The 243,288-nt window shown below is 41.1% G+C and overlaps 20 protein-coding genes and 1 non-coding gene across 31 annotated transcripts; 10 read left to right on the top strand and 11 right to left on the bottom strand.

The window, feature by feature from the left end:
• Positions 1–1,940: 1,940 nt before the first annotated feature.
• On the top strand, positions 1,941–8,156 carry LOC135493259 (protein SDA1 homolog). The gene is made up of 16 exons (XM_064780402.1): positions 1,941–2,096; positions 2,690–2,893; positions 3,247–3,429; positions 3,625–3,690; positions 3,914–4,006; positions 4,214–4,288; positions 4,602–4,703; positions 4,931–5,162; positions 5,350–5,408; positions 5,676–5,752; positions 6,001–6,175; positions 6,346–6,475; positions 6,636–6,730; positions 6,985–7,178; positions 7,375–7,459; positions 7,791–8,156. Exons 1-16 carry the CDS (start codon positions 2,019–2,021, stop codon positions 7,998–8,000), a joined length of 2,058 nt encoding a protein of 685 aa, XP_064636472.1. The 5' UTR covers positions 1,941–2,018; the 3' UTR covers positions 8,001–8,156.
• A 428-nt stretch (positions 8,157–8,584) lies between these two features.
• Trnaq-cug (transfer RNA glutamine (anticodon CUG)) lies at positions 8,585–8,656 on the bottom strand. The gene has a single exon. It is a non-coding gene; the product is annotated as a tRNA-Gln (tRNA).
• A 976-nt stretch (positions 8,657–9,632) lies between these two features.
• LOC135493273 (ETS-related transcription factor Elf-4-like) lies at positions 9,633–52,480 on the top strand. 3 transcript variants are annotated; one of them, XM_064780427.1, is made up of 10 exons: positions 9,633–9,801; positions 17,842–17,932; positions 18,093–18,342; positions 36,055–36,201; positions 39,469–39,549; positions 44,083–44,190; positions 46,620–46,754; positions 48,293–48,355; positions 49,177–49,369; positions 49,672–52,480. In XM_064780427.1, the coding sequence occupies exons 2-10, from the start codon at positions 17,843–17,845 to the stop codon at positions 49,778–49,780; spliced, it is 1,176 nt and encodes a 391-aa protein (XP_064636497.1). In that variant the 5' UTR covers positions 9,633–9,801; position 17,842; the 3' UTR covers positions 49,781–52,480. The 3 variants fall into 3 exon arrangements, with proteins under 3 accessions (XP_064636497.1, XP_064636496.1, XP_064636498.1); XM_064780426.1 differs by lacking the exon at positions 9,633–9,801 and adding an exon at positions 15,801–16,431; XM_064780428.1 differs by lacking the exons at positions 9,633–9,801; positions 17,842–17,932; positions 18,093–18,342 and adding an exon at positions 29,270–29,955.
• A 4,800-nt stretch (positions 52,481–57,280) lies between these two features.
• On the bottom strand, positions 57,281–62,323 carry LOC135493732 (protein SGT1 homolog). 3 transcript variants are annotated; one of them, XM_064781268.1, is made up of 10 exons: positions 62,249–62,323; positions 61,765–61,861; positions 61,431–61,500; positions 61,048–61,172; positions 60,735–60,825; positions 60,063–60,159; positions 59,650–59,757; positions 59,196–59,298; positions 58,835–58,998; positions 57,281–57,826 (listed from the first exon to the last, which is right to left on the bottom strand). In XM_064781268.1, the coding sequence occupies exons 2-10, from the start codon at positions 61,829–61,831 to the stop codon at positions 57,719–57,721; spliced, it is 933 nt and encodes a 310-aa protein (XP_064637338.1). In that variant the 5' UTR covers positions 61,832–61,861; positions 62,249–62,323; the 3' UTR covers positions 57,281–57,718. The 3 variants fall into 3 exon arrangements, with proteins under 3 accessions (XP_064637338.1, XP_064637339.1, XP_064637340.1); XM_064781269.1 differs by having other exon boundaries at positions 62,207–62,321; XM_064781270.1 differs by having other exon boundaries at positions 62,257–62,317.
• A 101-nt stretch (positions 62,324–62,424) lies between these two features.
• LOC135493731 (nocturnin-like) lies at positions 62,425–64,514 on the top strand. The gene is made up of 3 exons (XM_064781267.1): positions 62,425–62,482; positions 62,727–62,913; positions 63,242–64,514. Exons 2-3 carry the CDS (start codon positions 62,736–62,738, stop codon positions 64,066–64,068), a joined length of 1,005 nt encoding a protein of 334 aa, XP_064637337.1. The 5' UTR covers positions 62,425–62,482; positions 62,727–62,735; the 3' UTR covers positions 64,069–64,514.
• A 1,126-nt stretch (positions 64,515–65,640) lies between these two features.
• LOC135493674 (D-ribitol-5-phosphate cytidylyltransferase-like) lies at positions 65,641–69,407 on the bottom strand. The gene is made up of 9 exons (XM_064781170.1): positions 69,226–69,407; positions 68,671–68,840; positions 68,209–68,309; positions 67,745–67,894; positions 67,473–67,577; positions 67,266–67,311; positions 67,068–67,156; positions 66,535–66,789; positions 65,641–66,246 (listed from the first exon to the last, which is right to left on the bottom strand). Exons 1-9 carry the CDS (start codon positions 69,357–69,359, stop codon positions 66,154–66,156), a joined length of 1,143 nt encoding a protein of 380 aa, XP_064637240.1. The 5' UTR covers positions 69,360–69,407; the 3' UTR covers positions 65,641–66,153.
• A 934-nt stretch (positions 69,408–70,341) lies between these two features.
• LOC135493944 (uncharacterized) lies at positions 70,342–73,045 on the bottom strand. The gene is made up of 3 exons (XM_064781628.1): positions 72,910–73,045; positions 71,523–71,785; positions 70,342–71,090 (listed from the first exon to the last, which is right to left on the bottom strand). The coding sequence occupies exons 1-3, from the start codon at positions 72,953–72,955 to the stop codon at positions 70,887–70,889; spliced, it is 513 nt and encodes a 170-aa protein (XP_064637698.1). The 5' UTR covers positions 72,956–73,045; the 3' UTR covers positions 70,342–70,886.
• Positions 73,046–75,489: 2,444 nt separating this feature from the next.
• LOC135494093 (lactosylceramide 1,3-N-acetyl-beta-D-glucosaminyltransferase-like) lies at positions 75,490–76,656 on the bottom strand. The gene has a single exon (XM_064781844.1). The coding sequence runs from the start codon at positions 76,654–76,656 to the stop codon at positions 75,490–75,492; it is 1,167 nt and encodes a 388-aa protein (XP_064637914.1).
• Positions 76,657–82,637: 5,981 nt separating this feature from the next.
• Positions 82,638–83,804, bottom strand: LOC135494092 (beta-1,3-galactosyltransferase brn-like). Its single transcript, XM_064781842.1, has one exon. The coding sequence runs from the start codon at positions 83,802–83,804 to the stop codon at positions 82,638–82,640; it is 1,167 nt and encodes a 388-aa protein (XP_064637912.1).
• Positions 83,805–85,577: 1,773 nt separating this feature from the next.
• LOC135493798 (cholecystokinin receptor type A-like) lies at positions 85,578–137,672 on the top strand. 2 transcript variants are annotated; one of them, XM_064781374.1, is made up of 6 exons: positions 85,578–86,003; positions 86,642–87,046; positions 130,845–131,213; positions 133,211–133,270; positions 134,648–135,139; positions 136,670–137,672. In XM_064781374.1, exons 2-6 carry the CDS (start codon positions 86,659–86,661, stop codon positions 136,726–136,728), a joined length of 1,368 nt encoding a protein of 455 aa, XP_064637444.1. In that variant the 5' UTR covers positions 85,578–86,003; positions 86,642–86,658; the 3' UTR covers positions 136,729–137,672. The 2 variants fall into 2 exon arrangements, with proteins under 2 accessions (XP_064637444.1, XP_064637445.1); XM_064781375.1 differs by lacking the exon at positions 133,211–133,270.
• Positions 101,505–107,125, bottom strand: LOC135493799 (zinc metalloproteinase nas-1-like). The gene is made up of 10 exons (XM_064781376.1): positions 107,014–107,125; positions 106,461–106,563; positions 105,944–106,055; positions 105,291–105,403; positions 104,930–105,047; positions 104,129–104,207; positions 103,751–103,948; positions 103,050–103,182; positions 102,238–102,306; positions 101,505–101,815 (listed from the first exon to the last, which is right to left on the bottom strand). The coding sequence occupies exons 1-10, from the start codon at positions 107,050–107,052 to the stop codon at positions 101,649–101,651; spliced, it is 1,131 nt and encodes a 376-aa protein (XP_064637446.1). The 5' UTR covers positions 107,053–107,125; the 3' UTR covers positions 101,505–101,648.
• Positions 137,673–138,044: 372 nt separating the features above from the next.
• On the top strand, positions 138,045–141,765 carry LOC135493843 (uncharacterized). Of its 2 annotated transcripts, none has more exons than XM_064781456.1 (2): positions 138,045–138,445; positions 140,562–141,765. In XM_064781456.1, exon 2 carries the CDS (start codon positions 140,768–140,770, stop codon positions 141,461–141,463), a length of 696 nt encoding a protein of 231 aa, XP_064637526.1. In that variant the 5' UTR covers positions 138,045–138,445; positions 140,562–140,767; the 3' UTR covers positions 141,464–141,765. The 2 variants fall into 2 exon arrangements, with proteins under 2 accessions (XP_064637526.1, XP_064637527.1); XM_064781457.1 differs by lacking the exon at positions 138,045–138,445 and adding an exon at positions 139,971–140,150.
• Positions 141,766–142,973: 1,208 nt separating this feature from the next.
• Positions 142,974–146,513, bottom strand: LOC135493561 (peptidyl-prolyl cis-trans isomerase D-like). Its single transcript, XM_064780969.1, has 9 exons — positions 146,447–146,513; positions 145,926–146,066; positions 145,638–145,744; positions 145,151–145,342; positions 144,834–144,962; positions 144,492–144,598; positions 144,197–144,289; positions 143,826–143,970; positions 142,974–143,615 (listed from the first exon to the last, which is right to left on the bottom strand). Exons 1-9 carry the CDS (start codon positions 146,505–146,507, stop codon positions 143,478–143,480), a joined length of 1,113 nt encoding a protein of 370 aa, XP_064637039.1. The 5' UTR covers positions 146,508–146,513; the 3' UTR covers positions 142,974–143,477.
• Positions 146,514–146,739: 226 nt separating this feature from the next.
• Positions 146,740–150,901, top strand: LOC135493461 (pleiotropic regulator 1-like). The gene is made up of 11 exons (XM_064780824.1): positions 146,740–146,913; positions 147,053–147,159; positions 147,472–147,605; positions 147,761–147,902; positions 148,065–148,344; positions 148,617–148,766; positions 148,924–149,118; positions 149,333–149,451; positions 149,713–149,852; positions 150,075–150,268; positions 150,466–150,901. The coding sequence occupies exons 1-11, from the start codon at positions 146,905–146,907 to the stop codon at positions 150,523–150,525; spliced, it is 1,530 nt and encodes a 509-aa protein (XP_064636894.1). The 5' UTR covers positions 146,740–146,904; the 3' UTR covers positions 150,526–150,901.
• Positions 150,902–151,419: 518 nt separating this feature from the next.
• On the bottom strand, positions 151,420–154,094 carry LOC135493462 (uncharacterized). Its single transcript, XM_064780825.1, has 5 exons — positions 153,971–154,094; positions 153,664–153,739; positions 153,360–153,550; positions 152,273–152,414; positions 151,420–151,955 (listed from the first exon to the last, which is right to left on the bottom strand). Exons 1-5 carry the CDS (start codon positions 154,004–154,006, stop codon positions 151,777–151,779), a joined length of 624 nt encoding a protein of 207 aa, XP_064636895.1. The 5' UTR covers positions 154,007–154,094; the 3' UTR covers positions 151,420–151,776.
• A 1,964-nt stretch (positions 154,095–156,058) lies between these two features.
• LOC135493383 (kelch-like protein 31) lies at positions 156,059–158,654 on the top strand. The gene is made up of 2 exons (XM_064780703.1): positions 156,059–156,146; positions 156,431–158,654. Exon 2 carries the CDS (start codon positions 156,473–156,475, stop codon positions 158,255–158,257), a length of 1,785 nt encoding a protein of 594 aa, XP_064636773.1. The 5' UTR covers positions 156,059–156,146; positions 156,431–156,472; the 3' UTR covers positions 158,258–158,654.
• A 678-nt stretch (positions 158,655–159,332) lies between these two features.
• Positions 159,333–172,056, top strand: LOC135493356 (protein WWC2-like). The gene is made up of 20 exons (XM_064780659.1): positions 159,333–159,517; positions 161,096–161,205; positions 161,525–161,619; positions 161,851–161,959; positions 162,145–162,304; positions 163,024–163,153; positions 163,388–163,516; positions 163,697–163,810; positions 164,046–164,245; positions 164,409–164,498; positions 164,755–165,678; positions 165,871–165,957; positions 166,200–166,392; positions 166,681–167,142; positions 167,276–167,494; positions 167,700–167,795; positions 167,973–168,150; positions 168,308–168,381; positions 168,550–168,683; positions 168,829–172,056. Exons 1-20 carry the CDS (start codon positions 159,390–159,392, stop codon positions 168,959–168,961), a joined length of 3,765 nt encoding a protein of 1,254 aa, XP_064636729.1. The 5' UTR covers positions 159,333–159,389; the 3' UTR covers positions 168,962–172,056.
• A 282-nt stretch (positions 172,057–172,338) lies between these two features.
• On the top strand, positions 172,339–176,936 carry LOC135493253 (phosphoglycerate kinase 1-like). Its single transcript, XM_064780391.1, has 10 exons — positions 172,339–172,491; positions 172,942–172,992; positions 173,208–173,360; positions 173,610–173,858; positions 174,127–174,246; positions 174,423–174,537; positions 174,721–174,900; positions 175,057–175,133; positions 175,340–175,440; positions 175,674–176,936. The coding sequence occupies exons 1-10, from the start codon at positions 172,427–172,429 to the stop codon at positions 175,814–175,816; spliced, it is 1,254 nt and encodes a 417-aa protein (XP_064636461.1). The 5' UTR covers positions 172,339–172,426; the 3' UTR covers positions 175,817–176,936.
• Positions 176,937–177,292: 356 nt separating this feature from the next.
• On the top strand, positions 177,293–180,679 carry LOC135493254 (N-acetylglucosamine-6-phosphate deacetylase-like). Of its 2 annotated transcripts, none has more exons than XM_064780393.1 (8): positions 177,293–177,395; positions 177,783–178,014; positions 178,210–178,404; positions 178,629–178,838; positions 179,010–179,098; positions 179,360–179,489; positions 179,690–179,866; positions 180,074–180,679. In XM_064780393.1, exons 2-8 carry the CDS (start codon positions 177,792–177,794, stop codon positions 180,286–180,288), a joined length of 1,239 nt encoding a protein of 412 aa, XP_064636463.1. In that variant the 5' UTR covers positions 177,293–177,395; positions 177,783–177,791; the 3' UTR covers positions 180,289–180,679. The 2 variants fall into 2 exon arrangements, with proteins under 2 accessions (XP_064636463.1, XP_064636462.1); XM_064780392.1 differs by having other exon boundaries at positions 177,296–177,469.
• A 3,025-nt stretch (positions 180,680–183,704) lies between these two features.
• Positions 183,705–198,398, bottom strand: LOC135493094 (ankyrin repeat domain-containing protein 50-like). 4 transcript variants are annotated; one of them, XM_064779978.1, is made up of 6 exons: positions 198,076–198,398; positions 197,681–197,901; positions 195,439–197,241; positions 192,390–194,896; positions 188,377–190,106; positions 183,705–188,143 (listed from the first exon to the last, which is right to left on the bottom strand). In XM_064779978.1, the coding sequence occupies exons 4-5, from the start codon at positions 194,853–194,855 to the stop codon at positions 188,382–188,384; spliced, it is 4,191 nt and encodes a 1,396-aa protein (XP_064636048.1). In that variant the 5' UTR covers positions 194,856–194,896; positions 195,439–197,241; positions 197,681–197,901; positions 198,076–198,398; the 3' UTR covers positions 183,705–188,143; positions 188,377–188,381. The 4 variants fall into 4 exon arrangements, with proteins under 4 accessions (XP_064636048.1, XP_064636049.1, XP_064636052.1 ...); XM_064779979.1 differs by having other exon boundaries at positions 197,742–197,901; XM_064779982.1 differs by having other exon boundaries at positions 198,286–198,398.
• A 323-nt stretch (positions 198,399–198,721) lies between these two features.
• Positions 198,722–213,609, bottom strand: LOC135493544 (uncharacterized). The gene is made up of 19 exons (XM_064780945.1): positions 208,926–213,609; positions 206,829–206,909; positions 206,377–206,550; positions 205,960–206,076; positions 205,740–205,832; positions 204,916–205,083; positions 204,679–204,729; positions 204,349–204,449; positions 203,906–203,994; positions 203,493–203,602; positions 203,236–203,345; positions 202,636–203,007; positions 202,157–202,402; positions 201,711–201,797; positions 201,486–201,553; positions 201,222–201,370; positions 200,887–201,061; positions 200,259–200,432; positions 198,722–199,907 (listed from the first exon to the last, which is right to left on the bottom strand). The coding sequence occupies exons 1-19, from the start codon at positions 213,498–213,500 to the stop codon at positions 199,657–199,659; spliced, it is 7,191 nt and encodes a 2,396-aa protein (XP_064637015.1). The 5' UTR covers positions 213,501–213,609; the 3' UTR covers positions 198,722–199,656.
• Between the last annotated feature and the right edge of the window lie 29,679 nt (positions 213,610–243,288).

The following is a 243,288-nucleotide window of genomic DNA, read 5'->3' as shown; positions in this document are numbered from 1 at the left end:
CTGGCCAACGGCAGGGGAGCCAGGAGCGGGCTCCGGACGCAATTAAATCAGCGATAGGGTCCGTGCACATTCTGTATACATACATTTTCGTGATTTAAAAAAAATCAATGCTGGGAGTTTCATCAAACTTTGCAGAAGTGTAGTACTATATCTTGTCAATGTCATAAGTGAATTTGAAAAAGTTCCAATGATTCTAAATTATCTTATTAGCGTTTTCATGAGACATGTCAGAATTTGACACACAGCGTCACACGGGGCCGTGTTTTTTACTGTTAATCCCATCTGCCATGTTTCAGGCCCTCTAAAACGCAAAACAGCCTGCAATGGCCCTCTGTCCTCTCGCAGGCATTACCCCCCCCCCCCCTCCACATACAAGTATAAACCCCGGGAGTACCCACGGACGTTGAGAAGGTTTATGCCTGTTTCGCCTATTCCTGTTTCGCCTACAAAATTCCTGTTTCGCCTATTTCCTGTTTCGCCTATTTCCTGTTTCGCCTATTCCTGTTTCGCCTACTTCCTGTTTCGCCTACTTTCCAGTACCCCTACAATAAATCGACTCTCCAAGGGGGAACCTTAGGGATGCATGTCCATTATATGGGAAAAATGTGAGGGGACAATTGGATGATGTTAACGATGTGATGACAATTTGACTAATGAAATGCCATCAACTTTGTTAACAAACCATGCCATGACCGTTTTGAAAGAGTCACCTTGAAAGCGGGGACAGTCCGGGACTTATTTGACCATATGACCATACTGACACACAGTAAAAACTAATAGATTAAGTAGAGTAAAACAGTCGCTTATTTTATAAAAACAGGAATTCATGACTTTTTGATAAAAATACATAATACTGTACATTCTCATAATTATTTGATCGAAATCAGCTGTAAAACCCATGTCATAGTAAAGAACAATGTAGCTATAGGTATTCTTTCTATTACGAAGCCAGTTACTGACTAAGACAAAAGAAAGAGAATCCACAATATAAAATGGAGGCCTAAGAAACCTTTCTCAAATTCAATGAAAGGGTAAAACTTTCTTACTATTTTATTTCTTGCCTTTTAAAATAAGCTAAAACATAAGCCGATGTCAGCTATGTATAATTTTCCAAAGTTATTCCGAATAATACTGAAATAATTGACATGTCGCTAAATCCATTATTTCAGACTTTATTCTTAATGATAGCCTTTAACACTATAGTAAGGGACGGTTCATATTCCTACGTCTGTGGGGAGGTTAGCAATACATTTGAATAGGCGAAACAGGAATTAGGCGAAACAGGAATAGGCGAAACAGGAATTAGGCGAAACAGGAAGTAGGCGAATCAGGAATAGTCGAATAAGGAATTAGGCGAAACAGAAATAGGCGGAACAGGAATAGGCGAAACAGGAATACACCAATTTAACATAATATAGACCTAGGCCTAATATCAAAAAGGTGAGAGCAATGATTTAAAAAACTTAGGTTGTTGAATGTTGCAGCTTCCAGATGGATGGCCTTCATTCTGTGATAAAAATATTTTCAACTGCAAGTGATTTTACTTTTGAAACTTGCAACGGATTCTGACGGATTTATAGTCCTGCGCCATACACGTGTCAGGACTTTAGTTTCATGGTTCCCGCAAGAGGAAAGAGAAGGTCACCTGACATATGGAATTCGTCAACGCATGCGCCATGAGCACTACCACTTTTACCACAGAATTGGGGGAACAATAATGATCAGCCAACAAGCGTGGGAGCCAGATAAATCCGCGAGAACATTGAGACGACAAAGTTGAATTATTTCTAAAATTATTGTGTACCCTTCCAGCTACTTAAGTGAAAAAAGACACTATTTTTATTAATAAACAAACTTATTAGTTGCATCACTTAATTTCGAATAATTTTATGGTGATGTCTAAATTGGCTTTCGTTAGATTTTACCTGTACAATTTTTACTTCCGGTTTTGATGCAACAACGTGTTTCTCCACAAAACACAAATTTAGCCCTAATTCAGTGATTTTAGGCATGTGATCATGACTAACAAATTACCTAGCAATCTACCGCAACTCCAAAATCTAATCAAACGTGATCCAAATTCATACAAAGATGAGGTAACTTAGCTATTTCTGGCTTCTTCTAGGCATGGTCTTGGCCTGGGCTGCAGTTCAGTTCACTGTTCATATGCAGCCTCTGGCAACCGGCACTAGCTGTAGCCTGTGGTGTAGGCTGGGCTCTTACTCTGAGTCGTGAGTGACCGGTGACGACAGACACAATCACAGTCCGACACACTGAGTCTGACTGACACAGGCCAGCCATTGGGGTAGGGCAGGGACACCGTTTGATAATCTGCCGTGCCTGGTACTGGTAGTGGTACGGGTAGGCTGGTCGGTAGCCTACGCGTTTTAGTCTGTCTGACTAGTAGTGACTGTAGTGTAAGGCCGGTTGCCTAAAGTTTTTTGTTCTAAAATCAATGACAATAACACAATAATGGCAATGCATTGAGTGTTGCTGTTCCAAATAAGTAAGGCCTCAAAAGTCAAAGACAAAAGAGGAGTCCAAAGGATTGCAACACTAGGCCCTTAGTGCTGCACTATTAATACTATTACTATGCTATCGGACATCCCAAGTAATGTAAATGTTTCACTAGTGGAGTTCGCACATGCCCACACACATGCTCTAATTCACTTCATTTTTTTTCTTTCAGTTCATGCAGCAATACAACCATTACCAGTCCAATTTACAAATCTTCTTACTGCGGCCGTCTCAGTACTCCAAGACCTTATCAGAACTAGTAATCTTCCTTAGTCAGGTTGCTCATTGTTATCACGAAGAACTTTCAGAGTATCCACAGGAACTAAGAGACTTGCTACACCAACATGCTACAGTTCTAGACAGTGACATGAGATCTGTAAGTTTTTATAAGGATTTGTCCTGAAGATCATTTTGACATTCTCTATAATGTACTTATTTCGTTACACCTTGAGCTCAGCAGAACAACCTGATTGTTACACCCATCATCTAATGATGCTTCAGTTTTTGATCTGGGGCAACTTTGATGAAACCGAATCAGGCCAGACATCTTTAAACTGAAGTTTGTTGTTGAGTTATGCTAATCTTTCTACACTTAAAAATTGTGAGAGTTACAAAATACAAACAGCTTTCAAGTCTTGAACATGAGGATTTGTTTTGTTAGTTCTATTGCTCAGGTCCTAAGTTCGCACCAATTATTGCCCGTCTAGTAGCTAGGTTATATATTTTCAGACTTTGTGTAAGGCTCTGATCTTACTGAGGAACAAAGGTCTGATACCTGCTGTCAGTGTTTTGGAGCTCTTCTTTGAACTCTTTAAATGCCAAGACAAACTGCTGAGGAAGACTCTTTACACCTATATAGTACAGGACATCAAGAATGTGAATGCCAAACATAAGAATGCAAAATTAAATACGGTAAGACACTTTGATATGACTTTTCATTCTCAGAGTCAGCTCACAGTGTTCTCCTGGTAATGGTTCCCCCTCTGACTTTTAAGATCTATTGAATTCAAAAGTCATCATTAGTCGAAATGTTCTCAACCTTTCATCCATTTTAACTAGATCCTCAACTGGGAACCCTCCTTTAAAAGCTGTTGCATTCTTTTTCAGACTCTTCAGAATTTCATGTACACCATGCTCAGAGATAGTAATGCTATAGCGGCTAAAATGTCTCTGGTAAGTATATGAATGTAGTAACAAATTTACCCTACTTGTTCCTGATCATCAGAAGGGGCCTTGGTCCAACGCTAACAGAAAAAGCGCAAACAATGCGACTATGTATCCTTGGTTAGTGTCATTATAAACCTACAACAGATCCAGATATTTGCATCTCATTTGATGCCACCCTTCTGACTTGGGTTCTTAAAACTGTGGTTATTTTGATTATTTTTCCCTGTAGGATGTAATGGTTGAACTGTACAGACGTAATGTGTGGAATGATTCCAAGACTGTGAATGTCATCACAACTGCTTGTTTCTCGAAGGTTACAAAGGTTTGTATCCATTGTTTAAATTGTATTCATTTTATTCATTGCATTGTTAAAGGAGGTGTTGATAGGAATGTAGAGAAACTAATACTGCAAAAAGGTTACTTCAGGAAGGACTATTTGTTGTCATCTAGTGACCTACATTTACTTCTTGACTTCATGACTTGTTGTTTAAGACTCAGACAAAAACACATTATTTTCTTTGTTTTTAAGATTTTGGTTGGAGCCCTTCAGTTTTTCCTCGGAAGAGATGAAGCTGATGAAGTATTGAGTGACAGTGAATCTGATGTAAGTGTGCAACAGGATGCCTTAACTCTCAATCCGGGAAACTGCCAAATTTTTACAAATCTTTTACTGATTATGAGTAACTTTCTATCAACAATGATGTGGATGTCAACTGGGGTTAACATTGCATAGTTTTCGAACTGACAGAAAGCAAAAAACCTCTTCAATGAGAACTCTACACAAAGTTAGTGGTTGACCCCTGCCTGGGGGAGGTAAAGGATTTCCATTTACCAGTGCATAATTACACATTGCATTGTAAGAAAGTAACTGCTTGATTCATATACCTATTATTCATTCCATGTATCCTATCTTTCAGTCGGAACAGAAGACAGAAAAAGAGCTTCTCCTTGGACACAGGGTTGGTAAGAAGTCGAAAAAACGACAGAAAAAGTTGGACAGGGCTTTGAAAGTATTGAAGGTAGGTTCTCTTTGTGGTTTTTCTCCACAACATCTATTTTCGGAGTACATACGGTGCCGGCTAGGCTTGCAAAGAGAAGGACAGGCTGATTTGACTTGTGGTGCTGTATGAAATCCACTGGATTTTTTATGCTGAAACTTTTCGTATTCAGGGATATAAATATTAATGATATAATTGAAAATTAGTCGAGCATTATCAAAACTACTGAAATGTTTCACTTCTTGCAGAAAAACAAGAAAAAGAAAAAAGTCCAGCCATTTAACTTCTCCGCCCTTCACCTGATTCATGACCCACAAGGCTTTGCTGAGAAATTATTTCGACAGTTGGAGAGCAGTAATGAGAGATTCGAAGTGAAAGTCATGATGATCAACTTGGTTTCACGACTAATTGGAATCCATCAACTCTTCTTGTTGAATTTTTATCCCTTCCTCCAGAGGTTCCTTCAGCCACATCAAAGAGGTAAGAAATCCCATTTCCAGTGAAAACGCGTGAAGACCACTTATCTAATGCTGAATTGCTGCTTCTTCTTTATCAAATGTCAGTGAATCTTATCTGTCACCATCTGTCAACAGTTTCGCACTGTTCTTGAGAATACAATATATTCACACCGAGTCCTGTATTTCCTTACCATTTTCTATTTCTACAGATGTGACAAAGTTACTTACCTACGCTGCTCAGTCATGTCATGAGTTGGTCCCTCCAGATGTAAGTACTCATAAACGTTTAAAAAGTAAAGTTTGGGTTGAAATTCTGACTGGAATAATGATAACAGTTATCATCCAATATCACACTTTAATCCCAAATATCTAATGATGATGATATCAACAACAAATAATCTTTATAGTACATTTCCAACAGGCCTCTATGGCACCAAACGAGAAGCTGTGATATGCACCATCACCTGAGAGTTCGCTCAGACAATTTGGCCTCCCTCTATTAGTTACAATCAGTTTAGATTGCTTTATTTTACAGGCTATGGAACCAGTGATGATGGCAGTCGCAAATAATTTTATCACAGAGAGAAATTCAGGAGAAGTCATGGCTGTGGGGTAAGGTTTCCTGTGACATTGAAATCACGCACTACAAAGTTCTCAAGAGGCTACATGAAAAAAATGCCTATAACTTTTGGTTACAATCTATCCCAGTAAGCAAGTCAGGAGGTTTGTTGCATTATCTCTGAAAAAGAGACCTTCGACAACAGACTAAGTTTAGGAGAAGGTATGATAGAGGAAGCTCCAGACTTGAGCTAAGCAAAAATTGGTTGTACATGTATATGGTTCACGTTTTCAAATTCCAGGTTAAATGCTGTGAGGGAAATCTGTGCCAGGTGTCCATTGGCCATGGATGAGGATTTACTGCGGGATCTTGTTCAGTATAAAAACCACAAAGACAAAAGCGTGATAATGGCTGCCAGGTCACTGATACAGTTGTTTAGGACGACCGGTTCACATTTATTGCATAAGAAGGACAGAGTAGGTCTGAAAATAAAATTGGTGCTTGATTAAATAGTAGTTGTTCTGTGTCGGTGTCACAGAGATTAACAGACCACATCTTGCTACAACATTTGACAACATCTTTGGTCTCGAAGCCATTTGATAATTTGAAAAAGTATGAAATCATGATGTTAATTACCAACTTTCAGGGCAGACCAACAGAAGCTGCAAAAGAAGCCTCATCATTAGTGTACGGGGACGTGGACAGGAAAGACTACATTCCTGGGGCTGAGGTGCTCAAGACTGTTGAGGAGATTGAAAAGGAAAAACAAGACCAAGGTGAGCAGGGGTGGAGATCATCTCCGTCACATTGGTTTTCATCATTGCGGGACTCCGTCACAGCCGCCAAATTCCTTTGTACATTTTCATGTTCTATCTTAGACATGCTGGATAAGTTGGATTAGTCTGCCAGTCTCGACCTTACTATCATGTTTTTCAGATGAATGGAGCTCAGACTCTGAGGAAGAAGAGGAGGCAGATGATGACAGTGATGGCTGGGTTGATGTGCATCATTCATCAGATGAGGAACCAGAGGTGAGGAATGACAACCTTTTTGCTGTTTTGAAGGTGGCAGTTATTGTCTACTGATGTAATGATTTAAACTTTACTAAATGCTGGAGGATGCTGTTTACTGTATGTTGACCCTTGTTGGAAAGCCCATGAAGTAAACGTTTGTTTGTTTATTGTCTCCTCTACTTAAACGGCCTTCTAGAGAAGACTTGAGACACTGTTTCATTTGTTCAATTACACCTATTAAAACGTTTTTTAAACTTCATGCCTTTCTTCAGGTGACAGAAGAAATGAACGCAATGGCCCCCGAAGACAAAGTAGCGAAAGCAAAGGATGTGACTCAATCTCGTATTTTGTCTCAAGATGAGTTCAAACAGATCAGAGTGAGGCAGATGGCGAAAGAAATGGACACAGATAAGAATCCATCTAATAAACGTAAACGGGAACCGTTAGATGTGGAGCAATTGGAAAGGTATTTATAAACAAGACCCCCTTTCCCCCCGTTACAGGCAGTGTTCATGTTGTTAATGTAATGCATTTAGAAATCTTGCATCAAATTGCAAAACACAGCGCATTGTAGAATGCTGAAGTAGAGCGAGCAAGTTGGCCATTATTAAAGTTTGGACTGATTTACTCTCTCTTAGTAACACAAATGCATTTTGTTTTAGGGGAGAGATAGTTAGATTAGACGACATTGAGCGTGTTCACAAGAAAAGAGCTCATGATTACAAGTCAAGACTTGCCACAGTCATGGTAGGTACAGTTGACTCCAGTTGTGAACAAAAACAATTCGGATTAAAAGCAGTGTCCTTACTCGAGAGGGTGTCCTCAAAAGGCACCACTGAATGGTGCTATGTCACTGGAGTATTGCATAGTTGTGTCAGAGACGATTTTATCTTGGTTTTGCCATCTTTTTAATGCATACCATAAAAGAACACCATGAAAAGAGATTCTGTGTTGTGGAAATCTGTTTAATGAATTCTTATTCCCATTTGTCCCAAATGGTCTTCTGAGGACAAAGTCACATCTTAGAATGCAGGGATAGTTAGGTTTACTTGAACACATTCTAATTCTTTGCCTGCAGGCTGGACGGGAAGGTCGTGAGAAGTTTGGTAAATGGAAGGACACGAAGATGAACCCGCATGCAAGTACGACGAATAAACAGAAGAAAAAGAATCAGAACTTTATGATGATCAAACACAAAGTGCAGAAAAAACAGAAAAGATCATTTAGAGACAAACAGCTGGCTCTGAAACATTCCCTGCTGAAGAAAATGAAGAATAAGATGCGATAGGGAAAGGAAGAGACTGAGTAACTGTTAACTGTAAACCCCTTTTTTTTAAACTTAATAGTTTGTGGTTGTGGCATCAGGCAGTACAATCTCAAAAATTCGGGTCTTCAACATGTTTAACGGTTTTGTCGTTAAAGTTAATAAAAAGTCGATTATTTAGAGCTGCCAGTTGGTTTTTCTTTCCAAAAGTTTCTGCCTTGAAAAATATCATGGAGATTTTCCGTTCGCTCGCCTCGGCAGTTTGCGAGTGCTAAGAGTATTAATAGTTGAGCCATGCAAAGGAAACTCATCCTGGATAATGTTACCACAAGAAAGTCCTCCATGGTCTAGTGTTGGCCAGGCAAAACGCGAGGGTCAAGATGTCTTATATTCCTGCCCCAACTAAGTACACCAGGAAATTAGTCTCATTGTTGGGACAAAGAAGTAACCCTTGGGGATTCTGGTCCCAGCCCCAAGAAAGTAGTGTATGGAATATCCAAAACCGAAAGAACGTTGTCTGGTAGTGGTTAGAAGGGTAATGGTTGATCATAAAAGATCATAAAAAGGGCACAAAAAATGTGAAGAAAAAAGCGCTCTTTCACAAAAGTAGGTCCCGCCGAGATTTGAACTCGGATCGCAGGATTCAGAGTCCTGAGTGCTAACCATTACACCACGGGACCTTGGCTGAAAATGGCGAGGCTTTTTTGATTATTAAATTCTAGTAAATATATTACACGCCAGAGTTGTGAGTATATTGATTCATTGCTGTTATTTTGGCTCATATCAACGTTAGAGAATCAAGGTACAATTACTGCAACCAAAAGAACATTCTGAGAATTACGTCCCCGAGTGGAAAAGATTGTATTGTAATTGGGCTATTTCATCAAGTGCTGCCCACCCGACGTATTTGCGGTCGATATTATATCCAATCCGCGTTAGCAGGTCATGTGATCTTTGAGAACTGGTTTCAACTTATGTTCAAACAAGATCTTTGTAAGTCTAATTTGATGGTGACCACCTACCGCAGCTCCTACCTATAGACCCCATTTAACACCTTCAGCGCCGAACCAGATAGATCTACGTGGCCCAAATCCGCCCTCCCCCTTTGAGCTGGTTATCGGAGTCTCATGGACTTCATTAAAGAACTACGCCATCGCCATCTTCAGGGCAAGGTAGGAACTGACTAGGCCAACCGGTCTTTTCAGTTCCTCCCGTGCCCTGAAGATGGCGTAGTTCAGAACTTTAAATGACTTCATGAAAGAACTACGCCATCGCCATCTTCAGGGCACGGGAGGAACTGACAAGGCCAACCGGTCTTTTCAGTTCTGACCTTGCCCTGAAGATGGCGATGGCGTAGTTCTTTAATGAAGTCCATGAGACTCCGATAACCAGATCAAAGGGGAGGGCGGATTTGGGCCACGTAGATCTATCTGGTTCGGCGCTGAAGGTGTTAAATGGAGTCTAGGTAGGAGCTGGTATAAGCTGCGGTAGTTGGTCACCATCAAATTAGACTTACAAATATCTTGTTTGAACATAAGTTGAAACCAGTTCTCAAAGATCACCTGCCAACGCGGATAGGGGGGGTGTAAACAAACAATTACAGAGCCAATATTGGTGGGAATTTCTTACTCTGACGTCATGTTCACATGATTTCGTGACTCACCCGTAAACAAAACTGGGAAATCCCTTTTTTATTTGCTTGTGTTTTGCTGAACAATTTGCTACTAATTCCGAGATTTTAGGGAGTTGCTTTGCACTGTCTGCACATTCCAGTTACTCGAAGACATCCAGTGCTTCATTCCCAAGAAAAAGGGAAGGATTTCAGGTTGGTATAATGGTGTTTTATTGCAAAATGAAAGGGTGTGCCCAAGTTTCTGTTGGCCTAGCCCTGGCGAACCTTGTCATGGTTGAGGTGATTTGGGCTTTGGAATAGAAAGTATAACTTTGACAGTACTCCATGTACTCAGCATAGCTTACACTATGATAGAAGTGCCCTGATCCCAGTGAAATTATTGGTATTGTCTGTCATGCCAAGTCTACATTATTTTGGGCAATAAAAAGTGGGATACGCCCCCCTTTTGTCAGTCCTGCCTTGACATTACAGACAGACACCGAGACAGTGCCAGGGTTGTCATCTCAATCATAGTTTACTTCGTGCCAGTCAGACTAGCGGAGGTTATTGTTGAGCACCATAATAAACCAGTGTTTGTCCATTGTGGTGAATAATTAGCATTAGCTTAGTTTTGGGTCTGTTAAGACTGATTCAAAGCCAGCTATCAAAACTGTAGTCTAGTGGCTGTGTCAGTTAATGTATGTCAGTTTTTAAGTCTCGAATCAGTAATTTAGTGCATTTTTCCCAATTCTTACTCTCAGGCTGCTTCAATTCTATGAACATAATTTTACTGTCTTCTCGAGTGTATTGATCAACCCAGATAGATCAGCTGACCTCATTTTATAGTGTCATATACAATACATGATTGTATATGCCTGCACAACTAGAATGATGACCTAATTTACAGATGTTTTGTCATGACCACATACCCAAGGTATGCGCAATGTTGTTCAATATCTTTATTTGTGTCTATGTATTGAGTGTTTAAAGTCATGGTCTGAGTATTGGGATTGGTGAAGACCAATATCAACTCCTTTTTGAATCTTGTAGAGGCACTAAAAAGACATCGAAGAATGAACATAGGCCTCATAACGATGTTTGCACTGCAAAGAATCTTATTGTAAAGGAGCTATTTTTTAGATCCCTGACAATGACCGATTGATTTGAAGGGTGATATCTAACTGGTTTACCATGATATAGTTATCCCGAATTGAACTTTCTTCAAACTTTGTCCGCCTTAAATGTTGTTATCATGAAGCAAAGTCAGGTTCAGGTCAGGGTATCTATATTTTATATGTTTTTAGGCTGCACTATCAAATTTAGAAACTTTGCCAACATGTTTTTTGCCAATTCAAATGAAGTTTAATTTTTTTTTCCTGTAAAGTGTAAACTAAAAGTAATAAACAATGCTAAGTATTTCATCGATACTTGATATTAACACTCGTACACGTCACAATGGCTGGGACTTTGCTTAGCATTAGTCCTTGACCCACCTCTGCCCTATTGCCAACATAATTCAATATATAAATGAGCCAGTTGTAACCCATTCAATGATCCATTTAATCCTGGCCAAATCCAATTGATTCTCCTCCGACTTACTCTAATCTTCTTTTGGAAATTAAATGCATGGTGACACTCTCAAGCCATGTTGCCAGTATTACATTGAACAGTGAAATAGTGATGTCCAACAATTGAAAATAACTGTGGAGAAGTGTTGTTGTGTCCAAAATGTCAAATTTAGATGCGTTGTGAATGAGTAGGATAGACCAAGGATAGTGTGTTCCAAGTCAGTTTTTATGAAATGGCAGGCGGCGTACGCAATTCTGGTTTGCGACATGTTCCGACTTGTTGACAGTAAAATCACTCTATAATAGGCCCTTATAATTGTTCTCTGGAAGTCGGACTATCATTATGCATATCCGCCTTGAATATCACTTTATCTGAACCTCATCAGATTGAAGGAAATTCCAGGAAATTCCACTAGAGATTCTCATTAATTAGCAATGCTGTGTCTGTTTGACCCTAATTGGTTAACATTGTTTTAAGGGTAGTTTCTCATCCGGGTTTCATAAATGTGACATCGTCATCGGCCTATAGGGGATTATAAAAATCCTTGCTGTGAAGTAAATAGCAGTATGGCCCAACACAATTTCCATGGCTTGAGTATTCAAAGCAACCATAATACAAGGCATTCTATCTCATTCTATTTCCAAGTAAATTATTCACATTTAAAAAATGCAGTCTTTAACCAGGAAGATTTGAGACAGATCTATGGCTGTAAAAGTCAGTTCATCTTTACACAGATCATGGAGAGATAATCAAAGGCACTTCATGGGTCTTCACCATTGCAAATGTCAAGTTCTATGATGGTACTAGTGAATTTAGCCTAGCTGTAATATATGACTTTTAAAAGAAGAATTTACAAAATCCTTTCATGCCATATCATGTTGTTGTTGCATGGTGTGATTGAGTCATTGACATTGCAGTTGACATGTTGCTCATAAACTCTCTCAACAATGGCTTCATATAAAGGGCTTTACAATCATTAGCTATCTTACTTATGGTCTGGCACAGTTTTCCTTCATGAAATACAAAGAATAGTCTGGTAATGTGATTACCATTGATGATAGTATTGAATGATAACAAATATAAATCAGGCATGATTGTTATTTTTTTGTGGGAAGTAGGACATCCCGGATTGATGCCTGATTAGTGGTTTTGTCAATATGATTTATCTACTCAAATCTCCTTAATCAAACTCGTCCTGCAGCTTCAGTACCCGAGTTGAACCTCCCAGAGTGAACACAGTCTCTGTTTAATAGCATGTCACCCTTCCTTTTGAGGAGAGCAATTGTCGGTCCCAAGGGTGTCTTAATACTCAGAGAGGTTCCACTGTATATATAACATAAGGTAAAAAATGTCCTTTGAATTATTTAGTCGAATATTTTAAAAATTTTACTGCGATTGCGGCCCCCTATCTGCTATCGCACAACATGTCGATAAGACCAAGACAGTCTGTTATTCTTTTGACCCTGACGTATGATTGATTGCCACTCTTTGGATAGCTTGTGCATTGCTCTACCACGATAAGCCTCTGATAACCTTAATTTAATGGGGTTTTGTACTTGTTGAACATTTTATGACATGATAGTTCAAGCCAGAGATAAATAAGCCTATTTTAGTTTTGTCAGTCCTGTTTTTGTCTGTGTCGGTGTACCTCCCTTTGAATTGAAAACCCGTCTGCTCTGAAGACTAAAAGAGTATTGTTGTTGCGATACTGGGAAAGGTCTGTACTGTACATTTCGTCAATTTCCTTTCTGTGCTGGGCTGTAGTCAAAACGGTATGCCTTTTTATAACGATTTTTATAGAATTTTTTAAAAGTGGTTTTCTGCCTCCCCAGAGAGCAGTTTCTGGGCGTTAGCAGTGTTGGTTGTGGAAAAAGTACTACCAGCGCCTTTGGCTGACATACATGTATATAGGCAAATGCAAAACTTTGCTGAATTTCATTGTTGTTATCTGGCATAGTCTGGCCAGGATGTGTGGAGGGTGGAGTAGCTTGATCACACTATACCACCCATCCATTAAGGATCATTGCCTCCTGCTGACCTTACCTCTGGGTCTGAGGACAGAACGAGAGATTCTACTGTGATTCCGATTCTACACCGATAACATGCGAGCATGCATTATGACTGACTATTGCCAATATTGGTATCACCTGGAGTATAGGGATTGGAAATAGATATAGTTTAGTGAACAGCATAAAAATGACCATGTATGTCATAGGAAATGCCAATACAAATACCAGTGTCAATAAAATTGAAAATCGGTGGAATCTTGTTGTCCTGAACCCTGGGTGACCCATATCACATTTTTATTACAAGTGCATAAAAACTTGCTTGAAGCTGTATCAAAGTGAAACTATATAATAATTGAATGTATTGCCATTGTCTGTGTTGGAAGTTTAATAACTGTGCCTGTGAAGTCAAACAGGAGCCGTTGGAAATTCGTTCTTGGAAATTCCTGTGCAAATGCGCCTAGGGCCAGGGGTGAATATAGGCTTAAATTGTCTGCACAAAATAAGTTAAGTTCTTTGGTTCACCACGTCTTGACAGGCTTCCTATTTAGGTGGTTTTTAAGTGCCTCATTACACCTATTTCAGTTAGGACACCACTTGGGGCAATCTTCTTCTACTAGGTGTTTTTGTGTATGCCCCTGTGTGTGTCATTGCCATCTGGCCCTTTTTCGTTGGTATTGCTGCTGTAGGGCTAGTATAAATGCAAGGAGGTAGGATTGCTTGTGGCGACTGTCTCTGAGTGTGGGGGTGACAGGGGCAATATCCATGCAGGATTTCGAGAAAGAGAGGTGCTTCCATAGGGGCACCTAGTTTTATATGTCGATTTCCCCAAATCTCGTGATCTTTTCAACAAATGTGACTAGTCACACCAAAACCAGGCGCATGTCGCACAGAAGATCAGCCTAAATGACACCAGAAGATAATGGAAGAAATTGATGTGCTCATATTTCACAAAAGGCAGACAATAGAGAAATGAACAAACAGTCCGTCTCAACCTGCCAAGCTCAGAGCGACATGCGCCTGGTTTTGCTGTGACGGATCACAAATTTACTTTACGGGGACATGAACAAGGGGAGAACAGGGTTTGCATTGACCGCTTGATAATATGTACATGAATTGTGGGCAGGAGAGTGTGCACTTTATGACATCAAAATTGAGTAATTGTGAAAAATTACTGGGCCTCGTTTGTATTAGTTCTGGAAATAGGCTCTGTTGGTCAAACAATGAAGGCCTAGATCCAATATGATAGTCCAATTACAACAATTTGTATTGAAATTATGCATCAGGCCAATAAAGTAGGAGTGATCTATGTTTCTGATCATCAGGGTACAGTTATCTCCATAAGTAACCTTGCACACTGTACACAACATCAACATGCTCAAGAAAGAGTTAGATCAGCTCCATGCTCACAGGTCCAAGGTTCCATCAGATGTGAAGTACTTCCCTTCTACACTTTAAAAGAAGATAGTTGTAACAGATCTTCTAGTACTGACCCATGTACTACTAGTATTTTCATATATCACAGGGTGTTGTTAGTAAATGGTCCCCGAGACATATGTCAGTCTGCTCCAATAATCAATATGTCAGTTTAATGGATAGATGATTGATTAAGGCACTGATGCATGATAGTATTAATTCAAATGGACATTTTTCAGTCAGTTTGCGACCCAGAAGAGTTCATTTTGTTGCAAATTTGTCCGTCTCTTCTCAATCCGAGTCATAGCGTGTTGAAAGCCGCAGGCGGTCCCCTCACCTTAGCCAAAATGTTACCCTCTCATTCTATAACTCAGACAACTTGTACCCGAAATCTTCTAATCAGTGAGTTGACCGCTTGGATTGCTTTGTGACAAGCAGCTGAGATTTGTTCAGGAATAATGTTATTCCACAATTGCCAATAACTCGGGAGGTTTTATGATAACCACCAGGCTTGTCGATGTGGTGAGTCAGATGATAAACCCACCTGACTGAGTAAAAATCTGGTTTCCCCATTTTCTAAAAATAGAATGCTTTCACTGTCACTGGCAACAGGTGGAAGTGTGCTGAAGTTACTTGTGACTTTAACAGTTGGGACCGGAATGAATTCTTTTTAAAATTAAAAATAAAACATCTTCCTTTTATCCCCAGCAAATGGTTAGCAGTTCACAGCAAACTTTCTCATTTCTGATAAAGGCAAGTGTTGCAAAAGTTGAAACACTCTTCTCATCTGAGCCCAGTGACAGTCTTTCTTTGGCACCGATATATTTTTAGTAGGCCCTGAATGTCAATAAACAAGTATCGCAACTACTGCTTTTGTTCATAAAGCAGTGCAGTTCTTTTCAATGGGATGTGCTCATTCCTCAATCAATGCTTCAATAATCCTCTTCAATAAATGCAATGACCTATTTATTTTCACATCACATGACATGTCAATTATATTAGGCCTTTAAGGAGCAAACGAGTGGCCATTTCCCTCGACCATATATGGGGTTGGAAATCCCAACCAAAACAGCATGTCACATAATTGGTCAGACCGTTTTTAATGCCAACAACATGAAAGCATGTCATTGAGTCATGTGCAGATAGACCAAGTCCACTAATGATGTCATGAACTGAATTTCGATGATAACAAGAACATGATTCAGTACGTCTGGTGATAGTCGGTGAATTCACCAACTATTTCTGGATTGGACTGCCGATCGAGTGCAATGAGAGGCATCTCAGGACTTCACTGACTTTGTTTCGCAGCGAACATTCTGAAGCTTGTGTTTGGTCATTGAAAGAATAACAAGCAGTTTTTTATCATTTTGGCAGGTCTTGTGAAATTAATTTGTAACTTTCAGATTTCTGGGGCTTTGGCCTTCTTGATAAGATTAGCCGAATGACTGGCATGGATTTCTGATGTTGGTGATATCACACTCCTTATTTCAAGAATGTGTTAAAAAGGGGATTACCATCAGCCAAGTATCCGATTCATGCGAGTTAAGGGATTTCCCATGCATTTTCAGTAGATTTGAGGATGTCCGACTGATGTCAGTGGATAAACTTATCACTTAGCTGTTATTCTTCTACTGATTTATTCAAACATTTTCTTGGATACATCAATAAAACAACTCTTCCTGTGTTGTGAACAGTACAAAAACTGTGCAGAATTTCCTTGCCTTTTTGGATAGACAGTTTCGTAAGGATCTTAGTGTGGGCCACCTCTTATGGTGCATACTATGGCTGCATCAGTCAAGTCAAGTTCTCTATCTGTAATGGGACAACCTTGGAATGCTTGGCTAGACAACAGGTAGTCTGCTCATTTTACATGGGTCTTTGGTTTTGCTTTTGCATGATGACATCCTAAACTCCCTATTTAGATCTTTATAAGATGCAAAAACCTAGATAATGAAGATGGATGGGCCTCCAGACTGAATCTGCCATGCCATCCTCTCAAAAGATGGGGCATGAGCCCTATCGAATCCACTGACCACTCCAAATTGGTCTTTTTGTATACAACTTGTCTTACATACATGTCTATGCGAATAATAAGAGCTACTGAGCAATAAGCTGTTAACCATGTCGGGCCATAGCTAGCATTTTAGTGTGGGGAGGGGGGGGGGAAATCATGTTCTAAGGCAATCGCCAGCATCTTGAAGTAGCTGAGAGATCGTGGTTCAAAATCTGACTGATGAGTACGGTACCACCCCTCAAGTCATGATCTTTTATTCTTCTTTTTAGTGCCAAGTCATGTCGAGTGATAACGATGATAATTATCATCATTATGAACACCAATGCATGACTTGAACTTCCTGAGACCAGGAAATCGTCCCCCCAGACACTTGACAGAACTGATTGTCATGATTGTGTAGGTCTTGTACTTCAGTTATGGGCTTGAGGGGATCCAAATTCTAAGGTGCATGTATCAAGGGGTCCTAAATCAAACATAGAATTCTTGGACATACATTTAACCAGAGGCTGAGTTAAAAGGACCAGAGGGGGCAGTGGTCTTTTTGGGGTTACTGAGTGGACCATAAAAAGGCCGACAACTTGGGAAATTACGCCCGCTTGACTATTGGTAGTGTTGATAGTAGGCAGTATGTTCCGTACCGGTAACTGTAGCTGTGCCGCTACTGCAGTACCACTATTGTTATTTACCCCAATTAGCGTGCAACTGGGTCATTAGGCGTGATGCAACTCATGGTGTAAGCCATATTTATCTGGCAGGATGCAGCAATATTACGCACTTGATTTGAAGAGTCAGTCCTAATCATTACTTCGAAAATCACCATTGTTTGATTTTGAGAATATATCAAAAAGTTTTATATGCATGGCCAATTAAGATTTTAATGAGACATTGAATCCTGTGGATGGGACAGGACGTATGATGATGGCACTAGTACTAATTCATGTGTCATCAAGAATTTAACGACTAGTCTTTATTCATTCTTGACATCATGCACACGCAAATAAAACTGCTGACATTTGCTCCCAGAAGCAGCTTCCATAAGGCAGTCATCCCCACTTACTCAGCAGATCCCAAGTTCTTGGTCGACCTCTGCACTAGACTTTTAATGTCAAAAGACTTATATGGTGGGACTTCTGCCTTTCTCGCTCACTTCTAGTTTGTGCTATTAACCCAATGAGCCAACTGTTGATAAATGATGACCCCCCTCACTCAAGATTTTGTCTCAAACCAATGTATCCATTGGTCTTTCAGTATGGAAGTGAGCTATGATCTCCCATTTGAAGATGTCCTTCTGCATCCTGGGGGTGAGGTAGAAATTCAGAGTGAAGAGGAAAGTATTGTGGTGAGTCCTTCTTCCATACTCTTGTAGATTAGTAATTGCACACCATTCAGTTCGCTGACCATTTCATTCAGGTTAAGTTTACTGTTAACCCAGGACATAAAGATCCTAGGACACACAGATCCCAGGACACATTGTATGTTCAATCACCTTATTTCTGCAGGAGGCTGGCCCCCCAGTAATAGTCCTACAGCAACCCGGTGAAGTTAACTCATTCACAAGTTTAAACGGCCTCGACTCCGACTATGGAGACGAAGAAAGTCTTTCAGGCAGCCCATCTAGTCATCAAAGTTTGCAAGAATACTACCGCAGCCTCCATCTTGAAGTGAACGAGCGTCTGTTGACGGATGAGGAGAGCGAGGAGGATGAGATGCCCATCAAGAGGAAGAAGAAGAAGAAGAGGAAGCTCATGTGTAAGTAATGCTGTAGTCTGAAAGAGTGGTCATGAAGTGGTTGCAAACACCAAACTTACAGCAACTTTTGTCACAGATGTGTTTTCCATGAACTCCAAACTGGACTGATATCAATGTTTGACAAGGTAAAGGTAGTTTCCCTTCCACTGGAACACCCCCACAGCGGAGGTCCTCTCAATTTCTTTAAAAGTGCAGCTTCTCTTACAAAGTTACCGGGACTCAAAGGAAATATGTGGCATGGTTTGCTATTAGCTTCAGAAGAGCCAGAGGGAATACTTTGGTGAAATTATTGAAGTTTCATTTGTGCACAATTTTGTTTCAGGGTGTCACGAAAGAGCTCTTACTTTTAGCTTTTACTGCTGCTTTTGTTTCCTGTTGCTTTTCTTTATGTTTTTATTTGAGGAATTTTATAACATGTGGATTTTCCCAAACAAAATTTAAAGTTGGGGTCTTAGACATATCAACTGCTGTAGAGGTTATCATCTGACTTTATACTTTAACCCTGGTCTGTCCTGAAAGCTAGAACTCAGATAAGCTGCTCAACCTGAGCATTTCTGACCAGTACTGACTTGGAAAGGCAAGTGGGACAAAGACCTGTCCAGGGTTGCACAGGGCCTCTTGACTGCTAGCTGAGAGTGAGAGTCCAAGCACTAAGTCCAAAGTGGCTCCCTGAAGCAGGTATTGTTCTTAAGCATAAAAGCGAGAGTCAAAGTTCTTTGTTTCTGTTGCTGTATTCTTTGCTTTTTGTGTTGCACCAATTTGCTCTAGGAGAAGATCAGAAGAGCGTGTCATCTACAGGGATATATATGGCCTGTTATAAAGGGGTTGTCCAGAAGTGATATCTAACAAGTTCATGTGATTGAAATTCCAGACATTTGCCCTCAGAGTATACATCAAACCTTGTACTATTTTCTCATAAAAACCATAATAGCATGCATGTGATCATGTTCATTAGGTTGTGTCATTGGAATTCTCACAGAACCAGCTTAAGGAGAATTATAAAAACTTTCTTGAACCTTTCTCAGGGTGAGGCATAAAACCTGTTGACTCTTCGTATTCAGTGATCGAAGACCAGGTCTTAGTGATCCAAGACGAACATTGACAGACTTGTATGGACTCTTCCTCCATGGTCAATTAAGCCTGATTTGCAAACCAGAAAGCTTAATTGGTGGCCAACTGTATTGGCAAGCAGCAGAACAATAAGAGAGTTAAGGCCTTTGCCATAAAAATATTGGAAAAGAAACCGCATCTTTCTTTCACTTTTCCTCTCATTATCTTCTTTCTTTCTTTACTTTAAAACAGCACAATAAATCTAAGTCGGTAAGACCAATTTCCTTTGGATGTTCTTAGAAGTTTTTTCTGTTTTTGATTTTTTTTCCTGAACTTTTCAAATTCCAATTTTGTCACCGAGTGTCTTTGTAATGTGTGAGTGTTATCGTAGATGATTTAACATTCCAGAGTTGGATGTAGTGTTTGAGCTTGATTATTGTTACGTCACATGTTGATGGTTGATTTCTCGTTATTGCATGCTTCTGTCAAAATGTCCTATGGTTTCTTTTCATTTGAGGCCATGCAGAACTAGGGGAAGTTTTAATTTTGATGGGAGTTTTTTTCTTGGTGCATCTTTTTGAGATGTCAAACATTACAGTACCGGAGAAAAACCTTTCAGAATGTGACCCTAGATTGGCCTGGAACAGATAACTCATTATCCAATTTGTTGGATCAATTAGCTGACATAATTGGCATTAATTGACAACAATTTAGACCTTGTGTGACCTTTGCATGGTCAGGCAAAGGTCTTTAAGATATCTGTTTAGCCGTCTTTCAGATTTAATTATTCCAGGCTCAGCTGGAATACCACTTTTCCACATTTTTCAATAGGAGTCCATTAAATTACTCTCCCCCAGCCGCAGTCATGAAGGACTTAATTAAGAATAAGGGCATCTACATGTACTTCATGTTAAAGGCCTCTTATGTCTTCACACTTTCTTGTATACTTTGTACAGTGCAGTTTTGTTGAATTATCACTTTCGACTAGATTTTGTTTTGAAAAATATGGACAATTATCCCATCTTGCACAGTATCATAATAAATGCATGTGTCTTTAATCTGCTATGGCATTGCCAATGTAAACAATATGCCACAGACCAACTTTGTAGCGCAACTGCCCCCTATAAAGAAAGTTTGGAACCAAGGTTCACAATCAGGTAAATGGGGGGGGGTAAATTGCAAAAAATAGTCGTTGTTATACTGCAGAGAAGACTGGGTTGGCAACTGCTGTTTGTGAACTGAAAAATGAAAAAAATGGCCACAAAGTCAACATTTTGAAATAGTCCCACATCATAAGGCAACCAGTCTCCAACTAAGCCGCAGTCACAGCTTTCTCAGTATTTGTTATCAGTAAATTGCCCCCAAAACCTCTCTGAATATACGGTATGCATGGGACATGCTGTGAAGTGGTTTGCCCAAGAACAAAGTTTAAAATTCGCGCCGCACTGTAGTCCCGGTAACCTAGTGACCTCAATTTGCATAATTTACCAAATCACGCAGAGAAGTGCTTGATAACATGCCGCGATAGGAATTTATGAGGATTTCGGTGGCCTAGTTAGAACCACTTATATTTCATTTCAACGTATAAATAAGTCAATATCTGAGCATATCAGCAGTTTAGTTCCGAAATAAACAATGAGAAATAGTAGAAATAGTAACCTTGTTTAGCGAGCTATATCAGTGACGTAATTTACTTCCGGCTTTTTCACCTGGCGCACTTATTTCACATTGAAAACCAGGTCTATCAAGATGGCCGCGTGTTCCGAAAATTCGAAGAGTCTTGATCTTTTACTTCTGGCTGGTAAAGTATATTCTACAAATTAAATCACGGTTCTGGTGGTGGTTCGCTCTTGTCCTTTATCTAAAGAACATTTCTAACACTAGTATGACATTTTCTGATGTTTTCAAACGTCACAATCGACGGGTAACTGTGGTCTCCGAACACGGAAGTGAACAACCACGTTGTTTTCGCTTTGCAAAACAATTGATCACTTCCTGTTTCAGTGTTTACACTCTTTGATCTCCGAATTTCGTCAACTTGTCGGCCTTAAAGACATGTTGCATCGTCCACCTTATGTCACAAATGTTCTATGAATGTATTCATGCTTCCAGCTACCTAATATGAGGAAGGCTCAGGCCTTGATAGGGAGCTCTTCGTTAATAGGGCTGGTGAGCGAGAAGACTCAGGGGGGGGGGTATATAGTTAGGATGATGCCATCATGACAGTTGACCGAAGAAGCAGTTGGCTAGCACACAATGTCAATGATTGATGGCGAGTAGTTGGTGGGTGGGAGAGGGGGGATATAGTTAGGATGATGCCATCATGGCAGTTGACCCAATAGACGCTGTCGCAGTATAGAAAATAAGTGGGGAGAATGTGGGAAACTAAACACAACAGGAGAAGGATAGGTATTTTTGCCCGGAGATAGGCATAATGATCCCAAGACCCAAGTGTAATTAAGATTTATATTCTAATTCAAAAACACCTTAGCCGACCCCCCCCCCCCGTCCTGAATAGTTTGAGGTCTCACTAGCCAGTGGTGATCAGGTGTTAATCTTGAAGTTATAAGGCATAGAGGTGAAATTTTTCAAATTTGCGTTATATATACAGGGTGTCTCATGCATTGTGCTACATCAGTCTATGCATGACTGTAAGTCTAGACGACGTTGAAACTTGGTCAGATGTATTCTTCAAGAGACAAGCTATTCAGAAATGTATAGGTTTGTGTGAGAGTAAGGTACTGTCAAGTCTACAGCCGCTGGAACAGGGGTATGCATGAAATGACGTCGCGTCATTTTTGGAGGCAAGTAGGCCTGGCCTCCGCACCGGCTAGTGAGACCTGAGGTCAGCGCGTGCGTTTGAGTTAGTGCGCATGCGCTTTCTGAAAATAGAAATGGCTTGTGTTGTGGACGAGTGGTTTCAGGTTTCAAGGTAGGATTTTGTCATGGAAACGGAGAAATAGACATTGAGACCAATGTACTTTCAAGATTATTGCATTATTAATGGAACCAGACCGTCGACATATTGTCACACCCCATGATATTGACGAAATCGTCGTCGAAACGGGCAGCCCCGGACCGATCATGTTGGTGCGCTTGAAACTACGGAAAAGTTAGCAGACGAATTTTGCCAGTTAAAAGCACGATTTCTTCGCGGAAAGAGAAAAATAATCTCTGGCAGCGATGCAGCTTGTTGTTTAATGCATTTCGATTCGCCCCAGGGTATCGTTACACTTTGATTCGGCCCTGTTTTGACGAAATCTTCAACCGAACAGCAACTTCTGTGCGTAAACATCGTAGCGTCCCGCTGAATTGTTTGGAAAAAGAAAATCTCTCCCCAGGTAAATTGCTGTGCATTAGCGTATACGATTCGCGTGCAAGAATGTCACCTGGGTGTGGAGGTTTTCTGGTTCCGGGTCAAGTTTTTTTCGTTGATGGTATACACACACTCTCTAACCATAAAGCTCGCTAGAGCTCCCTAATATTAATAAAATATTTATATTTGAGCATGGTTCTTTCATTCTGACTGAGATTGAGAAGGAGACTGAGTCAACTGGTCAACAATAGATCAGGAAAATGGTTGTCAAGGTATAGCCACTGAGAGTTATTGCCGGTGCAATCTTGTGATAATATATAGGCGACATCTTCACCAAAATCTTGTTGTTTTTGTGACGTCCACTCTTGACCTCTTCAGACTTCACTATCCGACCTGACACTGACGGCAATAATGATCTTCTGCGTGGTGCACCAGTACTCGTGCAGTGGTGTAGGCCTACTAAAGTGCATGAAGCATAGCATGGCATTAAATAACATCCTTAAAGATGCTGTAGAAAGCTGCAGTCCAGGCAACCAGAGAATGGCGAGGGATGGAAAGGCTTCTTTATTCTCAAGGAAGTTTTCCTTCTCAGAGGTGAGAGGAGCTGGTTGTTTTGACTCCCAGTCCCACTACAGTTGAGCTTATGGGCCCAGTGACTTGACTTTTTAAAACAAATCTAAGTTGCACTAAAAATATCTTCAGGAACTTTTGTCTCGATATCGCAACCGTTGATAGAGAACTTTTTGAGTAGACTCTATAAAGCTGTTAAAACTTAGAGGTAATAGTAATACTAGTGGAGAAAACAGCCGCTGAAGACATGCTGTCACCAATGCCATGGTTTGCTCAAAATCATTTTAATTAGATTTGAGAGAATGAAGAATGTGTTCTCAGTCATGTCAGTCAATATGAGGTTGTAGGTTTAGTGTTTCTTATTGTGGAGAGATGGCAGCACTGAACATTTTGTTCAGTTGCTGACGAGAGAGGTTTGTTGAAACAGTGTGACAATCAATGGTAGATGGCAGCACTTTTCAAAATGACAAATTTCTTTCCTTTTCCCCTTGATAGGGGGTAGTACTACATGGTCCAATCTCATCTTGATGGGATGACGCAAAAACCCTGGTGGTCAAGATGTATTTGGTGATGGATCCACAGCTTTACCAACCAACCTCTTAATCTTTTGGATATCTTTCGAAGCACATTCTGTTCCTATCATACTGCATCATTGCATGGATATTTGCTCCTTTTCTTTAACGGCAGCCACCTCTTGCAGATCAGATCAGGCGCAGTAATCATGCCTCATTTGTCTTCATCTCGTTCGCATGTGTCATGACTTGGATGTCAGGAGTGCAGCGCTGTCACGATTGCCGAGGAACTCGTGGAGAAAAATGACATGAAGTTTGTCATAGTTTCTGCGCACTTGAGACACAAGAGTAATAGTAGGATTAGATGCAGATTGGTTATCTCAAAAGAACTTGTGTTTTGGTCTGAAAAACTTTTCCCAGCTTTCTTTCCTTGCTTTTTATGCTAATGGCCTTACAAAACAACATTTGGTACAGCTGTTTCGAGATTGCTGGTGTGCCCTCCACAAAGTTACTCTTACCTGAAAGTGATGGCTTAGCCTTCTGACCAATCTAGATTATTTCCTTAAATACAAATTGCTTTGGTTTTATTTTACAATGTAGGCCTATGTCTGAGAAAACTACTTGAATTTACAGCTGGTGGATCCTGCCCTATGCGAAACAGTTTGAAGTTTGCTCCTCCTTCAGATTTTCTCTGCAGTGATCCTGCTTTGAATGAAAACTTTCTTAGCTGCATCATTTCTCTTTCCATGACTGAGCAGCATTTTATGCTGCAGTCTTATCATCTGACATTAATCTTCATCAAGATCTGCCAAGACTTGTGGTTGCATCATTGCAAAAGGTCCTCCGTTGGTAATCGTGTCATTGGTCATTTTTTGAATGGGATTAGTTCCAGTGGGATTTAGAGAGTGACCAAGATTGATGGGATTTTTAAGAAGATCTCAATCTGGTCAGCGGGTTGGTATCTGAGCTTGGGTAACTGAGATTGTAGCTGAGTTGGCAGTGCGATCATCATTTTCAGTGGACATTGGATGGGTCGAGGTTTTGGCCAAATTTCTGATCAGTTGTGAACTTTTTTCCAAAAATCATTCCTGCATGAAGCTTATTTTGATTTAACTGGAAGAGAAACCTCCCGACCTGATTGTCCTCTGACCCATACTCATTGAACTATACATGATCCAAAAGATTCTGACCCTACGGAAGAACTTTAGATTCTGTAATTTTACCGCTGACCACATCAGGGACCTGGGAGAGATATCTCCCTCGGGCGTGAAATTTTAGTGCTAGATTTTCCATCCCTGGAGATGATCCCTTATCTTTCTTTTCTTTGCTTCCGAATGAACTGTACATCCCCGGACCCCTGGTTTATGGGCAGACCACTTCAAGAAAGAATTATCTCTAAATTTGGTCGATGGATGCTGACCCGAACATACCCTTGCTGACCCCTTGGCTGTTCAGAAGCAGTAAGACAAAAAATATCCAGGGATGTGCAGGAGCGCTCAAATGGTAGCCCTTTTGTGTGTTTACTTCTTGTAATGCACCGCCTGTTGTATTTTTAGGTTGATCCTTTCCTCGGTGACCTAGCTGGCACGCTCAAATATAGACCCGCTGTTCCTCCTGATTCGACCCGCAGGTGTCCCTCTCGTCAATGTTAAGATCCTTTTCAACGATTGTTGTACCAACGCTGTTCTTTGAATCCAAAAGGTTCCTCATTCATAGGACCCTTTGAGTCTTGGAAAAAACCTCTCTAAATACTAACGCCATTGTTGGGGCTTTGTTGGTTGATGCATCTCATGATGTTCTCATGTTGGGATGATATTCATCGTCACAGTGAGGTGTATTCCTGATAATAGTATGGTCATAATGGACTATTCTTCGGTCTTGCCTTAGTGTGTAACAGGTTGTACGCTGAGGGTTTTGAAGTTGGATGAAAAGCAAAAGCAACAATGTCTAATCTTTTTTTGCCATGATGCTTGTCTGTATAAGTTCTTTGACTTGAGAAAGGAGTATGCATTTGTTTTGTTGTTGCTTTGTGGGTGCACAGACTGATGCTTGAGTACATGAACTCCGGGCTCTCTGTGTGGAAAGAAATATTATACCCTTGATTTGTTGTGTTTCATTGAGGTGGAAGTTGCTTTTGCCTGAGTTGCATTCTCAAATTGTAATTTTCAATAATTTTGAGGGACATTCTCTACTGTCATCAATGCAGAAAAGAAACTTAAAACCAAGAAAAGATATTCTGCAATGAATGTTTGCAACATTTGCAAATTTCTTAAAACATAAGTTCAATTCAGGTACAAGTAAACAAGCTTAGATAACAATCTTTCAACTATACTGTTTGCAATGATTACTTTTTTTCCTATTTCTCCTTTCGGTCTTTGTCGTTGGGCGAAAGATTTGGCGCAAGTTACCAACCTGTTCCGAGCAGGTTGGTGGTGACGCTATTGTCCGATTTGATAAAAGACCAAGGATTCATCTTGTGTTATCTGTGCCCTAGGGTGTAACCAAGCGTGTTCAAACTAGAACTGGAAGTGAGCCCATTGAATTGACCGATACTCTATTGAGGACACTCGTGTCATTTGCATAAAAGGAACTCAGCATATTTTTGGCTCGATACAACCCGTGGGTCAGTTGCCCAGAAAAAGACTGGTTTGGAGTTACCATGGTCATGGTTCACATCCGCCAATACGAACCAGTTCTGGTGTGTGACTTTCCGTGATAAATCGGTTGCTGTCTCTCTTGTGTTTTTGTTTGTCTGTTCCTATGCTGTTCAGTTCTTTTGTATCTGTTGGTTTCATGTACCTCTCATCCGTGAAATGCCAAATTTGAAGAAAAAATTGTGGTTTCATCACCAAGTAACTTGACAACAATGGATTTCATGGTCCAGCATTCTGGTACATAATTTGCTGAAAGTTGGGCGTATTTCATAATCTAAATCATAGAGCGTAATTTTCAAGTTGACTGAACAAGCCTGATGTACTGGTCATCTTCAGCCAATGGAATTGAACCCGTTAGAAAGTGGAACTGGACAGTATAATTATGAAGAGAGCAAGAGTTAATTCCCAGGTACCTGCAGTGTAACTGTAGCAGCTTGAAATATTCCAATGAGGAAGTCAGAAATTGCAAGAGAACATGTTGTTTGCATATTATTAGTTCAATTTCTTGGAAGTTTTCCTGTCCCGGAACTTCTGGAAGTGGAACACCGAATACAACCTGGTCCTAGGGCTTGCTCAGTACTTGAGTGCTCAAGTTGGTGATTACCTGAGCTTGAAACGCTTGCAGGTTGAACAAAGTTTGATCAGTATTTTTATTCCTGGATTAAAATTTCTTAAAAGCTTCATTCAGCCCTCACAAAGACCAAATCCAGTCTACTAGCTGTGCACACAATGTGCCTTTGGGGTTGTTTGGGCATATGCTCTGACCCTTGGTCGCTCAGTGTAGAAACACAGCTTGTAGAATGTCGGCAGACTTCATTAAAAAAAATGAGATGGGAGGTTGAACGACGCCATTGTTTCATCAGTCTGTTCCCAAATTCCTGAATTTTTTTTGCTCCAGGGTCCTCACCTAGACACTTAATTCTGCATGTAGATGTGTGCATCGCATCATCCGTCAATATTTTTCCATAACTTTACATGTACTGTACTGTTGTCTATAAACGGACAGAAAAGTACCCTAAACAACTAAAACAGCTGTACCCAACATACATGTGCAGTGCCATATTCATGATACCTTTGCCAATATCAAATGCATAATGATGGCACAGCCATTAGACAAATAACTAGGAATAAATAAAAAACACCAATTTGCAGAAATAATTGTGAAAATTTATTTGATAGTTGGTCCTGCAGCAAATTAACGCAAACCCGGAAATGTGAGGGAACTATTTAATGAGCTGGGACAATAGGAAAGATGGAATAGTGATGTGAAGTGAGTAATTGCTGACCTACATGTATATTGCCTATGAAGTTTGTCTATGTCTCTTGGCTCTCGATAGGTTTTCCTTTTGGGTTGACAGCTGACATGACACCAAAAAGATGCAAATAAAATGTTTGGTCATTCCCGGTGTTCTGGCCTGAACCGAGGGCTGGGAAAATTTGGTGCCTTGAAAAAAATGGCCAAGTTGACATTTGAGATTTTCTTCTGAACACATTGTTGAAATATTTCTTCATTGCTGTTCTAAATATGGTAATATTTGGGGCTCTGTTTAGGCCAACACTTAGAACATGTACAAGGCCTCTTCAGTTCACAGAACAGTCATTGCAGCCATACCCTGGATAATTTTGTGAAATGTCAAATACTTGTTGTGTAAGTTTATATTCTGATACATAAATATGCACCATTTGCGTTGACATTTACTCGAAGTGTCATCATCATAATGGACTTGACCCGGTTCATGGGAATGTGGATGTGGATGTGGGAGGGTATTTTTTCATTTTCCTGTTCTTGATCAGATTGCCTCAGCTCTTCATTTCTATATACTTGCCCTAAAAAAGAAGCAGACGTGGCCATTGTTTTGATAGCGGAGGCTGGTTGGGTCTTGCATACTTCTGTACTTCCAGTTAAAACAATAGGTCTGCTGCAGCATGTCAATTATGTGGGAAGCATCCGAAAAAATGTGGGCCATGTCTGTTCCAGGGTCAGGTCAGCATGTTTGATGAGATTTTTGGATGCAAGCAGCTTTGTTTTTGGATGCAAAATTGGGGTCATTGAGGTGAGGAAATTTGATGTTGGCCTCATTTATGGAATGTCACTTGTTCTTGATGATTACTTTGACCAATTAATCCCAAGCTTCAGGTCACATATAATTATCATGCGACCTGCAGGTTGCAAGGGTGCAATGCCCTGTATGGGCATATGTCTGTGTGACCTCTTTTGAAGATTCATATACGTTTACATTTTGGGATTGAGGGGGGGGGGGGGGCACAACATGAAGCTCTGTCCATTTTTGAAGCAGTTGCCAAAATATTTGATTTATAATACCCAGGTCAAGGCGAGACCACAGTCATGATAGTTATCTGGCTTTATAAAACGGCATTTGGCAATCGGCCAACACAGTAGTAACAGAAAATAGCCCCCCTGATAATACATGCATGGGCAAGGTCCATTGTTGGTCAGTCTAGACTGTGCTGATCTATACCTGGTCAAGCTGATATTTTCTGTTAGATGATCACGGAAATAGAAATTTCATGAAACCTTCAATCGAATATTTCTGTTGATTTATTCCATACTGAGTCACTGCGTTTCCACTCAATCATAAGGATTCCGACTAGATTGCTACATGAAACCATCCATTTGATTAAATGCAGTAATTATTGATGAATCCCACGTTTATTATCATACGCTGTGCCCCCTACGATTAAAAATGGTTGTGCCCATAGTAAACGCAGACAGACTTCAGGTCAATGTGTGAAACAGGATATGAGGATCCTGGAAGCAATATGGACGATTCCAATCAGACTTGTTGATGAATTCGCTGATCAAAACATCCAGCAGTGTCGTGGAGACTGCACTGTGAGGCTTCCTGGATCTGATGCAGTTTGTTGTATTTTGCTTGGCGACAGACATCGGTTGAATTCCTCATATCCTTTCTTCTGATTTGCTACCGGATAATCACCGGTGATTTACATCTCAATAACTGACCCAAATGTGTTTATCTTGGCTTTGTGCGAGGTCATGTGACTGGTATTCACGAGTAAGCTATTGAATGTGTGACTGTAGTGACATACTTCCTAGCAGAGGATTTTTTGATGTCATCAGTCAGATAGTGACTTCCCAATCAGAAGGTTGTCTGACAGCGACCAGTCACACGGTTTGATCTGTTGCGTTCATGGAGTATTCTTTCTTGGGATCGTCTCTCGATAATAACGTAATAGGACAGTAGGATTTTCATTCAAAAGCTGGTGTGTTTATACAAACCGACCGTGGATTATTCAAGAATTTTCCCATTTCTGGGAGGACCTAGGATGTACGGTATAATGGGGCCAGCTACGCCAATGGTCTTAGACTTAAGTTTACCAAAGCGGAGGATAAAATCTGAATCTGATGCAAATTTGCATAAAAGTGAACGAACAGGCAGGCATCTTTTGCCAAATCCTTCCACCCCTCCGCCATCGCCAAAGACGTATTCAACATTTAAAAAGAACATTTTAAGAAGATATCTATCCCAATGTGAGTATCTGCCCACCCCTGTCTCACTTGTTTAAGAACGTTTACTATTTTGTCGTAAAAGTTGGTGATGTGTTGTACTTGGTCAACTATTTTTCGATTTTAGTCAAATATTTTTCCCTACAGTTATAAAAAAAGTTCTTTTTATAAAAAGCCTTTTTTTCTTCAGAATTTTCACTCTTTGATTGAATTGAAATATTTAAGGTTCTGTTCATTTCTGCATACATTTGTTTGTGATACTCAGACGTTCAAATATTTTTCAATCAATATTTGTCGTGTTTTGTGGCACTTAAAAAGCATTTCCTCCTACATTGAATTTGCAGTTGTTTGCGATCGATTTTTTCAACACTTGAGCCGTTTAAAAGTTATTTATGTCATGAAGGCTAAACCCGGGAGGGAAAATGAAAAATAACCTGATCGAACCAAGCATTTTTGCGAAAATGCTTTGGATGAAATGTGTTCAGAATTGATTCCATTTGCATATCTTTCGAGGTTTCAGATTCTGTCCAATAACACTATTACAATTTTGTGGCCTGTTTGGTTCAATCCTGGGTTTAGATGACTTACTTGACTCTGGGGCATAGTAGGAATTAATTTTTGTCCACCAAAGCTTCCAGAATTGAAAAGTTTCATCTCGATGGATAGAGGATAGTAGATTACAGAAATCCTGGAAAAAAATTTGAAGTAAAATAATCGAGCTAACGTCGATTCTGGATGGCCTTGGTGACCTGAATTGGCAGGCAGTCCAAGCACTGCCGTAAAAGTTTACTTCCTGCTCTCTGGAAAATGTCAGTAATTTCCTGAGCGCATCCAGGGACCGAGTGGAATTGATACCTGGATCTCTGTACTACAGCATGTTCAGGAGACTGGAATGCACATTATTTTATGCTAGTCACATTTAACCCACTCATTTCCACTTGACCCGTCTCTGGGTAGCTTTTTAGGACATCATTAAGCTTTGCACAAAACTGGGGGCAGTTGGAGATCGTTAACAAATTCATGTATCTGGTAAGATTTTGCTTGGATAACTGCATACATGTAGGCCTATCAACAGATTGTTCAGCAAACAAGTAATAATATGAAGTTGAAATTGGTGTCCATATATACTGCCCACCAAGTCATTGCCCCAAAACAGGTCAGTTTTGGGTTCTTTTCGTTGTAAACGGAGTTCTCTTGTCATGTTTTGTAGGCCTTGTGAGGACGATCCATTCGGATTTCACAAATTGTCTGAAGCTGTGAACTGGTGCCTATCAATCAAAGATGAACACCACGCTCTATTTAGTTCCCGAATTTTATTTCAGGAAAGGGTCAAGTTCTGACAGGCACCAAATAGGAGATGTCCTCATGTGATACAAAATGTTTATAAATCTGAACATGTCCATTTGAAATCTTTTGCATTTATAATCAAATCTTGCAAATCATCGCAGATTGACTAAGACGCTAAGCGTCATTGCATAGTGTATGCCAAATGGGGCGTGAATGCATGAGAGATTGAAGAATTGAATCATTTCCTGAATTCAAAATATTTATGCTTCTGTTATTTTCACTCGAACGTATGCAAAGGACGTCATAAAAATTCCATATTTCCGTGTTTTGTTCAGAGGCCCCTCCCTCTTCGTTCAATATGGACTTCCTGTCGTGATTTTTTTGAATGAATAAAGACCTATAGTTACGCCACAACATGTTTACTCGCTTCTAAGTGCATGCTCTCTTCAGGCCTAGGTCAGTTCCTACCTGTTTTGTTTAGTGACTCATGCACTATGGGTGTATCACGCCAACATTATTTTGGGAGCGCTGTTCTAAAATTGATTGTAGTGACTTGAGTGTTGGGAAGGATTCCAAAAAACAACCGACTCAGTTGCCTAGTTATGGATATTATCAGCGGTCGTACACTCCTGATATTATCGATCACATTTTGACTTGAACAAATATTACACGTAAGGTTTAACTTTTGGATGACTTAAAATTATTTCTAGACATTGACTAATTTGGTCAGAGGTTGGAGTGGCAAATCAAACAGGATTCTTGGCTGAGGTTTTAAAATTTTTTCGAGATTTTGCCAACACCTTCCAGAAATGAGATTATGTTATTCATCAAACCGGCAGGTGTATCTTTTCAGTAACAGCAGTTTTAAAGTTTCAAAGCCCACAAGATCCTCCTAAGTAAATAAGGTATAGGGGTGGTTGTTCGTTAAGGATTTTAATTGATGAAAGTTGTTGAAGTAGGAAGGTCTGGTGCCACCAACAGTGTCAGAGTCATTGTAAATTATGTTATGCTGAACGTCTAAAAAAAGTTGGTCATGAGGTTAAAAGTTATTAAGAGTGATGCCTTTGCGAGCAAACTCTATGAATTCTATTCATCAAATCTGCTTGAGTGAAAATTTGAAATGAAGTTATGCAGTTGAAAAGTGCTTCACGTTACACATGTTACATGTTGCTGTTCCCACATAAGTCAAGTAGCTGGAAGTTTAAATCTGGCAGATTTTCAGATTCAAGAATTCTTTCATGAACTGAAGCTATCAATCCAAACAGTTTGAGCTACAATGACAGGATTTCCCTGAAACCTATTGTGCTAGCAATTCCATGCAGCAATGGGTATTGTTTCATAAAACCATAAACAAAAATGAGATGAGTTCATGTGACATATTCAATATGTCAATTTAAAGAAATGTTATTATTTACCCTTGGTATAATTTATCACCAAAAGTTATAACAGCATTGACCTGATTTGGTCACTCAGCTGCTTCATCAGCAAGGAGGCCTACTTCCTGACAAGTTCCTGTTTGTCTCTAGACACAGGAATTTGTCCTAGATGTGACAATAGGTCTGTCTTCATGTGACTGTTGGACGACTGGTCTGACATGTGTAGGTCTGCATTGTTTCTATAATTGTATCTTTGTCCCTGGATATATTGTATCTTACCCTGAAGACATTATTTCACAAGCCTAAAAAACATTGTTCCTTTTAGCAAACTTTTTCGAAGTTTGCTGTCCAAGTTGTTCTCACTTGATGTTTTCATTTGGTATCATATTTTCAATATGCTCTGCGGCTTACGAGGAAACTTAGATATAAAACCACTCTATGTTTCTTTTTTGTAATTAATCTGTTGTACATGTGGTAACTGGTGTTTGAATTGGGTGATCCGGTGTAGAGGTAACTTCAAATGTGTACACCTTTGTTTTCTTACTGTGGAATGAGCAGATTTTAAATCCGGCAATGATTTTTGGAATGGTTCGAAACTGCATCCTTCCATTACTTAAATTAATAAGTGTACTTTCACTACCACTGGTTGGTAACGATAAAGAGGAATGCAAACTTTAATTTTTAATTGATTGCCGACTAATGTTACTTACTTCTTCCTAGGCCTAACCTAGCACTTTCTGTTAGTTCCTGCACGATGTTTCCTGGTTCCTTATACCTGGCTTCATGTTTCATAAAAAACGCAGGTTTTAAGCATTGTTGAAGAAAGAATTGTTGTTATCTGCTTTGCTGTCTGCAATGTTACATCTTGGTATTCATTTTGACATCATGTGGGCTGGAAGTATATATAACTCTTCTGTAACCCTATATCTTCACTTCAATTTTGTTCTCAGGTGTTAATAACCGCCAAATAGGAATAGGAAACTTTATACTAGGCCTACTGGTAGAGCCGTGGGAGGAGAAAAGCGCTCGGTGTTCTGATTGGTGTTTCTTCATTACAGTATTCTTAGATTGTCTGTGCATTTATAAAAGGAACAGACTATAATATGTTCTCATCAAACTTGAGTTGAACACTGCTTTACTACACCTGGCCCAGCGCCAAGTTGTAGGTGAGTTAGCAGCATTTTTTTCGATGCACTTCAGGAATTATATCTGGGATCTTTGGATGGCGGTCTTAGTTATGTGCTCTGGAATAATTTGAGCCTTGTTTTCGTTTGTGCATCAGGAACCTTCTGTAATTACTCTGCAGTGTTGGATTTGCTGAATTAGTCATTTGACAGTTGTTGCATTGAGAAGAGGTTGCAGGCAATGTGAATTGATGCCAACTGTAAGAACTAACAGTGGATGCTAGCTGCATGTTGTCAGTTAAGAAAAAAAATAGCATGGACTCCCCATGAAATAAAGTTCTTTCTTGTTTCAGTGTCTGTCTGCCTTCAGACTGGCAGATGTCTTACAAAATGATGGTCAGCAGGGGCGGTATTGAGCTTTTTTATCTGGGGGAGGGGGCAGAACACTTTTTGTTCCATAAACATGTTTTTGGGTCATATGAAAAATTATGTAAAGTGCCTCAAACAACCTGGATGCCATTCAGGTTTGGTGAATTTTGCATTATTAGGATATCCTGCCCATTCAAGTCCACTTTCCTCATCCCTGCTGTATGGGAATGGGAAAGGAAGAACTTCAATTCATCAAGTCAGTCTTGAGAACCTCAGCTCAAGTCTCCCTGGAAACGCTACTTGTTCAGAGAAGATAAACATCCTGTCTTGTCTGGGTAACCTTGGATACACCCAAACTGTGCTCATTTCCAGCTTCCTTTCCCACAAGTCCATGCAGAGCCAGTTTCCTTGGTGATCGTTTACAAGTCCATGGCGACACCCAAACATTCCTTTAGAAATGGCTGAAGACAGTACATTTTTCTTCGAGACTGTCTGAAGAAAGGCATCCTCATTCCTGTTCAATGCTCTCTGCTACAGCATTATTGAAAAATTGGGCGCAATTCACCTGTTGCTGGCCCAAACCAGAAACGGTCATTTCCTACAAGTGCATGCGCCGTGAATGGTGACAATTGTCTCGCCTATTGTGCGCAGGTAGGCTCACCTGAATAGCTTTGGAAGCAGGTTCTTAATATCCTCTTTGCCTGGTGGTATTTGGCTTTTGGCAGTTGGTGCACAATACAACTGTCGGTTGTGTTGCTATCCCGTGGCCTAGATTTAATTCCTAGGAAATTTGAAAAGGAACCGGCTGGTTGCCACGAACATGTACCCGCACGTGGCTTTTCATAAGCAAATCTTCCTGAGCCATATCTTGGTGTTTTTGCCTTAGAGGAACTGATGAGATCCCAGCAGGAGGTTATTGTGTGCTCCATCTCGGCACAAGTGTAGCTTTCATTCTTTTATCCGCACGCTCTGTGTGGAATTTGAATAATTACGACCTTGTGCATGAGGGGTGATCAGTCGTGGCAGGTAGTGGCAGTTTCATTCGAATTCATCGGTGCAGCTTCATTTAAAATTCATCTTTGCTGAATGTTGGCTGGCCACTTCTTCATTCCAGTGTGGTTTGACGTCGACATTTAGTATGAATAAAGCTTGTGTCGTCAATAATGGGTCGGTGAAGTACAACTTTTGAGACCAAGACAATTCGAAGTCTGCTTCATGATGAGCCCCTTTCTTGTGTTTCTTTCTCTATCCAACCACATCGAATACTATCGACAGAAACCTCCCTTGCAAATTTCTTGAGCTTCTATGTTGAAGATGAAGGGAATTGTTGGAACGTACGTGTGACAGTCGTGTCTGTTATTGCGAATACAATGGGACCACGTGCTTTGGAGGGGGTTTAGAAACCGCTTCTTGTCTGCGCACAATAGGGAAGATTTGTCGGCACTGGGTACCCAGAGATGGGCGTCCTTGTCAGCATGGTAACAGGTGAATTTGAGAAACAGGTGTCACTGTCTCTTCACGCTTCGGTTGCAGTGAATTGTTTGGTTTTGAAAAAAGTCTGGTTTTTATGAAGCTGCTGGAACCAATGGGGCAGTTATTTCTGGATTCCAACAGATCTGTGGTGAAAGGAAGTTTATGATTATCACTCTGCCCTTGGTTACTATCACTCTTCCTTTCCTGGTGTTTGATTTTAATGTTGAATATAGAAATGAATAAGTGATCTCAATAAGTTATAAAATGAATCGGCATGTTCTTGTTTTCTGTTTCCAGAAGTCTTTTATCTAGAAAATCTGATTCCAATAATGCCTTAGTTTGAATTGAAGTTTTTAGAATTTATTACTGATAATTAGATTTCTTTAGCGTTTAAGTTTCAGTTTTATGATAGTTTAGTTTGTTATCAGTCAATTCTATATTGTGGTTTATTGTTCTTCAATGAATAACGTTTTTCCTCCCCTTTATCTTTCCAGTTGAAACATGTGAAAAACAGAACAAAAATGGCCGTCAAGTGGCAGCAGAAGCATTACTCAGTATGGAGTCGCCCAGCACAAGCAGCGAGTCAAAAACCTTTTTACAGGGTATTCTAGCTCAACATGGCCTGATCCAGCAACAACCAGGTGCGTGCCATCATAAGAATGTTTGACTTTGACCATGGCGGCTGACACGCTTTCTCAAAAACTAAGAATGTGAAGTAGAGTATTTGATGAAAATTCATTATATTGACCGCCGCCTCAAAAATAATGTGTCTTATTTGCAACATGACAGTTGATTTTGGTAAACTGGTTTTGAAAACAGTGTTCAGGTCAATTTTTGGCAGTCTACCATATCCAATTTGTACACATGCACCGACTCACCCTAACTAACATAATTTGGCAACAACTGATCAAACCTGTGATAATTTCATGAACGTACATGTCTTCCTGTTGTGATTTTGGACTGTTATTGTTTTCAAATCATACTTAAACTTTGACCAGTAAACTCTTACAGACTTTTGGAACTGGACTTGGACCCATGCAAGTCCTGTTGGCCTTTTCTCTGTGGGGTCAATGTACTTCCTGGTTTTCAGGTCAAATTTGGCAAATGATCCTGGTATAAAAGATCTCGAGAGACTTTGACAAGTTTAGAAAGAGGAGCTGAACGATATTCACAGGAAATGGGGTGATTCATCCTTCAGATGACATGTCGAAATTTCAGTGCCACAATATGAGTTTTTAATACTGGGTGCCCACTTCCCCTTTCTGCATGCTCTTGTCTTCTTCGACTTGTGACCAGACACTTATTGACATTGTCCTTTATCATTGTTTGAATTTCTTGACCCTGATAAAATCGTGATAATGTTTCAAATTTCTAATCATGTGTGTTTCACATGTCCAATTGTTAGATTTCCGCCTTACGATGAAAATATTTGCCCTCTCAAAAATTTCCAATTCTAGACCAGTTCCTGATTCAACTTGACTTCCACTTTGAAAGCGAGATATTACATTTATCTATGTAATTCAGTCTTAATCAATACTAAACAACCCAATGGATTAAACAGTATTTCCTTGTTACTAGGGGAAGGTTTTCCAAGTCTGGACAGTGTTGTCTAAGGTGCATTTCCTGGGCCACCAAAAATGCCCATTCCTGGAAATTTAAATTTGAATTGAAATCAAATAAATGAAGGGTAAAATTAGCTATTGTGTTTGAAAGAATGTACTTCACTCCCAGTGTAGTAAATAGAGTTGTGAAGAATTCCACCAAGGTTGTAGATTAGTAAACTCTGCATGCATCAACTTGTGCAATAGTTGTGTTGAACCATGCCCACAGGGAAGTTTTTTGATGAGTCATAAACCAGTGGTAAAAAGTTTTATAAAGAATGGTAGATCTGATCTTCACCAGGTTTCCTATATTTCAGATTAATTTTTTTAATGCGGAAAGCTGTTGTTGAAAAAAAACCGGGATCAAATGAGCTTAAATATTTTTGCTTGCTGGGCATTATCAGTATTGTTTTCATGCACATCTGTTTGAGAATGGAACTTGATTCTATATCGTGATTCATATGAGCACCGACAGGTTCTGTTATAGAACATTCATTTGTAAGGGCAAACCATTGGGCTGTTTCTCAGGTGAAATCTGATGAAAACAATTGGATTCTATTTGCTGAAATAATAAAATATCGGGCCATGAAAGTAAAGGGATAGTGGTAGGCCCAGTGTTATGTGGTCTTATAAATTACTGTGAATCACCATTCGAGAGAGTGTTAACCTAACCTACAACAGGCCTATTTCCGGACTGATATCCGATCATCTGACTGGCAGCTCCAAGTCCCAATAGGGACATCTATCACTTTTCAATGGCGTGTTCCTGATATCGAACCAAAGCTATTCAATTTGAAAGCATTTAATATAGTGTCATTGGCCTCTACATCCATCTACTTTTATCCTGGTCTTTGTCTCCAGTTATTATCCATGGGTTCAAATTCATATTTATGTTTAATACAATGTTATAACGACTCCGCCTTGCTGACATTTACAGATGAATGGGTAGGCCTACATGTAGGCCTTTATACCCGTACACCTACATATGAAACGATGTTGTTCTGTGAGAGATTTTACATTGATAGAAGCGTACTGTAGATAAAGTCCGAAGGCTGTATATGAATCTGCAATCATAAAACTTTTGGAACAAGTCTACAGTCGGTCTGAATATGCAGTGCTTTGCATGGCTCTGTGTCAGTGGTCTGTTCTGTATCAAAGTGTGTACTGATGATGTTGACCATAAATCTGAAATCCATATCCATTCGGGACATACAAAATGTCACAAGCTAATCTACAGTGTGCCGTGATGACAGTTATAGTATGACTGTGAAAATTTGAAACTGTTTACTTTATGTAGGACAAGAAAAATATTATTTGCTGATCTACTATCACTGCTTTGCCACCCTAGCCAATATATTCAATACTAGTTGTACTGTGTATCCGCAGACGAGGGATACTGTATTGGGCAATTGTCATTCACTTCCGTGTCTTGACATTTGTGAAGGAAGCTGGCCCTAGTAATTGGGTGGCTACAAGTGGATCTGCCTACGCACAGTAAAGGTCAAGGTGTCAACTAGACATGAGCACATATGTAAATATTAGGTAATATTGGGTGTAGAAATGCTGCATAGATTTGCTGCAAATTAGTAATAGAGATTGCCTTAGAACAGGGGACAGTTAACAAATTGGCCTCAGAATACTTTGGATAAACTGGTCTTTCTGGAAAATATTGTGCAGCAGTTCTCAAAGGAGTATCATCTAAATGTGATTGCAACAGGTTACATTTCTGCAAATTTACACCCGAATGTTTTCAGCAGTTCAAATCATACTATGCCTCGGTTTTTCACCCCAAAAGAATAGGCAAGCCTAAAATGACAAAAACCAGGGAATCTTGTCTCTAATTTGTGTAGACAGGGAGGTAGACAGATGTGAGCAGTTAATGTGGAGGTTGGAGAGCTGAATCAACCATGAGATATTGTCAGTCGTGTCAATTGGGTTCATGATGCTTTGAAGGATTTCTAGTATTGAAAATCTCCACTCAAAACCTCTCAGTCTGTCAGCTGTCAAAACAATCAATTGCTCAAGTCCGTGAAATTTGCACAATTGGCTCCACGTCGGCAGACTAGGGTCTCAAAATTTAAAATATACATGTTATTTTTTTAATTGTATGGTAATTTTAAAAGTGTTTTCCTACTTTGGAAATATTTCATCGAAGTCTGTTATTGTATTATACCCCCTTCTCCCTTCTTGTTCATTCTTCAATCTGATCAAGAGTTACTACCAGATGAAGCACCTAAAAACATCACTTTGAGCCTATGAATTGATATCCGTTTGCAGTGGTATATGATGTCTATTTTATCTTTGCAGCCTCCTTGCCTCCAAGTCCAGCTGACAGTGGTGTGTCAGACTTAGAAAGTAGCAGTGACGAGGCAAGAGTGCGTTTACAAGGTGAGTCCGCTCATGATTAATTGGCATCTTTGAATAGATCTCGCTTTGGAATGATAATTCAGAGGGGTTCCAGGAACTGCTCATATGCACAGCACATCACATGAGATGGGCCTGTGAAGGACAAAGAAGTGGCTGCATGGACTCTGCACCTTGGTTCAGGCCTTGGCCTCTCATCATCACACATGTCACTTATAGTATTGATCGGGGATGTTTGTCTTGAAATGATTTGGTTCAAACAAGTTTACAAGTGTCTTCCCAGCCCAGACAGTGACACCCCATATGTGGGCTTCCCATGTCAATCTTGGGAGAATAACCTGCTGCGGTCAACCAACACTTGAGGACAGTTGACATTGCTTTGAATATTCCGGTTATTCGGAGTAATTGTTTACTTTCAAATTTGTTGTGATATACCAGTTGTCGGTGGTCGTTAGATTTGAATTTAAGGCATTTTGAAAATTTGATTTGAATTCTGTTCAGAAATACGCCTTTAATAACTGTTGGCATCCCTCACCATGGTTTATCATTGATCGCACCTTGTACATATACTTGTACATGTCAGGTGCCATTTCCCCCCAAAATAAGTATCAGCAACGTTGACCTTTATCATGTGGGAATACTATCATGTATTGTTATGAATTGGCTCTATTCAACACCCCTATTTGTATAATGTAACTTGGCCAGTAGGTCTTGATGAGTAGGAAGCCTGCGTGGGCGGAAAGGGCAGGGTGCATGAGAACCACTGATTCAGAGAAATGTTTCCAATGTTATTCTGATACTTGTATGCATTCTTGTGTGCATACATTGCACAGGTGGCCTGTTGAGGACATGATGTGACCAGGGCGTCACCAGGAATTGATAAAGACCATTATCGCCAAGTTTCAGCAAAATCGTAAGGTCTAGATGATTTGTTCTTCTTTCATATAGAGCAGAACTTCTTTCTGAAGAACTGTCCTCTAAAGTGAGGTGTCCTGGTTAGAGAGGTCAAATTAAAATGGTAACAACCAATATAGGGATCAAACCAAATGTCCTTTATAAAGAAGGTGTTCTCATTAGAGAGGTGTCTGCTTAGGGATGTTCCACAGTATTTTCCAGGCAAAGCTGAACCACTAGAATTCCCAAGATGGCCGTGATGAAAAATAATGCAGTCTGATTGAACTGGCTTTACATTGTGTTATTTAAGTGTATTATGTGGATGTCCATACGTGGGTTGGTAATTGTCATGTCCATCAGCATGATCAGCTTTAAAACGCCTACATGTACTCGGAAGTTATTCTGTGTGCCATATCTGTTGAAACATCATTTGTAAAATTTGATTCTATTTATAAACCTAATGAGTGTTGGCAGCTACAACAGATTTTTCCATCTTGACTAATAAAATAAATGATTTCAAATAAATCTGTTTCATCTAGTTATCTAAAAATGCTGACTAATTCATGTGTTCAAACATCAGGAATCAGTCGGCGATGTGACAAAGTTCTCGACAATATAGGTCAGTCATCACAAAAACCACCTTGAATGTTTTGTTTAAATTGGAACAATGTTAGTTCCTGGTATGATAACTCGGTGATAGGGACACCCACTTCTTGTCTGTTAACTCCCGGATCTAACCTCACACATTGAACAATCGATTTCCACAACCGTACAAGACTACTACGGTATCGTGAAATGATAAAGAATGCACTGGATGGAAAATAATGTTCTCCTTCCTTGATTGGATTTCACTTGTCCTTAGCTGACATGAATTCGCATGAAGTGACTTGCAATTATGTCCAACATTTTCAAGTCGACCCCAACCCCACTCGTGGTTGGTGGGAAATATCATGGATTTGAAATGATTATTGGGCCCTTCCTGTGCTCTTTCGTAGCCTTGCCTTCCATCGACAGCAAGAAATAACCCAGCATTTCCCCAACACTGATGCTTGTGGTTACCATTGGAACGTTACAGCAGGAGTTGAACAAAGCAAAGGGCGTAAAGTGTTAATTGATTAATGAAGTAAAAGCGATCAGATTTTGATAGATAATTATGAGCTCATCATCGGCTGTTAGCGTGATTCATCCCGATGACTGAAAGCAGCTACTGATGATGTGAATTCATGTGCTACGTGTCAAGGTTTTGATTAAAATCGAAGTTTGAGATCAAAATCTTCGAGATACACTGCTGGTTTCTATTTGGCCAGAAATCAAACTGCGAGTGCCTTGTCCGAGGGTCGATCTTGCAGACAAATATAGCTACTCCCTTGGCTGGGGACAAAAAGAGTTTGTGTGACCCGCAAAAGGATCAAAATAAGGGTGCACTAATAATAGGCGGAGTCCCTGATACTTTACGTCATTTGCTTAGAAATGAAGTCTGTGTTCGAGACGGTGATGAGAGTTCAGACTCCGAGGTTGACTTTTTGTGAGAGTTGTCAAAACCTTTGACCAAAGTGGTTTGAACTCCTGATCACTTAGCCAATTTTAGTGCTATTGATGACTGTCAGTTTGAATATGGGAACATGACAAAAGGAGTGACATTTTTCACTTAACTTGACACAGATAGTATCTGTTCCAGCAATGAACTTTTTGGATAAATAGCTGAAGAAGATGCGCATTTCAAATGGGGTTATATACTTCTTGAAATAAATTAGGATTTTGTGTTGGTTTGAGTTCCTGCCTTTTGGACCAGTTCTTTCAAAAAGCAAACCCTCTATGGTTACACTTTCATCTGGTTGGCTGTTGGCTGTTATTGTCTGCATTTTCTGTTGCATTAACGGTGATGAATGCTTAGAAATAGCGGTAGCGACTCTGGTGACAGAAAAAAACGATACCTCAGAAGTGGCTTTGAATTTGACCCTTTGATATCTGATAACGATCGATTCTATCGCTGAATATTAACAAAACCTATTAATTAGTCACTGCAGCTCGTTGACGAAACTGTATAATGAGGGCACATGTGATGTGCAGTTCTGACACTCAGGCAGGTCTGATGACCAAATCACGATGTTGAACTTCTGTCGTTATTGTGGACGATTCGATGCAGCGATGTGATGGAAGTTTGGATGAGTATGAATCGCTCCCGCTCTGTTGATCGCGATGATCACGACTTATGACTCATTGCCCTGATGCATTAAAATATTGATGGGGTTAACACTTTGATTTCTGCGCCATTCGTCTCATGGCACATATAGGGTCGGTTGCCTTGTTCGAGTTCTCTAGTAAGAGAGGAAGACTGAGGTGCATGTTCATCGGATCCAGTATCATGACTGTGAAAGTCATATTTCTTCTTTGTAGTATGTATATGCACACTGGTCATTGACAGAAATTGAGCCTCTGTAGTGTAGTTTCAATGCCCTGACTTCTTTTGACATTGTTGAAACAGTTTTCAAAATACCCTTTCAGCATTTCAAAAGCCAACATGCATTTACAACTTGTTGGTAGCTAATGAGCTGATGAATAGTCTGAGCATCTCTGCACGTTCATGTTCAACAAACTCTTGTAGTCTGATTGACTGTTCACCTTCCTGGTTGACCCTTGCCCCTCACTGATCAATCGAGCAAAGATCAAATGAACCTATCTATAAATTCTATTTAACTCGAATTGATTTTGACGTAGAAGTGTGTCGATAAATACAAGATAATTTGAAAACTAAATGAAGAAACAAGCGCAAATTTCCACAAATTTGAAAAATATGCAAAAAACATGGTAATATTTACCTGGCGGTTGTGGATAAGTTTACTAGGACAGGCGAGTGATTCTTACAGGCGGTATTGACAGGAAAGTGTATGTTGATGGAAGGCGGCAGGTTTACCTTACAAAACTTATGTAGCAAATTGCAGAAAAAGTTTTCTCGTGTGAGGTTTTTTGATGATTTATATGGCTCTTTGTTTAGTGAACTCCACTTGTTTCGAGCATTTACTCCAGTATCCGATGTCTATTATAGTTTTTTCCCGACTGTTTCAGGAAAACCTGATCGCTTTGCTAGCCGTGTGAGGTGATCAATTTCCGTAAAACTTGGTATTCGATCACTGTTAACCTTCCTTGTTTCTTACGCTTACTCAGGTTGTTACACTTAGTTCCTTTGTTTTCGAGAAGAAAAAAAATCGGGTGGAAAATATGATTTGTAAAATGTCTTTTTACCTTTGTTAAAATGTTGAAGAAATTGATGATCCTGGTCTATTCTCTTAGTTTGTAATTGAGAAGTTGATGCAAAAAAATGTGTTTTTAAACAAGAAAAACTTGTACTGAGTGTTTCTAAAAATGGATTATGGTTGCAGGTATTTCTGGGTACTTTTCATTTGTCTGCCCATCTGTGTGGCTTTTTTGCAATGTTTTCCTCGGGAGGTAAACTTGGCAATATATATTTTACCCTTGTGCTTTTGAAATCTTACCAAAGTTTGAATTTTTTCCAGAGACAGACCCAGAAACCATCTTGACACCAGTACACATAGTTCATAACAATTTCAGTGAGAGCAAATTGGCTTGGTCGAATCTATGGCTGAGTTGATAAATTCAAGTATATGCAAATTGATTAATGTTTATTTTGGTTGTATTTTTCAGCCCTGGCTAATGGAGGTCTACCCTATTTAATTCCGTCTTACTGCCAACCCCTACCCCACCACTTATTCAAGCAGCTTCCTTCACCAACGCATATAGCGATGAGACCAGGTGAGTCAAGTTTGCAACTGCAGCAGTGCTCAACAGTTTTTTCACCTGAAAAAATACGATCTTGAAACATTCTGTCTGTCAGTGAAATTAATGACTTAAGTAGTGTAGCGTTTGAGCGTAATTTTTCATGTGCGGTGCAAATGGGAGAAAAAGAAGCTTGTCTATGGTCGCCCACAGCTGAAGAAACCAGAATCTACCTTAGAAAGGTGCATAATTTTACTTGAATGACAATTGAGTGTTTTTGAAGTTGAGGTATACCACAACAGGGTGGCCCTTGCGTTTAATGAGTTCGTTAGTTGGTGTTCATTAATTTTAATGGATCTTGGTTACATCGTGGCTCTGTTTAAGCCACGCTTGTCTAACAAGACAACATTTTTTAGGGTGGCAATCTCAGCAGGAAAAAACAGTTGCGCAGGATGCAAATTTTGTCGCACATAAAGCCTATCGCAGGCCCCCATGCTTTGCACACAATATGAAGAAATCGAATAAATATTGGATCAATAAAAAAAAGTTTCACAAACGTTTCATGTTCAGATGTGTATCGATCCATTGGTAGCAAAAGTTCATTGTTTTACATCAATATGAGTGTCTGCAACCCTTTGTGTCAAAATGGATTAAATTTGCTGGTTCATTTTCATTACCTGTACTACTGTAAGAAAATTACTTTTGTAATAAAATGGCAATGAATGCAGAATTGATTATCAGCTTGGTAGTACTAGTAACCAACCACAGAACCTTTCTCTTTTCATCTAAAGTTTTAAAAGTGTAACCATTTCCTGTGATGACTTGTTTGGAAACATTTTTTATCGAAAATGGAAAAGGCCTGGTTGCCAAACTGCAAGTCATCGCAACATGCTTTAGTTTCCTATTTGTACACATCGATCAAAAATATTTTTCACTTGAAATTTGATATTGTAGTTACACTGACACGCAGGCAGTTTTGGAATAAGTCGTGGAGAAACCTTCAATGATTATTTGTACTTTTATAGTCATATTTACTTTTGACTTCTTTATGGGTCACAAGACATCTGAGCTTCTCAAAATCGTGGAATAAACACATACAAATATTAAGATAATATACTTTCAATGAAAAACACTCATATTGAAATATGTTTAGTTCATCAAACTTGGCAATAATCAATGGCTTTCAAAAGAACCCAGGCAGAAACCTTAGTCCCCCTAGATACAAAATATTTAGTTTCATGTGAGCGATTGTATAAAGATCTCATGCTCTGGCCGCCTCAATATTTTCACTAAAAGCAAGTTAGGCAGGTAGGCCTATTGTCCGCTTCTGATATTCATTATTTCTGGGTAAGAAAAGTATTCAGTGGCATGCATTGTGAGATGATATAGCTCCCGTTAACAGAGGACAAAAAATCATGATATGGAGGTGAACAGGAACTGACAAGGAAGGATTTTTGAAAAGACACGTCTTTGAACATTCAGGAAACAGAAATTGGCAATTTGCCCAAAGAGCTTTGCGTGTCATATGCGATTATATATGTATACAAGTCTCAACCCATTGCTTACAATTTACAAACATAATGTAGGCCTATACGCTATTCATTGGAATCAGGTCACATTTAACAAGGTGTCTTCATGGTCTGATAGGGACAGGGTTTAGAAGAATTGGTGTTTGCGTCATTGGAACGAATCCGGCATGCCTATGCCGAGATTTTGAGAAAAAGCATGTTTTGTTCCGTGATCTTCAGTAAGTTTCCTCTGAATGCCGTGATCGAGCATTGTTTGGATTTCATACCAAATAAGTATTTTCCAGATCTCGTTTTCAAAATAATTTGTTGGTAAGAAATTGTTGATGTTTGTATATTTGCAACTAAGCGTGATGTCATTCATACAATTTAAGAAATATAAAATAAAGGTACAGGAAGTAACTTTATCTGTAAACCAGGGACATAGGTTTCCTGCTACATTTGTGTGCAACTACACATATAACATGAATATGAAGACCAGAAACTCCGATGTATAGCCTGAAGACCAATAATCTGAAACAACCATAAAACATCGGTACATCAACATCCAGATGATTGTGATCATTCAGCAAACTGTTTGTCTGATGACCAATGTCTTCACAGTTGGCATTTTCAAAACAGTCATTGACATATCAATCAAAAAAAGGTTATTATGTTAACAATGACCATTATCAACAATTAAAGAAGGTCAAGTTTTGCCGGATGTTGCGATAATGGAGGATGAATTGGCACTAATTGCTTCCTCTTCATTAATGTCATCGCACTTCCCTTAAGGTTACTAGGACATAGAGACATGGTGACTAGGAAATCATGTCACTTTATTTCCTATCACAAGTTGACTTGACCATCTGCTGCATTGCCTCTGTCATGTGGCAAAAGAACAGTTTCAGGTCCTGTACAAAGCATTACTTATGTTGTGCGCTATTTTGTGTGTTTCAGATCACTCACTCTACCAGAATCCTTACACGATACCTACGACTGTCAACCATCATTTAGAACCCCTAGAATATGAAAAATACGAAACAAGCCACCTGGCGTCGCCATCATCGCCAACCAGAAATAAATGTAAAAAAGGTAAGAATAAGATGAATCAATACTGAGATAACAAAATACACTTCTAGTAGTTCCTTTCTCTATGTGATTTTTCTTTCCCTATCCCTGAATATAGAAAAATATGGGATTAAAATGTGCCCCTGGGGAACTCCCATCCTGACTTTTTACCACCCTGCTGTACTTTGTTTTGGAGCGTACTGTGGGTGGTGTCTGAGTCTTGGGCCTCAAGATGGGAACTCCTTGAACATGTTTAAATGAGGGCCACATTATTTGCCCAGCTTTTTATGCCCATGACCCTTCTGTGTATCGAAGGGATATATAATTACACGTAGACACAGATATTTACTAACTGAGAACATCCTGCTTCCTCCATCTTCTAACCCATCTTCTTCTATTTCTTACAACAAAAATACCAGTCATTCTCTCCACACTGATTGACAGTTATCATGGTATTGTTTCCAACGTGAAACAAATGTTCATTATCTTCTTCCCAATGCTCGGTGTCCGATTGCAAAACTTGTCTTCTCAACTCACCGCTTCCCCGAGGATAAGTTTCTCAACCCAGCAGCATTGTTTTAACAAAAAGTATCGATACTCTGGACTTTGTTTGGTTTCATATGTGAAAAAATACGTGTTCGCCAGGGACAGGAAATGGTCTTTTTGCAAGTCTGAATACAGGAAGATATCAAAGCTGATGTTTATAACATCGCTGCCAGGTGTTTGAAGTATCATCCCTACATTGTCGCTATCTGAGAAACGCTGCCTTACGATTGTTTAAAACTTGCTTTAAAAAGTTTCACAACCTTCAGCCAATAGTAACATCTCCTTTTGAATTGCACTTCTTGAGTTGGATAATGATGTATCTGCAGGGATGATTGTCATTTTAAGGATCATATTCTGAGAACTTTTATAAAAAAACCGCGTAAAAAAAATGCCAGATGATTATGAACTGGCCACTTCAGTCTCTCATCCAAAAGTAATTTTTGAAAATATCTGGGGAACCCTTGCTCCTGACCTTTTAATCCTGGGTATTTTTTATCCCACTGGGGTGCTATCTCAACTTCCACACTTCAGAAAAATTCGCCAAAGGATTGGAACTCCCAGTAACTGGTACTTTATTAGTACAAAAGACAACCTTTAAGCATGAAGTGTCTTCAATAAGAACTTTATTCTAAACTACTGTTTTTTTTCCAAAAATTTAAAATTTAATTTCCTGGAGGTCTAAGGTTCTACATACTTGGCCTCCTCAAGTTTTAATGAGGATATCTAATCGTTTTGAAAACATCCATCTGCTCCTGGGGTCACTTACCTGCAACAATTAATATTTATAGATCTTTTGAGAAAAAAACTGGTGTCCTGTCATTGAGCTCTTGGATTAGAGGAGAATCCGTAAGGTAGTGAAATGATATGGAAATTACCAGTCGAATCAAGTTTTGTCATGTTCATTGTGTTCTCGACTTGTGGGTACTAACTGATGTTGCAGGAATATCTCATTGTATTTGTTCTGTCACACTCCAACTCACGCCTTACCTATATTCCTTATTCTTTTATCGTTTCAGCTCGCAAAATGAAACATTGTACAGAGGAGGTGTCGCCTATTCCGTCAAAGAGAAAGAGGGAAAGTAAGTATTGTGTTCTGGCTTATCTTATCATTCACCTGGGAAGTGGTTTTGGGATGAAAAGATACAAGTCGTACTTCCACCTATCAAATCCCCGTGTCTTTTGCGCTTACACCTATGAATTGCCGTGTCTAAATAGACCCGTGTGTCAAATCCCCGTGTCTATTACCCCATCGAGCTCGATGGGGCTAATCGGGGGCTAATTTAGACCCGTGTTCAACACGGGTTTTTTGATAGGTGGAATCTGAATAGCCCCGGCAATTGTAAGTTCCAAGACCCGGCGACAGATGGCGCGGTGTAGTTGCCTCGGTATTGCGCATGCGAAATTCCCCTCCAACGGGAAAGAAACACAGGAGATCTCCTCACCTACAGCGCACCTGTCGCCGAGGCTATTATCCATTATCTAACACCACTGATAGGTGTAAGTGCGCCCCGGGTTTTTTGACACACGGCGAAGACACAGGTCTTGAAAAAACATGGGGTTTTATGATAGGTGGAACTACGACTATAGAATTGAGGCATAATACACAGTGTACCAGCCATTGAGGCCATTTGATAGCAATGCAAGCAATGTCTTGGTATCTGCTGTGTTTTACCATTCCAACTGTTGCCCATCACCCATAGGGACATGGAGATGTGATAGGTGGAGGTTTCTTGTGTAGGGTCAGTTGTATCAAAAACACCAGTGGGTGTGGTGAAAATCAAACCCATGACATCCCAAGTGTGAGCCCGGCAAAATAACCATAAATCTACTTGTTGCCTTTATTCTGGAAAATGTATTATCAGAATTCCTCAATTTCATTCTTGTTCTTTTCACATTACAGGTAGCACCACCTATCTCTGGGAATTCCTTCTACAACTTCTCCAGAACAGAGACTACTGTCCGCGATTTATCAAATGGTTGAATCGGGAGCGTGGTGTGTTCAAATTAGTTGACTCAAAGGCGGTATCGCGACTCTGGGGTATCCACAAGAACAAACCAGAAATGAACTATGAGACCATGGGCAGGGCACTAAGGTACGTCAAAATGATAGTCTCATCAGGTGTAATCAAAGACGAACCATTGCACATTCTCAAGTGGTTGCAATATTACATCATCATTAACTTGCGTGAAAAGTGAAGTTTTGAGCATTCTCTTGGACATGCTAATGAAAGGAACATGTATAATGATGAAGGAAATATGTGGGTGTTTCTTGCAAGACATGTTAAAAGATTTGGCAATACAGTACATATTCATGTTTGATTAATATTACCACTATCATCATGCGTGTGTTGTGTCTGTGCGATACCAAATATAACATATTTCTTTATTTCTCTAGGTACTACTATGCACGCGGGATCCTCAACAAAGTTGACGGTCAGAGACTTGTATATCAGTTTGCTCAAGTACCAAAGAATATCGTGGAAATTGACTGCGGAACAAGCTAACCAGAAACTGACATATAATGTTGGTATAATCCGTGCCATATCTGGGAGGAGTGATGAGACGTTGTCGCCTTGGTTCAAGAGATGGTGTATATTAACACCTGCTCTGCGCCGTGTGAACTTCTGACTCTGTTTTGAGAGGGGTGATTGTGTGCTGAATTCGAGGCTCCAGAAAGGAGCATATGGACACAGTGATGACTTGGTTTGAAGCCAAAATTGATAGATTGAATGTATTGAATTCTGATAAATGCAAAGACGTGTGTGATTGACTTAATAGCAGGGAGATTGGGCATCCTTGGATGGCGTTTCTGGGATAGGACAATGAAAATTAGTTAGTGTGAGATCGCCGAAGACACAATGAGATACGTTTTGAAGGACATCTGTTTTACATAATGTATATTCCCAGGACATTAAAGGGTCTTGGCCAAGTACAGATCTTTTCTCTCAAGGCAGCAGTGCCAGCTGATATAAAGTCAGTTAAAAACTATTCACAGCTTTATTTTTGAACAATCGAACTTTCAATGGGCATATATAAGTGGATGGTGCTCGTGTTCAGTAAAAAATGTACACAAACATTCTACTAACTGTTAGTGTACACTTTTTGGCGTAATTAATACAACTCTTCTAAAATCTTCAGTAGGGCTGACTCGGCAAATTCTATGTTTGCTTTTATGCCTAATTTATCATGTTGAAAGTATGGCTTCCTAACCTTCAAAGCACCAGTATTGATAGACATAATTCACATGAACATATTTTGTAGTGCACAAAATCAAAATTGACTTCCTTGGTATAGTTTGAGACGATGGACTAGCCATGATGTAGAGCTGTAGATCACTTTCACTGTTTTTGTAGTGGGCAGCATTGAACTTCAGCTTTACAACTACAAATACTGTTGCAAAAGCTCAAACTAGCTTTATGACTTCGGATACTGTTGTGTACGTCAACCTAAAAAACACAGATCTCCAAGTACAGGAAAACCTGTGTTGAGTGCGAACAATTAAGTCGGTTTCAATTGGCTTTAAACTGGTAAAAATTGGGATTCGTGGAGTCTTTGGGGGATAGTCACGACTGCAGTTAAGAAATCAGGCGATTTCAAAGTTCGCCTTTCTGGCAACAGACTGCGTTGAAAACTTAAAAACACTCGCTGGGTGGACGTTCCTGATCTTGATTATTTGTGATGGTATTTAGTGTTTTTGTTCTTGTGAAGTACCATGTGGTCTTGTGGTCAGCTGTTCTGTTGTTTATATTCTAGATATTTGTAGAAGGGCAACGACAGAGGTATTCATTGACTTTTACCTTATGATTCTTGAATATTTTGAGTGTAAAAAATGGCGAAATTTGGGTTTAAATTGGAAGAAATAGCCAAGAATGACCAATCAGAACTTCAAAAAGACACACTGACCAACCTGAAATCGACATGGGTTACAGCGATGGGGGTGGTCGTGATAATTTGTCTTTAAAGGATTGCATCATTAAAAAATGCTTGGTCAACAAGCAGAATTTGGTCAATTCAGTTGATTCAGCCAATGGAATGAAAATGTCTTTTTTGCATTAGGTCAAAAGTGCAGTTGTATCCCTGTGCTATGGTTGTAGACTACTTATGATTTGTAAATTGTATATACGATATATTGGGCACTCTCTGAAAATTCTAAGATGGTGTTCTGTTATGATGTTATTTTATAGTTTACCGATGGCCAATGGGTGTTCAGGCTTTACCATTATTGTGCGGGGCCTTCAAACTGGATATGGCTATTCTGGTATTTTATAACTTTTGGCACATTTTAGTGTTATTTGAATGTACATTAAACAAAGTTACATTGCTAGATATTTTATTGGTATATTTGAGTTGCTGTGAAGAGGTGTCATGGTAGTCCTTGGACTGGGTAACATTTTGCCTTTTTGTTCTGGTGACCTTAGTTCTATTGCATGCATCTGACGGAAAAATTCTGTTATTCAAGAAACAAAATTTGTAAAAAGCTATTGGATCATTTACATTGTAAAACACTCTATTGGCTTTGATATAAAGCACATACCGGGTACCATACTGTATTTCCTATGCTACATTAGTATTTGATATACAAGTTTGAAAGCCTGTTCTACTCTTGCTGTAGCGCCTAGCTGGACATAGTAAGGTTCGGTGAATGATCTTGATGTTCTTTTGAAGAGGCTAGATCTGGCGTGTTCTGAGGATATGGGCCTGGCATAACTCGATGTACTTAGCGCTTTTTCTTCCTTTTCGAAAAGAAGTGTATGCACGTGTCTGTAGTCCATTAAACATAGTATTGGAAGATACTAGATTGTCCTTGTAATCCAAACCCCATACTGTGAACCAGGAAAGGCTTGCTTGCCTTTGGTGTGTTTTTGGCATGTACAGATAAAATGTATTGCTGTGAAAAAGAATATCGGATGGAAACTACTGTTTATACAGGGTTGTCAAAATGCTGAATTAAATCTCAAAGTATTTCCGGGTTAACACAGTGAATCTAGCCTCTACTTGTTGTCATCCTTATTGGAATTGTCAAATAGTTTATAAAGCAATAAATTCAGAACCAATGATGTATAAAGTGTACATAAGATTTTAGACAACTACCCAGACAACTGAGATCGGATCATATTTATTCTGTAAATATGAGTATGTTAGGATGATGGTCAAATGAACTACCAGAAGTTGTTAATAAATGACTAGTTTTGGAAATTTGAGTATTTATTCTTGCGATTCAGTGTCGTGTTGGAGTGCATTGTAAGGAAATGCAATGGCCAGGTTCATGGAAGACATGGCTTGGCTGGGATGACAGTGCACCGAATTGGGCCACGTCACGCAGTGGAAACACAAGCATCTGTCGATATCTTACTTCCACTTCCCCAAAACTATTAAACAACTCCCCCATTGGAAATCATTTTATGTCGGTTCCCAAACTTGGCTCTGCTCTTGACATGTAGTCCAGTGGCATGGAAGAGCTTTCTGTCTCCTTAGTCATGATCTTGCCCCAGGACTAAATCACTTTTCACACCTCGCTGGACATCAGTGGAATTGTCTGCAGTAATAGTCATTGGAAGAGGATCTTGTGAAAAGACTGCTGAACCCTAAATCAAGATTGTGCAAGAAGCATGTGGAACATTTAATTTGATGATGCTAGAATGTTACTTGGGGCACAAAATTTTGATTGAACAGCATTATGGAGCATTCTTCATTGTCTCTGGACAACTGGCACTTCAGCAGGGCCTGGGACTTCAAACACAGTTGGGTGTCTTCTTTGCTAATCCATAGTACCATGTTCCATTCTCTGTAACCTGGCCCCCAAGACAGATTATCAACATGACCACCTACTCAAACAGGAAAAAATAAACAAAAGCATAAAATGATTGGCACCAAAATCAATATCTACCCATCAAATTCACTTACCACTATATCTTCCCTTCCTGAATGATGTGATTGACGGATGATGATAAGCAAACAAAGTTTAGATCTTTCTCTCTCATACTACAAAGTCTCTATGTGGTCGATGAAAAACGTATCTCTTACAAATGCAAGGTCTAATTGGATGCATGCATCAAATATCAAAGCTGGTGTAGCAGTCTAAAATGTCCCCTCGGGAAAATGTGTTGATCCAATTTGATTCATGTACAAATGAGCAGTCTAAAATGTTCCCCCAGAAAAAGTGTCCATCCCAATTAAGGTAAGGTATATGCTTCTAAAGAGCTAGGACAACTCAAACTTTTGAAGCAGAACTGACTTAACTGATTAGGTTGAACTGGTGAGACAGGTCTACTCTGAGTTCAGCGCTGGCCTTACCACTGACTGTTCCAGAGCCCAGATCTATCTTCTCAGCATTAAACAAACACATCTCATTCATGTAATAGACTAGTTTTGCTGGACCAGACAACCAGCTCTTGTTTGTTTCCAATGTCACAACCAAGATGGACAAGCACAACATAGCTTGATTTCCTTGTTCTTTCACAACCTGAGATCAATGTCGCATCACTGGCACTCCATTTATGTCTTCCAAGCTGAATGTGTGAATACTGCCACTCTCCAAGGTTCCCCAAATGTCACAACATAATGGTGAGAACAATCCGTCAGGCATTTTTGCCCGAAGGTTTGTCGCAGCCAAGGAAGACAGGCACACTATACTTGTCCCAGTTGATAGTCCAGTTGATTGCGACAGTGCTCTGCCATGTTATAGTCTCTGCTTTTTAAGGTGGCGTTTTGTATATGTCTCTGTCAATATAGGATACTTCTCATTCCTACACTCTGAGCTATAGGCCTACCATCAGCACCGAGGAAAGATTATAAAGCTGATGTTGACCGCAAGTGGAATACCAGTATTATCTCATCCAGGAAGACAAGAGACCTGATTTACCTTGAGTGACGACAGAATTCAGAGTGCAATGCAGTAATTACCAGCTGGCTTCACTCGTCCTAGACACTGTCACAACCAAGCTGATGACAGTAGCTGTTACAATTCTGATTTTACACACGACCGCGCGGAATCCAGATCTTTTTTGTTAGGCCCTTGTGCTTGCGGTATAGAAGAGACCAAGTACGTTGTACCTGTCTTCACAAGCATGGTGTGGTGATAGCTCAGCCTAAGGCAGTAGGCCCCGGTGTGCATGTCATCTAGAGCACAGTGAGATGTTAGGTCAGTCTAAGACAGCAGGCCCAGATGACTGCTGTGGGAGAGACAAGGCTGTGAATGTCTTCAAGAAAATTGTGAGATGCAAGCTAAGACCAAGTCAGATTATAATGCATGTACTGGAATAAAGTCCAGCTTTTGCATGTCAGAGAAAAGTTAGCTCAATCCAAGGAAAAGGGTAAGGGCCTTTGGCAAAAGTCTTTTCTAAAGAACACACAGTCAGCCCTAGCAGATATACAACATAGGGCCACAGTACGTGAATCTGTAGGACATTTGACACCCCCTTCTTCTTTATCACAACCTATAACCCGGCTCTGACTAAACCAGCCGCCATCATCAAAGACAACAGGAACATTCCAGACAGACATAAAACTACTCTGCACCTGTATGAGACACCAATCATAAATGGCTTCAGAAGACCAAAAAATCTCAGAGACAATCTCGTCCGATCCAAGCTGGTCCAACCCAGAGCTTTAAACACCACCAGAGACCCTCAACCTCGGAGGAACTGTCTTTCCCCGAGAACATGCAGATACTGCCCTCGCTTAGACACGTCTGGTCAGATAATTATCCACACCACGGGCAAATCATATAACACAAAAACAGGAATTTGCTGTAAAAGCAACAACGTGATTTATTGCATCGAATGCCGTCAATGTCACATACAATACGTTGGCGAGACGAAACGGTCTTTATTAGAACGCTTCCAAGATCACTTCCAGAGTGTCACCAAAAACATTGCCACCGATGTCATAGGACATCACTTCAACCTCCCAGATCACCATGGCCTCCAGGACATTTCAATCCCTGTCTTAGAATTCATGCACATCGCTCCAGATGGCACAATCATCGTCTGCGCACAATGTCGCCGTTAGGACTCAACATCAAGGACAACAGGTCCTGGTAATCTCCCTCATACTCCTCTGGCGTTTCCATCATTTCATTTTCCGTATGAGCCCAGGTCACATCCACTCTCGCATCAACACACCACTTGATGTTGTCACTTTGAAGTACCGTTACTAATCTCACAGCAGGGGTATCTCACAGAACCCCAGTCCATAAAACCAGTTCTCCACGTCCATATATGCTGAAATAATTAGAAAACATTTTATTTCACATTGCTAAGCCAAACAGCTACAACCCCTCGCAATTCGTCCTCACAGACGCATCACAGCTCCCTCTCACCACAAAGAGGAAACTGGATTCACCCTCAAGTGAGTCTTCGAGGGCCTAGTAGGCACGCTGCCCTACTTCACTCAGTTTAAGTCATATAAGCATAACTGATGAGGTCACTACTACACCGAAACCGTTCCATTTGGCAGTCTAAAACCCTGCCAAATCATCTCCCGACTCTAAAATGACACCCAAAGGTCATTTTAGCGCCAAAACACCCTACTCCAACTCTCACTCATAGATCCTCTCACTTGACAACCAAACAATGTCAACAAAGGGGCCGTCACAACCACCATGGGTGACGACACAAGGGACATCGGATGTCTCTCCAACAAGGTTGAGACGTCAGGACGGTACTCCGCCCGATCTGACGCCCAGTCAGTCACAACGGTATTATCCATTGACGAAGAAGCACGCAAAACCCGTTTCAATTTCTGTAGGACATTTGAGTTTGGGAATGGTCCATGTATCAATATCATTTGTTTTTATAGGAACACATTTCTGTCCCAGCTATGTATGCCCCTCCTGAGTAGAATTTATGTATGTCCTCATGACACAACTAACAGAGATCAGAAGAAAAGTACTAATAGCACAAGGCTTCTTATCAGGAGGTTGTGATTCGATTTGGAAGGATCACCACTTTCTTGAGGAAGACATTGCCTGCCGTTCATATGAAATGTAAAGTCCAGGCTCCTTCTCTCATACCCTCGCAGGGCAAGAGTGACCCATCGCAATGGAAAGGAGCTTGGGATAGGCTTTGCTGTTTAGACAAAGGCAGAGTGCTGAATACGATTGATATCATATCATACCATATCTTACGTCTGAGAGAGATTGCTGAGAGAGGTTGCAGACACAGAAAGAGAGGCAGCCAACACCATCCTGACTCAACATGCTGTACACGATCACTCTATAACTGGATCCCAAACCTTGATATCACATGCAGGTTTTGCCATCACAACCTTTCTGTCTTCCAGCCATGTCCCAACCAAGACAGCCCAGAACTCAATGCCCCTTCCCGTTTTGTTCAAACAGTCCTACTCTACTCATCGGACAGATCATTGACAGAGAAGCCTAGGACTTAGACTATGATTGCACCATAAAATCTGTTGTCAGATCGGACTACTGGCACAAGGTCTTTGATCCTTGTCATGCTGAGCAGCAGAGCTTATCAGTCCCCCTTTGTCACAATCAGCATTGGACCAGCCGATGTCCTCTTGTCATTGTATTCATTCTGTCCAAGTACAACCATGTGATCACTGTGCAAGGAATGGTATTCTTCCCCATCCATAGTGATGGACATGCCATCAACAGGATTTGTTCGAAGACAGTTGCGATGTATACCGCCTTCAGGTTAAGAGACTTGAAAATGAAGACTGTAATGGGTATGACATGAAGCTCCAACATGGCAATATCAATCAGTCACATTAACTGGGACTTGTCTTCATTGGCAACATTCATAATCTCCGTCACATTCACAAAGACTTGTCTTGTAGGCTATATCGATTTTTTGTCACCTATTGATCAGGTTCGACGGAGACACAAAAAGATTCTGCATGAATAGTGTTGATGTACTGCCAAGGTGTAGAAAGAAGAAGGGGTAACTTTGCCGACACTCAGTCACAGACGGTTCCTGCTTATAGTCTCCCTTTAAAAAGACCTGTACCTTGATCCATATGAAAAGAATGTGACTTCATAATTATTGAATATACATTTATTTTTCATTGATAATTCATTGATAACTCATCATGAGACCAGAACATCGTACAAAATGTTGATACTCAAGTGATGCTATCTAGAGGATGGGAACAAAACTATAACTTGCAAACCATGATTGTCAAAACGGTGCAAGCACTCAGTAACCGATGCATTGCACAGAACATACATCCATAATCTATATAATGCATATTATGTCTTCATCCATGATGTTTTGACAGAGATATTCTAATTGAAAGTGAAAGCACTATTTCTGCTCTAAAGTTCATTACAAAGAGTAAGAGTTTGTGCATCCTGAATTCCTTATATCTTTCCATTTTTCATGCTTGTCTGTACAAGTAAAGTAGTGCCTTCCATGTAGTTGTCCAGGTTGAGCCTCTACAACTGTCATCACTAGTTTGTATCAAAAAGAGTCCATATGCTATCCATCCCACTTTTTGAACTCCATACCATCTGGTGGTTTGACTTCAACTTTTTCTTTGCCAATTTCGTTCCAGTTTGTGCTCAATACCGTACCTCCAGATTCAAACTGCAAGAAAATGATGCATGAACATGTGGAGTGATTGATACTTTACAAAGGGAACCTGATCTTAGGTGCCTTAGAGGCTGATAAACATTGACCATATTAGAGATATACATTGTACCAAGGCACCTTGCCATACAAGCACTTGAAAGTATGCACCAGGGCCTTGAATTGACTTCACTTCTCCACTACACCAGGACTGCTTCAACACAGGTGTGGTGTGTTCACTCTCGGGTGTGCGTTACAATGTGGAATGTGATGTTCTGAAACCACTCGAGCCTCTTAGTGAAAACTTTTGGCATTATGCGGAGAAGCAAATTCCAATAGTCCATTCTGGAAGTAACATAACCACTGGGGAAAGATGTTGCTGATGACAATTTAACTTACCGTATTTTGCTGCGTATAAGGCGCAGCTTTTTGACCCAAGAAAGCCCTAAAATCGGGGGGTGCGCGTTATACGAAGGTGCGTGTTATCTATGGCCTAGCCCTAGGAAGCCACCGAATGATCACAAGATTTTTTCCATCAACTCATTTCTTTTGACGGCTTTTTTGGCTCGCAACCAAGTCGGCGCATTTTGTATTTTTGCACGAAAGAAAAATCGGGAATATCGATGCACTTTGCATAGTTCACCGATGCTAACTCGCCTGTTCTGTATGCAATACATATTAGTATCCTCATTATCATTTCAGTTACTTCTATAAATGTTTTTGAGGGTCCTTAGCGGCAATATTCAGAGCGTAGATGCGAGATAAATCCAAATCGATAAATCAGCTGATCGTGTGCCGCCATGATTTAACATCAAAGCGAGGCTCAGTATACCCGGTACATTGTGTATACCTGTAGTATGTAAAATGTACTGCGTGTTATACGTAGGTGCGCCTTATGTCTGGATTTTGTCTACGGACTCAATGGGTGCGCTTTATACCCCGGTGCGTTTTATACGCAGCAAAATACGGTACTGCTTTTGACGTCATCAGAGCTACTTGCAAACAGGGATTACCTGCAATACTTACAAAAGATTTTTGCATTGCCTTTTTCACATCATCGCCCCCATCAGCATATATTTTTTGGAATAATTCGTTGAGTGCAGCATCTCCCTCTGGCTTGTCTTCCTCCACCTCCGCTGCTATCTTGTCCCAGTCTTTCTTGCTCGCTGATGGGTATTTGGTGGAACTGCCTAAAAAGAAAATCCTCAGCATAAAGGAATGTCTTGTTACCAGGGCACCATTTTACGAGCTATGCCTACTATAAAGCCAAATGAGAACTTTGTACTGAAAGGCAACATGTATTGGTATCCTATGTTACTGGTTCAATGGAACCTCACTTTAAGCGGGTCCACACCTCTGTAATCTCATTTGATTGAACGTTGTTTACCTGTTGTTGTTGTTGACCCTGGTGTGAACTGTTTGATGTTCTCGGGCTCTCCCTCTAAGGCAGTCCATCGGATACCATCCACTTTCTTCAACTTGACCTCAATCTGCAACAGTTCAAAAACAATTTTGATACTTGCGTTGATGAAATTATTGATCTTGGTACATTTTTACCCCACCGTAAATACATCAGAGAGCCTTATATTGTTGACACATACATGTACCAATGTTTAACCCAGGGGCTTGAATGGCCCCAATAGATTAGTATGGAGGTCTGTGGTCTGCAGATGCAACAACAGAGCAACGTTGCTAGTTACGTCTGATGGATTCCACCAATCCTCCTGTTGTCAAAGGTGCATCTGTTGTGTTTTCAGATGCCAGTCTGGCATTAGAAGACATCTAAGTTGGTAAATAATCATTTTAATGTTTAGACCCCAATTGGGTTTTTGCCTACTCACTTTTGGTTTTAAGATTTGAGTTGATGATTTCTCTGGATCGATAGCATGAGCCAGGTCTAACTCTAAGCTGTATTCACTTCCTGATGGCTGCTTCACAGTGGCACTGAACTGAAACAAACAAGTGAGAAGTAGTTAACATTCTCAAAGGCCTTGGTTACAGGATGTCAATGTTTATAATCAAAAATATGTTAATCCTTGTTTTGATTGCAGCAGTTCATGGATCGATGCATTGTCAATAGACTGCACAGAGGCAAGGAATAGCATCATGATGGCATTGAGTCATTCTCTCTTACCCAGATACAACAATTACATGTACACTAGCAATGATGTCTGCACCGAGCAATCGGTGTGACGTGAAGTCCCACCTCATATGCACTTGGGAGGCACAAAGATCTTAAGCTAACAAATCTTACTGTTCTGGTTTGAATATTGATGTTACAATCTTCCTGTTTCACATTTTTCAGCATGACGTTTACAATGACGTGTGTCTCTGTCTGGTACCAATCATATCTGAAAGAAGTCATAAAAAAGAAAATATTTATGAGTACTTGCATCGATTCAACATTTGAAAGTACATGACAGATTTTTCATTTCAATCTTCTGTGAGAATTCTGATTAGATTTTTCAAAAGTCTGATATTTTCTAAAGACTGATATTTTCATCATCATAGTCATCATCATCATCAATATCCATTTTGGATTTTGCAGAAATGCCATTCCTATTCTATATTTGAACTCTGACCATCTGATGTCAGCTGACAAAACAGCAGTAGACCACATTAGTAAACTGACAAAACAGCAGTAGATCACATTAGTAAACTGACAAAACAGCAGTAGACCACATTAGTAAACTGACAAAACAGCAGTAGACCACATTAGTAAACTGACAAAACAGCAGTAGATCACATTACGGTAGTAAACTGACAAAACAGCAGTAGATCACATTAGTAAACTGACAAAACAGCAGTTGATCACATTAGTAAACTGACAAAACAGCAGTAGATCACATTAGTAAACTGACAAAACAGCAGTAGATCACATTAGTAAACATTTGTATTATTCTTTAAAAATCACTTTCTTTCTTACCTTGTTTTTTGTCCTGATGGCATTGGCGGTGGTTTTGGTTTTTCATCACTTCCTGAGCTTGAACCAACACCTGAATTCTCTTTCTTCGCCACTGAGAAAAGAATTTCAAAAACAATTAACAATCTAGTGTACAATGTCGACATGTGAAAGATGAATGAGCAACGCCTGCACAAATTGCCTCGACTGTCCCAATTTGAAAACTTAACAAAAAACTGGCCTGAGGTTTTCTCGACTCCCTCAAAGTTCATTTGATATGATGTAAGAATTCTTGATATTGTTTTAAGGGGCGGGGATCCTATTCTAGGATACTCACAATCTAGCTCAGCGTCGCACTTCCTTAGCCACGTCTTGAAGGCAGCATTAGAATCATCCAGCTTCTGACCTTCAATAAATGCAGATTTTGCTTCTGGGAACTTGTCGAGATGAAAACATGCAGTTCTGATAAAAAAGGAAAAAATATGCATCATCAAATATAGAAGTGATACTGAAAAATGCCAACCTTTGAGGACTTACTGGAGTAGCAACGAATGGAATGAAATGGTTTGTCCCCTGGGTGAGAAAGGATCACTTTCCAATCTCTGTGTTAATATTGCATGACACACTCAGCTGAATCGGCTTCTCAGACCATATCAAGCTGAGCTAAAGACATAAGTTGCTGCAATTGCAGCGAAGCAGACCATTTAAAATTTATCTTACCCTTTTGCTAAATAAGCTCTGGCATCCTTTGGGCTTGATTCGACTGCTTTTTGTGCAAGCTCCAAAGCCTCTGAAATGTGGAAGACAGAAATACTCGGCACTCTGAATTGTTAACAGGTTTCCTGACTGAATACGTATCAAAATGTTGGCATTATCGCAGGGGAATGAAGACAGCTCCATCCCGACATCATTTCCATCACTCTCACTGACATTGTTGATATCAATTTCCCATTCTATATAATAGCTACTGGACACAGCCTTCTTTATCAAAGCATTGCTAAAACAATCTCAGTTTAATTCTTATATTTGTAATCGTCCTTTCTGCACTCCATACCTTGATATTTTCCTTCTTCTAATAGGATATTTGCAACAGCAGCGTCACTGTCATCAACTGTAGCCATCTTCACTCTCACCACATCATAGCATCAAACCTGAAAATGTAACATTAAGAGAAGATTAAGATGTAGGCCTATCGATATCATATCATTGGGTGCATGCAGTGCATTTTGATTTGCAGTGCTGGTGTGGGCCGACAGTGACAGTGACAATGTCATCTCAATGCATGGCAGAGTGCATATGACATAGTGACATGGCATGTCATGATTTATGTGCATGCATACATGCACTGCAGTGTATGTAGTTAGGCTATAATAATAGTGTAAAAAATGCACAGTCAAGTCATGTCTGTTCCTCCTCGATCTCAATGATCATCTTGGTAATGAAAATGAAACCACAACAAAAAATTTAAAGCTTTTTTGTTAAATATTTCGGCAGGCCTTTCTGATGATTCCTGAACATTCCACAACAACACTTCTTACGGCCACACATTTTATGATCGATGATGCCAAAGAATGCGTTCTGATCTAGGGAATCATTTTGACCGACCTTGACCTACATATTTCCATGCTCCACACTCGACCTTATGTCTCTGCCACAGTTGGGTCGCCGTCATACTTTCAACAATGTGAGAATTTCAGCGGGTGTATGTAAAATTCGACAGACGGACCGAAGACTGGGAGATTGACCGACCAAGCATTTCAAACATAAACAAGGTCATGACATAAAATGCCCATTTAGTGTTCTTTCAGAGCTTGTAAATGAACATAAGCTTCCTTAGGATTGGTAAAAGGCTGTACCTTCTTAGAACAAACATATCAGATCAGAGACTAGACAGAGCTCTAGCCCACCTGGTCGTGGTTTACACCAACAGGGCAAATAAATGGCAGCATCATATGAATGAATGAGATAATGCATGAATGATGGAAAGACACTTTTATTTTCCCTTTAAATTTCCAGAAAACAGATATGGAACCAAAATTTCAGAAGATTCAGTCCACCAAAGACCTACTTACGGATGTAAAAAATTGGCGCAAAGATGGACCCAAGTTAATTGAGAGAAAATGGAATGTTTTCAACAATAGTCCTGACATTGACAAAGGCTGCTGTAAAGTCAGAGTGATGCAGTGGAACATACTTGCTCAAGGTAAAATAGAATCACAGCTTTTATCCAAAACCTTATTAATCAATTAATCAATCATCTATGACTTGTTACCCCTGTTTGGGGTAAGGTTAAACTTTAACCCACTGGCACTGTGAGGGATATTTTGCTTGCCCTGCCAAACATGTATGTCGTGCAACACACATCATGCCTCCTTGTTTTTGGAATATTAGGATTTCAAACATTTTGGCACATAAAATTTATTAAAAAAGAAATTTATTTCAGATTTTCCATTTTTTTGGGCAGATCTAGATTGTGTGCAAGTTCCATGAATTTATGCCTGTAAAAATTAAGGAATTCTTTTTTATTTCAGCTCTCTGTAGTGCAGATGATAATTTCATCCGATGTGGACCGTCAACCTTGGAATGGGAAAAGAGGAAGTGGAAGATGTTAGAAGTCATGCTGGAACATGACCCTGACATTTTATGCCTGGAAGAAGTTGATCAATACAGCTTCTTTAACGCAGCGTTAGAATCAGTTGGCTACACAGGAATATTTACTCCTAAACCAGACTCACCTTGTCTGTATGTCAGGGGGAACAGCGGACCAGATGGATGTGCAGTATTCTATCGAAAAGACAAATATGTGTTAGAAAAGGCGAATTCATTTGTCATAGCTCCTGATCATCCAGTCACAAATCAGATTGCTGCTTATGCTGTACTTAGCGATAAAACAACAAGCGTGAAATTTTGCGTCCTGACAACTCATTTCAAGGCAAAACAAGGTTATGAAGAACTGAGGCAAAACCAAGCTGAACATTTGGTTAAATTTGTACAGGAGGATATGTCTCACATTCCAGTAGTCATCTGCGGTGATTTTAATGGTAATTACCAGGAGCCGTTGTACGGCGTTATGAAATCTAGTCCGGTAGCTTTGGAAAGTATCTATACGAGGCTGCAGAATGATCTAAGTGAACCAAAGTACACCTCTTGGAAAATACGTGGTAGTCACTCTGGTGGTGAGCGTGAATCGTGTAAGGGAATCGATTATATTTGGGTAACGCGGGTAAGCGTTGATGTAGCAGGATTGTTGTTACTGCCAACTGAGGAGCAGATTGGACCAGATCGTCTGCCATCGAGCAATTATCCATCTGATCACCTCCATTTGGTCGCCGATCTGTTTATTAAATGTGATGAGTGATGAAAGAAATCACCCATTAGATCAAGCTAAAGGAGGGCTATAGGCAGGAGCTAGGGGGTCAAATTGGTAATCTTTAGGTGACTAGTAATAGTATACACAGGGCTTAGGTTGTGTATGATTCAATTATAGTCATATATACTTGTAATGTAAATCTTTTAATCATCTGATCATGATAATGTGATATATTTCTTGGTTGCAAGGCAATGAATCATTACTTGACTATTATTAATAACAAAATACTCATGTACTTAAACTGTATGAACGCATTTAATCCGGTAGAGATGGGCATGTTACACTGAGGCCTTTTATAGGTAAAATAGGCCCCTTTGTACAGTTGCCTCTCAACCGGCTAAAAGCACCCACACAGTAGTTATTGTTGGGGGTATATTTGTACTATACCTTACCTCACTGTTATACTATTCCAATCCAGATCTGAAATTTAATCGTGAAATAAATAAATTTAATGAACTTTGTGTTATCTGTATGTCCTCATTGTGAGATATCAGGCCATTTCACTTAATACATGTACACACGGAGTCTGGATAAGGTTGGAGTCGTGTCGTTAGGCAAGAGGATGGTGTGTCCTGCCGCTGGAAAGACATGTACTGGCTTGATCAACTGGAATTGTAACAGAACAACTTGAATTGTGGCTCTTCATTACCAAGGGAGGTCTGGGTATATGCCTTGGCCTCATGTTCTGGGAAGACTGGATGTATTGTTTGTAACACTGGGTCACATGACATGGTTAAGTGTTCTGGAAAGACTGAATTTACTTCATTACCAAGGGAGGACTGGCTTTGACATTGCTTGATGTCCTCAGAAGACTGGATGTGACATTCCATATCAAAGTCAAAGAGGGTTTGGTGTGACATGGGACTAGTGTACTCGGAAGACTTTATGCAACACACCAATATATGTATCAAAGAAGGACAAGGCATGTCAGGTTTCAATGTCCCTCCAAAGATGCATTGTGACACTAGGCAAGAGAGGGTTGGATATGACATAGTTAAGTCTTCTGGGAAGGCTGGTTGTAACACTTCAATACATATCGGAGGAGTTCTGGGCATGTCTGGTTTCAGTGTCCCCCAAAGACACATCGTGACACTTGGCAAGGAAGGGCTGGGTGTGACATGATTAAGAGTTCTTGGAAGGCTGGTTTACACTTCAACATGAAGGGACAGCTGGGTATTAAAACCTTCAGAGGGGGGCTGGTTATGGCATATGGTGTCCTGGGGGAATGGTTTGGTGGAATGGTTGGTACCAAGGCTTGTGACACTCCTGAATCCCAAGGGGTTTGGTGTCTTGGTTGTAGACAGAGCCCAAACCTTTTGTAGGGGTATCATACAGTATCACAAAAGGGCTTGTCCAATATTCTTTGTTAACTGGTGGAGACATTCCTTGGATTCATCAAAGTTGCAGCGGTACATGTATATCCAATACCTGAGGTTGGGCATCCATAAAAGTGAAATGACTGAAGTATCTCTCAAGTTTTTTTTGGTGTACATCTTTAACGATTTAATAAGAATAAATACATCTACAAAATATTGAGTAGTACTTCAAATGGTGGATACAAAATGAGAAAAATGTTTAAAAAAGTTCATTTGTTCAACACGTGGCAGACAACAACAGTGTGCAGATTTACCATAATTGATAAAATGGAACAAGAGAGTCATTACACAGCCATTGATTTCCAGAGTCAGCACAATGGATAAGGAAACCACATCATTCAAATTGTCATGTGGAACCCTACCTTACCCTGTGGTGCAAGGCAGAGCTTGGCCTGACCCTGCTTTGGTTGTGCACTCGGTGTAATGTGTCATATCCAGTAAAAGATCCAAATGTACAATAAATTCCAAGGGCTACGATTTGACCTGTCTTCATACATTTGACCCGTCAGCTTTCTATCTAAGTAACAACATGCACCAGTTTATGATACCATGCCCAGGTTTTCAAGCAGCTAGCTGAACACACTGAAAATTCACGTCCTTGTAAATTGCACACCTCCCAAAAAAGGAATGCAATATATCATCACCGCTGCATATCAAATGCAGGAGGAGGAGCACCATAGCTGATCCATGATATCATTCAGCAGAAAAACACTTGTCCTGAGTATTCCACCCTATGATCAATGATAAGGCTCGAGAGAACTTTGGCGACATTCTGCAGACAACTTGACTTCTGAAAAGGAGAAAATCAGGGAATAAGAGATGGATTTGACAAAATTTAACATGTACCATGGAACAACTATGCTTGGCGCCAGCGGGTGTTCAATACTAGCTGATGATGTGTTGGTGGGAGGCCAAAGAATCATCACTAGATGCCAACTACCCCCAATAAACTACCAAATAACTGCTGGCTGTAGTGGATGGACATCATCTGGATGAAAATTTTATTCTATCTGGACAGAAATGATTTGATATCATTTTAGTTTGAACTCGGTAAAAGCATGTTTAGAATCAAAATTACCTTGCAGACAACAACATTCACAATAATGCATGGTTGATTCTCTCCTCTGAAAAGTTCCATCATCCGTAGTAGATCAACAGAATCATTTGAGTCAAGTTGATTGTTCAGAAAACATACATGCACCAAAATGGCACCAGGTCGAAGATATTTTCGACAGCGTTCTGTGACTGTAGGAATGTTTTTATAACTCGATAGAGCAATGATTGAATCCTGAAAGAGTTCTGGAATGGTGCTAAGTTCATTGAAGACTTCCACCTGAAAAAAATCGGAGAGATGTTGTTCTTTGAAGTTAAATTCAACATTTATGCCACACCATCATGGCCGAATGGTCCAGTAGTTCGAAGGTGTCGCAAACATAACACCGCTGGTTCAATATCCTTCACCGCCATGATGCTTGTGACCATGGGTATGTCACTTCCGTATGAATGTGTCAACCTTCGATTGAGACGAAAGCCAAGATTTTCTTGAAGCCTGGTGCCTAAACCAGGATGAGCAAAAGGAGAATAGTCTGGTTTAATTTGAGTTCAATTTACCTGACTAAGATCCAATTTTAAAAGGCTCGTTAGCTCTGAGAGAACGTCTGTGTCTTCAGTTGATATTATGGCAGTGCTTTTCATCCTACCTGTAACAGACGAACCAAATGATGAAGGCAATGGAACGACAGTTGCCTTTATTAATAAACCTTATACATGTATTCATCAGACTAGGAATGATCTAAGCTCTTCACTTACTTTTAATTATTCCTTCTGCAGCATAAAGGTCTTTAGGATATGTGACCTAGAAATAAGAAAAGGTTGATAATGGTAGCGGGAATAGATAGCATGGTCATAAGCATCTAATGTGACAAGACCACTGAAGTAGGCCACAATGAAATTGATGTCATTTTATCTTGCAACCCAGGTAATGTATAATCCATGGCTTGCTGACAAGCATCTCACCTTCCACAGATCATATGAGGTTTCCACCAATATTGGAGTGACCCCGGAGTATTTTTGGGCAAGATGAAGGCACTCGGTACCATATTCCATATCATGGTCATTGCACTGAAAAGGAGAGTAACAAAGTGTCAAAAGAAACTAAAAAGATAGGAAACAATTATAATTTCTAGGTGCATTTCTATGTGCAATAATGTACAAAATTCTGAGATATAATCTTAGTTTACTGGCTTCGTTTTGCTCGACAATAAGTTTTTGTTCTTGGGGTTCAGTACCTTTTTATAAGCTGTGTGTATTACATCAAAGCGAAACCCCTGTGGCATCTCGCTTGCTCGATATTTTGACCGATCCAGAGAGCATTCCAGAAATCCATCTGCATCCCTGGCAACAACAGTTGATACCAAAGGTTTGATTGCTCCAGCTGCCTGAAACGACAAATGTAGTACATTTATTTATATTTCAAAGTAAGCAGGAAAGTAAGAATAGGCTTCTCCAGGTATTACTATCAGCTTCGGCTCTCTGAAGTGAACTGTTGTACCTTCGGCCTCCATGACAATGACATACCATCCCTTCGGGGGACTATTGGCAGGAACTAGGGGATCAAATTGCTGAGTGAAAAAATCGTGACCACCGGAATGAGTTTGTGGACCAGAATACCAGTCCACAGAGTCCATACAAAATACAGGGGTTTATCACATCCAAAAGTTCCCGCTAAAGGAATTACATGAGCAGAGCTTACCCCATGGTCTCTAGCAGCCACAGCCACCTCCCTGAGAATCTCCTCCTGCAGAAATGGCCTCACCACATCATGGATGAGCACGACATCAGGAGTCTGTTGTCCTGGATTAAGTAGAAAACATATATTGCTTGAGATCAGTCATACATCAGTGTACATTGAATCTCGGCAAGTAAACTGTTTTAAGAAAGAATTTATTGGATGAAAAATAACATAACCCATGCCTCACAAACGACTCTGTAATCAGGATACCTGTCTAAAGGACAACATTGATCAGTCAAAAGAGTGTCCCAATTCTGGCAAAATTAATTCAACAATGCTCCATTACCAGGGGCACTGTTCAGGAAAGAGGTGAATAGTGTGCTACAAGTCTTACTGCTAGTGGTGATTCCACTGCAATAGCTCAGGTATCAACTCAACGCCAACGCAGCAGGCCTACCTCAGCTCAAAAAAACATATACCTACCATTTAGTTTGGAAGCAAGTGCATTTACTCCTTTCCTGATAGAGTGATGTCTAGATGAACCACCTTCCACAACAACCGTCCTCTTATGTCCATTCTCCTCCAGTAATGTTTTGACAAAGTCTATTCGGTCTTGACTGACCACGAGCACAACTTTCTCTATCCAGGAGGCACTAGTGTAATGGAAGACATGTATAAGTAAGAGCCACATCGCTCGTGGTGTCTGGGGAAGGTATAGCCCACTGACAATTCTATGTCGCCAGTGATGTTTTTTTGTAACGATATCAGGACTGTAGACAGACGTCATGCAACAAGTCGTCTATAGGAATGACACTTGTATTGTAAGCCAGAGAATACATGCCCTCATATCAGTCATAATGCTATGCATTCATGTATTCGAGGAACATAAATGATGTTTGTTACTGACGTGACGTTATTATTAATCACTAATTAGCCACAGCTTACTTTTTGCGGAATTACAGTTTGCAAAAGTGCAAGTACCAGTGGCGTGGGAGTGTAGGCCAGGCTGGCCCTAGGCCTATGTATTTATACACCAACCTTTCAAATGCATCCACTGTGTATAGGAAAAGTTCCCTTCCTTGGACACTGCAGTATTGTTTTGGAGTTGGCATGGCCATCCTCTGACCCGACCCACCAGCGGGCAATACAGCACAAACACTAAAATCAACCATAACTTCATCAATCGTATGTGGAAAGTGACAAAAATAGGAGAAAATCAATACAAACTCACAACAACGTGTGCAAAATGTGCGAAGAAGTAAACCAGTGGCAATATTTTCCACATTTGCCGGGAATACGAATTATTCAGATTGTGAAGGCATTGACACAACCTACAAACTCTGAAACAACTATCCTCTGTCAGCTGGTTATCTGGTCAGGTTGGGAAGACCTTGACACCTTTGGAGACGACAGGACAGCCCGTGTAACAACCAACCTCTTCCAGCTGGTTATCTCGCCAGGTTGGGAAGACATTGACACAACCTTCAAATGGTCCTTCAGCTGTACAAGACAAAATTACACTTACAGCTTCGGGGTCCAGGCTGAAAGGGCAGTTGGGGTCAGGATATAATTCAAAAAAGGTTTAAATTTCCCATGGTTTACATTTTGGACATTTTGAAATATTCTTGTAATGATACCTCTTCTATGGTATGATATTTAGAAGTATATCAGAGAGGATGTCATAGTAGATATATCAAAGATATTTCTCATGAATCTAGATTTGAAAAGTTACATTGTCTTCACGAATTAAATGATTTTTTTGATGTGATATTCCTGATATTTGTGCTTTCAACAAACAGCAACAGATGGCAACAGGAGACATTGGAAGGGTCTAACATTATTTAGAATGAATATCAATTAAGTGCTTTGAAATATCAAAGCAAATACACAGCTGAGATGTATCATTTCTTCCAAGTTTGAAAAAATAACACCCAGCCTCACATATCAAAAGAGGTAGGCCTATAAAACTAAAATATATACATGATAAGTCCTTCGGAGACGCTTCAAAGGTCCACAATATACAATATTGGTTCTAGGTCTTCGATTTGCCGCTAGGGTTCCGTCGTTGGATGTCAGCTTATCGGCCGCGTCGTATCAACAACTTTCATAGTAATGAAAAACACACTGAGAATAACAGAAAAATTCGAAAACCAGTTAGCTCCCGAAGACATTTATTCAGCTAACAAGATTGACGTCAGTTTTCAGGGTTTTACAGGGTTTTGGAGTTTTATCTATGAGTATACGTCTAACCATGTCCCCTCTGCGGCGCTCTTTGATAACCAATAGGATCCACACTGCGGCATCGTATAGTTGGGGGCAGGATTCAGACTTGTTCATCAAATTATAATACTTATGCCCATCATAGGTAAAATTACGATGTAAAGATTGTGATTAGACGCAGTGATTAAAAGCCGCCTTCACAATACATGTACATGTCGAACTTCCCTTAGCGGACACCTCTCTATTGAGGACAACCTCTCTATTAAGGACACTAGTTTTGGTCTCAAATTGGTTCTTTCCATTCAATTTGACCTCTCTAATCAGGACACCTCTCTATTAAGGACAACACTTGTCAGTCCCGAGGGTGTCCTTAGTAGAGATAGTTCTACTGTATATGTATATTCAAAGAACTTTAGGCGGATCTGATAAAGCCAACATCCTTCTCTCCCTACGTATCACACTCGAAATAAGTAGCATGTTTAATTGAATATGAGTAAGAGTCCAGTCAGACCCGCAGCTAGAGCAAGTATCACATTAAATCCAACATGGCTGCCGGTGTTGCACTTGTCTCCTTGACACGTTCTGATACTAGCGAAAGACACTTCGTGTTCTTCGGTCACCTCTCCATCAGGTAAGCACATTCTAAAGATCGCCTCCTGCGTTCCAAGTCTCCAGACAGCTTTCTGTCAAAAGAAAGAAGACAAAATCAGAGAATCTGGGCTATGGCCGGCGCTCCGATTTGGTCAATTGCCCTATTTGAATTGAGCTCAGCTGATGTTTAAATTTCAAGTTCAGCTGAAGCTGAAAGTAAGGAAAGTTCGACTGAAGTTTAAATTTAGTGCGGTTAGTACTGTTAATTGCTAATGGGAAATCTACGGGCTGTGCACATGCTACTTGGTGATGTATTATGATGACGTCAGAGACGACTGGAAAACCACTGGAAAACGTGTTTTTCGGTCAGCGGATTCGGGGAATTATGACAATGGTGTCCCCGAACCATTTCGCCCCCCAAACAAACAACAAGGGGCTCTGAATGAAAGGTAAAGCTGTCAGCCTTTAATCAGTAAACTATTTTGATGGTTTAAAAACTCGTTGTTAGTAGAAACAACACTCACATAACACCAGCTTCTGGTACAGTAATCCAAACCACTATCGTCAACTGAAGGTGTCTTACAGTTGTTGGCGGCCTTTACTTCAGCAAAGCCACAATAGATGAGGTAACTCTTGGGGACTGGCTTCAATGCACAAATGGTGCTCAGTGGTGCAACGGTTCCTCGTGGTAGGATTTTCTTGACGAAGCCATCTAGCGTTTCGTTCTCTGGATGGCCTTCTGTATACGCACAACTGTAACAGTTGCTGGTATCTTCTGTTTGGCCCCCTACAAGGATTTAGAAAAATAAAACTTTGGTCAATAGCCCATTATACTGAACCTCCGTAGCCTCCGTCCATATTGACGCGCGTTGTCTGGAAGTTGAGAAAAGCCAATACACTGAGGGTCAAGATGATAGCCCATTGAACAGGTTACTATAGGAAACACTTTTTCCAACTTTAACACCAGCATTATAGATGTGATCCAATTCCGCAAATGCCCCCGCGCGCGAGGATCGTCGAATGTGGTCGGGTTTGTCAAAGTCTTGCGGCGATCAGAATCATGACTGCTTGCCACATATCATGCATGAAACTATGGGTGCGGTACCTTGTTAATCTCTTTATTTTGTGCGCAGACGATAGTGTGGCTTCTCCATTGGCTAGTAATCGGATTAGTGATGTTTCTCGGCAGGTCTTCGGTGGTCATTAAAATCATGAATAATAAAGGCCAAAGCAATGTGATGCAGCAGTGTTATACATACTTATGGTTGACTCAGTGGCCTTCGACCTTCCCATAATGATCTCCACTCCAATGCACAGAAGAAAAGGTCTCGATGAGATGAAATATTTCCCGAAATTGACGGAGGGAAATTCAAGATGGCTGCCATGGTGGCTAAATTGAATATCAGCCGCACATCGATTTTCGATTCGGACTTTTTCGGAAGGAATCTGCCCTGAAAGAAGTCCCCTATGACTTTCTGTTACTGAAATGACGTAGACAGCAACCTGGAGAACCGATGCCCATGCATGCCAACACTCAGGCCGGCATTTCAACTTACCTAGCGGGGCCCTGTTGTCCAAAGCAACATTTGTCACTAACGCTGGCGTTATGGCGTTAGGAGGAGATAACGCTAAATTAAGTTAAAGCCAACGTGAATGTCAACATTTGTTTTGAACAACCGGGTTCTGCATGGAACAACCGAGCCCTGCCACAGAAAGTCGGTCGCAACACATTAAAAAAATCATTCTTTTACTTACCGAGTCGCACGGAGAGAGATTCCATGTGGTGTTAGACTATAATTTCCATTCATACTAAAACTGGTCTTGTTAGGACAGATTCACAACAAGAAGGCCGGGAAAAGAATGCTTTAAACACTAACGCAATACTCGCTCATATATGCATTTTACTCTTACCTGCAATTACAGCAATAAAAACTAGCACCATCAATAGGTACCCCATGGTAAATCCAGTTTTTTATACTTTTATTTCTCAAAAAATATTCCCGCACGCTCGCTCTCGGAGATGTCCAAAAGAGTGAAATGTTGACAACGCCCAAATGTATCTGTGATTTCGCATCGCCCATTGTTTTAATAATCGATTATACTAACTTCTGATTGGCTAATGATAACTAAGTGATATTTCAAACGATCTTTGAACAATCAGCAGACAAGCGATTTTAATCGTGTTTGACATCAGCTGCGACTAAAATCGCAGTGCACTTAAAAGGGGGACTATAGGCAGGAGCAGAGGGGCTAATTTGACCATCTTCAGGTGACTAATATACAGAGTATAAGGGCCCTGGGTCATGTCAGATTCAGCACTACTATATTCCGCGTACAAGTGTGAATCATTCGACGTACTGTGAGATGTGAGAGACCCCTCCTGGCGACTTTGTGTAACTTTATCTTGCCTGCCTAGCTAATATATTGTCCCTTTAAAACGCAACCGGATTTTTGTGTGGTAAGCTTGCGATTGAGCCAAACTTGGCGGCGGTCAATTAATTCGGATAATTGCTCAGCAGACACAAATACCACGTTACACGTTTATTTTAATCTTTAAGATATCAACTCTGCGTTTTAAGAAATTTTGATGAGTAGACGTGTCCATAATAGACAAGAATGGACTGTATCTTTAAGGGAGCATGTATACTATCACTGTAGTCTTTACCGGTAATCTTGGAAAAGTATAGGCTAATAGAAATCCAACGGCAGGTTCAAAATTCTGAAAATTTTCAAAGTTAAAAAAACAAGTGAAAAAAATATTTGGATTTCGTTTTTTTCTGGACCACCCGATCTATAGTAGCAAGAATAAATGAATACAAGTCACTGTTAAGTTTCGATGCCCAAAAGATTCTGACACTATAGTAGGTACTTTAATTTGGCTAAAAGCCTGGATTTTAAACCCATCGATTACTACTGATGGCTATTTCCAATTACTTAACCGATAATGATTGATGAGGATCGATGTTATTATCACCAAGAGGTCACTAGAGTTGGCCAATGGGCACTTAAGTAATTTATTCACATGAACTGATTCCGTCTGGTGTACCAGCAATAATCAATAAACTGAAACCGGTGCTTTTTGTGAACGCCAAATGGGCAACGTGGTAAAAATGCCGGTAAACGTTCATCAGCTTTTCCGATTTTGAGCGCTTCCCCGCATTTTTTTGAGACAGATTGACACGTATTTCTCTGTGTCATGGTCATGATCCCCAGCTTTCTATTGTATGATACACTGAAATATTGGGAACAGCCAAAAACGTTACCGAATGCTGAATATAAGAATATAACGGAATGCTGAATATTTATGAGGCCGTGGGTTTTTACCCTCTTGACTTTAAAAATGTAAACAGTAGCCGCTCCTTGATATCACCGGAACACTCCCCGATGCCAAAGCGTCTAGACATGAACTCTTTGATGCGAACCACTATCTCGAATTTAAAAAAAAGACTAGCCGTTCGCAGAACTTTGTATTTCATGATAGATTCCCGTATAAAAAGCTTATTAAAAGCCACCTGTGGACCATAGCACTGCGCTCTGGTGTTACACCAATCCCTAGGAAGAACCGACGGATCTGTGAATCCGGAACCGTGATCCTCCAGGATATTAAAAGGCAAAAGACTAGATTACCCGAACTTTATTTTACCACCAAAGTGCAATAAGTCACCGTTTGAGTTTAATCAATTAATTTTTTTGGTTTGGTATAATCATCGTACAGAGGTTTACGATAATTTCATCGAATTCCGCTTTAAATAGCACGTAACAGGTGTCCGGGGGGATAAAAAATGTCATCGATCACGGTGAAGGAATGAAGAGGAAGATAAAACATTTGCCAAGTGCGCACAAAGTCGGTTTTATCGGATGACGATACCATCAAGCAATTACAGCGACGCTTCAAGCTATTAAGATGATCGCTTCATCCCAATGAAGGAAATCGTTTTTATTATCTGCATTTTTTAACGAATTTCATCAAACAATCTGAGTTCAACACAGTGAAGTGCCAAATCGTTGTTTTGAAGTCGCATGTTGCCAAGATGTTGATTTGCACCGAGAATATTCTGAATCTCACCAGGATTTCATGATCTCCATTCTCCTTTTCCTTCTAAATCTCTTAATCCTCCACTGAGTACATCCGATTTCTTCAGAGAATGCCAGGAGCGCCACTTAGTCCAAGCAATCTAAGAATTAGATCGACAAGCCCACCTCCACCAGAGGGATGTACAGCGGAACAGAGCCTATTTCAATGGGCTATCTTAGAATGTAAGGCCAACTGCGGCGGAAAAAGATCGTTGTATCATCAACATGATAAAACATGGTCGTATCGTAATCTCGCCAAGTTTCTCTGTCCACCTTTTCCCCCTTTATCAACAAATTTCTCATTCAATTTGACATCAGGACACATCAATCAAGGATTAGGATCAACGACAATTCTCTGTCAAGGACATTACTTGTCAGTCAAGAGGGTGTCCTTGATAGAGGGGTTCTACTGTATCTCTATATTTCGAGATCGTTTTTTAAGCTCATTGGAAGCACAAGTTTCTTCTTTTCACAAGCCTCTACCTCCGCGGCGGTCATATTCTCAAGTTGTTTCAAGTACTTGACTATTTTGCTGTATCCTCTAAACGCGCCATGGTTCCCATGTACACCTGCATGTGAAGCTATTAGCTTGACCAGGAAACATACATCCTTCTCCACCGCCCGTTCTACGTTGGCCCACGAGTAAATAACATAGGACGCCTTCGTCAATTTGATATCGTGGTATCGTGCAAGGACCCCAAAGTAAGCGTCATCTGTACGAAATGTCTGCCTTGCCACGCCGTAGACTCGTGGGACGTGGAAAGATGCATGGTACATTTTTCGAACAGCGTCTCCAGACAGCAGAACAAAGAACCCACTGGTGAAGGGTGGATAAGTTTCATTTTTAAAATCCTCATGAGAGATGTACCACGGACTTTTTTTTTTTCTGTTAGGGATAAGTTGATGGTGGGGTCTGCCTGCATATACCAAGGTGGCATTTTGTGCCTCTAAACCGATGGCGTAGTCGACAATGTGTTGATAGACCATGACCACATCGTCGTCCATTTTTACCATGAATTTCGCATGTGAACATTTCGTCACTGTCCATTTTAAGACTTCCAATGTCTTACGAGTCATATTGCGGTAGGCTTCCTTGTAATTTGCCTGGATGATGTCATTGTACTCCAAGCTTTCTTTTCGCAGTTTTCCGTCTGTACTCGTTTCGTACGCTCGCGCCGTCATAAAAGCTAACCGAACTTTCTTCCCCCGATGAGGCTCAATCTTGACGAATTGCCTTACCTCTGCTCGGCGCTGGAAATGTCCAACGTGACCCACTATCAAGATGAGAAGAAACGTATCCTCGTCGCACGAAGGAGGGGACAAAACCTGGTCGTGCTCTGAGAGTGAGGCTTGGTGTAACATATCGGCTGTCTTCTCATTAATAGTTTTCAAGTTCAGGGTGTCAAGCAAATCTGCAGCTTTTAATTGAGACGTTATCTTGTTTTGAACTGGTTCTGTTGTCGGACTCTCATGTTCAGGTTGTACTTCGTTTACCGTAGAACGAATCTTTGCCAACTTCTCTGTGATATCTCCCTCGAAAGCTCGTCCAGACTTTAATCCAACATTCGCTTCGTCCACGCACATTCGCCTGTGCTGACGAAACGAAACGAAATAAAGAAAAAATAAAACATTCAAAGTTACAATGGCTATCAATAAACGAAGGTAAAACGACCTCATCTTTATAGGCTGCTCCTTGTCGCCTTGCAGAGAAATTGAATTTAGTACTTAGCAATGTATTTCTGTAATTCCTTTGAATGTAATCAGTCAGAAACACTGTCTACTGTTGCAAAGCTTGGCTCATATAAAACAGGGACCGGTATCCTCAGTCCAGAATTCTTCCAGTTAAGTCCCAAATACTTCGCCACATTAATAAAATAGATGGAAGCAAGTCATGCATGTAGATGAGCTTATGCAATTGGTACGTTACATGTCTAGTACACCGCACACCACCTGCACAGATGTCCAAGCTTTCTTTGTCTCTTTCAGATAGAAATCCATCCTGTTCAATATTTTAGTAATTATTATATATCAGGATGAACAATATGAATTGTCTGTTGGCAGCATGAATTCCACAGCTGTGGTTCTCTTTGATCGATTGGTTGGCATCTGAACATTAACTTAATTTTGTTCATAAGTTCAAGTTGAATTTTTCGTGTTCTGTGGAAAAGGATAAAGTATAGGCTAATTCCCGGCAGAAAAATCTCCATTGTTCAATTAAATGTTGCAGGTGAATGCAAATTATTTCTTTGAATATATAATGAAGAGGCAGAACTGCAGAAGGTCCCCTCCCCATCGATCAAAGGATCGGTAAGTATTGTTTATGCTCCATATGTCAAAAAAATATTTTTAAAATATTTTCAACTGCTGGTTTTGTACCAGATTGCAAAGGTTTATGCGAACTATTTCCAAATGATATGCATTTTGCGAAGTGTCATACTGTAACCATCTCGCCTTTGCATCTCTTGCCGTATTTAGCAGTATTCTTAACACCTCTTCTTGACCAAAAAGGACGATTTCCAGTAAATGTGTTTTCAAAAGAAAATATATATTTCTGAATATTTGCTGTATGGAATGACTCAGCGAGTTTTTTGTGTATGAAAAGAGACAAAGGGAATTGATGTTCAAGTGTTAACTTTAACTCGGCGATAATTAACCGCACCCCCCCCCCCCCCCCCCGTATTGGCTGTAGATTTGGCCTATGTAGATTTCACTTTGGATATAACTTGTTCATTCTGCAGTTCACGCGTTAATTAAGGTGACTTTTATGTTAACCCGGCCTTATACTAATACATGCGTTCGTTCAATAAAGTCACGTTATCAAATGTGATTGGGGTTTTCGATATCGAGAATGCACAGATAATCAAATGGAATCCATTGACAATATTTTGCTACATAATCTCATCGCTTTTAGCGGTATTACAGCTAATCCTTATCCTGCTTAGACTTGTCATTGCGAATCGAGTCAGTCTTTGCTGAATTAGGAGACGCCACTGAGTCAGACGATGCAGTCGATGATTACTGGCAAACATGACGTCAAAAAACACCCTTCAGTGAGCAATTTTTTTGAGGTAACCGTATCATTGGTTGTACTTAAGAACTGCATCTTCCGACTCCCAACATCTCAACTTAACAACGTCATGTTCGTAGCTAGCGACAGGAGGAATGAATAACCAATACCGACAGTAAGGTATCAATTCCTTAAGGTAAGGTATCAAAACTAGCATCTCAAACTAACTGACGTCTTGCACTTTTGACTACTTCAAGATTTTGCGGTTATTTTACAAAAACAACTGCCACTAAAACGCGGCACCGTGCATTATATACTGTAAACAGTGCTACATTGTACGTTACCAAGGAGTTTTAGAATTTTTTTAGACACCAGTGTCTGTTCAGCTTTCTGTAACCAAACAGTCAGGAAACTCGAAGGAATCGCTGATAAATTATACAGCATATCAGCTATGACCATGGAAAATTTAAACCCGATCCCTAGAAATCCCTCTAAATCTCATCGCTGCCTTGGGAATGCTGTCTCTTTCCGATGTTCAGACGACAAAATATGAGAAAATTTTTCACTACCTTTTGAAATATTCTGTTAGAACATAAGAATGCTCGCTTGTTGTTGAAACTAACTGTGTTTAAAAGATGATATCCTTCCCGGCAGTTTTGTAATAACGCCTCTTATAACTTGTGAGAAGCGCGCCTAGCTTTGAACATGTGAAGACATGGATATCAGCAATTGAAAATTAAAGATGAAGGAAGTTGCGTTTTCAAAGCATTTGCCGCCAGTGTTTGCCTCTGTTTCTGATGTAGCCATCCTGATTTCGTTATTTTTACGGTAGAAAAATTTAATTTTGCCTGGCAGTGCCGTTTTATTTGAAAGCTAGTAAAATGTGGTGTGTTTTACAGACACTTTGCAATAGGGATTAAGAATTTATGTTATAAAATATCAAAAGCATTCTGAAAAACATGCACTCCTTTGTGGACTTTGAAATACCGCCACGATCGGCAGAAGTCGGAACCAACTTTTAATTTTTTTGGGATAGTAGACTCTACTGTATGCTCCTTGCTTGTGTGCAGTTATAACATGATATACATAGTGTAATAAGCATGGCCCTTTCACATTGTGTTCCTCTGCAGCAGAACGAAACGGAACAACCTTTGCGTATACTGAATCCCCACACTGGTAAATATCGCTTGGGTCCTCCTTCGAAACGTTACGTGTAAAGATATATATGAAGATACCTTTGTTAGATACTTCTTTTCGAAGCATTTCAAAGGCTGGGTTTTGCATTACTAAACGAGTGTATATCAAAGAGTGTTGGTATGAAATGAATTATTTTGAAGAGACGAGATGTTTTGTGTTTGTGACTCTCAATGGTATTCGGTCTCTTTCCAACAGGTCTTTGTGTAGTATTTGATTAACTTTTGAGTCAGAGAGGACAAAGTGCTTGGTACCAATTTAAATAGTATACTATAGGTACATCAGATTATACGTTAGTTTCGGTAAAGAGAAAGGGGACACCACCGGCCTACACCGGCCTGCACCGACCCGAGACCGGCGATCGGAACCCGCCTCGGACCAGGAGGGTTCAGGACGGTAGGTTCGCTTTTACACGAGGGAAAATAAACCGGCTGGTACCTGAACTAGTCTCGATCCGGCTTGAACCCGCACCGTGTAAAAACGCCTTTTGATACAAGCACCGCACCATGCAGGGAGATGCAGTTGCAGTTCAGTCGTCAGTATGTATATCGCAACCTCCTCTCTCTTGCCAATATACTACGCAGATTTGCTGTACAAAGGACTATGTAAAAGTGTTTCACCAACAACGATTTTGAAGATTTTCCCGACACTCTATCATTAAAGTAGATTGGCTTATATTAAAACCTTATTCACGAGTGTCAGCTTTTTCCAATAGACTCGCCTGATCAGCACCAACGGCCCGGGGCTAGTGACGCTAAACAATCGTGAGGTTCCTACATGGAACAGCGGATAAACTATGGCTTTCAATCCTTAAAATGGTTGGAATAAGTGGCATAACCGAACCAGATAACCACCGATCAGATTGCACCGATATTTATAATACTGCTCATATCAAAATGAGTCGATGACAAAATGTTCCTGCAGCTATGAAAATGACCCCATCTTTATTATCAGAAAGGAAGTACATGTATGTAGAAGATCAACCAAAGCTGTGTTGAGACTAGCTTTCGACAAATAGTCTCAACAAAACTATACAAAGAATGGTGTAGTTTATATATTCCTGTACATTCCCTCTGATATGATTCATCTTGATCAACACGGCAACTTCCCATTCTTCTGGGTTTATTGACCTGAAGCCAAATACTTCCTTTATCAAGCAGCACTGTCTTCGTAAAGTCACCTTCCAATTCAAGACTGAACCTCCACCAGGGAGGGATGTAGAGCGGAACGGAGCCTATTTCAATGGGCTGTCTTAGAATGTAAGGCCAATGACCTGCGGCGGAAAAAGATCGTTGTACCATCAACATGATAAAACATGTTCGTATTGTAATCTCGCCAAGTTTCTCTGTCCACCTTTTCCCCCTTTATCAACAAATTTCTCCTCAATGTCTTCAATACAATCCCAGAGTAAATCTATTAAACTTACTCCACCTGATTTCCATGATAAATGTTAATCGATAGGTAAACTGATTAAAGTTGGAATTCGCTACCCATTCTTCTGGGTTTATTGACCTGAAGCCAAATACTTCCTTTATCAAGCAGCACTGTCTTCGTAAAGTCACCTTCCAATTCAAGACTGAACCTCCACCAGGGAGGGATGTAGAGCGGAACGGAGCCTATTTCAATGGGCTGTCTCAGAATGTAAGGCCAATGACCTGCGGCGGAAAAAGATCGTTGTACCATCAACATGATAAAACATGTTCGTATCGTAATCTCGCCAAGTTTCTCTGTCCACCTTTTCCCCCTTTATCAACAAATTTCTCCTCAATGTCTTCAATACAATCCCAGAGTAAATCTATTAAACTTACTCCACCTGATTTCCATGATAAATGTTAATCGATAGGTAAACTGATTAAAGTTGGAATTCGCTACCCATTCTTCTGGGTTTATTGACCTGAAGCCAAATACTTCCTTTATCAAGCAGCACTGTCTTCGTAAAGTCACCTTCCAATTCAAGACTGAACCTCCACCAGGGAGGGATGTAGAGCGGAACGGAGCCTATTTCAATGGGCTGTCTTAGAATGTAAGGCCAATGACCTGCGGCGGAAAAAGATCGTTGTACCATCAACATGATAAAACATGTTCGTATCGTAATCTCGCCAAGTTTCTCTGTCCACCTTTTCCCCCTTTATCAACAAATTTCTCCTCAATGTCTTCAATACAATCCCAGAGTAAATCTATTAAACTTACTCCACCTGATTTCCATGATAAATGTTAATCGATAGGTAAACTGATTAAAGTTGGAATTCGCTAAGTGGGTCTAAACATCGATAGTTTCCGATCAACGCATCGTCGGTCATCGTTAATTTTCTTGGCTCAAATCAATTTGCAACTTTTCAATTTGTTAAACTTTAGCGCAGATACTAATTATTGGTTCTGCAGTGTCATTTGAAGGTAATGTGGAGAAGGTGCGAGCAATCCCCGCGTGGTTATCAAAAGTTCTGTAGGCTAACAGAAATCCAATGGCAGGTTCAAAAAGAAAGACCTATAAACAAACACGCTCTGCAGGTGAAGTTAAGTAGCTATTTCATATAAAACGCAATTTTTGCCATTTCTCGAAATTTGAGAACTAGTGTGAAAAACTAGCTCTGTACCGTAGCTATGGCCTATCATTAGCGAACTGATTCTTAAAAGATATAGAAGGACCAAAGAAAAGGGTTAAAACATTCTGCTGCTGTTCTTACTTTGAATTTTCTGATCGAAAACATTTTTGAGGAGCTTCTCGATGGAACTAACCATATTCCGGTAGCAGGTAGCTGATATCAAAGATTTCTGCCTCCAGGTTTTTTTATCCCATTTACCCCGTGGTACATTGTAATTGAAGTGTAAATGAAAAAGTATTTACACATGATCGGATGATTGAATAAACATGGTGTATTGATATGATTACGGTCAGGGCAATGATGTTGACATGCATGTATAATGAATTTAAGTCGACGGCGTTTTATATATCATTGATATTTTATTTTTACTGGTGGATGCTGTGTCAGAACCCAAACGTAGCCACTATGAATCACAAACGGCCAGATCCGTCGTTCGTAATGGTAAGCGGTTTCTAAAGGCAAACGCCTGAAGGATGGATAATACGCGCAACAACGGTAGATCAGCATGAGCGTACTGAATGTTATAAACCCCCTTTTAAACCCCTTACTACTGTGGAACCTCCCTAAGCGGACTCCTCTCTATTAAGGACAACCTCTCTATTAAGGACACTAGTTTTGGTACCAATTTGGTTGTTTCCATTCAATTTGACCTCTCTCATCAGGACACATCAATCAAGGATTAGGATCAAGGACATTTCTCTGTCAAGGACATTACTTGTCAGTCCAGAGGGTGTCCTTGATAGAGAGGTTCTACTGTATTTCTATATTTCGAGATCGTTTTTTAAGCTCATTGGAAGCACACATTTCTTCTTTTCACAAGCCTCTATCTCCGCGGCGGTCATATTCTCAAGTTGTTTCAAGTACTTGACTATTTTGCTGTATCCTCTAAACGCGCCATGGTTCCCATGTACACCTGCATGTGAAGCTATTAGCTTGACCAGGAAACATACATCCTTCTCCACCGCCCGTTTTACGTTGGCCCACGAGTAAATAACATAGGACGCCTTCGTCAATTTGATATCGTGGTATCGTGCAAGGACCCCAATGTAAGCGTCATCTGTACGAAATGTCTGCCTTGCCACGCCGTAGACTCGTGGGACGTGGAAAGATGCATGGTACATTTTTCGAACAGCGTCTCCAGACAGCAGAACAAAGAACCCACTGGTGAAGGGTGGATAAGTTTCATTTTTAAAATCCTCATGAGAGATGTACCACGGACTTTTTTTATTTCTGTTAGGGATAAGTTGATGGTGGGGTCTGCCTGCATATACCAAGGTGGCATTTTGTGCCTCTAAACCGATGGCGTAGTCGACAATGGGTTGATAGACCATGATCACATCGTCGTCCATTTTTACCATGAATTTCACATGTGAACATTTCGTCACTGTCCATTTTAAGACTTCCAATGTCTTACGAGTCATATTGCGGTAGGCTTCCTTGTAATTTGCCTGGATGATGTCATTGTACTCCAAGCTTTCTTTTCGCAGTTTTCCGTCTGTACTCGTTTCGTACGCTCGCGCCGTCATAAAAGCTAACCGAACTTTCTTCCCTCGATGAGGCTCGATCTTGACAAATTGCCTTACCTCTGCTCGGCGCTGGAAATGTCCAACGTGACCCACTATCAAGATGAGAAGAAACGTATCCTCGTCGCACGGAGGAGGGGACAAAACCTGGTCGTGCTCTGAGAGTGAGGCTTGGTGTAACATATCGGCTGTCTTCTCATTAATAGTTTTCAAGTTCAGGGTGTCAAGCAAATCTGCAGCTTTTAATTGAGACGTTATCTTGTTTTGAACTGGTTCTGTTGTCGGACTCTCATGTTCAGGTTGTACTTCGTTTACCGTAGAACGAATCTTTGCCAACTTCTCTGTGATATCTCCCTCGAAAGCTCGTCCAGACTTTAATCCAACATTCGCTTCGTCCACGCACATTCGCCTGTGCTGACGAAACGAAATGAAATAAAGAAAAAGTAAAGAATTCAAAGTTACAATGGCTATCAATAAACGAAGGTAAAACGACCTCATCTTTATAGGCTGCTCCTTGTCGCCTTGCAGAGAAATTGAATTGGTACTTAGCAATGTATTTCTGTAATTCCTTTGAATGTAAACAGTCAGAAACACTGTCTACTGTTGCAAAGGTTCCATTGATATCCGCACACCACTTGGACAGATTTCCAAGCTTTCTTTGTACCTTTCAGATAGAAATCCATTCTGTTCAATATTTTAGTCATTATATATATCAGGATAAAAAAAATGAATTGTCTGTTGGCAACATGAATTTCACAGCTGTGTGGTTCTATTTGATCGATTGGTTGGCAATAATCTTTTATCATAATTTTCCAAGTCCAAAATACGGTGGCTGGGAAAGGACATCGAAAAAAAAAAAATTCTCGGCGGGACGACTTAGTAAGTCGGGGGGACGACTTATGAAAGCGAGGGCAAGGCCTGGCTGTGACTGTCTCATCTCTCTCGCCATATCAATAACTAGGCAATGCGGCGAAGACTGATTCGGCCTGGCTGTGACTTCCTCATCACTCTCATCATGTTGTCAACACGGTGGAGCAGCTAGGACTGATTTGGCCTGGCTGTGACTTCCTCATCTCTCTCACCATGTTGACAACTTAATAATAATATTGCCCTACTGCCTTTTTCATGAATCAATTTTGAGCATTATGTTTACAACGTAGTTGACAATAATTATAGTGAGAGAGATGAGACAGTCACAGCCAGGCCAAATCAGTCTTGGCTGCTCTGCCAAGTTGTCAACTAAACATGGTGAGAGAGATGAGAAAGTCACAGCCAGGCCGAATCGGTCCTGGCTGCTCCACCGTGTTGACAACATGGTGAGAGAGATGAGACAGTCACAGCCAGGCCTCGCCCTCGCTTTCATAAGTCGTCCCCCCGACTTAATAAGTCGTCCCCCCGAGAAAATAAGTCGTCCCCCCGACTTACTAAGTCGTCCCCCCGACTTAATAAGTCGTCCCCTCGAGATAATAAGTCGTCCCCCCGACTTACTAAGTCGTCCCCCCGAAATAATAATAAGTCGTCCCCCCGAGATAATAAGTCGTCCCGCCGAGAATTTTTTTTTTTCGATGTCCTTTCCCAGCCACCGTACCAAAAGGATTTTGCGTCTGATGATGTTTCTTCATTTTGAGCAGAAAAAAGAAGTGAAAAAAATACTTGGTTTAAAATTTTTCATCTTTCAGAGTTGAATTTCTTTCATAATTTCAAAGTTTTCAAAGTCAAAACTTTTTTGGGACTGATGATGTTTCTTCATTTTGAGCCGAAAAAAACCAAGTGAAAAAAATATTTGGACTTAAAATTTTGTTCATAAGTACCAAGTTGAATTTTTTCGTGTTCTGTGGAAAAGACTAAAGTATAGGCTAATTCCCAGCAGAAAAATCTATACAAAAAATGGTGTAGTTTATATATTCCTGTACATTCCCTCTGATATGATTCATCTCGATCAACACGGCAACTTCCCATTCTGCTGTCTTTATTGACCTGAAGCCAAATACTTCCTTTATCAAGCAGCACTGTCTTCGAAAAGTCACCTTCCCATTCAAGACTGAACCAAAATACGGACCCATTTAATGCTCTCATCCTACTGGAAATTGGCCACAAGATCAAAAAATTGTATATCCTAATTCCTTGGGTTTTCAAAACGATCTTTCTGCGCTCCAAGCGCCGGAGGGCGTGGCGTTAAAACAGCTTACGTTCGATTTGAAGAATCTGCCGCTGCGCTCCCTGGCGCTGAATTGTCATGGCATATCGGCGAGATGCCGGGGGATCACTTCCAGATTCAACAGTTAGCTGAATAGGCGCGGTAGATATAACTTTACGCACGGGAGAATAGTTCTACAGTTAATCAAAAACTAATGGACGGGGGAAATTTCATTTAAGTCTAGGAATGGACAGTGGAACACCTGGAATACATGTAACAGCAAGGTGCTTACAATTTTCGAGTGAAAACTGTAAAACATCATCCTTTCCGCATTTGGTATCTTGAAGAATTCAATAGGATTCGCTGGATTATCTGTGGTTTTGAATATATATTCTGTGTCTCATATTTTGGTATATAAAACGCTTTCGATTTTCGGAGTCTCGTTTTCGTTCTAGTTGGATTTTAAGGTAGGCGATATCGTGAACTACATGTAACTCATATAAGTCTTTGAATCGATTTTTCGGACACTGTACAATAGGTTACTCTGGCGATAATCATTTTTAGTTGTTGGAGGGGGGCGGGATTGGGAGAAATGTGTTTTTGATCGTGATTTCGCCGAAAAATATCAAATAGTGGCATTTCTCCCGTCCAAAAAGCTCAGTAGCTACGGCCTGGGGTGGGGTGGAGGGGGGGGGACTCCTTTCCATAAATGTAAAAATGTACAAAAATGTAAATGCATGGATAATTCGGTGGATGTGTTTGAACCTCGGCTCAATCAACAAATTAGGATATACTTTTTGAATAAACGACCAAAAATGGTTTTTCATGACCAAAAATAGAAAATACTGTCAAATGTTGAAAACTTGACATCCTGTTTGAATTGGCGAGTGGCGCTGTGGTGCTGAGGCTGACCGTTAATGAAGCTTGACGTTCTCGACTACATGTTCCTGTCTTCGTCAACTTGACACTCAATGGTTTGACGCACATCGTCTGCGGACTATCCGCTACCAACAATTTTTCGGCTGAGTAACGCTGACACGTTAATTTTTCGTAGGTTATATTCTCTGATCAAAACTAATTTCAAACCATCTTCTTATACTTACAGGGTAGTAAAACTGCATTATGACGAACACGTTATCGATTGGGAAAATGACACAGCTCGGTAACAACACCCCGATGGCCTATGACGCTCGGGACGACGAGTTGAACTCAACCGATCAGAACAACGGGACCTCTCGGGGCTTCTCCGGGCCGCAGCAACTTAGCAAAGAGTTGATGATAACCCTCTACTCCTGCATTTTCGTCATAGGCGTTGTGGGGAACGCCCTTGTGATCGTGACCTTGATTCAAAACAAAAGGATGAGAACTGTGACGAATGTCCTACTCTTGAACTTATCCATAAGTGATTTGCTTTTGGTGGTTTTGTGCATGCCATTCACACTAATTGGAGTACTCCTCAAGAATTTCATATTTGGCCCGTTTATGTGCCCAACAATACGTTATCTACAAGGCAAGGCATTTTTTATTATTATTTATCATTATTATCAGCGCCATCGGTATTCTGTCGTCAAAACCACCTGATGGTCCTATCTTAAAAAAAGTATCAGCACATTACGTCATTAGGCCTGCGACTATACGCTCGTCCCCAACTTACTTAATTTATAGTTACGGTATCTACATGTTAAGGGTTGGCAACCACCATTTTGGTCAGAACCCGAAATCCAAAATCAATTAGAATAGCATTCCGCGAAGATGACGTCACTGCAGCTGCTGACCTCTATTTCCCCATCGCTGAATTACAGGCAATGTCGGACAAACATGCGGTTTCGTAATGGATTCAGGCTTTCTAACTAGGGCAGTTAGATTCAATCTGGCACATGTCCGAGTGTTGGAAATACTACATAATTGTTCTGAATATTTCTCTCTCTGACTCTATGGTATCATTCATGCTAAAAACAATGCAGGGTCAAAGATAATTGACTTTGAAATAAGCTCAAATGCGTAGAAATAATTATCGATGTCCGACTGTCACGTGACTAAAACGTCATCAATATCTTATGCAAATGACCTTGTGAGCTATAAATAGTAACTTCGCGGAATGCTATTCCATCAAAATGAAGTGAACGCCGATTCAAAACCTGGGAGACTGTTCTCTGGAAAACAAAGAACAGACTCCCACCCTTGAAATTGCCATTCACTTTGTTTTGAAAGAGGTCTAATTGCTTTTAGATTTCGAGTTATAGCCAAAATGGTGGTACCTGTGGTCAACCCTTAACCGTACTTCATTCCTTCGTCGCCACGAGCATATTCATTTCATACCCTTTGAGGGGATCGAGTTTTGTCCTCAGATAGTCATTATAAGTATCAGCGATATGCAATCTCGGGGAAAATTGCCCATTTTAAAAGAAATCGGAGAGCTTTTTCGGCCTTTGATTCATCAGATACGTAGTAATCCGTTCGCTTTCGATATCTTCGGTCCACCAAAAAAAATCAAGAATATTATATACGCTGTAACATTATTAAACAAAATTTTGAAGGTCTAAACAGAAACAAGCAATTCCCGGATTCGCTGATGACTATAAAGAAGGGATACTTTGTATAAATTTTGATTAAAACACACGATTGTGGCTCTATTACTGTAAGACGGCATACTCTGTTATTCTCCACATCAGAGAGGTTTAATGTCGGATTACCAACATGCCATGCATATGATACTTGACTGACTAGAGAATGTCGTAGTGTTGCTTTTTGCTATTGCGAATTTTATAGTGTCATTGGATATTCGTTGAATTGGTAAATACTAAGGAGTGTATTACTTGACTATTGAACATTCCATATACTTGAACCATGTCGACTCATCTTCATTGGCGACAAACTTCTTGGTATCAAATGTTAGTAACAAAACAAAAGTTATTAACCAAACTTTCGTCGTAAGATACATGTATAGGTCTTGATTTAGCCACACAGGTACATGTTGTAGGTGTACACTAAAGTATTTGAGGGTTTCGAATTCTAATCTATCCTAATATACGTTAATAATATTGAAACAAACCTCCGTGATTAGATTGAAGTCAGTGGATGCGTGTTTTTGATTGACCTTCGGGAAAAAAACCTAAATGCCGCTGCAGTAAAAAGGCAGTTGTGTCAAGGTATAGGCCTACTGGCATGACTGTGCTTTCGTAATAGCAGAGAGGATGGCTTCTGGTATCTCAAGATCGGCTTCGTGTATTCATATGCTTGTAATATCAAATCGTAGATTTTAGGAATTCGCGACCCAGACACTAGTTTAAGACTTAGAATCGGTGGCAGCTGCGTGGTCTAATTTTTAGATTACTGTTAATGATGTACGTTATCGATAGGGTCATTTACTGAACATCTTGATAAAACCAGTTTGTCGTGAATAGGCGAATGCCACATGCTGTATATGGCATGTACGATTGTGTGGTCGACGTCGTACATTGTTTTATATAACCAAGGCGTTTAATTAAGATCTGACTATTGATAACAATTGTTCCCAAGATGTGGGCATATCAGTAAATTGAGAGGCTATCGACAATACCATTTACATATCATAAGTTATATGACTTGGAGTGGTTACAAATGGTGATAAGTATATTGATGGAATGGTTCCAGTTTAATTTGATTTTTTCAGTTATGGGTCTAGTGTCAATGATGAAATTAAGAGATGATTTCACGGTGCAGATCATCCAAATAATGCGCACATTTTGCGATGTCATCATTGAAGTATAAAACCCAGGAAGGGTACAGTAACAGAAACAGTAACGCAAGAAACGATAGCGTCAGGTACATCAACTCGCGGCATCTTGCCTTTTGCTTTGAAATCGAGCAATCACACTGGTCCAGGGTCGTGGACAGCCTTTTTGACGAGGAAATCTCCCATATCGTTCTACTAGGGATATTATTTGCCAAATTGCACAGTCATAATTTTAGTTCTTGCGTCTCTATCGCAAATGTTTATAAGGCTAATATCTTCCGCGATATAAGATGCTGAAAAAAATAAAGATGATTATACGGACAAGACCGATAAAGGTGATCAAGTGATTGAGTCACCTTTCGACCAACTGACATCATGGATGGTATTTACTCCTTGGCGTGTTAGTAATGGCACCAGTCATGAATGGCAAGGGTGCTGATCTAAAGGCCGACCTAACAACACTACTTGACAAAAAATAATAGTAAGCCTCGTTCATCAACACCGAGTGGAATTGTAATTCACGAAATAATTAACTTGGGCAAGTCGTCTGAAGAATTAAAGATCACCCGTCGATGAGATCCATTAGATAAATTAACCACCCCAGGCATCACATCTAACCCCTGAGGTTTTAATCTAATTGTTGAAAGAACTCATTTGGAGCTGTTAACCTTTCGATAACAGCCCCAAAGACAAGTAAGGATTCTGGCGCCTCCTGTATTCTGAATTGCATTGCTTCTGAAAATGGAACTCCAGTGAATCGAATTTGATCTGCTTTAAAAATAGTTTGAGGTAATTTCGTGATGGATGCGAAGGCGTGATATCTAAATGTAATGCCCGAGGTTACGTGAATTCGATAGGCTGCAAGGGCGGTAAATTTCTTTTGCCGTCAAGGTTAAACCGCAGTGTTCGATAAAGCATGCATGTCTCAACTTCATTACCCCCATCGCAAAATCTGTTTTTGCGTGAATGTACATGTATTCGAAATAGTGATAGACAAATACAAAATAAGCCCCAGGAGTTTTTCTTTGTGGAATACATACTTAAAGTCATTTCTATCCCTCAAAATCCAAAATGCGTAACCTTTACCAACGCTGCCGGAAGTGTAACCTTTGTTAATATGATACTGCACATGACAGAAGAACTTCTCGGCTGCGATATTTCCGTCACCTCGTGTTGTTATTAAGTAAGTCTGTTCGATGTCAGCTCACAAACGGAGATGACAACCCACATTACCACCCGTTCCCTCGAAACCGGATGATTTGAGCAAGTCAATCCGGAAGACACATATTATATTCAGCGGAAGTTTTTCTTGTTTTCGGCAGTACGTATACATTATCAGGAGACATTATATAATACGGGTACGTTCAATTCGTGCACGTAAACTCGTACCAAAAAATCTCATGTCAGGCTGAATACGCTATATTATTAGTGCACTTGGCTACTATAAACCATGACTCTCGCGCCTCTTAACTTCGGCAATGCACGAAAATGTTCTGAGAAAAATAACAATTGAGTTGAAAAAGGGCACAACTATATACGTTTTTAATATCCAATTTATATCTATTTATAACCCATTTCTAAAAAGTGATCCATCAGTAGAACCGTGGTTAAAGTTATAGTTTAGCTTTGTAGTCCTGGGCCTTTCCCGAGAATGACAAGTATCGTAATCTATTTGACTTTCTTGTTATAGTTTCAATAATAAATGAATATTCACGGTCGTATCAAGTTACAAATTGTGACGCGGACATTCGATTAGCCATTCACGAAAACCTATAGTGTCCAAAAAAATCATCGAAAAGGAAACCAACCGTTGTTTAACGGCGCTAAGTGAGTTTAAAAAAAACTACCGCAGTGGGGAATGCGGGTGTAACTTTCCTCCCGGGTGCGCTGATTGAAAAAGACTGGAGTTTGTCAGACGGCGATAAATTTTGTCACCAGTAACAGGAGTAAAAGATTGCCTCTAACGAGACTGGGGACCGCCACACCTGCGGCTTGGCTCCAGCAGCACTGTTTTTTACACACTTTTCGCTGGGATACAGGAGATATTAAATACCAATATAAACACTTTAGAAATAACTCTGCTTCAGCCCCTCATTAAAGTGAGAAAAATATTGCCGGGTCCTCCAATGTCGGGCTGTACCTACAGTCGAGTTGGTGGAAAAAAGGTGATAAAAAGGTGATTGGAGTTTTTACAAAAAAATTGTTAAGAAGATGAGGATGTAAAATGATTTTATTATTGATAATGCTGTGCTCGGGGTTTCCGATCAAATACATGTACGTAATAATAGAATGTAATTTGAGGAGAAAGGCCCATAGAAAACGGCGTTTTCTTCGATAAACACGGATTGCTGCCATGAGGTTTGGTTGGGCCGTAATTTGAGGAGAAAGGCCCATAGAAAACGGCGTTTCTTCGAAAAACACGAAGTGAAGATCGAGTGAGCACTGCAGCTGCATAGCCTAGCAGGATATTGACATTTTTGTCAACGTAGTTGTTGTTAAAAGATGCTTTCTTGAAAAGCGCTGATGGAAACGATGGAAATTAATGGTAAATATCCGTGCCATTGGCTAACGTAAAGCCAAGAATAGATATCCATTTGCTCTTCTTTGCACTTGAGTTAACATGATTACAGCAAGAATCTGTTCAAGTGAGATATGCTGCACGAACTAAATTGTTTTCTTAAAGCAGAAATTAAAATGAAAATAGAGTGAAGGAGACAAAGGTGAATATTTCGCTTATAGCTCATGACGTGAGCCCCCTCTTCTGCAAACTAATGTTTCCCAGGCTTGTTTTGGTTCGGGAGACGACATTATTCCGTCTGCTGAGGTAATTAAATCATCGAAATCGTCGACATATGAAAATGGACTTTTCTAAATGACATCGGAATTCCAAAGATCAGTTGCAAATATTGAAAATTGTGGTGACGATACCTGTCTGTTAGTGAGCCCCAAATGGAACCAGTTCCGTGCCAAATTGGCTGAATGAGCCGACGAAATGTAGTCTTTTTGCTTCAAACCCTAAACCAATTTCTTGACATGAATTTCAATTTTACAAAGCATTTACTATTCGAAACTGCTTCCTTCTCCACCCGCACCTTTCGAAAGCTAAGCCTCGGTGTTTATTTTCCATTATTTACATGCAGTGTGAAAAAACAGTGAATTTGTGGATACAAGGCGACTGCAAAAGCGAGTTTATCTCTCATTAGCGAAAGTAATAGCCTTTATAATATCAGAATTGCCTCGTCAAAAATATGAAACGATTTATCCTCTCTGTTTAGACGCCTCTTTCGTCTGGATGCAAAGAAACGAAAGCTAAATCCAAGCAAAGAAGTACTTGGGGACTTGGTATCCTATTTGCTCATGAAAAGTAGCAGGACTCATGATGCTTCTATTAATGGCGTACATTGTATTGAAAACCTTTTCATGTTTTAAAATTCAAACATGACATTTTCAGTATATCAGTATCAAAACTTGCCTTGGGGTATGATCGTGTTCTTTTAATCACGAAATGCAAGGTTTTCCTTTGAAATGAGAATATCCAATAACTTTCAGCTTTCTTTAACTAGTTGAAATATAGCTTATTTGATAACACTGGTGGCATTTAATTCAAGATTCTTTTTCTGATGAATAAAGAGACATGTGATTTGTTGTTTGCCGAACACACTTATAACAAATTCAGAGTATCGGTAAAACATAAAACGATTCCCTAAACACATTATTAATATTCATAGGCAATACCAGGTTCGAGTGAGGCTGAAATATTAAGATTGTTTAAAAAACACTTATAAAGCTGAGTTTAATCTTGGATAAGGTTTAAAGTGTATTTCTTAATCCAATTGCAATGAATTTGTAGAGAGAAAAGAAAACAACTGACGAAGTTTGCAGAAATTATGTCGCACGCAAGCGTAAAAATATACCTTAGAAAGAACATGTTAAAATGCACTATATTTGTGTTTCACAAGTTGAAATGGAGCAGGCTTAGCCCCGGAACTCGCTGTTCACATGGACGCACCAGGTCAAAAATTCGGTATGTTATATTATACTAAGCCATTATTAGGGAAGAACGAAAGAGAATGTAATCAAAAGCAGATTAAATTCAAAATGGTGGATACGTCAGCATGCCTAATCGATACATACATTTAACAACATCACATTATCGGTTTTAAATACAAGTTTTATCTTTTTCTATTTCGGCAGTCTGTGTAAACTCGACATTGCAACGACTCAACCCTTACATAATTCATACACAAGAACAAACGAAATCTAGGCCTATTATTTGAAAATATATCATTTTAAATCATAAATTTTTACCGATTGCCGTTTGGCATTTCAAAGCCAATTAAAAAAAATTATATCCCATTCTTCTTCTTTTAATCTGAAAGATACTGGATCAATATTCTTTGACCTACATGTGCTATTAATGATATTCTTTGTTTATGTTTGTTTTGTTGGTAATGCACCAGTAAAGAGAGAATTTTGTTGTTTACTGCGATTATTATCACGGTGGCCATCGCAGGTGCCTGCGATCAGCCATCGCTGTGAATTGCAACAAATATCAGTCCCATCATTGACTGGTTAAACCCGCAGACGGACGATGTTTTGGTTGCCCACAGCGGCGATGCTGTGATAAAAAACGTCATCTACAGGATGCTTAGTTTAGAAATGGATTTTTTTCTTCAGTATTGATACGTCTGGTTTATGTGACGTTTTGATAAAAACGTAACAGCGATAAAGAGCGGAAATTCCAAGTTCTAACGAGGCATCTAATAGTGTTTCTCTTCCTATAGAGAGTCAATTCACCTGCTTGCCGATACTCTTGTCCTGAGAAAGGAAGGCGTTTTTCAATAAATGTTCTCCAACAAAATAACGTACTGTTTGTCTCGTAATAAGACCCTTCTAGCATGGTATCCATCAGATCTTAGAGTAACCAGCTGGTTTCTCTGTGATCAGAAAAAGAGAAAATTGCAACGCCGTCTATTTAGTTACTTGACCAATGAGCACACATTTTGACTTTTTCTTGTGAGTCAGCCATTCTCCCAGGCCTCGAGTATGGCAAGCCAAAGCGGAATTTATTCAAGACTTTAGAATTACCATTCAAGAAGTTAAATATAAGTTCAAGAAGGAAATATATGTTCAAGACTAAAATATGTTCAACCTTGAATCAAATGTTTTCAACCTTGAATAAAATATGTTCAACCTTGAATAAAATATGTTCAACCTTGAATAAAATATGTCCAACCTTGAACAAAATATATTCAACCTTGAACAAAATATATTCAAGACTCACGTGACCATATTCAAGACGCACGTGACCACAAAATTGATGACGTAGAGCGTAGAATCTGTGGTACTTCCGATGCGTTCTGTTTCACGACAGGCATTGCGCATTTTGAACCTATAATTTGCCTGATATGTCTGTGAAACATGTATCGACTCTGACATTCACTCGGCATCCATGTCATGATGTGTAGGATTACAGTACATGTCAGGTGTAGGCGGCTAGGTACGTGTACAACCATGTGTCAAAACCTCGTGCGAACAATTCGAGCTCCGAAACGCAACACAAGTACCATGGGTTCGGGAAAGTCCGGACGCGGGTTCGGGAAAGTCCGTAAAGCATCAAAACATGAGCAACTACGTCATCAATTTTTGTGGTCACGTGCGTCTTGAATATGGTCACGTGAGTCTTGAATATATTTTGTTCAAGGTTGAATATATTTTGTTCAAGGTTGAATATATTTTGTTCAAGGTTGACAATATTTGATTCAAGGTTGACAATATTTGATTCAGGATTGAACATATTTTGGTCTTGAACATATATTTAACTTCTTGAATAGTAATTCCACGGTCTTGAATAAATTCCGCTTTGGCTTGCCATACTCGAGTATAGTGAAACAATACAGGGCAGGCTGCTCGGTAAGTTGGAAGGCTTAGATTCTCGGTAGTCTAGGGAATAGATTCGCCAGGGTGGAATACCATCGTTATGGACCAAACTCCATCAAGTTGTGAAACAGTCACTCAGGCTGTTGAATTTTGTTGATGAGATGACGGAGAGTCGCTTTCAACGATGTTATCAACAAGGCGTTGCACATGAAACATTTAAACACTGACTTCATTTTCCCGATAAATAAGTCCTGCTTTTATATGATTAATGAAGTGGTATTCAATTGAAGAGAACTACAACAAAAGCTCCGTGTCACTAGCATGCTGAATAGCTTTAACAAGTGGGTCACGCTGTCGATATGACAATTTTGCGTATCCACTTCAGGTGAAGTTTGGTCACAGTGGACCGTTTCAGAAGTCAAGAGTGACCCAAACACAAATCGGCCCCCTTTTAGTGCAATGATAAACATTTTTTTCCAGTACCGCCTGAAGTTCTTTTTTGGACTGGACTGACGGTGACTTCTTTAATGTAAGCTATATTGTGAATTCCAGTCACGTCATGGTGAGTATTGTCTGATGATCTGTGTATAGTCCCAAGGTGCACATTCCATCACAACTCCATCAGTCCGACTGCTGATGAGAATCGTTCGGCCGTTAATGACATCGTAAACAACTACGGTAATGCCCAGATACCTATTGCCAATTGCTTTAGATTCCCCGTGTGATGATCATTTATTCTATCAACCTCCCATGGTGGTATCTCATCATGTGTTGGTTATTTCTGGATTACTGTTGGGCCGGATTTTTTGCAGCAACATCATTTGATATCTATCTGGTCATCATAATTGTTTACCAGCTCAAGCTTCGAAACATGCTGCCATTTGCTTCAGACTTCCTGTCGGTCGATCATCATTTACATCTGCATTATATCCTTCTATATAAGATGGCATATTGCCTGTCTGGCTGTCAAACTGTGTACTTGTCCACCATCAACGACAAAGAATTCGGTCGTGGAATGTTCTTCCTGTCGGTATGTTAATGACGCTCTTGTCCACAGTGATATCGGCCGCGCAATTCATACTTTCACCTCCAACACTGTAATTGTGTTGCACCGGTTTGGTCATTTGTTGGTATTATAAAACGGTGCCTCAACCCCTGTAGTGGTCTTTGAACCCCGTGGTAAGATGTACATGTAAGTCGATGGGAAAGTTCGAGCCATCCACCTCTTGGCTGAGCCGAGGATTTAGAGGACAGTCGCTTGCACTTCAGCTTCATCGCGAAGTGATCTGAACCTTTCAGATTTGGAGCAGGTTGTGTGAAGATTGATTCATGCCGACCTACAAGTGCCAGCGGTGAACATCAATCCTAAAGTCTCCTCCTTTCACACAAGACGCCTGTGGATGTGCATGGATTGATCTGAGAATTCCGTAGTTACATGTAAACTAAATGAACAAGGACATAAAAATTCGCCGTCTTGACGGAAAGTTGAAGGTTTAGAGCCCCATTGATAGCTCTTCCCGATGAGGTCAGTTGGTCAGCCGCCAGCGAGTTACGGTACAAACTTCTCTCCATGCGCCTAGATTATACAACCAAGGACCTCCAGCTCGGTATTAATTCCTTAAATCAATTCTCATCGCCGCGTGCCAATATCGCTTTATTCTTTGACATTGTAAGTGATTTTCATAGCAAGTTTGCAAGGCCAGTTATTGAGGAGTTCGCTCTGCTTTGTCGTCTCTTATATCAATATTTCCGAGCCTGTCAATCAGGAGACCGCGAAGAAAGATGAGGTATAATGAATGTCAAAAGTATCAAGTTACCTGGGTTTACCCTGGCATATTCAATGTTTGCAATATTATGCATTTATTTATCAATTTATGTCATCATAATTTTTTTTGATAATAGCATGACTATGAAAATATGTAAAATGCAAGCGCTAGTGTACTCACATAATGTAACTGTTGCCATGGAAGGAAATTAGAGAACCAACATAACATAGAGTCTTCTTAATATTGGGGAGCATGAAACTCGGGAAACATAAAATAAACCAAAAAAAGTAATGTAATCTGTTCCATTATAAATTAATCAATTATAAAAAAAGAGGCAACATCGCATTTTTCGATTTCATGCTGCACGATCGGCACTTCGCATGTAATCGGAACAGTCAGTCATTGTTAGCCTTGGTTTAAAGGCAGGTTTTTTTAAATGTAAAAATGACTTTTGTTTGCTTGGGAGTGCGCAGATCACTATTGTAATAGCGTGATGGCTAATGGTTGCAGGATCATGAGCGACTGAGTAGAAGTCACGATCTTTATGTTCCACCTCCATGCATTGATGAAGTCATCAATATGTCATGTTATCGATGTTTTCACAAGGTGAATATCAGCAGACTTTTCATTTTAGAAATCATAATTTGAAGTTTGAGAAAACTTTGGAACAGATTAGAACATATATTTGATAAGTATGACTGGAACAATAACGCAAATATGGTTTTTGTGTGTGTTTGGTTTGTGCAGTTATGGTCTGATGATATTGAGAGTTTATGACTGGTCAAGGAGAGGACCATGTTATGTCTGTCTCGCCGGGGATCATAAGCCAGAAGGATCATTTGGCCATTAGGAAACTAGAAAGGACTGCTCGGGTCACTCGATCTTGCCTTTGGGAATCGTGCAACGACGCCGAGACAAATAGTCGATGTGGCGAACCCACACTGGGGCACAAATGTCGTCTGAGGGCAGTGAACAGAAGATCAAAGCACAGGTACTGATGTACATGTACATGTACTTGTTGTATTGCGAGGTCATGTTCGCTCTGCATTTGTGGCGTTATTCTCGGGGGAAGGGGGGGGGGTTATTCCTTCTACCCTAGCTTGGCACACGATCACCTCAGAATAATTGCAATCCTAAGGACCAATTTAAAACACTGTCACACATACTGTTTGTTTTACAATCTCACATGTCCTTTAACCTTACCTACCAAGGAGCACTCCAAAATGCCCAATATACTAAAATCAAACATGTTGAATATATCACTAAGATTTACTAGGACAATCTGGCAAGTACAACATATCACCCCGAGTCAAAGCCGTAATTGAACATACTATATCACTTTCATCATTGGTCAAGATTATTTGACCAAAATACCACACAAAAATCGGAAATTCCTGCATCAGCATATACATACATAGGAGCGACATGCACACACACACACATATCACCATGCCCTCAGGCCAACAACTAACATTGAATACATGCATTGCGTAACGTCGTCACCGTGATTGAGCACATTGTTGTCATAGTGCATAATCCCTAAGGCCGAAGTTACATAGGCCTCATTCGTTCATTTACCACGAGTCACTTTCCGGGTTTTTCTTTCATTCCTCGGTGAATGCACGCCACAAGGCCGTGCTTTTACAGGGGAACGAAAGCAAAAGGGGAAAAAGAGTCCTGGGAAATGAACGAATGAGGTCTATGTAACTTCGGCCTTATGTTCAGACCTCCGATGGTCACCCTGTAATTGAGTCCTCCACAGCCTTCTAACAGTATACCGGAGAAAGAAGTTTTTTTCAAGAACTAATGATCAACGTGGGATTCATCGGAAACACATTAAATGCCAACTTGTGTTACGCAGAGGAATATGTTTCTTTTGAAGCGTGAAGTCTTCATCAAGAATAAATGGTCCCACTTCCTCGTCATGCTCGTGAATGTTAATATTGATTTGGTTACTTGGAAAAAAATTGGTTCTTGACAGACCAAAACCACATCATATTTGATTTGCAATTTATTGTGCAATGTGCCATTCGGTCGCGTGGCAACTTTAATACCAGACGCCTTGAAAGTATCCCTCGCCATGACTGACTTTGGTCGAGATATTTATCTGCTATGTATGTATAGTTCGAGATTGGATTTGACACTAATCTGGAGCTACAATCGGCTTCACAAATTCAGAATAGTCTCTTTGCTGGAAGGCTCATTAGACCAGCATGTCAGCTATCGGTGCTGTCAGCGTCTCTCTGCTAAAGGGAGACTATTGGGCACTGATGAGAAGACTAATTAATTCCCCTGTCAGTGATACGAAGCGTACAGCCGACTGCTAATTAACCATTGCTTTGGGGATGGAGATGATTGCAGATGAAGAAAGCAGGAGGTTCATTGTTGACAATGATGCTGGTGCATTTAAAGAAAAACAGTATTACACCTGCGGTGTTGCAGTAGCATGTTTAAAATGGTTGGATGGCGGTTTCGAAGATCCCATTCGCGATTGAAAATGTCCATATATCAATTAACACCTTGTAAAAAAAGTAGAAGGAACTTGGCTCTCATTTACAGTGGCTGGAAAAGGACATCACATGATTTTTTTTTTCAACATGACAATTTTTTTTCAGGAAATATCTCGATCGATGGACTTATTATCTCGATCGCTCGAGATAAATAACTCGATCACCCGAGATAATATCTCGATCGCCCGAGTTATTTATCTCCCCTCGAAAATGTAATTTCGCATGATTTTAGATATTGATTTATTCGTTGGCAGGCCTATATACTAAACATTTAAAATCCAGCTATCCGTCTTCTCATGTGATGAGTAAAACATCAACTGATCACTCATTCGTTGAAATGTATGTGTTGACTTAACTGGAAAATTTCAATCTCAAATTCTGTTTTGGATCAACCTTTAAACAATCTTTCAAGATTAATCACGAAAATGTGGTAGCGTTGACTGTCGTAATTTGAATATAATTGGCTTCTTTTGCAATCAATTAATCATTTGATCTTAGTTTGATTGACGGGTGAGTTATTGCAATTAAATATCAAAGGTAATTAGCAAATGATGAGAGTTACAATTGAACCGAATAAGATTGAAATGAATTGATTTCAGCTAGATTTATTTATACTACATTAGGTTTAATTGCATTAAAATCAATATTTTACTTTTGCATTTGGCCGCCACTGGAGAAGTATCTAATGAGGGGAGTACGCCATGAATAAACTATTTGATACATAATACACATGTACTCCGATCGGATCATACGAAATGAATGGCCAGTTCACGATGGAGTCATGAAAAATTGGCCTCGCTTCTGACAAGCTATCGTTCACGTAAGTATTGATCAATCGCTTCAAACGGGTTAGTACAGACTCTCGCCATTAAACATAAAGCGTTTTCTTCTTGAAAGCTAACGCAGTTATGCGCATCTCTGCGGCTTCTAGTTTTTCTTGTAGTGTGCCGAATGCTGAAGAAGAAGGAAAAATAAGAAGACTTGTATAGCACGAAAAACCAGCCAAAGAAATGATAAATCCGTTAGCGTGGACTTCCTTTCAAGTAATGAAGTACATTGGTCCATTAACAAAACAATCGCATCTACTTGAGATAAAACAAAAGAAAGAACATTAGAAGCAATTGCATGACTGGTACATAAAGAACTGGGGAGCTGCCAAGACTTAAAGAGGTACTTTGCAGTAATAGCTGAAAACAAATTAAACTCAATAACACTAATAATGTTACACCATTTAAAATTGTTATAAAAATGTTCTTCAGTAGAATTGTTAAAACAAGGTTTGTCTCGAATACAGCGCGGAAAGTCGCTTCCACAATGTGACATGAGTATACAATAATTCAAATTACACGAACAATTTTGAAAGTGTTTTCGAAAAGCCTCAGAGAAATTACGTGGTGACAGAAAAGGCTTGCTTAATCACCGAGTCATCTCTGGGAAAAAAAGTTGATACAGATTTCTGTGTGAAGTCTTGCTGTACTGGATCACTCATAGAATAAATCCATTACCGACCCAACTTTCAGTTAATTTGCAATCTTCGATTATCCGTATAAGATATATAGGACTTCAATACTTATCAATTGCATAATGTAATTGGCAGGCAAAGAGAAAACCATCGATCTGGCACAAATAAGGTCGGATTGAAAGAAAAAAGATGCGGGATGAGGAGGCTGGGGTATTTTCGTTTGAATGTTTATTAAATTCTAATATAAAGTAGCCTTCCCATTAGTATACTTGAATGTATCGTATATTTTTTTCATCATTTCCTCCATACTCCGAAAGTAACAAGATGAACTACAAACATGTTGAAACGAAGGGAATTTTCCTTTAATAAAGCCAATCAAGCCACATTTCTCGATGTAATGACTTACAAGTAACCACTTTTGGTGCTTTCAGCAAAACTAGTCTAATCCTTGCCGATACTAAGAAGCTTAAGGTTTGTTACTCTCCTACCATCGCTGTTAAGAGGAAAGCTGACATGAAGGTCACCGTCGGATCAACCCGCGGGAGAAGCTGGGCGGGTTGGGGTCAGGTTAGAGGGATCTTTGGCAGGCCTCAGCTCACCTTTGTTGATAAAAAAAGATAAGCCAAACGCAGATATTTTGTTCATACATGTATATAACTTCTTATGTTCGCCAAATGTTCATGGCTCCACAGTGACATATTCTACATAGAATTCCGAAACTACCAGTCACCCAGACCCTGAGACCACTTTGGGGAAGGATTTCCGTCGTTTTTCCATGGCTAATCGTCTGCTTTGGTCGGTTTAGGGTCATTATAGCATGCCTTGCACGACTTCTTGCACCTGAAATACATCCAGCCTGGGTTCTTCTGGCACTCTCCAGTGCTGGCCCAGCCATCACACTGGTCGTCATTCCAATACTCGTTTTTGCAATATGTCGCATAGTACTCTGGAATTAGGAGAAGCTGGATACATGAAATCTGCGGTCTTGTGATGTTTTGATAACAATACGTTCTAACTACCAGTTTCTTTCTTATACATCCGGTGTCATGTAGGTTGAAATAGATAAGGAGTACATGTCCGTGTTTAGATTATTTTACCTGCATTTTGTATTTAGCAGCAAGCTGGCTGTGAAAGGGAATCATATGATTCTTTTAACATGAAAAAAGAAATATCTCGATGGACTTATTATCCCGATCAATGGATTTATCATCTTGATCGATTGACTTATTATCTCGATCGATCGAGATATTATCTCGGGCCATGGCGAGTGTAGCATGTCTTCTGTTGTAATGGAATAAATTTAGTAAGTCATCTCAATAATGGCAGCGTTAGTGAAAAGAAATTCGGTGGTGCCAAATCGGTGCTTACCCTCGAAAGTGACACATTTACAGTCTTTGTTGACGTAGCCACGCTCGCACTCGACATCTTTGCAGAAAGCTGAAATCGAATTTGAAACAATTTACAACTACATGTCCTGTTTGATTCTCCTTAAAAACACGTAAAATTGCGTGGAACGCACAGACGATGGTACATGTACATATTTACGCTGTGGACTTATTTATAAAAAGTGTTAAATTCACACTGTATCAGGTAAAACCTCTTCATCGCTAAATAGATTTCAATAATCTGACTTCATAGTGAAACCTATTGACATGGTTCGTCACTGTATCACATGCCTGCTCACTATGATTCGTCTCTCATACTGATTCAAATATTTCACACTGAGCTCTATCTAATAAATTATTTCGATATTAGTGTCAATGGAGTAGATGGCAGAGTCAGAGGGGGCTATTGGCTTGGGAAGGTTGGTCAGATTAATCTACACGAAGTTGCCAGCGGGGATTCATCGACTCTGTCCGTGCTTGAATATATTTATCTCGTTCATGCGTTTCAATGTTTCAAAATACTACCATTCGAAATGGCAATATTCGCTATGACACACTGTAGTCCAGAGCTATGTCCTCTGTTGACTGGTAACTCGCGTAATGTAAATTGAAGGTTAACGCTTTGTTAGTGACCGAACCTGTCTTGTACAACGCCGACCAGATCATTTACTATATTACACAGTTTTCCATCGCTTATTAGATTTCTCTTCAAATATGACTTTTTTTCATGTATTTGAAGAGAAATCTATTGAAAGATAGACATTTCAGTAAGCGAGTATGATAAGTGATGCCTACCATTACAACCGTACGCCCTATTCAACAGCCGCACATCGTGGTACGAGTACATCTTCCACCAGACACCTCCAAGCTTTTCGTTGTTCCAGTCTTTCTTAGCTGTGATAGTGTTCGTTCCGGGATTGGCGAAAGACTAAAGGAAGACATACTAAGTAACAATTAGAAGTGAAAAACAACTGCACGTCCCACTGCCCGGCCGCTTATTTATCCATTTGTCAGTGCTTCTGTTGCAAAATATACTTCTTGTGATGTCGGAGAGCTTATCAACTTCTCAATCAATGCATTCTCCAATGCCGGACACAAATAGTTCATTTATTTCGTGATCAACGCATTGTCCAATGTCGGACGGTTCATTTACGTCTTGATCGCATCATACCAGTTTATTTAGACACGCTTCAATTAATGCATTGTCTAATATCGGACTGTTCATCTACTTCTTGACCAATGCATTATTGAAAGTTCATTTATACACTCTTTCATCATGTTCATCAGTGCATTGTGCAGTCTCGACTGTTCATCTGCTTGGCCAGTGTTTGACAGTGCATATACATCTACATCTGGCTCAGGACATTGTCCAATGCTGGGCTGTACCTCTCCATTTTGTTCAAGTGACTTTACGGAGGCAAACCGGCTATACTTATGAACATGTATAATCTACAAAAAATATTTAAATAAAAGCAAGTGATTAAAAGATTGCTTACAGTTCGTTCATAGTGCATCGCTGACGCAAAGTCATATCTGGTTGTCAGTACGCTATCAGCTTTGAACTTTTCAAAGGCATCCTCGGAGCCATTTCGGATATTCTCTGGATGAATAAAGATTTTGTCGTCTCGGTCCGGGCGCTGATGCTCGTGTTGCAGGCCTAGGGTGTGGCCGAGTTCGTGGGCGTACAGCCCAGGCTGCGGTAATGAAAAAGAAAGAGGGACATGTATGTAATACCACCATCCTATTTAGGGAGTGATCGCCACGTCGTTAATTGAGTCGCGCGAATGAGCTTGAACAATAACATACTCAGGACACATTTCCATGGCTATCGATCTATACACCCGTATACATCGTTTGATACACTTCTCACTTACCCATTTGCACCCATCTCCGAGGCAGACCTTTTGCCAATTGGGGCCGTCCATTTTTCCGAGATGGGCCCAGCATCCGTCACTGGAAGCCAAAATAAGACAGGATACATCAGAAAACATTGGACTCTAAGATATTTGAGCTATCAAACTCCGATATCACACCTTCTGGCTTTTCACCATGTTGTTTGATATGTACATGTGTCTGTAACAAGTAGAGCCTCATAGCCTAGTGGTTAACACTGCTGGCTACCACGCAATAGGGCCCGGGTTCGATCCCGGGGAGAACCCAGGATTGTATTTCTGGATGAACCGGCATGGCTTTCAAGGAACTAAAATTCCTGGCTCTTCACAACACGTACATTAACGTATGAAATACTCGAGGGTCTGTCGGATGAGACTAAAAGCCGTGGTCCCTTGTACCTGAGTGTCTATGCCAGGGCAAGTAAAAGATCCTACATAGGTGGACAGTAGCCTATAGTGGACTCCATACCTCCGGCAAAAATCCAATAGGGTTACGACGCCGGTAATGATATGATGAAGTATGTTTATTCCGTTTTGCCAATTGTTGAAAATAATTGGAGAACCCCGATATATTGACCGATGATTCGATGCAGTTTGCACTGCAACATTAGATGATTACCTTTATAACGAATTAGCAGCATTTCTGATTCTCTCATTTCGGAGCTAACATTTTCAGGGCCGATAAACACAATGTACATGTATAGTTTAGTAAATATACAGGTTTGTTGTGTTTTTTGCTGAATTCATGAATTCATTGCGACAATCCTTTAATCCTGGACTCACCCGCAGTCAGCAATCTTGACATAGTTAACATCATTATTCGTTTTCTCACGGAAGGCAATACACGTCTCAGTTTCCAAAAAAGCAAATGTAGCGATGATGTCTTTGATTTGGGCCTCATCTGAAAAATAACCAAATTCATTACCGAATGGTGCATGTTCCACTGAATAAATGATCATGATATTGCAATTAACGCGAACAAAAGACAAATGTCTTCAGCACATTTCTGATTTCACATTAAACTTTCATGCCTTAATCACTTTTTGTGTTTCTGGTAATTTTATGGTATTGGTTACGACGACTCTCGTTACTGATGCTTTTGTTCCCTTTGGGACGTTTTGCGAGATTGGATTGTATCACTCACTAAAATCCGCTGTCACTATTTCGTACGGGACAAGAGCTATTCTTGGCCATCTTTTCTTCTTGTCACTGACGATGGCTGCTCGTTTCTGCCTTTGTGTTTCACCGGAGGTCGATCTGAAAATGACGTGACATTCCATCAGAACATTGAACGGAAAACTCGTCCATTTGCACCACGTACGCTGGGTTGGATAGAGGTACCGTGTTTTTGACTTTCAGCGGTCTGATTAAAAAAACGAATCTCCACCAGGGAGGTGCTCTGACAGATAATGTGTTGTTCTGTACTTAAAAGACTTTGGTTACAATGTTTAATTTTATAATGGTGTATGTATTTTCCCCGTTTCAACCACAGAGATGGTCAGACAACCACAAGCATGCTAAATCATTCAGTGTGATCTTGAAGAAGTGTACTGTACAAGTAATGAAGGATGTACAACTACATGTATGTCCAAACGATGGCTGGCTTGGCGAGAGTTGGTTGTAATAATAATGAGTTTTCGCGAATCCCCCGAAACGCCAACGCCAACACCTGTCCCATTTTTCGACACAGTGATCAGGAGCTCGAACAATTGGATAGGTGTTCGCATTGGCGTTTTGGGAGATTTGGGAGAACTCTTTAACGTTGCTATAAACTACGCGAATAGTCCTTTAATTCACCTTTGCCTTCCCTTGTCGAAAAGCTCCTTCACCACGTTCTCGTCGATCTCGACATCATTGTACCTGAAAACCTTGTGCCCGTTCACGGTGTAGGTTTTATCTTTTTCTTTCGCTAGAATAATAGACACAGACTCAAATAAACAAAATGTGGAAAGAAGGATGTATAAAAAGGATGAGTAAATGCGTAAGACTGGCGTAAACAGCAATCAGAGCTATTCGCGGCATTTTACCCTTGCCAGAACCCTGATGATCAAAATAAACGCGGTATACACGATCATCATTTCTTGTACGTAACAGTTTGATGTTTTTTATACCGGCTTTGAACATCTTCATTTGGCCGTTCATTGCACCTGTCTCCGAGCTAGGTCCTGACTGGTTAAGCGGGAAAAGGAGCGAGTGGGTCCAGCTGGTGGTCACCAAACCCATCCAATCGATAAATAGAGCCTTTGATTTGGGTAGAAACTCTGGCATTGGCTACATGAGGAATTCCTTGAATAAGTGAGAAATGATGTCTTACATAAATCTGCCACGTTACCGGTCATTTCCGGCGAGTTGTTTGCTGGTGGGTCACGCTTTTTCGAATCATGACGAACTAGACCGCTACTCACTGTGGCCACCAACTGAAAAATGCATGCATCATTTCAAACCCAAATAATTCCAATCTGTGTGTCAACAAGCCAAATTCCTGATTGTCGACGAGACCATTAGCCTGTTCTTCTTAACATGCTCCAAACAACTAAAAGTGGTATTTGCGGCCTCCAGGACATTGGCGTACAACCTAGGTCGAAATTGCACCTACCTTCTAAATTGTTCTTGAAGGCAATGTCTTAAGTTTAGTTTTATTATACCTTCGTCTCATATACCCTACCACATAGTCTCTCTTTCCTCTATTTTGAATAGAGTTTGAAAAAATGTAGCGGGAGGATTTTCAAGATTATAGCTTTATGTACATTGTATATTCAATACTTCTAAATGTAATATTTTCACGATTCATTCAAGCAATTTAGGCTACTTCAAGCCGACTATAGACACATATTTATGATGAATGTCTAATCCCGGGCTGTACTTACCCAAATGCCAATCAGGCAGAGTAAAAGATATCTCGCCATTCGTCTTTTTCAATCTTTCTTTCGTTCTTTTGAAGAATCCGTCTGAACTCAACGCAAACTTGAATTAAATAACGCCACGAACAAAGCTTCTGAGGTGTTTTATATGATACCTTGCGAATGCTGTTTTCTATGCCTATAATATGATTTTCCGGTACAATTTAATTAAAGTATAAAACGAAATCCTACAAATATTTGTTGATGGCATTGTTTACGTTCATGTTCACATGCTGTCTAAAAAGACTAAATCTTTCAGTTCGATTTGTTGAAATTGTCTCAAGTTTTCGTAATTTCCCTACAAATAATGTAGATAATAGGTTTATCGGGTGTACATCTGTGTAAATAATGCAATTCTTTTGAAATATTCGCCCAAGACTAATGGCGCTATTGATTTTAGAATGCTTGATCGTCTTAATCGTAGAAACGTAATGTCATGCTCATGGAATCGATTAAGAATTTTGATCGCCGATATGACCGTAACAAGCTTGAAAACGTCATGGAATTCCATTGCTAGTTTTTATAAACTAAAGTTTGGATAGTTCCAATACGTGAAAATGGATTTTGAGAAAATATCGACTCGAAATTCTCAATCCTTTTATCTTCTCAGACATCATAAAGAAAACAATGCACCTATTCACCTCCATGCGACTCCTCGATGTAGCAAGAAACTAAACGCTGATCACTAATAACGATTTCCGCAAGTGTTGTGAGGTGGTTTTGGACATGCCTAGGAAAATCGACAGTTACAATCAGTTTTGGTGAGATCTTCGTTGCAGTCTGACAACAGTGTGTGTTCTTCAGTTTGAAATAGAGTACCGGTTTGCGTAAGCGGATGACATTGTCACTTATACAAGAACACATTCTCGATCTAAATTATGAAATCAGTTGGGTGAGAGGCTATTGAGTACACTCGACTTGTACACTCAATTCGTTATCTTAGATATTACGCACATTTATATATACATGTATCATATTCCATTCATGTTAGATGGCGACACCAAGTTGTTCGATGGTCATGATAGGTTCATGCTCAAATAGAGCGAAATGTTTCAGAAACGATTATAGAGCGGAGAAACTAGAGTAACTTTTTACGTTAGTTTCTCTTCAGGCGACAGGAGTTAATCTTGCGCCCAATTAGTGTACAGCCGTCATGCTTTTGGTGAAGCCAAACTCATGCAAACATAAAGGATATCTAAATCAACAACTGTCACACCTCCATGTCTGTCTTGTTGGTTCGTTAATTGATATATCCGGCACAAAAGTCAGAGTCATATTGTCGTGTTTGGCTTGACACAATTACATGTAATCATGATATCTGCTTTGACATGTGTGATCATTGCCTCAAGAAATACTGGCTAATGATGTCCGGGTCACCTGGGGTTATGCTTTCTGGTGAAATGTCCTCTCTATCCGTCCTGACTGACCAGGTTGTTGAATAAGGTCATGCGAAGCTCTTCCATCTTCGTGAAAGTTTAAAGGGAAAAAGTGCACCTTCGTCGGCTGTGCAAATGTACCAAACTACTTCCTGTCCCTTCAACAGTAGGACCATTGTGTAATGGGGTTCGGCCCGCTTGGAGAGACATAAAAAATGTCCTTATCATCGCTGTGTTGCCCGGAAAGAGATTCTGTGGTGTTCAATGATTGCAATAAATGTCCCAAATTGGTCTTTTGAGGACGAAATCACAACCAGAATACAGAGACACGTCAGTTGACTTTAATCCTTGTTACAAAAACTGTTCCCATTTACTACAGTGCGGAGACCTGGCTTCTGACATTCTATTCTCGTGATTTGTTTAGCTTGCATGTAACTCAACTGCGCATCTCTGAGGTGGTTATTGTTCATCGAAACCTTTGATCTTCAATTGTATTGGTATTGTGACTCTTATAATCCTATCTCGAAGGTAGAAAACAGCTGATTTATTTCTTACATGCGCCAGAAAAGCCAGTCAAAAGATAACGGCAAAGGTTGTTACTACTGCTTACGTGGATAATGCAGCAAGAAGTTCATTCAACAATAAGTATACAGCGTCGCTGAGCACCTTGACGCGTATACACTCTCCAGAGGTTAGTCGTATATATAAGCTCAAAACCATGAAAAAAATTCATGTGCTCAAAACATTTGTTTTCAAGAGTGCAGGACCGATACGTCTCGGCATTGACTTGACTTGGCTCGATACCGCTGGATAATACAATTTAGTTTATAATAAGTTACTGCGCTATTAATGCGCTTGACGACAAATCATTCGACATTTCAAATGCTGACGCATTAATATTCTTCGTGCTGTATCTCTTGTTGATTGTGCAGAGAGAGTAAATCTATCTCTTTCTAACCCAGTCCATCATATTTCATTTCCCAGTAATGACGATGCGTTAGATTAAAAATGTAATGAAGAATAGCGACGCGTGATGTATCGCGAAGAACATGCCATAAAGCAAATTTCGTAGCTGTTCGAGATATCGAAATGTCAAGTGTTCCTGAGATTCGACGTGACGTGTTCTGACGGTTATTGACCGCAATGTCATTACTGCTGATATTTGATTAAAAAAATGAAGAAAGTAAGCGGGATCGAAAAGATTACTGCTCAATATTGACGATATGTCTACGTTTTGAATGAGATATAACATAATGTGAATCAAAATTATACAAATGTATATGAAAATAATCCGTTGTTTTCATCTCAGAAGACATCGGCCTCTGTCAAAAATCTTCTCAGATTGTCAGACTGTGTTTGTGTGAAGTTTAAATTTGCAATCCTATACCAGCTCAATTATTATGCTTACCGCTTAGTTTTGTCACATGAAACTCGTTTTGCAGTATTAAACTCAATTTAGGTAATTAAAGTTATTTTGCCCCTGGGAATAGATCTGCGATTAAAGTTCAACCTCTGTAGAGCTATTGTAGCAATGTTTGCTGATGTCGCGTAAGGAGGCAAAGTATTACCTTCGGATACTTTTCACACGTCAGGTAATTTAGATATGAAAACTCTTGGGGTATGCAAACTGTTATCATCTTACCCCGGGAAAGTAGCGCGCCTGTTTATGAAAAGTCAGCACTCTGAATGGTTGGCAAGTTCTAGCGGAATTAAACGTAACGAATCATCGTATGAAACGAAGAAAGTTTTTTATTTTGTATAAAACTTTCTTGGTTTAACCGGAAAAAAATACTTAAAGAAAAAAAACGATACAAGAAGCTCTAACACGTATATACACACTGTCTAAATCTGAACAATCTGTCCATTATATCATGCACCGCAGACAGATATCAACGACGCGTTCCCACTTTTACACAAAATGTAACACATTCTATCCTCCCCCTTATACCATTAACCGCAGACAAGCTCAGAGACATAAGCATTATGCACTCTCCGGTTATTCTACTCTAATTTCTTCCGGTGAACTGAAGGGATATGACGGCGAATTTTAGCCGCGTCTCAGACGTGCTCTGGAGCTGTCCTCAGGGTCTGAAACCCCTCGTTATATACATCCGCAATTACTGGCTTTGGAAAAGAACCAACAGCCCGTAAGTCTCCATCGACGGAGTGTGAACAGAAAGTCTTGCTGAATGCCCCAGACGCCGCGGCGTCAAGCCCGTGTTCCATTGAAGAGCCATCAATATAATGTACATTTAGCTTGTTGACATCATTATATCCTTGACAGCTATGTGTAGGACATTTGTAAAGTTAACGAGCGTGCAACACAAAATCGGCGTAAATTCCTCTGCCGAGTAAACAAGTTATCACACATAACAAAAACGGCAATAGAAAGGCATTACGTTTACCAAGCTTTGCCGGTTAGGGCCTTCAGACCTCCATGGAAGGTGTTTCGTGGGCTGGTGTTGTCAAGACTTGCCCTGACGACCCTTTGTTAAGACTGTAGAAGAATTAGAAAGTAGGCCTTGGTACCAGCGGGCTTTGTTTAAAGACAATAGATCGAGTACTCGCTTTTAACTGCGAGGTGAAGGTAAAAAAACATCGTGGAGAATTGTGTGATTATTTTATTTGATCTGATTGTATGATTTCTTTCCTGCCCACGGAAATAATTAATAAACATACATGTGACATGTCAGCATGGTATTATGGTGTGGACTCTGTAGTCGAAGGAAGTTGTAAATCTCACTTTATAACAGATTTACTCGCGGCTATGAACAGGATGTCTTGTTCAGTGCCCGAGGCGGAGTAGCGTCAAATCGCTATCTCTTTACCACGAAACCGTGCTTCATTACAAGGAAGCTTATTGTTGACTTCGTTACATTCTTGTCAGCGATGTGTAGAATATTTGTAAGGTTGGTGGGCTTGGAATACGAATCGTTAAAAAACATGTCTTCTTCAACCAACCAAGATATCACGCTTGGAATATGGAAATAAAAAGACAACATGTGAAATGAATATTGATGTCATGACTTGGGGGATACAATCAATAACTATTATTTGTTGATTCATAAATTTATTTTCCTCGCGTCTACGGAAAAGACCTTTTTTTGAAAATGCGTGTTGCATGTTAGCCTGTTACGGTTCCGAAAATATGAATCAAGACCGACTATAGAAGGCTGATCAGAATCCAATATATAGCAGTTAACCCAATCATACATCTCATGCACACTTTGTATTTCTTTCAAGTTATATATCTCTGTCAAATCATCATATTTGGCATGTTTATTTTCATATTCTGTATGGAAATAAGAGATTGAAACATGCACTGGAACTGAGATACAAGAGCAGAGATCTAGACTTCCATCTGAAAATTGCTCATCATAACACATGCACACTAAAAAGAGATACGAACGCTCATCCGATAAGCGGTTTATATGATCAAGCGTTTATTTGCAAGACGACTAACAATGCCGAATAGTTAATATTCTCTCCCGAAGCTAAGAATATCTCTATAACATCTCTGGATGTCTCATGTGTCTCTTAGAGGATGCAACATAACCATCGCATAAAGAAGAAATATACATGGTAATAATACATGGTTGATGACCCCGATCCGGTGCAATAGGATAGACTCCTGTTTATATTTTTTTTGTGTTCGAGTTGTCTTTCAAACAGAGCGGTAAAGGGCAATCGGATAGCAGCTCCGGGGAGTCGAGTTGTCAGAGAATGGGGACAAACATCCATTCGAGAATATGGCATTCTTCAAGATCTTTTCAAATTTGGCAGTGACTTGTATGCCAACAAAAATCTGTGGCGCCACCACTTCTGTGGAAAGACTGCCCGATGAAAAATGATATCACTGTGTTCGGAATTCACCACTGGGTCTTCAGTTAGGTTCGAAAAAGTAATTGCTCATGTTTGGATGAAAGTTTTGCCAGTGTAAATTCATAGACAGTGACGTCTATACTACATATTCGTTTACGGCCAATTCTAGAAACCCAAGAAGCCTTGTTCAACGTAGTCTCCGGTTTATTGTCAAGCTGGTTCTATCAATCTTACCCATGACATTTCATCTAATTGATTGCTCCGGAAATTGGTTTAGCATTGCTGTTCGACCGGCTGTAAAAACTGAAGAGGTCGAGTTATGAAAGTTACATCCTTCGGGTAATATTTATCACAGATTATGTGCCAAGCTTTTTCTACTGGGACACGAAAATGACAGGTTGTCAAATCGTGTTCTAGTGTTCACCAATTACGGATAACTGTGAAGACTTGTGGCGGCCAAAAGACATCACAAAAATGCATTGCTTCAAAGATAACGATTTTTTATGTTTCGGACAATCTCATACGCATGTAAGTGGTTTTCTCAGCGAAATCAAAAAACGCCAAGGATTTTATTTCTACAGATTTTTGCTGGCATTTTTTTGGAATTTGCGAATAATATCGACACTTGAAATTTTTTGCCTCGCGATAACGTTTTTGATTGAAAAATCCAGAGAACTTTCGTAATTCTCCAATAATTAAATTGGTGACGATTTCATATTTTACTCATGGTCTCGCTCTACAACTTGCGTCCATCCGTTAGCAGCAATGTTTTGCAATAATTCTCCCACTCAGCTGCTGATTTTTATGATGGCTGTCATTGCCAGATGTTTTATGATGCCATCATAACATGATCTGCCGCATTGAGGAACCACAATGGTGTCTAGGTTGTTTATAAAAACAACCCGAAAATTGACATTGTCTGGATTCAAACCGCTGTCTTGGTGATGGGTATGTTGGATTTTGTTAATGCGAGTGTTTTTAGATACTTCAAAAATTCGAAGTTCATGAAGTAGGTTATATACTTCGGCCGGGCTTGTGACGTCGCAGGGGTAAACGAACGCTATATGTGGCACCTACAGCTGTATAGGCGCGGCGCAAACCCACTTCCGGCGAAAATCGCCCCATGACATACGGGCTCATCTCAATACGTCAGAAGCACCTGTCATCCAAACCTGCCATATATACTGCTGATTTGCTGGTGAAGCCTGGAAAGTCTGTCTAAGTTGCGAATCACGTTGTGCTTTATGGAAGTCGGGGATGCCGCAAAATGACATGTTATAGTGAAAATGAGGGGCTTCACTGAAGGAACGGCAGGGCTTATCAGCGTGATAGTGGGGTTGTATGGGTGTTTGATATAAGCACTGATTAGATCAAACGTTCCCTTAAAGTTCAGTGTGTCATTACGGCTGAGGTGAGGTTCTATTTGTATGTCACTTTCGGTGGTTAACCTAAATGGGCTGTCAAACGGACCGAATGTTGAACCAACCCCTAAATTCCCGGGTACGTTTATAGCGATCTGATATAATGGGGTCATCACCGACCCTATACCTTATACTCGACCGTAGGTCTTAGGTTTATAGGCACACACCGCATATATCTCTGCAGTTAATGTTTTATCAGAACCTCTTTTTCTCCAATAGCTATAGTTATCATGATTTATAGCCGTGGCGATGACCGAAAAGGAAAGCTTCTGATGAAATTATGGGTTTGGAATCCGCGTATCCAGACACGGCGCCCGTTGATGTGACGATTTCGCATTCAACTGAATCACGTTGCCATAAAGTTGATTTTTGGTGTGCTTTGGTGGCTAACGGTTCATCCTAACCCGAAGAAGGCGATTTGATCTGATGGGATCGTCACACTGAATGAACAATGAATGAGGGTCTGCCTGTTTTTGCAACATCAGAGTCCATTAATTCTCGGCACGCTTGTAATATATTTCTGTTATGATTAAATAAGATAGAGTGACAAGCTCAAATAAATGATACCCTGGGGATCCTTCCTTTTAGCGTCCTAAAAAAAGCTCTTTCCATTCTTTAAGGTCGATTCCACAGGGGCCTTTCCCGGTGCAGTCACAATCTTGGCAAAGTACGTTCGGTCCCCGCAGGTATTTTTTGCATTTGCCAAATTAACCGAGCTCGCGATTGGAAGCGATCGCAGGGAGTTTTCGCAAAGTCTCCGAAACGCCAACGCGAACGCCTAAGCCATTGTTCGACAAACAGATCACAGTGTCGAACAATGGAATAGGCGTTGGCATTGGCGTTTCGGGGGCTGCGCGAAAACTTCCTTTACGTATATTCACCATGACCAGTTTTGCCCGATCGACCCCCATCAAAGAAGCTTCAAGGGAGGTCGATGTTATCAAGACTTGACCAAATAACCCATTGATAAGAAGGTAGAACAATGGGAATTTAGGGCTATGAGCGAGCGGGCTTTGTCGGAAGACAGTAGACAGTGTAATGGGCAAGACCCGAAATTTTTTTAATTGCGGGGTATGGGCCGAAAAACTCGCCAATTAACCGCACCAGCGCGTTATTGTTAATTACCTAATAAGCGCTAGAGCCGAACGAAGGTTTTACTCCATAGTTGATGTCTGCTGGGAAAATATTACCCACCGTAAACGAGAATTAATGTTCAATTTTCAACCCATGTTTTTCTCCAATCATTGATGGTAGCCGTTTATCAAACCAGAGACAACATTTCAGATATGATGAGGGCGGTTGATCGGAAGTCGAGATGCCAGCCATGGCGTCTGCTGATTCTACCATTTCCCATTCCGCGTCGGGAGCCGACGCCATAAAACTGGTGTCGGGGTGCTTTGGTGGTTTACGATGTCATCCGATGACAATTTATTTTACCAAGAGCATGTTATCCAAAACCTCAACATGCCAAAGGGTGGCTTTTGCAGCGAATTGATGACAGAACTACCTAATGCGAGTAATCCATCTCGACTAACATAAAAAGTGAATGATACCACCAGGGATTTTTGTTTCAAGTTTTTAAAGATATCATTCAACACAGTTCGGACATACTGCTTTATTTACTTCCATATATGCGACAACCTAAGTGTAATGTCAACTAATACCGTTCATTCAATATATGTTTTGATTTTTTTTTTCGAAAATTGCTTTTTCCGTTTTTTGCCTCAATAAACTCTGTCTCTAGCGACAGAAAATATTTTGATATACCCGAAGTGTTTCTCGGTTTAGGTGAATGGTTACAGCTACGTTGTACGGAATCGCGTTACCCATAGGACTGTCAAGAAGGATGAAACACTTGGCAAAGCCCACAGCATGCTGGTGGTAAATTCGAGGAGTTTTCTCCGAAAAAACACGATGTTTCTTATATTGTAGTTGAAACTGTATTAGATTACCGTTGTCTTCTTCGGGCGATACGATCGACAAACATTAAGCATCCATTTTCTGTTCGGCTCTGTTCTCGGATACCTTGAGGACAAGAAACTTTGCGTAAGAGCACTAACTGCCAGTGTTTTTAACAACTACTTCAATCTTTGTCTTCGATTCGACCACGATTCTCTATAAACATTGAGCATCTATTTCCCGATTGCCCCGGAGCAAGACTTTCTTCAGCCTTTGTTCCAAGAAAGGTTACTTTGATTGAGAAGAACGTGCCCTACAAATAAACAAACGAAAGAATACTGGCCGCATCCAGGTTTTATCAATTTTTGTTACATTTTTTAACAGTCGTGTTGGTCTTTTTCCAATTCGGCTCTTCATGTCATCATGGCATGCAGCAGTAGGCAAAGGATGGCCATCTGCTGAAAGAAATCCCGCCGTAAAAACACAAGATCACTTGGCCCGTTATGATGTATTTGCAGAGGAATGGCGCTTGCAAAGACACCGACTTCTGCCCAGGGAGTTTTGGTTCTGTCAAAGTACCTTGTACACCCACCTTCTTTCAATGTTTACTCTATTTCACAAACGAACAGCTAAATACAGATGCTACCTGCGGGCTTCCTCTCGATCGTTTTAATGAATACACATACACATCTCATTTCTCATTTATATCCGTTTTTTTATTGTGTTACAGCATCACGCGTGCCTTTTGGCTGCGCGAATACATCGCTTTTACACTTCCTCTTTCTATAGCCAGTCGACAAAGAGTTGTCTAGAAGTAAAGGTTTTCAATGGGGTTTCACTACGTTCACTTATATGTGTGCATTCGCAGGAACCCTTTTTAGCTCTTCTTTGAACACTTGCCGTGTACACTTATTGTTGTGCAGCCTATTGATGATGGTGACAGTGGCCAGACCTAAGATGGAAACATAGGACCGAGAAATTTATTCAAGACATTTTCCTAAATGTCTATGAAGAGGTTGTGAAGGAAATGTATCAGACGTGATCACAATGTTGGCTTTGTTCTCCAATTCCTCTTGATCGATTATCATCGCCACTGGTATGGTATAAAATTACCTTAAGAAAATATCAACACGTTCCTCCCTTGGATGACATTTTCGGCCACAGGATCAAGTGTAAGTCAAAACCGAAGGAATGTCGATATCATCGATTGGCAACCAATTTCCTGAACGTCAGGACACACCGGATCATCGGCATTGCTCAGGAGTTGTTAACTTCTCTAACTTCGCATCGTGCTCTCTAACAGTTACTACCTCATGTCTCGACTGCTAGATGGAAAAAGATAGAAACAGCCTTCATTAGCCTTTTAACTGATATACATGTGGTTTCCTCTAGCTTGGTCTGCTCCCAATGCATGAATGCAGATCTCATCTATGTGGCGTCGGTCAAAGCGAAGCAGATCTTCCAAGCTATCACAATCGCCCGACTACACAATTATACATGTATCTGATGACCGGCTGGGACGGAATGAATAAAACAAAGAGAGGAGAATAATTACGAGTAATTTATTCCTTGAAAACTGGTGGTTGCATTTCCCTATGTTCACTAATTGGTTTTGCAAAGGCTGGCGAACATATCCGTCATTCTTCTCCTGGTGTTCCTCATATCTGAAGGTGCGTCTTGGCATCATTTTTTAGAATTTTGGCGCGTCTGGGGGGGAGGGGGGGGGGGGGGTCACTCAGTGCTGCGTGTCCTCGGCCGGCGTACACTACTACTCCCAAGTTGCGCGTTACTGCTGATCCAATGACTTGCATTAAAATTAATCCAACACCTGTGAAAGCCTGCCGTGTGGTTTCACGCTTTCCAAGATGTCGTCGAAACTGGCGCGATATAATCTGCGTCATTGAGGCATTCATAAAGCAATCACAAGGCGTCAAAAGAAGCTAATCTACGACTTTAGTGTGTTGATTAATGATATATTACGGGGTGGGGGGGGGGGGGGGGGAGGGACGTGAGGGGAGAAGTTTCAGCTAATCAGCTGGTCTCAATGATAATCCATCAACCATGCATTGCGTTGCCATGTATAGGAATTAAAAACCAGTTGGTAGAATTACTATGTGGAGATCCCGTGTTGCGTCAGTGATACACCCACCGTGATCACACCATATGATCGGTTTTTGATTAACTCGCCAGGGTGAATATGAGACAACTGATAATGCCTAGGAAATTCCAATTATCGGACGCAGATGATCTTGCATTCTGTTCAGCGGTCAGTGCAACACCACTACCGCTGGTTTGGAATTTTTACCAATTTGAGTACTCCTCGTTTCACCAGCATGTGACAAGAACGAACGGGTGTGAAAACGCCACCGTCCGCTCTTGTGCTGACCTACTGGTCTTGCCTCCGAGCAACGAAGATCTCACCAAAACTGAATGTAACCGTCGAATGTCCTATAGACATGTCGAAAACCACCTCGCAACACTTGCGGAAATCGTTATTAGTGATCAGCATTTAGTCTGTTGCTACATGAGCAGGCAAATGATCTATGTAACCGCGGGAAACTCTAGCGACGATCATGGGGGAAATATATATGTAACTGATGGCGAATTGACTGCTTCGAAAGTCGAAGTTTCTACAAGTGTAGGTGGCTTGTCGGGGGTTGTTAGTTATGTTTGAATAGGTTTGTTGTACTCTCTCTGGAAAGACCATAATTGCCACCAACACTGAAAATAGTTTAGTGGCTGGCTGGCATATAAAGGTCTGATCAATGACCTCTTACTCAAAACAAGGATTGTACATACCCCCCCATAAATACAATACTATAATTGCTGACAAGCATCTCATACTGTCTGGTCGCCCACACTGATTCCCTGGAGCAAGACTGACCGGCATCCAGCGCGGCAATCTCGATTGATCTTTTATCATACAGCCATTCAAATTACCAAGGTAATACATCATTCGTGATTTAATTTCATATTTCATATCGCAGTGACTGATAGCATTATACATGCTTACCGTGTGTTGCCGATAAATTAAACGTAATAGCGTCTTATGGTTTGGTAGCTTTGCTAACTGTTTCTATCGTTCTTTTTAGTTGATTTTCATTTCGCGCACAATGTTTCCTCATTGCAACCATTCATATTCAGTTTTTACCCAGAAAACAGCATCATTGTCCAATCAGCGAGGACAACTCTGAGGAGCCTTGAGGTCACGGGGAGCCTCTCTCCAATGATCGTGACGTCAGTTCGAAAAATACTGTAGTCCTGGAGAATAACATCGTTCCCGAGTTTTGTCGAGTGGATGACTTCGGGAGAGATGGTGCTCATAGATTTTTTCTCCATTTGATAGGTTAAACTTTAAAGTTGGTGGTACATAGACATTCTAAAAGATGATTCACGGCGCAGATCGTTGTTAGAGCCATCCTTTGATTGAACGAGTTGCCTCGGAGCTTTAGTATTTTTTTCCAAAAACGATGCGTGTCAAATCTTGTGTCGAAAACATATCAAATAATTACATTGGTTCGTGTTCTTATCGTTAGTTTCTATTTGATTTCTTGTCTCGTGCGAAGATCGCACATGCTATCATCAATGCATGGACTCGACGCTCTGGCAAAATATCAATTCAAAAACTCATGACAGTGTCATCTTGTTTTAAAGTAGAAAAACTCACTCTTACTTCCCACAGTTGGAATTTTCAGACATGTCTCTTTTTACTCTTGAAAGTGTATCAATGGGTCCTTTTTTATAACCTACCAGAGAAAGGTGGTCCGAACAACGCTGAATTTAGGTTGTTGTACATCCAGACCTATAGGTGGTTATCCATAGGCGGTAGGGTTTTTGTTGTTTCTATATCAGAGCGCGATATATTTGGAATATTCAGGGCGAAGAATCGACGGCCAACTGTGTGAATTCGTAATAATAACCTCATAATGCCAGTCCTGCTTGGAGCAAAATCTCTTTCCCCGAGATTGCGGAAAAGAAATTAAGGTACGGGGTAACGTATAATACCCGCCACAGGTACCTAGTCGCATCGAGGCGGTTCAACTCTTTGCTGTCGTATAAGAGTATTGTGTTGAAAATATTTTACTTCGGGCAAATTCTTCACTTAGTGTTGTATGATAGAAGACAATGAGTCTGTATTCATGAAAAATATTTTTACTGACAGCCATGCACGATAGGAAGTAAATGTTTACGCGCAAAATATATCAAAGTCGCGCCAGGCACGCTGCAGAATTGTCACCGCTAAATGTAATTTATAATGTTATTTTCTCCGTGGTGAATACTAAGAATTAGTAAAGACTAGTCTTTATTAATCCTTCTTAGTCAAAAGGTTCTCATTGATGAAAATAGCTTCATACTGATAAGTCTGCTTTTATCGACGTGCTTAGCTGAGAGTACAGTGTATACTGCCGGCCAAAAATTGCGCCGAGGCAAGTCGCAGAAATCAATTATCTTCTCATCTGAGAATCGTAAGATGTATGTCGAGCCGTGGGGCGTTCCGGCCCTACCCAAACAATTCGTATATCGTGGTTAATAACTAATCACTGCGATTGAGGGTACATTCTACTATAGGGCAGACTTAGAAGACACATATTGCATGCTGGGGATAATTTTTGATGTCGCTAGGCAGGAGATTTGATTGCTCCTTTGATGTCTGGTTGGATTCCGGCGTATGATTGAAACGACAAATCGAGAGATTTACCGTAAGTTTTTTTCAATCGCAGTTACCTGCTTTACTGGTCTATACTCCATCACCGGCGCTGAAAAAACGTATAGGCTGAACTGTGGAGCGGGACCGCGAAGGATGCCGACAGATTTAGTGTAGTGCTACACGTGGCGGCTCATGGTGGTGAGCAGGGGTATTATCCTCCTGCCACCTTATTCCAATGCCCGAGTTGTCCCTTTAAGATAACGTTTCCCGAGGTAAGCATATCGTCCCCTATTTCCTTACAAGGGCGGCGAGATACTGGATGTGATCAATCATGTTGTCAAACTGATAAAGCTTATTCCCGAGAGCTAATTTTACCCAAGTCATATGTCACAGCAAGAGTACTGTTGAATAGGATGGTACAAATGAGGTCGTTTGTGTCGGGCCCACCCTATACTAGCAGTCTGCTGATGATCTCAAAGAAGGAAACAAAAACTTGTTGTATTAGTATCGAAATATGGGATAATCGTTGAGAACGATTTGTGTGCCCACGACATTAGGCTGTACATGTAGAGACCTAGGATCAGGGACGGTGTAGTCCGCTATTCAACATGAAGGCTACCATAATAGAGGCCGCCATTGTTTTCTAGAAACATCGTATACTGTACTTTGACAAAATAGCGGAATCGAGTCTCAAGTCACATAAAGACTGCCTGATGAGGTACTCTTCCGTACATTCACCACCATTGATTCTTGAACAATTGGCTGCATTATGGGATTGGAAGCACCACTGGCTTCCCGTTCTTTCCGCAGGATATGCCGCCATTATCAGCGCGGGTTACACACCTACCCATTGGCGGATGTCAGCTGCACTAAATTGGCTGTACGATGAGGGGATGAATTCACCTACCTCGGACAGGTCACACTAAAGTTGTGACGACCGGAAGGTCAGGACACCGTTAGTGTGGTAATGAGATGGGTTGACCTCGCCGTCACTCGGAACTGGTTTCACTAGAAGAAGTCACGACAGGATAGTTTCAAAGGACACCATGAGTCCGTGTATTACGAGCAAGGTTGACGGTGGTGAGAGGACTTAGGTCTCAGAATTTATCCGTTTCGTGGCTTAAGCCTTCGCATGCTTTTAATCGACATTAAATTGGGAAGCGTCTTCAATGAAGACTATAGGCAGGAGTCAGACAGGCATGAGTTACAAGATGTCGTTGATGAGGCTCACAGTATATATAGCAGCACCATTCACGCTTGTACGAGGAATACTTTTATCAGTATAGTCAAAATAAGACCCAGTATTCATGACTAATTAGGTCAGTTCGACCATCTAAAATGAAATAAAAGCATCAGATGAGTTCCAAAAATGTCCAAGATGTTAGTACAACCAAAGGGAGTACATTCATCGCCAACAACAGCCGACATGTATATTTTGTAGTTTAACAAGTTGTTTTCTGCTCAATTATATATGAAGTTACTTTGATGTAAACAGCATGAATGGTCGCCTCTCCAAATCTCCTCGTACTTGCCATCTCATAATTAGGGCTGTCCAATCTCCCCAAAATACTCTCAACCTGTGTTTTTTTACCGCCAAGAAGTCTTAACCTTATAAAAATCCTTTGATCCCTATGCCGATACTTCCACCACGACGACCTAATGCCGGGCATCATTGAAATTGATTAAACACGACTTGGCGTCTAGATTTTCAAAGGCGTCGACTCTATGTCGCCAGTCAGTAAATACGACAATTTTGTCAAAGTATGTTTTGTTTCGTGACATGGTGGACGAATCAAGAATTTCCGGTGCTTGCACCAAGAAGAACTCGCGCTCTTCCCCAGCGCTTATTTTCATGTGCTATCTACCAATAACCTGCGGCGGAGTTGAAAGAGAACTAACTACGAATGACTGGCCTTATCGTTTTCTTCTCAAGGATGGTGAAAGCAAACAATCGTGACTGCGATTTGTGGGTGGATTTTCCTTGTCCTCATTATGTTCCGTCTTGGCTGAGTGCGAAACCATGGCATCATCCGAAAGGAAAGGAACCAAAGTATATAGGCATGTTAGGCAAAGATAACGCAGTAAGAACGTCCTTTTGGTTATGTTTTCTCTGTCGAGAAAATGGTTAGATGTTGCTGACTATGTACATAGTTATTGTTATGAAGCGCTATCTTTCTAAGGATGACACTGCGAAATGTGCGCATTATTACGTGTACTCTGCTCTCCGCGGGGAAATCATTTTGCTGTCAACTTTCATCAATGAATAGAGAAAAAGCGGTAAATGCCAACATGCCGATGTCTTCCGTAAGAAAGTTCTCGGCATCGTCTCGATTCTCCCCCACTGCAGTATTACAATTGAAGACATTTACAATTAAGAAATATTGACGTCAGTTATTGTTTATAGGTTTGATTAACAAAACGACCGATTTTTTGCTAATGAGAAAGCCCTGCTTTATAAAACGCGCTGCTGCTCTTACTTAGTCTTGAAAGAAAATCCATTTGCTATTCTTTCGTTGATGGTGATAACTGTTTCTCCGCGAAGTCTTTTTGGGTGGGTGTCTCATTGCTCTATACTTTCTTTCTTACTCTATATTCGGTATCTTGCGGCAAGCAGCTACAATGCCGCCTACATTTTTACTCTATACATGATTAATATGGACAATAATCAGCAGCTGCAGTATCCTTTATTCGTGCAACAAAACTATGTCTTTGCGTGCAAGAACAGTGCAAAAGGTGTAGCTGATAAGCGCTTTGCTCAGGGTTCACCAAAGCTTCCACGGAAAGATGCAATAAGATTGTTTTAAAATATCATTCAAAGTTCCATGTTTGCGCTGTTGTAGAATTGATCGCGATTCGCTTTCATCTTCATTGGAGTCGGTATTGGACCAGCAGATGTAATCTCATTGTGATATAGTGGTTTGCGTTAAACCCAATGACACGACCCGATGTCATGCCATTGTCTGATTGATGTATAGGTTTGTGTTAACCAAATACAATCCGGTGTCATTTCCTCGTCAGAGTGATTTGTTGGTTTATGTTAGTTAACTCTTTACAACAAGACACCACAATGCCAATGCAACCGAGACCCTGTTGCTAAATCGGCGTTAGAGTCAAACGCCACCATAAGGATGCATCTTACAGGTGGCTGCAGCTCAACTATTCATGGTACACATAAACTGTGACCTGTGATGAAGCTAAGCCGCGATCCAGCCCGCGGCTGTCATCAATATGACCAAGGAGTCGACTAACCATCAGCTAAACGAACATCTTTCAGTTGTAAATATGGCCCAAATAAGGGATTACCATTCTATACCATTCTATACAAGGGTCCATTATGGTTCATCCGATTCAAAGGGACTTTTTGATGAATTGCCTCCAAACATACCGTTAATACCTCTTCCCATGATGAAGCTCTATGGATGGAGCTAAGCCCCGATCTAATCTTAGACTGTCAATCAAAACAGATAACAAAAAGAAATCTTGCGTTGCAAAGCTCTATTTGCTGATCATTATACCCAAATTTTCATATTAGTTATAATTATAGCGGCTAAAAGCTTATTACATGGTGAAGCAAAGCCCGCCGGAATCCAGCTAATGACTGTCACCAAGACCATCAGCCAACCCGGTCACTCTTTTTTGTTACGACGATTTAGTTGGTACCCCTATCCCGCCCACTAAAGTATTGGTCATTCTCAGCCTCCTTCTTCATCTTCCAACAACTATCAGCCGTTGATAATGGACAAATTTGCCGCTGATACCTCGTCTTGTGAAGCTAAGCTGCGATTAAAGCTGTCACTGCAGTTAATTGACCAAAGCTGTGGACCATTAGCTAAACGAAACGTTCTTGTCAGTGGCATTTCTTTGGTAATATCCTCATTAATGTGTGGCCATTGCATATTCTAGCATATCTAACGGCGACAGGTTCCTGATGCACAGGTTTGCTGAAACTTTTCATCTGAACCATGATCAAATTTGTCCATGACTGCTCTCAATGGAGCAAGAGTGAAGCAAATATTCTTATCACTTGTTTTTTTTAAAGGTATGTGTTGTCATCAATTACTGCGCTAAATCATTTACACGACACTCGTTGATCATGTTAATGATAGTTCAGGAGGAAGAGGGACAAATTAAAAAATATCATCGTTAAAATGCATTTTCATAGTTTTTACTTCGCGGTTCGTAGCTCTTTTGCAAGGCTCGCAAAACCTGCCTATTGACCAAGACTATCGACCATCAACAAAAAAGAACTCGTTACAGTGTCTCAAAGATTCCATGGTTTCGCTGTTGCAAATGAATGTTGACTTGAGAGCGGGCGAATGACCATAATAGGAGATATGCTGTCTTTTTTCCCGGCCGTGCATCGGTAGAATCCCCTTGCGGATTACTGTCAGCTAACCATACACCTTGAGAGTCAGGGTGACGTTTATTATACTGCGTGTTTCAAAAATATATTGACACTTTTGATTCGTTTTATCTCCTTGGTTATGAGACTGAAATGATTTCCAATTTTTTGTTGTTGATTGGTTCAGGTCGCCGTGAAATCGCGATATTCTCGGCCTGGAAGCCTATAAAGCTCACAGCTTTAATACCGATAAAGCAAGCTATAATTGCTTCCAATGAAGACGAAATCGTCGCATCAATTCAGACACTCACAGCAGCTAAGCTTCCGCGATGCTGTTTCTGATAATGAATATTGACAAGACGCTACAGCAATATTTGTATGGTGTGTGCATTTTTATTTTGCTTTTCTTATATTCGCATCATCAGCTAACATGAACTCTCGTTATAAACTATAGGGTGGATACATCTCCGAGGATTTGACAACTTACCTGACGCGATCTGAGTAGCGAAAGGGATCAATTTGGTCGTAGCAGTACAGTCGCTTTCCTTATACTGAATGTTCTTCTGTCGTCTTCTTCTCCTTTTATCAGGGAACAGCAGTCCTATGCGTAGTCTCTTTCTCATAGTTCAGTTCAACATTTCTGACTTTGATTTTATATAATATAATCTTAGCAGGAAATTAGATTTGGCAAAAAATAAATCAAAAAACGTTCTTCTTTCATGTTGCATACTCATGTCAACATTGAAGTTTTTTAGATTATTATGTTGTCAATGTGTTTTTATTAATTATTGCATCCAGGGATAATAAGAATTCAATTTCCCTTTAAACGAATTAAAACGTTTTTTCACTTGTTTGTGTTCACTTCGCCGAAATAACCTACGACATCGGCAAAAAGTTGCTCAATGATAAAGGATGCGTGTAGAGTAATTGCATTCTCGAGCGAGCTTTGATTTTTCCGTTACGCCTTAAAAATTTGCGAATCACTCCGGCGAGCCACAGGTTCGATGCTGTCAGGTCGCAGTGGTAAAAAGCCGCATATCTACTGGAAAGGAACAATCGGCAGCATAATCTCTCATTAGAGAAACTCATGTTGATTTCTCTAAGCCCTATATCAAAAGAATGCCCTTAAAATGCATAACCAACAAATATGAATGTCTCTGTGATCGCTCAAAACTTCAGTAATGAAACCGCTCAGGAACATACTGGGTATCAACCTGAACTTACATAACAGTGTTTGGGTGAAATTTCGCCGAATATTGGTTTGTCATCAAGAGAAGATAGCAAGTAATGCTCTACGTCCCTCATAGCAGTGATTATCTTCACTTCGTATTCTTCACATCAACCATCTCCGTATGTCATCTCGCGGAGGTCCTAATATCATGAAAGAGCTGTCGGAAGGCTGCAGCCTTTTCTCAAAGAAGCCACCAAATCACATTACCAGACTGTGCAAGACACTAATGAGGTTAGGTGTCATGGCGGTAAAATTAAATCCGGTATTATCAGGCACGGAAATCATGTTAGGAGGCGGAGCCGGGTTTCCTAGCACATCCGTTCCGTTGAGAGAAATCGTATTTACCATCAGAAAGCCCATTAGGCCGGCGAGGAGCCCGGCAGTCGTGCTAACCTCCTAATGACTGGTCGCTGAACCCGCTAACCAATATGATTTACCGATTTGAAAACGATCCTTTCAGCGCTCCTAACAAATGAAGGCTTGGGAAACACTCAGAAACGGAAACAATCTCAAAAAAGGTACACGGTTACCACGTAAGGCCAGTAGCAGAGTACCTACAGCTGTATTCAGTCGTATGGAGTTCATCAAACTACATCGAACGTGTCGGGTTAAAGCAAGTAAGAAAACTTACAGTCTTCTTTCTACTCGCAACTACTTCTCCGAGGCGTGCATTTTGTGCTTTCGCTATAGTTGTGGTTCCACTACAGGGTTTAGATCCGTTATTATCATTGTGCGCATTACATATCTCACCATACACTGCTGAACGGACCAATAAACTATCAACTATCAATCTATTTGACTTGCTATTTATTCCATCCCGTCTTGCCTATTAGCATCGAACACTACAAATCTTTTACTAAAATGTCGAAGGTAGCCGCAAGAAATAACGATGTTTATGCCAATCCATTTCCGGTAAGCTAGAGTGCCCTGCAGCTCACTTCCTCTCCTCCACGAGCGTCTGATCCTTGTGGAGAGGCTATTACTGGAGCAATCATTGCTTTCCCTTATATGTAGGTTCTTAATACAAATCTAAGGAATAGAATAATGTATCACGAAGTACAGCCAATAGGGGAAAGCTAAGATAGAGGTAGTCGGCCGACCCATGATGGTACCACTTGCTCAGCGATGATTCCTTTTACGGCTGATTAAGTATACCTTCAACTATGACGAAACCCGTGGATCGTCGAGGACACTTCGTTTCCGCCGAATCCAGACATCATTATCCTGTTCACTTAGGAGTCTCGGAGTCACTCTAAAGACATTTGTTTACAACTGATTACACGTGAACTATTATCCAGTCATCCCACAATCTTCTTATTGTCTCAAATTGAGGTAATGCACAAAGCGACTGACTGGTCGTACGACAACAAGACCTCGCTTAGTAGAAGGTCCCAGCAATAGCCACCCTTTTATAACGAGTCGTCATTATGGGAATTCAGACTGACTTATCGAGGTCGTTCCGATTTTGCCGCTTGTCAACTACGGGATTGACGACATTTCGTCTCACTTCTGAAGGATTAGTACAAAACTCTTTGATCTTCAAAATTAAGGCATCGTCATTCCGTTATAACCCTAAGCAGCATAACCTATAGGCAGCATCTTAATATTTGAAGAAAGTCTCTCACCCCGCTATTCCCACGGATAAGTCTTTTGTTTAACAATTGATAACTTATCTCAATCTTCTTATTGTCTCAAATAGTGTTGAGGTCAGGCAATGAATGATCGATCGAATGACAACGAGACATCGCCCACAAGTCTGCAGTTGCCTTAAGCCTTTGCCAATAGACACACATCCATGTCAGGAACAGAACGATCAATGATATCTTGTTTGTTCTTATGCGGTCGTTATTCCCTCATCTAGCTCTTATTCTTTGGTAGATGGTTTCCGTTCCGCTGTAGATTCGTTATAGTAGATCTTATTCTTCCGCTGATAGATGCGCCCGGAAATTCCCTTTTTGTTGGTGACGATACGACCAGCGTTGATTATTGGTTTTGAACCGTTGCTGTTCCAGAAAATTAATACTCTTGTAGCCTACCGATTTCTCCAATTATTTTCTCATTGTTTCAGAGTTGGTTGAAGTCGGGCACATACATGTATCCATGGATCGAGTGACAACAAGACACCGCTTAATGACCCAATCTGCGGTTGTTGAATCGTATACCTAGAAGCATTTTCCAATAGCTAGTTCAACAAAATAATAGAACCCTGTCCCATTGCTTTTTAGTCGTATTTCCTGCCGCTGGTTCTTCTTATTCTCTTGATAAATGGTCCTTGGCTGTCTCTCGTTTGTCTGATTATGCTAGGTTCTGGTCATAGATTTGATGCCATACCCAGCACCAGACATTGAAATTTAATCCAATCACATTTGGAGGAATTTCGCTCTCCTCAAATGCTGGACCTTTTTATTTTGTGCGATCAAATATCACCAGTCATCACGTCAGCATTGATTTAGAGATATTTGTGCGCTTCGCAGTATTGCTCAAATCGATCTATCATTTCATTTAAGTGTCTGCTATTACAGGCAATTTATACATAAGCCGACCAATTTTCATTTTTAAAGATGTAATGATCGTGTTGGCATTGTCAAAAGCACGAATCGTCACTTCTTGAGAATCGATTCGATGTATAAACACTCATTTCAGTCGTGCTAAAAGTCAGGAAATTCAGTAAAAGAAAATATTCGTCACTGACCTAACAGATGTTAAGAATGAGTACCGTACGTGCCGTAAAACTACATAACAGGTCGCATTACCTACCAATAACATTCTCCTGATGAGATGGGATGGTCGCGGAGTTCATCTCATATTCAACTGGCTAATCGGCGGACATCGATCGCGGGTTGATTGGCTCGATTGACATTATTCGATCATCGAAGATAGGTATCAGTTGATAGGGTTATTTTGGCAAGCAAAATTACGGCTGACGAGTTGCCGTATAGGATCGACACCAGTCATTGTACATGTATATAGAAGCATCAAGGAGTAGACTTCTTAAAATACGGATGAAAACCATGTTTCCTTCCGTACAGAAAAGTTTGCCATATTCGAAATTTTCGCTCGTTGCTAAGGAGCACGGTTCAGTTGCGCAATCGGCGTTGGAGACAAACGCCAGCGTTAGCTTAACAAAGCGTTGCCTCCTTCACCCGTAAATTCTATTTAAAACAGTAGCGCTAGGACTTACATGTAACGCCAACGTTATTGCTGATGCCGATTGAGCAACTGGCCTTTGGATTTTGGTATCGTGCATTGGGGTGCTTGGAAAATCAAAATCTAAACTGTCGTTTTGTGTTTTCAAACACCTGCCCCTGGCAGTTTACATGGCTTGTCAGGTTTCTTGAAGCAAGACATCTTCCCAGGCGAACATCAGTCTGGCATTCTGTTGATCAAGCCAGATTATACGGCAGCGCCAGGTTGCCGCCCAACTCATGTTTTTCATAAGTAGCAATTGCTCAGGGTTAATAGCATTTGGTAGGGAAGCCATTTAGCACTTAGGAATCGAATTAATGAACGAAGCATTATTCTGGGGCGAGGAAGCCTGCAGAGCCAAGATCTAGTGGTTACCAATCGGTTGACCATGTCACCGCTGTAATTATTCCGGCGTGTTCGGGCGTGACTCATATGCCCGATAGACGTCAGATCGCTTGCATCACAGGTTTGGCCTTGAGATGAAGTTGGTAGGAAAACAAACCCTGACGCGTTCCTTATCTCCACTGACGTAGAGATTGCCAAATGCCCAGGGGAGAATATCCATCCATACGAGTCCTTTTATGATAACTTCAGCCTTATAAGAAACACCCATTTAATACTTCCAGCGTCAGGCGTGTTTCACAGCTAAGTTCTATTGTTGCTATGGCTCCAGAAATGGGTGAGACAATATAAAACATAAGCAATTAAGGGTCACATTGTATATTTGATTCTGCCAGAGGCTTTTTTGATGACTTCGTGTGTATCTATCAAAGATTCGTATTCTTCCAGAAAGGCTTTTCGATATCACAATGGCGCCTGCTGTGATGAGTATACAAAAGAAATAACAAGCTATAACAATCTTTACAGAAACCAAGTCGATGACACCACCGGCTTTCAGTTGAATGATCTAAACAAGTTTTTTTTCGATAAGGCCCCAGAAACGGATAATCTGTCTTCCAATGTGGACCTCTTTCAGATGACCCGCTAGACGATATGAAAACCCTCCTCAACTCCTGCATATGAGTCAATTTCAACTGTCGATTCGAAGTTATCGTACATCTAGAATCAGTGATTAAATAATCGCCCACAATCACTCACTTATACATTCCTCTCTAAGAGGGTGACTTTCAAAGGGACGCAGGACACCACCGTCAGGAATCGTTATTAGATCCGAGAATTCAACGCGAATTGAAAGCATCTTGACCCACCATGTCTTAGGCATCGCAAGTCCCATATGCTCCTCAATTTATATTGCAACAGGGTATTTATGACACAAACCACTGGGAGCCTGGATGATTGAACCCGAAGTTCCGACAAACTGTAACGGTATCGTGCATATTAAGAAGATCCCAGTGGAACAACTCATGTATTACGACCGTTTTTGACAAACCGCTTTCGGAGGTTAATGGAAGGCAGGCTTCGTAATACGACGAACGGCGGTGATAAATACGGTGTACGAATGTTTATGATGCGCGTAAATCAGCCTTGTTGTTTCTCAGTACGAGGAATAGTGAAATATTTGTGAACCGCTCATGACTAGTCCTTCATAGACATCCGTACTTCAATCGTTCGTAAGGGTTTCGAAACCTGCCTGGTAAATAAGTGCATTAACTTTACCAATGGGTTTGTCGTCCCATTGCCAGCTCCGAGCGCAACTGATGAGGTCACTTCGTTGAAAAAGAGGCGGCAGCCGAGCAATGTGCAAAGCAATGCGGTAGTGGATGCGCTATCAATCACCGCCATTTTCCTAAATACAAAATTTTGCGTACCCTTATGCAGAAATCAAACTTGCACTAATCCCGACTTGCCAAAGAACCTGCATGTTGGTGTATTAGTATCTCTTTAATCGCCTCTCTTTTTCTTCTCCTTCCAGGTGTCTCCGTTGGAGTCAGCGCCTTCACGTTAGTCGCCATCGCCATGGAACGCTTCTTTGCCATCTGCCAGCCCCTGCGTTCTAGACGGTGGCAGACACTCTCGCACTCGTACAAACTCATCGTGGCGGTTTGGATCACCACTGGAATCATCAACATACCAACTGCTGTCTTCACAAAACTCTGGGAGCTCAAGAACGGAGCACACAAATGCATAGAAGAGTTACCCGACCCGACTTTCGAGAAGATCTACCAAGTTTTCATTGCAACTGTCTTTCTATTGCTTCCCTTTATCTTGATGCTGCTGGCTTATACGTTCATTGCCTCCACGTTGTGGCAAGGGATAAGGATGGACATGCGTTCAAATCAAGGTATGTATACACACAGAGGAGGCGACGGATGGTCATCACATAGTTCTCTTGTGAATCACTTCGCCACAGCCCCCCTATACCTCCTCTTCACCTTTAGTTAACGATGCCCCTTCGCCTTGAGTTAACGACATCGTTACTCATTGATGAGTTCCAACTAATTAAATGACTGCTTTGACTCCGCTACATTATTCTCAATTACCTCGTTCACCTGAACCGATTACTTGCAAACTTGCCTCACAAGGCCGGCACATCAGTAGCCAAATAGTTCCAAGGGAGTTACGTGCTCCGTTGCTTCACTTTGTCCCCTGTCTGGTAGAGCATGAGAGAAAGTCGATCACTTCGACCAAACCATTAGCTGTTAACGTTGTTGGGTGTCGGATTTGAATTTCTTGAGATAATGCCTACACCCATTATTCGGTCATCCATTGCAAGTACACGGCGTCCTGAGTGAGCCCCAACATTCCAATGGACGTTCAACAGCCATAAGGCATGACAGGAGGCCGTGGCCGGGTAGCCAGAATATTGGAAATGACTTGTTCGTTATTCATGTCACGAGTACCATGTGTAAAGTGGTGTTAAACGTTCAACGTGAACTCTAACCCAGTCTTCAAAATGCACTTGCTGCTACGTGAGAACTCCGCTGAAATCTCCAGAATCCATTGACAAATGAAATATGAAAAAAATACGCAGGCGTGCAGGCAGAAGCGGCTTACAGTGAGTGATAGATTAACAGTTGAGGTGTCTTTTATAAATCCATTTATTCCTGGCGTAACACTGTAAACATATCAAGAATATCTTCCTCTTCATTACATGGAATTTAAAAGATATAAGCTTAACTCCAGTGGGGTTGTGTTCGTACACTTAATAAAAAGTTTTCCCATTGTCGGTGTCTGCATTCACATGATGGTACCTTTTATAATGCCATACATCACCAAGTAAGGAGAGATATTTAGATAGATGTCTAAAGTTTTCTTAAAAACATCCTTAGATAATATACCAGCGATTATAAATGCAACTTTAGAAATGTATTGAAGATACATGTATGCTTGTCTCGGGAGGAGGGCAGTGCCTTCGTGTTTACCATTGAAATCCTTAGTGATGGAATATCATTGCACCTAGCGATCAAAAGTAGTATCAGTCGATGCTCGGGAGAATCTCTAATGAAGAAATGTGAGACCAGATTATTTCAATTCGATCCGTAGTTCTACATGTAGTCTTAAGCCAATTTTATAGTCGGGTTCCTCAAATTCTTACTGCGGATCAAATTATTATCGACATTGCTGCCAATTTGGACCGAATCAAAGATATCTTGGTCTCATCTTTCCTCAAGTTTCTTGAGTTTGATGGTGGCGGGTATACATGCTTGTCTGTTTTTGCCTCCCTGTATACAGTTTGTATGCTTCATTCTCTCTGCTGGCAAGGAAACACCTTGAATATCAAACCAACGTCTATTATCTCTTTTGCAAAGACAGTGCTTTCAGTTCATCCAGTTTCGTTCTGTTAGCGTGAAGTTTTTGAATGAGGAGTGTCTCGAGATAAGGCTGAGTCGGCTGATATAATTATTATAATGTTCCCGTATAGAGAGTTTCAGAGATACATCCAAAAAATTAATGTTTACAAACGGTTTATAGAACGTTTGTACACATTTTCTGATACACCCGAAAATCAACGCAGCCAACATCATCTCAAGACACTTCAGCAATCAACGGATCTCCATGAATTCATGTTGGTGGTCAGCTCTCATTCGTCTTTGTTCCATCTATGTTAGCTGTCAATGCAACTGGAAAGTATTGAGGTACAGAGACGTATGGGCTAAATTCCACTCGGACGTTGTCCCGCTCCGGTAGCCGCTGCAGGAAAAGTAGCGATAGGCCACGACGGATTTTTGCGATTCGACCACTGGCGTCGAGTGTAGTATTCTTTTTGTACTGTAGCGGTAAATGCCCTTTAACTGTTTCACATTCTCCATTCTACAATTTTCTTCTGATCTTTTCTAGTCACAATATGCTGTGGGAAAGCACTGAAAAGTTGTGCTTGTGGATCACGCCCCGATGAAGGTAACATTTCATTGTAACTACATGTACCATGATGTATGCAGACTACACGCTACAGTGTGGCATTAGCATTACAGCGGGCCGAGGGTTCACGTATAAGTGCGTAAATCAACTAGGAAGAAACGTAAGGCCCAACATGCGTTATTTCCTCTTGCCAGTACCCAATGATCTTTGGTGTATCTCATTACTAATCCAGAAGACACTTCTTTCCTTGCCAACACCCTCGGCCCTTTTGTCTAAAAGAAAATTCTTCATAAACCCTTCTTAGCTTATCAAAGGTTTCCACAAACCTTCTTCCACAATACCTTCCAACACCTTGCATGCTTTCCTTGATCGTCCATCGTACTTTATCCATCGTGCATAGTTTGCAAGCGTTACTTCTCTTAGTCCCTCTCTTCCGTTGTGATGTTAGTATCGGTAGTATACTTGCGCTTTATCTACTGCTTTTAATAGCACGAGGGGTTATATTCAATAACTTTCCTCCGCTTCCGAAAAACCATGCCATAATTTGAATTACCAATGCTAGGGGTTGAGCCCAGTTTTTCCCATACATCGGTATTTCCTCCGTTGCCTCCGCCCATATTGGACGCGCGATGTAATAATGTCAATACATTGAAGGTCAAGATAAGTTTTTCCATGCCGGAAACTGCAACGGGAAAATTTCCCAGTGGAACCAGACATTCAATCGCTTTTTTTGTAGATCAATTTTTTTACATCTGATGTGAGCCAGACTACTTCAATTGAGGCTAAACTATTGGATATGACATCAATATAACCTGTGATCGACTGTTTGTATACCCAGTGGAATACTTTACAAAAAATGTACGTCAATGTTGGTGGAAATACATTCATATTATAATGGTCAAGTTTAGTTCAAGTTTATCATAGTGACAAGAACAATATGGAATGATACAAAATTACATATATGCAAAGAAATTCGAGTAACATGTATGCGAAACCTGCGTAGCTTGGCTGGCGTGCCAAACTACGTGTCCCCCTCTCCCAAACATCTTGTCGCCGTCGGCTGAACTGCATGATGCCCTATACTTGTTATTAACGACCAGGCAGAGTAGCAGACAATGGCCCTTTTATCCTCTGATTGGTTGGTCGACTGTGATGTACGCGAGATTATCCTAATTCCTCTCAATGGCTGCTACCAAGACTGATCACGTCTCAGTGATGTTGGCGGAAATTAGCTTTGAAAAACTTTCATTTCAGCCCTCATCAGTCAATGTTATAGGCAGGTGTAAGCCGAAGTGCACCCGAGGTCGAACTTTGCGTCACCCCGCTATCGCAACGTAATGTCATTTCCATTGCCGTCGTAGAAGCGATTATACATATAATGCCCACTCACAGTTACTTTCCCTTGTGTCTTTCCAGATACCATGGAGCGAGACCTTGCAAGCCACAGCAAAGACGCAGACGACTATGAATTGGCGGTAGACGAGGATTCCGAGTACACCAACACGAAATCGATCCTGAACGGCAAAACGAAACGGAAACAAAAACGTGATATACCACAAATACGACGGACACAGACTGAAAAGTCGCTGCAGGCGAAGAAACGCGTCATAAAGATGCTTTTTGCCGTAGTTTTGGAGTTTTTCATTTGCTGGACTCCGTCTTTTGTTGTTCAGACGTGGGGTACTTTCGACCCGGACACTGCCAGACAGCACGTCAGTCCCATCGTCATGTCGTCATTGCATCTATTCAGCTATATATCAACGTGTTGTAATCCTATCACGTACTGTTTCATGAACAAGAAGTTCCGTCAAGGGTTCCTGCAGGCATTCCGTTGCTGTGGCTACCGGCGAGGACACGCCCGCAAGACCAGTGATTACTCATGCAGCAATACAAACTCATCACGGACAGGTAAACATATTGTGCTTTGTAACGGCACTTACGTTTAGCACGAGATGTGACCTTTACTTGACCTTGACCGGATTGCGGCGCTGTCGAGGTCAAATTGTAAATACTAGCTGCATGTCTGTCTTCATGGTTGCGTCTTGGTGGTAGGTAATAGAGCACTTGATTCATGTGTCTGGTTGTGGTACCTTTTGCACAATGATGATATTCAATAGTTTTTTGCACGCCTATCATTAAATTAACAGTTTATTTTTCGAGTTATCCTTTGAGAAGAGACACCACTGATAACAACAATGCAACCGATGAGGTTCACAGGAGAGTTATTGTACATAATGCAAGCGCACAAATCTGCCAATGCTATGATCCGTGATTCAGAGAATGGATATTGCCTCCAAATCTCTTCCCAATGGTTGACTCTCTAATATCAGAACGGTCTCATGATGATCGAGTGCGGAGTTTCGGATTGGGTAGGCCGATACTTATACAGAGATGTCACGGCTTATTCCGTCAGCATTGATTTCGGCTTCAACCAAAAACAGTACACCTGGTTCATTAGTACGCCCAGTGTACTTATAAAGTAGTCGATATTTTCCATTCATTATTTACCGAACTCCACTTTTCCATGCAACCTTAGTGACTGACGTAAAAGCAGGCTGTGAGAGGAACTATAAAATGCTTGTAAAATTCATTAAATAAATCATAATGACAATAACTCTTCATTCCTTTCGTTCTCTGTTTTCGCTTTCTTTCATGAGTTCATCAATTCATGATACTTTCTTTCAACATCTACATATAATGCCATACACACAAAACATAACTCAGATGAGGTTGGATGGCCGCAAACATTAGTGAATTATACATTGACACACACAACAAAAATCACCTACATGAGGTTGGCTGGCCGGAAACACTAGAGAACGATACATTGCCATACACACAAAACATAACCCAGATGAGGTTGGCTGGCCGCAAACACCAGTGAATTATACATTGACGCACACAACAAAAATCACCTACATGAGGTTGGCTGGCCGCAAACACTAGAGTACGATACATTGCCATACACACAAAAAAACATCCCCCGAGGTTGGCTGGCCGGACCGGTGTCTATACTTGTTAATTGCACTGCACGCAAAGTACTATTTTTTTAATTTTTAAATGAAGGTATGAGTTCTGCAGGGGTCGAGATATGAACAGTTCAAATTAGATTTAGAACTGAAAGGTGTGCCCACAGCGATGAGTTCGGTTGACTAGATTAGCCTACTTTCGCTATCTATACGAAGAGAAGTCGATAGGTATTCGACACTTATTTTTCTGGTCGATAGAATGTCGATGGAACATTTGGAACTCGACTCGAAATTAGAAGTGGCCCCTGGTTTGCGACTGACCGCTGCTTGAAGCTGCGAGTCTGGATATGAAGGCAAAACGTTAGTGCTCATCCCATTCGATCAGTGTAAGGAATGGGGTTAGGTAAATATCCAATCTTATTTGGAGAAAAGTTTGCCGCCTTTTGATATAGTTCCTTCTTTATTTCAGTGTTTACTTCCTTGAGAGGTCACGAGTTTGAGAAGGAACAAAAGACGTCGTATCTTTAATTGCGGCTGGGAAGTATATGCACCAACGGAAACGACATTGGAACTTTGGAGCCGCTGAATCGCAAAGTGAACGAGCAACTAACTCGCGAATAACTCGTCTGTTCATCTTGGCTGCAACTGTCGTTTAGTACATCTTTGCTGCAACAAGCTCACTATGTACACCAATGCTGCAACTATAGCTCGTTGTACATCATTGAACATCCGAAGAGGTCTTCGCGTCTCTATATGATAGCTACCTAGGGCGAGGTCGTTTGTATAATATCGTTTTGAGGATAGTGTAGTTTACAAATGTATAGCTATATGATGTAATCGTTATATATACAATGTATCTGAAATGGTAGCCGAGAAGACGTTGGACTTTATTGACAGTTTCACTAACAATTTGGCAGGAGTTGCAATCTGAATGGAACAATACATTGATCTTGGAGGAGAATCTCTCACTGTTGCAGCGTTTAGGAAGCAACAGCGGGGTGAGGTAGCCAGGGGTTCGAACAGATGGTGTATGAGGCCTCTACAATGTGTTTTTAGGCAAAATTGACTCTTTTTATATATTTGTTGAAAATTGTGCATTTGAGAGTTTATTTTATGAGGACAGCTAGATCGAAATGGATATAATGCTTGAGATCAGTACGGAATGTTTCCCGGAGAAGAAATTAAATAATGAAGAGCAGTAAAATTTGCCGAGATTTTGTGAAATCCTGTATTTGCACGTTTCGCCAAGACAAGATCTTTCAATAAAACTTGTATTGATAAATTCTTCCCAGACCAAGCAGAAAGCATGCATGTACCTATGTATAGTTCGATCAGCGCGGTGTATGTCTAAACTTCAAGTAATTGAAAACGTATTAAGAAGCGAATGGTGGTGTCGCCTCATCTACTTGTCAATTGCATTCTTTCTACAGTATAGTGTATTTCAAACAATAAATACGTTGTGAACATAAAAACGGTAAGCTTATTATTCTTTCAGTAGTACATGTACGTCATCACCCGGCCGTAATGAGCGACATGTGCAACGAATAAAACAGGTCTAGGAAATCACATGCCGATCTCTTTTTAACAGTAGGATATCGGTACATGTCGATACTTGCCGTGAAAGTACCTTTTGGATTGCCTATGATTTATTACTTCTGCCAGAAAATACAGGTACCGTACTTACTATACAGAATGACTTTATCAACACGTGGGTTATTTACCTCCTTAACTGACGGGAAATGTCACCAAGGGGCAATACAAGAAACCACTGGCAACGCAGGTGAAATATTGACCCGGGAACATTGACTTGCGATTCCTGGTGTTGGGTCCTGCTAAACAGTGAAGTGCGCACACAGAAGCCTCGTTGCCGGTGGCATATGACTACTACATGGACTGCTTGGTCGACTATTCGACAGGAGCCACGTTATTGGGCTTAAACATTTTTGGACCATTTATTCTGAGGCTCTCAAGGACTTGAAAGTGAAGCTAGTGAAGGATTGCAGAAGCGACAAACACCCATATTGAGAGAGTAAGCAGGACAACTCCAGAGGCGACGCTGACGTTCCTGTGCTCATTACAAAGGCGACGCTGAAGGGACAACCGGAGACTGCTTTCGGTGGGTTAAAGCATGGTATGTTCGCACGAGTGACTGAATCGAGAAGGACAGTCGAAGCTAAAGAAAGTGTCCCGTGTCGGCGAGTCTGTGCGCTCTTTTTGCAGGGATGATGATTTCTGCCAGATAAAGGTAAACTCTCTCATCGGTCCGACGATAGCCGCTGTGCGCAGTTCTTATGTCTCTTATCTTACAACATTACATACTAACATACAGGTAAAGATCAATGTTGTCAGCGCTCTAATTTTTTTCCTGCAGCATCCTGGCGGGGGGGGGGGGGGGGGTCAGTCAGTTTGCGTCAGTCAAAAATCAGCCAAAAATCAGCCTGAAAAACCCGTTCACCGTCACCATTCACCGTCACACGAACGCAGTCCGCACTAGGCCTACTGATGCCCCCGACCATTTTAGATTTTGTTGATCAACAAACAACTCCTTTGGTTTGTTTGGTCATGATATAACCAACAACATACAAAAAATCCCGTTAAAATACCCAGCACTTTAAATATTGACCATTCAAATAAAACCTATACCTGGGCCTACGGGTTGCCTATCCAAAGCACATCGTTCTCTCACTTGAATAAACTTTACCTACATAAAAAGGAAAATACCCACGCTTTCATACAAACAGTATAAAACCTGAGTACAAAACATCAAAAATTTAAATCTCATCCTTTGTCAGCGGGATACTCTATCCTCAGACACTAAAACTGTTAATCGGTGAAGAAGTAGAAAAAGTCCCCCGGAAAAAGTGTCCGGCTCTATTGTATTCTGATGGAGTATGTATGGTTCCAGCCATCACTGCCAATACCTCAGAGATTCAAAGCGCACAATACATTCATTGTTCCCAGATAATCTGACCTAGGACATTTCAAATTTCTACAATAGGCCTTCTATAGCATTGCCTTATCTTCCTCTAATGTTGGCACAGATCAATTGCATCAAGTTATTGTTAACCTTAATTGCAAATTTGAGAAAGAAAATGCCAACACCAAGCAAGACACTCGTTGGTATCATAGCAACGGATACCTCACAGGAAATGTATTTCCCTATATTTGAAATGAAAATTGATTGCCATGCCTTCATCATTAAAGCTGGCGGAAATGATTGATAACCACGAACTTGATGATTTCCGATGAGGTAGAGGCTGGTTTTATCATACATCTGACTCACAATAAATAACTTTTCGTCACCAAAACTGAAAGGCGTCTCAACTAAACCCCTCCACCCCTTTTCTATGAGGCCGAAATACGATTTGGTCATTGTACTGTCTATCTAAGTACATTGGTGGATGGGTCATAGCCGAGTACACAGTCATAATGCTCATCACAGACAAATCCGTCGGTGTTGTAAAGCTGATGAAAGCGAAGTGATAGACATTATACAATCACAATCGCGTTCCTTTCATCAAAATTTACTATGACAATATTTAATCTTTGTTTACAAATCTGTAGGCATGATCATTTAAGAAATTTTAGTACTGAATGGCCTTAATCCGTTGATAAAATATTTAGACATGGACGACTAATATTTACATATTACTTTTTCTAATCCTAAGTAGGCCTATTCAATCAGTGGTTTCTATGCTTTTCCTTTTAGATAGATTGAAAATTGAAATTGAGATAGAGACCTCGGCTACCAGATGGGACAGTTACTTTATCTTAATAGACCGTTTTTAATGTACTAGTAGATGGTAGAACGGGACTGTCTGTCATCGATCATAATCAGGTGGTGACAATTTGGTTTCAAATGTGATTTGCTCATCTAACGGACGAAACGGTATCTTGTAATCACTGGATAACTTTGATTCTGCTTTGAAAAGTTTAGCATTGTGTTAGTGGTAAGTTGTGCCAGCATGTTTTTGACGGGCTCATCCCATCACCATCCATCAACATCGCTGCAGTCATTATGGGGCGACCCTTCGGCACCATGCTACATGTATTCTCTCCTCCTGAAGACGGATCAAGTCACCGGTCTTTCGTCCCGTCCAGCTCCTATTATTCGGTTGCCTTCTATTGTGCCTGTAAGATGGTGTTTGCTCGGGTTCCATTGGCTCTTGTTACGTACCCAACCACCTGAGCTGGCATTTCTTGGCAACTTTCAGGAGGCTGTCTTGGCGGCCCATCTGCTGGACAACCATTTATCTGACGGACAACCAGCTCTAAAAGGGTCGGTCACAATCACTACTCACAAACGCACCGAGAAATAAGCATACCACTCAAGCCTGATCTGATTCTCTCTTTCTTTTCAGTTAACTAGGAAGATTTAACGACAGTGTGTGTACAGCTTATAGGAGTACGAATGCTGAACAGAATATCGGAAGGACCACGCGAATTATGTGAGGGCGAATTCAGCTTAGTTGAGACAAATTGAACAAACGTATTTCCGTCTTCGAGACCTCATAAGTATCAAGCACTGACGGTTGTTCACCGGAGATTAGTCATAGCAACATCTGAGATGTATACTCCAAGATGGACAGGTTCGGAGATGTGGTCGCAGCTGACCTCCCCAGTACCTAGTACGGCTGCCTCAACCCCACGGTACGGACCATTTGACGAAAAGCGCCGAGAGTTGCAAGAGCTGAAAAAGAGAGTTCAGACACACCTAGGTGAGCTAAATGTGCTGAGATCTGACTACATGGACTGGTTTAAAAAGAAAAACGATTCGTTCTTAAACGTAGTCAAATACGTTCAATACTGTCTACCAGGACTGGTCCCCGAAAATATCACGACCTTCAAACACTTCAAGGAGACTTTCGAGATGTGTCAAAGTCTCAGGAAGTCTGGGACATTCGTAAAAGATGCACAACTTCTGGAGGAATATTTCGCTTTCTGGGAAAGGTTGACAAAGTTGAAGGAGGAGGGGGACGGAATTGTGTACACAGGGGTGATGTTCTTCTGCGGAAGCATCACGAGCCTGCGACATCCAGAAATCCGCGACTACATTGACAAACTGCAAGAAAGATACACTGCACACTTCAATGACGAGTTCGATTTCACCGATGTGCATGACGAAAAGGATATACTGTTTACCTACAAAGTTAGCACAATCAACCAGCGATTTTTGGGACTCATGCAGTATCTACCGTATATTCTGCAAATTGCCAGAAAGATATGTTACTTTGCCCTGAAACTCCACGTGGAGAAGGAATAATGATGCCCATAGGCGAAAGAGAAATCGGTACTTCCCGTGTTTGCACCACGAGCAACATCAAGAATACGTCGGAAGGAAACCGAATTTTTTAACATGGTTGTGACTCTTCAGTTGTGACAGCGAAGACAACGTTCGGTTTGTCCTTGTCCCGAATTCTCTCTTGATAGGCCGTAACCACCCTTTCCGAGTTCGTAGTAATACAGTCCTTGCTGCTACATGTACTTCTCGTTCGGTGTGACATTGTTTTCTGTAGGCCTTCAGCTAGATACGTTGAGAAGAACCAGCGGAACAAACTAAAGTGATTAAACTACGATGTTATAGTATCAAATTTTAATAAACATGATTCAAAAAAAATATCTCTATTGGTCTAAAGAACACCCATGTACTCTACCTTCTCAAGTCTTCTTTTTTGGTGTCGTTCATGCCGTTGTCAGATGTCGTCTTCAGGTCGCGTGCCGGGACAAAATCGACTGTTCGCTGCAGGTCTTCGACGGCCTTTCATCGCCATGGCTGCGACCAAAAGTTCTCAGTCTGTCTCTTGCTCATTAAAAGACAGATCAGCAGGCATTCGGTCCCCGATTCTACATTCACAAGGTTTTAGAGCTTGTATCTTACCTCTGACGTAACAGCCTGGGCATATGGCCAACATCGTAAGAGCGATGAGACAGATGATAGGCAGACTGAGTTGGGTCAAGCAGCTCCAACATCTTGCCAATCTTCCCACAACCGGACCGAATTGGTCCTGGGACCTCCACCGACGAGAGAGATGAGACAGTCACAACGAAATTGAAGGTGCCCAGCCGTCTTGGCGACACGGTTAAAGAGATGAAACAGTCACAAACAGACCGAGGTGGATCGGGGAGCACGACCGTCCTTCCAAAACGATGAGAGAGACAACCAGACTGTATCGGGCCTGGCACCTCCACTCTCTTGCAAACCCGGTGAGAGAATAGGGCCGTTTAGACGACGCGAAAAAATCCGGATGCGTCCCGAATCCGGATTAATTTTTCGTCGTGTAAACGCAAAAAGATCCGGATCAATGTGGTTGCATCCGGACTAAAAAGGTACCATCGCCTTGGGTGGTTTTAATCCGGATTCATCCAGATTCGATCCGAATGCGGTCTTTTCGCCTGTCGTCTAAACGGCCCTATTGTGCCAATTAGGCATCATGTGATTTTATGCTGGCTGTCCAGAAAACAGGTCTTTACGGTGTGCCACCAGTTTTGAGAATCTTGTTGTCTTACTGCGTGTCCAGAGGACACCACAAGTCTATCCTGTTGCTGTATACTGGGTGTCCCAAGGACACAGCAGACAATGTACAATTATCACGGAGGTTGTTTTAAACAGGGTGTACCAAGGACACTTTGAATAATGAGCCAAAAGGAAATCCTGTTGGTTCATACTGGGTGTCCAAAGGTGGGGACATAATCAGCACTGAACATTTTTCCAAGGAGCAATATTTCTTTAGAGGGCACACATACATGCACGGTTAAGCGCAGAGACATTAAAATTCAGAAAAGTGTACTTTATTGACCATAAAGTTGACAAATGATAGGAAGAGTTGCAAAAAGTAGACAAAAAGTGCAAATGACCATTACTATTATTATCATTACGTAACATCAAAGAAAATGTTATTTTTAAATGCAAGTTAAATCTAAGTGCAGATAAAGCTCACACTATTTAAACTTATCCTTCATACATCACTCACATTATTCTCCAAACAGACAGCCGATTGTCTGCGAGTCATAGTTGCAGCTTCAGTCTCAGTTCAACCCCTTGAAATCACTCCTGGTCATCCAAAGCATTCAAGGTTGTTTAAAGACCAATTGAAAGTCAAATTCTGGCCAAAAACAACCTTTCTGTAAGACATGGAGTACTTGTTGGGGAAACCGTTCCCAAAATCATTTTAAGCATCTTCTTTTAAGTCCTTTAATAGCAAATGATTACATGTAAAGACACTGAATGTTCATGTTATGCTTGTCTGACAAGCTTTATTGGACCCAGCCTAAGACCGTCATGACGAGGAAAACATCTTAGCATATTTCTGTTGTTCTTTCTTCTTGTATGCTTGCTGTTCAGCTTTGATTTTTGCAAGCATTTGTTTGATATCTTTGGCTTCTGGTTCGATTTTCAGGGCTTCCTCGAGGTCTTTCTGCAATACAAGAGAAGAAACTATATTGACCTCTTGCACAATGAGCTATTATCAGCGTAAAGCTCTGAAGTTAGCAACGCCTTTCATTGACATCTGAGGATTTTAATCCAGCGAAGGATCTACACTGGATTCAATTCATCTTAAGAGGCTCTTCACTGTCACCTTCCCAGGATAGAAGACATTGGGAGGATGCTAATAAACTGATCATACCTGAGCCAAATCCCAGTCTTGAGATGCTTTGTAAGCCTGGGCTCGTCTCAAAAGTGCTTTGGTGCTGTCCGGTGCAATTTTGAGGGCATCCTCACAGTAAAACAGCACATCTTGGTAATTCTTCAACTTCAATGCACACGCAGCACTGAAAAATAAAGTAAAATACAATGTATATATATTCGAAGAGACAGACCTTGGCAGTAATTCAAGAGTGTGTGTGCTCTATCTGGCCAGTTTTCCTGCTGTGTTGAACTTGTTCCTTATACTTGATCTTTTTCCTTGACTGAATGAAGTCTGACCCAACAGAGAAGGCAGGACAGCGAGGACCACTGCAAGATGTCTCTCAGCTTCTTCTCTCAAGACATACTTACATATTGAGGAAGATTGGTAAATAGGATGACTTTTTAAGGTCTTGTAAAGTCTCTTCGTTCATGTCTGCTTCTTCCTCCATGGTTTGAAGAAACCTATTGAAAAGACGACAAACTTCATCAATATCAACATGTCTCAATATATGCCAGCTCAAACATAGATACTCTTGTTACGGCAAGGGTTCACTGCCTTACTTCTTCTGATGCCTTAGTGTATTCTGCCCTTTTAAAAGAGACAAGCGACATAGAAGTAGAATTGGGTTTTTCATAAGGGATTACCAATGACCTTGACTCTAACCTCAGGGCTTTGTCATACTTGTTCTGGGCTTTCACAAAGTCCTGATTCTTGAAATGTGTATTTCCAGATTTCCTGATCACCTCCACAGCCTCAACTATTTTATCAGTCTGCAAGAAGTAAACAATAGACCACGTCAAGCTGCTGGTATCCATGGCAAAATCAAAGCAAAGTGAAGGACCAGTCAGTGTCAGGACAAAGTAACAATCAGTACAGCTTTAACCATCATTTTGGGATTAAAAAACTGATGAGCTCTTTTTCTCTCCACTTTCTCCATATGCGACCACACCGATTTATGACACAGCAGGTCGCATATCATCTATTAAATGGTACAAAATAACATACCTGCTTAAAGTCTAGATCATTGTCTTCGGGATAATCCTGATACACATCTCCTGTACCGTCATCAACAACATCAGCGCAACTGATATCTTCCCCTGGCGGAACAACGCCACAGTCACCAATTGAACACTCCTAGAAACAAAGAATGAAAATATTGTGTTTGTCCACATCATGATACTGTTAACTGTGAAATGTTCACAAAGCTGCATGGAATTGTTGGCGTACAACACGTATGTTAATATGCCGTATTTGCTGCCAACATTAACTGCTCATAGAGTTCCAGTTTCATTTAACATTGACTGTTGCATTAGTCTATTTACCTTGACCGGTTTGTCGTTTTCCCCAGTCTCTTGATGCTCCAATTCACGGACAATGCCTCGTCCCTTCAAAACTTTACCAAACACACAATGTTTCCCATCGAGATGAGGGGTGGGCACGGTGGTAATGAAGAACTGGGATCCATTGGTGTTTTCCCCTGAATTGGCCATGCTCAGCAGAAATGGGACATCATGCTGAAAATGGAATGATGCCCTGTGAGACACTCCAGTCTAAACTTCATCCAAAGATCTACGCCCTACTCCACTCTTTCGAAAATTTGAAAATTTAACTCCAATATTAAAAATTTGAGTTGCGTAAATATGCACTGAATATACATTTCAACCACAGGACAAATACCAAGTTTCAACGAATTTGCATGCACAATAACTGAATATGGCATTGTGCATTTCTTTTTTCCTGAGCCACCATTAAATACAATCAACATAAAAAGCTTCCGAGTCTTCTGTGTCAAATAAACTCAAGGTATACCTTCAGGGTCAAATTTTCATCGTCGAACTTTGCCCCATAAATGCTCTCGCCTCCTGTACCATTCTTGTTGGAGAAGTCTCCTCCCTGGATCATGAACTTCTTGATGACTGAAAATGACATAAAATTTGTCTTGTTTAAAAAGCTTTTCAAAGTTTTTTTAAGTCAAAGACATGGAATGAGCGTAAGATCATTTATGGATGACCCCCTAAGCATAAAACTGCATGTCAAGCCTGAATCATTGATTTGTCTGATCCAACACTATTATAAGAAACATTTACCAGTACTTACTTCGATGAAAGGGACATCCTTTGTAATGCAGTGGCTGGCCAGTTGTAAGACCTATTCCCTTCTCTCCAGTGCACAGTGCAAGGAAGTTCTCAGCTGTTTTAGGACATTTGTCTTGAAACAGCTCAAAAACAACGCGGCCACCTGAAACAGACAAGAGAAGAGTGACTGTGATGCTTTCGGATCATGGTTTTGAATCATTATTTCATAACTTTCATTTTAACTCATCAGGTGGTTATCAGATCTATGTTTGTTGGGAGCTAAAAATGATCTAGATGTGACTACAGGTCGGTCTACTACAAGTACTCAGGGAGTAAGTGACAGTGATGAAAATGGTGGGTTTTCTTTTTTGAGACACCCTGATGCCCATGTACATTTTTGTACACACTTTACTACAGGATTTCGAGACTTGGTTTAACAACGCTTCATGCTCAAATTATGGCATATGAGTAATCACTATTTCATGGTTACATGGCTTAGTTAAATAGGGATTGGGTTTGCTCTGATTTTAGCCGGAAAATTACGTTTTTCTCCCGCTATTTCGATGTCAAAAAAGACGCGTGGGTTCTCAATGGGCGCTGACATCTTGAAAATGCGGCATAGAGGGGAAAATAACGAAAACCAACGATTTATCATTGTCCTAAAACTTCTTTAAATTTGACACATTTTTATAACACCAACATGAAAGAATTAAAAAAACTTTTAAAAAGTACAAGTGAATTGATAGAATGGCCTTATTTGATCTAAGACAATAAAACCGTTAGATTAAATCTTCCGAGTCCATAAAAAGTAGCTATTGTATTTCGCGTTTCATGGAGGTCCTGAACGTGTGATTTTCGATTTCCCATCCTTTTTTCCAAATTTAGATTGTTTTACTGCTACAGCGGTGGAGTGTTCGCATAGGAAAAGTGTTGTCGTTGAACACACAACATCTTCCTTCATCTTGACACATTAAATTCTAGACCGAAAGCCCTGTAAAATAATGGTGGAGGTAAATCTTCAAACATTTCTACTTCACTTTTAGTTCAACATGCTCATCCCAGAGGGCAGCACTGTAACAAAACCCATGCTTAGTTGTCTTTGTGTTGCTGATTGTGACAATGTGACAAATTGTGTTGGTATTTTTTCAGGAAGTACAGAAGCATTCAGTCCATACCCTGGTGTTCAGGTCTTTGAAGAGGACACATGATATGTTCATTTCTGACCAGGCTAACATCCCAACTCCTGATGAAAAAAGGTATGTCATTGTATGTAGCCTACAGTCACTGTAGGCTGCATGCTAGCACTAGCTAGTGCTAGCACTGGCTACAGTGTAGAACCTTTTCCAGGACACCATTGAGTCTGACTGATAAATCATATTCTTGTATGATAAAGATATTTTCTGTACACAGAGGTCAACTGGATGAACCGAAAGTCTGTAACAAAATCAGCATGAAAATGCTTGCAATTCTTTTAAAAAAGGAAATTGTCAAGTTTAAGTGCTTTTGAAAATGTCACACTGTGTTCATACTCCAGGACGGATTAAAATCACTTAAATTTTCTCTTTCAGTGCTGAAATTCGACGTCGATGCAAGGTTAAAGACGAGTATGGTCTGGTTGAACATTTACCAAATCCTAAGCAGCAAAAACCTCGCGGTTCTGATGAGCAAGCTATAGGTCCTTATGGAGAACACAATGCCTGGGGTACGTATCAAGACTGCATTTTGAGGAAGAGTGTCATAAGAAGTTATGCTGAACTAGCACTAGGGCATCCCTGTAATGTGTGAAAATAAAAATCAATGTTCTTCAAACTGCTGTGCAAAATTTTGGATTTTTATTTTTAATATCTTTTGTTACAGAGAATGGTGATCCCACTGTGTTGGGCACCCACCCATTCCCATCAGCACCTGGTGTAACTCTGGCTGATGGTACTATGGAGCAGGCTGATCCAAGTATGAATGGCATGCAACAAATTGGTGGAGAATATCGCACTCAACAAAGGTAGGTAAACTGAAAAATCAGCAGAATTCACAAAAAAACCTGCCATAAGTCACAGTCTCGGTGATTGTTTCTTGATTTTATACAATATCTTGTGAATAACATCTGTAGAGTATTTGTAAATATGTTCTGTAAATAAGACCTAAAGTTGGTTCATTTTTCTAGATTGGAAGCCGCCGGCGTTCAAGATATTCAACAGCACGCTGGAGCTGTAGAACGATACGCCCCACCCCCTCCTGCCCAATCAAAAGCATTGGTGCAGGTAGATAAGATGAAAAACCAATCCCTTGTACCGAAAAAAGCTCCAACAATGCCAAAACCAAGCTGGCATCCACCATGGAAATTATACAGGGTTGTTAGTGGTCATCTTGGTTGGGTGCGGTGTATAGCTGTTGAGCCAGGGAATCAATGGTTTGCTACTGGATCTGCAGACAGAGTTATCAAGGTGAGTCTTACTGGTGTCATTCCAAGGATGAAGCATTGGGCGTTTAAAAGTGTTGCTCAAGGACACAAAGACAAGACATGTTGATTGTTCCAAGAGTCAAACCCACAACCTCATGATTATGAGCCGAGTTCTCTGACCACTTGAACTATGCCACTGACTTCTTCAGTGGCCTGTGAAAGATGCTGCACTAGAGTCATTTCAGGATATTATAGTTACAAAGGACTCGGACAATATCTAGTTTGTCGCAACATCTTTTATCATGTGTCTTTCAGATTTGGGATCTTGCTAGCGGCACCCTGAAGTTGTCCCTGACTGGTCACATTAGTACTGTAAGAGGCTTGGCCGTCAGTCCCCGTCATCCGTACCTGTTTTCTTGTGGAGAAGATAAGCAAGTCAAATGTTGGGATCTTGAATACAATAAGGTAAGGTCATGAGTGGCATCAGGTGATGTTAGACTAGCTAAACAATATGCTTATTGTTCACTCTTGCCAATCGCCAATAATGTAATAAACAAGAAAGGGCAATACATAAGAGTGTCCTCTGATCTTGCTTACCTAATCCTAATGGTTTCTTTTCCAGACTATCCGACACTACCATGGTCACTTGAGTGCTATATATGGCATGGACCTTCATCCTACTATAGACGTTCTCACCACGTGCTCGAGAGATGCCACTGCTCGAGTTTGGGACATGAGGACCAAGGCCTGTATATTCACTCTGACAGGTCACACAAACACGGTGGCAGAAGTAAGATGTCAGGCAGCAGAACCACAGGTAAATATTCTTGCGGTTAGAGGCTGAGAAGGCTTTGTCAAAACACAGGCTCCGAGTTACATGATCAAGGACAGTGCTAGCGTTACAAATTGTCATTGCATTGCAATATTCTACAGAGTATTCAAGTTTGAATTTATAAGAGTAGAAAGCTTTGCAGAAACTTTAAGGTTGGGAATAGTAAGAAATATCTATATGTTTCTATTGTTTTGCACAGATTGTTACTGGAAGTCACGACTGCACGATACGATTATGGGATCTGGCGGCCGGGAAGTCCAAAGTGACATTAACCAATCATAAGAAGAGTGTTCGAGCTCTTACACTTCATCCAACACAGTAAGTTTCTTTTGTTAGTTGCCATTTGTAAAGTACTTGTCCTCAATATGTTTGTAGTGCATGAAAGGGCAGTCCTTCCAGAAGGAAAATATTGAGTTTCTTCAACCAAAACGATTGGAGAGTGTATAACTCATGGCTCATTATGACAAGTCTTACTTGGGCATACTAGGTGGGACATTATCAATGTAGGGTAATGACAGCAAGTAATGGGTTGGTGACATTAAAATTGATTGATTATTGATTGAATATTTGTTCTTGCAGATACACATTCGGTTCTGGTTCACCAGACAATTTAAAACAATGGAAGTTCCCCGATGGCAACTTCATCCAGAACATGTCCGGGCACAATGCGATCATCAACAGCATGGCGGTCAATGCAGATAATGTCCTCGTTTCAGCAGGTAAAGGTCTATTACCCCTTGCACTCCAAGGCGAGACTTTCTTGAGCTGGTGAGCTTGAATCCTCCCTCTTGGTATTAGATCTGTTAACTAGCAAGGGGTATAGGTTGTCTCACCATACACCACTAGGAGGCAGGGGAAAACCAACCATTAGTGATCAATTTCTTAGAAAACAGTCAGTCTTAACCTGTTTCATGACATCATTGCTCATTTTCCTTTATCAGGTGACAATGGTTCCATGCATTTCTGGGACTGGAAATCTGGCTACAACTTCCAGCGCCTCCAGACGACAGTACAACCTGGTTCAATAGATTCGGAGAGTGGTATTTTCACTGTTTGCTTCGACCACAGTGGAAGTCGACTGCTGACAGCTGAGGCAGACAAAACAATCAAGATTTATAAAGAGGATGATACTGCAGTAAGTTTTTGGGCCTAACACTTGTGTATGCCTTCCCCTTAGTGTTACATCTGCTGCATACGCTCTATGAGTGCAATGATTGCCTAGTTATTTTGATAATGCACCTTATCAGTAATGTAGGCTGTGGTTAGTTCTTTACGTGCAGCTGATGAGAAGGGTTGGTTACAATTTATTTATTTTCTCTTTACTAATTTCAGACAGAGGAGAGCCATCCGATCAACTGGAAACCAGAGATTCTACGGAAGAAACGTTACTGAGCTCACTAAGGAACATAGACATTGTTAATCAGATAGAGATGAGGCTTATTGCTGCCTGTACATTATTGTGACTCTTGATATGGACATGGTTAAGATAGTGGATGAAAGAACTTGGCCCCAGCTCACTATCCAAAAGAGCATTTAAAATTTTAAAGATTTGAGTCACTAACTCCATCTTCACTGGATTTGTCAGTGTGGGATCTTCAAGTCAACCCTGGTTGTGAAAGGGACTTCACAGTATACAGCTGGGTGAAACTGATACTGAGATGATGCAGGTGGGTGCATGGTTCTGCATTAAAAATGTGTATCATTGTATTGCACTATTTTGGATCCAAAATTGTAAATAAATGTCAATCATGATGTATACGTCTCTATTTGTTTCTATTTTTGGATGGATGAATGGACGAAGAGAAATCTTCACTCGGTACACATATTATTTCAAGTACAGTAAAACTTGCATAAATTGGCCAGGAGTAGGCCTGTTACATGTGGATACCAGATAGAAATGTATACATGTAGCATACCGCCCAAAGATGTACTGTTCATGCAGCCCATCACATGCACCCATTCTGCCATGTCACAACCCACCTTTTGAGACATTCACAATCTGATAGTATCGAGGACTGTTGATAAGGACATTCACAATCTGATGACATTGAGGACATTTTGGGCATTCCTTATCCAATAATTACATGTATGGGAACATTCCAGTCTGATAATGGGAATGATTTGTGACTTTCCATATTTGATGTTATCATTTGGGACAGATACATGTACATTGTGACACAAGACCTTCCATTCATTGCGAAGTCCTCTGGTTGTCCATTAGTCCTTACAGAGACCGCATGCAGATGACCTCATGTTCTGAAATCTTATCAACATCAACTTAATCACTTAAATAATATATGTCATTTATTACAAAATCATTACAAATTACATGCATAATACAAATTTATTGCAAATTAAACATTTAGGGACATACAGGTTGGGAGCGACTCAGACTGAAGACGTCTTTTGTCACAAATGCAGAAAAAAAACACTCCAACTTAATCCCTTCATCAATTCTTCCGGACACTGCCGAAATAAGGACAACATTTTTCAGTCACAACTGTGTCCTTCTAGAGATGTTCTACTAGTGTATCTTCCCAATCATTTTCCTCAGGACCCCTGTCTCGGTGGACTGCCCAACCCTTAAGAATTGCTGTAAAAAAATGCCGTTTTGGTTAAAAGTTTGTCCATCCATTTAGATAGCTAGAATGGTTGAAAGTTCTGGATGAGGTATTTCCTGTTCACCTCTGCAAGAATAACTGAATACTGGAGAGCTTTCTCTGCTGGCAATGTATTGTAAATATGGTCTTGTTGTTCACGATCTCGCTTTTCCCGGTCTATTCTTTCCTTCTCTTCTACAACTTCTTCAGGACTAGGGGGTTCTGAAGTGAAAGTGTACAACATAATTTTATGTCAAGGTTTTTTAATGTTCCCCTATCTGAGTGTTTCCATACAACTGACAGCTAGAAGGACATGAATTTATGATAGGGAACACAGAAAATCATTCCTGTCTATCATTCTATTATAGCATTCCCTCAACAAGGAGGGGAATTAGTCATGACTTTTGATGGTGGTTATCCAAGAACAAAGGTTTCAAAATCTGATTTGTTTAATCATGTTAAGGCCACACTTGACCACCTTATCATTCACTTATGCAACGAACTCTGTCAGATGGTGGGTTTTTCTCTTTATCACTTACTTATTTCAACTTTCTCTTTATGATACATCAGATGACTCTTCTTATACCGTCTGTCTTGGGAGCCATCCAACTTGAAACCAGGGCGCTTGCTCATGTTGATGTTTATATTTTTCCTTGTTCCCTTCATGACCTTTGCTCTTTTCTGTGAATATGAAAAAATACAAATTATAATAGGCGTTTTTACACGGTGCGGGTTCAAGCCGGATCGAGACTAGTTCAGGTACCAGCCGGTTTATTTTCCCTCGTGTAAAAGCGAACCTACCGTCCTGAACCCTTCTGGTCCGAGGCGGGTTCCGATCGCCGGTCTCGGGTCGGTGCAGGCCGGTGTAGGCCGGTGGAGGAGGGTTTATTTATGCGTGTAAAAGCGAACCGGCTCCGAGCCGGTTTGCACACGGTACTCGCGTGACGTCATTCGCGGGAATAGCTGCCGTGTTCCTGGCATGAAATTTTCCGCGGAAAGAAACTGCTGTGAAATCTTCAATTTATCGAGAGCAAGAGCTTTCTTTCCATACAAATGCTGTGTACAAAGCAAAAACTCTGCATCTCACCGGCGCCATCGTAAACCATTTTGTATTATTTGTTGTTGTGATATTTTCGTAGCTCCACCGCCAGCAGGATTGATCAGCGCCACCAATTGACGATGTTAGTGACGAACCGGCCTGGAGCCGGATCGAGGCCAGATCGTCGAACCGTCCCCATGTAAAAGCGAAATGAACCGTCCTGAACCGAACACGCCTCGTGACGGTTCAGGAGGGTTGTCTTGAACCAGCACCGTGTAAAAAGGCCTAATGTCTCGGGTTTTGGTAAAGGTTGTGATGACTTACTAACTTTCGGCACAACACAATCTCTCATTCAGACTTTTGCTCTCTTGGCTGCCTCATTATAAGTAACCCAGTTTATGATGAGAAGTGAGCTTATTCATCAACTTGGCTTCTGAAAGCAAAATCTAAAAGTGTAACTAACCTCTGATTGGCTCATTTAACGAGCATACTGGAGATGCAGAATTGGACACTTTTGATTAGCTATGACTACAACACATCCTTAATTCTGTTCTTGAATGCCCCTAAATGATTGGAAAATGTCCTACCTTCCTGACACCTCTAGCTTTCTCTGCAATTCTTATGGCCTGCATGGTTAACCTCTTTTTCTCCAACATTTCCCGAGAGCGGAGAGATGCACGCCTTTTCCGTTGGTGGTTGATGTCATTTTGATGTTTTGATTCATTTTGTTGTCTCCTTGGCGCTGTAGGAACAGGTGAAGATGATGCTGGTTGTTTTTCTAGAAAGGAAATTTAACAGATTGAGACATGAAACAATCTTCAGTGTACTTCACATGTATTATTTTATATTATCGATCAATCATCATTCAAATGAACATCTCATCATACGCACCAGGAGTTTTTAATTTTGTCCCTCGAATTGGAAATTGATGTCCACAGTCTGCGCAAGACCTGCTCGCACATGGCACCTGAAAAATTGAAAGCCACATGTACAGTCTAGACGCTCTTCATGACAATATATCAAAATTTTCACTAGAATGGGATCACATGCATGCATGTCACATGACATGGCAAGGGATGATGGGAAGGCCAAGGGGGAAGGTCCAGGTCCAGGTGCTGTGCCTACTCATGAACTAACTCTACTAAATTAATGCCCAAAGCATGAAGACTGAAACTAATAAAAGTGTGTTTACACCCACATGTTTCATACACGCTGGGCATGACTTGTAAACCATCTCTTATGACTGTTCCCGTAAACAACAGTGCCACAGTACATGCAGTACTGCAGAAGAGTGTAGTGCATCAGATTGTAGTGTATTTGTGTACAAATTCAAATTCAAATTCAAATTCAAATTAGTTTATTAATCAAAAGGCCCGGAGGGCAAAGGTACACATGGTACAATAGAAATACAATGATTTTGATTGAAAGTACATAAGACATACAAAGGATACATGACAAAAGTAACAATATAAAGTCTACTACCGGGGTCAAACCTGGAGTAGATACTAGTAGGTGGGAGAGAGGAGGTCCTTATTTTATGCGATCAGAAAAGCATTTCTGTAAAAATGATGATAGCTTCTGACAAATTCCAGGGTCCTCATTTGAAAGAAGCCAGATAAACTTATTTCCTGGTGAGAGACCTGAAAAGTTGATGTTGTTCTCATTGATAACTGAGAAAAAATCGTTCCTTGAAGCATCATATTTTGGGCAGGCAGTTAGAAAGTGAACCTCGTCTTCTATTGAAGTCCCATCACAAGAACACACCCTCTCTTCAACTTTAAGTTTTTTGTATCTACCTCTTTCAATGGCTAGATCGTGACAGCTAATGCGGAAACAACAAAGGGATCTTCTTAAAGAAAAACTTGAAATTGAAGTCAGATATTTCTCACAGCAGAGTTGCGTTTTGAAGGACCTATAAGTGCGTAATTTGTTTTTAGCATTTGGATTCCGAGAATCATCCCAAATTTCTAGCTTCCACTTTCTGTAAAATTCTTCACCTAATTTATGAACAAGACTGGAGGTTGAAACACTTTCAGCATTGTTTGCATCCAGATTCAGACAACCACAAATAAATTTTATACAAGAAAACCAAGACTGTTTTCCTTTGTTGTCTAGATCCTTACTAACTTGTAAGGCACTGGTTAAAATAGACTTCGAACTAATTTCCCCATCCACTGTGTTGAGAGACAAGGATTCAAGCCTTAGCCAGAAAGAGAACATAGATTTGGCTATCATTAAATACAGTGGATGTCTGCCCAACTCGCCATACACGGCCAGATTTGTGGCATTTGTGTTAACACCCAGTACATATTTACAGAACTTCATGTGAAGGTTCTCACAGGGGAGATTTTCGAATCCCTTATCAATCTTAAATTCTCTCTCTCTTTTAACTTTTGAGGACATAGGGTTAAAACATCCCCAAATATCACTGCCATATAAAAGTATTGGCTGTATAGTGTGGTCAAATATATGGAGTAAGGTTGAGACATTTGGAAGCTGAGAGCTAAAGATACGCCTTAATTTAAAAAAAGCTTTAAGGGCTTTGTTATGAAGATCACGCTTTGCCTCAGCAAAAACGCCGGAGGCTTGAAAAGTAATACCAAGATATTTGTATTTACCAACATTTTCCAGCTGGTGTTGACCAATCATGAAGACAGATTTATCAATTCTTCCTGCCTTATTAAATATGAGAACTTTTGTCTTCTTAACATTTATAGTCATACCCCAAGAGGAGCAGAAATTATTCAAGCCATTCAAAGCTTTTTGGAGACCGCTGGCAGTTTCTGAGAGTATAACAATATCGTCAGCATACATAAGGCAGTGCAGCTTGAGATCTTTTAAGGAGACAGGATCACTAGAGTCATCAAGTAGACTTTCTAGGTCATTTATGAAAATCTTAAAAAGATTTGGACTAAGGACATCTCCTTGGTGTACCCCTATAGCAGAAGGGAAAGAGTTAGATAACTTGTTTGAGGATTTGGCACACAGATTGACTTTTTTATACATTGATTTTATGCTATCATAAAATTTACCAAATTCACAAATTTACCAAATTCACAAACATATACTGAAAGCTAGTAGTCAGATGACAGACCTCGATACGTTAATAACATACTTCGATGGAAAATTAAAATATTGCACTTACTCTCCGTCCCAATCAGAGTTCTCTAAAATCTATTTCTATCGACGTTATGAAGTGTTTAATCATTTTTACAAATTTAGAACGCTGTTTAATGTGGCGTGCGTCAAGTTCCACACAATCGAGGCCAACTCCAGTGATCTACAATGTATCTCTGTACATCCCTGTACATTGATGTACATAGCTGAAAGAAAGCAAGATCTGCATTATTTTACCGACAAAAACTCCAGATTAGGTAATCAGAATCCGAATTTCACAAATTATGTTCGACACATCGTGCTGTAATTAGAATATAGGCTCCACTGAGCACCAAAGTCAGTGGATTGAATTGATGGGTGAAATGATGGCGACCTTCCATATATAGCAGAGGGAGAGCCTGGACCAGGTGACAGACATGAGACAAAAACCTGGTTGTGACATTGTCGTCTTTATCATTGTGTCGCCTCCAATCAGATCAACCCAATGACTTGCAATTTGTTAGGGTGATTACTCTAACTCATGGTCATTGTTTCTTCTTAGGTTGCACAGAGATATTCACCCTGATGACTGGCGCAGCTGAAAATGGCAGATCTCGAGTCGGACAGCCCAGCTGCTGGGACAAGTGGAGCAACTGCTAACCTCCTTGGATGTGTGACGAACCGCTACACAACTGATGCGTTCCAAAGACTCTCCAAACTACAACAAACAGACCAACTCTGTGATGTCACACTCAAAGCAGGGGATGTCTCGATTCGTGTTCATAAGGTCGTCATGGCCGTCTTTAGTGACTACTTTTGTACAATGTTCACCTGTGAATTCCGGGAGAGTAAACAAGATTTCATCGAACTTCACGGTGTGAGTGGTGTTGGACTTAAAGCCATGGTCTCTTTTGCATACAGTGGAGGCCTTCTCCTTGACTTGGATAATGTTTCTGACGTCCTCGGTGCCGCATCCCATTTTCAGAGTGAGGAAGCAATTAGTTTGTGTGCAAGTTACCTGAAGCGCTGCATGTCCACTGATAACTGTATTGACATCTTTAGACTCGGTGAGCTGTATTCTTTGGATAAAGTGAAGGACTTTGCGACTGCATTTATGTTGGAGGAGTTTGAGAAATTTGCAATGTCAGAACAGTACTTTAAACTCACCGACTCGGAATTAGCGCAACTTTTACAAAGCAATTGTTTGAAGATTTCATCGGAGTATTGCTTGTTTGAACTAGTTTTGCGATGGATTATGTATGACAGTGATGACCGTAAGCAGTTTGCTGTGCCACTTTTAAGCAATGTGCGATTCTCGTTGATGTCCGTTAACGAACTAATCAAACAAGTTGGAAGCTTCGCCCTCATAAACGAAAGTAAGGAATGTCTACAGTTGGTGATGTCGGCAAAGGATTACCACTTGCAACCAGTCATGCAGCCCTTGCTTCAGTCAGCATCCACACAGGTTCGCTCGGACCAACCATGTCTTGTCCGCATCGAGGAGCAACGTATCACTGCATATAGTCTAAACAATGAGAAGACATCTATTTTACAAGACTGCCCTGTCAAACAGTACAACCCGTGTGTCATCGTTGTAAACAACTTTCTGTATGCCTGTGGTGGCAAGTTGGGCAACTATAGTTCATTGGCGTCTTCGACTTTTCAGAGGTATGATCCAAGATTTGACAATTGGATGCCACTGCCACCTATGAGTAAGCCAAGAAAAAACTTTTGCTTGACCTACAAAAATGGCTACATTTACGCCATTGGTGGTCATGACGGTGACGGACACACAATGCGCTCGATGGATGCGTTTAACATTTCAACCAACGCCTGGGAAAAGAAAAATCGGATGCCAGAACGGCGTCAAAATCACACGGCTGCGACATGTGATGAACAAGATCGTATCTTTGTTACCGGAGGCAAAGGCATAAATGACTCAGTCAGCTATAAAGTGTTTGCGTACAGCCCGGAGACAGATATATGGCAAGAATTGACCAGCATGCCGGTATGTTTGGAAAACCATGGGATGTACGTTACTGTAGACAAAATATTTGTCTTTGGTGGGAAAAGGTCCCTACATGCGCATACTTTGTTCGTTTGTGATCTCACAACTGGTGATTGGATACAACAGGTGGAGTCATGGCAGCACCCTGGCCCAGTCCGCGGCTTGACCTTTCATGACTCCACCATGTATTTCATCGGTAGCGTGGAGTCCACAGATATGGAGATGAGGGGTGTAGAGCAGATCATTGTTGTAAAGTTTCCAGACATTGACAAGAATGCCAGCCAGAAGAAAACTTTCCAAACCAAGAGGACAGTCACAATCGATCTCTTGAACTCTGCTTCATTTTGCACTGTGATGTTGCCAACCTCAGTCTTCAAATGACTGTCGATTGTATCTCTAGACAATTTGAACTGACAAGTTACCAAGGGCCATATGATCGTGTTGGATAACTTAGGCCGGGCCTGGCAATTGCTCTTTTGCTAAATTTGTTATGTATATAGACAAGTAGTGTGGTTGACTAACTGTGATGTCTGTATAGTGAGGTGTGTGACGTACATAACTATGATGCGTCACAAGCTGTTCATCATTATGAATCACCTTTCTGCCCTGAAAATATTGCATGGTGTTTTTCCTGTATTAAGTGTTGCTAGTGAAAGCTGCATTATAACCAGTGAACTGGCACCGCCCATAATCATGTACCGCCATCTGCTGTCAGTGGTTGTCTGATTGTTGTAGTATCATGGATTTAAAATAAATGTCATTCAAGTCTAATTATTGATCACTGTGTCTTCTGTATGATATCTCCCCCACTTGGGTTGGTTGGGACTTTGTGTTCCACCAGGAGACTGCTCCATTTGGCTGTGACTTTGCCAACCAAGTCTTTAGGCTGTAGCCAAACCTGCATTACTGTGGCCTTCCCAACAACTGATATAGCACAACTCCCACAGCTTCAGTCACAAAGTTGGTTGTGACATTGTCCATATTACATACCCTCCCTTTATGTCCTCAGTCATTGTAGGCGAGCAGTACCACCACGGCATGATTGTGACATTCACATTGTCCTTCCTCGTTAATCAAAAAGAACGGCCTAAGTCGCAATGAACTTTGTTATTAAGGTTTCTTTTGAGGGCCTCGTGAAAAATGGATTTTTGTGTGAGCCTTTTGTTAACTACAGGGTGGCCCAGAATTTTTTCCCCCTGCACAATAGAATTCTATTGTGTATCCATTGTGTGAGGGAAAAAAGTTCTGGGCCACCCTGTAGAAATGGCCTGTGGACCTCAGGGAATTCAACAGCTAAGTTTGGTATGAGCATTGTGATGTAAATAGCACTGACATTCCACAGGCTGTTCCAAGCATTTAATAATTGCCAATTAAGATACGACCATTTGATTGGCTCCCGATTTCAGACGAGGCTACTTCGTGTGAATCCGTATGCAAATCAGTTATAACAAAATGGAGGTATCGTCATGAAAGTGGGAGATTTGTACTATTTTACTCAGATTTTTCACCTAACATGCCCCGAAATAGGCATGGGGAATTACCACTGCCTAGTGGCTGGGAAGTAGTAAGTGATTACGATGGAAAATTATTTTATATCGATCATAATACTCGGAAAACATCGTGGATAGACCCGCGAGATAGGTGAGTAAAATAGCTGAATACAATGTTGCCAATGCATAATGTACACAATCTGACAATGTGTACAGGATACACTATGATTCATGCAGTAACACCTTTAGGCTTTTGTGTAAAAAGGAAAGCCCTCCTGCTTGGATTTCAATTTTCAGGAAGAGCTGAGTTACGAAGAGAATGATAGTTCATTCAGTCCTAAAGTTATTTATTGCCATTCTGTAAGGGCCTGCCACCTCAGCCAGGGAGGCCATAGAGTACTCAGTAGAGCAGTACAACCAGTCTGTCTAGTGGCAGCGTTCGACCTTGCCATGCCTACTGAATTTTGCTCCAAATTCCAATGACAGTGGACAGTTGTTTTGAACAAGACAAATCAGAGCCAAAAGAAAACAAATGCGCTTGACAGCATGTCAGAAGTCTTATAATCATAAAGACTAAAGTCAAGATGAATTTACTTCGGACAATGTCATATGCCACTGTGAGTGTAACCCTTTGTTTCAGGTGAAACGTGTGATTGGACAGCACCCAAACAAACTTTGGCAAAACGGCCTTTGAATATCTAAAATAACTCTGCCTGCACAAGGCATGATCATAGCAATAGCATCAAACTTCTTCTGTATGAGGAAGATCGAATTAATTCATCCAACCCCTTTGCTAGGTCATGCTTTATATGACATGATCTGTGGTCTAAAACGATAAGCAGTAGGCCTACACGCCTTTTTTGGTCCTTGTGTTAATGGTGAAACTATAGTGACTTCACTATCCAAATTACCTGTTGCTATTGCACTTCACAGTAATTTACTAATTATGTGGTTTCAGGGCAAATTTCAGGTTGCATTGCCCCCCTTCAGATGTGACCGCCTAATGTTACCAAGTCAAAGGCTAATGTATTTCAGTTCAGTCAATGGAATGGTTGGCTTCGTATGTGGCTCTGTCAGTCTGTGACAGGCTCGTGTGACCAAGCATTAGAAATGTTGAATGAATGACCAGATTTTAAAGCCCTTTGTTTATGTTTAGCCATGTAATATTATCCATGGCTTTATCGCATCACAATAAGCTACAATGTATGTCTGAGGCCTTGGAAATCTTATGTCTATTCTGGTGTTTTTGTTAGGCCTCCATTCTTGCTGAGAAACTTTCATATGTATGTGCATTAAGGAATTTTAATCACCCAAGTTTGAACTAAAGCCTTGAACATACCTTTGTATACATGAACAAGACTATGGCAGGGTTTTCTCGAGCAGGGGCATTGTTTACCAACAAATATTGTCTGACCCTCTGCAGAAATTGCTGTTGTAGGAATAATTGATGTGAACCCCCTCAGACATTATCAAAAATGTGTTTTTAATGCGGACTTGGGCCCTTTTAGGGCCAAAAAGTGATGCTCTTCCTCGCCCCCACTGGCCAGTAAGCCTTAATGTACATGTAGTGCCCCCTCCCCCCTCCCCCATCCCTACATGTACATGTCTTTGAAGAACCTGTCTCCGAGGACAACCCATCCCCAACTACATGTACAATCAGTCCCCTAGGACAGTCTGAAAAAGAAGTTCTTTGGTTCTTTTCTGATGATATTGAATGCTGCCTTTTCAGATTGACAAAGCCCAAGAGTTTTGCTGATTGCGTTGGAGATGAGTTGCCTCTTGGCTGGGAAGAGATTGTTGATCCAAATGTCGGCACATACTTTATCAATCACTTAAATCGTAAGTATCCCGGTCAAATACTGACACACCAGTCCAGGAGGTGGTGTCCAGAAGAAGCTTTTTAGGGCTTGTCACGATTTGTACATATGGCAGCATCATGATGCATTTTGATGCTAAACGTTACATTACATTTACAATTGTGCCGGAAGGACGCTGCAGAAAAAATCTCATCATGAAGTAGTTTTAAAGGTGGCATGATATTTTTTGACCAGGAGTATACTTTGAAGCAGCTTTGTCTCCTGTATGTGCAATACCCATAGATTCTGGTGCCTTTTTTGCGAGCTGGATTCCAATTGCAATATGTCATGTTCTTTTACAGAAACTACTCAACTTGAAGACCCAAGGCTACAATGGAGAACTCAGCAGGAACAAATGTTGAAGGAATACCTAGTCACCGCAAATGAAGATTTGGCGGTAAGATTGGTTGACATTCCTCAACAAGTTCAAGTTCATTACTTTACGAATCTGAAATCTTTTTTGACTATTCTAAAACAAAAATGTCCTTGTTTACAGTTTATCAATACCTCATAGTTGATGCAACCATTATTTTCAAGGAGTTGAAAATTTAAAATTAGTTTTTACCCTATTTTTAGCTAGAACTAACAGACTTTTAAAATCATTCTGCATCAATCATACTCATTTCAGGCCAAAAAAGAGATATACACGGTGAAGGAACAAAGATTGATCCTTGCCCAGGATGAATATCACCACCTTCATGACACCCTGGCCGGATGGAAGTCATCAAGAACAAGTCGTAAGTTAAAAATTCTCATTTTCCCAACCTTTGTTCTTGAATTAGTGGCAGGCGGGCGGTCCATGGTTGTCTGAGCATGACTGCTTGAAGAGACAAAAAATACAGAATTTTGGATGTAATTTCAGTCAGGTGTCCGGATCATCTACCCGCTTCTCAAAAAAAAATTTAACATTTTTAATTTTCAGTCAATTCCAATTCAAGTGTAGGAAGCACAAAATACGATCCGGACCTACTTAAATCAGATGTTGCGCTTGCCAAGAATCGTGTGGCACGATTGAAGCAAGAGTTGGAGCAGATCAGGGCAGAGATGCAGTACAAGGAAAAGGGAGTTGAGACGTTGACACGGTAGGTTGCCCAACTCCTTTAACTTCCCAACTCCTTTGCCACAAAAAAGGCAAGAAATGAATTTATATTTAGGCCTACATGTACTTTGGAGTTCAAAATTCAGTTCGAATCCTCAGTCACTGATGACAAGCCTGTCAACACAACACGGAATTGAACATAAAGCTTTCAAATTCATGAATATTTTCTGCGCCTCTTTCTTTTGATGAGTCAATATAACTTGACACCTAAGGCCTGAATTGAGTGGATATGATTGTTGCTTGTTATTGAATGGAATTCCTCTTGGCGAATTCCAGGTCACTTAGAATCGAGACAGTAAAACCTCTGTACAAGCGACACATATGCTGTATTGTTGACCTTCACCTAGTTAGCCCTTTTGGGAAATATTCTGGTGCAAATATTTTGAACAATATCCAATCTCTGTTGCAACCACGGCTCACACTTTGTTTCAGTTGTATACAAAATGTGTGGCACAGCGTCTTATGGTTGAAAAGAGGCACTTTTGGGTCACTACATGTTTGGGTGTCTTGTGCATAATTTAGCAGCTAGTGTCAACAGATTACTACAAATATTGAAATAAGAATTATGTAATAAACTAATTAATCCGTGTGTATGTGTGGTATTGATGTCTTTGTACCCAATGAATTGGTCAATGTAACACCGGCTTACCCCCCCCCCCCAAGTTAGGCGATCAGCACTTAGTTACATTTGGCTTTTTTCAGAGTTGACCAGAAGATGACAGGCGACCAGGAAGTCTATAATATCCACACAGCCAGGTCGATGCTTGACAAAATTAGAACAATTCAGAAATCTCTCTCCACAGGAGAGAAAGAGAAACAAGATCTGATGCAGGTAAATTTTTCGAGCACACAAGCCGGTGCACCGTGACCAAGGTAAAGGATAAGAGTAGCACCTTAGTAATGGCCTCACATCAATGGCTACCACGATACCATGCCAGTGAGCTATATTTTCAGGTGTCCATGATGATTATGATGATAGAGTTGCCATTCACTCTAAGAGGTATTATCGAAGTTGAAAATGAACTTTTAAAGGTGTTTAACATTTGATGTATCTTGCTAATTTCAGCGTCTTGCCCAGTTAAAGGATGACATCTTGACCAACAAGCTCCAAGGTGGCTCATCCCCTGATGTCTCTCTCCTGTCGTTGCCACGGGAAGTCAGTAACACAGCCTCACAAACAGATCTGACTGGAGAGGTACTGTATTTTTTAAGTGCCCCGTAACAGTTCTGGTCAAGAGTAACATGCTCTGTTGCCTGCAAGTCTATACATTCTTTAACTCTCGAGTGTGTATATGAAACATGCCACGAATGTTACAGACAACAAAGGAAAGTTTCTGATATAGAACCAACCTCATAATCTGTTGCTTTCTTGTAGGGTCTTCCAAGTGGTGCACGCCTGGCTGAAATTGCCCGCATGCGGTTAGTCTACGATGAAGCCAAGAAGAAGGTGAACAGCCTGTCATTACAGTTAGCAGGCATAGAGGAAGACGTAAGTCCTCATGTCAACTGTCAACTTGCTATCTTGTGTCCCCTCCCCTCTCATTTTCGAGACCTTTACGACTTCTTTCTTCAGCCATTCAGAGATTAAAAGCTATGCTCAGAAAGAACTCCAGTTTGAAAACGAATTGTCTGCATTGCCTTCTATGACAAGATGGTTCACCATCCACCGTGGCTGAGTCAGGCAACCCTGGTTTTGTCTTGAGATATGTTCATTGTGTTTTCAGGTCATCCCAGGACAGACTGAGTCTGACAAGGACCACCTGCTCCTCATCCAGGAGAAGGAGCAGCTTATGAGAGAGCTGCGTAGCATCAACGTTAAGGGGCGTGGTGAGGAGGAGATCCATGGGATCGAGTTACAGATCTGTCAGTTGGAGAGGGATCTCAATATGGCCATGCAGATTTCGAGTAAACAGATTGCTGATAGGTAAATAACTTTGCCATGTCCTCAAAGCTGGATGTTCAAGATGATTATGAAGGGGGATGTATAAAAAAAACAGAACATGGCCACTTTCGGTGAAATGAAGATATTGGTACCACCTTGTTCATTGCATATTGCTGCTGTATTTTTAACTGACTTTCAATTTCAGGTTAAAATTACAAGAAAAGAAGTCCACAACCAAACGGAAATTGGATGAGGCTATAAAGCAGGCATCTTACTTAGAGTCTCAACTTAGGAGGTTAGTAAATGCCTAGATGTCTAAATGTCTTTGTGGGACCTCTGATTGCTAGTTAATCGAAAAGACATCATCGGCTGTACTTCACTGTTTTGTAGAAGTTATGCAGTGCTGAATGTATGGGCTATCAGGGTGAAAACAGCAGCACCTGTCACCTCTTGAGGTATCAGGTTTCCATATGATGACTCTTTCACCCAGTTTTGTGGCCTTTTGGTTTTTGACTTTCACAGCCTTGTCTAATTCTTTTTTCTGTTTTCAGCTTGTCCCTGAGCACACTGTCGGCATCCTCAGGATCAAGCCTGGGCTCTTTAGGGTCACTCTCTGCAAGTAGTCGTGGTTCCCTCAACTCCTTAAACTTCACGGACATTTATGGTCATTCTCTGTCGAGTGAGACAAATCTTCAGGACTTGAATCGGATTTATAACTTACTCCAAGGACACAGCATATCACCAATCATCGAAATGCAAGCAACTGGTTCCAGCGAAAATATCAATTTACAGTCCTCGTATACCAGAGCCCTTGGAGGAATGAGGCCTTCACGGATAGGCAGCACGGGTGTCACTGGTTCAAATCCCTCCCTGATGTCACCAACAGGTGATGCTAGTGTCACTGGTTCAAATCCCTCCCTAATGTCTCCCATGTCATCGTCACTGTCCTCATTGTCACCTCCGATTTCACCATACGATATCGGCCCCCCGCCGAGCTACGAGCAACATATGAATCACCGTCACGCACCACAAATTCCCCACGACTCAGAAGATCAAAACATTGAGAACTTCCAAGAAAGTCTCTCACAAATTCAAAGTATTACAGACCAGGTGCCAAATCCTGTGTCTGCTTCAGAAGTTGCGATACCCGGTATGAGTTCAGAAATTCCGGTAATGCAAACTTCTCATTCAGAGACTCCTGACTCTTTTCCCCACAGTTCAGTATTAAGGTCTCGTTTCATTGGTGCAGACAATTCAGAGACGGCCATTAATGCTCCGCTGAGTCCGATAAGCGAGGACAGTTCTGGTGTGTGCAATAATTCTGGTGGGAACACGCGGAGTGTTTCGGCGGCAGTAAGTGACGAATCGGTTGCAGGTGACAGCGGTGTGTTCGAAGCAAGTATTAAACGACCAAGTCACCTCGTTGATGTACTGGAGATGAATCTGGAGTCAGCTCAGGTGCAAATAGGCCTCAAGTAAGTATTGCTTTCAACTATTGTCTGAGCCACGAGTCTGGCAGTAATTCTTCTTGCATGCAGTAGATATTGTAGTCTGCGGTGCACTGGAGTAACAGGCTAAAGTGTGTTGGTAGACTGGTTAGGATACAAAAGCATCAGAACAACTTCGAGAGGCATTCTAACGAGATGGGTGTATGTTTTTTGTTCCAGGTTTGACCGTTTAGACAGCAAACTCCACATCAGCATCGAGCAAGCAAGGAACCTAGCAGCTCTGGCATTTGCTGAACGTTCAAAAGTGTAAGTATCATGAATAAGATTCTTACAAAATTCCAGAGATTTCAGTTTCTGGGAAGATTTTTATGGTTGAAAATGACCTGTTGTTTGCTCTTGATGAGTCCGAAAAAGCCTTTTTTTTACATCCCTCAAAAATCAGCTCGTGGAATGTTAGGCAGTAGAGGTATTTCCATGTGCGGCCCTGAAGTTTGACATCAGTAATCATGTCACATATTTCACCCTTTCTGATTTCTTCCCCCCTCCAGGTGTATAAAGGCAGCTTTGCTACCATCCTCCCCCGGTGTCAACGCATCATTGGTCACATCGCTATCAAAGAATCTGGACAATCCAAAGTTTGACCAAGTGTTCCGCGTTCCTGTATCTGAAAATAAACTCTTCCACAAGATTCTGCAGGTCAATATCTGGTGTGTTCGTGAACCTGCTTTAGAGGAATGTTTGGTAAGTATCATGTTGTATTACTGCCGTTCCTTGCACAACATCTCCAGTGATGGTTCTCAACTGCTGATTATAGTTGGACGAATGATTTACTGCTGGCCAACATCTCCATGCTGCAATAGCAGGGAGAATTTCCCCTCGAGCAGACTTAATTGCACAACCCTTGACATCTTTTTCAGTAGAGCTTTCCTTTGCCCTTCAAGTACGTACAGGCAAAACATACTAGAGTGCAGGACAACAAAACAGTAGAGTTTGATTTCAATTCACCAATGGTTCTTTTGACATTTTCAGGGTTCCGTGCAGGTGAGCCTTGCTGACTTTGAGCCCAAGTTAGTCTCCCAGAAGTGGTATAATGTGCTAAGTTTTCGGTTCATGGAAGCAGAGAGTACCTTGAGGCGGAAAGAAAGAGTGTCAACGAGTTCTGAGAAAGATTCCATTGACTCGCAACCAGAAAAGAATCCCAAAGAATCAAAAAGTGAGGGAGGAGACAATCGTACAGTTTCTCCTGGTCTATCAACGTGTGAAAGTGAGAGGCAAAAGGAGATACGGTTACATCCCATTGTCGCCAGTCTAAGGGAGGAGAGTAGTGATGAGTCAACGGTTATCTCGTCGGGAACGTCAACATTGACGCGGAACCAAGGATTGGAGGAGATGGCGCAGCACTTTGTTGATAACTCTGATGACGAGGATGATATCAGCAGCAGTGAAGATGACGACGATGTTGACGAAGGACAGGATTCGCAAGATGCCTTGGTGAGTTATTTTGATGTGCACCTATGCTACAATTGATGTTGAACTGATGTAACAAGATCGTGTTGCCTTCTATGACCAAGTGTTGGCTATGATGAATAGCATATATCATAGTTTTCCACCTTGCCCTTTTTAGGATTCTCCACCGCAAACGCCCGTCATCCCTGAAGCACCTGAGGACACTTTCCAGGAGGAAGAGGCGTCTGTGCTGTGTGATGCAGAGACTAATACAGAGGGTGAATATCGTGGCTGGGAACGCAAGAGGTCTGAAGAGACAATGAGAGGGAGCGCAATACGACGATCACAGACATTCTCACCTACGGGTGGGAGATTGGAAGGAGATTACAGATGCAAGGTACCGGTTTTGTCTTGAAACTCTCAGATTTAGCCTTGTGTTTGTTTAGCTCTTCAGAGAAGGTGAGAGAGATTTTCGAGGTGGAGGATGGTCGCTGTTATGACACCAAAAGGAGGAACGCGGATTAATATCTGTTGTTGATCTTAATAGTGTAGAGAGTGCTCTTATTCACAATTTCTAAGGTTAATCTTGTGTCTTGTTTCAGCTGAATCGTCGTGGTAGTGACAGTTCTGTACCACTCTATCGGCGAGGACCATTCCAACGGAATGCCGTGGAGAGGAGAAGTTTGAGATGGAAAAGGGTAAGCATCAAACCTGAATGGAGGAATGCCATGGTCAAGTGGTTCAGTTGTTGAACCCATGAACTGAGTGTTGTGGGTTTGACACTTCACTTTTAATCAAAATGGTTACCAAGTAAGTGATCAGTTATCTTTCTGATGCCACCGTTTCAAATTCTCACATGCTTGTTTTCCCTGCAGACGCCGAGTGCCATTCCACCACCACATCATCATACTCCCAAAGATCATGGTAAAGTGCGGACAAGTCTCGACCTCGAGTTAGATCTTCAGGCATCCGAGACCAAGCTGAGTCATCTTCAGGATGAGATCGCCCGGTTAAGAGAGCTGGTGGGAATGATGAAAGATACTAAAACGAGAGGTAAGCAGAGTCTTTAAGCTCCACCTTTTACAACAAGTAAACTCAAACTTTTACAACAAGTAAGTGGGTCAAACTGCTCAAATCGTTATTTTAATTACCTGCCCATGTCTATAGTACACCAGAGCCATCAATGAAGTATTTATTTCTTTTACTTCAGGAGAAGGAGAATTGCCCGGCTGGTTCACTGACAATGAAAAGCTACAGGAGCTCCTCAACGAAGCTGAGAAACTGGTGAGTAGTAATCTCAATACTTTAGGAATACAATGTACTTACTCATTTCCGAAGCAAATGGCACCAGAAAGATAACTGATCAACGAATGTTGCAGGGTGCATTAAGTCATCCTCCTGAGGAGACTTGCTTGTGTTTTTGGTTGCTAAACAGTGTATCTTATCTTGCAGCAAAAGAAGGAGCAGGTCGGTGATGGGCAAGGTGTCTATCAGAAGAAGATTGTTAAGTTGTTAAGACGTGTCAGCAAGGAGGTTCATCGCTTCCAGCGGAGAAATAAGCAGAAGAAGGATGAGCGATTGTTCAGGTGGGTTCAGATCATGCTCTGGCAGACATCATCTGACCTTAGAGGCTTTTGTATAATGGTTCAAAGATATCAAGGTATCCTTGCAGTAAATAATGTCCTTGGTTTGATTTCTTTGACTTGCTAAGAAGTTTTGTTTTGTTTTCAGAGAGAAGATGGCGTTCTTCACAACAGTCAACATGAACATCCCGGTCATTCTGAAGGAGGGAGAGGAGACACCGGTCTCACAAGGCACGGACCCACAGGCACCACATGACACACTGCTGGAAGATCATGGCTAAACGGGGTGACATCAATCCGCTGGTTTCTATCTTGTTCAGCTCTTTACGAGCATCTTCCTTGTCTCGGTGATTCTGTCACGAAGCGTCGTCCATGCTAAACTTGGTCATCTGCTAACAGGGACTGTTGGCTGTCTTCGCCTGATCAGTGATTATGAGAAATGGATTTTGGTTTGAAGGTTTTGTTTGAAAGGCAGTGTTGGTATTATGGAATGAATGCAGGTGTAAGGGGTATTCCAGTGCTGTGCTAAAGGAAAGCAAAGAAATTCCTCAAGGTACGGTACCAGGAACTATCGTTCAGTATGCAACATAGGTTGGATATTATATCTAATTAATGGTGAACTTGAGAGAAAAAAATAATATTGTTATACCAAATAGTCATCAGGCTTGAAATATATATTCAATGGGGGAGGAGGAATTCAATCTGGAACTTTCTCCTGTTTCTCATGAGTGTTGTTTTGACCAGCTTCAAAGCTTTTATTGAAGCTTATTGAATTGTGGATATGTGCTACATGTATCGGGTTGGTACATATTTGGGTTTTAAATGTACAGTGTGTACAGAGTGAATTTTATATTCTTAGCATCATGACAACAGAAAAGATATCAGTCTGATGAGAATGTTTAGGTAAACTTTGATAATCAGTAAATTCAGGGCTTGAAATGATACTCGAAAAGACTTGGGCTGTTTTGAGAGAAGTTTAGAAATGTATGTGTATTGTAGACTTGATGTTCATTTTGGTATTATATAACTGCCTCTGGTTGCCAATTTGTACTGCACTATTTGTTTTGAAAGGTTTTCTTGTCCAGTTTTTCAGAGAGTGATGGGTCGAATCCGTCCTAAAGTTGATGAGGATTGCAGTGAACCATCCATTGTTATTTTCTGTTGTCAAGATCATACTTTTGTGCGGCACACCTTAAGTTGATCCAAAACGCTGACGTATTATTTATTAGTTTGGATTAGCTTGAGGTGAGCCGCAGTGACTGTCTCATGGAGAGCCTCAGAACCTGTGTGATTTGGACCGCCACAGGTGATGGGTCCGATTACGAATGTCATTTCTAGCAAAAGCACTTTACAAATAAACAGCTGCTTAAAAAATTTGTGATTAATAGATCATAGGGCTTCGATGAGTGGTATGTGTGGATAAGTGTTGCCAATAGTGTAAAAGTGATGTCATTTGTACCCATTTTATAGTTGACGCGTGCCCCTCATGGGACGAAATTTTGACTAATATTTGTGAATATTGTAAATTCGTCCAAAGTCCATACATGTACGTAAATTTTGTAACATAATGTATATTCCATGCATAACGCAATGCAATTATCAATAGAGAAACCTACATGTATCCTTGCTGCATGTATTAAAAACAATGTTACATGTAATCCAATCCAGTCAGGAGGTTGTTTTTCAAGTAATATCTTTATTTTGCCCTTATGTGAAGTTGAGGTTTTCCTGCCCATAGGACTATTATCATAAAATGTAAATCCTTATTATGTATACTAGACAACAGATGATATCCATTTGAACAATTGTATACCATAGGGCACCAGCCGCTGCGTGGCACTGACTGTCACTACGGTATTATATTGTTGTGACATCAATGTGTTGTCATTTTTCTCTGAGGTTTGAGGCCTGCCCTGATGAAAGTCAGTGCCACCTAATCGGATGCAGATACCCTTTTGTAGTGACCTGAAATGGAAGTCTGGCATGTTGCACGTTTTTGTCAACTTCATGAAGATATTTTCAGACTGAAAGAAGTGGGGCTTTTATCAACCATCTACAGTCAAATCTAAATGGAGGGATGCAACTGTGCGATTTTGAGGAGGGCATATTGTCTCTTCTAATGAATGTCTCGTTTCTGTAGGGGGTGGGTTTTATCATTCTGTTGGGTTTTCCCATTCTTACGATCATGTAATTATCATTATTATTTTATCTGTGTATTTGTATTTTTATGGTAACGAATGAAGTCTATAGCATTTCATGTCTAGTTTAACAGTGGAAGGGTCTTGAAATGTAGAAATGTGACCATCACAGAGTATTGTCTTTGTTTCATAATTGAGATGTGTTCATTTTAGTAGTGTTTTGAATAAAATCAACAGATTTTTAGCACATTATTTTGGTTTTAAAAGATTGTCCATGTAGAAGTTCTACAAAGTTTAATTAAAGACCCTTTTGACTGAAAGAATTAACTCATTTCCTCCAGATATTGAAAGATTCAGCATTTTGAATGAGAGAGAATTATAGGCTATTGTTCTGACTGGTTTGTTTTATTGGGTGAGGGTGCCAATGTAAGTGAAAAGTTTCTGGGGTCAGTTATATTTGAATACTCACTTGTATATGATTTGGTTGATAACACCCTTCATGAAAGGGTACAATTTGTACGGTTTTAAACAACATTCCTTCAGATTTGAAGAGAGAATTTTTAGTTATCTTAGCTGCCTTGGTGAGGTATGTCAAATTCTGTACGTAATTTCATTGTCAGTACCATATTGCGATAGTAGTGATGCCTATCTGTCAATTCACGGATGAATGAATGAATGAATGAATGAATGAATGAATTGAAAAACTTATATTGGGCGCCTTTCCGTGGTCCACCACGCTCAAGGCGCCACCCCCCCTAAATAGTCCTCAAACAAGGTAGTTTTGAGTTGCCTCTTAAATGATGTTTCTGGTAGAGCCCTGACGGAAACAGGAAGTTTGTTCCACAGGTATGGGCCACAGCATGAGAAGCTGCGGTCACCATACCTGGACTTACTTCTTTTGATTTTAAACGGATGTTGAACTAGTTCTGGACAATAGTCTGCCTTTAAGGTCTACGCCGTTTGTTCGAAACTCGAAATTCGAAATTAAATTTGAGATTTTCAATCATGTAAATACAAATTGAATATTTATTTCAACATCGCTGTTGCGTTCACCGATTGTACCTTTACAGACAAAAACAATGTAAACGAATGGTGTAGACCTTAGGTAAATCTACCTACTTACTTGTATAAACCTTTAAACTTTCCATCCAGTAAGTGTTAACTTCCTTGTTCCTCTTCTGACTTAGAATAAGTTATAATGTATAAATGTAACATTTATATTTTACAAAAAATATACAAAGGAAAATTATAAATTGTTTCGTTTTTGTTTGTTTTGCTTATACAATTGATCTGATGCTTTGAAAAAGGCTCTGCGCTTGGTGGCCAAAGGGAATACCTCAAGCCAAGCCATCAAGAAATATCGTACCAAGGTCACTTACAGCCATCAAAGGTCCCACATCAAAGCTGCCCATAACCAGTGATAGCCAAAGTTGGCCATTAATAAGTGTCTTACCAAAGGTCGCACGTCAGTCCACCATGCAAACCCCTCCCTCCGGTGGAAGAGCCGCCTCGGCGCTGCTGGAAGAATTGCCAATTCGCTCGTGAGGTCGACGAAGGACGTTCGCCTTTTCATCTCATAAAACTGTCCCTGATCCATCGAATTTCAAGATGGCATTATCCAATAAACTTTCCATTACCGATGTAGACTTGAAAGGAAAGAGGGTGTTGATCAGGTAACGACTTTTGATAAAGAAATACAGGTTTACAAGTGTACCGACTTAAGGGCATTCACTGTGTTGTATGTGCTGTGCAGTGTGTACATAGCACATACGTGCATTGTACATGTACATTTCAAGAGAAGTCTGTAGGCCTAGTCTGCATACTGTTACCGAAGGTCGAATGAGATGTCAGATATCTGACAGAGACTAGTGTCGTGGTGAAAGATTGGGCGTTTTCAAAGTACGAAAGACGTCAGGAATATCCTGACCCGTTGCTATTGACTATTGCAAATGCAATGCGCCCTTCTATCTTACCACGAACTGGTATAAACAGTGGACCCAATTTCCCCTACGAATCGTCGTGCAACAGTTCAATGCCTATTAGAGAGATTCCCTCTCAGCCTCTGAACCTAGCTGTCAATATTAAAGTAACATTCCTCTAGTCTCTTACTCTTACCATTTCAGGGTTGATTTCAATGTGCCGATGGATGGGAAGACTATCACAAACACACAGAGGTAAGGAAAACCGAGCGTCTTTAGGCATTAGCTGCATCTTCATCTGACAGATCAATCTTATGATTTCCCACTTCCTGTAGTCTTCCGTACACCTATCTTGACTTTTCATACTTGTCTCTTGTTAGTTGGCATATTTCATGAGGTCTTCATGTCTCACCTGTCCAACATACTGCACTAAGATTGTATCATAACCCCTTCTTTCCGTTGAATTGCAGAATTGTCGCAGCACTACCCACTGTCAGGCATGCATTGGAGAACGGAGCAAAGTCTGTTGTCCTCATGAGCCATTTGGGGCGGCCAGATGGCAAGGTTGTCCCAAAATATTCCCTCGAACCTGTGGCCGCAGTTGTAGAAAAGGAACTTGGAAGGTGAGAGGAATTAGAGGCATCTCAGGGCTCAGAGCCAGGCTACTTTTTCTATCAGGTCGATGAACAAGCAATGCACCTCATGACTCCGGACATGCCCTCCCAGATTAAGAAGTTCAGGCCACTGGCCACCTGCAGGATGACATTCCCACCCTAAGGTGACACTAATTGCTAAGATTGTTGGACTGCAAACTGCTTTACATACGTTTTCTTACGTTTAAAATTCATGACAGTATATTCATCATCTTACAGGCCAGTTACAGTCTTAAAAGATTGCGTCGGAGCAGAAGTGGAAAGCGCATGTGCCAACCCAGCAGCGGGCTCCGTGTTTCTGCTGGAGAATCTGCGCTTCCACGTCGCAGAGGAAGGCAAGGGTGTCGGAGCAGATGGACAGAAGGTCAAGGCCAGCGAGGCAGATGTCGCTGCATTCCGGGCATCGCTGTCAAAACTTGGCGATGTTTATGTGAATGATGCTTTCGGTACTGCACACAGAGCTCACAGGTAAAAAAGGCAAATACTGTGAAATTCTAAAGCACTTTTGCCTGGCTTGCTGTTAAGGAGGATATAGGTTGGCTGGCTTAAACTGCCTCAACATGTCAAGCTCCCTTTGCTGTGCACAGAGCTTTGACATGCTGAGAAAGATGACCTTGCAGACGTGCTGTAACGTATTCTATCTTACTTATGTCCTGTTCTACCTTGTTGAATAGTCCAACGCTTGAACACCAGGTGGTTTATCTGCTGTTGTCTTGAATAAGCCTCATCGTTTCAGTTCCATGGTTGGATGCAATCACAGTCAAAGAGCATGTGGATATCTACTGAAGAAGGAATTAACATACTTTTCAAAGGCATTGGAGAACCCTGATAGGCCATTCTTAGCAATTCTTGGAGGGTAGGTACAGTATGATGTTTGATATTGATTGTAGATTGCCGAGTTTTACTTCTCTCATGTCTAACTGCAATCGTTTGCGACTAAAAATATCACCTGATTTGGTGGCTGAAGATGCCCTTGTCAATCCACTTGTTTTATCATATTCTTGTTTTGATAGTTGCTTGGTTTGTTTTCAGTGCTAAGGTTAAAGACAAGATTCAACTTATTGAGAACCTGTTGGAGAAAGTGAATGAGATGATCATTGGGGGAGGAATGGCGTACACCTTCTTGAAAGTCCTCAACAATATGGAAGTGAGTATTTGGAACTGAAATCCAGAAAATTTGTTCTTTCTTTCTACGTCACAGAATATCTGTATTTGTCATTATGGACATTGGTTTAGTTTTCATTGGAATGGATCAGAACATCTCCAGTCTATTTGAAAGGTACATGTACTGTCATGCAGGGAGCTTTAACATGTTTTAATTTCTCTCCAGATCGGGGATTCTCTCTATGATGAAGATGGGGCAAAAATCGTACAGAAACTGATGGATAAGGCCAAGGCGAAAAACGTGACCATTCATCTACCTTCTGATTTTGTGACGGCAGACAAGTTTGACAAAAATGCAACAACTGGTGCAGCTAAAGTATCGGATGGGATACCTAAGGGATGGATGGTAAGTATGTGATGGATTAAACTTGAGATAAATGTGGCATAAGTATCCTGGTTGTCCTTTGGCATATACTTGAAATTATCTCATCCGGCACTAGGCTATTCTCACTAAAATTTGTTTCCTTGGTGTCAGTGATCACAATTTCTGTTTCGTTTGCAGGGCCTTGACTGTGGAAAGGAATCTGTTGCCAAATTCTGTGAAGTTATCAAAAGAGCCAAGCTGATTGTCTGGAATGGGTAAGTGCTAGGCACATTTTCAGCTTCTTGATGAGTTGGACTTCTTGTTCTCCAGATTTTCCTGAATTGATTTGTCCTTGGAATGAGATTTAAAAGCGAGGTTCCTTGTACCTAGTACCTACATGTATGTACCTTGTGGCTAAAATTCCGTATGAGAAGTTTGTTAGCTTTGAATGGAAGCTTAATTTTCAATCCCTGCCTTCCAGACCACTTGGTGTATTTGAGTTTGACAAATTCGCTGCTGGTACGAAGGATGCCATGGACGCAGTTGTGGCTGCTACGGCCGCTGGAACAACCACTATCATTGGTAAGTGCAAAATTAAGAAAAATCTGTCATGATTGCCCCTCGTGAAAAGGTGTGTTACATGTTCAACTATCAAGAGAATGTCAACACCTCTTTGGAACAAGGGAGGGATGTTTTCTGAGAAGCACCATTATGGGACTCGGGAATCAGGAATACAAGATGGCTCGTCATGCTGGAAGCTCCGGATTTGGATTCTCTGGCTCGGACTGTAATAAAATTATGTTGTACTGTTTCAGGTGGTGGGGACACAGCTACTTGCTGTGCCAAGTGGGGCACCGAGGACAAGGTCAGCCATGTCAGCACTGGTGGTGGAGCAAGCTTGGAGCTGCTGGAGGGAAAGACTCTTCCTGGTGTAGCCGCTTTGTCTGATGTCAAGTAAATGTGATACAATGAACTTTGATTGCTCCGTAATCCCGTCATTCTCAGTCTGACGCATCTTAGGTAGCAAGGTGATTTCCACTATGGACATATACATATGATTCATGCAGTGATACCTCTCAGAACTCCCAAGATTATCCAAAGTGGAGAATTAAAAAAATCTCAAAATACTTATTTTGTTTTTATGTCTATCATGATTATGAATCATAGGAGGCATGTGATATAGTCATGAATGCATCGGCAGCTGAATTCTGTAAATACCTGCTAAGCAGGTTCACACTCGCAGTCTAATGGGTGAACACTTAGTCTAGCAGGTTCTGACTATGTCTAGCAGGCCCTCGCACTCGCAGTCATGATATTCACAGACACACCTTGTTAACGGAACCATATGTTACATTTGCTTTTGCATACATGTACATGAAGGTTGTCATCCAGTTTAGTTATAAGAAAACTGTTCTATCACATGCCGATCCTGCCCTATCAGGCTTAATCTTAATCGTAATGGGTATTCCAATTTCAGAGGATTTGTTTCTTGTTTGGCCTCATCTTTGTGACAACCGAAGCTTGAACTACCCTTGGCCTGAGCTTTCATCAAATAGTACCACTGAGAATTCATTATCAACCCTAACAGTCATTCATATCACCCTGAAATCATGTTATTGCCTGTCTGAGTGAAATAAGAGATTCCTTAGAACTTCCTAGAGAACCTTTGAAGGGTTTCTGCAAAACTGGCCAGTTGTGCAAAAAAACTTGTTTACATTGAAAGTAGGGTAGCTAAAAGGATTAAATATGTTCATGTACATTGTAATCATGAATGTTTTATGTAAAATTTTGCTAAAGTTTAATACTGGTTGTAGAAAGGGTCGAGGTATTTGCTAATGTTGTACTTCTTGTCCAAATAAATGCTGTAATGGTTGGTTCTGTTTTGGCAGTGCAACGATTTCTTATGTACTTTTACTTGCTTATTTTGTTCTGTTGTACCTTGTTTCCCATGTGAGTCAGAGTGAAGTAGGAATACTTTTATTTGCTTGTTTTCCTCAATACTAAAATCATGCATCCGGATAGTTTATACTGGTAGTAATGTGATTTTATAAGAATAAATCTTATTGGATAGGATACAACATCGTTTTTTTCTTCTTTTTCACTCTCACTCTTTTTCACTCTCACCTAAGATGCGTCGGGCACAAGAAGCTCAAATGTGGCCAGGTGCCAATGGGCAATAAAAACCACAAATCGAGGCCAATGGAAAATGCATTATAGGGCAACCAAGTTCATTACTTCACACTGTCTTATTGGCCATGTTAACCTTGTATTTACACAAGACCCGTTGAAAAAGTTAATAGAAATTGGCCAGCTGGAAGAGTCAATACAGCGTCACCCGATTCCAGGCTGGTACCCTCTTCCAGCTGGATATCCATTCAGCTCTTCCCGCCCTCTTTTGGAAGAGCCATATCACTGTCAGTCGAAACTCCAGCAACATAGGCCAATTGGCGATAGCAGCTGACGCCTACGTCACGTATGTGATTTCTCTCTCCCAAGCAGTTCATTAAGCGGGCCATAGCAGCTGATGCCTACGTCACGTACGTGATTTCTCTCTCTAAGCCGAAGCCTACTGCAGTGATAGTTGATCAGTGGTCGTAGACGCTTAGCAGCCGTACGTACGAAATGATAACTGAACTCGAGCTCAAACCCTGCAAAACATGACAAATTCAGTCCCATCTCTTGGCTTCCTGCTTGGCTTGGCCGCTTGTCCTTGGGCAAGACACTTTACCATCATCACTGAAAAACTGAATTGGTCGCGTCATGTAGATGTCCTGCTTACAATAGCCTACTACGGTGTTAATGATGATGTCATCACATGTTGAACATTGGGCAGGACACTTTACCATGTGTCATCATGTAGCCTACACGAGGGCTGGCGAGGTCTATCTAGAGAGTTTAACTTAATTGAATATCTCATTTTGCAGTGCTGAAACATGCCTTCCAAGGGAAACACCAAAAGCAAAAGATTCCTAGTTCGATACACCAACTGCTTGTTGTTACGCGACCATCAGCTTATTCGAGAAAATCTCTGGAGCCGTGATGGCATCATTATTAATCCTGAGAAAATCTTCTTCGATGAGCGATCTGTGGCAGATATCTGCATTGATTGTCAAGGATGCATCATCAGCCCAGGATTCATTGATGTCCAAATAAATGGTAAGTGATTAGGGGGGGGGGTATAGGTGTACGGTAGCCTGCTTTAATGAATGTAACACCAAATGTTTCTTGTAAATTGATCCTGTATCCACCCAGTGGCAAGCCAATCTACAGCATGAATAGGCCTTGCTGTGACAGGATTTTGAACCACCTTCCTGATTCTAAGTTGACCCGTGACGGCGTTATATCTTTCAGGTGGCTTTGGTGTAGACTTCTCCCTTGACACTGCTAACGTTGAAGCAGGATTACAAACGGTTTCCAAGGGCCTCCTCTGTCATGGTGTCACATCCTTCTGTCCGACCATCATCACTTCGTCATCCAAGCAGTACAAACAGATCCTTACGAGGGTCCAGAAGACGGAGGGGAGTGAAAATGGTGCTGGAATATTAGGTAGGTACATCATGTACAGAAAATATCCTGATTTTCGTGGCTATGTTTGCAATTGTACTCCCTCTTGCGAAGATTGCCAAAATAGTAGGCCTGAGAAAGTAAAGGGGTTTACCATATATTGCTGAGGCTATATGCCATGAAAAGTACTCTCTGGTCTCCTATACATTTAAAACCTTTAACAAGCAAGAATGGGGCCTTTAACATTTTTTATCATTCCCCTTCAGGTCTTCATTTGGAAGGTCCGTTCATCAGTAAGGAAAAGAAGGGAGCACATCCTGAAGGTTTGATTGCTGAATTCAGAAGAGGATTTCAGGATGTCCTGGATATGTATGGGTCACTCAACAACGTTGCTATCCTAACCCTTGCCCCTGAGCTGGAGCAAGCTCCTGATGTGATTCGAGAGCTGTCGAGGAGAGGTGTCAGAGTAGCTGTTGGTAAGTACAGGATAACTACTTTTGAAAGGATTGCAGGTAGTGGCGCTGATTAGACAGCTCATCTGAGTTCTTCTGAAAGGTTTCAGGCCAGTCTGGGATTAATGTCCAATGGTAATACCTCTACCATTGTTAATATCAGACTATGAACCCAAAACTTGTTCATTGTTTCAGGTCATTCCGTGGCCAGCCTGGCCCAAGGAGAGGCTGCATTTGATGCTGGTGCAAAGTTCATCACACATTTGTTCAATGCCATGTTACCAGTAAGTACTTAAACATCAGAAGTGTCCTCAGAGCTGTGGTGTAGTGCTGCGATTGACTCCTTGCTCAGAGGTGGTGGGTTCAGACCCTTTTGAGCTGCCTTGTTCTTTTCAAGTTAGAATCTGATTGTAAAAGGGAGACCATAGGTAGGGCCCAGGTGGGCAATGATAAGTTACACCAAAGAAAAGCACACAACACTTCCTGGTTTAGAAGTGTCCCTTTAAATACTATTTTGGTTGAAGTCTTGTAGTGTTACTTTTCAGTTTCATCATCGTGATCCTCATCTGGTCGGACTCCTGGCAACTGATCATGAGGTTTATTATGGTGTCATTGCGGATGGTAAACATACACATGCTGCTGCTTTAAGGATAGCCTACAGGGTGAATCCAAAAGGTATGTTACCATCCCTCCTCACCCCCCAATTTTGCTAGATGTGCTGTTCAAGTAACCATATACCCCTGGAGAGTTTGTCTCACTGCATTGTTCAATGTTGGATTAACGTTCATGGATAGATAGACCAATGAGGTGATTATAAGATCTTTCACACCATATAGTAGTCCAATGTCTTAGAGAGGTCATGGTTGTCCTTTCAGGTTTGGTGCTGGTAACTGATGCCGTTCCAGGTCTGGGTCTTCCTCCAGGCCCCTACACGATAGGGACACAAGATGTCGAGATAAAGGATGACAAAGCTGTGATTGCAGGGACTGATACTCTCTGTGGTAGCATTGCGTCGATGGACTTCTGTGTTAAACATTTCCATGCGTCAACTGGTGAGTAGGATTATTTTCCTTATTGAGTGAATCTTCAAAAATGTATTGTCACACTCGGTACAGAGCCGATCATATTCTTTAATCTTGTGACTTTGTCCATTGGACCTGGTTGTGACGTTGTCTCTAACATGGTAATACCAAATTTTGTCTGATACTTGTATAGCATTATTGGAAGTGGTTTGATGATATTGACTTCTCAAATTTCAGGATGTTCTCTCGTCGAAGCTTTAGAAGCAGCCACGGAAACACCCGCAAAGATGTTAGGAATAACACAGAGAAAGGGAACGTTGGGCTTTGATTCGGATGCGGACTTTGTACTTCTTGATAAGGACTTAAATCTATTAGCTACGTTCATTGGAGGTGCATGTGTCTGGGAAAAACATGAAAATGTGACTATCACAACATATGCTGATGATGATTAGACATTCCAAGGAGTATTTGCTCAAACCTCCTATGCAGCGTTCAATGAAAACTCTGTCAGAATTCAGAATCACTATTTTGACTTTGGTGCTTTCTCTAATATTAAGACTATTTAAATGTACTGAGGTTTTGATTCTACATTCTTTCAATTCTTCAAATCCATCAGCTGGCCGTCGTATTGATTGCAAGGTAGAAAATGTAACAGTGTTTACATGTCCATGTTAATATTTGTGGTCCTCTGCATCAGGAACCAAGCTGACTATCAGCCGGTAGTTTGGATAAATGCTATTGACTCTTGGTTTCAAGGGTCTCTTTCAAAGTGCTGAAAAGAGCACAGTAGCTGTAATTTGTATAGCTTTAATAAATCAATGAATAATTAGATTCAGTTGTAAATCCTTTCTGTGCTGTTGATTTGTCATTAGGGACTGGAGGACACTTTACAGAATGCATATTCTGTTTGGAAACGTAGTTTTGTGATGCTGCTGTGTCCAATGGTAAGACCGTTGTGACTGACTGGGACGTCAAATCAGAAAAAATATCGTTGGATTGTCCTTACGTCTTGACGTCTCAACCCTGTTGGTGAGTCGTCGTCGGTTGGATGTCCCTGTGGCGTCACCAATAGTGGTTGTGACGTCCCGGTCTTGACTGGTGTGGTTGTCAAGAGTAATTCCGGGCAGTAGGGTGTGCGCGGGAATGACATGCTGTCGTCATTCTAGGGCGGGAAATAAGCAACAGGGTTTAAGTGTGCTCTGAAAACGGTTTCGGTACAAAGGTGACCTCATCAGTTATGCTAATGGACTAAACGGAATGCGGCAGGTAGTGTGGCCTGCTTGACCCTTTGTGTCCGATATGTGGGTCGGACCAGTTCCCTTATTGTAGTATGGGGGAGCTGTACTCTATCAGTGGGATATGAGGAGGGTTGGGGCTGTTGTGCTCATGACTGAAATGATATGGTGTTGTATCTATTTCAGGTATGGTGTGACGTACGGGTGTTTTGAGGACGGGGATTCTGGGTGATATCCCTGCTAGGTGGTGCATGGTTAACGATATTTAATAAAAGAGAAGACACCATCGGCTGGTTTATGCTGATGCGAGAGTGATGGTGTGCCAAGGCTCATACGGAGAAATAAATGATAGAAACGCTAGGAAAGTATGAGCGTGGTTACCAGGACGTGTTGTCCTTGATGTTGAGTCCTAACGGCGACATGGTGCGCAGACGGTGGATCCAGAAAGACTCTCTAGAGAGTCTGGTGGCCTTGGCTTGGGCGCCATCTGGTGGGATGTGCATGAACTCAAGGATAGAGACAATAATGTCTTCCAGGCCATGATGGTCCGGGAGGTTATCCTCCCGGACCATCATGGCCTGGAAGACATTATTGTCTCTATCCTTGAGTTCATGCACATCCCACCAGATGGCGCCCAAGCCAAGGCCACCAGACTCTCTAGAGAGTCTTTCTGGATCCACCGTCTGCGCACCATGTCGCCGTTAGGACTCAACATCAAGGACAACACGTCCTGGTAACCACGCTCATACTTTCCTAGCGTTTCTATCAAGAATGCATATTCTGGGTGTCCCATCCATGTCGGACAGCCAACAGGGCATTAGCTTGATACAATGACATATTGACATACAGCATCCTATCATGCGTTTTGGAGATCATTGAATGTGTCCCCATTGGCATATCTTTAGCCATGTCTTCAGGACACTGAGTACGATTCCCAAGTGTTATATTGCCTCATGTACGTCTTCGGAACACCCTGTATTAAACAACAGGATCTTCAAAGACTTCAGGCATATTGCCTGATATGTCCTGGGTACATCCAGCATGAAACAACGAAATCGCTCATGGCACATCGTCAATGTATCCTCTAGACACCAAGTAGGGAACAACAGGTTCACCATAGGCTCATCGACAAACATGTCCTCAGCACAGCCACTATGAATCAAGCACATGTTTCACTTGTGACACATTGTCCCATGTGTCTTCGGAACCCCCTGTATGCCCCAACACGATTTCATGTGGCACTGTCAGATGTGACATCTGAGCACCCAGCAGGACACAACCAGATTCCCTTGTGGCCCATTGCATGATGTGTCATCAGCAGAACATCGTCCGATGTGTCCTCAGAACACCCAGTATGACCACAGGATTCTCTTGCCAAATCTCTCATGTGGCACATCACCCAGTGTGAAACTACTGGAGACCAAGCCGCTCGTCGCTATCCCTGTCCCCGGAGCATCCAGTAAGAAACAAGAGGATTACCTACAGTGACACACCACCCGCTGTAGTCTGTCCTGACACAGGGACGGTATTAAACAAGAGGATTCCAAAGTGGCAAGTGTGATGTGTCGGTGTCCTGAGGACATCATATGTATGAAGCAACATTCTGGTGGAACATCGTTCAATGGTCTCCTCGGGGCACATAGTATGACCACAGAATTCTTTGGTGGCACATCGCCCTCTGTTTCATCAGGACATCCAGTATGAAACCAAAGAAGCCCTTGCAGCTCGTTGTCATCCATGTCCTCGGAACACCCAGCATTAGCCACGTTCCCTATCGGCAAATCGTCCAGTCCTCGGGACACCCCGTATGACACCATATTGATATACCGCACTGTCCCAAGATACATCAGACGATGTGAAAATATGGACTCCTGTTGTTTTATGTTGAAGCCAATAGATGTGATAGAGGGAATCTTGTTTCATTCGGGTGACCCGAGGACACGTCGGACGATGTGCCATTTGGACATCTAGATCTGTTGTTCAATACTGAGTGTCCCCGGGACACATATAGGACGATGAGCCAGTAGGGAATACGGTTATTTCTTCTAGGCACATCAACTGAATGTCCCGAGGACACATCAGACGATGTAATCTTGCAATTGGGAAACCTTTTTGTCTCCTACTTTAGCTCCCAAGGATATGTCAGACCAAAAGTAGCTTGGGTATATGTTTATTGGGTGTCCCGAGGACAAATCGGAGGATGTGCCACAATGGAATAATCTGTCCTGAGGACACATCGATGGATGTGCAAATAAAAGTGCATTTTGTTTTATACCGGGTGTCCCAAGGACACATTGGACGATGTGCGTACATGGTATCCTGTTGTGGCATACTGATGTCCCCGAGGACACATCTCATGATGTTCCACAATGACATCAGTCTGTTCAGTGTTTTTTACTGGTTGTCCCTGGGCTAGGACGACTATAGGTGTCAGCAGCCTGTTGCGGATTTGAGTCAGCCATCATCAGGTGCTCAGCAGATACTTAGGGTAAGGTGACAGGTGACCTCTTGTGTCAGACTTGGAACCAAAGGACACTGGGAAGAACAGTCTCCGAGCAGCGAGCTGTATCAGACAGGATTTCCCCTACCACACCTTGTACAAGGCGAGTCTAACAGAAGACAAAAATCCAATATAATGTTAAAGAAAATCTTTATTTTAAATGGATAACTTTTGATACATATACTTGGACATATCAAGACAACTATTAGCAATAGCAATGAAGCTAAATTACTAAGCCTTGGCGTTAAAACGTCAAGGTGGTTTTGAAACTGTGTTCCCATTTTTAAAGAGAGTACCGAACTTAGATTTCCATGAGAACGTCTGTCACAACAGCTTCTCATGAGAGCATCCATTTTGACAGATTCTCAAGCAACATCCTTACCAACAACTTCAGCTTCCATATCGAACAACTTCCTATGACATAACATTGTTGCATACGAAAGATATGTACTGTAAACTGAGGAATTTTCACAAGCGCTTCATTCTCATGACTGCACTGTCAAACAAAAACTTATACCACTCTTGTCTAGCGCATCAACCATGAAATTTCTGCACAACAATTTGCCAAAAAATTCTCAATTTACAGAATTTGATTGAGCAACAAATAATCAAAAGTTAATGGCTATGTTTTTGTCATGGTTTTGTTTTGTAATCTACAATGGAACAAATAAGTCACAGTATGCTATGTCGTCTTCGCTTACATCTTGATACATCAATTCAGTTGTCATAATATAAAGTTCACCACCAAGGCAGACCACGGGACAATTAAAGGTCAGGTTTGTTCAATCAAATCTAAAATTTGAAACTGAGTTTGAAATTTTCAAATTACAATTTAAGGAATTGAACCCGAGGCGGAGGACCTTGGTTGAGTTACCAAGACACTCGAGGGTGGAGCTAAAATACAGTCCAAACCCGAGCCGACAGGCGAGGGTTTGGACGAAATTTTAGCTCCACCCGAGAGTGTCTTGGTAACTCAACCAAGGTCCGAAGCCGAGGGTTCAATTTCTATTCTAAAATACCTCAAACTTAAAAAGATAGGCCACGAAATAACTTGAATATGTGCGAATTTGGCAAATTCCATCCATCGCCTGCCCGGAGCGCCGGTAGCGCCGTTGTTTACATTATGTTACGGCAGCCCGTATAGGAAGTCCGGATCGGCTCGCTCAAGTGACGCTAAAATCCGCGCAAATGGGCTATTTGGAGCGTTTTTCTCAGCAAATATGTGTAGTGCTCATTAAAAAACTTAGGGTGGTTGATGCTTCCTTGGCTGATTTGTGTTTGAAGCAGTGTTTTGAGAGCCTCAAACTTCTGAAGTGAGCTGTGTGCATGGTTCCACATTTTAGTGCAACCCGAGGGAACTTTGGTAGAGCATCTTGGTTGCGTGTCCAAAACACTCCACTCTCAGAACGAGGCTTATGCATTTTCCATTTAAAAGTTGACTTTACGGTACCAAGGTATTTTAGAATATAATTTTACACTGGTGTTGTAACACTGATGCAGGAACACTGCTGATGCCAATAAACTGTTCCTACCATCATCTCTACTTCTAACTACCAGCAAGCCACACGCACACAACTTTCACAAATGAAACTGGCCTTTAATTTATCAATAAGGTGTCTTTACTTTTATTGCAATATTTGCCCGTGACTAAACACATACTACCCTTATTCTCAAAACCTTGATCAAAATAAACCTTGGCAACCTACAGGAATTTTAGGATTTTCAGACTGACTAGCATGATACCGTCTCTGAATGGAGCTTTGAATTCAGGAGTGCAAATCTAAATTTCATTTCTTATCTGAAGTCTTGTTTTGTTTTGCTTTCAACATTTCATCTTTCATTCAAAAATCTAGTCAGTGAGTTATCCTCATTGAACTCATAAATTCCCAATTTGTAGTTATTTCTACTTCAGGATTGCACAGTGGATGTCTAGGTTACATAAAGTCATAAACAGGCGTCCTACATTCACGACAGAGAACATGTTGGTGCAGGCTTATTGGTGTAAATAAATACATCCAGAGTATTCAAATAAATTCTGGAAATCCTCAAGATGGATGTATTGAAGACAGTTTTATTTTATCATGGCACTAAAAAAGAAAAAAGTTGAGCTTTGTTACTACACATCAATACAGTTCTTTAGACACATACAAAGCAATATGCAAAATATTATCGACACAGTGTCAGTTTACATTTATTTGAGCAAAATATAAACACAATTAAAGCTCACAAAAATTTCTCCTATTTGTGAAGTTGACATTGGCACACAGAAAAGCCAAAGCATGGAGTCATCTATTATGAAATATAAAAACATACTTTAAAACATTCCATCAATGTGTTTTATAGAAGTGAATCTGACCGACAGAGTGATAAAATCATAAGCGAACAGCTCAGATTTTATGCTCCAAACACCTACGGTACATGTACATGGTGAAGAACAATATAAGTGTCCTAAGCCATCTGATAGAATGAATACAAGGGAAAGGGCCTTCAGCCGTCACCTGATACTGTCACAGCTTTGATGGCAGGGACAACATGATACATGCATTCCCAACCCTTGATTTGATACACATATATGTAATATCAAAACTACATAAGGCTAGCCAAAAATAAACATCTTCGACAGGGCAAAATATGTGACAAATGCACACATTTCTAGGTCATCTCAAATGAAAACTAACCAAGAGGATATTTTGCTCAAGGTCTTATAGGAAATTTTTAACTTTCAACTTCACAATGGGGTGGGTTAAAATTGGCTCTCTCATATTTTTTGGATAATTTGCAACCAGAAATATATGGATGTACGCTTAACGAAAGCCCAGCAACCAGTAAAGATTGCAACTGTAAATATTTAAGAAATTTTACAATGTTTTACAACAAAATACCTTGGTACCTGTGATATGGACAAAACCCCAAACAACATTCGGTCCCAACCATAATAAAAAAAGATTTATTGACTTTAAGGCAAGGCAATGCATACATTGATGGTACCAACATTTGGTGGAAGCACAAAAATTGGGTCCCAAGTCTGGTCATTTTCAATCCACCTGACCTTATCAACCTGGGTGTCCTTAATAAATAGGTATTACAGCATTGCACTCTAGTTTTATCAATCCTTGTGGAGACAAAATGCAAGACATGGATTATTTGCCTGTTTACTCCCAAAATTTAATCATAATGTTTAGATTTACACATACTCAAGATCATGATGACGATGAGCACTTGACTCGGCCTGGAAACTGCGTATACAGTCCACGCATCCGGAGGAAATTGTGAGCTAAATTATGAAGATTGAATACTGACAAGGCAAAAAATCATCATAGCGCAGGAAATGGCCCCAAAGAGCTTGAAATAGGAAGGTTTTTTGTTGCATTAACTTGTGACAATATCACATTACTCAATTGTTTGCTTATGTGATCGTGGGTGCCCTACCCCCTACCCCAGTCATGGAAGATAAGTTAAACCAGTATTTTATACATCTTGTCAATTCTACTATAGAAACGTTCAACATTTAAAGGCATACTCTGTTTGTGTACATTGTGTTTGTCTGTGCCACAAAGTGCAGATATTATACATGCAAATGCGTTGAAACCTGGCATTTATGGTACTTATATCTCAGTCAACACAACAGCATTTAGGGAACGCCTCAAGGAAATCTGTATCTGTATATCATTGACATTGTAAGCCACTCTGTACAATATGTGTAGATCTACATACATGTATATGATACATCAATGGCTATGTACAAAACTCACTCACGCTACGAAGCAAATAACAATACAAGTTCGTAATACAGGACTAAGCATCATGTACAGCCAGATGAACATGTCAGTATGCATCACAGGTACATACAAGATCTATGTACGCCACCACACTCAAAGCATACCAGATGAATTTATCATCAAATCATTTTCAAGTTACGCACCAGTACATTTTAAAGTGCATTTCTTCTGATCCAAGTGACGGATTCAAAGATGAGATAGACATTCAGTCTTGAAAACAGGTGACAGATCGATTCATGACCAACAGTTATGTCTATCTATGGCCCAAGTTGACATAGTCACACTTAACATTGGCACAGTGCTAAAGCATTATTTACAATATATCTTACAATAAATTCTGAGCACCAATGTCTCAAAGTACTGGACTAGATTGCACTTCTAACTGAATACATCAACGCGCCACCGAACACAACATGTATTTTGGGCACAGCAAGCCTACGTGTACCTTCGCTTATTTTTTCACATGCTGCTTGAAAGATCACGAAATTACACAGTGCCACAGATATACTTTTTGGAACAAGAAAAAGCAGTGAATTTCTTGTCTAGTGCTTGCCTATCAGAATGTAATGACCTCTTAAATAAAAAATTATGAATTTAATCAGGCCATGATCAACGAAATATATGAAAAGCACACATACATACTACATTGTGTATCTATTTTTCTTTGTGTAACAGTCAATGAAAATGCTGGCAGTAAACACATCCACGTAGATGCTCCAGGTTGAAGTCGTTCCCAACATTAGTTTCGCCAGAATGAGCTCCACCACGACCACTCCATAACGTCCAGCTCAAACTGAAACGAGAACACCAAATATGAGTCAATCATATGTCTACATTTTTCAGTAAACCAGAATCACGATACACCACTGTTGTGTCACCCGAGATACATGAAATATTGAGCTCACAAGAAGCACGCCTCTGCACAATTGATTGAACTTCTACCTCAATAAGAGGCATGTTTTCATTCTATGGTACGTTACATTACAAGAGGGGTCCACAATTATCATACAGAGTAAATGTACCTACATGCATTATAATGGTGTCTCCTTCTTGATTGGAAGTCCAGTCGGCCTCTGTGCCTTCGTTCGATGTGGCGGAGGTACAGGAGGGGCTCCACCAATGGCATTCAGGCTGTCCTCAGCAAGGTTGGCTAGCTGATTCACGTATCCATTAATATTCCCAACAATTCCATATGTCGGATTGTTCACAGTTGGATTCGAAATGACAGTCGGATTTGAACGAACTCCATTTTGTTTCTTGCGTGTTTCTGGCGACTTCATACTAAGGGCTCGTTGTCCCATTTTCGGGCTACCAGATTCTGGTAAAGAACCCTTTCGTTTATGCAGTTCTAACCTTGCCACGTTTGCTTTTGCACCCATGGCATGGGCCCGTAGCTGAGGATTTAACTGCCAAACTGGTTCTTCATCTGGCTCATCCTGGGCACTGAGAAATTCAGCGTTTGGGTTCATGATGATGTGAATCGATGATGGGAGAGGCTCTCGTTTTGGTGTGACATGCTTGGCAGTAGGATTTGGAGTCGTTGTGAACTGTGGCATACTTTCAGGGGATATGCGTAGCATGGCAAGGCTTTGAATGTCACTAATAGGTGAGCCCCCAACTGGTGTGTGCACTGGGCTCTGTGGTTCACTAACAGGAGACAGAACCCTGGACACAGGCCTGTTGCCCTTTCCTTTAGAATTATGTGTGCATTGCTGAATCTGCTGAGTGAAACTCAACGCAATGTCCATGGTGAAGGGCAGGCTTTGCAGCGAGGAGTTGCCATCTCTACGATTAGGGTCCTTGCGGTCTAATGAAGAGTTCGATGTCAAGTTACTGCTCGACTTAGATGACTGGTTTGACATGAACGACTTGCGCTTGTCAGCTGTAGATTCTGGGGACTCAGCTGGTGATGCGATATGTCCATTGGCTAACGCACTGACGTGGGTGAATGCAGAAGAGCCCGACTGCTTGCTGTCACCTGAACCACTCGCTGAACCACCGCGTTTGTTCACACCATTCGACGAAGATGAAACAGCACCAAATTCCTCAAGGATTGCCACACACTTGGTATGGCCTCCTTTAATGGCCACCCGCATGGCAGTGCGACCAAACTGATCAGCATGATTTGGATTGGCTTTATATTGCAGAAGTACTTTCACGACATCATCATGTCCTTCTTGCGCAGCAATGCAGAGAGCCGTCGCGCCCTGGTTACAAGTATGATTCACGTCTGCACCGTTCTGCAGCAGAAGCTTGACAATATCCACATGGCCCTGCCAAGACGCAGATTGCAAAGAAGTTCGGTTATCATTATCCACCGCGTTCACATTCGCTTGGAAGTTCAGCAACATTTCCACCATCTCCACGTGACCCTGCCATGCCGCGACATGCAGTGGCGTACGCCCCTCCAAATCACAGCTTTCGGCGTCAGCACCATTTTCGAGCAAGAAACTTGCCATTGCGATACGACTTTCGAGTGCAAGGACGTACAACGTTGATCGGCCATCCATGTCCTTGTAGTTCAAGTCTGTCTCCTGGGTCAAGAGATAACTGACTACCTCCTTGTGACCTTCGAAAGCCGCACACCGGAAAGCATTCTTGCCATCGTGTGCCTTGTAATCTAAAGGCGACTTCCCTTCGACTAGTTTTTGTACCACTTCCTGATGGCCTTCCTGGGCAGCGAGGATCAGGGGGATGCGGCCGTCGTTGTCAATCTCTTCAGGTCTCGCACCGCCATCTAACAGCTGCTGGACAACCTGGAATGACAAAGCGTTTGAAATTAGTGTATTTGATTTATGATGCAAGAAACCAGCACTAGTAGCAGAAGGATAATGATGGTGTTCTCCAAAGTGCCAAAACAATTTACAAAATGTATCAAGAGAAAATTTTGCTCCAATTTTGGTGATAATCTCACACAGAAATTCTGTTGCCAATTTTAGCAATTTTTTGCCAATTTGCAACTACTGCTGCACCAACCACGCACTTTTAAGGCATGCACAGGTTGTTTTTTTGATATAATTATACCTATCACAGGTAAGCAGACTAACATCAGCCCCGCATCGCTCTTTTCTGATTTACCTCTTTCACATAACAAGCAATATCAAAACTCACAACAAAAAATAATTTGATTATTAAAATTGCTGTGAACTAATTCAATGCTACATGTAATTGACAATTTGAACATGATAAGGTGAAGGTGATACATAAATGACAGGGCAGGTTTCAAAACAACGTTCCGTCTGAATAGATGTTTTTTGTCTTCAAATTATCAAACAACCGGTCGAGATATGAACAAGTTTCAGTTCAAAATTCCGGTCAAAACATAGTTTCGGACAGAATCAACAAGTAGCCTGCAGCTTTTCTGCTTGCAAAGTTATGTGAAAAGAGTCGAGTTCCACCTCATAAACAGCTCACCAAGCCGAGAGAGCGAGTATACAGGTAGTGTAAGCCTAGAAACTGCTCAATGCCAGTGGTGTTGAGTTCCACAATGCAGTTCACTTCCTTCAAAACAACACCTATCATAAGGAAGATGCACCAACAGGTGATTCTAGAAGGCAAAACTTAGAGCTCACTGAAAACAAGTACAACACTCAGTGATCGCAGGCCATGTCACAATGGGAGTCTTGGGAGTCTGAATACCTCCGAAATTCGACTTGTGTCGACATGTGGTTTCATACTAGATGTCACGCAAAGGTTGATGATACATTGTAGCTTTTGAGATTCACTTTTTGAAAACAGTACTAGGCGGAATCCTAGTGCCCATACACACAATTTCAGAAGTCATTTACAAATTTATTGACAAATGAAAATGCAGGAATTCTCATGGTCTATACACTTAATTAGTGTGCAATTGCCAATTATCGTATGACCAACACAGAATGAGCCATCATGTTGCACTGGGGAATTAGTAATACCAGAATACACTGCTGGTAATACATGAACTTCTCTCGCCAACTGAATGTACATGACTTTCTGTCTGGCTTGATAATGGAGATCAATACTGGAGACAATGTTGGACAATCAATGTATTGAAAACCCGCTGATGAACGTACATCTGGGAATATGCTGTTTAAGGCATCAGCACTGACTGCAGTGGTTGGAGAGTGATTCTACATGTTCTATTTATGCATCGTACATCTAGACTTCCTGGCTTCCTCTTAGAAACATATCTAAACATACAGAGTACCGTTTTTAAGAGAACTATTCGTTGACCATCTTAGATTGAAGACAATGCATGGAATCGCTCTCTAACTGAGTCTAACCACAGCAGATTCAGTTTTTGGACTTTCTGAAGTATACTCTTGTTTTCTTGCCAATAAAGACCACAGAAATGTACGAAGGCAATTCCAACAAACTATGACTAGCAGAGGAAATTAATCAAAGCTTATCACTTTACCCTGCAACCATACTGTTTTTCAGAACCTGTGCAATTAATTCTGCCAACCTGGCTTTATTTCTTCGGCAGTGTGCATGATATGGGCAGCCCATGCATAATGCCTTGTAAACTTTGTAATACTGTATCCTACTTCCATGAAATACAGTTGGTATCATACGCAAATATACAAGTCCGCCAGTATTTTCTATTGGAACCAACACTACCTTTGTACAGGTTGGTCATACACCTGGCATGCCAGTAATAGAATGATCTGGCCAAGGTGATTTCATGGCAAGCTGACTTTAAACACCAGTATATCTTATTACAAGAAAAGTTCAAAGCCTCGAGCTAGAATATGGAGGTAATTCCCAGAGCAAAGTCAGAAGGTACATGCAGGCAAACTTTGCGAACCTGCTGCATACTGGAATGATGAGAAAGAAATTGGCCGATGCGATGAATGATGCACCATGTTGTAAGGTATGGCAGCAGCCATGTTTTTCAAGACTGGCTTGCTCTAAAAGGGCTAGTAAACAATCATGAAGCCACAAGCTGAATTTTACAAAATTCTGAATTATATGTGAACCATCCCAAGATTAAAAGGATAGACTGTAATAATCTACCAGATGAATGGGAACCAAGTCGAATTCAAAAATGTCAAACCTACCTCCTTGTGTCCCTCAAAAGACGCCAAGTGCAGTGGCGTCAAGCCTGCGTTGTCACGGTGCATCTCATCTAAGCCACGTTCGAGTAGCTGACGTACGACATCTGGGTTGCCCTGAGACGCAGCGATGCTAAGAACGGTCCTACCCTCTGTATCAATGGTGTCGACAGCAGCTCCCCAAAACAACAACATGTTGACGACGTCCGAGTGTCCCATGGATGCTGCGGCGAGAAGGGGCGTGCGATTTGAATGATCCCAGTGATCTACGTCGGCATCGTTCTCGAGAAGTAACTCACAGACTTCCTGATGACCTTCGTAGGCAGCGACTAGAAGTGGCGTCATTCCGTCATGGTCAGCATGATCCACCGCAGCATCACGGTCAAGGAGTAGACTGACCACGCCAGAGTGACCTTGGCTTGCTGGAATACACAGTGCAGCAACTGATAAGGCTGTGCGCCCATCGCAATCCTCATGATTGATATCGGCACCATGCCCTAAAAGATGTTCCACAATTTCAACATGACCCATGTATGCCGCAGCAATCAGCGCAGTACGACCTTCATTGTCGACCTTGTTCACATCTGCACCGTGTTCTAAAAGCTGTATTACGATCTCGTCGTGTCCTCCCCAGGCTGCGGCTCGTAGCGCCGTCCGCTGATCACTATCAGCATGATCCACTTGCGCACCAGCTTCAAGAAGTAATCTGACCACTTCTGTGTGACCACCCCAGGCCGCTGACCGCAACGCAGTCCAGCCATCATTGTCAGTATGGTCAACATTAGCACATGATGTGAGAAGCACAGCGACTATATCAGCGTTACCCTGTCTTGAGGCAAGATTCAGAGCCGTCTGTCCATTTTTGTCAATTACTTCCAAATCAGCCCCTCGTGTCACTAACATATTGACCAACTGTAAATTGCCTTGGTATGCAGCGTTCATGAGCATAGTTCGACCATTTCCATCGAGTTGGTCAATCATGGTTTCATCTTCTAAGAGACCAGCATAGGAGTCATCCTTATTTTCACTAGATGCTGTACTGCTTTGGGTTTCATCATGTACGGGAATTCGAGCCCCCGCCTCTAAGAGGAGTTTCCGGACTTTCGGTTCCTTTGGCATGCCACATGTCAAACTGTCCTCGACGTTCGTCCCACACATAACCATCCATAATGCGAGATGAAATGGATAAATCGGAGGCTGGAAAATGCTTTTCCCAAGGTGAAGCGCAAAGTCCTGGATGTCACATGGAGACAGGCTGGAAGCATGCAGAGACAAAGTCATGGCTATCATACCATGACCTTCAGCGGCAGTGCAAAGATACTTTTGAGTGCAATGTTTGACATCGAGGAGCCACTCGGCAAAACTGTGATGGAACAGTATCTTTGTGTTGTGGCGACCATCGATGATGATTTTGGAAAGCATATCTACACGACGACAGAACTCATCACGATTCAGGTTCGTGTTGCGTGTCCAGGCACATAAATACAACTCATCTACGGTAAGAGGGCAACGTGCAGCCAAAATTGCATTCAAAATTGGCTGAATTTTCACAAACTGTTTGCGCACAAACAGTCGCTGACACAGCCATAGGTACAATCCATTCAATGTACCAGGTATTTCTCGGATTTCGCGCAACATGATGAAATTGTCCGCAACCCCATCCAAAACTTTTTCCAAGTAAAGAAAACAACCGTTGCTTTTGATATGAAGTTGATTTAGCATCTCAGCCGTGTCTCTACTGAGATGTTGCCGGAGGTCCTCCTCCTGATCAAGGCGGCACAAGATATACTGCTGAACATCTCGCACAACGTGAGACTTCCGCAGATCATCCAAACTGATTTTTCGAAACCCTGTAAACATACGCGTGACAGACTTGCTCTGTTTGCGTGAAGAACACACCAGCAGCAGCCATTTTGGAAAGAGCGCATGATGATTGGCAAGAAGTTCTGCAACTGTCCGACTACCGGATTTGTGATCGCTTATCGACTGAAGATACGACTCATCTATCGAATCAACAAGCAAGAACAAGTTCTGTGGCGGTGGCTGCAATGACAGCAATGGCAAGAGGACACCCTTTTTGAAAGCTTCGTCGGGATTTTTCTCACATTCTTTCGTCTCCAGTGCCGTCTGGACAACAGGGTCACTAATCGCATCCCCATATCCCTCAACAAGCCCAGACTTTCTAATCTGTTCAACAAGGCTTTGTATAAACTTTGTCAAGTTCAACGTATCAATGTCATGAGCTTGACAGAAATGATACGCCAATAACCGCCGATTTAAGTTCCGTTGTTTTCCATGACTAGTAGTTGGCCAGACTAGTTCACAGCAGAGGGAGGTCTTGCCGCAGCCTGGCCCTCCCATGATTAAAGCACCGCATGTTTTGGCCGAGGGCCGGTTCTCCAGGCAATGGTTGATTTTGCTGAAGCCCCATTCCCGACAAAAGAAGCGTTTGCCACGCAGCAAGCTATCCATCTTTTATATCAAAATCTATCCTTCCTACTCCCAATATGTATCTGAAAATAAACAGGGAAAAAAGGTTAGAATGGGAAAACCCCGTCAGTTTGGAGGTCTGAATAGCCTGGGTGTACGTGTAAGTTTGCTTTTTGGGCCAGTCTTCAACAGATTAGAGTACGTGGGACTGGGGACGATGGACGGAGAAGAAGGGTTTGGGCACTACTGCAGGATCCCTTACAAAATGACCATCACTTCCAAAATGTTCTATAGCTAACCCTAACCAAAACCTCTCTTTGAAGCATTTGTCAGGGATTCTGCAATCAATCAAGCCAGGGTTTGACCAGTGGCAGTGAGGTCACTTTTTCATGGAGGACAGATGGCACATTTATACAGCGTGTACTGACCAGCATCATCAATACGGATGCATTATGCATGAAGAAGACATTAAGGGTAACGCATTACGTACATGTATGTACACGCCTATACAATGTATACCCGTACGTGTACACCCTTCAGGATCGAGCACAAACGGACACGCAACTGTCAGACGATCCGTAGCCGATATCTAAAAATTTCAAGCCGGAAATATAAGATACTATACCTCATTTTCAGAAGATGTAGTCAGAATCCTAAAATTCTACATCTTTCAGCCGTAATCAACGTCGAAATTCATAGAGACAGAAGAAATCTGGCCTGTCTGCCAGGCTGTACAAAGGACAGTGCATACTCATTGCAATCCACTACGCATGTCTGGGGCCCTCCGCGCAGAGTTTCGTAGTGTAAACTCTGTATACCGTGCAAGCGTATCCGTGCGTGGAGACTAAAGGTGATCTCACCAAGGCCAAACCAAAAAAGCGACCATCAAAATCGTTTATTGCACACTTTGACCAACTTTCATTTTTGGCAAAATTGTAATTCCTTCTGTTCCTATTTCTGTCTTGCCACTACGTAGAGCCTATCACAACCAGTCCATTTGCATCGGCCTTTGAGAATCCTCCGTAGGCCGACCCATCCCGGCCCATCCCATTATGTCCCATCTACTAGGACAGCCACCACTCCTATATACAGATGAAAATACCCGGAAAGCTGGTTTCTTATTTGGCCCTCATGTAGGACTTGACCATGTGCTCGTGTAGAGAAATGATACTTTCAATTTCATTTCATTTCAGAGACATGGTCAACCCTGTAGAAACAAGGGGATAGTCCTTCAATAATAAGTGAAGAAGGTCTGGCTGCGCGAGACTACTCTGATAAAAATGACCATTGCAGAGACTCTTTGACGTAGGCATATACTTTTTACAATTAAAAATGCTCTCAAAAGACGATAAGGAATGGTTATTTATTAACATTTCCTATTATCATTTTACATAAATAGGTTGGCGTTAGGTCGCGTGCTTTTCTTTCCTCGTGACAATATACAGCAAAATAGTTACAACCCCATAATCGCGCTATCAATCCATAATGAGATCACGGTGACCCGTTATAAATGTTTCGCCAGCTTTGTTATTTTGCCGCTACGCGGCGCGTTGGGTCCTTGCGTCGAGTCAGTTCTATCATCACCCTGAAGATGGCGTTTGTGTTGTTTTAACGTTGAAGGAAATATCAAAATAACAATTTTGCCACCCAAGGCCACCATCCTGTGTAATGCGAAAGTCGAAAGTAGAAAGTCGAAAGAAACTCATCAAACTCGTATTCTATTGTAAAGAACTTATTTCTAAAGTTAAATAATCAACTCACATGTCCTGAAAGTGTAAAAAAGACTACTGGGAGGAAGACAATGTGTACTAACGTTAATGATGATCCTCTCATAACAGACTTCGATGTACCCGCCATTAAGTAAAGGAAAGCTCACAAAATGGCAAGCTGAGACGAGGTAAAGATACACATTCGTAACCCTAAGTACTCAATCAGTCTTTACAAAGACAAAACATATTCGCTAATTTTTCTCTGACGTCATTGCGATATTTCTTTCCGCCCCCGATACAGTAAAGGTAGAAATTGATAGCAAAATTCATATCCCAGATAGTCAGTAAAATGAAATGGATGCAATTGAGTCGCAGACTCCAGTACTCCACACGAAGGTCGTACGGTGCTGCAACCTCTGGGATGCCCATTATGATCTCGTACAGTCTATAAGGAATAGATGTCATGACATAAGCAATACTGACGAGGATTAACATTTTGGTCAAATACGTAGTCTCCTTCTCTCGTGTTTTCTGGCCTTCTTTGCTCACACCCATTTTGTTGCTTTTCTTGGACGCATTTCGCAGCACATTGAAAATCCACAGGTTGCAGGCGACAATGATGACAAATGGGAGGATGGTGCCAATAGCCAACTGAGCCGCGAGTCCCAGTGTTTCCAATTCGGGGGCGCCTTCTACTACCATACGTAAAAGACCCTGACCTAAAACGATTAAGATAAACTGATTGAATAATGAAAAAGTCCAAATGATTCTCTTCGTCAGCCTACGACCAGCCAGCAGGTGAGGAAGCGGTAACGAAAATTTTCGATTGGTTGATCGTAGGCCGATATTGAGCTATCATGTAGCCCTCCACAATCTCGAATACCAGGGTTAGTTGTGTAATCGTTATGAGCTCGGTAAGTGCCGAGTTAAAGGCCCTGAAGCACAGGATGCCTCTGGTCAAGCTATGGTCAACAAGCCAGGGTGTGAGGCACTGCACGTGGCAGTCTTTATAGTGTCATTGCGGTTTTTGCGCCATCTCTCGGAATGGAAAACTCACTGGCCACTTGCTTACACTACACCACTGAGATTTCTAAATGTGCATCAGGACGACAATAAGGATTTGCAATTACAAAAAGTAACTCCTTCATCTCTTTTTACCTGTTTGTTCGTGATATACTATTTTATAAGTAAACATACAGTAAAGATTTAGACCACAGACCAAAATAAACGTCACAACAATGGTCACGCAGGTCCGTCTGGTTGTGCAGAGTCTGGGAGCAGCCATCGGGAATCGAACTACAATCAACCTATCCACTGTCATCTCGGCGAGGAAGAAACCAGAAAGGATTGCAAAGGAAAAAGCGAAGTAGTTCATCAACCTGGAAAAGTACCGGTAAAACATAGATGTATAATTGCCAAAACCAGGAATAGGAGGTATTCCTGGTTGACCGATTGCTCAATTTCCGAAAGCAGAATTTAGGGTCAGTTCCAGTCTTACTGACTAATCATAATGTTCCCCGCTGTTATCGAACCATGTGTTGTGGAACACTTACTGCATTTCAAGTTCTGTCGGTGGTCTTGTGTCCCAAATATGCTAAAATATTCCCCACTCCAGTTCGACGACGAGGACCACCGAATCAGCCAAGCCAATAGCAGTTATGTAGTTGCATGTTGAAATCCGCCTGTTGTCCTTCTGCAGAGTTATAATGACGGACATGGCGTTCCCAAACAGCCCCGCAGCTATGACAGGTATCCATGCGTACCTCGCGGCGATGTGGTATACGACCCGTAAAACACTAAGCACGATCTCGGAGTTCACCTCAGGCAATTTGCAGATGGTTTCCGGCGAGGCAGCGATGGCATCATCAGCCATTATCTCCATCTCGCCGCCGAAACCCATTTGCAAATGATACACCATGAAAAATGATTTAACGACGTCTACAGTGGCGAAAGCGTGATCAGCGTGTAATCTGATACATTAATTGTATAGGCTAAGTAATTTTGAGGCAGAATTATACATCAACAATTCTCCCCTTTTTTTAGTGAAGTGGAAGCTGTTGTCACACATATACTCTGTCAAGTGCCCAAGATAGATCGCGGAATGTGAACATTTTAGTGTATTCACACCAGACCTGAATAGGGTACACTAAGGATACACTCAGCTGCAAATATGTTAATATCAAATATACTTGGCGAAAATTTCGCTTGACCACCCATGACTAGCATCTCCTATGATTAACAGAACAAGACACCACGCCGTAATGTTACGTATCTATACTTGTAATTGCACAAAATGTACAGTAGCTGCAGCTAACTAATCACAAGAATCACAAAAATGGGACTACAGGGTCCCTCTGCAAAAATTATGATGAACAATGATAATTTACATACAGATTTGCATATATTAGTGGGAGATATGAAAATAATTTAACAACGTTCTTTTTCTAATGGTTGTTATGTGGTCCTACATGATCATGGAATACTTTTGCATGCATTATCTAATAAGCTCATAAAAGTTACCATAACACAAAATGACACAAAATTACTTGTCGACATCGACTCTGATGACAGGGGTTGTTAGGACTACATGCTGATGTTACAATAGCTCCGAAACAATAAGTATGACCTCATACAGTGTGGAAGACAACTGTCGTCAGCACACATTAATGTACAAGGAGGCGACTGGCGCTATAACTGAACCACCATACCGTACCACTACATTATGAACACATTTTGCAGCACACTTTTCGATATTTTGCAAGACGTCATTACATATTTTTCGTCCCCCTTACCTCGCAGTTAAAAGATTTCAGGCCTAAGCCCAATACACGGTCTATTGTCTTGAAACAAAGCCCGCTCACACCGAGGCCGAAATTCCCATTGTCTTATCAAAGGGTTACCGCGGCAAATCTTGATTACATCGACCTTTACGAAACAACATTCATGGTGGTCGATAGGGCTGCACTGGCTAGGTGTCCAAATGAATTTGAATAGAAATGTTTCCGTAGTCTCCACACAAGTCATAAGACCTGCTTAAATATAACATTCACGTAACAAAAGTGCATTGAGACCTGCATAAACATAATAAATGCATAGGTATTTCACTGAAACGTGAAATAAATTGAACGTGTCCTTCACACTTGCCAAAGCAGCAAATGATTGGTGCTATCGTCTTTCCCTGTCATTTCATCTTCATTCGGATTCCCTCGGAAATCCTCGTAACCATCACCTCCGCTGATGACCAGCATCTTGGTTGCCATGGTAGTGGCTGCAGGTGTCATGGATGCCCTCCTTGACAGCATTGCAGCGTCTCCTTGGTGACTATTGGCGGGCATCTCGACACAGGTAAGGAATCGCACGTGACCTGTGTGACCATGAACGAGGGCTGGAAAAAAGTAAACAGTTCATTCAAACTGGAAGGAAACGCCCCAATCCCAATGCAAGTCTGCATTGGGAATCCTCACTCTCCTAATATTCACTGTCATGATTACCATATGACGGATAATTGTAGACGTATGTACATATTGCAAGCTCCTAAAACCCACCACAGTGAAATATCAAAACCGGGTATTCAACGTTTTTTCACCTTCCAGTTGACAGTAAATGAAAATCGCTGCTTATCACCTCATATTTCGGTTTGGTGAGCATACCCAAATTCTCTTAGGATTCCTCACGAACGCTATGACTCGCCGTGAAAAATCTCGAAGCTGCACGGAGGAAAGGAACGCGAACTAACCTGTGACATTCGGCATCTGTATGTTGTTCCTTGTAGTGGTTGTACTGATAATGGGCAGTGCTACGGTTAGGATGATCCCGGCACTAGTTCCAACCCACAGTAGGTCCTTACAAGCCATCAACGCTGTGATACGGAGACAAGCTGTCTTGTGCTGACGAATGATATCATCAGCAGCTAAAATACAAATCACAATGTACATGTTATTGTGGTAGATTGCGGCTAAATACCGGTAAAGGTTTGAATTAGTCTGTGCACAAGACAAAACCATCCACCTCCTTCTCCAAACATGTTCCCTTTATTGATTACTATGTCTGCACACATGAAAGTATTCCGTTATTGACAAACTTTCCATACATGGGCCCTTCTTTTTACTCATCAGGCGCACAAACTATGCCGCCAATCTCTCTTGGCTCAGAGCAGTGAATGCAAGTCAATGTGATTTGTAATTTGCTGGCATGTACAATGATTAGATACAATCGTTATTTAGCAGTACATACGTTTATTGCGCTAACGTACCATACACCTAAAAGGTACGATGACTGTTAAACTTCGAAACTCAAATGCCTGGCATTCAGATCCCCATAACATTCTTTGAGTGTCTGGGACATCGAGCCTTGCTCGTACTTACTTGCAAGCTTCTGCGCCACAATTTGCGCCACATTCACCTCGACAAGGAAGTCACAGCTTGTTGCATTGAAGAGTGCTACTTTGGAACTGTTCTGTATTGCTATCCATACTCCTTTACTAGAACACGCCATGCAATGGACTGGCCTGTCAGAATCGCTTGGCAGAAGGAATGATCTCTGAAAAACAACAATTTATATACATGTGAAGTACTTCTTCGAGAGCTGCTTCGCCTCTTTTCCACACATGCTCCCTTCTTTTTACTCATCCGGAGTACACACCATGCCACCAATCTCCGCACGGCTTAGAGCATGTTCGCAAATTAATAATTGTACCTACCTCGACCTGTAATGTTGCCGGGTTGAGAACTACCATCTCCCTGTGGCAGCCACACCAGAGTTTCCCTGCCACTACCAACATGCGGTTGACAGGAGTGGTGGACGTGCCTACCCCTTTAGTCTCGGGTTTATCCGTGTTCCATGTACCCTCTGAAATAAAAAAAGGTAGTCAGTGTAATCATTTGCTGATTTCGTCTCCTCCGTGCGCGTCCTAGTAAATGCTTCAGTTATCGTTATCAAAGATCGGACATTTCTATAGGCTCACCTGGTAATCGCCTGTATATGATAAGGTCTCCATTTGCTAAGGATACAAACACTTTATTGTCCAGGTATCTGAAAAGAATATGAAATATTTCTTAAAAATGACCGAAATATGCTCTAGTTTTAAAGATCTTAGGTTGATTAATTTCTACTAAATGGAAAGAAAAGCCTAGCCAGAGCAGGATTATGTCATGACTATGATTTGAGAAAGGAACAAACAGCAACTTACACAATACTGAGAACACTGGCGGCATGTTGTATTCGAAGCTTATTCCTGGTTGTTTTGATGTTGTCTGTGCATTGGAATATCATGATACTGACAAAAAAGAAGACGTAAATGATAGATAATATCATACATGTATCAAGTAATATGCTTAAGGCGAGTTTAAGTCAGTGATGGGGTTAGCGCTTGTGATGCCGCAACGACGGCGCCAAGCGAGATGCGACCATGTTGGACACTGCGGCTTAGCTGAAACACTATGTTGGGCGAAATGCAGCATTCAAAGTTCTTTCCAAAATGACCAAAAGTTGCCTTTGTCAAAAAACTGGAGTTACTGCTTTTATGCATAGGACGGCTGAGTCCGATCTTCTTGTGAAGCTTTAGCAGTCCCGGGTTGTTTCAAGAAAAACATCATATGTTCGTTGTCAGTAGATTTCGCATAGGCTAACACTCACAAGCCGTCCTCCGTCCCCAACCACATGGTGCTCTTGTAAGGATCATAGAGGGCGCCCGATTTGCACCCTTTCTCATCATCATCTGATGACTTAACATCGGCCTCTGCACCATCTCCGAATTCATCATCGTCTGAGGACGACGAGTCATCATCTGAACTACTGCTGGAATCCGGCTCCAATTTGACCGGTGACGTTGGCGTGTGGATCATACAGGACTTACGTCGGCACCCTTTACAACTGCCAATCCTGGAACATTTGAAATCATGACATTATTTCATTGTAGGATACAAAAAGGGGATGAGATACAGTGGATAAAGGATAATAACCTCATACCACCATCGTTCGTCGCCACCTCTGGCATTACTACAGAATGCTGACCTCTAATATATGACTTTCGTGAACGCCTAATACATTTTTGATGTCAGTGAAAATCCTCAGAATTATTCAACATATCAAAATCTCCGTCTATAGATACGTACCGTTTAAAAGGCAAAGCTTGTGCCGGCACCGCGCAAACGCACAGGATCCGTGAATTACATCCGGGCACCGGTGTATTCAGCGTTACGATTGGTTCTGGCTCCAAGCTCAGCAGACACATGTGACCAACATGGCCGTCGCTGTTGCACACCCACACATCGCGGTAGTTGTTTGCGTTCAGACCGTCTATTGGCGCGGCGCAGGAGAACTGCATCCCTGCTCTTGTTTTGGTGATGGGTAAGGACTGTAAGAAGTCTGGTGGTTTGCGGTCAGTGGAAGAGGCTAGTCTTAGTTTAGCCTCGGCGAATAGCGCCTCCCACTGTAACCTCTTATCTATCGTTGGGAACAGGACGCCGATTATATTCACCCCTTCCCTGAAAAGGAATCAACATATATGCAGCAATGACACACATATTGGACTCCTTTTGTTAGGTGGGACAAGCGTACCATTGCAGTTGATAACGAAATGAGATTGGTACAGAAAGAGATTGGTATCGAAATTTAGTCATTTGCTATACTTGGATATATCTGTACAACATTGCATTGGTTAACTAGTATTGGCATTGCAATCATGAAGCTTATAGGGTTTTCTTTAAACTTACTGTGTGGTTGTCATGAGGTCTAATTTGGTAAGTTCCTGAGCTCGGCCCTGTTGCTCAGATAGCTGACGCTGTAGCGAAGACATCATGTCTCGTATCGTTTCCTCAAGAACCTAGAGAATGCCAAAGACAGAACATTTTATTTCGATGTCGAGTTTGAATTTTGAAGTCGAATTTTGAATTTCGAGGTCAAGTTTTCAATTTCGAAGTCAAGATTCGAATTTCGAAGCCAAGTTTTTCTCTCTTTGATTTGAGTTTACCTGATGTGAGCAAGTCAGCCTATTTGTCAGTTCTAATATCTGCCCCAGAAGTGAGAAGTTGTCCTCAAGTTCTTCCTTATCGACAGTACTTTTTCGAGTTAAACTTCCAGCTGAAAAATGAACGGATACACGGTGTTACGAGCACCCTAATTTATGTCTGGATGGATATGATAATGATTTGTCTTGCACACGCTATCAGACTCCGACTCACAAGTTATTGTTGGTTTGCTGCCGATGTCAAAATTCTGTCCAAAAGTATAAAGAGGCATGTTTCGCAAACCTTATGAATGAAAGACAAAGTCCGAAGAAAGAACCTTGTAACGGGGAGATACTGACGTTGTCATGGACTACCACAAAAAGGAATTATCAATCTGCGGGAAGTGTGTTACAGAGTGTTATCTCAGCTTGCTTACTTTTAATGATATCAACATCATCAAGTCCTATCCGAAGCCAAACTTTGTGCTTGACGTTGTCAACAAAATCCTGTCCTGAGGGCGATTGCCTGAAGGTGCAGAAAACATACAAACCATTTATTCTCATCGAATACCTTCAACATTTCAGAGATTAGAAAGGTTAACTAGAGTGTTAACAATGATGGATCTGGTTGCTTTTTCACTAACACATCAGTGCTGGCATCGACTAGGCGTTCGTGACTGGCTAGTAGAAAGACCATCTCCGACAGGACATCTTGGTATGCTTCTTTTTTTATTTTTATACCCCAGATGAAGCTACTCAAGAAAATACATGACCATTTTCACCATCTTGAAGCCGTAAGTAGTTCTTAAACTGCTGCACTGTAAGCCTCAACCTCCACTATATGTTGGAAATAACCTAGCTAAACGGTTCATCAACTTACAATCGTATTGATGCTTTCTTGACAGTCCCTGATTTCCGTTTTATTGCACTGATGAGGAGGAGGTCAGAGAAAAGCCATAAACAGCACTGGTCCTTTCGTGACTGAAATGAACAATGATTTTACACATATACTTAGGATAAGTAATTCATAATGGCAAGGGGGATGTAATTGCTAAGTAAACTAAATCGCCGCGCAAACTAGCGATTTTAGTCACTGCGACTGGAACACAGGAATGGTGGCAGTTTACAATATGGTAGTTTTTAGGTTTCTATTTGTATTTTATATTATCATAGTCATGAACCAATTCTTAAACTCAGTGGTAAGACTTACCATCACAGTCACCATATCATGTTTTATATACATTCTCTCGGGCACAGAAAGCTGAAAGAAAGACAATAAAAATGCATTTTTTTATCATCGATAGATATACGATAACGCCCATATAGATTTTATTGCGAGCAATTCTTATAATATTTATTTACATGTAGGCCTACATCGTTATAATAAAATGATACTTTGAAACAACAACTTCACAAAACACATCATGAGGGTGAAGGCGCTACGTACATCAGTCATAAGTAACATCTCGAGTTGTTTGAGGGATTCCTGCATGATTTCTTCCTGCTTCGTCTCTTTCACCGTGTTGATCTTCAGGGCGAGTTCATGGATGGCACTCTCTGCTTCAAGGAGAAGATGGTGATCCTGGTGTTCCTTTGGAGTATGCTCTATTAATCTCTGTTTGAAGAAGAAAAAACAACATAGAGTAAATACCAACAAGTAAAATAAAAAATAAAGAAAAAGCAATGTAAGCTGTGGTTAGGTTGGTTTGTTAAGTATCGAGTGAACTGATACTCTCGATACAGAGTACCAATAGCAGGGTTACAATTAAAAAAATAGTGCTTTTCACTGGAATCACAGTAGGGACGTCCTGTTTGTGGTGTCCGTATTCAATAAAGAATTTCCAAGAAAATCAAAAATAATTTTCAACAAAAACAAACGACCTGTTCGGTCCAGAGAGCAATACTGGAGTTATGTTGTGCATGGATACGTTGTTACTATAATTAGCTAGTAGCTCTTGAGTTGGTCAGGTAGCAAACGAAAATAGTTCGAAAGGTTCTAAAGATAGACAAAACAAAAACAGGGTACATGTACTGAGTTTCACCTACCATATCGACCACTTTAATCGTAGGTACGGGTACAGGTAAACCTAATGTCTACTTTCAATAAAAAAGCCGAAACTGCTATCAAATACAAATGAAACTTGACAAAAGCTGCTTCGTCATCAACCATGCCTGGACTCGTATTGCGACGACCCATTTCGTGCCATCTCGGCACCGAGTTCCACAGAACAAGACCGATGCCTTAACCCCGTGGTTACAAGTGTAGCTCACCCTTAGTAACAGTTCGTATCGAGGTATTCTTTGTGCTGGTTGTATGATGAGGGCCTTCAATGGCAATTTCCGCCGATTCTCTCGTTGGCATTGCTGAAAGCAACAACATATGTCGAGTAAGTTCAGGTCGTCTATTAGTTAAGCCTTAAAGAGCTGGTATTCCAGACGGAATTACATGGCCATGATGGTATTCATTATGGATGTTTCGGAAAGGACGTACCTCGATGAACTTCTGAAAGGATGTCTTATTGTTGAGAAGATTCTCTAACACCCGCTCCGATGTTTTGTAATTCTCTATAAAGGACACATAGCTGTCCACCACTGACTCCTTACTGAACTGAAACACAAACAGGAAGATATTTGGTGACATGTTAGGGGATGATGTAGATGATGAGGATCTGGGACTACAGACGAAGCACATGTACCGTACCGTGTTTATGAAGTCTTTCGGTCATTACACTGCTTCTCTTAGTTCTCCAGTTCACTTCTTGTCATATCAAACTTTAAAATGCATAATATAGAGAATAGACTGCTGATGCCACAATATACCTCTTGGTAGAGGGTGGGGGGTCCAGGGATAGACAAACAGAGTTCGTTTTTTAGCTTGTTTAAAGGTAATTTTGACATGCTCCCTTACTGTGTTACGAATGTGCTGGCCCACAGTCTGGTTTTCGTCCCAGTTGAGGAAGGCCCTCTCCAGAAAGTCCAGGAAGATAGCATGGTGGTTCAAGATCTCGGGAACCTTGTAGAATATGTCGTCCACAAGCGTTGAATCGATTATGCTACTGGATTTTAATGGAATCATGTATTTCTGGAAGAAGATACCATATAGCTTTTATGCTTCAAGTGAAAGAAATAGCATTTCTGAAAAATCTTAGTTTTAACGTGGAGTTGACACCGGACTGGAGGTATTGGTTGTTACTTTCTTGGTGATGATACAAAATTGTCCAGATAGTCAAGTGGGTAGCTAACCAGTGCACAGTTCTTTTCTACCGCGCCAATAGCGTATGGATAGACCATATCATCAACGGAAGGGATCCCGGCTGCGACTGAGAAGTTCGAGTCCCATTCGACCCCTCCTAGACCTACCTCGACTAGCACTCTCAGAGTCTCCACATACTCTTTCTCCACGTTGTAGAGCTCTTGAACTACGTGGAACCGCTTATCTAACTGGAAAACAGATTATTAGTAAGATTATTAGATGGTCTTCTCCGAAATGTCTTGTCTTGATAAAAACACAACATGTGAATGAGAATTACAGCAGTGCGTGAGTGTTTAATCGTATGCATACAGGCAGCAACATTCAATTAAAATTTTTTCAGTGAAACGTTCGATTATTTATTTCTCATTACTGGCGTAAGGAAGTCTTTGTCTCGGTGCGGTCCTTGTACTTCTTGTGATTTCGATACTGAACAAAATTGGTCATGAATGCCTTCTCAACTGATCAATATCATAGACTTAACAAAAAATTGACTTAATGTAATCCTTGTGCAATAGGTACATTAATCCTCAATATGATATGCCATATCATAACCGCTTTAATCTAAAGTCACATAGCATATTTTGATAAGAAATATTACAATTAAATAAAAATGTAAAGATGTCAGATATGAATTAAACAAGCGACGGTGGTCTATATCTGAAGAGCATTTTTATTATTATTTTTTTGCGTAAACATATCATCAATATGGTGGCTATTGGAAAGATTTAAAAAGCAGTGATTTTATGTTTCAGTTCTTCAGGCTTATACATAAACGCGGGATGACGTCATAGCTGATGGTGCAAGTCAGGCGTGTGAGCCTCTTACCTCTTACTACGTAAACAAAATAAATACTGAACTTGTTGATTTTTTTAAAAGTGTTCATTGCAACATGCCCGGTAACATGTCCGTAGCTATAAATAAAACAGACTGCAACAAGCGAAGAACTATGATACATCAATGTCTATCGACACACATCACATGTACATGTAACATGTGTATCCAACACAGTTAAGCTACCTCACAAAAGGTAAGCTTATATTTTGATGCCCGGAAGAACTCATTCGCAGGCGAGGCCTTATAAACCACCTCATTCTTAGGCGAGGCCTTATACAGTGTAGTGAAAAGAAATGAAAGCGAAAAGGCAACGACGGTCAGACGATATCAAGGTCTACCTATGACTGACGAGATATTTGTATTGAAGAATGAGTAAAGAGTGCTATATAGGCCTATAGTTTCGCACTCCAGAGTGATACCTTGTACATTTCATCTTTTAATTTCTGAGTTTGACTGAGTACATCCAGCGACACACACTGGGTTAGCTTTACCATGATAGCAGAACCAAGGCGCTAGCGAGAGTTCGATTAGCAATTCTTAACAAGTTTGAAGTAGAACACCTCTCAGCCGTACAGTACGAATGTACGATTTCCAATCAAATTGGGTTTACCTGTTGAAGATGACCTTCCCAGCTCTGCTAGCATGGCTAGGCTGTGGATTCAGGTATACATAGTGGCCAGCATGAGCTGCTTCTACAAACTCAAACATACATATGAAAGCTATTTTTAACATGTAAGTTTGCTTCATCAGTGTTCATGTGGTTTCCATTCGATTCCCGGTTGCCAATAAAGTGATTGCTAGGGAATACATACGGCTGCTAGCGCGAGGCCCATTTCATGCAGGTTTTATCCATCGTGTATTTTAAATGGTTCATCATCAGCTAGTTGTGAGTTGCCTTGTAACTGCCTATTGAGATCGTTAACCCTTTAGAAAGCATAGGACGAGTAATATGATATCGCGCACGCCAGCAATGTATTTCAGCGTGTACTGACCGAGTAATAAGTATCGCGCACGCCAGCAATGTATTTCAGCGTGTACTGACCGAGTAATAGGTATCGCGCACGCCAGCAATGTATTTCAGCGTGTACTGGCCTAGTAATATGGTATCGCGCACGCCAGCAATGTACATGTATTTTAGCGTGTACTGACCCAGTAGGTATCGCGCACGCCAGCAATGTATTTCATCGTGTACTGACCTAGTAATATGGTATCGCGCACGCCAGCAATGTACATGACTGTATTTTAGCGTGTACTGATCTAGTAATATGGTATCGCGCACGCCAGCAATGTATTTACCGTGTACTCAGTTACCCTTGTAAAAAGTTATATCTGGCACGCCAGCAATTTCAATGTAGCCTTGTATAACTTACCCTAAATGCTAAAGGAGGGCTCCTGTCCCTGGGTGGAGTGGCACACGGCGAAGTCCTATTCCACTGGTCTCCATCTCCGGAACCAGCCGAACAAGTAGAGAGTCGGGTAGGATTCAACAGGTCGGGGTCCGAAACACCAGGACTTATCTTCGAATCGAAACTCTGTTTTCTCGCCAAATCCGCATCCGTAATGTCTCCAGAACTGGTACTCCCATTACCAGACTTTTGTTTCTTTTTAACGGCGTTCGCAAATACACTTGCTGAACTTTTACTCCTCCCTACGACCGCTCGCCCAGGCCCTGAGAGAGACAATGTGTTCGAAGTGCGCCGATCCAAGGACCCTGTAGGAGAAAGACGGGAGGCTTTCCTGTCTAGAGACCCAGTGGGTGACTGGGTGTTCGGGGTATTAGGGGCCGTATTAGATCGACCAGTGATTCTTGACCCAGAAACACCACTGTCATCATCACTGCACGTACCAGTAGTGCCAAGATGACGTTCCTTGTCTCCCTGTGGTATCTCAACGTTACTCTTGGCCCGCTGTTTCTTCGAAACCCTCCTTGGGGCTGGTATAGGAGTCGGGCCAACAGGGGGCTTCCCCTTGGTTCTATGATCAAATATAGGCACTTTATAAGTGTCTGCACTTTCAGAGGCCGAGTCACCACTTGCCTCAGCATTATCATGAAGCGCCAGGAAATTATCCGATAAAGACTTTTTGGCACATTTTCCCTCCGTGATGATTAGTTCAGGGCTGGTAGGCCGTTCTTGATAGGAAATCGAAGGTGAACTTAGCGCATGTGCAGCACTGATAACCATGGGAAATTCAAATTCGGTGCCCTTCTGTTGCATAGGGTCACTTTTTGATTTAGTCTTCGGTGATTTCGTACATTTCTTATCAGTTTTTTCGCTATCAAACGGCTCCGAGGTGACAACATATGTAGGTTGCTCCGAGTCTGAGCTTTCCTTGCTCGTTGGGGCGATCCCAATGTCTACTAGTGGTACATCACAACGGGTACGGCTCAAGTCACCAGCTGAACTACTCACCCCTAAGAAAGGACGATGAAGTAAAGAACCTAAGCCATTACTGTCCAAGGAGCCAACCTCTCCTCTCATAGGATGATTGGCTGACGAGAACGTAGGGTGTGTAACCGTCCTGCGAGATTTTCTTGGTGTTCTTTGGCACTCTGGTGTTGCCTCAGGGTCGGTATCCTCTCCCTCCATCTCTTCAGCTTGTGCCAGTTTCTGCTTCGCAATCATATTGAACTGTTCAGCAATCGATACGTTTTGAACCTTTGCCTTGGGGCGAATGACTTCCGTCCAGTTACTCCACGAAATTCCACCCTTGCCTACACCGCTCTCTCTGCTCACATTTTCAGTTGATGCATCGGACTCCGTAATACCTAGTCCTTCATCCTCTGAACTTAAACGATACTCCGGCCGTCGGTCTATCGCTTGCGCGCGTTCAGAAATATCTCCAACACTATCGCTGATTACAGTAGTACATGTATATTCACCTGATTTTCGTTCTCCAGCCCCGACCGAAGATAGATCGGAGATGGAAGATGCCGTGTCCTGGCTGACATCTTGCAAGCTATCCTTGTCCAAATTTGCATCGCTATCCAAAACCTGCACGTTAATATCACGAGTGTTACAACCACCTGTCTTAGTTTCTCCATCATCATTACTTTCGACCTGCGGTAGACATTCCTCGTGTTCACTTTGTACCCCTGTTGACTCCACACTGATTTGGCGCTGTAAACCTCCACCAGCACCAGGCGAGACCTTCCTGTGGACGACAGTCTGCTTGGTGAAAACACTCGTGTCCTTGACCCGTCTGAACCGCGGCTGTGCAGCGATCTCATTCAGAGAGCTATCGGGGTAGAGATCCCCGGGAAGAAGAATTGATGGGCTTGTGGAGATACGGAAAGGTGGGCCACCTGGATCCGCCTGCTCAAAGCTCTCACTCAAAGCTGTCTGAAACGGTGAACCAGGCCTGTCCCTCGGTGCATGGCCATCCCTGCGCCCTGCGGTGACCAAACTAAGCTCCGCATCTAAATTTTCGGACAAGTCTGGCGAGTTGAGAGGTTCCTCCTTGATCTCCTGATCTCTTGCACTTCTCGTCCGCCTGATCGGCATTTCCTCCTGTTGCTCTTCCTCAGGAATATCGTCAACGGACTTAGATTTGGTAATCGCTGTTTCGTCCCCAATGCCGTGTAGGGGTACTTCTTTGGTAGGAGAATCAGCCAGAGGAGGCCCGCCATGCTTCACCCTGAGCTTATTAGTGAGGAGTTTAATGCTATTCAACCTGGCCTGAAGGTCCGACAGGGATGACTGGCACGATGATGGTGACGACCGAGGAGATACTCGGCCCGATACCGGCGATGATGTACCAGGAGTACCCCGAGGGTCACGGCTGTACTTCCGTACAAAATCAACTTTCAAGACATCCAACATCTTCTTGAGTTCTTCCATATCCGGATCACCTTTTACTCCCGTGTCTACCTCAAGATCCTGAAAACTCGGCAGTTTTGGTTTCGCCCGGACACCGGCCGTATTGGATTTATCCTGTTCGACATCAGTAGCAATAGGCTGAGGCCGCTCCGCAGTAACTAATCCTAAGCTATCCTCAACGCTTTTCGCGGACTCCAAACTATGTGATCTTTTCTTGCGTATCCTTCCCAGAGTACTTGATCTGAATGAATACGACCTTCCTAGCTGGGGCCGCTTCTCGGATGCCATGATATCTGAGTTAGTACCATCCATCCTTGATAAATCCGTTAATTCATAACTCCATGCATGCTGTTCATCTGGCCGAGAGAAATCTTTGTGGTACGCAAGTTCCGCGTCATGAGACTCAGCACTGAGCTGTATCTTATCACAAATGTGCTTGGTGTTAAATATATCTCTTGGCCGCCGCAGTGTTAATGGTGAGAGACTTCTACACCGAGGTATACCTTCTATATTCCGTCGATAAAAGCACTGTTTGCGAAGACCGGCACAGGAAAGCTTTCGACGTCGTCCGTGGCTTTCAGTAGAACCGTATGAATCGTACCATTTATCTTCATCAATTCCCGATGGTTTCAAGGCAGATTTCTCACTTCTCAAGCGGTAGTGTTGCTGCTTGACGCTACTGTTTGCTGCTTCCGCAAGAGCATTTGTATCCAACACACCTAGGTTATCCAAAGCAAGTGTATGTCTGCTCAAGTTAGTATCATTACTGCCGCACACATTACCTTCCGTCACTTTGCCAGAGTCGAAGTTCTGCCCACCAGCAATTAGACAGAACGCGCGTTGTTTCACATAGGTACATGTATCCGAATCGTGTGAAAATCCTGACTCAGCATGGTGTCTTTCCGACTTAAAACTTCCCGAATAACCCCGAACTCTCTCGCGGAACTTCGGAAATTCATCCTGGCGGTTTTCCTCACAATCCAACCCGATTCCTTCCGCAGAACTCGCGAGTTCTTGCCGATCTAATTTCTTATCTACTCCCGAACAGATTCCTATTGATTCTGCTGGTGTTGAGTAGTTAAATGTTTGATCTGGTGAGGCTGAACCTATTCCTGTTTGCTTACACTCCAACGAATTCAATTGATATTCACAAGAATTTGCAAAGCTAGGCTGTGTATCGAGGCCACTGTATCCACCTCCTCTACCTGGTTGATGCTGGTGGTGGTTTTCTTGGCATTCCTTCCAAGCAAAGCAAGTTAAATTTAGCTCCAACGCATCCGGGCGCTTGGGTAAACAGAGGCTACGATTGCCTCGTCTCTGGAAGAGCCTTTCAGACGCGCTCTTTGGTTCTTTTGGCGGGGAAACAGCACTTTTAAAGCCTTTACTTGCTTTTCTGGCTCTATCCTCCGCACGCTTGGAACTCCCTGTGTCTGTTGAGGTTCTTTCAGTGCTCACGTGACCTTCTCGCGTGGTGGCAGCATCTACCAGGCCCCCCTGAGTTTCTCCAGCGGATGCAACTATGCATTCACTCTTTTCATCTCTGCAGTCTCTAACTGCTTCCGAGTCGCATTGTTCATTTATAGGTGAACCCAGACTAATGGGGCGAATGGCCAAGCTCTCTTGGCATTTTGACAAACGTTTTGCATGAGATATCCCGCTACTATCTTTCCCCAAACCATTTAGATTAGTGTCCTGATCGTCCAAAGTTGTGCTCGCAAAGTCAGTGGTAGTCCTTGAAAAGATTCCACCTTCCGAATCATCCACATTCGGGTTCCTGTTATTCTCCAATTCTCCACGTAAGAAACCCTCCTCCGTAATTTCGCGATGAGGGTGAAAATCTCTTGGTTGATCTTCCTTGAAGGCACCAACCCTTCCTATTCTTCTGCAAGGGTCCGGTTGCGCGGAAGCTTCCTCAGAAATGACTGTACAGATTTCATCACCTTGGATTAACTTGGGATCACCATCGCCACTCCTCGTATCTCTCGAGTGTGGAGCCTCTTTCCCATCATGTGCGCGAACTGTGCTTCCCTTCGATTGTACTTCATCACCTACATTGCTTTGTGTTTTTTCACACGTTTGACCTGATAAATGCGACGATTGACTGTTGTTCTCAGCCTGGTTTGACATGCGTTGTTCTTAGCTGCGAAAAATATGTAAATATATAAACTTGTCATTGAGGCATGTGCGTTGTATGTGATAGTAGTCCATAGCTTGATTTTGGCGAAGACTTGTCACTCAACTTATGTTGCAACGATAGAACGATAGCCTTGATTTGTAAAATCATTCCCGGGCCATGATACCAATCCTATGTAAAGATGGTCGGGTACTGGTCACATGTCATTGCACTGTTGCTTTCTCCTCACCTATGTGCCTTGGATACTTCGAAATTACACACTTGTTGATAACAATTCTTTTCGAATCCATTTGAAAGTGTTATTTGAGAGGTGTATTGGTGTTCAAAGAAAGAACATGTGTTGCCCTGAAAAATAAACGAGAATTATTTTAGAGTTGGTCGCGAAAGAGAAACGGGAGAGAGACGAATCAGTCTCCAGGACGTCGTGCTAACAGAAAAAAACTCCTCAGTTCGTGTGATGCTGCGCTATACAGAATTGAAAGAACGAAATTGTTGCCGATAATTCGCTAGTGTTTAACTTTATCACTTTGGTGACGTTATACTTACACAAACAGAATGAATAGAACCGAGAACAAATTAAGACGATACCCGATAGAAGAGTTTAACTTGCTCGTCCAATCATATCAAAAATGACAACAAAATTGAACTATCATATCAATATCATAATCTGTCTGTATTACCAATGGCACTTCCTTAATCCATGAAGTGAGTGGTTTAGAATTCCAGTCGTAATCTAGTATGTACAACATTGTTAAAGGTCCAAACAAGGCACTCGATTGGCGGTGTGTTAGCATTAATTTCAACTTGGCGTTATCTTACCAAGGCTTGTTTTGTATATTTTAGTTAAAATTTTTCTTCGCGTCCCATACTACTTGTAAGAATGCAAAGCGCAGTCGACCCAGGCTCGGTATGAGAACGATATAAGTATATCCCTCTTGTCTAATATCATTGAAGTCATCACCATAGTGGATTCGTAAATGGGAGCCAGTATGTTGATCAAATGCACCACAGCAGTCCTTTTTTCATAGAAATACCTCAGAACGAATTGTTCTTCATTGCAATGGGTTGCCCACGTATTTTACGTAATCTGTATCTCGGAACATATTTGACGTATTGTAAAAGATACCTCGTGAAGTTGCCTTTGATTCAGCCATATTTACTTGTTTTCTTCACTTGTCACTGAATAAACATTGCGTGAAGGACTCCATCTAGATCTCAACGTAAGCAATAATTTTCTGAGGAGAGCTTTAATCAGTCAAGAGATATGCCGCCAAATACCTCTCAATCACTTTACGAAAACGTGGATATACACAAACATTTTAACAGAAGGGCTCCTTGTTCGAACATTCCGCAGTCGTTTTCGCTCTTAGCTCATACGAGCGCTCGGGATAAATTCGAAATTTGGTCAATTCGATAAGGAAAGGCATACATGTCATTAAGGAACGGAGAAACCAAATGTTGTATCAAGATGTCAAAGAGTCTCCACAATTACAATCTTGGTGTTCGTCATGAAACTGGAAAAAAAGTTCAATTTGATATTTTGATAAAATGCGATCCAAGGAGGTCGTGGTTGGTGCGAGATGACAGGGGGCATCCTGCACTAACATGCCATCCCAGTCGCTGTGATAAACAACTTGCTTTTTTAGTCACAGCCACACCCGAAATCCATCCCAGTTTGCCCTATTTGTTCGTTTTAAAATGACAAGTGGGTTTGACAAGTCTTTGAAACTGATAGTGACTCTCGAAATTTTTCTTCTTATTAAGGTGGGTGTGACATGTTATGAAAGTAATTGTGACTATCGAAACTCTAAAAAGTGTGAAAACTCCCACAAAATATCATAGTATGATATCTTACCTTAAGCTGCCACGCTGTTGAACCACGGATATACGTACGCCGCTTGGAAGGTCCGAAGCCAACAGGAGAATAAACATGCTGCGAGAAACTGTTCTGGGAAGATGAAACCAGTTGTTGGTAACCACGATTTATAAGTTAATAAAAATTCTTCCTCTAGGCATGCATTTCTCTAGGAATACACTCAGGCATGTCTGTCATTGTTGAGGTGAAACTCTCTTTCATTTCATATTGATTTGAACATGTTTTTGCATTGAATGATACAGAAAGTGTTAAGTATAATTCCTATCAAGTTGAATTGGAGTGAATACTAACTATTTCATACAGGAGGTACCGTGATCGTCAGGAATCATCAGGAGATTGAACGTGGTGTTTATTTTACACGATTTGGTTTGAAAAACGTGTGCATTTGGCTAGGATCGCAGGGCAAATACACGCGTTTTGAGGCCAACTTAAGATGATTTGTACACTAACAGGAAAGGCTTCGTTCAACAGGTGAACTGTTGAAGGTGGTGATTTCCAAATAAATGTGTGATGGGTTGAGCAAGACATCAAGATTCCTTAACATTTTTATTAGGTTCCTTAAGTCGTTAACGATGAACTCTTGATATGATGTGCAGTTCCTCGTCACTGTAAACCAGCCCAGTCGCCAACGGCCAGTTAGAAATTTTAAAACTGTACTTTCGTCTTGTGTAATTTGTTGTCCTGCAATCGACCAATTTCATCCCCTAACCAAGCGAACTTTTATCATCGCCGAAGTCCAATTTGATTTCAGGGCCTTATACTTTGTAGGCGCTTTCACAAAAACTTGCGAATTAGATGACGTCTGATGTCAAAATCAAAATGATAAAGAGTAGATTCCTCTTTGGGGCTGTCCACGTGGCCAATTCAGAGTTTAACGATGCATCGCGTGAAGGCGCCATGATCGAAAGAATATGGTGATACGACGACCTCATCTCAACATCAAGGTGGCTGTCGTTTTACTTGGTTGCCGGCCGGCCTCGACGGGTATGCATAGACGGGCCGCCTTAAGGGTATGAAGACGATGACTGGGCGATGAACAGACTGCAAATAACAGTCACATTATTTATATAAAGTATGTATCGGGTGGATAAAGCAATATTCCGGAATCTAAACCGGTATTTTTCATAACTGAATCCGTAGGCACCTTCAGAGCTGCTGTAAAGACCGGTTTGCCTTCTGATATCGGTTATGCCTGGCCAGGCATATTTGTAAAGTATACCCCCGGGATATAGAAAATATCGGCCCTTTAATTTCGTCAAGTTTAATCTTATTTCTGCATGCTGCGATATCGGACTATTGGACAGCAATCTTTGTAATTGGATGATAACTGAATTAGTTATTATATTGTTAACGTGGTGTATCGAATGATTTAGTATCATTCAGCGGAAATACTTTTGTCGGGGATGCGCAATTTCGTGCCTAAAGATTGTCTATTGAGAAGCAGTCGATTTAAACGTTTTGTTTGTTCCGTAGTTTACTATAATTTTAATGGGGTTAGGGAAGATATTTGCTGTCCAAATTGTCCGATCATGGCAAATTGCTTATTCATAGCATGCGAATAGTTTCATAATTTTGTAATTGCATGCAGTTAGAAAATTTGTATTTAATACTGATGCCTTTGCGTGAATAAACAGTTAGATTGGAGAAAGCTTTAGAAATGTTTCGGCTTTGACTACGTCCTTGTCATCAAATCGTGGTAACCCCACGTAGCCTGGAAGAAGGCAGAAGTAATCGAGTTGCGGAAAAGGAAAGAGAACTTTTCATATTATCATGAGCGCGAGCTTGAGCTTGTGTGTAAGTGACGATGAAGTTCTGGCCGATAAGGTATCTTTATACGCAGATCTCGAAATCAAATGTCGATGTCTTCTTCATTTTCGTTGCTGTATGTTCTGAAGATGATGAGCGTAGGTTGATTGAACGCAGCCCGTTGCTACATTTTCACAAACACCAACTAGACCATTTCTATTATTCCGCTGTATTTCAATCCATCTTATTGTCACGCGAGGTCTCGCGGGACTTGCTATCAACCAATCAGCTGTTTAAGATTATTTACATGCTGCTTACCCACGCCATTGCATTAGAAATGTTATGCATCGTATCTGTCAAAACGAATTTGCCAAGTAGATTATGATCGTGTGTTCATTAGATTCTCACCATATTTTCTTGCCCCTGGGACGTATCGGCCAGCAACCAGATAGTTTGCCAGCGCTGTTGCAATGCCCAAACGAACGATTATTCTGAATTATCCTTGTTCTGACAGTATCTAGCCATAAATATTACTCCATAACGAGGTGGCAATATGGTGTTGAAAGAATCGCATCCTCCGCAGTAGTGTGATAGATTGGTTGGGAAAAAGAATAGAAATGTACAGTACAGTGGTCGACCGGGGTGGGGTGAACCAAAGATGGTGTGTTTATCTAGGAATTTTCTGCCGGCACTGAAATCCTCAGTCTCAAAATAACATATAGGAATAACCATATAAAAAACTACTCGATAAGGAATTTTGGAAGCAAACTACTGGTTATACCAGAAGGTACATGTAAGGCAAGGCCTATTCGTTCTGTGTACATTTTATGATGCTGGTGCTCAATAACGTTCGATATTGAAAAATTCAAAGTCAAATGTAGAGCTGCATAAGTGACGACTGCGCAAAGGTACACTGAAAGTTTCCATCAAGGCCGTCGCCACAAAGGTTTTACGTGACTCATGCTATCACATCAAAAGGTCGCGAATCCTTTGATCTCTTCCATCCTTTTAGTCTTAATCCCATTGTTTCCTTCCTATTTCAATTACATGCTTGGTTCAGCGACATTCTGGTAAATACCAGGTTTTTCAAAATTTGTGGAATGATAAGTACACGGATAGATATGAAGAGTGCACGCATTTTTCAAAGAAATTTGAGTGGGATTGATGTTAGTACACGCAAAGGTGTCATTTGGTGACAATGGCTCTTGCCACATCTGATCGGGCTGAGCATGCACTGCTCCTTCCGGTATTCCCGAAGATTGACTAGTAACGACACATGATGGCTGGAAGCATGGCTCCTAGAATGATGGAGTGCATTGACTTCACACACTGCAAATAAACCGTCACATGTACATGCATATACGGTTTATCATTTGGTGGCCCAGTTTTAGCTGTATCTTGTAGGGCTTGGCCTGCACAAAGCATTCTATTCATCAACATTCATTTGCTTTAACGAAGCAAATAAAAACTAAAATGCGACTCTGTGTAGTTGTTATGGTAACTTGTAAGACATTTGCCCATTTGCCTGAAGTGATTCGGTGGAACAGTGAAAAGACTATCAAGTATTTGCAGCAGTGTATACACACACTGCTGGTATTTGTTGTGATGGAGACTGAATAGAAACCAAGATTTCGTACTGACTCCGGCAACACAAATGGTAAACCTTGTGGTAAATGTCGTCAACAAAAAAGCTTCGACGTCGTACATGTACCCTTCATGGACGGCGCGATGCCTCCAACTGACGAATGGTATGCCAAGGGTAGGAATCGGAATACACGCAATGTACGGAGAACAAGTAGCCCTTTTGCTTTGAAAGTCGAACTGATACAGCAAGGTAGGATATATGAGTTATGGCTTCCAAGATGGTATTCGTAACTGTTCGTGAATTAAAGCCATCAATAATACGACCAAATTAAAACAAAGTCAGTGAACTATTTCAGCATGTCAAAACAATCAGAAACCTTAATGCCAGCTAAATGTCATCTCAAAATCCGAAGCAAGATGGATGTCATGGATAAATCAGAACCAATTATTATCATAATCCTGATTTAATTGACAACCTGGATTATAGTAATTGGCTGGAATGGCTCTTCAATGTCTATAATTAGTTCCATCGGATCTATGTGATGGATAACATTGTGTAGGATAAGAATTGGTTGGGTTATCAATGTGTAAGACTGTTCAGCAAAATGTTGCTTTAACAACAAAAAAAAACATAAACGAGGACGAGCAAAAATAACTCAATCCGGCAAGTAATGATTACTGCCTCTTGATTGGTTTTCAAACTGGTGACGTCATTTAAAGACCGAGTCGCGTGGACATAAGTCGAGTAAAATGTTATCTGTCCCACGCCCTTTAGTCAAATCATTTGCAGTAAGAAACGTAAGTTAATGTTAATGATAGTGCTACAGTTTATAGATAATAATACACAAGCAAAAATATAATAATCTGGTCTAATATTATCATAATTTGTATTATTTTCATTGGCAGAAGAAATAAATCTGAAAAGTATGATTTCTATGGAAGATGAAGCTTTTCCTTTTCGCATTTAGTATTTTTCTTTCATTTGGTTCGCAACCAAAAGCTCATGGGAACGCCTCTCTAACCGCACAACCTGCTCCGCAATGTTATGCTGCAGCCGCACATAATGGCAACGCGTCATACCATCGTATGAATAGACATTAACTTGGCCGATTTCCACATTTTCCCCCACGGCGTGTAACGTACACTGTCGCACGTGCAGGATGCACGCTCATTGTCAAACAAGAGTTATCTTCCAATAGTTTTGAAAGGAATACATACACCAGTTACTTTGTTATGAACGAAATATCAAAATAATGTAATGTGCTCGATTGATTTGCGGAATAAGTCTTCAATATTTTCGAAAGGATATTTCTCAACAGTATTTTGGGTGTATTCTCTTAAACTATTATAATATATCCTCGGATGGATTAGTAAAGTCAGTGATTCTCGTAAAGGATTAGTCATTACACCTTTCAAAAATAATTTGAAGTGAGAACGATGCGGCTTTCTGTCTGTTTGCCGTTTCGGAAGAAGTAACCACAGAAGGGCATTCAAGCGAAAGTTTTGGCTTCACCTAGACATGAAACCGAGCAAAATGGGATGTTTGCCGTACATTTGGATTATCATTCTTACCGCATTTTGCGGTAAAGGTAAGTTATCATTCTCTGTGTCTTTACCAAGCTTTAATCTAACTCTTACTGAGAGAAATCTTTATTAAAAGGGAGACAAGAAAGGTGTGAGTACTTTGTTATAAATATAACGAAGTTCCTCTTAACATTCTAGTATAATCTCAAAGAAACTAAAAATCAGCATTACAAACCAAAATTACAAAGTGATACCAGAGAGCTTGTTTTCTGATAGTATAGGCCTACATGTAAATGCAGATTTAACTAACGGCAATGATAATCGATCCTGTGAAAATACAGTTTTATTGAAATAATGAAATATCTGCATATGACATATCGGAAAACTTCTAGCAAACATATACATTGGTATAATAATAATGCAACGTTCCCAATATTGCCCTTCCTTTGGTGTAAGGCTGATGCTAGTACCGTATTCGGCTAACTGGGAGGACAGAAGTGGTCCTAATTGGCAATATGGAATATACTGATACTTTTTACTTCATGAATGATTCACTGGGATAGCATTTTTCTGATTCGCGATCATGAATCATCGGGCTTCGCCAAATTCCCAGTCCAGTTTTTCTTCAGGAGATCATATCTCCACAATATATCTGTTCACATATCTCCATTGTCTGCACTTGCCCATTAATTAACCCAATCTACATTAATTATTCCGACTAATTTACCTCATGTGGGACATTGTTGAATTTAGTTTATATTTCATGAGATTTAAACTACATGTGTCATGTAATATGAGCAACGACAATTCTTATTACACGTATTGTGCTTTGCTTGGTGGAACCTAAATATTTAATACTTAGGCGAGCACCTTGGAGAAAAAAACCCATATAGGAAATGAAATTGCTGTAGAATTACTTGACATATCATAACTTAAAAATTAATAACCGTACATGTAGTTCCTGGCGCTTCATAAAGCACTCACTGAGTGTTTCGTCGTCATTAAATGGTGCTTTATCGTCATTAAGTACCGCGTAGCACTGACAAATCTCAACAGTGACAAATCTCATTCGAGAATTAGATCTGTCTTAAAAACGAACTCCTCATAACTGTCCTTCACAGGTTCCATACGTTTTTGTAAAGCATCTCTGTAAACTCTCACAACAGCGATATCCGCCTTTTCGACACCATGAGAACAAACTGGCGAAATATCATAGTTACATGTCATTTGAATGCCATTTAAAAAATCTTTATGAAGAATCGTTGCCGAGAAAGCAGTTGCTTTAACTGTCAACTACAGAAGAACGGAAGTTCTACTCTCTGATGATGCCCATTCACTTACCTAAGTAATAGCACAACATTATTATGATATTTTTCTTTGTCACCCGTTATGCATCCGGTAGTGCAACAGTTATTGCTGCGGGATGTCATCATATCTTGTCAACAGTCAGTGAAGAACTTATTAAAATCCTGCCAAGTGGTTGGTCAACATCATTACATACACATCTCCAAGAACATGTCGCGGTGAGTTGTCTGACACGTCTCAGCCAGGTGGATCTTGTTCAATGTACTGCCGGTGTAGAAGTTTAAAATGTCCTAGGATAAAATGTCTGGGAACAAAGGATTATGCGCTTCAATCTCTGAGCTATTGACTGTCAGGGTCTCTATAGAACCATATTGCAGAATACAATAGGGCCGGACACTTTTTCCAGGGGGGACACTTTTTACTATTACACCGGTATAAACATAGGTTTCTAGTTTTATTTTGGCAACAACTCTGCCGAGAGTGATGTATCTCAAAGATAACAACATGTTTTCAGCAAAATGGTGCTCATACCAAACCAATCAGAAGTCGCGTGTTTTTGCATTTATTGAGTTTGTTCATGTTTTCTTTCGCATTTGTCCTTTGAAACCGATATTGAGAAGCGTTCAGCAGATTATAACCTCCTCGTGTGTATTATGAGCGCCTATTTCTTTATGTTCCGAATATGTTGAACTTGAAATTTGATTTAACAAATTTATTAAATGGCGTCTTTTTTCCTGCAGAAAATGTGTCAGCGCATTGAATTTCCTAATTTTCTCACTCTGCACAATGTGTGCATTTCACAAGGCAAAAGCTCAAATGCTATGCTATTCGATGTGTCATGAGGGCAAATCTATTTTTTTACGGGCAGCTTGATTATTGACAGTACCAAGCATTATTCGCAATACTTGAAAAATATATATCTAAGCACACAATAGTTAAGGCATAGGTTCCGTGAAGTTGTGGCCGGCACTTACATGTACATGTAGCACTTCATATACATGATTTTGATAATGCCCGGTTCATTGTCGGATATCTATGGCAGCAACTTCCTAAAAGCACATTATAGGAGGAGAATATTGGTCTGGCTAGTTTATGTACCTAAGTACATGATATATGTCTCCTTGTCACGAAGATGAAGTAGCAGAATCAATACCAATGTAGGTATCATGCATGAAGGTAACTTCAGCTGCCAGTGCTGCATTTCACGAGGCAAATTTCGAATGGTCTTCTTATGTGACTGTAGATATCAAATGAGCTAACACTTTCTTTCTAGTTTGATCTTTGAGATCGAAAGTGGCGTTGCAAAGCAGAAGAGCTGTCAAATTTGTCTCTCTCAGTCAGCGAAAATAAAAACATACAAAAGAACCTTCTTCCGTGCAAAACCAGATTCTCCACTTTCAAGTACTCTCCGAATGACGAAGCGGCATGCTGATCAAATAGAGCGCAAAGGATGGACTTCCGGTGCTAGTTGTCATGGGATCTCCTTCTACCGGAAGTCATCTGTCATGTGATCAAGGTGTTGATCTGTCGAGGAAATACGATCTGTCATATCGTGATTGAAAATTTGTTCGGTCATCGCGAACCATTTGCCATGGGAAAGATAATCTTTAACCCATCACTTCTCAGGTTCAAACTCACCTACCAACAGTGTCAATAAGAAGTTGGGAAAGATGTCTTGACTGGTAGAAGAACCAAAGATCTCTGGATTGCCGTTCCAATGCTCTGCCGTATCCCACTCAAGACAGCTTGATTTTTCTCTACATTTTGTCATTCTTTCTATACATAACTTGTTCAAGTTTTATCAAGCGCAAATTTGAAACTTATATATCTGATAAAAATCTCGTCCTCCTCTGATTCGAAATGAACGAATCAGCCACGGGTATTTCCCACAGTCATGATCTTTAAATACCAAAGATCACAATAGATGCGACGAAATTTTGAATCTTACACGGCCTTGCCCTCTCACAGCATAGAGGTTACGCCATCAATAGGAAATCAATGTAAGTAATTATTTTCATGAGAAATGCCAGCGCTCGATCGGGATGCCGTTTTTCTTTTCCAAGAAAGGATTGTCTAGAATATCGCATAATCCGGCGCAGACTTCGAGTTGGGGATGTAAAATACTCGTATCGTTCGTCCAGACATTTCTGGAGAACTCAGCACTTTAACATTTCTATGCATCATGCAAAGTTGTGCTGCAAGCCCTCAAGGGTGTCCCGAGCCTAACCTAGAACCTCTGCCTCTCACCATTATCACTAAACGTCCCGCGGTAAGCGACTTGGAAACAGACATCAAGTGCTTGTTGACTTTGCTGTTAACTTAGGGTAGGCTAATTTAGAAACCAGTAAGACCAATTAGGCGATGGATCAATAGGCGACTGAATCATGGGCACGTGTAGAGATATTTCGTTAATAAAGTAGCATTACATTCTACAGTATATGAGACGTCTTTCTCCAATGGCCATGGTTTTTCTTCTTCATATCGACAGAGGACACAAAAGTGATGTTAGTTTGTTGCAGTAAAACATATACTGATAGTGCACTTAACTGGCTCATAGTTTTTTTTCAAGACTCCATGCAAAGTAAAATATCATTTCTAAACAGATTTTTGTTCGTGTTTTAACAAGGAATGTGGAATATTTGTATATAATATTTCAATGTTCGGGGCGTTTTCACTGAATAAACATAGCCGATCTACTTTAACTACCTTTCTGAGCGCTTGTCTTGCATGTGAGTCAAAGTGCCTAGAAGAAAAGTTTAAGTATTAGTATAACATTATCTCCGCCATAGCTCCAGTAAACCCTGCTGACTCTCTCATCCCTTTGATGTTTAGGTAAGGTCACATCTGTCAATGAAATAAATCCTGACGAGAGACTGAGGATTAGCAACGGATACAAACAGCCAGGTATCCGTTACAAAGACTAAAAACCACCAAGTGTTTCCTTGGCAACGGGACGCGTGTCAACCATCAAGAGGCTATAAATATCGGCTAAAGGCTTTGTTGATTTGTGCGTAATGAGCTAATTTGAATATTCTTGTCATTAATGGAGTTGAGTGAAACATATATTCAGAGTAAAAGCTAATTGGGCAAGATCAGTACGAAATGCGATGCGCGTAATTTACGACAAGGAGATTCTATATAGGAGATCTCTATTTCAATATAGAGTTTTCATACGATATTTTCTCTGCTCACATCCATTTTGGGTATACAAATCCGATTATGTCGTCCAAGAAGTTGACTCAGATTCTCTTTACAATGTCTTTCCGCCCTTCGTTTTTTATCCTCATCATCAATTCCCAACATCAGACTGCCATGTACCACCAGAACGTCTCAGCCATCATCCCATAAACTACAGGTTCATATTCTATGTGAAACAACAATTATTGGCTTTACGCCATGACAGAAAGTAGTCCATATATCAACTCTGAAACTCGTTGAAATATAATGACATTTAAATTGTACCTAAGAGGCTTTAGCATTCGCGCCTTTAAGTGGTTTATTTATCATTTCGTTTATAAATCATTCGTATACTACACTTACTGTCTCAGTCAGATACGGTATTTCGCTTCTTAGGGTTCGATTTACCAAGTTTCGGTGGCTGTCTATATAACATTTCATCCGACTATCGAATGACAGTGCATTTTTGAAAATCTTTAGTGTAGTACAATGCTTTTATCAAGAACTTGTAACTTGTCGCTGCCGAAAACGAATCGATATGGTTTCTGACGAATGACGCATGGTCTGGGATTAGCCAAATGTCAGGAGACACAATGCAATTACTTCATTTTGAGTGGTGTATAGAAAAGTTATAAATCTCAGGAAGGACGCGCGCTCCGATGAAACTCTGATGAATATGGTGACACCCAATGGTAAACGGTCTTTCCTGATGTTAATTTTCTTTCTTTTTGAGCCCAGCGTACTAATATTGAGCGGGTTTGCAGTATCGAAAATGGACCTCTTATCCGGCTATCGAAATACAATGCATTTTGGAGAATCTGCAGTGTAGTGCAATGCTTTTTCTAAGTGTGAAGCAAAAACGATGTGGCATTGACTTGGTATCAGTAGCAGTACACTACCCCACATTGTATACCCCAAATTTGTAACAAAAACTATGCTGCTGTCTGATCTATCCATCAATTTGAGCCATACTCGCCGGTGTGTAATGGCCCGTGAGTGAACGCTAGCTCAAGAGATCCCGGACTATTGGATACATGCTAGATCTCATTAAATGTACCCAGGGAGAGGTTAATGGTTCGCAGATGGAAAGTTAACATATTTCATCGGCAACGAGCAAGGGATAAAGGGCACCGCGCATTGGGTATGTGGCTGTTGAAAAAATATACAAGTGATCTGTATGGAATCGCTTCTCTGGATTATATTTCTAAGCAGGCCCCTGGCAAGGAAAGTGGTCTGAACTCTATATGTCACCAGCTGGGCCTAACTAACCGGTCGGATCGCGAATAGCCACAAACCCGAACAGTGTTCGAACCTTCGACCTTCCGTTCACGAGGCAAACTCCTTAGGTCTTGAAAGAATTTTCGAGGCACAGTGGCGCAATGGCTAAGAATGGCTTGTCAAATCGGTGACCGGTTGTTGGCTGCTAAATCACACTGCGACCGGTTCTCATAATCACCAGTTTCTTTCAATGCAGTCTCAGATAGAAAGCAGCCTCCTTTTCTCCTCGGTAAAGGATGATTAACGGCCTGTGGGTTGTCAGCAATGGGCCGTTAATCCCCACATAAGGATGCGGACTAGTCTAGATTGAGATTAATGGTTATAGGACCAGCGTGATTTCTGATGCGAGGAGTCATTAAAACCTGCTGGAGTTGACACTGGCTTCAGCACGTCGGTGTGCAAATGATTCTGAGGTAATCAATTTGTAATAATTGGAATAAAGTACTTTTTTATCATATACTATTCAAATAAAAGACTGGCCGCTTTAAACATTCCAAGCAATTCTCACATATACAGACAGAAGTCTGAAGTCCTTCTCGTGCCAAACGTTTCGTAGGTCGAGTTGAATACTTCAGATATTAATCTCGGGCGAAAGGACAAGCAATCTTCGTCATCTAGATATCGCAAAGGCAGGCTGAACGAAGAAGAAGGGGAAGAAGAGGCGGATGTGGAAGAAGAAGAAGAAGTGCATGTACTGGGAATCATCATTGAAAACCTGACTAACACCTCGTCACCTCAAGAGAAAGACCTACACAGCCATGGTCAGTTCAATGCCTCCATTTCCATATCGTTAGCCGTCAACACCAGTCAATTCTCGTCCAATTAGCCACGAGGTTTTAACGACCATTATCAGGGCGAGCATGACAAAGCAATCCCTCCACTTATTCCCTACATGCAATGTCAAAATCATAAATTATCGCCTAATGAGCTGTGCCGCGGATATTTATTCATTTTGGAGTTTTATTATATGTTTGGTATCCGTATTCGAATGATTGGAAAGACTTGGATGCAAGGACTTGGAAAGTGCATTGTTCCAGGTGATGGTAACGTCACAGAGTCGCTCTGGTGACTGAAACGCTATTTTCATTTAGCGAGCCTCTTCTAAAAGTAAACGTTCTTGTCAAAAGATATACGGTAAATTCAATGTTCTGAAAACTAAAACATGACCGAAAAAGTCTTTTGCAAACTCAACGCGTCATTTGCGGTTTATCTCTTTCAACCAGACGCAATAAGTTACACGAGTCAATGTGTTCCGGCCGACAAGCAAGCAAATGGTGCGCAATGTAATTATGGTTTAATCTGATCGAGTGTACCAAAGTGTCATCTCAAAGTCGCTGTAAAATCTCTGGAGGGCTCGAAGTTCTATCGTATGGCAAAATTACATTTCGGATCATAGTCTTGACAAGCGTCAGACAAAAGCCATTCCCAGAGGCACGACCAGCTTGTTCAGGAAATTTGAAAACGCACGCGCTTGATGTGGAGATGAGAACTTGATATCATGTGGGCATGGCCACAATGTAAAGACCTGTCGGTGGTATATCTTAGGGACATTCCAATATGCCTATTGCCATTTTACCTCACTAGTCAAACCATTCTCTGAAGTGCTCGAACACCTGGAATCTGTGTGTACTTCAGCTTGAAAAGTTCGGGTGAAGGGGTTTTCTTCATGATAATATTCACAATGGTATAAGATGATGGTATAAGAGAGCCGGCGAATCTAGGAACTGGAAGAAGAGGGAGCGTGCACTGCATTTCTCATCAAAATTCCTGGACAGGTGTGTTCCAAAATTTCATGAGTGGTCAATTAAAAAAAGTTTACGTCAATTAGGAGCCGTGCGTCTGGTGCACCCGCTTGGATCCGCGCCTGATCAACGTACATAAATAAATAATAAGAAGAAAATGTTTAAAAAAAACACGAAAAAAGATTCGCCGGGGTTCGAACCCGTAACCATCCAATCCGTAGTGCAACAGTCTAACGGCCGAGGCCATCAACACTTTACTGTCAGGGGTATGACAGACAGGGATTTACCTTGTTCAATTCGTCGCCATATTGAAAAAGCGCCATGATTGTGACGAGGTCACGCTGGCGGAAGAGTAATTGGGTTCAAATAGTCCCAGATAATCGTATAATTCAATATTGCGACAGAGTTTTCTTGATATATCGTATTTATGTAGCTCGGTGATATTATAGACAATGCTCGCAGTTGATTTAAATGTTTGAATGGCTTTCTCAAAAAAACTTTAGAAGCGAGGTCAACAGGGTCAAAAGAAATAGTCTTTGGCGCCAGCAATGCCGGATTTGAATTAAGATTCGAGTCGATTCTTTTGGAGTCGGGCATGCCCATGCACACGGCAATTGTATCTATATTGCTCCGTGCACGTGATTTGAAGGGACAATTTCGGTGTGGGATTTAGGTGGCCAGAAAGGTGATATGTACATGGTAATTTGAATCTATCCGCCTGCTCATCACTGCAGTAACAAAGAAAATGCGCATCACTAATAATGAATTTAGCGTGTAATGTGAGACGGGTTTGACATGACTTGCAAATCTTAGATTTTTAGGCAAACGTACAGTTTCATTCCGTTTTGATGAGATCTTTTTTGCAGTTTGATTGTATGTCAATAATTCTCTCAGCTCCTTGAGAAGTCACGGTCCTACTTGAAGCTATTTTGCATGAAAAACAGCCTGTCTCACACCAAACTTGTCCCTTCAACAAAGAAAGATGGTAGCTGATTTTATGGTTTGAATGGCCATATTGAAAAAGGGTTTGGAATCGAGGTCAACCAAAATAGTTGTTGGCCTCAATGTACCCTCGGGAATTTAAGCCGCCGACTAGTCAAACCATTCTCTGAAGTGCTCGAACACCTGGAATCTGTGTGTACTTCAGCTTGAAAAGTTCGGGTGAAGGGGTTTTCTTCATGATAATATTCACAATGGTATAAGATGATGGTATAAGAGAGCCGGCGAATCTGGGAACTGGAAGAAGAGGGAGCGTGCACTGCATTTCTCATCAAAATTCCTGGACAGGTGTGTTCCAAAATTTCATGAGTGGTCAATTAAAAAAAGTTTACGTCAATTAGGAGCCGTGCGTCTGGTGCACCCGCTTGGATCCGCGCCTGATCAACGTACATGAATAAATAATAATAAGAAAATGTTTTGAAAAAAGATTCGCCGGGGTTCGAACCCGTAACCATCCAATCCGTAGTGCAACAGTCTAACGGCCGAGGCCATCAACGCTTTACTGTCAGGGGTATGACAGACAGGGATTTACCTTGTTCAATTCGTCGCCATATTGAAAAAGCGCCATGATTGTGACGAGGTCACGCTGGCGGAAGAGTAATTGGGTTCAAATAGTCCCAGATAATCGTATAATTCAATATTGCGACAGAGTTTTCTTGATATATCGTATTTATGTAGCTCGGTGATATTATAGACAATGCTCGCAGTTGATTTAAATGTTTGAATGGCTTTCTCAAAAAAACTTCAGAAGCGAGGTCAACAGGGTCAAAAGAAATAGTCTTTGGCGCCAGCATTGCCGGATTTGAATTAAGATTCGAGTCGATTCTTTTGGAGTCGGGCATGCCCATGCACACGGCAATTGTATCTATATTGCTCCGTGCACGTGATTTGAAGGGACAATTTCGGTGTGGGATTTAGGTGGCCAGAAAGGTGATATGTACATGGTAATTTGAATCTATCCGCCTGCTCATCACTGTAGTAACAAACAAAATGCGCATCACTAATAATGAATTTAGCGTGTAATGTGAGACGGGTTTGACATGACTTGCAAATCTTAGATTTTTAGGCAAACGTACAGTTTCATTCCGTTTTGATGAGATCTTTTTTGCATTTTGATTGTATGTCAATAATTCTCTCAGCTCCTTGAGAAGTCACGGTCCTACTTGAAGCTATTTTGCATGAAAAACCGTCTGTCTCACATCAAAGTTGTCCCTTCAACAAAGAAAGATGGTAGCTGATTTTATGGTTTGAATGGCCATATTGAAAAAAAGCTTTGGAATCGAGGTCAACCAAAATAGTTGTTGGCCTCAATGTACCCTCGGGAATTCAAGCCGCCGACTAGTCAAACCATTCTCTGAAGTGCTCGAACACCTGGAATCTGTGTGTACTTCAGCTTGAAAAGTTCGGGTGAAGGGGTTTTCTTCATGATAATATTCACAATGGTATAAGATGATGGTATAAGAGAGCCGGGGAATCTCGGAACTGGAAGAAGAGGGAGCGTGCACTGCATTTCTCATCAAAATTCCTGGACAGGTGTGTTCCAAAATTTCATGAGTGGTCAATTAAAAAAAGTTTACGTCAATTAGGAGCCGTGCGTCTGGTGCACCCGCTTGGATCCGCGCCTGATCAACGTACATGAATAAATAATAATAAGAAAATGTTTAAAAAAAACACGAAAAAAGATTCGCCGGGGTTCGAACCCGTAACCATCCAATCCGTAGTGCAACAGTCTAACGGCCGAGGCCATCAACGCTTTACTGTCAGGGGTATGACAGACAGGGATTTACCTTGTTCAATTCGTCGCCATATTGAGAAAGCGCCATGATTGTGACGAGGTCACGCTGGCGGAAGAGTAATTGGGTTCAAATAGTCCCAGATAATCGTATAATTCAATATTGCGACAGAGTTTTCTTGATATATCGTATTTATGTAGCTCGGTGATATTATAGACAATGCTCGCAGTTGATTTAAATGTTTGAATGGCTTTCTCAAAAAAACTTTAGAAGCGAGGTCAACAGGGTCAAAAGAAATAGTCTTTGGCGCCAGCAATGCCGGATTTGAATTAAGATTCGAGCTCGATTCTTTTGGAGTCGGGCATGCCCATGCACACGGCAATTGTATCTATATTGCTCCGTGCACGTGATTTGAAGGGACAATTTCGGTGTGGGATTTAGGTGGCCAGAAAGGTGATATGTACATGGTAATTTGAATCTATCCGCCTGCTCATCACTGTAGTAACAAAGAAAATGCGCATCACTAATAATGAATTTAGCGTGTAATGTGAGACGGGTTTGACATGACTTGCAAATCTTAGATTTTTAGGCAAACGTACAGTTTCATTCCGTTTTGATGAGATCTTTTTTGCAGTTTGATTGTATGTCAATAATTCTCTCAGCTCCTTGAGAAGTCACGGTCCTACTTGAAGCTATTTTGCATGAAAAACCGTCTGTCTCACATCAAAGTTGTCCCTTCAACAAAGAAAGATGGTAGCTGATTTTATGGTTTGAATGGCCATATTGAAAAAAAGCTTTGGAATCGAGGTCAACCAAAATAGTTGTTGGCCTCAATGTACCCTCGGGAATTCAAGCCGCCGACTAGTCAAACCATTCTCTGAAGTGCTCGAACACCTGGAATCTGTGTGTACTTCAGCTTGAAAAGTTCGGGTGAAGGGGTTTTCTTCATGATAATATTCACAATGGTATAAGATGATGGTATAAGAGAGCCGGGGAATCTAGGAACTGGAAGAAGAGGGAGCGTGCACTGCATTTCTCATCAAAATTCCTGGACAGGTGTGTTCCAAAATTTCATGAGTGGTCAATTAAAAAAAGTTTACGTCAATTAGGAGCCGTGCGTCTGGTGCACCCGCTTGGATCCGCGCCTGATCAACGTACATGAATAAATAATAATAAGAAAATGTTTAAAAAAAACACGAAAAAAGATTCGCCGGGGTTCGAACCCGTAACCATCCAATCCGTAGTGCAACAGTTTAACGGCCGAGGCCATCAACGCTTTACTGTCAGGGGTATGACAGACAGGGATTTACCTTGTTCAATTCGTCGCCATATTGAGAAAGCGCCATGATTGTGACGAGGTCACGCTGGCGGAAGAGTAATTGGGTTCAAATAGTCCCAGATAATCGTATAATTCAATATTGCGACAGAGTTTTCTTGATATATCGTATTTATGTAGCTCGGTGATATTATAGACAATGCTCGCAGTTGATTTAAATGTTTGAATGGCTTTCTCAAAAAAACTTTAGAAGCGAGGTCAACAGGGTCAAAAGAAATAGTCTTTGGCGCCAGCAATGCCGGATTTGAATTAAGATTCGAGCTCGATTCTTTTGGAGTCGGGCATGCCCATGCACACGGCAATTGTATCTATATTGCTCCGTGCACGTGATTTGAAGGGACAATTTCGGTGTGGGATTTAGGTGGCCAGAAAGGTGATATGTACATGGTAATTTGAATCTATCCGCCTGCTCATCACTGTAGTAACAAACAAAATGCGCATCACTAATAATGAATTTAGCGTGTAATGTGAGACGGGTTTGACATGACTTGCAAATCTTAGATTTTTAGGCAAACGTACAGTTTCATTCCGTTCTGATGAGATCTTTTTTGCAGTTTGATTGTATGTCAATAATTCTCTCAGCTCCTTGAGAAGTCACGGTCCTACTTGAAGCTATATTTTGCATGAAAAACAGTCTATCTCACATCAAAGTTGTCCCTTCAACAAAGAAAGATGGCAGCTGATTTTATGGTTTGAATGGCCATATTGAAAAAGGGTTTGGAATCGAGGTCAACCAAAATAGTTGTTGGCCTCAATGTACCCTCGGGAATTCAAGCCGCCGACTAGTCAAACCATTCTCTGAAGTGCTCGAACACCTGGAATCTGTGTGTACTTCAGCTTGAAAAGTTCGGGTGAAGGGGTTTTCTTCATGATAATATTCACAATGGTATAAGATGATGGTATAAGAGAGCCGGCGAATCTAGGAACTGGAAGAAGAGGGAGCGTGCACTGCATTTCTCATCAAAATTCCTGGACAGGTGTGTTCCAAAATTTCATGAGTGGTCAATTAAAAAAAAGTTTACGTCAATTAGGAGCCGTGCGTCTGGTGCACCCGCTTGGATCCGCGCCTGATCAACGTACATGAATAAATAATAATAAGAAAATGTTTTGAAAAAAGATTCGCCGGGGTTCGAACCCGTAACCATCCAATCCGTAGTGCAACAGTCTAACGGCCGAGGCCATCAACGCTTTACTGTCAGGGGTATGACAGACAGGGATTTACCTTGTTCAATTCGTCGCCATATTGAAAAAGCGCCATGATTGTGACGAGGTCACGCTGGCGGAAGCGTAATTGGGTTCAAATAGTCCCAGATAATCGTATAATTCAATATTGCGACAGAGTTTTCTTGATATATCGTATTTATGTAGCTCGGTGATATTATAGACAATGCTCGCAGTTGATTTAAATGTTTGAATGGCTTTCTCAAAAAAACTTCAGAAGCGAGGTCAACAGGGTCAAAAGAAATAGTCTTTGGCGCCAGCATTGCCGGATTTGAATTAAGATTCGAGTCGATTCTTTTGGAGTCGGGCATGCCCATGCACACGGCAATTGTATCTATATTGCTCCGTGCACGTGATTTGAAGGGACAATTTCGGTGTGGGATTTAGGTGGCCAGAAAGGTGATATGTACATGGTAATTTGAATCTATCCGCCTGCTCATCACTGTAGTAACAAACAAAATGCGCATCACTAATAATGAATTTAGCGTGTAATGTGAGACGGGTTTGACATGACTTGCAAATCTTAGATTTTTAGGCAAACGTACAGTTTCATTCCGTTTTGATGAGATCTTTTTTGCAGTTTGATTGTATGTCAATAATTCTCTCAGCTCCTTGAGAAGTCACGGTCCTACTTGAAGCTATTTTGCATGAAAAACCGTCTGTCTCACATCAAAGTTGTCCCTTCAACAAAGAAAGATGGTAGCTGATTTTATGGTTTGAATGGCCATATTGAAAAAGGGTTTGGAATCGAGGTCAACCAAAATAGTTGTTGGCCTCAATGTACCCTCGGGAATTCAAGCCGCCGACGAGTCAAACCATTCTCTGAAGTGCTCGAACACCTGGAATCTGTGTGTACTTCAGCTTGAAAAGTTCGGGTGAAGGGGTTTTCTTCATGATAATATTCACAATGGTATAAGATGATGGTATAAGAGAGCCGGCGAATCTAGGAACTGGAAGAAGAGGGAGCGTGCACTGCATTTCTCATCAAAATTCCTGGACAGGTGTGTTCCAAAATTTCATGAGTGGTCAATTAAAAAAAAGTTTACGTCAATTAGGAGCCGTGCGTCTGGTGCACCCGCTTGGATCCGCGCCTGATCAACGTATATGAATAAATAATAATAAGAAAATGTTTTAAAAAAACACGAAAAAAGGTTCGCCGGGGTTCGAACCCGTAACCATCCAATCCGTAGTGCAACAGTCTAACGGCCGAGGCCATCAACGCTTTACTGTCAGGGGTATGACAGACAGGGATTTACCTTGTTCAATTCGTCGCCATATTGAAAAAGCGCCATGATTGTGACGAGGTCACGCTGGCGGAAGAGTAATTGGGTTCAAATAGTCCCAGATAATCGTATAATTCAATATTGCGACAGAGTTTTCTTGATATATCGTATTTATGTAGCTCGGTGATATTATAGACAATGCTCGCAGTTGATTTAAATGTTTGAATGGCTTTCTCAAAAAAACTTCAGAAGCGAGGTCAACAGGGTCAAAAGAAATAGTCTTTGGCGCCAGCATTGCCGGATTTGAATTAAGATTCGAGTCGATTCTTTTGGAGTCGGGCATGCCCATGCACACGGCAATTGTATCTATATTGCTCCGTGCACGTGATTTGAAGGGACAATTTCGGTGTGGGATTTAGGTGGCCAGAAAGGTGATATGTACATGGTAATTTGAATCTATCCGCCTGCTCATCACTGTAGTAACAAAGAAAATGCGCATCACTAATAATGAATTTAGCGTGTAATGTGAGACGGGTTTGACATGACTTGCAAATCTTAGATTTTTAGGCAAACGTACAGTTTCATTCCGTTTTGATGAGATCTTTTTTGCAGTTTGATTGTATGTCAATAATTCTCTCAGCTCCTTGAGAAGTCACGGTCCTACTTGAAGCTATTTTGCATGAAAAACCGTCTGTCTCACATCAAAGTTGTCCCTTCAACAAAGAAAGATGGTAGCTGATTTTATGGTTTGAATGGCCATATTGAAAAAAAGCTTTGGAATCGAGGTCAACCAAAATAGTTGTTGGCCTCAATGTACCCTCGGGAATTCAAGCCACCGACTAGTCAAACCATTCTCTGAAGTGCTCGAACACCTGGAATCTGTGTGTACTTCAGCTTGAAAAGTTCGGGTGAAGGGGTTTTCTTCATGATAATATTCACAATGGTATAAGATGATGGTATAAGAGAGCCGGCGAATCTAGGAACTGGAAGAAGAGGGAGCGTGCACTGCATTTCTCATCAAAATTCCTGGACAGGTGTGTTCCAAAATTTCATGAGTGGTCAATTAAAAAAAGTTTACGTCAATTAGGAGCCGTGCGTCTGGTGCACCCGCTTGGATCCGCGCCTGATCAACGTACATGAATAAATAATAATAAGAAAATGTTTAAAAAAAACACGAAAAAAGATTCGCCGGGGTTCGAACCCGTAACCATCCAATCCGTAGTGCAACAGTCTAACGGCCGAGGCCATCAACACTTTACTGTCAGGGGTATGACAGACAGGGATTTACCTTGTTCAATTCGTCGCCATATTGAAAAAGCGCCATGATTGTGACGAGGTCACGCTGGCGGAAGAGTAATTGGGTTCAAATAGTCCCAGATAATCGTATAATTCAATATTGCGACAGAGTTTTCTTGATATATCGTATTTATGTAGCTCGGTGATATTATAGACAATGCTCGCAGTTGATTTAAATGTTTGAATGGCTTTCTCAAAAAAACTTTAGAAGCGAGGTCAACAGGGTCAAAAGAAATAGTCTTTGGCGCCAGCAATGCCGGATTTGAATTAAGATTCGAGCTCGATTCTTTTGGAGTCGGGCATGCCCATGCACACGGCAATTGTATCTATATTGCTCCGTGCACGTGATTTGAAGGGACAATTTCGGTGTGGGATTTAGGTGGCCAGAAAGGTGATATGTACATGGTAATTTGAATCTATCCGCCTGCTCATCACTGTAGTAACAAACAAAATGCGCATCACTAATAATGAATTTAGCGTGTAATGTGAGACGGGTTTGACATGACTTGCAAATCTTAGATTTTTAGGCAAACGTACAGTTTCATTCCGTTCTGATGAGATCTTTTTTGCAGTTTGATTGTATGTCAATAATTCTCTCAGCTCCTTGAGAAGTCACGGTCCTACTTGAAGCTATATTTTGCATGAAAAACAGTCTATCTCACATCAAAGTTGTCCCTTCAACAAAGAAAGATGGCAGCTGATTTTATGGTTTGAATGGCCATATTGAAAAAGGGTTTGGAATCGAGGTCAACCAAAATAGTTGTTGGCCTCAATGTACCCTCGGGAATTTAAGCCGCCGACTAGTCAAACCATTCTCTGAAGTGCTCGAACACCTGGAATCTGTGTGTACTTCAGCTTGAAAAGTTCGGGTGAAGGGGTTTTCTTCATGATAATATTCACAATGGTATAAGATGATGGTATAAGAGAGCCGGCGAATCTGGGAACTGGAAGAAGAGGGAGCGTGCACTGCATTTCTCATCAAAATTCCTGGACAGGTGTGTTCCAAAATTTCATGAGTGGTCAATTAAAAAAAGTTTACGTCAATTAGGAGCCGTGCGTCTGGTGCACCCGCTTGGATCCGCGCCTGATCAACGTACATGAATAAATAATAATAAGAAAATGTTTTGAAAAAAGATTCGCCGGGGTTCGAACCCGTAACCATCCAATCCGTAGTGCAACAGTCTAACGGCCGAGGCCATCAACGCTTTACTGTCAGGGGTATGACAGACAGGGATTTACCTTGTTCAATTCGTCGCCATATTGAAAAAGCGCCATGATTGTGACGAGGTCACGCTGGCGGAAGAGTAATTGGGTTCAAATAGTCCCAGATAATCGTATAATTCAATATTGCGACAGAGTTTTCTTGATATATCGTATTTATGTAGCTCGGTGATATTATAGACAATGCTCGCAGTTGATTTAAATGTTTGAATGGCTTTCTCAAAAAAACTTCAGAAGCGAGGTCAACAGGGTCAAAAGAAATAGTCTTTGGCGCCAGCATTGCCGGATTTGAATTAAGATTCGAGTCGATTCTTTTGGAGTCGGGCATGCCCATGCACACGGCAATTGTATCTATATTGCTCCGTGCACGTGATTTGAAGGGACAATTTCGGTGTGGGATTTAGGTGGCCAGAAAGGTGATATGTACATGGTAATTTGAATCTATCCGCCTGCTCATCACTGTAGTAACAAAGAAAATGCGCATCACTAATAATGAATTTAGCGTGTAATGTGAGACGGGTTTGACATGACTTGCAAATCTTAGATTTTTAGGCAAACGTACAGTTTCATTCCGTTTTGATGAGATCTTTTTTGCAGTTTGATTGTATGTCAATAATTCTCTCAGCTCCTTGAGAAGTCACGGTCCTACTTGAAGCTATTTTGCATGAAAAACCGTCTGTCTCACATCAAAGTTGTCCCTTCAACAAAGAAAGATGGTAGCTGATTTTATGGTTTGAATGGCCATATTGAAAAAAAGCTTTGGAATCGAGGTCAACCAAAATAGTTGTTGGCCTCAATGTACCCTCGGGAATTCAAGCCGCCGACTAGTCAAACCATTCTCTGAAGTGCTCGAACACCTGGAATCTGTGTGTACTTCAGCTTGAAAAGTTCGGGTGAAGGGGTTTTCTTCATGATAATATTCACAATGGTATAAGATGATGGTATAAGAGAGCCGGCGAATCTAGGAACTGGAAGAAGAGGGAGCGTGCACTGCATTTCTCATCAAAATTCCTGGACAGGTGTGTTCCAAAATTTCATGAGTGGTCAATTAAAAAAAGTTTACGTCAATTAGGAGCCGTGCGTCTGGTGCACCCGCTTGGATCCGCGCCTGATCAACGTACATGAATAAATAATAATAAGAAAATGTTTAAAAAAAACACGAAAAAAGATTCGCCGGGGTTCGAACCCGTAACCATCCAATCCGTAGTGCAACAGTCTAACGGCCGAGGCCATCAACACTTTACTGTCAGGGGTATGACAGACAGGGATTTACCTTGTTCAATTCGTCGCCATATTGAAAAAGCGCCATGATTGTGACGAGGTCACGCTGGCGGAAGAGTAATTGGGTTCAAATAGTCCCAGATAATCGTATAATTCAATATTGCGACAGAGTTTTCTTGATATATCGTATTTATGTAGCTCGGTGATATTATAGACAATGCTCGCAGTTGATTTAAATGTTTGAATGGCTTTCTCAAAAAAACTTTAGAAGCGAGGTCAACAGGGTCAAAAGAAATAGTCTTTGGCGCCAGCAATGCCGGATTTGAATTAAGATTCGAGCTCGATTCTTTTGGAGTCGGGCATGCCCATGCACACGGCAATTGTATCTATATTGCTCCGTGCACGTGATTTGAAGGGACAATTTCGGTGTGGGATTTAGGTGGCCAGAAAGGTGATATGTACATGGTAATTTGAATCTATCCGCCTGCTCATCACTGTAGTAACAAACAAAATGCGCATCACTAATAATGAATTTAGCGTGTAATGTGAGACGGGTTTGACATGACTTGCAAATCTTAGATTTTTAGGCAAACGTACAGTTTCATTCCGTTCTGATGAGATCTTTTTTGCAGTTTGATTGTATGTCAATAATTCTCTCAGCTCCTTGAGAAGTCACGGTCCTACTTGAAGCTATATTTTGCATGAAAAACAGTCTATCTCACATCAAAGTTGTCCCTTCAACAAAGAAAGATGGCAGCTGATTTTATGGTTTGAATGGCCATATTGAAAAAGGGTTTGGAATCGAGGTCAACCAAAATAGTTGTTGGCCTCAATGTACCCTCGGGAATTCAAGCCGCCGACTAGTCAAACCATTCTCTGAAGTGCTCGAACACCTGGAATCTGTGTGTACTTCAGCTTGAAAAGTTCGGGTGAAGGGGTTTTCTTCATGATAATATTCACAATGGTATAAGATGATGGTATAAGAGAGCCGGCGAATCTAGGAACTGGAAGAAGAGGGAGCGTGCACTGCATTTCTCATCAAAATTCCTGGACAGGTGTGTTCCAAAATTTCATGAGTGGTCAATTAAAAAAAAGTTTACGTCAATTAGGAGCCGTGCGTCTGGTGCACCCGCTTGGATCCGCGCCTGATCAACGTACATGAATAAATAATAATAAGAAAATGTTTAAAAAAAACACGAAAAAAGATTCGCCGGGGTTCGAACCCGTAACCATCCAATCCGTAGTGCAACAGTCTAACGGCCGAGGCCATCAACACTTTACTGTCAGGGGTATGACAGACAGGGATTTACCTTGTTCAATTCGTCGCCATATTGAAAAAGCGCCATGATTGTGACGAGGTCACGCTGGCGGAAGCGTAATTGGGTTCAAATAGTCCCAGATAATCGTATAATTCAATATTGCGACAGAGTTTTCTTGATATATCGTATTTATGTAGCTCGGTGATATTATAGACAATGCTCGCAGTTGATTTAAATGTTTGAATGGCTTTCTCAAAAAAACTTTAGAAGCGAGGTCAACAGGGTCAAAAGAAATAGTCTTTGGCGCCAGCAATGCCGGATTTGAATTAAGATTCGAGCTCGATTCTTTTGGAGTCGGGCATGCCCATGCACACGGCAATTGTATCTATATTGCTCCGTGCACGTGATTTGAAGGGACAATTTCGGTGTGGGATTTAGGTGGCCAGAAAGGTGATATGTACATGGTAATTTGAATCTATCCGCCTGCTCATCACTGTAGTAACAAACAAAATGCGCATCACTAATAATGAATTTAGCGTGTAATGTGAGACGGGTTTGACATGACTTGCAAATCTTAGATTTTTAGGCAAACGTACAGTTTCATTCCGTTCTGATGAGATCTTTTTTGCAGTTTGATTGTATGTCAATAATTCTCTCAGCTCCTTGAGAAGTCACGGTCCTACTTGAAGCTATATTTTGCATGAAAAACAGTCTATCTCACACCAAACTTGTCCCTTCAACAAAGAAAGATGGCAGCTGATTTTATGGTTTGAATGGCCATATTGAAAAAGGGTTTGGAATCGAGGTCAACCAAAATAGTTGTTGGCCTCAATGTACCCTCGGGAATTCAAGCCGCCGACGAGTCAAACCATTCTCTGAAGTGCTCGAACACCTGGAATCTGTGTGTACTTCAGCTTGAAAAGTTCGGGTGAAGGGGTTTTCTTCATGATAATATTCACAATGGTATAAGATGATGGTATAAGAGAGCCGGCGAATCTAGGAACTGGAAGAAGAGGGAGCGTGCACTGCATTTCTCATCAAAATTCCTGGACAGGTGTGTTCCAAAATTTCATGAGTGGTCAATTAAAAAAAAGTTTACGTCAATTAGGAGCCGTGCGTCTGGTGCACCCGCTTGGATCCGCGCCTGATCAACGTACATGAATAAATAATAATAAGAAAATGTTTTAAAAAAACACGAAAAAAGATTCGCCGGGGTTCGAACCCGTAACCATCCAATCCGTAGTGCAACAGTCTAACGGCCGAGGCCATCAACACTTTACTGTCAGGGGTATGACAGACAGGGATTTACCTTGTTCAATTCGTCGCCATATTGAAAAAGCGCCATGATTGTGACGAGGTCACGCTGGCGGAAGAGTAATTGGGTTCAAATAGTCCCAGATAATCGTATAATTCAATATTGCGACAGAGTTTTCTTGATATATCGTATTTATGTAGCTCGGTGATATAATAGACAATGCTCGCAGTTGATTTAAATGTTTGAATGGCTTTCTCAAAAAAACTTTAGAAGCGAGGTCAACAGGGTCAAAAGAAATAGTCTTTGGCGCCAGCAATGCCGGATTTGAATTAAGATTCGAGTCGATTCTTTTGGAGTCGGGCATGCCCATGCACACGGCAATTGTATCTACTAGCATATACCCATGGAGCGGGCAAAGTTGAAATGTAATATACATTAGTTAAATGGGCACGATGATTGAGCTACATTAAATTTCTAACGTTACTGAAGTTTTATTAAAGGTTAAACACGAAATGAACTGCATTTAGGGACTTAATTGCTGCTATCTGCTACATGCAACCCCCAATAGATTGATTGGAGTACGCTATTTTGCACAATACATTGAGACCAGTGACAGCAGGCCCTGTTCCAAATAAGGCCCTCACATATTAGGCATATCACCTACCCACTCCCGTACCCAATGCCACTGTCGGACCAAAGCCAGGCGCATGGAGAGATGCAGAACGCAATTCAAACTGACAACATCAGTCAGTAAAGAATAAATCAAAGAGCAAGCGCTGGCCACTGTACATATTTTGTCCATCCTGGCATAACTGTTTATTGATACCCTGACTGCATGTTCCGGTAGGCCACTCTGCAGAATTTGCCTCATCACTCAGGTCAGTGTTTCTCGAATAGAACTAAAATAGAATAGGCCAATCATTAATCTCCCTGCTAATACCCTGCACCATGGACCAGGTTGTATAGCACTACATACGTGCTGGAAGCTAATACTGATGTGGCAGGGAGAATATGCGTGAAGTTTGTGTATGCTTTTGAGAATGAGCGGAGCTCTCCAGTCGACGTGCTCTCTGAAAAGTTGTTATTTATTCTAAAACCACGAAGATATTCGACGTATGACACCCTCAGTGACACTCTTACGTATGATCCAGACCTACGAAGCCAAAGGTTGCAAGAATTCGACGCATTTCCAAGGCCTAATTTTGAAACAAAAATTACCTCCTAAATAGCGGCCACAACGCGCATTATAGTATAGATGCCATTTTACATAGGATTATAAAAGGCAGTTTCTAGTCGCGCTTTCGCCGTAAATATAGCCTGAAAACGCCCATTGCAGGAAATCTCCAAGTACCGCGAGTGAAACAGGAAACAGATCTGTTTTCCGTGGTATATATGTACTAAGATACTGTAGTATAATTTTGTTTTCCGTGTACTTGAAGGTATCATGTACATTTTGACGCTTCAAACTTAAAGAGAAAAATTGGATTCGATTTGAAAATGTCGAATAAAAAAGTTTTTGCTGGCTTGATATGTTCCCATTCCCCGGCGGAAATGTACCATCGACAATTGTGTGCAGCACCGATTTGAGGGAATAATACAGAACAGAAGGACTGTTTGAACTTTATGAATTTGTTTGATATACTTGGCAATCAATAAACGAGGCAATAACGAAGGAGAAACGAGCTACATAACTGAACATATTGTGTACAGTATTTTTCATTGATGCATGCATAACAAAACAGTAATTCCTTTCAAGGCTAAATTTAGATGCTGGAAGATGAAAAATATACCATTTTAAAGTGTCCTTGAAGCCAGACAATTAAACCTTTTGCTACCCGATCAATGTATCGGGTGAGCGAAAATATAGCTCAATTTTTCTCCTGTTTTTGTATCACCTCATACTTTGCATGTACCAAAGACGACGGATACATCTCGTACCGTTGGAGTAATGTCAATGCCTTGGGCCACACTCAGCTGCTTCTGATGTGGCTTTTAGATGCACCGGCTTAGTGGCAATGTGTACCTACTGGTAAAACATAAACGAACGCACTCTATTTGAGATGTTTCCTTATAACAACAGCTTGACAGCGGCACCCATATTTTTAATTGCATCGTATGTAACTCAACCACGTTCCTTGGATGCGCGTTGAGTTGATTTTAATTAGTTACTGTGATCCACTTCAAGATAAGGAACTCCCGAAGTTCATAATCAAGCTCAGTCGGAAATCGTTGGGAAAGTTCGAACGAGAAACTACAGGCAGGCTCCTGGTAGGCAACAGAAGGTTACAAAAGGGGTCAACCTCCATCTCTCAGTACATTGAAACTAGTCATGCTTGTACATGTATGGCAATACAATTATCGCTCAATCACAAAACAAACGTCCCTGACTACCAATTTGACCCTTAGTTCTAGCCTGTAGGTCTTCTTTAACCTTGTTTTTACTTTCTATTATTTCTCAAAAATGTAAGTACTATCGCTTACTACTGAAATACATGTATGTTATTTTCGAATAAGTGTACGAACTCTACACGTGTTATTCCATGCACACTCGACTCAACTGGCTTGAAACATATCCCAGATTGCCGCAGCTAGAACTTCCGTTTCTCTTGGCTTCATGGATTTGGTGGATCATATAACGGAACCCATTGGCTAATGGAACCTCTTTAAAACAACTTCGCCACACAGATCATATCAAGGATACATTAGGGAGATACATGAAGTGGAGTGAATCAACGTGTTCTCGAATATCATTAACTTCATTGTTGGAGTTGTCTACTTTATTCTT

This window comes from Lineus longissimus, chromosome 9, assembly GCF_910592395.1.
Source record: "Lineus longissimus chromosome 9, tnLinLong1.2, whole genome shotgun sequence".
Classification (NCBI taxonomy): Eukaryota; Metazoa; Nemertea; class Pilidiophora; order Heteronemertea; family Lineidae; genus Lineus; species Lineus longissimus.
This window is presented reverse-complemented; position numbering and strand designations above follow the sequence as displayed.

Coding starts and splice junctions, on each gene's coding strand:
- LOC135493259 (XM_064780402.1), top strand. CDS start 2,019: ATGACTAACAAATTACCTAGCAATCTACCGCAACTCCAAAATCTAATC. Junction 5,409..5,675: donor ATGAGTTGGTCCCTCCAGAT/GTAAGTACTCAT, acceptor TTTATTTTACAG/GCTATGGAACCAGTGATGAT. Junction 7,460..7,790: donor CAAGACTTGCCACAGTCATG/GTAGGTACAGTT, acceptor CTTTGCCTGCAG/GCTGGACGGGAAGGTCGTGA.
- LOC135493273 (XM_064780426.1), top strand. CDS start 16,349: ATGGTGCATACTATGGCTGCATCAGTCAAGTCAAGTTCTCTATCTGTA. Junction 39,550..44,082: donor GGCAAGAGTGCGTTTACAAG/GTGAGTCCGCTC, acceptor TGTATTTTTCAG/CCCTGGCTAATGGAGGTCTA. Junction 46,755..48,292: donor CAGAAATAAATGTAAAAAAG/GTAAGAATAAGA, acceptor TTATCGTTTCAG/CTCGCAAAATGAAACATTGT.
- LOC135493732 (XM_064781268.1), bottom strand. CDS start 61,831: ATGGCTACAGTTGATGACAGTGACGCTGCTGTTGCAAATATCCTATTA. Junction 58,999..59,195: donor AGGGTCAACAACAACAACAG/GTAAACAACGTT, acceptor TTTTCTTTTTAG/GCAGTTCCACCAAATACCCA. Junction 57,827..58,834: donor AGGCAATGCAAAAATCTTTT/GTAAGTATTGCA, acceptor ATTTTCTTGCAG/TTTGAATCTGGAGGTACGGT.
- LOC135493731 (XM_064781267.1), top strand. CDS start 62,736: ATGGAACCAAAATTTCAGAAGATTCAGTCCACCAAAGACCTACTTACG. Junction 62,914..63,241: donor GTGGAACATACTTGCTCAAG/GTAAAATAGAAT, acceptor TTTTTATTTCAG/CTCTCTGTAGTGCAGATGAT.
- LOC135493674 (XM_064781170.1), bottom strand. CDS start 69,359: ATGGTTGATTTTAGTGTTTGTGCTGTATTGCCCGCTGGTGGGTCGGGT. Junction 67,895..68,208: donor TGGCTGCTAGAGACCATGGG/GTAAGCTCTGCT, acceptor TTGTCGTTTCAG/GCAGCTGGAGCAATCAAACC. Junction 66,247..66,534: donor TGAATGTTGTTGTCTGCAAG/GTAATTTTGATT, acceptor TCTCCTTTTCAG/AAGTCAAGTTGTCTGCAGAA.
- LOC135493944 (XM_064781628.1), bottom strand. CDS start 72,955: ATGGGGTACCTATTGATGGTGCTAGTTTTTATTGCTGTAATTGCAG. Junction 71,786..72,909: donor TTTTATTGCTGTAATTGCAG/GTAAGAGTAAAA, acceptor AAATCCTTGTAG/GGGGCCAAACAGAAGATACC. Junction 71,091..71,522: donor GTACCAGAAGCTGGTGTTAT/GTGAGTGTTGTT, acceptor TTCTTTTGACAG/AAAGCTGTCTGGAGACTTGG.
- LOC135494093 (XM_064781844.1), bottom strand. CDS start 76,656: ATGTGCGTGGACGAAGCGAATGTTGGATTAAAGTCTGGACGAGCTTTC.
- LOC135494092 (XM_064781842.1), bottom strand. CDS start 83,804: ATGTGCGTGGACGAAGCGAATGTTGGATTAAAGTCTGGACGAGCTTTC.
- LOC135493798 (XM_064781374.1), top strand. CDS start 86,659: ATGACGAACACGTTATCGATTGGGAAAATGACACAGCTCGGTAACAAC. Junction 87,047..130,844: donor AACAATACGTTATCTACAAG/GCAAGGCATTTT, acceptor TTCTCCTTCCAG/GTGTCTCCGTTGGAGTCAGC. Junction 133,271..134,647: donor TGGATCACGCCCCGATGAAG/GTAACATTTCAT, acceptor GTGTCTTTCCAG/ATACCATGGAGCGAGACCTT.
- LOC135493799 (XM_064781376.1), bottom strand. CDS start 107,052: ATGGCGAGATATCTTTTACTCTGCCTGATTGGCATTTGG. Junction 103,183..103,750: donor CGATGCACTATGAACGAACT/GTAAGCAATCTT, acceptor GTCTTCCTTTAG/TCTTTCGCCAATCCCGGAAC. Junction 102,307..103,049: donor TAGGGCGTACGGTTGTAATG/GTAGGCATCACT, acceptor ATTCGATTTCAG/CTTTCTGCAAAGATGTCGAG.
- LOC135493843 (XM_064781456.1), top strand. CDS start 140,768: ATGTATACTCCAAGATGGACAGGTTCGGAGATGTGGTCGCAGCTGACC.
- LOC135493561 (XM_064780969.1), bottom strand. CDS start 146,507: ATGTCAGCGCCCATTGAGAACCCACGCGTCTTTTTTGACATCGAAATA. Junction 144,599..144,833: donor ATGATCTAGACTTTAAGCAG/GTATGTTATTTT, acceptor TACTTCTTGCAG/ACTGATAAAATAGTTGAGGC. Junction 144,290..144,491: donor AAGTATGACAAAGCCCTGAG/GTTAGAGTCAAG, acceptor TCTTTTCAATAG/GTTTCTTCAAACCATGGAGG.
- LOC135493461 (XM_064780824.1), top strand. Junction 147,160..147,471: donor CCAACTCCTGATGAAAAAAG/GTATGTCATTGT, acceptor TTTCTCTTTCAG/TGCTGAAATTCGACGTCGAT. Junction 147,606..147,760: donor TGGAGAACACAATGCCTGGG/GTACGTATCAAG, acceptor CTTTTGTTACAG/AGAATGGTGATCCCACTGTG.
- LOC135493462 (XM_064780825.1), bottom strand. CDS start 154,006: ATGGTTTACAAGTCATGCCCAGCGTGTATGAAACAT. Junction 153,740..153,970: donor GCCCAGCGTGTATGAAACAT/GTGGGTGTAAAC, acceptor TCAATTTTTCAG/GTGCCATGTGCGAGCAGGTC. Junction 152,415..153,359: donor AAGCTAGAGGTGTCAGGAAG/GTAGGACATTTT, acceptor TCATATTCACAG/AAAAGAGCAAAGGTCATGAA.
- LOC135493383 (XM_064780703.1), top strand. CDS start 156,473: ATGGCAGATCTCGAGTCGGACAGCCCAGCTGCTGGGACAAGTGGAGCA.
- LOC135493356 (XM_064780659.1), top strand. CDS start 159,390: ATGCCCCGAAATAGGCATGGGGAATTACCACTGCCTAGTGGCTGGGAA. Junction 167,495..167,699: donor AAGGAGATTACAGATGCAAG/GTACCGGTTTTG, acceptor GTCTTGTTTCAG/CTGAATCGTCGTGGTAGTGA. Junction 167,796..167,972: donor GAAGTTTGAGATGGAAAAGG/GTAAGCATCAAA, acceptor TTTTCCCTGCAG/ACGCCGAGTGCCATTCCACC.
- LOC135493253 (XM_064780391.1), top strand. CDS start 172,427: ATGGCATTATCCAATAAACTTTCCATTACCGATGTAGACTTGAAAGGA. Junction 174,247..174,422: donor TTCTTAGCAATTCTTGGAGG/GTAGGTACAGTA, acceptor GTTTGTTTTCAG/TGCTAAGGTTAAAGACAAGA. Junction 175,441..175,673: donor TGGAACAACCACTATCATTG/GTAAGTGCAAAA, acceptor GTACTGTTTCAG/GTGGTGGGGACACAGCTACT.
- LOC135493254 (XM_064780393.1), top strand. CDS start 177,792: ATGCCTTCCAAGGGAAACACCAAAAGCAAAAGATTCCTAGTTCGATAC. Junction 178,839..179,009: donor AGGTGTCAGAGTAGCTGTTG/GTAAGTACAGGA, acceptor TCATTGTTTCAG/GTCATTCCGTGGCCAGCCTG. Junction 179,099..179,359: donor TGTTCAATGCCATGTTACCA/GTAAGTACTTAA, acceptor GTTACTTTTCAG/TTTCATCATCGTGATCCTCA.
- LOC135493094 (XM_064779978.1), bottom strand. CDS start 194,855: ATGGATAGCTTGCTGCGTGGCAAACGCTTCTTTTGTCGGGAATGGGGC. Junction 190,107..192,389: donor CTTTTGAGGGACACAAGGAG/GTAGGTTTGACA, acceptor TTGTCATTCCAG/GTTGTCCAGCAGCTGTTAGA.
- LOC135493544 (XM_064780945.1), bottom strand. CDS start 213,500: ATGTCAAACCAGGCTGAGAACAACAGTCAATCGTCGCATTTATCAGGT. Junction 201,798..202,156: donor TTGGGGACGGAGGACGGCTT/GTGAGTGTTAGC, acceptor CTTTTTTGTCAG/TATCATGATATTCCAATGCA. Junction 199,908..200,258: donor ACAGATGCCGAATGTCACAG/GTTAGTTCGCGT, acceptor ACTTTTTTCCAG/CCCTCGTTCATGGTCACACA.